General features: G+C 30.9%; 5 protein-coding genes, 2 long non-coding RNA genes and 2 other non-coding genes across 28 annotated transcripts; 6 read left to right on the plus strand and 3 right to left on the minus strand.

Moving 5' to 3' along the window:
• Nucleotides 1–10,762: 10,762 nt before the first annotated feature.
• On the plus strand, nt 10,763–37,275 carry LOC659046 (vesicular glutamate transporter 3). Of its 2 annotated transcripts, none has more exons than XM_015981878.2 (7): nt 10,763–10,863; nt 17,824–17,887; nt 17,943–18,123; nt 27,608–28,274; nt 36,247–36,523; nt 36,888–37,008; nt 37,056–37,275. In XM_015981878.2, the coding sequence occupies exons 2-7, from the start codon at nt 17,835–17,837 to the stop codon at nt 37,236–37,238; spliced, it is 1,482 nt and encodes a 493-aa protein (XP_015837364.1). In that variant the 5' UTR covers nt 10,763–10,863; nt 17,824–17,834; the 3' UTR covers nt 37,239–37,275. The 2 variants fall into 2 exon arrangements, with proteins under 2 accessions (XP_015837364.1, XP_970478.1); XM_965385.5 differs by lacking the exon at nt 10,763–10,863 and adding an exon at nt 12,250–12,430.
• An 850-nt stretch (nt 37,276–38,125) lies between these two features.
• LOC103314675 (uncharacterized) lies at nt 38,126–39,315 on the plus strand. The gene is made up of 2 exons (XR_010333792.1): nt 38,126–38,696; nt 38,752–39,315. It is a non-coding gene; the product is annotated as an uncharacterized LOC103314675 (transcript).
• Nucleotides 39,316–47,948: 8,633 nt separating this feature from the next.
• On the minus strand, nt 47,949–60,793 carry fsd (fates-shifted). Its single transcript, XM_965319.4, has 2 exons — nt 60,602–60,793; nt 47,949–49,113 (listed from the first exon to the last, which is right to left on the minus strand). The coding sequence occupies exons 1-2, from the start codon at nt 60,651–60,653 to the stop codon at nt 48,110–48,112; spliced, it is 1,056 nt and encodes a 351-aa protein (XP_970412.1). The 5' UTR covers nt 60,654–60,793; the 3' UTR covers nt 47,949–48,109.
• Nucleotides 50,546–52,775, plus strand: LOC103314937 (piggyBac transposable element-derived protein 4). 2 transcript variants are annotated; one of them, XM_008202265.3, is made up of 3 exons: nt 50,546–50,756; nt 50,909–51,113; nt 51,172–52,775. In XM_008202265.3, exons 2-3 carry the CDS (start codon nt 50,918–50,920, stop codon nt 52,758–52,760), a joined length of 1,785 nt encoding a protein of 594 aa, XP_008200487.1. In that variant the 5' UTR covers nt 50,546–50,756; nt 50,909–50,917; the 3' UTR covers nt 52,761–52,775. The 2 variants fall into 2 exon arrangements, with proteins under 2 accessions (XP_008200487.1, XP_008200478.1); XM_008202256.3 differs by having other exon boundaries at nt 50,546–51,113.
• Nucleotides 60,794–60,976: 183 nt separating the features above from the next.
• Nucleotides 60,977–235,000, plus strand: Liprin-alpha. 18 transcript variants are annotated; one of them, XM_015981804.2, is made up of 20 exons: nt 100,862–100,952; nt 101,388–101,576; nt 157,306–157,407; nt 175,957–176,121; nt 176,181–176,255; nt 176,316–176,429; nt 183,107–183,202; nt 183,289–183,576; nt 187,229–187,366; nt 192,076–192,678; nt 202,025–202,366; nt 206,149–206,238; nt 214,307–214,461; nt 214,537–214,578; nt 220,304–220,502; nt 220,559–220,710; nt 225,522–225,995; nt 226,054–226,210; nt 228,415–228,531; nt 234,027–235,000. In XM_015981804.2, the coding sequence occupies exons 2-20, from the start codon at nt 101,409–101,411 to the stop codon at nt 234,108–234,110; spliced, it is 3,561 nt and encodes a 1,186-aa protein (XP_015837290.1). In that variant the 5' UTR covers nt 100,862–100,952; nt 101,388–101,408; the 3' UTR covers nt 234,111–235,000. The 18 variants fall into 18 exon arrangements, with proteins under 18 accessions (XP_015837260.1, XP_015837268.1, XP_015837266.1 ...); XM_015981774.2 differs by lacking the exons at nt 100,862–100,952; nt 101,388–101,576 and adding an exon at nt 60,977–61,512; XM_015981782.2 differs by lacking the exons at nt 100,862–100,952; nt 101,388–101,576 and adding an exon at nt 60,977–61,512 and having other exon boundaries at nt 225,537–225,995.
• LOC135265977 (uncharacterized) lies at nt 119,624–119,992 on the minus strand. Its single transcript, XR_010333888.1, has 2 exons — nt 119,821–119,992; nt 119,624–119,766 (listed from the first exon to the last, which is right to left on the minus strand). It is a non-coding gene; the product is annotated as an uncharacterized LOC135265977 (long non-coding RNA).
• Mir3837 (microRNA mir-3837) lies at nt 164,544–164,652 on the plus strand. The gene has a single exon (NR_038661.1). It is a non-coding gene; the product is annotated as a microRNA mir-3837 (primary transcript).
• Nucleotides 235,001–237,414: 2,414 nt separating the features above from the next.
• Adi1 (Acireductone dioxygenase 1) lies at nt 237,415–238,257 on the minus strand. Its single transcript, XM_965184.5, has 3 exons — nt 238,029–238,257; nt 237,669–237,968; nt 237,415–237,619 (listed from the first exon to the last, which is right to left on the minus strand). Exons 1-3 carry the CDS (start codon nt 238,149–238,151, stop codon nt 237,488–237,490), a joined length of 555 nt encoding a protein of 184 aa, XP_970277.2. The 5' UTR covers nt 238,152–238,257; the 3' UTR covers nt 237,415–237,487.
• Nucleotides 238,258–242,150: 3,893 nt separating this feature from the next.
• Nucleotides 242,151–243,366, plus strand: LOC135265974 (uncharacterized). The gene is made up of 2 exons (XR_010333885.1): nt 242,151–243,066; nt 243,119–243,366. It is a non-coding gene; the product is annotated as an uncharacterized LOC135265974 (long non-coding RNA).
• The last annotated feature ends 427 nt before the right edge of the window (nt 243,367–243,793 follow it).

A 243,793-nucleotide genomic window follows, 5' to 3' on the forward strand; every position in this document is an offset into this window, starting at 1 on the left:
CTTTTAAAAACATCTTATTTTAAATTAGAAAGTTCAAACACAACTCTAAGATGTTTAAAACTCAATAAGGATACAATTCAAATTAGAAATTTAGGAAAAATAAAAAGGGTGCCAAATATGTATTTCCACTTTTAACAAAACAAATTTATACCAAGTTTTAACAAAAGTCCTTAAAAACTGCGAGTTAGGAAAGTTTCCTAAATCCGGTCTCTAATAATAAAGTAACATCTATCATTTACCAAATTTTTATTTTATTTAAGTCAAATACACAATTTATGTAATAGGCCAATATGAATTTGCGATTTATTACACAAATTAAAATCATGTGATATAAAATTATTTCTGCTAACACTTGTATGTATGCACGTAGATCGTTGTAATTTGCTAACTCGACACATTATTTATACAGTAAGGGATAATGTATACATTTGCTTATTCCCAGTTGTATTCTCTTTTCTGTATCAGCTTTAATAATAGCTTTAATTATTTTTTGCGAGAAAATACATGTACGTACTCGTATGTTTAAATGAGTAACATTTGGGTTGTGTGTTGGCAAATATATGACTATAAACTCATATTATTTCATTACCAGTTTCTATAACTGTTTATGACCCATTTTGCCGTTGATGTACGAGAAAAAACATCTACCTACATTGCACATGAAAGTAAGGTCACCTTTAGATTTTTTAAATCTATATACAGATTTCCTGTATATTTCCTTATATTTATCAGCGCACAGCCTAGACGGCTCAGGATAGAAACCTGAAATTTTCACAGTAGATAGCTATTGTAACGTAGGGGCGTACTAAGAAAAGATTTTTGGAAAATCACCCTCAAAGAGGGTTAAATAGGGTGTTAAAGTTTGAATAAAAATCCGTCATTTTTTAAGTTATATCTTTGAAAATTAGTATTTGGGCTTTGGGTTAAAAATAAAGAATGACGTGTTTTAGGATTTTTGGAAAATCAACCCCAAAAGGGGTTAAATGGGGAGTTGAATTTAGAATTAGAGATTAGAGAATCCGTCATTTTAAACGTCCATTGAACTTATGTCCTTGAAAATTAGTATTTGGGCTTTTTGTTAAAAATTAAAAAAAACGTGTGAGGATTTTCGAAAAATCAACCCTTAAGAGGGTTAAATAACGTATTAAAATTTGTATAAAAATTCGTAACATTTGAATTTACATTAATTAAAGTCGGCATTTGGGTTTTCAGTGAAAAGTGAAAAAACACGTGTTTTAGTTGAAAATACCGACCCTAAGAGGGTTGAGCAGGGGTTGGAATTTGTATAAAAATCCGTAAATTTTACTTTGTATCCATGAAGTTAATATTTGAGTTTCCAGTTAAAGATGAAAAACATTGTTTAAGAACATTTGGAATTTCCACCCCTAAGGGGGTTAAATCTAAAAATCCGTCATTTTTAAACTTATATTTATAAAAATTGGTATTTGGGCAATCAGTGAAAAATAAAAAACACTAGTTTTATGATTTTTAGAAATTCCACCCCCAAAGGGTTCAATATCAAAAATTCGTCATTTTTTGACCTGATATGAAAATTAGTATTTGGGCTTTCGGTTAATAATGAAGGAAGACACGTTTTAAAATTTTTGGAAAATTAACCCTTAAAGAGGGTAAACGAAGTGTTAAAATTTGAATAAAAATCCGTCATTTTTAAAGTTATATTAAAGTTTTATATTTGAAAATTATTATTTGGGCTTTTATTTAAATACAAGGTTTGTCTTATTAGCTTTTCGAAATAGTTGTGGACATGCGTGCGAAGCCGCGGGCAACTGCTAGTATGATATACACTTACTAGAGAATGTTTTTGGACTTTCTGAATCCTTATCAAACTCACCACAAAAGATCAAAAGATTTTTAAGAGTCTAGTCTACGAAGAACTATAACTTAGGAGACGAAACGAGATATAAAATCGCAGAATTTTCTGAACCCAAAAAAAATAGTACGGTAGAGTAAAATGAGAGCGCTTCGAGCGTTATACCGTCTCGGTGTCAAATCGTTTTAAATTAATTTAAATTCAACCAGTTCACTAATTACCTGGAAAAAAATACAGAAATGTTGAGGTTTACATTCTTAACAGACTGAGAAAAACTGGGGACTAAAATTTTCATGAGAAATATGAGAAAAAAATTATTAAAAGTTTGAAATTTGCACTCTCCCGTATTTTTTAATTAAAAACGCTGCAAATATGGTTAAAGATACAAGAAAACTCTTCGGAAGAAAGTTGTAGAGAATTAAATTTTATTTAAAAAAGTTCGTGAGACCATATCTTTATCTTCAACGGTTTAGACTTCGAAGACGTTCAAAGATGCTCAAGCGACGGATTTCCTTTATTTTGCTGGTGGTCAAGTATGGCAAAAAAATCGTTGAAGATAGAAATATGGTGTGGCGGACTTTTGTAGCAAATTTAATTTTCTACAACGTCGATCCATAATTTTTTTTGTATCTTCAACCGTATTTGTAGCGTTTTACTAAATAGGCGACTATGCCCAAAATTTATTGCTTAGAATTATTAATTTGCGTTCCACCTTATATTTTTTGCTAAAGCAGCGAATACGATTGAAGATAGAAAAATGTAAAAAAACGAGGTTGTAGAGAATTAAATTTTCTACAAAAAAGTCCGGTACACGATTATCTATCTTCAACGGTTTAGATATAAATTCATTTTCCAATATTTGACCACCGGCAAAATGAAGGAAACCCATCGCTTGAGCGTCTTTGAATGACTTTGTGGCCTAAATGGTTGAAGATAGGGATATGGTCTCGCGGACTTTTTTAAAGGAAATTTAATTCTCTACAACTTTTCTCTAAACATTTTTCTTGTATCTATAACTGCATTCGCAGCGTTTTGAAGAATATGGGACAGAGTCCAAATTGGTAAAAGTTTGATTTTTTTTTAAATTGTTTAAGATATAATGTTTGGACTATTTTTATCTCCTATTATTGAGAATTTCATGTTTTATGTGTCTGTATTTTTTTATTCGCCTTGTGCTAAGCCTTATTTAACTACAACAATTTTTATAAAAGTACTCTGAAAACTTAGACGGTAATGGAACAACTGCGCCTCTGGCGACATTAACGGAACTATATGTAGAGGACGGTGCCGTTTTATTTCTACGTCGTTTCGTATCTTTTGTTTTAGATATCCGTAGTCTAATCAAAATAATATTTCAATTCAAAATTTTGGGTTCAAATTTTGGACATTCTTCAATTTTTGATGTAAATGAAGTATATATTTAGAAACGTTGAATCAAAAAAGTGTTTTTTCGACCTCCGAGAAAGGGCTAAATAATAAAATAAATTGTTTCTTTAAGATAATTGACAATATGTAAGAGTAATATAAATACACAAAAGTGTAATTTTGACTTTTTTAAGTATCAAAATTAATACAAAATTTATAGTGAATTCAAATTAGATGGCCGTTTTTTGCCGTTTGTGTAAAAACTTAAAAAAAAAATAATTGAACAAATATGTGTTTACAACTTCACATCTTTCTTCTGGACAATTCCTCATCAACTATAGATTTTATCATACAGAGTGATTCAAAAGTGTTGGAACAATGTAGTGTTGCCTCCTATTTTGCTAACGAAATTTAAAAAAATGACCTGAAGAGCCCAAAACTTAATCTAAAAATTTAACCTTGACGTGAAAAACAGTTCAAATTGTTCCTAATAAGAACTTTTAACTCTGGATGTCTTTTATCACTACCCAGAAGATGGTTCGACACTTTTGAACCGTTCTGTATACTAGAGACAAGCTTTAGTTTTAACCAAAGAAAATTGACAACAATCTTCTTGTAACATGTCATGTTTGTGTGACATATTTTTAATTTTAAATCGTGGTTAAATGAATTACAAATTGGTTTTTGGTGCTAAAGCTAGTCAAAGGTGTTCTTATAACAAAAGCGCTCGTTTGGAACAGTAGTTTGCTCTGCAAAAAGATGCACTTTAAACTAAACTATTGGAGAATTTACAAAACTGCTAAAACATCCATTACAATACAAAGAAAAAAATTAACGAGCAGTGAAAGCAAATTGCTCATAATTTTTCCTAGGCCCCTACACAGTAATCTAGTCTGTTATCAGTCAACAGCGTCAAGTCGTTATTGATAAAGCCCGAATAATTAACAAAATTAAGAGGAAATAGTTTGAACAGATTTTGATAAATTCCTTGGGGAAGTTGAGGGAGTTGACCATCTCAAAGTTAGGTTAAATTTTTCAAATTGAATAAATGGATAACTTAAAGTCGAAGCCTAACCAAAACACTTTGGTTAGGCTTCGACTTTAAGTTATCCATTTATTCAATTTGAGATTTTGATAAGTTAAACTAAACAAATACAAACAACAAAAATAAAAAGTAAAGAAATAGTATATTACACTCGTATTGTAAGACTTAATTGTAACAGTCATTCTGCCATAACAGAGCGTCTTATAAATTTCGTATAATAATATACTATTACAGGGTGATTCTTAAATAGACCGACACAATTTTATCACAGCTTTTCAAAGAAAAATTGAGACAATCTGGAGCACATTTACCCTTTAATTTTAGTTGTATAAGAACAAAATGTGCTCATTTGCATCATGAATATCGTTAATACACAATGATCATTGTTGCATTGATCAAGTACATTGTCATCAAATGAATATCATGCTTTCTACTAATTGTGCTAATACTATTTAGCCTATCAGTGGCGTACGCATGATCTCCAACATAAATTTAAATATTTTTATTTCGAAAATGGTAATTCTAAGAATTTTTTTACAATTTTTTCCAGTATGTACTCATTTGATACTACCATGGGTAGAAGTTTGTCGGTCTAAATGCTGCTTCATAGAACAATAGGTAGACATTTAGACATCTAATATTACCATTCTCCATTTATTAAATCTTGAATTCGGAAATAAGCTTCGCTAATAAAAGTGTTTTCTTGCACATTGTAACAATTTAGTTGCATTCTAAAGAAATTAATTCAATCTTACAACTGACAGATTTCACATTTATTGACAGAGGATTCAATTGAGTTAACTAGATGAGAATCATTTAACAACACATTGTATTTTTGTATAAAAATGATGTTTAGTTTTTTAGTTTTTCAAAAATACTTTTACTAATTGTATGTCTTTGTAAATAGTGGAAAGGAATGATTTTTTGTAAAATGTAACAACATATAGTGTCTAGTATCTAGTACACAGACTTTGTTCAATGAACATCTTTCAAAATTTCGGTTATCCTGGAAGTCGGCATTAACTTTCTTATTTTAACTGTACAGTTATGTTTTTACTGTGTTTTCAATTAGTCGAGTTATTTTAAAAGTTTCTATCAGCTTTCTCTTTTAGAAATATTTAGGATTTTTTCTAAATTTTTGACTTTGCACCTTTCCTTTCAAAAAATCAATAACTCTGCTATTTGTTATTATGTTGAAATGGTATAAAGCTAACTAAAAAAGGAAGCCCGTAACAAAACTTTTCTCGATTTAAATTAAATTAAAGAATTAACTTCCATCTAACGAAATAAAAATTGAATTATGGAGACTATTTAGAGTTTTGTAATTGTAGCTTTAAAAGTTTGGGGTTTACTAACCTGTTTTAGATATTTGAAGACACCAAACCCAACATGTAAGCATTCTCTTACAAATTCCTTAAACCTTTAGAAATGAAAAAGTTACCAATGTTTTAATTGGAAGGTGTATATTTAAAAAAAAAGAAAAAAACACTTTTGCTATTTGTAAGCTAAGGAAGAAAAAGGACTTTTTTCCAGCGTTGCACAGATGATTCAATGAATTCAGTAAACAACATAGCTTTCCATTCAAGCTGAACTATACCTAGTGGAGACACTGAAATGATCGTTTGTAGGAAAAACTCTAAAATAATTTTATGTTGATATTAGCTGTTTCAAAACTACAAAATCACCAACGTCGCATTTTTTCTAAAAATTAGATGTTACAAATTATTCATTCACTTCAAAAAAATTATAACTAATGTAATTTAAATTTTCAATAAGAGATCATTAATAACTATTTTACAATTTTATCACTTTTATTATAAAAATGATGATTTGGTAAAATGCGACGTCGGCATTTTTATAATTTTGAGACAGCTAATACATTTTTCAGAGAGTTTTTTTAATATGTAAAATAACATTTTCTCTTTCAATTTATGTAAAAAACAATACTTGCTTGTAACTTAAGCCTGAAGATAGCATCTAATTTATAATTAGCCGAAACATGTAGCTTTTGAATAAAATTGGAGTGAAAAAGTCCTAGTTACTTTTTTCAATTACATAATTAAAAAACTGATTTTTTAAGAAAATTAATAATCAATTTTGTTCTTAAATTCAATCATTACCACACAGCTCAATATCGTATTGTAACATTTTCTAATATTTGTAATCGATTTTTAAAAAACTCGATTCGTTTAGCGAAAGTATGAATATGTATGTACAGGCTGCTCAAAAACCAGCGCACCAACTCAATGGTATGTCGAAGAGAAAGGCTTACATATAAAGGTAAAAATAGTAAAATAGTAGTTGGCACATCTATAAATTTAGATTTTTTGATTAATTTTAATTTTTTTTTATTTCAAAAAAATGGTAGGGACAAAAAATAAATTTAAAAATAATAATTTATCATTGTGTTAGGAAACGATTATTTAGTGTGAAACATAATAACAGTAAAAAATAACGAAAACTAGTGAAGTTAAGATAATAAGTTCGTTGCTCCAATTTTTTTAAAATATGGTTTTCGGAATTTTTTCCAAATTTTTCTGGTAATCTACACATGCTTCTCAACAACGTACTACTGAGTTGGTGCGCCAGTTTTTGAGCACTCTGTATAATAATGTAATGGAAAAATTGTGTGATGAAAATAAAATGAAAAAATCTTTTAGCATTTTATTTTTTGGGAAATATTGTAGGTATATGACCTACTTATCTTATGGTTATAAATAATTAAAATAAGATATGGACTGTACTACAAGATACTTATTTTATTTAGGAACAACACAATCGTAGAAAAGCATCTTGTATATTATTCCACATTATGACCGTACACAATTTTGAGATTATTATATAGACTGTTCCGTCTAAACCCCATATTAGTGTACAGGGAGTTCTAATAATTATAATCATCTGAAAATTTGAGTCCAACCATAATCTTTTAGGTTCTGCCCAATGAAAAGATTTTCAAGATGGCAGCACTTCCGGTTATACCGGAAGCAACTATCAACTTTGTTTTTTTTAATGAAAAGCTATATTTTTTAATGCGTGTTTGAATTACTAGAGGTATTTTTTAATTTTTTTTTTGGATTTGCACCTTCCAGTTCAAACATCAATTACTCTGCCATTTTTTAAAATTTGGAAATATTTTTCATCTCATTTGAAAGAGAAAGCCTAGATCTTTCCTTTGGCGTTTTCAAATTTTTAAAAAACAATGACTCCTAATTTTTAAAGTTAAGTTTGCAGAACTTTAAGCACTCATAACCAAAACTCTTTTTTTAAACGTAATGCCACACGTTTTACTTCATTAAATCGTAGAGAATTTAATTCTGCTTCGATCTGTATTAACATTCCCTATACTTATGTTTAATTTTCAAGTTACAATAACTTTTTGTTGGAATTGAGAAATTCATTAGCCATACTTTGCCATGGAAACGAATGAAAAAATGTAAAAAATTAAAGTTTCTTAAACCAACATTCAATGAATTTAATTTGTTTTCAGGTGATGGATAACACAATTTTGAACAATTTTGAATTTTGAGTTTATCGTTTAAGTTTAATCAAAAATGTGTTTGTAATAAACTATGCAAAAATAGCTGTGGTTAGTAAGAAATTTCCTACAATGACAAAAAAGTCAACATAACTTGAAAATTATCAAACATAGGTATGGGGAATACTAATATAGATTGATGCAGAAAAAAATTCTCCTCAATCCAGTAAAATAAAAATTGGGACATCCCATTTGAAAAAAATAAGTTATGGGTCGTTCCAACTTAACCTTAAAATTTTTGGGTTTATTAACTTGATTTTCAATTTTGAACACACTGATGAACAGATATAGGTCTTTTTTTAATTCTCCAAATCTAATTTCAAAATGTCTATAACTAAGCGAGTTACCGATTTTTTAAGTGACAGGTGCAAATCTAAAGATTTTCAGAAAATCGTATATATCTCAAAAACGGTTAAACTTAGGTATAGAAAAAGCTGATAAAAACTTCCTTAAAATAACACAACTAATCCAAAAACGCATTGAAAAACATAGCTTTCCATAATAAAATTAAAATTTCTTATTAAAATAAGAAAGCTTAAAGCGACTTCCGGTATAACCGTGAGTGCTGCCATCTTGAAAATATTTTCATTGAACAGAGCTCAACGAATTATGACTGAGTACCAACTTTCAGATAAATATCTTTATTAGAACTTTCATAACGCATAAATAAATATAACGCAGAAATCTCCTTCAATAAATCGACTGGAAAATTATTTGTGATTTTGTGTGTATCTACCTACGATATGTGAAAAAAGTCGGTCTCAGATCAGACCATTTGGTCTTTAATGTCCATGTATTAGCAAAAAACGCAAAGTTTTTTATAACTATATATGAACTTTAAAACCCAATACGCCTTATCAAATTATAGCTAGTTTCAATTTCTGTAAATCAGTTTATACAACACTCAATTGAAAACGGCTGAATTGTGCCTGACATAACGTTGTTACATTGCAGCAATAAATCTATAACTGATTACTCCCATTGGATCAATTTGTTAATAATAACACATCCCGAGGTAGCTATTTTAGTATATCATACGATTGCAAAGTTGCCAGTTCCTATTATTAAATATTTTTGCTAAAGGTTAAAGCAATTGAGGTCCTTATTATTTAAAAAGCGATACTACAAAAAATTACACCATAAAGCGTTCTGAACAAATAATTGGTGACATAAAAAATAAACATAAAGTTTTTATATCATCAAAAATTTATGCATCAACCTTATAATTGTATCGGCATCAAAGTCAACCTGACGCAAACCAGTTTATATGAAAAATATTTTTTTATAAAATAATCGTGTAGTTATTGGAAAAGTATGTCTGTAGTAAGTTTACCTTTGATCATTCATGTGAACCAAGTTCTATTCCTGGCTGTTCAAATATTTTATATATTCGATCTATGGACGAAAGAGGGTGCCACTAATCAGACACTCATTGATTTTGCCGTTGAAATTTGGATAAGAACCATATCTGTAAAAGTTTTCTACATTTCGTAGAGATTGTAACGATTTATTTTGCCAAGTCAGCTGTTAAAAATAAAAAAAACCACCAGCATTATTATTACAGTAGAATCTTGATAATCCGAACTATTATTATAATTATTATAGGTTGTAACATTTTTTTGAAGTAGGTATGTCATATTTTCAATTACTGAAATATATGTATAAAAAATATTCATAACAAAATAATATACGGAGTGAGTTAGTTAAAAGTATATTACATTTAGAGAAAATTAAGAGAATTTTTTTCTGATTAATTCTAATTTAAAAAAATCATTTAACAAAACCGAAAAAACTTTTACAACTAATTATCAATGTTTGTCTTATGAGACATAGAGTCATGTTTTGCATATTGATCGTATTAAAGAGGTTGTACTGTAATATAATTTAATTTTAGCTTGCTTGTTTATTTAGTTAGTTTTTGGGTCTAGTTGATTTTTATGAATTAAATATAAGAGAAAAAAAAATAGTTTTAATATACAGGGTGATCCAAAAGGGTCATACTAACTTTCAAATAGTGATAAAAGATGTTTACTTAAGCATAAAAATAATATCAGACTTTTTTCTAAGCAAATTAATTTTTATTTTTTAATATTTGTAATTTTTTCCTCTTGACCAAGGTCTTAACTTATTTTTGAATTCGCTAGTTTGTTTAGTGTTGTTTTTTTCCAACAGTGAAATATTACTAGATTCAAAAAAAAATCTAACCCATGAACATGAATTCTTGTGAAAAAAGGCTCAAATAATTTTTTGTCTTTTGAATAATTCTGTTCTGTATAACGAGACAATAAATAATGTACTGTCTGTGATTTATTGCAAATTGAAGACAAACATTGACAATAAAATTCGAAAATTGTACTGTATATGATTTTTTTATGTATTCGTAATTCTAAATTATTGAAAATTTAATTGGCCAATTTTGGTTTCAATTTTCTATTGCTTTGCTTACACTTATTACCAATTAAATATTTTTTTATGTAGAGATGTGAAACAATGTGGTTAAACAAAATATTCAAGCCTGTCTGTTTAGCTTATTGATAAAAATGTTATCTATGGATTTCTATATATAAAATAAAACGTAAATATTTTTATAATTTTCATAAACTAGAGCCATATGGTCTACATTGTGCGTCATATTTATCACCTTTGTTATAAAATTATCAAAAAAATGGAAAACCCTCTGAGGTAAGAAATAAAAAAAAATGAACGATAAAGATTGATAGAAGATTTAATGATTAATGTTTCATTTAATATAAGTGGAAAAATAAAAAATTCAAAGATCAAAAATAACAGAATGTAGAGGATTTTTTTCCTGAAAATATAGCCTGAAAAATAAATTTATCTCTACATGTTTCTTTTGTGCTTACATTACTTTGTATGTATGGTGATACTAATAATACGAACGTGACCTATTTGTATTAATCTATAGGATTATCCCTTCTTTTATCCTTCATATATTTTTTAAATATAGCATAAATAAAACTACAGCTGGAGTTAGTACATACCTAGCTACCAATCATAAATAATATTTGTTTCGTTACTGAATTTTACAAATAATGTGTGAATAATGTGATTTGTAAACCAAAGGTGAGTTTGTTGTTAAACGTTAGGTGTGGCAAGTCGTAATAAATTTAAAATTACGTCAATTTTGCTTTGCACAAAATTATAAAAAGATGAAAAACTGCACATACTAAATAACATAATAAATACAATGTGTTCAAAAATGGTTGTTAATCAAGTTGACTATGGAATTCAAAATCAGTGTGCCGCTTAGTCTAAATGACTAACGCAACTTTTTTGTCAAGTTTTTGAATAAGCTTTTTACTTACCTTTTTTTGGCAAAGTTGTTTCAATTGTAGGGTTTGTTTTGATTTGTGTTTTATATTTCTGTGATTTTTGTTGTTGTGTATTCTTTTGTTTTTGAATTCGAACCATTTTTGCATTATTTTGACAGATCTGTCACTTTGAAGGCATTCACAATTTAAATTAAGCGGCACATTACGTTCAAAATTCAAAGGTGACTTGATGAACAACCATTTTTGAACACATTGTACATTTCAAAAAAACAGATGGTCTCTTTTTCTTCAAACATTATAATATGAGATCGAAAATGAACTAAATTAGAGCAAGCCGTACCTGTAGAATTTTAGAATTAGGAATTGATTCCCTGCTTAATCTAAGTTATTTCGAAATGGTGTTTACCATCCAACAAAAAATCTACATTGTAGAATGCTATTTTAATAAGTGAAAAAGTGGTGAATGAATTCAATTGGTAAATGATGCACAATTGGGAGAAAAATATCTCTATGAATTTTTTAAACGATTATTTGCTAAGCATAGATACAAGGCATCTCCTTAGGGCATCTCCTTAATTTTGAAAAGAGATATGGCTAAAGTTACATTTCGCTTTCAAGGCTTGCTGTAACTGAGTACATTTTCGATCCCATGGTATTATTCTAAAACTGAGAAAAAACTTCTAGGACTAATTTCATAAATTTTTTAGTTCTCTGAAAATCTTTTGTTATTGGCTCTAATTTTCATGATTTTTGCTGAAAACAAAATTATCGCAGTTTCGAATGCAAAACAAATTGACCCTACGAATTATTTTTTGATAAATTATCCGTAGAAATTGTCTGATTTTTGTAAACAATCATTTTATAGGTATTAATAATTATATTAAAAGATTTTAAATATTAGGAAAAGAAAATTATAGTAATTGTAGTAAATTAAATAATAGTAAATCATCAAACAGGACTTGCAGCGTTGGCAACAATCAATTCAAATTTAGAAAGATTAGATATTTAATAAGATTAAACACAAATGTTTGACGTACAAACCCACACAATTTTTGAGTTGTTGTAAAGATGTGTAAAAAGTGGAAATGTACTGTCAATTTAAGAGGTAACTCTGTAATTGTCTTAAAGGAAATAACAAGATTAGATATGAAATCTTATCAGTAGGGCTAAGTAGTCTTTAGTAAAATCAAAGTATTCATTCATAAGTTCATAGCAAACGTAAAGACATTTCAAAATAATAACAAAAAATGGAGAGATGTCGGAAAAGTTGCAACATGATGTGAATACAAATGAAGATTTGTGTGAAGAAACCAGCCATTTATTTAACCCTGGATTTATTTTGAAAAGAATTTAATAAGGTAATTATTGCAGCTGATTATGAGCATGAGATGTTACAGATTTTATCTTGTGTATTGGTATCTTCAATATAAAATAATTTATTGAAATTGCTTATGCAAATATATTATGGTAGATATAAAATTCCATACTATTTATTTAGGCACAATTCTTTAGTTATTTACAAGTGGGGAGAGTAGAATTGGCAATTTAGCGATTTATGAAAGCGCAACCTTTGAGTCGCTTTCTTCGTTTTTTTAGCAGATCGCTACTAAAAAAAATTAATAATAAGTTTTGCAGAACTCAAAACAAAAGATAACTTTTTTATCTTGTCTTCTTGCCAATCAAAATTATCTTCAAATTTTTAAATTCAATAGAATACAAAAATACAAATACAACTAAATATATTTTCGACCTAGTTTAGAAGTTTCTTGAGTTTTATAACATGAGATCAAAAATATTCTCATTTAGAGCAAGTCTAGAAAACTTCGACCCTAGAAAATGAAGTGTAACTTTAGCCACATGTGTAAAACCAGCATATGACAACATAACCTCAAAAGTGCGGCCGTACCTTCGACCATATATCATATAGACTCGCCGTAAAGCGAGTTTGTAGGCAGGTTGTTTGAAGCCAACATGTATACTAGCGGCTAGCCCCTGCCGGTCTACAAATGTTCGCTCAGTCGAAATGTTGCGAGCGAGGTCGGAACAGTACGAACGGAGACCATAACGGACTTCTCATTTCAGCTGGGCATATTGGAATAGTGGTTTTTATGGAAATATGTTGCGCGTGGCTGGGGCTTCGCCCCAGTTAACTAAAAGGAAACAAACCCCACGACCAATTAAACTCGAAAATGTGGAACTCGAAACGTGGAATAGTTATGGAGCTAGGGTGGCGTACAGTTCATAAACATAAACACTATTCCACGTTTCGAGTTCCACGTTTTCGAGTTTAATTGGTCGTGGGGTTTGTTTCCTTTTAGTTAACTGGGGCGAAGCCCCAGCCACGCGCAACATATTTCCATAAAAACCACTATTCCAATATGCCCAGCTGAAATGAGAAGTCCGTTATGGTCTCCGTTCGTACTGTTCCGACCTCGCTCGCAACATTTCGACTGATCGAACATTTGTAGACCGGCACGGGCCAGACGCTAGTAACATGTATGGGTGCGAGGAGTGAGGGGCAAGAGGAAGCTCACTCCTTGTTCAATGGCAGCTCGTAGTCAAGGGGCAAACAATTGAAAAAACATTACAAGTTTCAGAAATAATTTAAGTTTTCGAGTTTCAAAAAAAATGCCTTAGTTAAAATACTTCTAATTCTATCTTATGACATGTCGTCAGAGTTGTAATATTCAAAAATATTCAGTATCAAAGCGGAAAATCAGAATACGTTACGACGCCACTGGTGTGTTTCCAGATTTAGGTTAACACCTGTATTTTCTTACCTACGGATGACATTACCGATGAATACCCCTTGTGAATACTTTCTCCTGTATATTTCGACGCAAGAACCAGATTTTACCCATTCACAAGTAAATTTAAGCCCAAAATTCACAATTTTTCCCTTTAATCACAATCGTGAAGCACGAAGTTTGACGAATATTAACGAAACACTTGGAAATATTTTGAATGGACCAATCAGAGAAGGGGTACCTAAGAGTCAAATTCGCGTACCAAGCCTTATTTCCCCTTGCCCCACCTGCACATGTTGGCTTCAAAACAAATCTCACCTTGCCCAGTCTATATGATATATGGTCGAAGGGCCGTACATAATCGGTCAAAATGTGGATAATGCTTGCTCTAATTCAGTATATTTTTGATCTCACGTTATCTTGCAATATAATAACTGCACATTTAGTGATCTATGAACCCGATTTTAAAAAATCTAAAAATTTGTATAACCAGTGGATATAAGAAATTTACCCACTGTGTATCAAATTTTAGAATTGTCATAAAAGGCAAAATTGACAATAATGTATTACATGTATTTATAAAAATTTTGTAGATGTAGAGGCCATTAAAAAAACTGAACTTTGACTACTTTAACTTATACAGGATGTAAGCAAAATGAGTACATTAATTATAACCAGTGGTAGAACTCATCAAAACAAACACTTTTACTATGTACCACTTTTTCAAAATCGCATTGTTTTTTAAACCATTTTCCCCCTACAAATTGACGAACCTTTTATGAAGTGCTCCAACAAAGAAAAGTCATAGTAAATACCTAATAGTCGCAACCAACGGTAACCGATTCATACGGTAATCTTGTCGACTAGGTAACGTTGTTTCCAGTGGCGTGTAAGAAAATTGTGTAAGATTTTAAAATAATTTTTACTCAAAAACTAAAACGTTTTGAAAAAAAAGTTGTTAGGAAAACTTGTTGGTCTTGACGAGTTCTACTAACAGTTGAAATTAATGTATTTATTTCATTTACAGCCTGTATATCCATACACCTATTTGTAAAAAGCCTAATTTACTTGAAGTATACAAGATGTTCCGTTTTTATTGTTACAAATTTAAACAGATGATAGAACATTCAATTTTAAGACAAAAGTGTTTTAAAAACATGTATCGAAAAATACTTCATAAGGGAGCTACACCCCCTGAAAGAAGTGCTTCTTTTATGATTTTATGATTTTTTGACTTATACAATTGTCAAGCCTAATTGTTTGAAAAATACACAAATATTTGTTTTGTTTTTAATTAATTGGTGACTTAAACGCAAAAAATTCTAAAACACTGAAAAAAGACAAAATCACCTTAGTTGAATCCTTATTTCAGTTATAGGCAAACCCTTAAAAAATAAATGGAACAGTAATTAGTTTGGCAACTACTGCCAATTAAATTAAAATTAAATATCTAACGAAGTATTTTCTATATCTAGTGTCTTGAGACATATATAAAGTATGGAGACAGTTAAATGTTATAAAAAATATTCATTAAAACTTATTGAAATTTGGTATATATGTTTAAGGGTATATAACTTCCATCGGTTTAGATATTTATCAAATTTATATCTCCATTTGTTCTGAGGATACAAGGCTAACTTAATTTTTTTAAATCACAAGTCGTGGCAAATTTATTATTTTTAAGATTTTTCTCCTAGTTCTATGGGTTCTATGGTGTAACACATGCAAATCTTGTTATGATCAAAACTTAAAAAAATTGTCGAACTAATAAAATCTTGTTAGCTTTGGAAATGTTGTCTTTATTATCGTTAGTTCTGTGTCGATTGAACATTGGCCACAAAATAAATAAAAGTTAACTGAAAATGTTAAAATAACACTTTTAACTGAAAAAGAATACATTTTAATAAAAAAACTCAAACACGAAGTACATGATTTTATTGCTTTTATGTTAGTTGGTCATGCAGTCGGCATGGGCAACCAACGTTGAGAATTTCTGCATTACCAGAATTACCAGTGTTAAACTAATTATTGCATCCAAGTTTAATTTTTGGCTAATATACCGGGTGCTCAAAAACCGGCGCACCAACTCATTGGAGTGTGCTAGAGAATTGCTTACATATAAAGGTAAAAATATTAAAAAAATTCTTTGCATTGAAGTTATTGATAAATAACCAATTTTAATTAAATGATATGTGGCAACGTTGTCTAACAGTCATGATCGCAATAGACTTGATCAACAATAAAAATAAATTATTTTTGAAACGGTTTCCTAGGAAATAATTCCCAGTGTTGACACATCTACAAATTGTAATTTTTTTGATGAATTTTATTTTTTTTAATTAAAAAATCTGCTAAAGTCTGATAGGAAATTTAAAAATAATTATTCATTGTTGTGTGAGGGAACGATTACTTAGTGTGAAACATAAAACCATTAAAAATTAATGAAAACTGAAGAAGTTTACAAAATAAGTTTGTAGCTCCATATTTTTTAAAATAAGACTTTAGGAATTTGTTCAAGATTTCTTCCGTGATCTACACGTGCTTCTTAACAGCGTACCACTGAGTTGGTGCGCCAGTTTTTGAGCACCCTGAACAAGTGACAGATTGCTAATAACAATATTTACAAAACTAACTTAGTTTTACTTTTCCAAAAATTTAGAACTATATTTTTGAATTTTTATAATTTTTTTAATAAAAATAAAGGTGGCTATGTCTTACATACTCAATTCAGAAGAAAGTACACTTTTAAAATCATTAAATATGACCCTTCGTGCCATTAAAAAAATCAAGTTAGCCTTGTATTTTTAAAATAGATGATGGAAAAAAATTGAAGATCTCAAATGATAGAATTTAAACACATTTAACTGTGACCCAAATTTCAAAGTGCTCTGCTAATCCGTTCTAAAAATATTTAGCTGTATCATACTTTTAGCGACCCTGTATAATTGAGTGTATGCTTGCAGGCTTTTTAAAGTTGTGTGAAGCATCCTGTGCATTTTTATTATTTTATTAAATTTGTTGTCACTGTACGTGAAAACGAAAATTTTATTATTCATTTTATCCTCTCATTTGACTTTTAGTTGTTTACTGTCAGAAAGTTTTAGTTTGTTTTGTTTTAGTTGGATTTACAACAGAATTTTTATAAAAAAAACACAATCGAGAAAATAATTCCACTTCTGTTTCCGAGAAACTAAAACTTGAAGTTTGACATATCTGTTATGAGAAATTATACAGACTGTACCAAAAGAAACGCATAAGTTTAATAAAAAACTGTTTTTTGTTCATTTTTTTTTCATTGAAGTTTTCCTGTTAATTATTTTAAAAAACGAATATAAGGCAAATAAAAAATAAGGCAAAAAACAGGTAAAGTGTTTTGTGTTTAATTGTCAATATTTATTTTCTTAAATTTCCTAAATATAAAGATATGTACTATAAAAAATAGTGAACAAAAATGTCGGTTGATTTAAAAAAAATAAAACTGACGCCACCACTCTCAAATGACAGTATAATGTAAGAATATAGCTTTAAAAAAATAATTGATCACTTGAAGAATTTTTTTTAAGAATTACCAATAACAAAAATATGAATTTTGTCCGTTACTTTTTATTTAGTCTGTAACTGTTTCAGTATAAAGAACTTATTGTCGTCTGTGCGTCTATAACTTTTTTTGACAATGTGATCATTTAAGCATTAATCTCTGCTTACACTTTGTCCTTTTCACGTTACATCTCTGATAAAACCACTCCACGATCGTAAATACGTAGAGCTGGCAATAAAAGGATATTTCACTTAACAATGAATAATTAAAAAGAAACACTAAATAGATTATGTTAAATAATAGCTTAGATTATGTAAATTTTCCTGCAAATAAGTTGCTACGTGTACTTTCATGATTAACACATGTCCACACCAAAAATTTTAAATTATTTGATTATCTTTGAACACTCAGTCATTCAGTGCTTATTAAAAAGCAATGTTTGATCATTGTTATTAACTATTTTTAGATCTGCCTAAAATGACATTTGAGAAGAAATCTCCAACGTGTATTACATCCTCGTACGAAGTAACGTAAGTTGTTTCCTTGAACGAAAAAAAAAACGGTTAAGTTTTAATTTTTTTTTAGATTAAGCACAACAACAAGTGATCCGAAATGGATGTTTTGGAAAAAACGAAGATATGTTGTAGCAGTACTTGCATTTTTCGGGTTCTTCAATGCTTATGCCTTAAGAGCAAACCTAAGCATTGCCATTGTGGCCATGACAGAAAACAAAACAACTGTTTTAGAGAATGGAACAACTATTCAGGTGAGTTTATTTGCCATTATTAGTTAGTTACGAGTTCAAACGAGTGTTTAATTGAAAAAAATCAATATTACAAAATTACGATATTTTTTTCATTTGATTCAAAAGTTAAGGGTTAAGTTTGCACTTTCAAGGTGTAAATATTAAATTTTTGTATATCTGTTACAGTTAGTGTGTAAACTTGGCTAGTTTATACTTTATAAACTATAGCTAGTTAGTTTGTAAACTGTCCCTTTTCTTATCAAACCAAAATCCTCACTTTTATCTTTCACAGCAATATTTAAAACATTAGTATCTTAATGAGACTGCTCATACTAGCCAGAAAACATGAATTGTCTACTTGTTCAAATATAACATCAGATTGAGAATTCACTGCGCTGTGCCCGCGAAACTTTGACCGTTTTATTTACGACCGTATGGTAGCGCTCAGCTCCATTTGCGTGTGCGTCATCTGACATTTCTGTCACTACGTTTACACAGTAGGGTCATAGCTTCGACCATGTATCATATAGACTGGGCAAGGTGAGATTTGTTTTGAAGCTAACATATGCAGGGGGTAAGGGGAAATGAGGCTTGGTACGCGAATTTGACCCTTAGGTACCCCTTCTCTGATTGGTTCATTCAAAATATTTCCAAGTGTTTCGTTAATATTCGTCTAACTTCGTGCTTCACGATTGTGATTAAAGGGGAAAATTGTGAATTTTAAGCTTAAATTTACTTCTGAATGGGTAAAATGTGGTTCTTGCGTCGAAATATACAGGGGAATATATCCACAAGAGCTTATTCATCGGTAATGTCATCCGTAAGAAAAAAACTACTCGTGTTAACCTAAATATGGAAACACACCAGTGGCGTCGTAACGTATTCTGATTTTCCGCTTTGATACTGAAAATTCTTGAATATTATATCTCTGACCGCATGTCATAAGGTAGAATTAGAAGTATTTTAACTCAGGCACTTTTTTTTAAAACTCGTATAGATAAATTATTTCTGAAACTTGTAATGTTTTTTCAATTGTTTGCCCCTTCATTACGAGCTACCATTGAACAAGGAGTAAACTTCCTCTTTCCCCTCACTCCTCTCGCCCTTAGATGTTGGCTTCAAACAACCTGCCTACAAACTCGCTTTACGGCGAGTCTATATGATGTATGGTCGAAGGGTCATAGCGGTGACAAACTATCAAATATTTTTTGAGGTTACGAAGTGTTTAAATTATGAGTTGTTACAAAAAATACAGATTCACAAAACAAGAACTAATAAACGCAGAATCAAAAACCTAACGAAACGCAAATCACAAAACACAATAAACGAACGGAAAATACTTGCGATTAACACCGATAACACTTTCAACAACCATGCGACAACGACTATAATTTACTGTCAATGTCAGGTTGACAAATCGTGACACTTGACGGTGTTGTCAAAGTGCACATGTAAATTAATGTTCAAGGATACCACCCTTAGGTACCCCTTAGTTGTTTAAATTTGCATTTCTTTTTGATAATTTTTTTACAGCTTTGTGTTGGTAATGAAAAATCGAAATTGATGACGCACTTTTATACTTGTACTTTTAAGGTTATGTTGTCTTATGGTGGGTTTATTACAAGCAGTTGCAAGTCTTGTGATGTTGCTAAACTTACACTTCACTTTCAAGGCTTGCTCTAATCCAGTACATTTTCGATTCCATGATACTATCAACCATGTCGCCTCTTTCTGTCGGTGTTTTAACACCAAAACATTATAAGTTTAGTAAATCTCATTGAACTTGATATTGTACTGTTTTATTATAAATTAACATTTTTTTTAATAGAGAAGAATACAAACAATAATTATAAAAATTTCTTCAGTAATACAGGGATAAGTTTCTTAACCTCTAAGAATTCAACAGTTTTGAAAGAATAGTATCAAAATAAAATTTGGTGAGGTTCTCTACCATCTTTACGAAAATTCTTAATTTGTTTCCATTCTTTTTCAATTTGTTTTTTCTTAGGTGTGTAGTTTATAAAATAATAATATCCTTTCTTTGTTACTGTTATTTGCCCATATATTATTTGTTACAGACTAAGTAAAAATTACTTAATGTCCTTTGTGTTATTGTAAATAATTGTTTCTGCGAAAGAAAAACTTTCAACAGAAAAAAAAGACATAAAATAAGTCGAATACAAAGTTTTCAATTTTTTTAAGTAGTAATACCTATTTCACACAACTCCAAATCGGCTATATTAGCACATGCAAAAATATAAATAAAATACCTTGTTTATAAAGGTTTGGTTTGGCGGGTTTTTAAACTTTGTTTTATTTAACCTTGTTATGTAAATCATTCATTTAATTAAGATCTTCTTCAATTTTAATTTTCGAGAAATTCACCATCATGGTTTCGTTATCAACATAAAAATCCCAACGCTTGCATTCACAACATATACTGTAAGTCGCAAGAAAATGATGCTCGTTTTGTGCTGATACTTTCACGAGTGTGTTCCTGGGTTTATTTTCATTTATACGTTGAAAAATCTTTCTATATAAGCCTCTCTCTAGAGAAAGAATGTGGCTATATTATTAATAAAATCACCCATCGACAGAATGGTTTTCTCTTGTTGTTCGATGGTTTTACATAGCTGATTATACGTATAAGGGGCAGGTATTTAGAAAAGTAGCGAGCATAATTTTGGGTAAGTGTATCGTTTTGAATTGGTTTAATAACTGTCATCCAGTGACGAGGGCAGGGTACTTTGTATTCATTTAATACTGGAAGGAGTTGTTGTTAATCCATTTTCTAAAATTTACACTTCAAAACCATACACTGAAAACAAGAACTGTTACTTTAGCTGGTTCAAAAATATGTTTATGGTCTATATTTTTTAATGCTGACAATAAATGACATAAACAATCTTGCGACCATTAGATACAAATTTTTCTTTTTTACTAAAATATAGTACATTATTATACGAGTTCATTCCAAAGGAACGACTTCGACAAGATGTCTTGTATAACGAGTCTAATATGCTTGTTTTTATTTTGCCTTTATTTATTTAATTTCTTTGTTTAAATCATTTGACCTGGTAACTTTTGAAATTTTTCTTTATAATAATTAATATAATATACAGGCTGTATCAAAAATACGTGTCTTAATTTTAACAGGTAACAGAGTTCAACAAATAAAACATCTATTCTACTTGTAATTTTTCAACACAACACAACCCTGAAACGTGTACCCGCCTAAGGGTACAAAAATAAGAGGGCCGAACTATGTGTTAGAAACGAACAATTTCAACAATTTAAAACAACAATAAAAATAGTTGCTATAAATACAAACTAGTTATTAAACACTGAGTGGCTGGTTTGCACAAAAGAAAGGAAGAAAACAGTGAAAATTATAAATAAGAATTTTGCAAAATTTTTATTTTTTTACATTTTATTAATGAAAGTAAAGGTGGGTATTATATTACATCACTGAATTCTTTTAAAAATGATTAAATTTGACCCTTGGTGCCATTTAAAAAAATCAAGTTATTTTCAAAATAAATGACTACAATTTTTTTTGTAGTTAAACACTTTTAACTGTTTCCCAAATTTTAAGGTTTTCTGTTAAACCGTTCTGAAATTATAGGTTAAAAAAGCAATTTTTATAGTCGAGCTAAATAATAAAGAAAGCTATAAAAATTGTTCTGTACCGTGGTTTATATATACTTTTTTTCAAAAGTAGCACATTTGAGTAAACTTTATTTAATTATAATATAAAAAAAAATAGACGGAAAGAATTTAGATATTAATGATAACTAAAGTAACCTATGAAAACAAATAATAAAAATTAAGTTGATCAAATACTTCCATTGACATTCTATTTTTTCGCCTGCGTTTCTTTGTGGTTTCTTTGTAAAAAATATCAAGTAACGAAGAAAATAGTGTATGCACGTAGGTATCAATAATAAAAGTGACCACTAAATGCAAACATATTTATTTATATTAATTACACATATGCATTAAAAATGCTAATGTCATTCGTCAAGATTGTCAATTGTTTTCATTATCTACTAGTAGGAGCAAAAAATCCATTATTAGGGACGCTGCTCAGAAAATGAATTTCAGAGATAATACGTTAAGATATTATACGAATTTTATAAGACGTTCTATTGTGGCATGAATGGTTTTGTTTGTTTGGTTTAACTTATTAAAATCTGTTACAACTATTTCCTCTTCATTTTGTTAATTATTCTGGGTTTATCAATAAACGACTTGACGGTGTTGACAGATCTCACAGTGATGAGTTGATGACGGATGACACCTAGCCCCGTACTGCCAATACAACATCTAAAAATTGATTAAAAGTAGTTGCACAAAAGTTCTCTTTGTGAAACTACTTTCGGTTTCACAACGAACAGTTTGTAAAACCATAACACTTAGAAAAAACTATTTAAGAGTTATATAAATAATAGTTAGATATAAATTAAATGATCCAATGTACAAAGCATAACAATTATTCTTAGACAAAAATCGTTAAATTAAGTAAACAATTAGTACAAAATGTTGAGCGACACGTAAAATTGTTGTTTTTTTAAAGCGTTTAAATTTGACGAACAACCGCATTTTCCCTATCATACGAGCCGTTCTTTCCGAGCTTTACTTATAACATTTAATAAATTTATATCAAAGAATTTTAGTTACCAAATGTTAGCCAAGCGACAGGTCAAAATCCAAGCTATAATATCGACTGAAACTGCGTCGTGTGCGAAATATGACAGATTTTTCTTGCTCTAGATGGCGCTAACCATATCGTTTTGTGTTCTATGTATATAAACTGGCCCAATTTAAAGTTTATTATTTACAAAATATAAAAATGTATAACAGTTTAATATCACAAAATAAAAAAACAATTTTGGTAAGTGGTTGTGTTACAAAAACAAATTATAAATAAAACTACTTACTTACTACTTAGGTGTAGTAATAATAATATTTTTTAAGACAATTTAAAATTCTTATAAGTAGGATGTGATTGAAGTTGTGATAATACAGGCTGGTCCATGAGTAATAATGAGCCTGAAAAACTGTTTGAACCAACATTACATTTCATAGATTACGTGGATAGTAAAATATTTGGTTTCAATTAATTAAACATAGTGATTGTATTTTTATTTTTGACAAATTTATATGTCATATTGACATTCCTCCAGTTTTAGAATTTTATTGCTTTAGTCAAACGTAAATAAATTGATTTATATTCAAAACTTAACTTAATTCAAACTTAATCTAAAAGGTATTTACAGATCTGACCACAATTTTCGTATCATCGCATCAGTTTTTCTTAAGAATGATCCTCTCGCACTAGCAAGTGTTCTAGGCGCAATATTCGCATACTCTTCAACAATTCGGTTTTCTAAATGTTTCCAATCGGGCGATTTCCTAGACGACAAGAACAATGTTAAAAAAATCTAAGTCTTTTATTGTTGAAGTAAAGATTAAAAAATTTTTGCCAAAAATTAAGGTGTTTGTACTACTATTTCGGATGGTATAAATGACATTGCCTAAAGGACTAAAGTAACATAAAATCTGAAGAAACCTATCCAAATTATTTTATAAACGTTAACAAAATTTTTAGTCAACAATGATCAAAAATCAGGCAAAACTTGGCACAAACCATTGTTGTTCAGATGAAACCATGGTTACGGTTATTGCTTATAATGTCAATAAAATTTTTGTTTCGTCTTTTTTTTTTCTTGTTTAGACTTTAATTAAAATTTTAAATTTCATTTTTTGCGTGTATCATTGGGCAGTATTGTCTTTTTTCATAATTTGTTTAAGCTCTGATATAAAAACAGAGCATGTTTTTTTTCCAAACATTTTTTCGGTACCCTGGGGGACTACCCAATTACCCCCCTTGAATGAGGTGCGCGACTTTTCGGACAAGCTGTACAAACCAAAAAAAAAACAGCTAAAAAATTAAAAAGTATTGATTGTTAATCAGAATAAGATCAATTTCTATTCGGAAATAAAAGTAACTAAACGCCCTCTAGTGATGACTTTTAAACTATGTCAAAAACAGTAACAAAATGTTCATGTAATTCCATGCTTAATTGACATTTAATGAATTGTTTAGCAATTTTGCGTGTCTAGCGTTAATTACTTATATTAGAGATAATTCACTTTAAAGGTATGTGGTGGTAAATACTAGCTTTGACTTTGGTTTTGCGGTTTTTCGTGGTACTATAAAGTATTTATTGTTGGAATTTGAAAGTGGACAAAAAGTGAAAAAGATTTAAATCTTGATAACAAAGTGATATTATACAGTTCGATAATTGGACCAGTGTCACTTTAGGAGTGGTAAAGGTAACCATCAGGATTCAAAATCTATCTACTGTCAATGTGAGAAGTTTGATTAACTAACTTCAGTGGTGTTCGTTTGTTGGGTTTATTTTAGACTTTAGAGTTTTGAAAATAGAAAGAATTTACATTTTCAACAAGCTAGAATTGCAGTTAGTTTGTACAAAGCAAGATTTCTAGATCGCCACATTCCTTGTCGTTGTGTATTCGCATCCAGGAATTTTAAAATTTTAGAATTTATACCAATGATTGTAGACAAGGTAGATTTGCAGCAGCACCAAATACTCATCTTTAAATAGAGTAGTCAAGAATAAGACACGGAAAAATGTTTAAAAAAATGCATCGAGCTCATTTCTTGTACTATGGGTCTTTGATTTGTGCCCAATTTGTGTTGAGTATTAAAGAAACTATCTCTATTTGAAATTTTGAAAATTATCTCTTAAAACTTGACGGCAACATTGCATTTTTTTAACTTAGTAACATTTATTTACAAAATAATATTCAAAACCTCAATATTTTATTTTATTATTTGAATCGTCAGTTCAGTGGTGACATTCAAAACATAAAAAATGTTTACTTGTGGAGAATACTACGAAAGTACTTGATTTTAGGACAATGTAGAGACATACCAAAAGAGGGGGCGACCAGGCAAAAATGTGTTTGATTGAATCAGTAAATTGTGGTTTTCTATACATCCAGAACACCAGAAAATGAAGAAGCTATTCTTGATTCGTCAATCCTGGCCGAAGTACTCGTGGTTGGCTAAAACTCTTATTACACTTTTCAAGAGTTTAGTATATCGGATTTTAAAAACCGAAAGATATCACACTTATCATTATACTAGAGTGCAGCTTCTACATGAAGGTGATTTGGTACGGAGGACACATTATTATAACAATTCTAATAATAATAATTTTATTGTCTAATGCTCTTACAATTTTATTACGTTGCCATGTTTTTGAGATTCAGGTAATAGTATATTATGATACGAGTTTTATAAGACGCATTTTGTCGCTCGCACAAATTTAGGGCACGACGAGCGCAGCGAGGAGTGCCATAATAGAGTAAGTGCCACAAAATGCCTTATAAACGAGGTGTTATACAGTATTTTTTCTACTTTGTACCTTTTGTGCCAAAAAAATTAATTTCGAAATTTAGGGAATTTTGTGGCAGTTGACAACATTTGCGCGCAGACAGTGAAATGAAATTAATAAATTGGACCGTCATTAGTTTATTCGTATAAATGTATTCTGAAAGTGTCTAAGACGTTTTGCAATGTATCCCTTAACAAATACGGGCTTTTGTGCCAAATACGTGGAATTTGAAAATTGGCCGAATGATAATGAGATCTCAGATTACTTTTTTGCACTGGCTTTTGAAGTTTGTTTGTACATTACTCGAAAAGTGTTCGAAAAAGCCACATATCAGGGCTGGTACAAAAGCCTTTGAAGGTTCTTATTTGATTAATTTGATTAAATTATGCATTTGAGTGCAGTGTGCCGAGTGACACTGACACTTCTCTCAGATAATTGTCAAAAAACTAGGTGGTCAACATTATCCAACCAAATTACTCTGGTTTTTAGTGTAATTATTATAGCAATCCGTTGGATATTACGATACGCAAATCGTAATGACCTCAATATGAAACCGAAGCAGAAAAAAAATTTTGCACCCTAAATTTTAACAGCGATACCAAATTACACTAATTTCGGACTTAAATAACTCACAACATAAAATGAAATAATTTTTTTCTTTATTTGTTATGGATTCTTTATGACCTTCCAAATTGCAAGGTTATTAGTTGGGACATCACTTTTGGGACACTCTGTATATAACATACTATTTCTTATTACTTAACTATTATTACTGATCTGATAAACTAGATTTTATAACTTTAGACTGCACTGCAAGTAATGCAAGCAATTAAAAAAGGCCGTGGTTAGCCGTTCGCACATTTGTGGACATTACATATTGTGGATAAACAACCAACAAAATATATGTCCTTTCGTAGAGTATATATCTACTTACTAATGAGATCAATATTATACTGGTAATTTTCTACTTAACATATACCAGTAATTTTTGCTGTAAGTATTTTGAGTGAAAGTTTTATTTTAATTTAATGTCTGTAAAACAAAACCAGCAAGGTCGAACAAAACGGACATTCTAAGTACGATAAATTTAACAGAAAATACGAACGAAACAACAAAAATTAGTTTTTCGAATACCACACAAGAGTGAGAATAAATTAGAAAAATATTTTCCAGAACTTTTTCAAACATGTTGACAATTTCCAATTTCCATTCAAGTTTTACGAATCTACTGAAAATTGCCTGACAAAATATGTTAAAAAAGTTTAGGTCAATTAATTTTCTACTTATTGTCACTCTCTTTTGGTATGGTAAAGTGTTTTGTTTTCACACTTTTCCGCAAATAAACCTTTTGTGATTGGCTACTTTTAAATGATAACTATCTCTCAAACGCAGAGTTAGAAATTTTTTGTAAAGGAATTTTAGCTTCAGAATTGTCTAAACTATATGTATTTTTCCGATGGGGCCCGAGATCTGGGAGACGCTGAATCCTAATTACCTATATCGGGTGCTCAAAAACCGGCGCACCAACTCATTGATTTGTAAGTAATGTAATGCTTACATATAAACGTAAAAATTGTAAAAAATAATTCTTTGTATTAAAGTTATTAATACGATTTGGTAGTACACCAATCTTGCTCTCTTCAATTTCTGAGGTAATCTCGTCTTCTGGGAGATTTTTACAGTGCCTTTATACAAATTGATTGTATTTTTTTGTTCAAAACTTTCAATACGTTTTGTGAGTTCGTTAATTAACAGAAACTCATCTACACTTTTAAAACTCATCTTAAAACAGTTAAACACTAGTCCACCACTAGTCGATGTACATTGCTTGATATAAATTTGTAGGCCTATGATATGGTAGACAATTTCTGGATTTACAGAGCTTGAGTGTTTGAACCGAACACCAACCGAATATACGACGAATAACCAGAATAATATAAGTTCACACAAATGTGCGGACGGCTATCACAAAGTTATAGCCATCCGCACAAACCACGGCCTTAAAAAATCCATTTAAACACTCGTAGCTTTTGAACCATTCCCAGTACAGTTCCAAACTTAACAGAATTCTTATCTAGGAACCACCGGAATTTGACTGGGACTCAAAAGTCCAAGGTTACGTGCTAAGTTCCTTCTTCTACGGTTACATAACGACCCAGTTACTTGGTGGCTGGCTCTCTGCAAAAATTGGAGGCAAGAGAGTCTTCGGAGGAGGAATTGCCGTCACAGCTTTTCTAACATTAATAACACCCATCTTGGCAAGAATAAACCTTTCATTGCTCCTAACTCTAAGAGTAATCGAAGGTATTTTCGAAGGGGTGACATACCCATGCATCCACGCTGTATGGTCCAGATGGGCGCCCCCTTTAGAAAGGACCAGACTGGCAACTTTGGCCTATGCAGGAAGTCATATAGGCACCGTCGTGTCAATGCCAGTTAGTGCCTATTTGGCGACAGCTTTAGGTTGGCCCAGCATTTTTTATTTTTTTGGTAGTCTTGGATTGATTTGGTTTGTGATTTGGTGGGTGGTTGTTGCCGAGTCACCAGCTGAAGATTCTCGAATTTCGAAAGAAGAACTCGAGTATATTGAACAGTCTTTGGGGAATGTTGATGCAAAACGAAACATTGTGTATCCCTGGAAGAGTATTTTTACGTCTGCGCCTGTGTGGGCGATTGTCGTTGCACATTTTACGGATAATTGGGGATTTTACACTTTGCTGACACAACTACCAAAGTTTATGAAAGGTTAGTACAGAAATCAGACTTAGTATTAATAGTTTTTTAGAGCGCCATTCAAAAAATTTCTACTTTGTGACGAAAAAGTGCTGAATGTAAATTTGGAATCGGTTTTCATTTTTATCGAAATAATTTTGAGAAAATGGCATTTGAAACACTAAAACTTTCATCGCTGTACTTCTAGAACTCATTGTTCAGGAAAAATAAGAAAATTCCCCATCCTGGTTTTTGTGGTTTCTATGGGTTTTGCATTTCAAGTCACTTGTAAAATTTTATCTGTTTGGAGATGTGCAGTGTTGCCAATTGTGCCACTTGCTAAAGTCTACTAAAAAATCCTTCAATGAAAACAAAATTTCAGTATCAGACAATCGTATAAAAACAATATGGTCTATCATCAAAAGTGAAACTAAAAGTGTTACCAGTCAATTAAAACTTCCCACAAATGTTAGTGCGGATAATTTTAATGATTTCTTTTTACATAATCCGGAATATATTATCAAAAATTTAACTAATGGACAGAATGATTCTCATACTTACTTAAATAAAAAATATATTAAAACCACCAACGCTTCAATGTTTTTTCCATCCGTCATTGAGAATAACATCCGTATAATAATAAATAAACTTAAAAACAAAACGGCGGAAGATATATATGGCATAAGCATTCATTTACTTAAAGTGAGTGCTACTCCTATTTTAAGTATTATTACAAGTATTATAAACTGTTGTCTGAGCGAAGGTGTATTTCCATCAAAACTTAAAATTAGTAGAGTCTTATCAATACAGGGTGTCCCAAAATTGGTGGAACAGATATGTGGTACACTAATAGGTACTGTTTAGAGATGATAGAAAGAATGTTGAAAAAATTCTATCTCTTTTATTTAAGCTGTAATGGAGGTTTTAAGTTGGAACATTTGACCTCACTTAGTTCAGTACCTACAAAAATTTCATGTATTTTTTAAATGCGGTTTGTTAGAGAAATAAATAAAAAAGTTATATTCCAAGTTACAGCTTTTTACGGTATTGTCTGTAGCTTTTACAGCTATTTATTTTTTGACCATTTTACCTGAAAAAATATGCGGCAACATTGCCACTAACAATGCTTATGACAATGAACTTATTCCCAATAACGCATGAAGATTGCTTTAAGTTGTACTGATAGTCAACTGTCTGATCAATCTGTCATCAGTCATTGATCAGAATTGTCTGGTAATTGTCACCGCCATAAAAATCTTTTGAGTCTTCCTTACTAGCATTGAATTTTCTCAAGTTTCCGTTTGAAAAAGTAAACCGTTGTTCTTTTCACTTGATTTTTTTAGTTTTCTTTGATTTTTATTCCACAAGTAATATTTTTGTTGAGTTCTTGTTAAGGTCGTTCCGTTCTGTCGTTTTTTGCTTTCAACATTGTGTATTGTGGTTTTTCTTTGTTTGAAATGTTTTCCAACAATGAATATGCTGATATGCATTTAATATTGGGTGAATTCAGAAACAATGCAAATGCTGCTGCTGTGCTTTATCGAGAGAGATACCCATTAAGAAGGCAAACTAGTAGCAACACTTTTAGAAGGCTTGACCAACGAATTCGTAAAACAGGACGCGTAGATCCAGCTGGGCCATTTTACCGAGATCGAGGGCGACCAAGAACTTCAAGAACTCCTGAAGTGGACTTGGTAGACCAAAACCCTACAACATCCACCCGCATAATCTCCAATATGTTAGAGATTTCCCAAAGTTTAGTTGGAAGGATAATTAAAGATGAACGTTTGCATCCTTTTCACTATACCAAGGTTCAAGCTTTATTACCCACGGACCTGCTAAGACGAGAAAATTTTTGTAACTGATTGTTGGAGCAAATCCAGCAGCAACCAAAGTTCAGCCGAAAAAATTTATGGACTAATGAAGCAAATTTTTCTAGGGACGGATTTTTTAATACAAGAAATAGTCATTACTATGCTCTAGAGAACCCTCATGTAATTCGACCTAGTCAACACCAACATAGGTTTAGTGTGAACGTTTGGGCTGGCATTATTGGCAATCGTTTAATTGGACCAGTTATTTTACCATATCGTCTGGCAGGGCAACATTTTTTGGAATTTTTAAGAGATGATTTCGAAAATTTAGTCGAAGATCTTCCTCTAGCTTTAATGAATGACATGTGGCTTCAGTTGGATGGTGCTCCAGCTCATCATGCTTTGCCCGTGAGAAACTGGTTGGATGAAAATTTTCCAGAAAGATGGATAGGTAGAGGTGGGCCATTCCAGTGGCCACCTAGATCACCTGACTTGACTCCACTAGATTTTTTTTTTGTGGACTTATCAAATCTCAAGTTTACAAGACGCCAGTATTAAATGAAGATGATCTGAGACAACGAATTTTTGATGCAGCTCATTCTGTGACTGAAGATATGCTTGAAAGGGTTCAAAACAATCTTATTAGAAGATTAGAAACGTGCAGAGATCAACACGGAGAAAATTTTGAACAATTGTTATAACAATCTAATCTAATTTAAATAAACAAGTTATTGAACATAATGAACTTTTCCACAAAAAATTAAGTAATAAATTCCGAGTTTTGAGTTGTGCCTTACCTTTTTGTTTGTAGTCGGTTAATGCGTTGATGCCTGTAAACAAAAATGTTTGCTATTTTTTTTATTTTGTCAGCATAAATGCCCAAAGATTCAAACCGGATGTAGAAACCACTTTTTAAAACCGTCTGCTCTGGTCTTACCGTACCAGGCCAAAGTTGCATGATTTCGACCATTGTTACCACAAGAACAAAAAGCGTCGTAGGACTGTGGCAGAGCTGTATTAAGACGGATTTTCGTTTTACTATTAAACTGTCATATTTACATTGACGTTTTGAAACGATTTTGTGACTTGTGAAGTCTGGTTTTTATTGTCGCTATTATATGCTTTCCATAGTTTTTATTATTGCATTATTGTTGGGGCACGTGGATCTTGTTTCCATGAACTTAAGAGGTCACCTTTATGCCTATCGAGATCATCAAGGTAAAACTGCAATATTGCCAAATTTTCTATTAAAAATGAGCGAATATCTTAAAAACTAAGAAAGATGGATTTTTTTAAATATTTTTTTTGATGTTTCTGGACCATAGGCCACACCTCCCTGCTAATCTGTTCCGCCAATTTTGGGACACTCTGTATACAAGAAGGGAGACGAAAATGACCTAAAAAATTACCGCCAAATATCAATATTGCCAGCATTTTCCAAAATATTAGAATCAGTAATGTGCCAACAGCTCGTAAACTTCTTAGAGAAAAATAAATATCTAAGTCAGCAACAGTTTAAAGATATTCGACAAGCATTTGAAAATAAACAGACATATGTAGGTGTATTCACGGACCTTAGCTCTGCATTTGACTGCGTTAATCACGAAATTTTGCTAGATAAACTACGCTTCTATGGAGTAAGGGGAACATGTCTAAAACTGTTTAGATCCTATTTGGAAGATCGACAACAATACGTGACAATCAATGCATCACTAAGTAAAGCAGGACATATAAAATACGGGGTACCTCAAGGGTCCATACTGGGTCCTGTTCTCTTTCTAATTTATATAAATAACTTAGAAAATTCTATGGACAAGAACATCCTAACAATAATTTATGCTGATAATACGTCATTAGGTATTCCTATAAACAAGAAGGAGAACGTGGTACCGATTAAGGAAAGAATGATCAGAGATGCAGATGAGTGGTTTGCAGCCAATAAATTAGCCCCAAATAAAACAAAAACAGTTACAAAAGTATTTGAACTTCAATCGCAACTCAAACAAACTGAACACATAAAATTTCTTGGACTGCTTTTAGACAACAAACTATCGTGGGCACCCCATGTTTATGACGTTTGCAATAGGTTGTCCACAGCAGTATTTGCAATACGAAAAATTAGAGTAAGCGTTATATGCCGCTTTATCAACATATTATGCCTTGTTTCATTCCCAAATAAATTACGGTATTTTATTATGGGGAGACGCAGCCTACGTTCATCTTCATAAGATTCTTGTTCTACAGAAAGCTCCAGTCAGAGCAATAACCGAAATATGTAGTGATGTTAGTTGCAGAGCATATTTCAAAAAGTACAAAATTGTGACACTATTTTCTCTTATTATATATTATTATATATTGTATATTATATATATTATATTATTATTATATTATAAACCTGCACATGGAAAATACCCCCAAGAATATACAGGATGTAAGCGAAATAAGTACATTAATTTTAACCAGTGGTAAAACTCATCAAGACAAAGACAAAATCGTATATTTTAAATTATTTTCCCCCCCTACAAATTGGCGAGCCTTTTATGAAATGCTCGAACCAAGAAAAGTAATAATAAGTAATAGTCACAACCAACGGTAACCGATTAATACGGTAATCTTGTCGACTAGATTACTTTGCTTTCAGTGGCGTGTAAGAAAATTGTGTAAGATTTTAAAATAATTTTAACTCAAAAACTAAAACGTTTTAAAAAAAAGTTATTAGGAAAAATTGTTGGTGTGGACGTGTTCTGCACCAGTTAAAATTAATGTACTTATTTCATTTACAGCCTGTATATTCCAATACGAACTCGAAAACAAATTTTGAAAAAATTGGGTAGTCTTTTCTAATTTCTTTACCCCTTAAAAAAATTTCAACGTTTTTGGGTAGTTAGTTACTCAGATAGACAGTTTAGAATCATATTCATTTCGTATCTTAAACTGTTTTAAAAAATAACAATTCATGACTCTCAATGAAACGGTGATTAGTTTGACAACTACTGTCATGAGGTTCCAAAAATTAAAAAATGAATGGTTATATTTTTGTATCTATTGTTTTTTGACTTTTGTATGTTTGGGTGCGTACATTAGACACAGGCCTCGTAAATTTATGTGAAACACCCTGTATTAGCTGTTTTAAAACTATAAAAACGCCAACGTCGCATTTTATCTCCAAATTAGCTGTTATAAATTATTTATGTACTTCAAAAATATAATAACTAATGTAATTTATACTTTCAATAAGAGATCTAATCATTAATAACTATTTTACAATTTTATTAACGTTATTTAATATATAGGTTTTTTATAATACAGAGTGCTCAAAAACTGGCGCTTCAACTCAGTGGTACGTTGTGGAAAAGCATGTATAGATCACGGGAAAAATCTTGAAAAAATTTCTAATGTTACATTTTAAAAAATCTGGAACTACCAACTTATTTTGTTAACTTCCTCAATTTTTATTATTTTTTAATGTTTTTAAGTTTTGTACTAAGTAATCGTTCCCTAACAAAACGATGAATAATTATTTTTAAATTTACTATCAGATCTTAGCAGTTTTTTTAATTAAAAAAAATTAAATTCATCAAAAAAATCACAGTTTGTAGATGTGCCAACACTGGGAACTATTTCCTAGGAAACCGTTTCAAAAATAATTTATTTTTATTGTTGATCAAATTCAATTACGATCACGACTGTTAGGCAACGTTGCCACATATCATTTATTTAAAATCCGTTATTTATCAATAACTTTAATACAAAGAATTTTTTTACTATTTTTACCATTATGTGTAAGCAATTCTCTACCACACTCCATTGAGTTGGTGCGCCGATTTTTGAGCACCCGGTATAACATATATATATTAACATATATTTTCACATAGATAATAACCAGCTGTAGAGTTGTTAGGATGGTACGCCGTGCCTACAGCTTTCTGTAAAAAAGGTTCTCTCATAGTTAAATTTATGTGAACCTCTTCGACAGTTCCCTCTTCTAAGCTCCTTATAATTGTATCTCTAAGTTATTGTCAGAACTCGTGACGTTGTAAATTTATTTATAACGAAAAATGGAGTAAAATGAACAATAATTCTCACTAATGGCCAAATTTGTTCTTAACATATTGAAGGAATAAATGTAAACAGATACAAAAGTTTTAAATCGGAAAAAAATCAGAAAAACTAAAAAGGGCACAGAAAAAACTGTATTTACAAATTTGTATCTCTAACAGTTTTTTGGTATGCCAATCTATTTCTTTATTTTTCATTTTAAATTTTTTTCTTATTGGAAAGATAAAGATGTGTAGTATTTAAAAAATAAACAAAATTGTCATTATTATTTAAAAAATTTAAAATGACGTTTCAAGTTCCAACTCAAAAACGCATGACATTATAAATATCACTATGATGTCAAAATGTACCAGTTAAAAAAATAAAATCGACCTGTTTGGTAATTTTTTTGAAAAGCGACAAAGATATTAATTATTTGCGTTTCTTTTGGTTCAGTCTGTATTTATTGTTTACATTAAACACTAATAATAATTAAGACATCGTAAATTAAATAAGTAGATAAATATTCTCTAAATTCTCTCGTAGATTTTACTGTGCGTCTTTTCACAGTTCTTTTTTTATTATCTTTTAATATTGTTTGTGTACTCTTCTATAGATTTTCTTCTATGATTTTGTCCTAAAGCTATTTCTAGATCTGAAGTTTGAATTCTTCTTTGGGTTATTTTATAAACCTTTAGATTGTGACTAGTTTCCTAAAAAAATATTAACATATTTGGACTCTAAAGATTATTTTATAAATCCATCTTTATACTGAACTCTAAATTCTTTTCTAGATTTTCTTTACAATTATCTTTTTAACTCATTTAAAATTCTTTTAGTATACAAACAATCTGTATTCTTCAAATTTCTCTTTATTTTTCATTCTACGTCTTTTCAAAATTCTTCTCTAGTTTCGTTTAGAGTTTTATTAGATAATTTTTTAGTATAGTTTCTGTACTTTTCTCTTGGTGTTTTCTAAGATTCTTTTCTGACCTTTATATTTTCTTATTCTACGGTTTTTCTACTTTCTCCAAACTCTCTTTTAGCTTTTACTCTACGTCCATTCAAAATTCCTCGATAATTTCGTTTAGAATTTTTCTGTTTCTGTACTCTTCTACTAGATTATTCTCTAAAACCGTCTGTAGATCTAAAATCTAAACTCTCCTTTAGATTGTTTTATACATTCATCTCTAGATTCGTTGAATTTTACTTTAATAAAATGGTAAATTATTCTCCGACTTCGAAGGGTGGATTTTTTATTTTTTAATATACTGATATAAACATACAACATAAGATATTGACACATTGATGGTAAAGAGCAGAAAACACGATCAGAAAAAAAGTTTTATATTTGGCTACAAACCAATTGTTGACCTCAATTCATTCAGAATTCTGCACACTCTTGTGAAAAATAATTAAATCTTGATAAACGCCAACAAATTTTAGTAAAAATAATGTAAAGTATACAAAGTGAATTGGGTGTGGTGGTTAGCATTTTAGAATCCTTTTTGATAAAACTGTCAGTAAGTTGAAAAATTAAATAGGTTAGAAAAAATGTAAAACTTTGAAAGTTTCAAGTATACTGCGCCACAATTAGAGTAAACCACAAACATTTATTTTGAGAGCCTCACCAGAAAATACCGCTTTTTATTCCTCGGGAGGAAATAACGTACTTTCACGGGATATAGATAGAGAATGATAAATATTTTCTGATAAAGCCGTCAAAAATAATTATTTACAAACTAAGTGCGTTAAGAAAATTTTTTTTCACAATAGGCGCATTATTTGATAAATGAGCGAGGAACGAGTAAATGCTTCATTTGCGCAAATGTGCCGAACATGTCTTCGCTCACTGAAGTTTGTTCAATATTTTTTCTAACAAAAATTTTTCTTGGAAAAAAAACAAAAAAATATTTATTTGAACGTAGGAACCTCGGCTATTTTGCGAGGTCAGCCAATCTAGTTTTTTATAATTAATAATAGTTAATGGTTGCAACATAAATGAATGAATAAAATAAAAAATATAATTAGTAAATACAATTAAGATTGGGCTTTTCAGCCCACTACAAAAAAATTATAATGTCGGACGTTTTAAAACACCCTCTTTATTTGCATTACTAAAACTAATAAATTGCCTAATTTCTTGTTTACAGAAGTACTAAATTTCCCCCTAAATACAAGTGGCATCCTCTCTGCCATCCCTTATCTTGCAATGGCCATTACGATTCAACTCTCAGGACACTTGGCCGATCGCCTCCTTGAAAAAAAAATTTTTACTACGACACAAGTTCGAAAAATATTTAATTGTGGAGCTTTCATAATTCATGCTGGGTTTATGATTGGTGCAGCGTTTTGTGAAACTGCTGTATCGACAATCACCTGCTTGGTTCTAGCCGTGGGCTTGGGTGTGTTTTCTTGGTCAGGATTTGGGTGCGTATTGTACAGGGTGTGTTAAAATGATTTTCATCTAGTTAACTTTGAATTGGGTTTAAATGCGAAAAAATTTGTGCCGCTCAACTCAAATGAATCCGCTGTCAATTAACATCAAAACTGTCAGTTTTTAATTACATTTAAAAGATTCGTTAAAAAGCAACTAAATGTTACTCTGTGCAAGAAAACACTTTTATTATCCGAATGAATAACTTAATAAGTGGAAAATGGCATTATTCGATGTCTAAATGTTTGCCATTAACTCATTAGTTCTATACAGCGGTATTCAGGCGACAAGATGAAAATCATTTTAACACAGCTTGTATAATTTCGAGTAGGAAAAGCATTAGTCTTTAATTTTTAGTGTGAATTATTTGGACATTGCCCCTCAACATGCAAGTGTTATAATGGGTGTTAGTAACACATTTGGAACTTTGGCTGGAATTTTTAGCCCAATTGTTACGGGATATATAGTTACGACACCTGTAAGTTTTTACTAATTATCCTGAATAAAATGTAAAGTTATGTTTAGTCTGCAGATGAGTGGCAAATTGTGTTCTTCATAGCTAGTGGATTATTTGTGCTTGGAAGTATTGTGTATGGAATCTTTGCGTCAGGAGAGGTACAACCGTGGGCTTTCCAGTGTTGTGAGGATGACAGTACTGAAAAAAAGACTGCTGCATATGAAAACAACTATTGTGGAGTTGAAGATTAAATATCTATTAAAAAATAAAGAACTAGTGTTACATAAATATTTGTCTTTTTACATTAGTACATCACATAATTTAAAAAATAAAACTTCAATTTTTTGTTGGTGAAGTCTATGTTAATAGTACCATGCGATCATTTGGACTTATTATTAGAGTACCGAGGCTTTATTCGTTTTTTAACTTGGATGAAACCACCGATTGTGATAATTAATCAAGCTGAAGAGTGAAATAGTAATGTTTTGAACGCTAATATTCAATTAGAATACATTTTTTCCTGAGCTTGCATTTTTTGCACTAGTTTTTCAGTGACAATGACTCCAAACCGCCTACTCTAATTATAAATTCTAATGATCGCATAGTATATTATATTATTAGGAGTATAAGTAAAACTTTATGTGCTAAAGATGATAAGTTGACTGCCGAACATAAAGAATCATCCGAAGTATAGTCAGAGACAAAACCAATGGCACCCCAATCGTATCGACGGCTACCATAAATTTTTTGGTCATAAAAATACCATTTTTTAAAATCCAATGATCGAACGTTTTAAGATTTGTTAAAAATTATTAAATATTTTTTGTAACGTACGATTTTCATCTACACTTATACGGTCGGTTTACAGAAGGCGAAATTAAATTTAATTCAGAATTAAAATAATTCGAAAATTCCCATTTATTTTGCAGTGACCAACATTAAGTTAATCGAGAATTTTGAGAAAAAGTTCTGTCAACCGGCCCTTGAAGTTAAAGAGGAACATGTTTTCCCTTCATTAAATTTGGGGCAACGTAACACTTTTTTATTTTTTGAATTATTTTTGAAAAAAAGGTAAAATTTTCTATAATATTGTTTGAAAAAATATCTACTGGCTTTGGTATCTACAAGCTGTAATACAAGTTTTTAAAATTTTTGACAATTTTTTGCCTATTTGGTCTAGTCTGTCATGTAGCGAGTTTGAGTGACATTACTTTTACAGTATTTTTGTTGTAATTTTTTTTCATCAAAATGTTTAAAGTGGTTGTATTTATCACTGCGTGTTTAATTGGGGCCCATGGACAAGCAGAATTTGATCCTAAAAAGAAAGACTATTGCAAAATTACTTGCCAAAAAAATGTGCATCCTGGGTGCAATTGCACTCGAGTGGGAAATCGTCTTGAATTGGGTCTTAAACAACATGCTGAATTTCGCCAAATAATATTAGATCTCCACAACAGAGCAAGAAATCTTGTTGCTTCCGGAAATGAAACTAGAGGCGAATTGACATCGGCTTCCAACATGATGGCTCTGAGCTATAGTTTAGAACTGGAATACTTTGCTAGATGTTATATGAGGAATAGGTTTAATGGTGATCGCTATATGGGGAATTGTATTGTGATGGAAAATGGTTTAAAAGCTGGGCAAAATGTGATTGGAGCTAAGGGAAACCAGTCTACTATTAATTGGGTAACAAATATGTTCAAAGAGTGGTAAGTTTTGAAAAATTCAAAAATGGACGTGTTTTACTGTTGTGTTTTTCTGTAGGATGGCTGAAGTCACCTTGATAAATAAGACACATATCGATTCTTTCTTTGAACCGTCACCAAATGAGAAAGATTTTAGAGATTTCACGCAAATAATGTGGGCAACGGTTAATGAAATAGGATGTGCACGACTCTACACACCAGATACAAATAAACTGAAATATGTAAAACCTTACGTGTCAGCTCTTATCTGCAACTATGGAATAACAATCTTGAAAGACAAAAACTTGGCACCGAATACACCAGGCCAACCAGTTTTTAAAAGAGGACCACCTTGTTCAGATTGTCCTGAGAAATTGAAGTGTAACCAAAAATACCCTTCTTTATGTGGAGAAATTGCTGCCATTCCAACGAGTCCACCGTATGATCTAGATATTTCAGAAGGAGTGACAATCAAGAAATTTAAAAGTCTAACGCTTTTGGTTGTGACTATTTCGTTATCGTTTCTATTGTAATAGAAATCGCAGTGTTTTAAATTATTAAGCACGAAATTATCAAAAAAAAAATTTGCCCAATTGAACTTTAGTATTGTACCCCAATTTAATAAATACAAAATTGTACTATACTTGTTTGCTTACTACATCTGAAGTTTTCACTGGAAGAACAAGGCTATGTTTTTTTTGTTTTCGAAAGGGGGCATTTACTGGGTTCTTTTGCGTCGGTGTTTTGAAAATAGAAACTATTTATTTGTTGTTCGATTGTGACCAAAGACAAATTCAATGGTAAGTGTGTATTTAAGGGGGATATGACCAAAAAATAATTATATACATTCCAAAGCTGAGTATAAATCATGACCAATGACTTTATGACATAGTAAAGAGAAAAAACACAACATTTTTAATTAATTAAATTAATTTTCGTAAATAAAATAAGGTTATAATAAGGAACTTGTTAATTTGTTTGTTAAGATATGTTTTTCTCAGATTGATGAAAATGGTAGTCAAAATCTATATCTGTCAAAAAGTGTGTAAGTTATCTGTAGATGCTCCAACTTTCAAAGAGCAGTTGACAACACTTCAATCTTTTTCAATACACAAATTGATTAATTTTGTTGTTTTGAAGTATTTTATTGACACTAAAAAATTTATTAGCAATTTTTTAATAGGTTGCCATTAAAACGAGAGAAAAATATAAAAAAATTTGTTTGATATACCTAAATTCAATGAATTCATTTAATTTAACAAAACTGATTTTGATTATTACTTGTCCATTATTCAATGAAAAATATTTCTTTAAAGTAGCCTATTATAAAAAGAGCTGTAATCAGTAAGGAATCTTAAGTAATATCAAAAAACCTAAACAACTTGAAAATTATCACACATGGGTATAGGGAATTCTAAAATACAGGTCGATGCAAAACATTTTTTGTCATCTAGTGTAATATAATTAATTGAAACATTCCATTTACAAAATTGAGTTATGGGCATTTGAAGTATGAGAATATTTTTTCCAATTCAGAAGACACTAAAGAAAAGATAATATAAGTTTAATTTTTTGATTTTCCTAAATACGATTTTTAAATTTAGAAAAACAGTAGAGTTACCGATTTTTTAAGTAAAAGATGCAAATCCAAAATTAAAAAAAACTCTAAATATTAAAAAAATTTAAATTTGTGTATTGGAAAAGCTGATGAAAACTCGAGTAATCCAAAAACAGAGTTAAGTGGTTAAGTAGAGTTGATAAAACAAGTTCCAGTAACATGTTACTAGAAATACCTACCGATATTAATTTTATTAGGAGTTGTTAGTTACTAACTACAAATTATCATTGATAAAAAACTAAAAAACCATATATTTTGTAAATTTATCTTCTACAAAATTACCACAATAACATAAATAATTCTTTTGTAAAATTACATGCTTAATTTTAGGACAATTGTAAAAAATACTATTAAAATAGTAAAGTTGACGTTTCAAATGCAACGAATTTGGAATTTTTCGAGTAGTAAACATGTTTTCCTTTATTTTAAACACTTTTGCCGCATAATTGTATAAATTATTGACAAAAAATCATTTTTACGAATTTTTTGAGCTAATTTCTAAAATTTTTTCCTTTTCTAACTTATTTTCTACAAAAATAGTAGAACATTACAAAACTTTTTGTAAATTTGTTGTTGCAAGGCAGAAATGTAACTTTCATCCCAACCCCACTCTTCATTATCGCTGGGGGGTAACACAATATAAGCAGGCAATTTTGGCCTGAGGGCCATTATGCAAGAATTTTCTTTGCACGTTTGTGTCTTCTGTAAAAATTGATTTCAACATTTGTTAGCATTGACTGTTCTGTGTTATTTCGTGGTCACAGCGTGGTCAGTGTTCGCTAAACTTCCACAACTGAGGAGAATGAACCTAAGGATTTTTGTATTTTCTAAGTTTTGCAGAGTAACTTGAATGTTAGTTGTCAAAACCGGATAATGGTAGCAGTATGACCAAAATCTACATTAGTTGCCTTATTTTGGAATTTATCACAGGAAAAAATGTTTATATTATGCCAACATATGTATGATGTAAATTAATTACACCTGATTGGATATCCATAAAAATGAAGCTACATTTGAACTTAGATAATTTTTAAAATCATGATAATTTCAAAGGTATGAATGATTTTACATCCAATGGTAATTTAAAGGCAAAATTACAACATCACGAACACGTTTTTTTAAAGTAATGTTGATATCATCAGAAATATAAATATCTTCACAAAAGTTTGACTAATTGGTAAGAAACTAAAGTTATGGTTTGTCTTTTTAATGGTGGACAATTATTGTTATTATTCTTCGAACAATTTGGTTTACAAACAATTACTTCTGCTAGATTTACAAAATACTTACGTATTAAAAGTGTCAGGTGATATTGGGTGTGTCAAAAAGGTCGGATACACTTTTTAGCACATGTTAAGTACTGCCCATAGACCCCGAAAAAAATATTTAAAAATTTGGTATTATTTTTTTAATAGTATATGGCCTTTTTAACAGTTACAGAAAAACAACTTGAAACTAAAAATTTCTTTGTTAGATCACTTACTATGATATTAGTTATATGGTTTACATTGTCATAAAAGCATTTTATTGAAAATTTATGTTCTATCTAAAGGAATAGTTTGGTTTTAATCAAGTTAAAGCTAGTTAGTTTTGTAGCCATTAACTCAGTTACTCCGGACATGTTAGAACGTACCACAAATTCTGTTCAAAGACGTGCCGAAGTCTACTTCTTAGCAAATGGCAGAACAGTTCCACATTTATTATAAAATACATTGTTTGTTTTTAATTTTACTGTTTATTAAATTGCTTTGTTCCTAAATTAGTTTTCCCTAATTGTTGTAAAAATATGTATCTATTCCTCTCCAGCTGTGCTTAAAAGTTTATTCGACTTTTTTGTTTTTCTTTTTTTTTTCTTTTTGGTATTTTTACTTCCGTTTTTCATATGGTATGGCATCTCTGTAGAGCGGCTAACTATTTTAAGAAAATATTACTTGCAAACGAGTTTCTCTGAATGGTATTTTTCCGGCTGAACAAAACAGTGTTTCGTATTACTTGCTGAAAAGATCCACCTCGTTTACGACCTTATCTCTCAGACTCAAAAATTTAAAAAATATGTCTCTTTGTTTATGTTACAAGTGACTACATCCTAGTAAAATATAGTATTCCCTTTATATTATTAGAAATATAAACAGATGTTAGAATAGAAAATTCAATTTTAAGACAAAAGACAAAAATTCTTCGTAAGGGAGATACATCCCCTAAATGGGGTGCTTCTTTTAGTGGGTTTTCCTGAATATTTAAGATACCATTATAGATAAAATTACAAAATTTGATACAGTTGATAATCTTTATACGCCTAATCAAATCCAAAAATCAAATAAAAAAAAATAATCGGAGACGTCCCAAACTGGAGGGGGGGAGTAGGGTAAAAACTACCATAACTATCTTAACTTTAGATTTTTGACACTCTCAGCAACAAAATCTTAAATTTCATAGTTTTTTACACAAAAATAGTCTCTTGTATTGTTTCAATACAACTCACCGTTTTTGAGTAAAACTAATTTAAAATTTACGTAACAGACGCCCAAAAAGGTTCTTGGACATTGTTTTGGATCATGAATATTTGCTGCAAAAAGTGGTTCGAATTAATTAAGGTAATTGTTTTTATTTATTAAAGTTTTTTCAAATCAATAGTGAAATAATTTTTAAATCACTAGTGAATTAAAACATTTTAACTCACTAGTGATTAATAGATTGCGTATACGTGTTACTATGGAGTTAATATTGTGAAAATTGAATAAAAAATATAAGCAAAAAAAGGGAAAAGACAAACCCTGTAAAATTTTTATTTTGTTTTTTAATAATGTTATGTTGTTATAACTTTAATAATGTAGAGAGCACAATATAATAGTATATTATACGGACTGTTTATAAAAGAGTGTAGGATCTCAGGTGGCTCTGGAATTTGAATTTGCCGTATTTAATTATTTTATTTCTATGAAATTTCTGAAAAGTACCAATGTTTATCTACTCACGCAATCAGTAAAACCAGATTTTTCATATACTAACATTGTTCGTTTTTTCTTAAAGAAGCGGCAAATTTTTAATACCTACTACAATCTTACATTCATTTATAGACAGATTGTATTATAAGTGTTAGAGATGCAGCACTAAATGCAAGTGAGAATTTTGATTCTTCTCACGAGCTTTATAATGGCATTTCGAGACGTGTGATATACGACATTTTATCTTATCTTATTTTATCTTATACCTTTGTTCATTATACCATCGTTTTCGATAGAAAAAATCAAATTTCTCTCACAAGAGAGATAAAGCTATCAGATTTGCTGTCAGATTTAGCTTTAACTCTCTTGTGAGAGAAATTTGATTTCTCTCACCGAAAACAATGGTGTAATGTATCTAAAAAACTGCATCTGTAAGATAAAAGCACTTGTAAGAAGATTGAAGGAAGAAAGATAGCCAGAAAAGATAGAATTGAAGACAAGAAATGAATGTATTAAGAACGAGTAATAATAACAAAATTACAAACTAATACACATCTGGAGAGAAAAATTCGCGAAGAATGGAGAGCGCACGTCTCACCTTTAAGTCGTTTTTAACTAAAAAAAATCGGCGTTTTTGGCGTCAGAAATCGGAATCAATCGATTTCTGCTTTTCTACAGCAAGTTTTACTCGTGCGTGAAGACACAACAAAACAAAATAATGGAATATTAAATCACGTATCAAGAACATATTATGTTCCGTAGAGACATAAATGAAAGAAGCAAAACCATATACGAAGATGAAAAAAACAGAAAACGAGGGTGCACAGAATAGAATTTGCAGATGGGCGGAACTATAAGTCTACAAATCCATAAAAAAAATAATATAATAGATATGTGTGTTCAGTAATGTATTTAGGTCCATTGCTGTTCTGGATTACTAAATTTTGACCGTTCCTAGCTATGTCGACAACATTTCTTTAAAAAGAACATTTACTAGTTAATTCAGAAAATAAAGAAAAATTTAGGAACCTATTATTAAATAAATTCTATTAAATACATATGAATCTGATAAAAACAAATCATTAAATATGCAATATCTGATTTTAACTCAATCTTTTTAAGAGTTGACTTTCTCTAAAATTCAGTAATTTCCTTATTTTTTTTAATCAGTTTATTTGAATGAAATAGCAAATCTAGTTTTTGAATACTTTAAGAAATATACGTGTAAAAAAATACATGGTGCTCCATTAAAAAATGAGTTATTCAATTTTTGTGTTTTGGCAGACTCTGTACATAATTTCCGTGTTTCAACTAAAAGTCGACTATTTCCTAAAACTACAAGGTATTCTGAATTTTTCTGTTGCCGTAAAATATTCATAGGCGACTTCGGAGTGATTTTTCAAATGTTGGTCTTTTTTATAACAAAAAGTTGAATAATTCCAAAACGAAAAGGGATAGTCCCATACTAGTTTATATAAAGATACATTGTTTTTTTGTGTAGAATCTAATAATGCAAAAATATATAGGGTGTTCTATTTAAAAAATATAATTTTGGTTCACCACCCTGTATATAATAAAAATATTTGTGGTTTGTGGACTTTAAGTTGATCTATAGAATAATGAAAAACGACATGGTAATATTTCAAGTAACAAAAAAGTTATTGACCGATTATACATTCCTGGGTCAGCCAAGACCTGAATTGTTTAGCGAAAGGAATAAAATAATTAATTTTTTAGTTAGAAGCTCTTATAGAATATACTGTTAAAAACATTAAAAACAAAAGTTGGCTTGATTCTGGGTTTTTGTCCATAGTCAACAGTTTACAAAATACAACGTTTATTAATTTATTTATTAATAGATGTAGAAGTTAAGAGTTAATGAAATTTAAAAAAAAAATGAGTTCAGGCGTGTTCGCATGCCATCCGTATTTATGGTTATTCAGAATGAAATTAATCGTAAATTAAAAATTTATTGCTATTAAATCGGATTTTGTGAGTAAGTCATTGCTTTAATTTCGAATAAATAGTAAATATAAAATGGAAAGGCTCTTGCACATTACAAAGCAGGGTGTTTCGAGTAAAAAACTAACAAGTCGAGGGTGTATTTGATAAAAACATCGTTTATTATAAAAACAATGTTATAATAAATAATAAAATTAATTGTAAACGTTTAAATAATGAAATTATTATTTTTTTAATATTAACGGTCGGTTTACAGAAAGCGAAATTAAAGTTTAATTTAGAATTAAACTAATTCCACATTAAGTTGCCATTTAAAATGCATTGACAAATGTCAAGTTGATCTCGAAATTAGTCACGAAATGAATAAGAAATACCTCTGAAGTACTGGTTATTGTCGTTCCCAAAAGAGATGAATTTTCTTTGCAAATATAATCCAAATTAATAGTTTATGGCCACTTCGGGAGGTAGCAATCATTTGGGGAATCCACAAGGGACTTTCTATTTTACCTACCTTCTATTCTTCTCTTATTTGCTTCATATTAAAAACAATCAAATTCAAATATACACATAGTTGTTAATTGTTTAAAGTATGACAAACTACTGTATAATTTTTTAAACTATATAAAAATTATCATAAAAATTGAGGTAGTGTTGTCTTTACTGTTTACTTAATTTACTCCTGAAATACGTGTTTCATTTTCAAATTTCCTCAAAGGGATGAATTTTTATTGGAATTAAACAAACTAATGCAAAATCGGTAGGTAGACAAGTTTGGGATGAATCATGGGGTCCTAATATTACCAGTGTTAATTCTAAGCACCCTAAGGCGGTGCCATAATATTTGGGTATATTGTAAACAAATCTCTTTTTCATCACATTAAAACCAAGTTCAATTCCGATGAGGATTGTATAAACAATTTTAATCTAGGGTGGATTTTACAATTGTCAGATAAACTCCGGATAAGTTATTCCTTGTCTAATTACTATGGTTACAATTGTTACAACAATGTATTTTTCAAAATTTATCCCCAGAATAAAGTTATCCGACGATTGTAAAATCCACCCTTAATAGAAAATTCTATAAAAATTGCCACCATAGGGCGTAACTCTAACTTCATTACATTCGCTAACAAATTGTTTTCAATAGAATAAATTAATAACTATGATAACATAAATTTGACAAACACATGATGAATACGAAAGAATTTTTCCGTTTTATCTTATGTTTTTTCCATTTTACCAACTATTCTTCTCTCATTTGCTTTATATTAAAAACCATCAAATCCAAATATACAAATAGTTGTTAATTGTTTAAAATATTAGAAACTACTGTATGATTCTTTAAATTAAAGTTATCATAAAAATTGAGGTAGTATTGTCTTTACTATTTACTCATTATTCGAGAGTTTTATCTACTAGTGAACAGCCCTCACATAAGGATTTAATAAAATTTGGTAACATTTTCTCAGAAAACGTTGATAGGTTCAACCATGTCTCCTGGCCATTTGTTTCCATTCAGGAATAAAAGTTTCCATTCAATAGTCAGGAGTATGAATTGATCTTGCAATTAAATGGCAACTTATTGTGGAATTAGTTTAATTTTCAATTAAACTTTAATTTCACTTTCGGTAAAATATTAAATTAAAAAGAATAATAATTTCATTATTTTGTAAACTTCTACAATTGATTTTGTTATTTATTATTACATTTTTTTTGTAATAAACTATTCTTTTATATCAAATACACTCTTGACTTGTTAGTTTTTTACTCGAAACACCCAATGCGCAAAAGCCTTTCCATTTTATACTTGTCTTCTTTTATTTGCTTGAAATTAAAGCAATGACTCACATTCAAAATCGGGTTTAATTGCAATTAATTTAATTCTGAATTATCTTAAATACGAACGGCATGCGAACACGCCCGAACTCATTTTTTGAAAAAAAAATCAGCTCTTAACTTCTACATCAATTAATAAATAAATTAATAAACGTTGTATTTTGTAAACTGTTGACTTTGGACAAAAACTCAAAATCAAGCCAACTTCTATTTTTAACTGTGTATTCTGTGAGACTTTCCAACTCAAAAATTAATTATTTTATTCCTTTCGCTAATCAATTCAAGTTGTACGTAAGTATATCAGGTGTCAAAAGTCGCGGATAAGCTTTTGAGACTGAATACTAGCGGCTTTAGTGACCACTAAGAGATAGTAAGAAAAATAATTGCTCCTTATTTAACATGCAGCTGCTTGTGAAAGTTGCAAAAAATACTTACTTTAATGTGGAATTGTAGGAAAAGCAGACCTGCTGAGTTTGTTTTTAATGACTTATCTTACTTTGCTTACTTGATTTAATATCTAGTTTTTCAAAAAGAATTGTAGGAAAACATTTTGAAATGAGCTAAACAGTTTTCAACATTTAATAATGTTATCGTGGTAATACTTTTGTTTAACCTTTTTCTAAATATATAAAAATAGGTGTACTTATACGGCGTTGCCATCTATTGATTTTAATTTCATTCGTTGTTTACAAAACGAAAAATTCCGTGATTTTTTTTTATCGAAAATAGTGTTTTGTATAGCTCTATCTAGCTGTTCTTAAGGGCCTATCCGCGACTTTTGACACACCCGATATGCCACTGCGTGTGTAAGTAGTAATTGTGTTGTAAACCATTTTATTTTAACATTCTTGTTTGCAATTTCTTTACTTTTTCTTGGGAGAATATTATTGAGATTGGAAGTATGTAATATTGAAATTAGAAACGAAATAAAAAATTTATTCGTAAAAATAAATACATCGGAAATATTACAGTTGAGAAATTCAAACTGTTCACCATCTAAACACGTAGCTATTGAAACGGGGGTTTTGGTAGAGGGGTTTGTTTAGCTTTGATTATCCATGTAAACGAACGTGACCCTATTCCTGGTTGCACAAATACTCCAAATTATGGCTGTGTGGATAAAGAGGGTGCCACCAGTCCAGCACTCGAACATTGATCACAGGTTCCAGGATAATAAGTGTATTACCACCTGTTGACAGTGGTTTACAACTCTGTATCTCAGAACCGAACCACAACTGTAATTTATACGATCTTAGTTCAGAAGATAGATTTAACTGCGCTGAAGTTAGGGTTAAACCTAACACTGGAGCTATTGGAATAAGGTGTTTGCAAGTGACTTGTAAAATGCGGCAACTTTCGTCTTGATTTGCAAACACATCGTCCAACATCTCCAGAAGGTCTGGTCTATGACCAGGTTTCTGTGTCCTGTGGTGGTGGACGTTAACCTTCATTTTGAAAAAGTACAGGCACTGGTTTTCAGTTTTCTTATGCCACATTAAAACGCATTGACTTTTTTTCAAAGTGTCTGGATGTTGCTCTAGTCTTTCTAGAGACTTCAAGCGTGAGATAAATGGTTTGTACATGAAATTTAGGGCCCTTATTACAGACGTTCGTATGCCATACTTCCGGAACAAACATTCGGGGTGAAGTCGTTCCGGTAGATTTGGCACGTTTTTGTAGTACCGTTTATACATGGAGAACCAAAACTTTGCTGTGGAAACGACTTCGTACGATGCTTTGCAAATTCCAGCAAATCGTCCGACATCTTCAGGTCGAATGTATTCCGAAATTAGGAACCAAATGTCTATGGGATATTCGTTTCCAGTGTTTTCATATTTTCGGTCTTCGCTGCTTGAAACTGTTTTTTTTCTTCGTCGTGGTTCAGTTTTTTGGATAACGTATGAAATGGTCCCATCTTCGTTTTCTTGTTCGACGAAATTACCTTCGAAATCGTCGGTTTTTTCGTCCCAGTTTTTGTCGTCTTCTAGTTGTTTTTGTAGTACTTTATTTACGTTTGCGGTGGATTTTTTTATACGGTTTTTGCACACTGAAGAGTTGGCGAAGTCGTTGATTGTAACATCTGCAAGAATTATTAAAAATTGGAATTAAAGTTTTACAGGAAATATTTAAGTATTATTAAAACACCAAGTATCTATAACTGTTGTGTTCCAAACTGTGAATACGTTGGGAAGACAAAGTTACCTATTTTAAATCAATTTCCGAAAATTTAAAATTAGAAGAAAAAAATGACCTATTCAGGATGTACAATTTAAGAAAACATTTTAAAACATGTGTAAAAAATTGGTGGTAAATGCAGTTCCATTTTTGTTGCTGGAATTCTAAAACGATTACTGGTTTCAGATCATTTTTATCTCTTCGATTTATTCGGAAAGTAAGCCGTTATGAGTTCAAAATCATTTGATACAAACTACGCCCATTTTATTTAGAAATGCAGTTTCGTTTAGCCGCTTAATTCTTAAACAATTACTCGTTTTTTCTTTTTGGATTAATTCGGAAAGTAAACCGCTTGGAATGCTAAATCTTCAGAGTGATTTGTTAAAATCTATGTGATTCCAAGACTATTTCGTTTTGATTTTAGTATACAAATCGATTTAAAAGTAGGTGGTACTCAAAATTCTGACATAATAAAGTGTTTAGATGCAATTAATTGTGAATTGTGAATGAATGGTGAAGGACTAAGACCCAAGGACTCGAAATATTAAAGGAATAATAAACAGTTACTGTGATGTTTGATTATGCTCTTAGAAATTTGGAAATTTTAAGCATATCTAAACTCTGTGACCCAAAAAAAAGAACTAATTACTATATTTGCGTACAAAATATCATAACTTTTGATGTATTTGATTAATAAATTAAAAAAATTAACAACCCACAAAACACAAGCATTTTTCTTGCAAACGAAATTTAGCAAAGGTTCAAACCAAAATAAATAGATTACAGTGGAGCGCGAACACATAACTCTCCCAAGCGGTCATTTTTTGACAGTGGACAGATTTTATATACAGGGTGCTCAAAAACTGGCGCACCAACTCAGTGGTACGTTATTGAGAAGCAAGTGCAGATTACGGGAAAAATGTTGAAAAAATTCCTAAAGTCATATTTTAAAAAATATAGAGCTACAAACTTATTGTGTTAACTTTTTAATTTTCATTATTTTTTATTGTTTTTATGCTTCACACTAGGTAATCGTTTCCTAACAAAACGATGCATAATTATTTTTAAATTTTCTATCAGACTTTAGCAGTTTCTTTAATTCAAAAAATTAAAATTCATCAAAAAAATCACAATGTGTAGATGTGCCAACACTGGGAATTATTTCCTAGGAAACCGTTTCAAAAATAATTTATTTTTATTGTTGCTCAAATTCTATTGCGATCATGACTGTTAGACAACGTTGCCAAATATCATTTATCTAAAATCCGTTATTTATCAATAACTTTAACCCTTTGAAGCACAGTGGTTACTCAGTAAAACCACCTTTTTAAATTTATTTTACTCCTATTCAGCATTCTGGTATCTCGCTGAAACCACATAAGGCATGCGTACTAAGATGCCTGTTTTAGAAATTGCCTAACTTATACTTTTTTCAACCTCGAAATTAAAGTTGTGTCGATGTTTGTATTGGGACTTGCTCCTGCTGTATCAGTGTCGTGATAGTGACTCATTTTATTATTATTATCGTTTATTCACAGTTAAATAAGGGTAAGTAAATTCTGTAAATTGTTGCTATAAATATTTTACTTGTTGTAACGACAGGCGCATGTTCAATTTTTGTTTACATTTTGAGGTAAATAGTAATATGCAGGTGGTTGTACAGTGATACCACTATGCAGTAAATGTTTTATTTTTTACAGACATGAGTAATGCCTTTCTTTGAGGAAGAGCAAGCTCGTCTTCAAAGACTTGTTGACGTTCTAGATGAAATACCATCCGACCCAGAGTCTATTGATGAAGAAGAAGATGACGTGGATGAAGATATTGAAGGCACGTATGTAATTGGTACAGACAATGTATTACAGCGTGTAGATAACATTTTGCAACCAGAAGAACATGTTCCAGGTGAGTTTATATTGCTCTGATTTTTTGTATACTAAGCCAAATGATGATTACTGATTAGACATTAATGGCATTGAAGAAAATGATGACAACCAGTCTCAGAATGATGATCACGACGTTTCTGACGACGATACTCCCATTGCTGTTAGACTTTACAGGAAAGGAATTACTTGGTCTGATGATTATCCAAACATAGCAAGAAAAAATGAGTTTAGGGAACATACAGGTCCAAACATAGAAGCAGAAGAACCTATTGATGTATTTCTGTCACTATTTACTGAGGAACTTATAGATACACTGGTTTATGAAACTAATCTTTATAACACGCAGAATAATGGTGGCATAATTACTAATCCTACAAACAAGGAAGAAATAAAAAAGTTCTTAGGAGTTAATATCCTTATGGGAATAAAAAAATTACCCTCTTATCGGGATTACTGGTCGTCGTCATTGGAACTTAGAGATTCTTACATAGCATCTACTATGTCTGTGAACAGATTTGGTTGGCTTCTTTCAAACTTGCATATAAATGACAATTCTAAAATGCCAACCAGAGACTCTCCAAATTACGATAAATTATACAAAGTCAGACCCCTGTTAGAAAAGTTAACAGAGACGTACAAAACCTGCTACGCTCCAAGTGAATTTCAGGCAATAGATGAATCGATGATTCCGTTCAAGGGCAGAAGCTGTCTCAAACAATATATGCCCGATAAACCCACTAAGCGAGGTTATAAGGTGTGGGTACGTGCAGATAGTTATGGTTACGTTGTACAATTTCAAATTTACGAAGGAAAAAGAAAAGATATCGTAGAAAAAAATCTTGGACTTCGAGTAGTCAAAGAATTGACAATAGACTTAGTTGGCAAAAATTACTCAGTATATTTCGATAATTTTTTCAGTTCAGTAGAACTACTTATTTATCTCCAACAAAATAAAATCAATGCAGCTGCTACTACCAGACCAAATAGAAAGAATTTTCCAAAAGATTTTCCAACTGACAAAGAAATGATTCGTGGCAATTTTGCTTGGAGATCAACACGTACTGGTATAACGGCTACAAAATGGAAAGACAGAAAAGGAATACATTTTCTTTCAAACATGCACAGTCCATTGACAGAAACTTCAGTGAGGAGAAAAGAACACGACGGTTCAACGAAACAAATCGCTTGTCCAGCAGTTGTTCAGGACTACAACAAACACATGGGTTGTGTGGACAAAGCAGACATGTTAAAAACAATATATTGTATTGATAGAAAGTCGCGCAAATGGTGGCACCGTATATTTTTCCACATGTTGGACACGACGGTGGTAAATACATTTATCATCTACTCACAACTTACGGAAGGAAAAAAGCTTACACTCAAGCAATTGCGCCTTGCTATTGCAATATCTCTTATCGGCATTCCACAGAGAGAAAAAGTTGGACGTAAATCATCAACCCCTGTTCACCATTTTAAAACTTACGTCTCACAAGAAGTAAGATACAACAAGTCGGAACATTTGCCTGTCAGAACAACATCTCGAAGATGTGGACATTGTTCCACAGTAGCAGAAGTTCATAGGACAAAATGGGCTTGCTCCGTATGCAAAGTTGCCCTATGCCTCTCTGATAACAGGAACTGTTTTCTTGGATTTCATACAAAATAAATAATATTTAGATTTTTTGCTAATTAATTAATTTCCTTTTCGTTGCATAGTGGTTTTTACGGTAAACCACCCCTCAAAAAAATTCAAAATTTTGAAAAAAAAATTTTTTTTGGCAAGCACTGTTTTTTGCTATCTAACAACTAAAGAAAAATGCTATTAAAAATGTTCATACCTCACTTTCTGGAAATGTGTGCTTTAAAGGGTTAATACAAAAAATTTTTTTATTATTTTTACCTGTATATGTAAACTGTTCTCTACCACACACCATTGAGTTGGTGCGTCAGTTTTTGAGCACGCTGTATATTACTGTCAATCAACGTAGACGACGATACAGTGTATAGTATCTACAGTAACCCAAACAAAAAATTTTTGCTGTGAATGTACTACCCAGGCATCCCGAACTGATATAGCCAAATCGAACTCTCATTAAAAAAAGGTTTTACTGATGATGCGGATAGATGGCCTTAGTGTTTTACGGGAAAAAGAAGTCCTATTCAGAAATAAAATTAACTAGACGCCCTCTGGTGATGACTTTTGAACTATGTCGAAAACAGTAAAGAAATTTTCGTAATGCCACATTTAACTGACATTTAATGAATTGTTCAACAATTTTGCGTGTATAGTGTTAATTACTTACAATAGAAAGAATTACTTTAAAAGTACGTGGTGGTAAATACTAGCGTTGACTTTGGTTCTGTAGTTTTTCGTGGTATAAAGTGTTTATTGTTGGAACTTGAAAGTGGATAAAAAGTGAAAAATATTTAAATTTTGATTACAAAGTATTATCAAACAGTTGTCTAATTAAAGATTATAAGTAATGGATCACAGCGAACACAAAGTTTGGCTCAAGAAACCAATAAATTAGTGAAGTGTTATGAATTTTAGGTTAGAATTTTCCACTGAAAAAATCATGAAATGCTGCGGTAAATCTACAAAACTACAATAAAGATTAACAACTGCTGATACATTTAAACGTAAATTATGGCAAAAGGTAGGCATTTCAATGTCTTTGTAATAATTTTCCAATAAAGAAAGTGAACCAAACAGTCATTCGTTATTCGTGTTTTCCTCGTCATCTCTTATTTGTCAACATAAGTTTCTTGCATCAAAGATGCAATAATCATTCCGCATAGGCAATGTAATAATTGTGAAGCCCCAAAATTCGTACAACGCTCAAAATATCCGAATAAACATTTTCCCGCCATTTATGGTTACTGTTTTCGACCTAGCTCAGTGGCGCCCCCAACGGTAATTTTACTTCCGAATTGGCGGATTTAAAATTTCAGATTATTAAAGAAAAACGTGGTACCGATGCGCGGCTGACAAGTAAAAATTTCACAAACGTCAGCAAAATTTGAGTTTATTTTTTATAATATCACATTAATTTTTCAAAGTTTTATTAAGATAGTGGTTCAAGGTGTCGTGTTTGGGTTAGACTATTGCCTACTATCGGTTAGGAACAACATGATCTCCAAAAATATAACGTAGTAATGAGCTCCAGAAGGTTTTCGTAGATAGGTGCGTTTTTCCTAAAAGTGAGTTTTTTGAGACCGAACCGCAAGTGAGTCACACTGCGAGGAGACTCCCATAGACAGAAGTTGCAAACATAAGGTGCCAGACCGGTGCCAGTTTGGCTGATTGCAAGTATATCTTTATCATCGATTCGGTGACGACTATTAGTTTTGTAAACTTAATGGATTTAATAAATATCTTTAATATTAAATGTGATCGTGTCATGTTGGGTAAAATTCTTCCATCTGTGCTGTCTGTGCATCCACCTTTTCAAATACAATTAGGAAATTTTCATAATAATTGTATTTGATAAGGTTTTGACGATGTTTTGACATCATTTAAACGTGAGCAAAAATTAAAAAAATACAAAGTAATCGGGATTATTTTAAATTCGCGCCATTTTTAGTACGTGATGATGCGGCTAGATGGCTCCAGCTAGGAATTCATTGCCAACCATAATGTTCCGCTTCTATAAAAGTGTTATTCTAGGGTACTACCCTATGCCCTAGCCAATCACGGACAGGGTGCGAATCATTTGTAAAAAGCGACAACACTGTCGCATGATTGAAAATATCAAATGTGTCAAATAATTATATTATAGAGAAAGAATTTTAAAGATAAAATCTTTGACAAAACGATCAAAAGCTGCAACGGTTTCACAGTAAACAGGTCCTATTTTCAAACTTTAAACCAAAAAAACATGTAATGACATCTTCTTGATGGCCCCTGGGGCTCGCTCACCTTGTAGGAACAGCGATTTTTAATATGTTGACCTTCTAACTAGCTCGAACACAGCCCCAAAGTCAAAAATTTTGTGTCGGGACCTGCATTTTTGTTTGTCGCAATGTAAAAGAGAGTCAAAAATCCAATTTTTAAAATTGAATATCTCCGAAACTGAATATTGAATATCTGTTTTGTTGGTAAATGTATGTTGTTTAGTTGTATAACACAATAAATCTGAGAATTACTCAACAGAAAATAAAAAGGTAAAATTTGTTCATTCTTCTTCCCCAAATGGGTTCAAGTAGTTAAATTTTGGGGAAAAGGTCAAAAATCCGTGGATGGACTTAGAACTTTCCCCCAAAAAAGCGTACCTAAACTTTGAAACATTTCATTGTCAGATTGGCAGTTAAGGGAGAGAATACCCACGCTAAAAAGCGTCGCATGAAAGCCATTTTCTTTTGTGTTTTACAGCCGTTGTAAGGTTTTGATAGTAGATTTGACAACGAGTGTCGAAAGTGCCTAGTTAAGGAATTCTCACCTGATCACCATCACAAAGCCTGCCATAAAATATTCGAGCTTTCAGATCTCCAATATTAAAATTGTAATTACTCAAAAGCTATCAATTATCCCACAATTTTATTTTAGCAGTTACGGTTCTAAAAATTAAACTTAAAAAACATTTCAAAAAATACCTCAAAAATTTTAAACAATATTAAATTATCAAATTTAATAGTAGCGTAATTGCTTCCCTATCGTTTAGACTATTTAATTAATTTTTTACTCGACTAGAAATAGTTATTTTTGCCTCGGCCATAAAATTTGGAGCAACCTGTAATACTATTCCAGTTTCTCAGTTTTTCTGTTGCTGCAGAATCTCAATCCTAATACTTTTTAGTTTTCTTATGTTTCAGTTTTCAGTTTCTTATCAGTTACTTATTAGTCATTTCAAAATTATAAAACAACGTCTTTTGGTTTCAACATTAGCTGTTATAAATTTTTTCACTCACTTCAAGGAAATAATAGCTAATGTAATTTATAGTTTAAATGCGAGATCCAATCATTAATAACTATTATACAATTTTATCAATCTTATTTAAGAAAATAATTTGCTAAAAAGCGACGTTGTCGTTTTTATTGTTGTGAAATAGTTAATACTTAAAAAGTCAATTGTTGAATTTTTAATTTTTCTACTTTTCAGGTGGAAATACTAATTGTATATTAAATTACTTGTTTATTGATTCTGAAGATTCACTGAAGAACAGCATTATTTTAGTCAAACCACAAAGTGAATTACTATCGCACTTAATTAGAAACAGTACGTTTGTCAGTTGTTGAAAGTACTGAGCCTGTGAATAATAAAGTGTAAATTAGTACTCCACAAGTTGAGGAAAAATTAGGTAGTGACAAATTAAGACAAACTGAATAAAAAAAAATTGTAAACAAACTGGTCCCGATACTGTGAAAAGAACTCATACGCATTTTTTTCTAATAAGTCTTTTCGTATCCCAAATAATAGTATATTAAACTATACTTTACGTTATTGTTTTTTTTTATTGGTACACTTTGAAATCATAAATACTAATATTAATATTACAAAAATTGGAAATAATGTAATATGAGATCAGTATACCTTTCGTTGTCATGGAATTGACTGTCATTATAATAAAAAAAACATTGAAAGTTAGTACATTTGGTTCACTTTCATAAAAACCATTGTGGTGGAAATTGGGTACTCTTAGCATTAACTTTAGATGGGTTGTCATGGTAACAGGTTAGTCAATTCCACCACAATGGTTTTTATGAAAGTGAACCGTTTCTTAGGCTATTGTTGCCATGGACACTTTAAAAAACCCACGTTTTTGAAAGATTTATACACGCTGTTGGTGCTTTAAATAAGCAAACTAGATAAAACCAATAAAAAAAATATAAAAAATTATATTAAATTTTGCTGTGCGCTATGACTGTGATCAGTAGCGCCGAATGTGTGTGGATAGAGGTTAATTTATCTCTATTATTTTTGACCTAACAAAAAACGTTTTCCGGACTTATCGGATCATTTGAAAGACACAGATTTCTTTGGTAGGTTAGATCTGGACTACGCTGTATAAAAATCTATTAAAAATAAAAATGTTAATTAAAAGAGAAAATGAGGAAGTTTCCAAATTTTCAAAATGTTATTATTTACTTTCAACATAATAGAGTTGAATGCAAAAAAATTAATTCGATAGCTTTAAAAATAACAAAAATATAAGCTTTTCGTCTGCCTGTTTGACAGCGGTCCCGCTTTGAGCCTGATGACGTCACGCAGCATAAACTGTTCACAAGATAGCGGCGATTTACACACTACTCTTCCTTTCGGCATTATATTGAGATCTCTGGATAATTTTTTTGACTTAAAAGAAATAAATATTGAAAGAAAGTGTTATTTGTGATGATTGAAGTAATTTGTTTAAGTAGATACCGTAATAAATCACTAATAACTAATAATAATTCATTTTAATAATCACACAAAAATCAGCGTTTGCGATTTTTTTCTTTATTTCTTTCTGTATACCTCTGAATTTTTTCAGATTTTTTCTACAATTTCTTATAAATACTAAATATTAATTAATGAGAAATATTTACATTAATGAAATATTATTTTATTAAAAAAAAATAAAAATAATAACTAATGGAAATTTTTATGATTTCTAGAACAAGCGATGCTTGTAAAATGTTTTGCACAAAAAATATGTACAAAAATAAGTGTTCTACAAACGACTTCTTATTAAAAATATCGACTCTTGCATAAAAAGAAAAACAATTTCTTTATTTGTCAATGCTTTTAAAGATACGTTTGATGAATAAGTAGATGTGGTTTATAAACCTAGAGTTTTCAAAGATATGAAATTACGATTTTCTTGTTTTTTAAAGTTGTAATGTTCTCATTTTTTGATATTTAACGGTTTTATAACGTGAGATTTTTAAATTTTATTTATTTTATTTAGGGCTAATAGTTCAATAAATGTCATAAAAGATATAGGAAATGGAAAAAATTGAGGAACAGCAAAGTAATTTTGGAAACATGATAATTTTAACCAGATACAGCCCCTCAAAGAATCGAAGAATAGCGAGACCGAGACCAGTAAAGCACGCGATCTGTCAAATTTTGAACTTTGAGGTCTCATAACTTTTTTATTTTTGTGAATATAAAAAAATTAAAAGTACCATTAGTTTTACAATCACGAAGACTATTAATGATATTAATTAAAAAAAAAATGGAAACTTCCTCATTCATGAAGTGAGTTCATTTTCTAGGTTGAGATGAATTCTTACAGAAAAATAAACTAACTTTTTTGTGCCATTTTGATGGTTTAGTAGGCACATTCTATATATACCTATTAAGTAATTGACACACATTAATAGGCAACTTCATCAAGTGCGATGTCATAATACTCATTATTTGACGGAACATTTTATGAAAATTTTTAGGTTGCCAAGAAGCAAATTTCTGCAAATATCACAAATTACAAGGGGTTTTCATACACGATTACCATAATTATCATCAATACTCTTGTATTTTGACAAAATCTAGGTAAAACAAAAATTTTAAATCAATTTTTCACTTTAAAAATTGAGATAATACCAACCGCCACATCATAAGACCAAGCACTCATTCTTTCAAAAAACTCCGGATAACGCCACTCGCTTTTGATACTGAATTCGTGCTTCATTATTGCTCTTATAAAATTTGATTTTTAATGTACTAGTACAACAGCCAATTTAGAACAATATTTATGTTCAACAATTAATTTATTGCTTTATGGCTTTTTTGTAAATTTTTTCACTAAAAACGTATTTCGTTGCGTTTGTTCTTGTAAAGCAATTTATTGCGTTAAAAATTGTTTTCGTTCTGTAGAAATTCAATAAAAATGAATCTTAAATAAGCAGATTATTTTAATACCTCCTTTCTGTTTTTTACACTCATAACTACACTACACTCACCTAAATAAAATTTTAAGCTGCCAAAAATCTGGTCCCTACTAACAAGTAATAATAGCTGAACACTTCTTTCGTTGTGTAAATTTATTTAAAAATACAGGGTGCTCAAAAACTGGCGCACCAACTCAGTGGTACGTTATTAAGAAGCAAGTGCAAATTAGGGGAAAAATGTTGAAAACATTCCTAAAGTCATATTTTAAAAAATCTGGAGCTACAAACGTATTGTGTCAACTTAATTTTTAAATTTACTATCAGATTATCAGTTTTTTTAATTAAAAAAAATTAAAATTCATCAAAAAAATCACAGTGTGTAGATGTGCCAACACTGGGAATTATTTCCTAGGAAACCGTTTCAAAAATAATTCATTTTTATTGTTGCTCAAATTCAATTGCGATCATGACTGTTAGACAACGTTGCCACATATCATTTATCTAAAATCCGTTATTTATCAATAACTTTAATACAAAGATTTTTTTTACTATTTTTACCTTTATATGTAACCATTTCTCTACTTCACACCATTGAGTTGGTGCGCCAGTTTTTGAGCACGCTGTATAAAATAATTAAAAATTCAGTAACAATTTGGTACTATTTGTTTGTCAAAATTCAATCTTTGTCATATCTACTCGTAATATTAATTAATTAATTCATTAATTATTAGGGCTCTGTTGACATATTCTTGACCGAAAAATAGTTAACTTTGGTAGTAAGCTTTCAATTGTTTTTTTTCAATCAACAAATTAAGTATACCTTCACACAGTACGTTGAGTGTGCCTAAAATATAATGTTACTACAGATGTTACTAAAATTCATTTTTAACAATAATTTAAGGCAAAACAAGTGTTGAACAAATACAGAACGGGAAATGTCATAGCATGAAAATGGTTTTTATATTTCTTCATAGTTTGAACATAGTTAAGTTAGAACTGACAATTAATCAAACCTTGACAAATTTAACGTAGTTATAAAATTATCTGGACTGGTAGTTTTCATCAGTGTCCTAAGATAACATTAATAAACCCTACCAGCCTAATTCAGTGCATTTCACTGTGCCATTAAAGCAAAAATTGTTTGAATGTGGCAGCTGCCAAATTGACAAACAAAATCTGTTCCAATCTAATGAAAATTAAATTTTCCGGTCTTAATGCATCCAACTGACACTATACACTACACGAGATACCTAATGTCATTAATTTTCAGAGGATTCTTGACCTGACTTATTTAGTCACGACACTAACCTGGGCAGTTTTAGCTGAGACACCCTGTATACTATTGTATTATCATTACAGTATTATTTACTGTTATCTAATCTGGTATTTTGTCTTTTGCGGATTTACCACAAAGACGTCATAGCATTCATGGCATTTTACTCAACACCTGCATTAGATTATTAATGACGGTATTTTTCTGTTGTCAAATCACTTAACAATGAGGTATGCGACCTTGTCTGTTGGATTTTCTAAAATTGCAAGGAAACAGTAAATTTCACCGACTCATGGAAATTCCTACTCAACAATAAATTACAGAGATTAAACAACACACAACAGTTGTAAATGAGTGTAAATGTTGTGTAATTTGAAGAAACATGAAAAATGCAGCAGTAACTGTAAACAAAAGGAATTACCTGCTAAATTGCTGGAAGTATGCTTTTTTCCGGATTTTTTATGCTTGGACATGGTGCAGTTTTGGATGTAATTGTTGTCAAATCGTGAATAAAGTACATGTTAAAACGGGAATTGAAAATATACTCAAATAATGACCAACGAGACCATCGCTATCACCAGCCATGATGGACTGAACGGAGTTGTCAAAAAACTGTCACTGTCAGGTGCCCCAACAATCAAATTATGATTTAATACTTTTGCAATAACACTATTGCTCTCAATTGTATTTTTGTGATTTGTATTTAATTCTAGTTTTTTTTTCGAAATAGTTTTTTAGTAAATTGTGCGTGGCGCCATCTGACGGTAGCGTTACAGTGTCCTGTTGTATCGACTCGAATGGGCTTATTTGACATTGGTTTTAAAATGGCTGTCAGATCCGAAGTTTGTGTATGTAGTTAGGACGTAAGGGATGGAATTTGTAGGTGTGTCATAGTGAAAACGTTCCGATAATGTTAACACATGTAGTAATAACCAATATGACAATGTGCACGTGTTCGGTTTGCGTCGGTTTGCGCGTTCCGTTTAGTTAATGTGGACGTTTGGTGAGGGGTTAGAACCGATCCATGTAATTGGGTATTTAGTAAAATAATCGGCGGGCAGTGCGTTAAAGTAAACAGCCAGCATGTGGAACATGATGTGTGATGTAATGCCGACCATCTCGGAGGACAGCATCAGCCAGAGGAGCTCCCAGTTCTCTGGCGAGGATGCGAACTTCGAGCAACTGATGGTCTCGATGCTGGACGAAAGGGACAAGCTGATGGACAGTCTGAGGGAGACTCAGGAGCGTCTCGGCGAAACGGAAATGAAGCTGGCGGACGTGGAGAAGGAACGCGACTCGCTCCATAGGCAGATCGCCGCCAATCTCCCACAGGTAAGAGCACCCACCACCGATTTGGAGCTTTATCGATTCCTCCCGGCAAAGCGCCTTCCTCAAACGCCATTTTCATAAAGAAATGAGACGGTTCCTTGCCGGTTTTTATTCATATCGTAGGGCGATTGTGGAAACTGGACCACCCTACCATGCATCTATGAATTAACGATTGCGATGGGATCTATAACTCCGCCCTTAATGGTCTTTTCGACGGCCACGCTTAACGCAGTCGTAGAGTCGCAGTAACCTTGGTTACCATCACATTGCCCTTTAAGTGCACTTGGTCAGATTAGAAATTATTATTATTTTTGATGATTAAACACCAATCAGTGAATGGTTGTGCTTGCCGGAAGAGGAAGTTGGCAAATGGACAAATCTACATATGTGTGCATACCTTTTAACATCACATGAAAGTCATTCGGTACAACACGTTGGCCAATACTAACTTAAACTCGATTCATTTCATCTTACATGTTAAAAAACGACTTAATTTTATTATTTCTGAATGAAAGAAGTTACTGTGACTTGTTGTTCGATGGATGGTAAATTGATTTTTTTCACAGTGAAGTGATAATCAGCTTTAGAAGCGCCTGTTGAGTCATTTTTCGATTGATTTGTATTAATTAACATGAAATTAAAAGACAACTGCTAAAATAAAACAAAAATGGGATTGTTAAAATTGTTAAATGCTCATTTGTTTTTTTTTTGTTAAATTTTTATTGACATTTTAAAATTTGTGAAAAAGGACAATTTTTCTTTGAATCTACAGCCTGTTCCGTCCACTTTATAAGTACCCGTAGTTTTGATGATGAAAATTTGTTTTTGTTGAGTTTTATTCCAAGCGAGTTTTTATTAACTTTTTCTATGCCTAAATTTAGCCGTTTTTGGGTTACGAATATACAGGGTGAGTTATTGATATGGGCAATCTCGATTACACTTACATCTACACTTACACCTAAACCATTAATGATCTCGAAATAAATTAAAGGGCACTGCAAATGTGAGGCCAAAGTGCAGTTTCTAAAATTATTTTGTCCTATACAGAGTTAAACAAAGCGTGCGACAAAGACAAGTATTATGAAAATTATTTTTCTATTTTTAGATATACAGGGTGAGTCATTGATGCGGGCGTGCTCGATTGTACCTACACTGTCAAAGATATGGGAAGTCAAAGTGCACGTTCTAAAATTGTTTTGCTCTATACAGGGTGTTTTATTTTTACAGTGCAACCTTTAACATAGTTTTTTAAATGGCATTCCCTGTACAGGGTTATTCATATTTATGAGACAATAAATGAAACTCAAAAAGGATCTTCTAAATGATGCCAATTGAGATTATAACTCGTGTCCTATCGAAACTGATAAGAATTTTACAGCCCTGGGAAGTAGGGGTATGGAAAGACGTTTTTGTACCATAACTTTAGAACCATTTGACCAAATATTACGAAACTTGGTAGACTTACTAAAGACAAAATGCCTTTTAATCTGGTAGTTACGAAAAACGGATACATCCACCCAGTTTCCGGTTGCAGCATTTCCACATTTTTTGTGTTTTTTATGTTTTTGCCCTCTTAACACTACTTTTTTATTGCTTAAATCGATAGAGTAATCAATTTCGAATAAAAAAGTTATAACCTTCTACACCGTTAAAATGGACCGTTTAATAGTTATTTTAATTTCAATAGAGGCTTGCACCTGACTAAAATCAAAAAAGTATGAATTTTGAGCTGATAATATCTGTAGCAACGAAAGTGCATCTGCACTCAAAGCGTTGTCAAGTACTGTCACACACTTGTCAACTTTAACTTTGGATAATTTGGGGCTCTAAATTAAAAATATTTAATAAAAGGAGTTTATTTCAGTCTCTTAACATAACCTACATTAAATTTGAACTAATTTGGTAGCATTTTTGATTGATTAATTCATCGAAAATTCACAAAAAAGTCATTAGTCGTTACCTAATTATTTGTTCTATTCGGTACGTTTATTACACCAAATTCCGAATAAAGACATTAAAACTCTTAAAAGCGTACCCCTACTAAGTGGGTGCAACTACTCGCTTGTCTTCCAGACACTAAATGAACAACACTCAGTTCACTACTAATTTGCATTATTTTGTAATAAAAGCAGCGGTATTTTTGACTGAATGCTTTGCGTTTTGTATTGTTAAGTAGTGTTAAGAGGGCAAAAACATAAAAAAATACAAAAAATGTGATCCGGAATTGGTGCAACCGGAAACTGGGTGGATGTATCCGGTTTTCATAATTACTAGAATAAAAGGCATGTTCTCTTTAGTAAGTCTACCAAGTTTTGTAATATTTGGTCAAATGATTCCAAAGTTATGGTGCAAAAACGTCTTTCCATACCCTTACTTCCCAGGGCTGTAAAATTCTTATCAGCTTCGATAGGACACGACTTATAATTTCAATTAGCATCATTTTATAGGTCCTTTTTGAGGTTCATTTTTTGTCTCACAAATATGAATAACCCTGTATTTAAAAAAAACGTGCAGGGGAAAGACATCAGTTTGTGAAACCAGACCTAACTGCAATAAATGAGGAATACAGGGGAAAAACGATCTCAGTCAATCTCAGCTAAAATAAAGTCGTATTTGCTATTTTCTGCTTCAGTTATGTGATAGTACTTTTAAAAAACTTTAACCTGTACCTGTACGTTTAAACCTTACAGGTTTTATTTATTAAAGATTTTTTGAGATCTTTAAAAAATCGGCGCACCAACTCAGTGGTTGTTGAGAAGCATGTGTCGATTACGGGAAAAATCTTGAAAAAGTCATGTTTTAAAAAGCCTGGAAATTGTCTTGTACCAATTTCAATTTTTTTAAGGAGCGACTCGAAGGTGTTAGAGGGATGCACAAATAACTTTAAAAGTAAGATAAAACTTGGTTTGACTTTAATCTAAAATTGACCAGTTTCATCAGTTTTATCAAACTTGGACGATATTGAAGATCTTAGGGGGTGCTAATTTTAGTTGGAACTGTATTTATTTTGTAGTGTCAGGAATGTCTTTGAATTGAAATGTGAAAATTTTGAAAACCTATAAAAATTTGTAATTTTATTTATGTGGTTTATATTTAAGCCATCAAATCAAAGTAATTATATTAGCGGGAATGTTCTATTAAAATACAATACAATAATACAAAATACCAATATTTCTAAAAGCCGTGCAGTTTCTTAGCGTCCATTGTGGTGCAAATAGCGTGCTCTGAGCATTAACTTTATGAGTTGTCATGGTAACAGGCTTGTCATTTGCACCACATTGGATGTTATGAAAATACCCCGATTTTCGAAGTTATAATTATTTTCGAAAATATTTTGCAAAATTTGGTGTAAATAAAAAATATAAAAAAATAACACTTTTTTTTTAGCAAAAATGGGCAACTGGTATGCGTTGACAGTGTTAATGAAATTGCAAAAATATCTATTTTGAAATAAAATAGTTGAATAATTCTGATTAGTTTTTAAATTTTTTTGTCAGCTTGAGTACTAAGTAGGCAAGTTGTTTTTAAAACTTTTTTGACACTTGTCAAAGATTTTTTGAGATTTCTTTTATAATTATATAATTATATTGTGTACTGGAAAAGTACTCGTAGATCATTCTGTTTTGATAAAAAATATAGAAAATGGGCTGATTTAGTAAGAATTTTGGGATAGTTTAAAGAATTTTGACATGTACGATTAAATGAAGTTAGTAATTACTAATTAGAGAGATGACATGCTTAAACCAAAGTGAAACTGACTTTAATTTATTATTACTGTGGGGGCAAAGTATTATTTGATCACTTTAAATTGGTTAAAACAACTAAAATTGGTGTTTTAACGATTTAAATGTTGGGTTGTTATCGTTATAAATAGAAAATTGCTGGCAATTAAGTGAAATTAGCTTTACGTCTGTTGCTTATTTGGAAAAAAGTTTATTATTTCGTCTTACGATCTGTCTAGATACTTTTTATGTTAATTATTAAATGATGCCATTCTAAAATTGTGAAAATTTCTAAAATCTGTTTTTTATGTATGTTTTTTATATCTTTCACGTTTTCGTACAAGTATGTATGATGACTTGTATGTTCATCCTAATGAAACAGATTTGTTCAAATAAATAAAATCTCTAATTAAGTAATTAACCAACTTTCGAACCATAATCATAAACAGCTAAGCATAAAAATTAATAAATTTTTTTTTCAAGTAACTTTTTTTAAAATATTTTTTGTAGGTACAGTTGGATGTAATAAAAACTGATTGAAACAGATTTTGCTTGTCGGTTTGACATCTGCACACTCTAAACAATTTTTGCTTTAGTGGCACAGTGAAATGCTGGAATGGTTAAGTAATGTTACCTTAGGACACCACCGGCTCAGATAATTTAAATATTACTTTAAATTTGTCGAGTTTTAATTAATTGTTATTCTAACATAACATTTTAGAAAAAAGCCATGTTTAAACTATGAAAAGTATTAAAAATCTGACATTTTCCGTTTTTATTGCATCCAACTGTATTTTATTTTTCGTTAATAATTGTTACTGTTTTGTTTTCACTGTCGGATTTAATTTATTATCGAATTTGCTAGTTTGCTAAATATTTTATTGATCAAAATACACAAATTGATGTTTTTTTTAAACAGGTATCTGTTTAATGTTGCAAGGTTCTGCTAACTGAATTTAAGACAAAATCATCAAAAGTGTCAAAAATTTAACTGAATGATCTAACTTTTGAAGATCTGTATTTCGTGCAAAAACGCTCAAAAAATTGTCTTTTATCACTATTCGAGAGTTGGTCTCAGACTTTATGTACATTTATTGGAAAAATTAATTTTCTTCAAAAAAATAACCTAGCACACATTGAGGTAAACATCTAATTTAAGTTACTTTTTCCTGTACCATTTGTTTCTGGTGATAAAGTATGGAATTACTTGTTGTTTACTTAAACTAAATATTTGCTGTTGATAAAATTATATTATGATGATGTATTACAAAAGTGTAAATACCTTTCAAGAAGAAAGTATTTGATTTTTTGTATTGTTATACACTTTTCTTAATTAAAAAAAAATGACCCACCATAATTTTTTTGTAAACACTAAGATCCAAGAATTAGAACTACCTAAATTAAATTCAGTTTTTGTGGAAAAATTGAAAGAGAATCTATTGCACACTAATTGAATACGACGGTATTATTTAATTAGTTGTACTGTTTTATTATTATTTAAATAAAAAGTCAGATAACTCAAAAAGTACAAAATTTTATTCTTGAGATCATATTTATCACATTTTTTTAAAAGTACGTTAACTTTCACTAATTATGTATTATTTTGTGAAAGCAATTATTTTAAACACAATTTGTCATCGCCGGATTTTCGCATGAATAATGAGTTAATTGAAAATACTGTTTTCGAGAATTTTTCTATTTACAAAACATTCAATTGAAATTAAATGTTAATTCACGAATTAAACTTACTTTTTTTCTTTTGTGTTTTTTATTGATTTTTGCTTTGAACGAATTCTTACCAATCTGTATTGTGATCTTAGAACCTTATTCCTAGTAAAATATGACATCAGCTGGCAAGGAAACTATTCTAATAGGGTCACGCACAATGCTTGGTTAATATTTACTCGCATATGCTAACCCAAAAGAAAAAGCACATTTTATTCCAATGAATGGATTATGATTTCAGATAATAATATCTCAAGTTTGCTTAAATAGGAAATGATTTTATATTAATATGTAAACTTGTTCGCTTTATTATAAAAGGGAGAGAAAATTTGTTATCAGCACCTTCCGAAGGTGGTGAGAGTCAATTCCAAAAAAAACTTTTTCGTTTACTGTTTTATCGATTTGGGGGTGAATAAGAAAACAAGCAATAAAAATTCAAATTCACTCGTATTTTGGATTTGCTTGTTATTTGTGTTAATAACAGGTTGATTTGGAGACTTGTAATTATTGTGTCGTTTTAGAAATTTCCAGTCATGACTTTAAACTGTAAATAATTGACAATTTCAAGGACTTGTTTTCCTGGTAGCTATTGTTGTGATGATCACTACCAGTGTACCAGTACATTTATTACAACAAAAATGAATTCAAATGCATTATTATAAATGTGTTAGAATGTATTAAACTTGGCAGCAAACATCTTCCTTCGTAAGATTATATAAGAGGAAATTAGGTTAGAATGCGATACATATTTAACGATGAATAACTGGTAAACTGCACACAGAACATACAACAGCAATCTGGACACCCACCGATAAGCCGTATAAATTGTGATACACGATGAGTTTAACTTCTGCATAGTAATGAGGAGCGCTTGGTGTGCTGAATGCTGTAAAACATAGATGCGTTCTACATCGAATGAATTTTAATTTTGGATAGTTTAATAACTACCAGGAACTTAAGTTATTGAGAAAATTGATTGATCTAATATGATACGTGTGATTTATATTGAATTAGTGCCACAGACTGGAAACCTATGGAACAGTCGATATCACGTTTATTTTTATTGTAGATAGTGGAATCTTAAATCACCGTTTTTTCCACCAAGTTCAGTCAGGATAAGCTTCAAAATGCTCGAATCGATTGTAGTCAACTGGTGGCGGGTTCTAAATCTTACCTCTTGCGAAAGTGATAAGCTCAGCTAATTGTGTGTGGGTAAACATTTGATTTACACGTTCTGGATACCTGATGATCGGTTTACCTTTAATATGCATATGAAAGGTTGAGTGCGTAAGCTGTAGTTGATATTTTGTACACGTTTCATAAATTTTGATTAATTGGAAATTCTTAGGTATATACATTTTTGTTATTGAAACACGATATTGAAAATAGTACAGTCTACAGTGTTTATACGAGTAAATATTTTCTTATTTTGTGTGACATTGTTTTATCAAAAACTTGTTTTTCGTAACTTTTTATATAATAAAGGAGGACCTTTAGAACTAATCTTGGCAAAGTCCTAGTTCCATTAAAGCAGCGGAAGAAATTATTTCAAAGTTTGATATTTTTCTGTAAAAGACAATTTATTGATTAGCAGCGGTGACTAAAATACAATTTTTATTCTCTCAAACATAGGTACAGTCACCCAAAATGAAATTGACGCGTCCATAACAGATGAATTAGTCTTGACATTTGGTTTGACATTTGGTTTATTGTTCTTGGAGGTTGTTTTATTGGAAATGTTTAGGACAAATGACAAAACAATTTTCGAGTTTTTTGTCACGTTTCGGTTCTTTGAGAAAAGATTAAAAATTAATTTGTTTGCAAAATTTAATTCACTAAATTAGATTGAAGTTGATGTTAAGTATTTTAGCCTGTTCCATTTGGTTGAAAATGTATTTTTGAATTAGATACTTATTTAATTTAGAGGATTTGTTCAAAAAACGTCTAGAATTTATTAAAAATGTCAAATTTGGCGGTATTTTACTCACTTTAATTCATTTCTGTGCAAAATAAAAAAAAATTGTTACTGTTAAAAGTGGTGTTTCATACTTTTTTCAGCTCGAAAATTTACTAGATTTTTCTAGAAAAGATCGAAAAAACTCAGTTACGTCTAGCGGTAAAAAAAACAAGAATTATGATGAATTCTTGTTTTTTTTTTTCTCGACTGTTTTTGCGTAATTTGTAGTATGAAGCATAATTTTAATTACTTCACAATTATTTGGTGTGCGTAACGCGAAAAATGTGTTATTTTTATATTTTCCAAGCTAGAAAACATTTGTTTGAAGTCATATTTTTAAATTCTTGTGAGAAACACAGCAAAAAATTACTAAATTTAGTCGAATAAAACCATTATTTCTTTCCTCGAATGTTTTGATATGGTTTACAGTAAAAATTTTGTAAAGAAAACAAAACTAAATTCATAAAGTTAGACCGACAGTTGTGACAATTTTGCTTTTTATGAATTATTATTTATTTAACACCCAATAACACGTTTTTGGGATAAAAACGTAAGATTTTTTTTTGAAAAATTTCTCTAAAAGTTGGGGAAAATTATATTATTTGAACCAGTTTTTAACCAGAGAAAGATTAATTTATTGTACAAGAACTTTGTACAATATAATTTGCTTAAATAAAGTTACTTTTGTTTTTCTTTAGCATTTAAGCACGTTAAATTTAAATCTAATTAAAATCTAATTATCTACCTAAAATCTTATTTTAGCTTTCTTTGAGTACATTTTTCAGACAGAAAAGCAATTATTTCGCAAAATTTCGTTAAAAACAGACCGAAAATTTACCCAATTATCTTAAAATAAGTGTTATTTTAGCTTTCACCGAGTCTAGTTGACATAGAACCTAAGCCTTTTTCGAAAAATTTACTTAAATTCAGATGAAAAATTACCGAGTTTGATCAAAATAGATTTTAAGTATTAAGGTTGAGAGTGAAATATTTTGCAAGAACTTGTTAAAACACACTTAAATATCATCAAATAAATGGAAATGGTGTTAGTTTCATTCGATTTGGTTTGTTTTTGTGGGACATTTTGTCAGAATAAGTCAAAAAAACATAAGATTTGGTCCAAAGTCATGTTTTGTTTTTGGGTTAAAATTTTAAGTCTAGAACTGTTGCTGAAACAAACCGAAAAATCATCAAATTAAGTAGAGAATGATTTTAGTCGTTTTTGAGTATTGAGCACGGTTTTTTGGCAGAAGCGGAAATATTCGCAAAATTTTATTTAAACCAATCAACAAAATTAGGCCGAAAGAGATAGAAAATTATGATTTTTTCGTGCGGTTAACGCAATTTTTTTTATCTCAAAAAATTTCGTTAAATCTGAGGGTAAATTTCACCAAATTTGAGCGAAATTGGTATTAATTTTATCTTATTTCAGTCATTTTAGTTCGTTTTTGAACTCTGAAACATATTTTATTAATATATAAATTCTCGTGAAAACGTCTCAAAATTACAAAAAAGTTCTGTAAAAACTTAAAATAACATTTGTTATTTTTGTATTTTGTTAGTACGTTTTTAATGTATCTAATTATTTTGCATAAACTGTTAAAAATAGCCAAAAAATGTTTTTTGTGTGGAGTAATTTTGTGGTTGTCTTGGGACATTTAATAGGTCGAGTTGTATAAAAGATTAACAATTTTTAATATTGTTAAATATACAGAGTGTAACAAAACAGTGAACCTTAGATTTTCCAGCTCAAAGTAGAGCCCAACTTATTTTCTACAGGGTTATTCTCTGTATAACTCTGTATACCAGGTTGCACCGTTTAAAAGTCAGAGGGCAAAAATTAGTTTTAATTTTTTTTTAATAACTTTTTAATTGAGTAATCGATTTCGATGGAATTTGGGACACGTAATTTGCTGTCAAAACCATATGCTGTTGCTTTTGATTTGTCTTGTTTGTAAAGTATTCATCAATCATTTTTACACATTTTAAAATATATTTTTGTTATGCACGTGGTGTAATTCTTTTTTTATTGGTAACTTATAAAATATTTGTATCGGCCTCGATTTTAGAGTAAAATAATAATTTATGTCGACGTTTAAAATTCAGAGGTTCATCCATTTATTATTATTAGTTTTTAAATTATAATTTTTTATTTTGGCTTTAGTTTTGTTATGTACGTATACAGAGTGTATCAGAAATACGTGTCTTAATTTTAACAGGTACCCGAACTCAACAAATAAAACATATTTTCTGTTTGTATTTTTTCAATAAAAAAATCGCAAATTTACTTAACACTTTACGACTCGTTTGCACAAAAGAAAGGAGGAAAACAGTGAAAATTGTAAAGAAGAATTTTGCAAAATGTTATATAGAAAAGTTGTTGTGTTTGATGAGTTTTATTACGTATTAAAATAAACACACGTATTTCTGCTACACCCTGTATGTTAGACAACAATAATGTAATTGGTTTTTAATTTGAACAAACAAAACGCTGAATTTATAGAAATTCGTGTATTTATACCCAATACAATTAACTAAGTTCTATATGTACTGTCATTATGAAAAAATTAATAATTACAGTTATAAGTAAAGTAATAATTAAATAATTGCGGTATATAATTAAATGCATTTTTTAAACCAAAAATAATAATTGACGAACGTTCTAAATGGTTGACACTTCTATATAAATTATTTTTTATTCCAAAACCAAGGCCGATTCGAAAATTTTATAAGATACAAACATTGTTTAGAAACAATGGGTCTTTCGAATAAAAAAAGAACTAAGAATAACAAAAATATGACCCAAAATGTGTTCAATTATTGATAGGTAAGTACTTTACAGTAACAAAAAGACAAAAGAAATAGCACCAAAACATGTGGTGTCGATGACAAATTACGTGTACCAAATTTCATCAAAATCGATTATTTTATTTAGAAGTTGCTAATAAAAACGAAAATATTTTTTTAACTTTGGCGCCCTCTAACTTTTAAATAGTGCAACTTGGTATAGAGGTAAGTTGTCCTAAATTGTTCTATTTTCAGCTAGGAAATCTATGGTTCACTGTTGTCTTCATCTTTTTATTACACCCTTTATATCTACAGCAATTCTTGTAACAATCGTCTCTTTGCGTTTAACCCAGGACTAAGGAGGATTAATGTTTTGTACAACTCAACTTTTTTACTTATCGTGTTATGTCAAATTTTATTTTGTTTAAAATAAATGATGTCTACTGAGCTATAAAGTGATGAATAAAAGCTATAAATTGATGTACAAAATTTGTAAGAATAAGATGTTTTTATTTATTATTTACGCCCAATTCAATTGCTATAAAATTAGGAAAAATTGGGGTATCTTTCTATTATTTAGAACAGTGTTTGGATAATAGACTTGGTAAAAAGTGGTAAGTGTTACACTTAATTATATTTATTCAGTGATAAGACATTGAAGGTGCTTTTTTGCAAGATAATTAACGTGAACCTATTACGTCAACAAAATGGTGAAAAATACAAGTACATATGTTTTTCTGGTTTTTGCATTAATTTAATACCATGTGTTCAAAAATAGTTGTTCATCAAGTCACTTATGAAATTTGAACGTAATGTGCCGCTTAATTTAAATTGTGAATGCTGTCAAAGTGAGAGATCTGTCAACATGATGCAAAAGACTTTGAATCCAAAAACGAAAGATTACACAACAAAAATTACGAAAATATAAAACACAAATCAAGACAAACCTTACCCTTGAAAGAACTTTTTTGAAAAATGGAAAAAGTCAAAAGCTAATTCAAAGATTTGACAGTGAAACTACAATAATTGTCTGGAAGAAGGCACATCGAATTTGAATTCCATAGTCAACTTGATAAACAACCATTTTTGAACACATTGTACTTTTGCACTATCTTTTTCATAATTTGATTCGTTGAAATATATAAAAAAAAAGTAATTCACAAAATTCCTTGTATAAATTGTCTGTTACGAATAGTTTTCTAGTTGATTACGCGCAAAGATATTGAAAGAAATGATTAAGCAATTATTATTAGCTACTTGTTCATCAACAGGTGTGCATGTTTCGTATCGTCACGTCAAATAATAATAATCATTCTGAAATTCTTTGAATGTTGTAAAAGTTTATCATTGTATGAAATTTTGCACATAACGTACTAGAGGTGTTTCGGTGGAACGATTGAAAACACCGTATTTGGCGCGGTCACTGACGCAGCCGCTATGTCCTTGCAAGGTCGCCTGCGCATTTCCTCTTACCTTCTTTAATTTCACACATCAATGTTTACTACGGCACGGATTCCCACTACCAAACAACTGGTATTTCTGATTCATGTTTTTTTTTGGTCACGGAAATGCAAATTTTTATTTTTAAATTTACTCAAAGAACACACAGTAATTGCATTGTCAATGTAGCTAACTGATTTTGTTTGTTTGAATGAAATATTTCAAATTAGGCAAAAATAGTGTAATTCATTTCAGTTGAAATCCAAATACAAGACATTAATATTGGTTTTAGTCAGCAAATAATTTTGTCTTCCACAAACAGGAGTGGATCAAGTCTCGAGATCGCAAGGATGATAATATTAATTGGAGTCATTATTTGCATTCAAGAACACTTCTGCCGCTATTGCTTCGCCGGGTAAACAATTTCGGTGAACCACTGCCACTTTACTACTCAAGTCTTTTACAAAGGACGTCTATTAAATGTTCAAAAACATTTTATTCTCTACTGCTTCAAATATTTGAATTATTTTTTTGCTTCGACAATTGTTATTGTAACTGTAAATAACACTAAAATTTTAGACATTCAGATAAATTTAAAAATACTATTTTCAATCACAGGAGTAATTCTGTAATGCCGTAGTGTTTTTAATAAAAATAATCTGACGTTTCGTGTTTAGAAATGCCAAACAGTTTTTAAAAAACATTTCACAATTTTTTGTGAATTTTTTCGTGTGGGTCTTATTTCATGGATTTGTAAATAACTACAGTGGAACCTCTATAAGTCAAAGTACTTGTTCCAAACTTCTGCGAACTCTAATTGTTTTAATTGTTCTAAAACGCAAATGGTTTGTACAAATCAGTTCAAAAGTCGGCAAATTAGGTGGGAAATAAAAATTTTCTTGCACTTTTTTCAATTTGTTAACTATAATTTTATTTAAAAAATATCATACGGGGTGACCCAGGGGTGTGTAATAGGTCTACAACTTTTTTGGTAAATGAAATATTGCTTTGCTGTTTTTAATGCATGATAGATCGACTTAAAGTCCACAAAATAAAAATATTCGTATTATGCACATGTTGTGCATAATACAAGGTGGTGAACCAAAGTTATAATTTTTTAAATGGAACATCCTAAATATTTTTGCATAATTGGGATCTATGCAAAAAATAATGTAATTTTATAAATTACATTATTAATTTTATAAACTATTATGGGTCTATTTTTTTCGTTTTCAAATTATGTTTGTTATAAAAAACATCAATTTTTGAAAAGTCACTGCAAAGTCGTCTATGAATATTTGTCGGCAAATTTGCAACAGAAAAATTCAGAATACTTTGTAGTTTTAGCAAATAGACGACTTTTAGGTAAAGCACGCAGATTATATACAGAGTGTACTAAAACGCAAAAAGTTTAATAACTATTTTTTTAATGGAACACTATCCTAGAATCTGATAAGTCAAATGGTAATTTATTTTTTGATATGTACTAATGTGACTAATTACATTAATAATTTAATTATTAATTATTACTTGAAATATACATGAAATTTGCTTATTAAGATTTAATAATAAAATAAATAAAAAAAAAATTTGAACACTTATGAACAATGCTATCGATACGTGTAAAGAAATACATGGTGTTTCATTTGAAAATGATGAGTTATTCAACTTTTTGCGTTTTGACCCACTCTGTACATTATCTGCATGCTTCAAGTAAAAGTCGACTATTGAAAAAATTACAGGATATTCTGAGTTTTTTTGATGCAAATTTATAGGAAATTATTCATAGGCGAGAACGCAGTGATTTTTCAAAAATTGGTCTTTTTTATAACGAAAAGTTGAATAATTAGTGAAAACGGCATGGTAATATTTCAAATAATAAAAAAGTTATAGTCTGATGATACATCCCTGGGTCACCCTGTATTTTGCGAAATTCTAAATCAAGAACCCTCAGTTTTAAAATGACATTGTTTTAATTGTTTTTTTGATTTTCATAAAAACTATTACAATACCGGGTGCTCAAAAATCGGCGCACCAACTCAATGGTGTGTAGTAGAGAATTGCTTACACATAATGGTAAAAATAATAAAAAAAAATCTTTGTATTGAAGTTATTGATAAATAACGAATTTTAAATAAATGATATGTGGCAACGTTGCCTAACAGTCGTGATCGCAATAGAATTTGATCAACAATAAAAATAAATTATTTTTGAAACAGTTTCCTAGGAAATAGTTCTCAGTGTTGGCACATCTACAAATTGTGATTTTTTTGATGATTTTATTTTTTTTAATTAAAAAAACTGCTAAGATCTGATAGTAATTATTCATCGTTTTGTTTGGGAACGATTACTTAGGACAAAACATAAAAACATTAAAAAACAATAAAAATTGAGGAAATTAACAAAATAAGTTGGTAGTTCCAGATTTTTTAAAATATAACATTAGGAATTTTTTCAAGATTTTTCCCGTGATCTACATATGCTTCTCAATAACGTACCACTGAGTTGGTGCGCCAGTTTTTGAGCACCCTGTATATTTGAGCTTTGAGGTTTCAGCGCATTTTTTGCTTATTTCGCGATATTTGAAATAAAAAAATACTAATTTTAGTCAAAATTTGTTTATTTTTCAAAGCGTTTTAGCACTTTTTTAACCTGAAACAGAAAAGGTTTGCGTTAACTAGAAATATATTTATTTCGCTAAATTTTGTCAAAAAACGTATAAAAACCCCAAACTTAAAGTAAACCTTACAGTTCTAAAGCAACTAACTTTTGATTGATTAAATGTTGTCAAAATAAATTCTGCTCAATTTTATATGTACAGACTGATCCAAAAGTAACGCACAAAATTCATTTTTATATTTTGTTTTGAATTTTTTTGTTTGTTTTTTTTTGAATTTTTTATACTTACCAAAATCATAAAAATGTATAAACAGTACGTTATTACTTAAAAACGAATGACGTCAGCGATGTCATTATGGTGTGAAAATGTAGCATTTATAAAAATAATATCGACCTGTTTGAGGATTTTTTTGAAAAATGACCAATAACAACAAAGATATTCATTATGTGCGTTACTTTTGGTTCGGTTTGTTAACACTCGTACAATACAATAAAAATTGTTGACACTGATTGAAGAACTTAATTCAATGCTCATGCGCAATGTAAAAAAATTCGCATTTCTGAGGTTGTACTGTAATTGTATTACAGTAACTTTTGATGATACGATTCAATTTCTTGGTTTATTTTTATTTAATTTATTGTACAAATTAAATTTGGGGTGCTTTTCGATGATGAGTGTCGTTTAGTACGAAACGGTTTCAACTCTGAAACGGCAAATCGAGGTCAGCGCTCCGCCGCCAGCTATCGACCCCAAGTTAACTACTGTTCCTCATGTCTTCGCCCTATATTTCAAGGCTGAATTATGGATTCCGCGGTCTGTAATTGGAAATCGGCGTTCATGTATGCCTGAGGATGGGCCTTTGATGTGCTTTGCTCCTCAACTATTATATATGCGAATCTTCTGAAGATATATTAACGAGCTTTCGGTTCTAACCAAACCACTGAACGGAACCACTATGCTTCATCGATTTGTGGTTAGACGAGTTCACTTTTCGAACTGATTTTTTTACAAATTTATTCAACTACTTGTTCTAACTTTTGATTATTGGCCAATGAAGGTTGTTGGAGAAATACGGCGAGATTGACAGGGTGAATATTGCATATTTTACAACTTCTATAAATAGGTCTTTCGACCTGTTTCAATTTTATATTACTTTTGTGAGAAGCTAGATGATTTTATTGGAGTTGTACTAATTAGTCGGCGTAAGCATTTTTGTAAAGATAAGGAGGAAAAATGAGTGGAGATTTTTGATTATTTATTTATTTATTACTCGGGTTTACAAAATGTGGCCAAGTGGAAGAAACTGTTCAACATCTTGTTGAAGAATGCCAAATTACAAGTTTTCAAGGAGGCTTCAATGAACCCCACCAACAGTCGTCAGAACCTAAAACTTGGTTACCTACCATAAAAGTCTTGTGATTTCTTCTACAGGGTGTTTCAGCTAAGACTTTTGAGCTTAATATCTCAGTTATTTGTCAACGGATTGTTATGAAATTTAGAATGCAGATATTTTAGGAGGTGGTCTTTTAATTAGGGGCAAAAAAATGACCTCAAGTTAAAAAATGAAATTGTAAAACACATTTCTTTTATTTAAAATTAAGCCAAATTACCGTTGGATCATTAAACTCCGAAAAATAAATGGCCACACAAACAATTAACCAAATCGCTTGGCTGATCCAAGAAAAAAATTAAATTTTGTTGTTAAAAACTTAATCTAAATTTTGATAGTAATTTCGGCAGTCACCTTTTTAAACAATCCATAAAGCATTTCTATGCGGCATTTTTTGTACCACTGAAAAAAACTGTCAAGTGTACGCGCTGCCAGAATAGTAAAATTGTTTTAATTTGGTAAAATTACTTTAAAAACTTTAATTTAAAGACACAGGAAGCCTACCTGAACTAAATCGAGTGAGGACAAGACACGTCACTGGAAACGAAGCAATAGTTGGGGCTGTAATTCAAGCTTTTGAAGAGAATCCAGTCAGCAGTGTACGAAACATTTCCAAAGTCCTGAATGTTCAAGTGTCTAGAATTTTTCAGTTGTTGTTCAGTCTTTTAGTCTTTTTTGAAAGAATTATAGCATCCAGTACCAAAAGTAAGTCAAAAATATTGTTTTTTAACTTTGTATGGTTGAGAGATAATTGTGAAATGTCCCTTGCGTGACAGTTACGTTTCTGCGAGTAGGATTGACCAAAATTCAATGGTAGTGCTCATTTGTCTCATAGAGATCTACGATTTTGCATCTGTACCCACGTTTAATAGTTTGTTTCTCATTTTTTTCGCGAAACAGACGTCTTTCACGAACGAGTTTTTTCTGACACCATTTTTCACTGACGATAAATTTTTTAATATAAGTCTTAAAAGGCTTAATATTTTAAAAAGGCATGTAGAAATTACGTTTTTAAGACTTGAGTTGTTGCATTAATTGAATTTTAATCTTTATCTTTTAAAATACCTGCATTTTAAATTTCATAAAAATCCATTGACAAATACCTGAGATATCAGGCTCGAAAGTCTTGCTGAGACACCCTGTATATAGAAGGTATTATTGTCTTTTTTTTTTCTGTCATACGAATATATATACAAAATTTAACTTTTTGTTTGTTGTAAGTTTAACCGTTGGAGTGTAAATTTAAAGATTTTAAATCTGACGTTCAAAATTAGTCATCAGCTGTGTGCATTTTTCTAAATAAATTGTAATATGAGTTACCTATTATATCGAAAACTAGACCTGACTGAGAAATAATCAGTCAGATATACTGAAGTTGAAGTCTGAAACTAACACTTAAACATTTGGGTAATACATATTATCTAAATGAGATTTAAATTAAACTGTTGCTTCTGGAATTACTTTTCTGAAAAAAATTTGGAATAACTACTTGTAATCATATGATAGACCTCGATAAAAGAATCTCCACTCTTTTAAACAACATCAAAGGATTTTGATGCACTCTTTCAGGACGAGTCAAGAGTCAAGTCGACATGACGTCAGATCAAGTGTGCATATAGTGGGGTATCTTATTATATCGTAGGTCCACCTACATTTGATTGGTTTACTTTTAGGGTTTTCTAATTAAATGTAATATTAATAATAATTTATAATAATATTTGTATTATTATAAAATAGTTTGTATTATTTTAATAAATTATTATTAAAACACAAATTACCTATCTCATTTTGCTGTTTGTAAGACACTCTAGGCATTTTTATTTCAAATAAATATTTTAATCAAGATTTAAGATTTTATCGTATGCGATATTTCAGTGCAGATTTGAATGCTTTTGTTCTTTAGGCCCGGTTGCTCATTTCGAGCTTAAGCTTTTGCTTACGTAAACTCAGTTTAAATTTAAACTAAGTTTAAACCGTAGTTGTGTTGTTCAGTGGAAAGTTTAGCTAAGCCGCGCTGAACTTGTCACTTATGCGGTTGGTAGTACTGTACGCTTGCGCACTTTAAGTATGAGATTGCTTGGCGAGATTTTGTTTTGACACTTCTGATTTTGAAATGTTTGGTTAAGATGAAATAATATCATCATTTATAAATATTTTAGTACATTGTAGGAATAATATCGTTATAGTAAGAATCTTAAACTTAAAAATGTATCTCAATATAATTGTTAATTACTAAAATGGATTTTCAAATTATGCTTTCTTCTGACAAAAGTGCAGTTTATCGTTTTCTGGCTTTTTTTTTTCAAAACGCAGCAATAAACTGATTTGCATAGTTTATTTGTTGCTGTTCTGAATTTGAAGACTTGGGCGTCCTTACTTTTGAAGCATAAGAGTTTAATATAAATAATTTAACTGCTATAATTAAAATCGCACAATATTTACATAGTATCAATAATTCTAACATCACTTTCCCTGTCTGTCGGATTTTGCTGTAGCAATAAAAAAAATAATATTTATTAGGTATATTGAAATAAGAAGTAAATTATTATCATATTTTTTTTTTAGTTTTTTTCTAATATACTAACTATATGTTTTGCCATGCCCCTCTACTCATTTCTGTTATTGCTCAAGTTTATTTATCACAAGTTTAACTCAAACTGAACTGAAATTTATTTAGAAAGCTGTTTCTGTGCATCATCAGCAAATTCACTATTGAATTCGGTAATTTATTAGTTTTTTATCACTAATTATCATTAAATGCATTTTTTTTCACATTTGTTAAAGTAAGTAGTATATGGGCCAGATGGTCCTCCAGCAATCTGCTTTTTTGAACATTGTTGGTCTTCATATTTTACGATTTTTTTAATTGTCGCATATTTTTCGTAAATGTAGCAGCCTCTCTACAGGTGTCTGCTGTTGCATTAAATTTTAGTGCAATTTGGGCTCATGCTTCATTTTTTTCATCGAAAGTAATCAAGTATCTTTTTTACAATTCAGTGTTAGTTAATAATTTTGAACAATATTAACGAATTTTTTTTCTTTGTGGTTAAAATTGCTACTTCGGTTTTTTTATTCATCTGTTAACGCCTTCAGTGAAATTATAAAGTTATGTGTATTAATAATGTTAATATTAAAAATGTTTAGCGATAAGCCAGTACTTAATCGGCCAAGATCGCCCGTTTACTTAAACCAATTTTAAGCATTGGCTTTGTCGATATTTTGTAACTGAGCAACATTCGGTACCGGCTTAAACTTAGTTTAAAGTTAAACTCGGTTTAAGCTCGAACTGAGCAACCGGGTCTTAACCAACATGTTATTGGTTTAACAGACATTAGAGCACCGAGCTCTAGCATTTTAATTCGCTTGGGTCAGTTAAGAAAACTATGATTTTTTTAATAGCTTTTTTATGTTTTTTTTTATTGTTTACAATAACGAAATAGACGTCCGCAATTGGTGTATTGTAGCTATTATTGTCGTAGAGGTAGGTCATCGACAACTAGCTGGCATTTGTTTCGCTTCAATGCTTTTATTATGATTCTTTAATAATCTTTCTTATTTTTTAAATGCTTATTTTGACTTTATTTCGTTCAATATCTCCAAAACTATGAATCGTAGATCAAAACTGAAGACAGAAAATTTTACTTTAGATTTCCTTCAAATACACTTTTGGTTATTGTCATCTTGTTTTTTTTTATTGGTAGGTTAGACTACCTGAAGTAAATAAAATTTTGAATAAGTTGTTTTATTCGGATTATATGAACAATTGTGAGTTCATTGTATTACGACATTTTACTGAAATAATTAACTATTGAAAAGGGTTATAGACGTTTTATTAAATCAATTTGTATTTTTGTAAAATTTTTTTCTTTGGTGGATTGGAATGTCGACTGTCTTTTATGTAATATTTCACAAATTTTTACTTGTAGAACATAAGTGAAGACAGCTTTGGAATTGTCAGATAATTTTACGTCAAACGAGGTTACCTTTAATCGTTTTAATTTTTCTTTAAAAAGGCGAATGGTTTTCATGGTTTTCTTTTCAAATTTTTCCGAAGATTTGAAAGTTGACAATTTTATATATTTGTCAAAAAACTGTGCATTATTATATTGGACAGTTCTAACGTAATTGTTTGCTTTTATCAAGTATGTTGCTATTCTGTTTATCTTCAGAAGCAAGAAAGACAACTGGTAGGTGTGAACAAACGTAACAGACTTTGCAGCAGCTTCCTTAATCAAATAGCCATTTATTTAAACCTTTTACCAATATAATGCTAATTACAGATAAAATTTTAAATGCGGGTCATCGTAATTTTTTTATAATAAATGGCTTTTCTTAAGTGTCGTAGGAAAAGTAGTGTACAAAACTCGAGGAAAGTGTCAATCGTTACTCGTGAGCTTTTCGCACTCGGCTGGCGCCTCGTTCCTCATTTTCTCACTCGCACGATATTACTCACTTTTTACACTCGTTATGTAATATTCTATTAAATCCAAACAATATTTAATTATATTTAATATTTAATACTGTCTAATACATACAGGGTGCTCAAAAACTGGCGCACCAACTCAGTAGTACGTTATTGAGAAGCAAGTGCAGATTACGGGAAAAATGTTGACAAAATTCCTAAAGTCAAACTTTAAAAAATTTGGAGCTACAAACTTATTGCGTTAACTTCTTTAGTTTTCGTTATTTTTTTACATTTCTATGTTTCATACCAGGTAATCGTTCCATAACAAAACGATGAATAATTACTTTAAAATTTACTATCAGATTTTAGCAGTTTTTTTAATTTAAAAAAAGTATAATTCATCAAAAAAATCACAATGTGTAGATGTGCTAACACTGGGAATTATTTCCTAGGAAACCGTTTCAAAAATAATTTATTTTTATTGTTGATCAAATTCTATTGCGATCATGACTGTTAGACAACGTTGCCACATATCATTTACCTAAAATTAGTTATCTATCAATAACTTTAATACAAAGAATTTTTTTACTATTTTTACCATTATATGTAACCACTTCTCTACCACACACCATTGAGTTGGTGCTCCAGTTTTTGAGCACGCTGTATATAGCACGTATACTCATGTTTCATATAATTTTTTTTGAATTCATAACAACACCGGTAAAAGAAATTGCAGAGAATGTAAAGTTTTATACAATCAGGAAAAAAGTAAGGTTTGCATGAGTTAACTTAGAAAAAAGTTTAATTTTAACCAGTGTTTAAGCCAGGTTTGTTGATTACGCCTAAAAACGCAGAATTAAAATGGTATTGGTTAATTCTTACGGCGATCAACTGAGTGACAAATGATGCTTTCTCGTACCATTAATTAAATTAATTTCTAACAATATTTAACAATTTAGTCACTTTAAAAAGTGTATGTTTAAAAAAATTGTTACATAGTTTAATTTTTTGTATACAGGCTGTCCCAACGAGTTGGTAAAGTCCAATATTCACTTCTAAATATTAGAAACGTATTAACTTTTTCTTCCTAAGCCATTATTAGTTTTAAAAGCTACATCAAAGAATGCAAAAAACTATAGGCTGTTCCATTAAAAAAAACATAACTTTGTATTATAGTTCATTTCAGAAACACTCTGTATTAAAAATTTATTTTATGTGAGGCAGACGGCTTAAGAAAATAAAATTATTACTTTTCCAATATTTAGAAGTGAATAATGGACTTTTCCTACTCGCTGGGACACCCCCGGTATGTAGTAGGTACGATGATATTTGTAAATACATATTGTAAGTATTGCATCTATTTTTTAAAACTTCTACATTGATTCAAAGCGCCCTCTTCTGGATGGTAGTTTTATCGATCCAAGTTATAAAGAGGATATTCCACGCGGAGCAATTTAGTTTTTATTGATGTGTTAGATGGCGTTGTAGGACAGACTCTACGAATTACGTGAAGCTAATACTAGTTCTTGCTAAATTCCTGTGTTTTTTAATGTGTCTGTAATATTAATAGAATCTCTAATTCTTACATGCTTCCACAGAAGCAATTGTAATCGAACACCTACACATATTTTGTTTCATAAACATAATTTTTTTGGACAAGTTAAGGATATCATATACCACATGATCGAGGAAATTTATTCTCAAGAGGGCTATGGCTTTGGTTTCTTTCAATCAATTTATGTTGGTCTTCTAGAGGATACATCTTCTTGACATATGGTACAATAAATGTTTCAACTTAAAATTTTTACTTCGGACTTTTCGTCTTAACATTAGAAAAATTGTTATCGCAATGGAATTTGTTTTTACTTCCGTGTTTTTGGTGACGTTTTAAGAATCTTTTCCAACATGATCTAATAAAAAAATAATAATTGTAAGTCAATCTGATTCCTTATTGACCATTCGTTTCTTTTTGTTTCAGGTAAAGGAAGAATGATTTATGTGTCCTATAAATAATTGCGTCGTCAATTTAAAGAAGCCCTAAGGTCAGTGTGAGAAGCAATCAAAAGTTTTGTACAAGCTTGAGTGTGGTCGTTATTGTTCCAACTCCCTGAGATGGGACCTTGTTGAAGGGGCATTCTCATTTGTTTTCTCCTTCAAGGCGAAAATGTTTAAAGTTTTCTTCTTGTGTCTCATCTAAATGTAAAATAGATCTTTTTTATTGCTGATATCACGTCGCTCCCATCTATGGTCTTGTATATGATAAAAATTTAAGCTGTGATAAATTGCGTGGTTGCAAGCTAACATCATACAAGAAAAGTTAAAATTTTCAAATGCATCGCGAAAATGTCAATGCCCTCTTTCACACGTGCTTGCGTTATGAGAAAATAAGTTTGTGCCTTGACGAAATTGAGACCTTTACTTTTAAGGGATGATTAAGCTTTATGAGAAATCTATTTCGTCGCGGTCGAAAGGCTACATTGCACATTTATTCTACTCAGTCAGTTCAACGAGGCGCAAGAAATAAATAAAAGGAAAACGCCACCATCTGGCTGCAAAAGCGTAGACAATATAACAGGGAAATCGTCTCAGGGAGGTTCAATCTACGTTTAAGAACGTGTCGAATAATACGCTCCGTTGATTGCTATTTTAATTTATGACTGGGCTGCTTAATTATTTTTCAAACAATTAAAAAAGGCACGCCCAAGAAAATTTTATCAGAGAAAATAATCCCACTGTGATTATTTTATTATCTTTTCTAAGGGGTAATAAAGGCCGAGTCGTGAGTAGAAATTGGTTTCGTAGGGTGATTAAAGCTAGGGCCATTTTACCCTTGAAAACACTCTGAATTGCAAGTTTAAAATTACCCCTCAGAGAGTTATCTGGCTTTTTAATGGTCATATTTATCGCTGATTTGTTGCATATGTAAATGAAAGAGTGCGTTATCTGAAAACTGTGAAGAAATAACAAGGGTGTGGCATTCTTCTGGCCGACGTCAATCTGAAATGATTGAGGGTGATGTATTTTGACGGGGCGGTTTTCAGATGCGGACAATGTAAAACTAAAGCTTCTACTTGTGGTAGAAAGCTCGTCATCAGAAGATAATGGAGCGTTTTCAGGCGTTAATGACATCAGACGCACCCTAAACGGGGCTTGAGAGTTTTGTCAAGAAGATGTATGGTAATTGAGGATGATTTTAACAAAAATAAACAAATTGAGAGGAAAGTGGCTACATAGCTTAACTACGTTTTTTTTACTTTTTGAGATACTGATTGAGGAAAGTGAACTAATTTTTGTGTTAAAGATTAATTTCGACAGAGGTAACCTATTGTTACTACTCACTTTAAGTTTTCTTTATTCCGAGTGAATATTGAATTTTTTTATATTTTAAAATAATAGAATAAGCTGTAATGATTTTCAAAAGTAATAACAACTCTAGTTTAAAATGCACTTGTGTCTGTTTTATTACAGAGGTTCGTTTTTAATTATGTAAACCTAAAATGGTCTTCCGTGTTTGCGTTTGGCAGTTTCCGGCTTTTATAGATTGCATTACAGTAAAATTGGTTTGAAGCTATTTGAGACTTTAAAACATTCCGCGATTAACCAGTTTCTGTTTTTTTTAGAGCGGTTTGTCTGTATTTATAAATTACAAGTCTTTGAAAACGTAAGTTAATATAACATATGTCGTGAAGTGTTAGTTTACAATAACTGTACTAGGGTTATTTATTTTTTTTTTGATGCACTATCATCGAATGAGTTTGAAAATAATATTAGTTTTGTCTTTGTCGAGAGTTTACGTTTTGGCTAATTTTTATCAGAAGGAATGGAGATATTACGAAAAAAAGTTTTTTCAAGCGTTTTAACACATTGTTCAACCATAAAACAGATGCATACAATATTATCAAAAAATGTTCAATGTTATCAAAATGGGGTAGGTCAAAAATTAAGTTGGTTTAATTTTCAAATGAGCCGAAAAATAAAAATAACTTTTCTATGCATTTTGTCTCATTTTTTAGAAATGCAATCTTGCAAAATTAAAAAAAAATATTCACTAAACACTAAACTAACACTAGACTGGATAAAAAAAATATATTTCGTCTTTTCGGTTGTTTGAGCTCATTTTCAGTGAGGAATGAATTTCTTTAGTGAAATTTCGCCAAAAATGAAACGAGCAATTTCAAAATTAGTTAAAAATGAAGCATTTTTGCATTTTGCTAACAGTTAAAAAACGGATGAAAAATCAGTTTTTGCGAAATTGCCCTAAAAAGTCAATAAATAGATCAAAAAATAATATGATTATCTATGTCTTTTTTTGTTATGTATTAGCACTTTTTTTAAATCAAAAAATTCAATTATTTCAATTCAATTAATAAACTCTCGAATTGTGTTAGATATGGTGTTATTTTTGCTGTTTTTGGGCGTTTAAATCATATCTTGTTAAAATGGACTGGAAAGTTACTAAACGAAATCAAAAAAATTTTTTTTCGAAGATTTTTTTTTGGTTTTTTGGAATCTCCATTATTTAGCAAGATGCTTTAAAAATCAGTCGAAATTTTACTGAATTCAAGAGAATTCGGGTGTTTTAAAAAAATTTCAGTCAATTACTTTGTGAGATTTCGCCAAAAATTAGTTAGTCGAAAAATCACAAAAGTCGAGCGTTAGCATTTTTATTTAGAAAACAAGATTCAGTATTTGCGCAATCTATGATATGATTTTACTATTGTTGAGATACATTAGCGGTTTTTTTTGTCGAAAATAAAATTTTCTAAAGGAAGTCACCGAATTGAAAATGGCATTATTTTTGCAAATTTCGGACACTTGGTCCATTTTTTAGCTAAAAACTGACATACTGCAAAATTTCGAAAAATACAAGACTGAATTGAACAAAACCTTATTTCAGCGTTATTACTTGCATAGTTTTTTCGTTTAAAAATTCAAATATTTTGTGAAACTTATAACCCGAGAAATTGTCGAATTGGGTCGAGAATTGTTAGTTTTATTTTTTTATGAGTGATTATGAACTTTTTGTTAGACAACTAAACATTTTGTATAAAAAATTAATTAATTTCAATTCTGATTTAAACCCCTAACCACTATTCTTGTAACAATGGTCGCTATAAAAATGTGTAATACAAATCGACTTAATAATAATAAAAAATCGCAAAATGTTTTTGAAAATGGTGTAATTTTTGCATTTCTTAATCTCCTAATTCCACTTTTGAAAGTGTATTTATAATAGAAACTTTATTCGCTCGTCTAGTAAATAACTAAAATTAGATCAAAAGTGCATTTTTTTAATCTTAATTTTTAATCGTAGAGTTAGAAATGTAATTATTTTCAGACTGTTAGTTTGAAAAAAAATATTTTTTCAATGAAAGTAAAATGAAAATGCGGTTTTTTACGATAAAATCAATCAAAATCAAAATTTTTACGATCAAAATTAAAACAGGTTTTTAAAGTTGCATTAAATTTTATAAAAACATTAAATACGTCTTTTGGTTCCCAATTTATTTTATGGTTTACGATTTAACCACCGTTAAAAAAACTTGACTCAAGAGGACTTTTTCAGGGTTACTTACTTACTTATAGTGATTTGAAGTGTCCTTATATTTCTAACCTATTTTATTTTTTCTAGATTGGACCAATTTTGCCATTTTATGTGACTTTTTTACCCTTATTGTGGTGGCCGTGTTTTTTTATACGGAACATGAGTGCTGTGTATGTTTATTGTGTTATGCACAATTAAGAAACTGAAAAAGATTCCTACTTTTCAACTTTGGACAATTTAAGTCAAATTTTTATAAAGCTATTTCTAGCACCAAAACACGTATTCATAGTTAAAAAATCTTGTGTGAGATTTCATCGAAATACCAAGCGTGACGGAGAAAAAAGCGTGAATGTGAATGTATTTTTATGTGTTAACCCGGCGCCTCCACCAATTTTGCATCCAACTTGCTTGGGTATCAAGCAAGGAGCAAAAAGGGGAAACAGTCGATGCCGCCTACCGGAATGAAATATACGCAATTATATTGTATTTTGATTAAGCGAAGGCGACGACCCTCCAGCACTACAGTGGCGGGGTATAGCCTCGTGAACTATGACCCGTGAATTCCCCATACCAATCGGGCTGACCGACTACTCGCTTCGAACACGACACTCTGGGGCTTTGCGGTATACTACTCGGCATCGGTCTCCTCTACTCCCCTTGGCTTGTTATAAACCAAAGAGCGACATTCTATTCTCTTGGAATATTCAATTAGGAATTTCAAAAATTTCACAGATTTATTATAATTTATAAGCAACAAATGGGAATAAATTTTTTACACATTTTACGCTTGCATTTTTTATATTTAAAACGTGTCTAATAATAATAATTAATACAAAAAATAACTACAAAGTCATGTCACAGATTACGCTCAGATGACCGACTCAGTGTAAAATATTTATAGCCAAATTTCGGAACTATTCGGGTTTTTCGTTGGAAGTAAAACTGTATTCAGATGGCGCTGTGGATAGAGGTGGCAAATTTGAATTAGTTTTTTGACTTTATTTTTTTTTGTTCAAAAATAAAATAATGCATCTGAGCAATTTTATAAATAAAAAAAAATAAAAAACATAAAAATTAGATTACCTACAGATCATTGACAAGAAAAATATAGTATTTTTAGTCACATTAAAGTGTCTTGTTAGATGTTTCTGCGTGATAAGGGAAAATATTATACTTAAAATACTGAAAATTTTTATTTGTGTGACTTTACTAATTTTCTTTATTTCCGCTTCTGCTTAAAATTGATTTGCTCTTTGATTTTTCATTTCAGGTCTTGTTTAGTGGTGCTGTCACTAAAGAATTATCGAAAATTAAGTGAGTGTTTTTTAACTGTACCCGATCTTTACCTCTGCCGGGACGAATTTTAACAAATCTTTAACTTTTACGATGTTTACTCACAATTGTGAGGCGTAAGAAGAGTTATAGTGAATCAATTTTTTGCAATTAGTGAAACACTAATTAGTCCGATTACTAGCATGTGTTGAAAAACCGTAGAGGGGTAATTTTTGTAATAATATCGTGAGATTTCGTATCAAAGGACGACATTATTTATTAACTCAAGAATAGCTGTAGTTGTGGAATAAGCTTTTTCAATTACATATTGGTTTACTGATAACTGATAAGAGATGATACTTTTCTAAATGCTAATCATTTGATGAAGTAAAATTTTTTCAAATATTTTTTAAGTTATTGGCAACAGAGTTATAGGTCTAAAATTGTTATTACCATTAGTATCTTCTTTTCTATACAGGGTGTCTGTTTTTCGAGTTTCACCAAGGAGATCTCAGTTATTATAAGAGATACGAGGTTGGCTAAGTTAGGGCAAAGTTGCGTATTTTTATGCTAAACCATTATCTGAAAGATAATTTGATGTGTCATTTTGAATTTTTAAATTGTTGAGGAAAGTTAAAAATTTGTAAATTTCGTTTTTATTTTTTTAAGCGAAAACCAAAAAAACTAGTCGTTTTTAAGTTGGACATTCTTCAGGCACTTTTTTTTACAAAATATCTAAATCTGTCATCGCCTTTTCCAAGGCTTGCTTGATGTCATTGTTACAGCACTCAACTTTGGTTTTTCTTATGGACCTCACATTTAATACTTGTATTTTTTAAAAGTCTTTTTGTTTCAGATTACAACGATGTATCACATGCTGTGATCGAATCTTAAATGTGTATTAAAATTAAGAAAAAATGATTTGAAAAAAGTGCTTCGGAAAAAAAAACGCCAAAAATTTTGGTTAACGAACAAACAGTTGTCAGTTCTATTAAATATACGAGCAGAATTTTTATATCTTTTTGACTTTTTTCTTTTGCGAAGAATAATTTTCTAGCTTATTTTGTCGATTGGTTTTTAAATAAGTAAGCTTGGCGGAGATGTGAACCTTCCGAATCCAAGTTCAATGAAACTTCTAAAATCTATAACTTTTTTGATATTTAAAATATTGCCATGCTGTTTTCATTATACGGTAGATCGACTTAAAGTCACACGAACTAAAAATATTTCTATTATACACAGGGTGTTGTATACCGGGTGGTGAACTAAAGTTATATTTTTTCAAATGGAACAGCCTATATATTTTTGCATAATTTGATTCTATGCAAAAAAAATATTGTAATTTTTTATAAATTATTATAGGTCTATCTGTTTTCGTTTTGAAATTATTCAACTTTTCGTTATAAAAAAACTAATTTTTGAAAAATTATAAAAACGGCTTGGCAATATTTTAAGTAACAAAAAAGTTATAGACCGATTACGCATTTCTGGGTCACCCTGTATATGCTGGTATAAGTATGAAGGAATGCACTTTTGTTTTTTCCTGGGGACTGTAGAGTGAAGAAATTCTAGAAAAACTAGACAATTGGGTGGTATTTAATTGCTATGAGACAACATAGTCTGTTTTCCTTTTGCTTTTGCTTTCTTGCTGCTTGTAGATTGTACAGCTTTAACCAAAACAAGAATGATTTGTGATCAGATCCAGGTTATGTAGTTCTTTCGCTTTCATGCAGTTTGCATACTGAGGAGCATTAGTGCAGTTCTTTTAAAGATGGCTTTCTTCAGCAAAGTTTAGACATATTTCAGTGTTTTTACAGTTTTTGGCAAAAGCTTAAAACCTTCACATCCGTAACACCTCGGAATGTTGAAGTGTTCGTAGACGTTGCAACTAATCGGTCTTGCGATGATTTTCTTTATTTTCATAAGCTCCTTAAAAAATGCGGGATTTGTTTCAATGATTGCTATGTATTTCTTTACATTTTTTTGCTTAGTTTAAACACTTTGTTTTCACATTGCAAATGAGAATTTTGATTAAGATTAGATAGTCTTGCTTAGTTGATTCTCATTTAAATCTTCACTCAGCTCTACTATTTTGATTCTTGGATTACTGACATTTTTTTTAACATTATAATTTTTCCCAAGCACCTATTGGATTTTTTCTCGCATATTTGCAGTTTCTTTATGTTTCCACATTCAACCAAGATTCCACCTTTGTTTAGTAACTTCATCTTGTTTATTGTGATATTCGCTTTGTTTAATTTTATATTCTTGTGTAGATGATCAAGAGTAACTCTATTTTTGGATACATAATAGGCATAAAAATTGTTTTGCCTTAAATGTTTCTCTTTTTATCTTGTCTTGTCATCAACTTATTATTAAATTTTTTTTTGCTTGTTTTCAAGATGTTTGCTAATATCTTCTTCTTTTATTATGTTCGGGTGTTGGTGAGTTCTCTTTTTATAATGCCTGTAGTACTCACGTTTGGTAATATTTTTTCTGAATCATTTTTTCGCGGGTTATTTTTGATTGACGTCAATTTGAGTTTCAAGTTATCATTTTCTTTTCACATGAAGTTCTTTTTTCAGTTCATTTCATTTCGCAGTCGCATTTCATTGGCGTACCTTTTAAAGTTAACTGTATTTCTGAAATAAATTGCACCTATACAGTGTGTATACAAAATTTACTATGTTTGGGCAATTTAGGGTTTTGGATTGAAACAATTAGTTTAAAATAATTTGGTAGCATTTACGATTGCTTGATTCATTGAAAATTTCTAAAAATATAATAAAAAAAAAATAATGTCGTTGACCTGACCTGACCTGACCTTTTTTTTTTTTAAGAGGTTCAGGAGAAGCTTCACAGCCAACCCCTGGGTCTTTGGTGTTCTAAGCGACCCGAGGAGTGTGGGCCTCTAACCCACTAAACTCCCTTTCCTCTGCCGTGATTCCAAAGCGGTGATCACCCGATGGATATTAATCCGCTATGGCGGCTGACTTTTCCTTTATTTCACTCCTCCGGTCTCTAACTCTCTTTCCTTTTTTTCATTTTGCGTCATGATTTTCTTCACAAAAGTGTGTAAAACATCCCATTTCTCTGGAGACTCTAACATCTCCTCAATAAGATTACTTTCTTCTGGCCACACTAGAATTTTCTTCATCACGTCCATTCTCAGTGGATCGAAGTACGAGCACGAAAATAATGTATGTGACGGAGTGTGCTCCTCGCCACAATACCAGCAACTTGCATTTAGTATTTTGCCAATGCGGCACAGGTAGGTACCGAAGCACCCATGCCCCGTTAGCGCCTGCGTCAGATAATAGTCAGTTTCCCCATGTTTTCTCTTTACCCATTTCTCGATGTCAGGGATTAATCTTCTGGTCCACCTAGCTTTGGTGGTCTGCTGCCAGTTTTTCTGCCATAGATTTAGCGTGTGTGAGCGGACCATTGATTTTGGCATGCCTGTACATCTTTGTTTAACCCTTTCTTCGACCAGCAGCCGGGCTGGCGGCACTCCAGTAATGACTTGTGCCGCTTCTGCCGAAACCGTGCGGTAAGCGCAGGCGACGCGTGCCAGGATCCTCCTGTGAGTGCTTTCTAGTACGACTACATTCTTTTTCGTTGCTAGCGCCGTGTGCCATACCTCGCAGCCATAAAGGAGCATTGAAGTTGCCACCCCTGCGAGAAGTTTTCGCCTGTTACTCCCAGGTCCTCCAATGTTTGGCATAATGCGACTCAATGCCGATATTGTCCCCTCTGCTTTTGCTGCGGTCTTGGCGAGATGGTCAGAAAAAGTACACGCTTGGTCTATATAAATACCGAGGTATTTTATCACTTTCTTTGGCTCGATCTTGGCACCTATTATTTGGAACTGAACCGCCCTGGGTCGTCGTCTTCCAACGAGCAGCACAGCCTCCGTTTTTTCCGCGGCCAGCTTCAGTTCGTTTTCTTCCAACCAGCTTGCTACCCGTGCGAGGGCCTGATTTGTGTTCCTCATAAGATCTTCCTCGTTGCGTCCTATAGCAGCCACCGCCAGGTCATCTGCGAAGGCTACTAGTTTAACTCCCAGGGGCATATCCTGCTTTAATACCCCATCATATAATATATTCCATAGGGACGGCCCAAGAACTGAGCCTTGGGGGACTCCGCAGGTAATGTCCACAATGTGGTTTGGAGTTACTTCGATCCTCCTAACCTCCAGATAACTCATAATGAGTCTGAGAAGCTCCTTTTTTATCCCTCGTCTTCTAAGTTGTTCTATTATGTGCAGCCACGATGCCGAGTTAAAAGCATTTTCAATATCCAGGGTCACCAGTGCGCAATAATCTTTGCGTCCCCACGTTCCGTTATTTGCAAACTTGGCCAACTTCATCACTTCCGTAACCGCGTCTAGGGTGCATCGTCCCTCCCTGAAGCCAAACTGTTGGTCGGAGAGGCCCCCATTGTCGTCAATGACCTCGTTCAGTCTCGCTCTTATTAGGTGTTCTAACAACTTGCCGAATACATCCAACAAGCAGATTGGCCTCATTTTCCTGTTCCCCTCTTCGTCCATACCTTTCTTAGGGATCAACACTAGCCTTGCCGTTTTCCAATTCGGAGGGAAAACTCCCGATTTCAGGATCCGATTCATTGTCCCGAGGACCACCTCAGGTACTGCCTTGCAGGCACGGCGCACGACCTCTGGGGGCATCCCATCCGGGCCGGAGGCTTTTTTAACCCTAATTTTAGCCGCCGCTGTTGCCAACTCTTCCCTAGTAAACGGATCCCATGTCTGAACCATCGGTGGCTCCCATAAGATTGGAGTTTTTTGGGGGAATAGTGTCTTAACGTTTCGCAACTTTTCGTTCAGGGTTGGGGGCGTTTCTTTTTTTAGCTTTTTCATCACAACTTGGTATGCTTTTCCCCATGGATCCTCTTCCAACTCGTCTATAAGCTTTTTCCAGGCATTGTCCTTGGCAATTTTAATTTGCTTCCGAAGCTCTTTTTTAGCGATAGCGTATTCGGCTTCTAGAGTCATCAACTCTATTGCTTCTTTCCGTGTCCTTCTGTTAGCGCGCATAAGAGTTCTTCTGGCCTTCACGCATTTTGTCCTACTGCTTCTTATTTGGTCGTTCCACCAGTAAACCTTGCGTCTGCTACCTCCCCCGCTTTCGTATCTCGTGAGACTCTCCTTGCAGGCTTCTATCACCAAAGAGGTTAATTTCTCTGGGGATATCGCCATATGTGATTTTAATTTGTTTCTTAGGGAGGCAAATAATCTCTCCCGGCATGTTTCGGACCATCGCCATCTGCTTGGAGGTTCTCCTTCGTTTGCGCGGTTTCTCTGGGGCTGTAGAGCGAAAACAATCGGCAGGTGATCACCTAGGGGGGCATCCTCGTGGACATGCCAACCCTTCACACATTGAGCTACCTTTGGGGAAGCAAAAGTTATATCAATTATTGATGAGCTTTGTCCTCTGACGAAGGTCGGCTGATTGCCCTGATTTAGCACACACATCTCTAGTTCACCGATTAGATCCGCTAACTCTTTGCCTCTTTTATCTTCGCTCACGTTTCCCCATAAATACGATTTGGCATTGAAGTCACCGGTTACAAGAGAGCGGTTACGGTTGACTATTAAGTGATCCCGTAGTCTTTCGAGAGTCTCATGATATTCCTCGTAAGCACAATTGGGGGATATGTAACAACTGTAGATCTTATACTTATCCGTTTCGGTCCAAACAAAGCCGTTTCCTGACCGGCAGTCGATTACGCTGACCGCCCTCGATAAAACTTTGACAGCAGCGTCGATTCGGAGATCACAATACCATCCACCCGATTGCACTACCTTTTTGTTAGGTTCCGTGACCAGTAATATGTCGCAGTTTTGCTCCTCGGCCATTTTTAAGTCGTGACAACCCCTACTCCTATTTACATTCATATATATTATACGGCACATTTTGTAGTTATATGTTGGTAAGCACTCTAACATTCGTTCCCTAATGTTGCTACAATGGAGGCCATATCGTGTGCCTTGTCACTCCTGTTGGCGTTTAGTTGTAGGAGGTTGAATTTCGTTTTTTTAACGACTTTCGCTCCTCCTTTATAGCCTTCCTGAAGCTCTTGCATTGACCGCTGCCAGGCGTGTGCCCTTTTTCGTTGCATAAAGGACAGTATGCTTCATTCTCACATTTTTCCATTTTATGGCCTTTGCCAGAGCATCTGCGACAATGGTCAGTTCTATCTTCGCCGCTGCAGTTGTTTGCCTTATGGCCATATCCCCAACATTTAAAACATCTCTCCACTTCTACTCTTTCTTCAATTTTACACTGGGTAAGTCCAATTCTTATCTTCCCTAATGCTAGTAATTTTTCTGCGTCTTCTTCTTGGGCGGTGATGGTTAACATCTGCGTACCCCTCTAGGTTGGTCTTAAGGATCTGATTTTAAAGTTGTTTGGCGCTTGAATTTGACATCTGGCGTTCAAAATCTTTCTAATTTCCTCTTCTTTGCAAGTCTCGTCAATGTCTCTGATATGTAGCGTTTTCTGTTTTGCTTCTCCTACCGTTCTTATTTTTTGGCCTTGTAGGACTTCCTCAATTTGGTCTTTTATCGGCTTTGCTTCTCCTGCTATTTTAATCATTAAATCTCCCTTGGCCGTCCTCTGCACCTTTTGGATTCTCTCTAGTTGGTCTTCATCTTTTACTACCTCTTTTATTTTTTTGAGTGTATCTGCGAAAGTGTCACTGGAGCCATCAATTATGATTGCTTGCCCAGATTTCCGGTTTCTATCCTTCGTATTTTTCTTATCAGAGTCTTTTACTATTATTCTGCAATTGGTGTTGTAGAAAATACACTCCAGTATTTTTCTCGTTTGTTCCGTTTCTATACCTTGTGGTAGTGCCATCGCTACCACGGTCTCTTGTACGTCGTCGTTTTTAATGCAGTCTTTTAGCTCCTTCAAGATATTAAATATATCTTCTTTATTTCTTCTGTCCTGCCGGGTGGGATCAAAGTATGCCACCGTTATGGTCTTCCTTTTTTTGTTATTAGTGCCGTCTTTAGATTTATATATTGTCTCTTGCTCTATTTGGGCATATTTTCCCCCCTCGCGAGCATATTCCTCTCCTTCTAAGATTTCGGGAAATCTATTAATCACTCTTCGTGACAATTTAGTGCGCCTTTTGGCGTCTAAATCACAAAAAATGACTAGGTGCTCTGCATCTCCTTTTAGTGGGTCTGACGCGTCTATAGTCGTCTTTTTAAAACTGTTGGGTGTCCATTTCTTTTCTGCGAATGATTGGAAGTCTTTATACGTTTGAATGTTTAACCGTTTGAAATCTACTTCTATTGCAGCTTTTGTTTCGGCGGAGCGGCACTTAGGACAAGTACCCGCTCCGCCCTGTGTATCTCTCAATTTTTTAATCTCTGCTTTCATTTTCTCTTCCCTATGGATAAGAATCTGTTCTTTTTTTTCGTAAGTTTTTTTCGTTTCTTGTAAAATTGTCCTCATATTGCTATCTTCAGTGGCGACTACTTTGCCACCATATTTTAGTTCAACCACAATTTTTTTAATTTCTCTGTGTACATTCTGATTTGTCTTACAGAATGTCTCCAGTTCTCCAATTGTCCGTAGCAATTTGCTTAGGGATACGTTAACCTCGCTTATAGGTTCCTCTTTACCGTCGGCTCCTCTCCGTCTTTTACTGCCAGGCATGTCGTCTTCACGTGCCATCATCTTCTCCAAATACCCAGGGATTTCCCCCACCGAACAGGCTCTCGGTCTTGGTGGTGTCCTGAGTATCTTGTCTTTTCTCTGGATAGGCTCAGTATCCAGAGATGTCATTCCAGTAACTTGAGATAGTCCGGCCTGGTCTCCCACCGGAGGTATCTGAACGGTACTGGAGGGTCCGCCTCCTGCACCGTAAACTTCTTTCTTCCTTTTTCGTCCATCATGTTTTGTCATCTTTTTGAGTAGAGGGAAGTTTTTATAGAGGCCCTCTAGTCCTCGCAGCCCCGAAACCGCGCGGCCCCCGCTTCCAGGCCACGTCTGGAGTTACGGTGTGATCTTGATTGGTTTTGGTCCGCCCCGGGTATTTGATTTCCCCGGTACCACCCATATCTAGGAGGCTTTCCCCTATCCGCCACCTGGGGAGGCGCCCAATGGAAGACCAGCCAAAAACTTCACACGGGACCTGACCTGACCTGACCTGACCTGACCTGACCTGACCTGACCTGATTTGACCTGACCTGGTGTGACTGTTTGTTTTATTCGATAGGTTTATTCTATTAAATTTCGAATATAGACATCTAAGTTTCTTAAAAGTACACAACTATTACGTGGGAGCTTCTAAACTTGTCTTTCAGATACTAAAATGTTCTCTGAATGAACGACAGTCAGTTCACTGGTAACTTGCATTATTTTGTAATTTGTTGCGTTATTTTTGACTGTGTTGATTGCATTTTGTGTTATTTTCTTCTTAAAATATCGGCAAGCGATGTGTTAAATCAATGTCAATACACAAATCAATTGAAATACCAGTAAAATGCGAAGTTACATCAAATGGCACTAAAGTAAAAATTATGTGTTTAAATTTTTACGTTCAACAGCTTTAATTTTCGTTATATCTTTTTATGAATAGGAATAAGTTTATAGCTTGCAAGTCGGATTTAAGCAATTAAATCTTAAGGATTTAATTAAGGATTTAATTGCTAGGTCGCAGCACTTAATTGCGAGGTGTAGTACGACACAACTATTTGTGAGATTTGTGTTTATTGTATTCTTTTAACAAGCTTTCTGAGTAGAAACTGAAATGAAATTTGCGCCAAGTTTCACACCCTTGCCATTGAATTGAGATAAAGGAGAAACGCGATTTTGTTATACCATAATTTATTACCGTGGAAGATTGATTGAGGGATTACGCGTCAATAAGCCGTCGACTAAAGAAAACAGGTGGTGGGTATTTAAGAAGATACATTAGAACCAATGAATAGTTTTTACCATTAAAGAAAATTAAGCACAGAATGAGTTTCATTTTGAACTTAAAAAAAAAGATTCGAAAATGAAAAGTTTTATTAATGAAGAACACATCACAATATTGGTGTTTGGTGGTTGCATGGGCGATTTTCGGTGACAGTTTGTGCAAGTGGAAGCCGGTAGTTTATTAGGATTGAAAGTTTAGTCTCTTCACATCTAGCATTTTGATGTGAATTGATGATAAGGAAGGAACAGTAACATGACACGTCCAGTAATGAGCTTAGGTATGATCGGACGTGGTTTCAATATGAATGATGTACCGTACGTTCAGAGTGATTAATCAGTTGGAACATGGTATGTATTTGCATTACGTATGAAGCTAAATTGGAGTAGATTCCTAAAATAAATCGTCGAGCACTCAAGAGACCACAATCTGGGGGCTAATGCATATGCATAAGTTCTTTTGTTAATTTTACGACGTTTTAGAATCTAATTGAAGTTTAGCACGAGTCTTATTATTCTAAAGAAGGCTATATTACGTGTCAGATTTTGCGACGCTAAACACTCATTTACTGTCGTATAAATTCCACCCCTTTTACTTCTTTTTAAACGGACGAGTAATCGAAATAAAAGGGACGTTTGCATGACTGGAAGAAGTGAGCGCTCTAAATTTATTTTATTTTGCATCCATTTCTTTCAGAGGAAATTAATAAGCAAATGTATGTGAAAATTTGTTGTTTGAATTTTTTTCAAATAAAAACAGTGCAGCAAGAAAGTGGGAAAACTAAATAACAATTTTCATCTTACAAAAGTTTAATTCTATTTTTGTCGTACGTTATCTGTCTGTTTTTGGTATTTTTACTCTTAATTAAATTTAATTCTTTAGTAAGCTGAAGTTTTTATGATAAACTTTTGCCAGTGTTTTTAAATGTTCTGCTGTGCTGATGAAGAATTAATGATGCTTATTTTTTGTAATACATCTTGTAATTGTAGTTGTGGCTGCAGTTTACATTTTCCTATTTATTAATTTATTCTTTTAACTAGGTCGGAGTCGTTAGCATTGGGAATGAAGATCTTTAGAAGTATTTACTGAGACTGAATGGTTTTACGTGAAATATATTTGTTTCAACAGACGAGATATTAGTCTGAGTCATTGATGTATTTGCAATCTTTAAAAATTTAGTTTTACCACCAAACCTTCTCTTTAAGTAAAGTGGGATCTCTACTTTTTAGTGGTAAATGCAATTGATTTATTAGTTTTGAATGCGAGTTATTTTATTTAAACAAGTTAACGACCAGACCTGATTTGTGCATCTTTTTTTCCGGACCAGGCAAGTGTTTTGTTAAAATTGGCTGAAACAATGTTTTTATAACAAATTTTCTTTAGAAGATATGATGTTAGACCAAAAATTTCTAATAAAACACATAGAACCGGTTTACAGAATGCGAAATTAAAATTTAATTTAAGATTAAACTAATTCGAATTAAGTTGCCATTTAAAATGTATTGGCAAACGTCAAGTTAATCTTGAATTAAATTTTAATTGCGATTAAAATGTGCTGTAAACCGACTGTAAGATCAGGTTTATAGAAGCGTTATTAATTTAAATCGCAATTAAATGCACGATTAACTGATCACGTGGCCTAATTGAAGCAATAACACTTATTAACAACGTAAATGGTATAAAAATATAAAAAGAATAGCGTTATTTAGACTCTTCATCAGCTTTAAAAATGGGATCAGCATCTGAATAATCAAATGGGCTGTGTCAGATTCAGGTATCAAGTACAGTCACGATCATAAAGAATAACACTTCAAACAACTGGGCCTGACAGCAAGAGCTTGACTCAAATCTTTAAGGTCATAAGTTTCAATTAACAGGTTAGTTTATTGTTGTAGTAGTTTATTTTTTGTTTTTAATAATTTATTGGTAGTGGGATATTGGAAAAAAATTATAAACAGTCAGTTCTCTGTACTGAGAATATGTCAAAGTGTCGTATTGATATTAATTTGAATTTAGATATTTTTTCATAGGTGTTTTTTTTACTTAAATTGTTTCTATCAGTGTTGAAATTAACACCGTTTGGACATTTTTTTTTATAAAAGTTATCTGACTTATTCTATGTTTAATACATACATTGTCTAGAATAACTGTCTTTAAATTTTAAATGGTGATTAAAAATAGCCCTTTTTTAAAATGTATATTAATGACTTTTCAATGACATTTACGACACGGTATTGAATATACTATATTACTCAATTCGTATATTACTCAATTCGTATTCCGTCTTGTCTTATAATTTATAGACATTATTGTTATAATAAGCTAAATTTATATTATATGGTTTTACTATTCTACTTGATTATTACTTAACTGTAATAATATCGTGGTTGGTTTTTGCGTGTTTTTTTTGTTTGTTAAAATATTTTTGGAAGACTCAGGAATTGAAGTTTTCATGGTAGTCATTGTTGAAATTTTTATTTGTGCAATGTTTATGGCTGATCTTATACCATCCTGGTGTAGTAGATCAGTAATTGGGACTTTTTTTCTGACTTAATGGAGATGCTATTTTATAATTCAAAATTTTTCTACCAGCTATTTTATAATCTAGACATCGTTACACATTATGCGTTACTTATCGTAAAGATTATGGCTACGGTTTTAGAAGTACCATTCTTTTTTATCGTGACTGTACACCAATCATGAAAATGAAAATTTACTTAAAACCGTTTAAGACTGAAATGTAATCGTTTTTTTGAGTAAAATATTTAGTAGTTTTATTTTTGTGTAATCAAATAGTACCTATATAACTAGAAAATGGTTGGTTCACTCTGTAGACCTAGTAAAAATCTCTTCATTTTACATCGTGGTTACCTCTCAACAACGTATTATATTTTTAACCACAGATGTTTTTAAGTTAAAATTTTTTGATGTTTTCAAATTGTGTCTAATAGTCGCACATTTTTTTGCATTTAAACAGTGAAAGAAGTTCTTGTAAAGTGTATTGGTCAAACAATAGACGAATTTGAAGGTTTAGGAAAACGGTCAGTTTTTACGACGAAATTTAATAATTCAGTGCACTTTGTTGTAATACACCACGGTCCTAAATAATATAATCACTACTTAAATTTACAAAATGTGAGCTTGGGAATGAAGCTGTCGCATGGGGTGCCATTACTAGTCATTTATAATATGGAATAATTATGTAGTTTGCATTAGCCTTTTTATTATTGAGTAAGGTTTATTTGCACAGCGGGTGGTTATCATTAATAAATTTTACGAGGAATAAAATAAAATTGTAGATATAATTTTGACTTAATTTCTAACAACATTTCGTCGTTTTTCTTCGTTATGGAAGCAGTAACTCCAATTATTTTTAGACTTTTGTGTGTATGTGCAGCAGTGGAATGAATATTTGTTTCGTCTGGAAGCGTGTAGCGTCGGTTGCAGCCGTGTCATGATTGGAGCTGTTGCCGGCGTGTTTGAGGATAGCGTCTCGACGCTCTTCAGTAAGCCGACGCTCACACAACGTAACGGTTCTATACGATATTGCCGTTAACTAATTTGTTTCGATAGCCATGATTGTGGTTTGATTTGGTGGTTTATTGTGTATAATGTTAGCAGTTTGGTAATTTAATTAAAGTTGTATCGTAAATCTAATTAATTCCACAACAACCGACAAGAACAAGTCTGAGTTAAAAGGAGATATATTTATTAGGTGTTGCGGTTTTCTCTGTGGCTTGCTAATAATTCGTTGCAAAAGTTGGTTGGATTTTTGAATTTGAAAAATCAGAGAGACTGTTGAATTTTTGGTTGTTTAATTTATATGTTAATTTTTACACTACGATTGGTTTTTTAAGAATGTACTTGGGATGATTTTTCAACTGTACCTTAGTACAGCTGTAAATATTTCACAATTAAATAATGTATTAGCTCAATGTTAATTACGATTGTTTATTTCTTGTAAATCGATTTTTATTTCCGTCTTTACGTTTGAAGTAATCATCCAACAACTTAAATTGCAACGGAATATTTGCTTCGGATCGTAATGTGTGTTTCCTAGTGTGAACAGAATCGTGTAAACATGTTCTTTTCGTTGAGCAACATTAATAACAACAATCACGCCAATAACAATAATAACAACAACAACAATGGTCGAAATGGATATAGATTATTGTCTGCACAAGGAATGGAAACTCTTCAAACGTTTCTTCGGGAGCATGGAAATGAATGTATAAAACAATTTGTGAAGGTATTTATTTTTAGTCTTTTATGTTGTAATCGCAGAAGAGTATAACTGTCAATAACCGCAAAGTTTCCAAATTAATTTTTATCGTGGAGAAAATAACCAATTTTAGGGGTGTCTGTCTTTATTGAAGTTTTCTTCTTGACTGGTTTCAATTATATTATGATGATAGCTGGAAATAATATTTTTTTGTAAAAGTGTGTATGAAGGTAGTTTATGTGAATATTTTATTAAAAAAAAATCAGATTTGGGCTCCAAGTTCACTACAGAATTTTATTATGAAGACATCTGGATAAACCAATAAAAAGTTCTTGGTTTAGAGATAATAATTGTACGATACGAGAAGGGAGGGTTGTTTAAGAGTGTTGCCCGAGGCGAAATCAAGTTTTAATGTCGTTTTATGGTCGTTAATAAGGTAAATTATTTCCAGAATCTACAAAAGTACCGAATACTTTTTTATGTTATAAAAATAATCTGGTTTGCTGTGTTTTAGGAGGAATCAAAGTTTTGGTTTCATCACATTATATGCATGAAACAAATGTTGTTATAATCCTTAATTTGAATAAATTTACCTCTTAGTAAATATTTGCACAAGTTTGAACATAATACGTAGATATTAACATTGTTGTCACTTGGTGGAGGTTCTAGAACCATTCTTAAAACATACAAGGTGTGTCAGCGTAGTAGGGGTGCTCTTTTAAGAATCTTAATGTCTTTATTCGGAATTTGGTGTAATAAACGTACCGAATAGAACAAATAATCAGGTACCGACTAAGACTTTTTTTGTGAATTTTCGGTGAATTAATCAATGAAAAATGCTACCAGATTGGTTTAAATTTTTTGTAGGTTAGATTAAGAGACTGAACTAAACCCTTTTATTAAATATTTTCAATTTAGAGCCCCAAATTGTCCAAAGTTAAAGTTGACAAGTGTCTGACAGGACTTGACAGCGCTTTGAGTGCAGATGCACTTTCGTTGCTACGGATATCGTCTGCTCAAAATTTATACTTTTTTGATTTTGGTCAAGTGCATGCCTCTGTTTAAATTAAAATAACTATTAAATGGTGCATTTTTGCGGTGTAAAAGGTTATACCTTTTTTATTCGCAATTGATTACTCTATTGATTTAGGCAATAAAAAAAGTAGTGTTAAGAGGGCAAAAAATTAGAAAAACACAAAAAATGTGACCCGGAAATGCTGCAACCGGAAACTGGGTGGATGTATCCGGTTTTCATAATTACCAGATAAAAGGCATGTTCTCTTTAGTAAGTCTACCAAGTTTTGTAATATTTGGTCAAATGATTCCAAAGTTATGGTGCAAAAACGTCTTTCCATACCCCTACTTCCCAGGGCTGTAAAATTCTTATCAGTTTCGATAGGACACGACTTATAATCTCAATTAGCATCATTTTATAGGTCCTTTTTGAGGTTCATTTTTTGTCTCACAAATATGAGTAACCCTGTATAAAGGTCACCAATGGATTTTTTCACTTCGCTGGAACATTTTGTATTCGTGTTAATTAAAGAAAAGATATATTATTATTTTGTTCTTAATGATGATAAAGTGCTAATTGATTATTCTGAGCTTAATTTCTACTCAGTCCATTCGAGATTGTTTTTTTAAAAGTGATTATAAATTTAATTGAAAGGCTTTGTGTAAGAACTTGCCACAAAAACTATTATTAAAATAGCGGTTTAAATTGAACGTAAATATGTAAAATATTAGAAAATTCTGTATGGAATTGTGAGAGTATAGTTGGTTTGAGTAAGAAGATTATCTCCTATATAAAATTAACATACAGTAAGCATACTCATAACGTCATAACATAATATAAAAAAATTAGTACTGAATTTGAAAACAAAGTGGCATGTAACGTTATTGCATTAAATAAAAATTTTAACTTCTCAAAAATTAACAACCGTTTTTATGACATGAGAAATGCATTATTAAGAAATTTTCTTTCTCTTTGTTTTCTGTTTCTTCGTCTGGACTTTTGGTTTGTTGTAGAAAGTGTGATGAATGGCAGGAATTTTGAGTGGCTTTTGGCATTTATTTTAGACTCGATAGTAAATGAGTACTAACAGAACGACTTCTTCTTGTAACATTAACCTCTTTATATTAGCCCTGCACAGTATGTTTTATATAAATCGATTTATAATTTTCAGAAGTAAAGTGAAATGTAAATATTTCTGAAAAATCCACATTTTCACCAGCGATTTTCTAATATTGGCTAAAATCGGATCAAAAATTAAAGAAAATCCGATTTTTTTGTAAACTTTTTTACAATGTTCGTCAGGGGAATAAATTATGGGCGCATTTTATTAACTGTAACTAAAGCGACATCAACAACCATTTTTTTAAAGCTTTTATTTAATCATAGAATATAAGAGTTACCGAAAATCAAGTTACATGTGATTCACTGGTCGTCAGAATTTCTCTAGTGGCGCCGTATCTTGGTAGTATGTTGAAGTAAAATTTGCGTCAAATTTAATTTTTTTATTAAAACATTTTTTTTATTCTTCGACACTGTCAAAATTTTCGGTTTTTCTTCTGTGTAAGACAGTTTTGACAACTGTTTGGCATTTCTCAATATGAAACGTTAGGTTATTTTTAACAAATTTAAAGAATTCTTGTTGAGTCTAATTCGATGAATAAAATGTTGTATTTACCTCATCGGTTCATTTATTTTACCTCGTTATCATTCGTGGTTTCATAATCCACTCGTGAAATAAAACGTTTGATATACACTCGAACCCGTCAAATAAATAACTATTATTTATTTTTATTTGTTCTGCCCTTGACAATTATCAGTGAAGATGAATAGTTTTTTTTACATCTTCTTTTGTGGCCAAAGATTTCATAAGTACTGTAGTGAGACTGTGATTGATGATGGTTGATCGATGTTTAAATGATTTACAACTTATTTTAATTGATTTATTTAATTAATCTTGAATTTTACTTTTGTTTTCTTTTTTCGAAATGGTTTGGCTCGTCTAGTTAATTGATACGCTACATGATCATTTCACTTACCTACGTTGTGTTGTTTTGATGTACGAAGTCACTCTTATAATGATATCGTAATTTGATCTTAATTCTTATCAGAAAGGGTTCCGGATTTATCCGTAACGCAAGTCCGGATTCAAAGTAGTGTCAAAACGCATGGGAGAAGAAATTTAAACCACAAGTTTCCTCCAAAGTTATTTATTACAAGAATAATGAATATTCCGTTGGATGGATTACAATAATCAATGGTTATGAAAGTTTGATCAAATTTGGCCAATTGTTATTTGTTTTTGTATAGTAATGTCGTCAAAACATTATCTCAGAGTCGTAACCACAATTCGTTTGAAATTCCAAGTAAATAGTTTCGAAGTTGCTGAGTGATACGAAAAAGTTTTATTGATATGATATGACGTTAATATTTAACATGAATTAATTTAATTCGATAATGTCCAAATAAATTAACCTACGTTTCAGATGATATTGTTCGAACTCATAGGATCTAGGCAATTGACAACGCGTTTCTAAATTACTTGTACCAAAGGCGGATTATAACATGCTCGCGGAATCTTTGATACGTGCATCGCATTGAATTTTGCGCCCTAGTGCCGAAATTCCGTCTCCGGTAAAAGTCAGGTGATCAACACCTAGAATGAATTTCGAATAAAACCCGGACATACAAGCTTTTACAAATCAATCTGAATAAATGTAGAAGTAATTTCTCTCTAAAGTTTTCCGTCCACGAGCTTTGACAAAGACTTGTGCAGAACTTTGCCATGTCGCGATATCAGTTTATTACAGATAATCACGGATGATTATGTCTGCTCGATCGTCCGTAGTAGCCTGCAAGTACGTGGAAGTACTTGCCGTTGGGACGGGAATTACAACGTCCATTCTAAGTACAACGGGCGGAAACTACGACCTGCCACCGCGTCTTAGACCTTGTTAAAGTTGGGGAAGAGCGTCCCCGGGGACTACGACTCTTCCCATGAAGATGGCCAACTCACGAGCCTGTAATTTCTGATCTGGACGCAAAAGAGAAACACTCTTTTGCTTTATCGCCTAACGCGTTGCGGAAGAGAAATCGTTCTACTCTAAACCTATCCTTAACTAGCAACAAATCCTTCTATTTCGTAATATTTTGGTGTATGCAACCTTAAATTATCTGTGTACAACAGTTTGAATAGCACCGTGGGTTTTGGATTTAGACTTTTGTTGTAGTTGAATATTTGTTTGATGCCGTTTCACTCAAATTTGTCGTAACAGATTTAGAAGTTAGAAGCAAAGAATATAAAGAACTTTTAATATTGTAATTTAAAGGTGGGATGGTTGAATTGAAAAATATGAAATTGTTTGTTGCGAGTTATTTTAAGTTGAAAATGATTTATTTAAAATTTATATAGCTGACGTAAGACGAAGCACAAGAATTTAAATAATTACTGGTCTTTTCGGCATTTCCGATGCTTAATAACTTGGTGGTTACGAGAGAATTTATGAAATGAATGATAATGATCACTATTTCGAAATGACTTAAATGATTTAATATTATAATATTAAATGAATAAAAAATTAATTAATCCTTTTGAGGGCCTACCTAGAAATTTTAATCCTCCTAACGCAGGGGGTTAGCTGCTTCCCAGGTGTTGTAGTTCGCAGCACTACCTAATCGAACGAACACTAAACTTGTCTCGTTTTTAACTTACTCACTAATCACTAACGCTATCACTTAATTCAAGAATTTAAATTAATTTAATTTAAAATTACGCTTAAATGCACTTAGTACAATTTAGACGCACTAAAAGGTAAACGAAGATGTTTTTTAAATTTATAAAAATTTAAAAGGGCAACACGACAATCGACTACCTCGAAAGACCGTCAAAAATCGAATCCCTCCTAAAGTCAAGGGCTCATCTTGCGTAAGCTACACTAACTCGCTTACCCCACTACCCTTGTTAAGTAGTTTCCACATATGCGAAATTTTGCAAATTTGACTCTTATGATGTCTTGGCATTTGATCAAACCTTGTTTAACTTTCTAAATATTATTATTAATTAACAGCTGGGGTGTTTTCCGATTAACAATTTCATTATAATTAAACATTAAATTTGGTAATCGTCGATCTGAACTGAATACAATACAAGAACGCTATGGAATTTCCCCAAATATCCTGAAAGAGAAATTAAACTCCAAAATTGGTTGTTGTCAGGTCTGAAGTTGTTTTTGGGAACACAATGAAATGAATTTTGTGTAACAACAAATTTTGTTTGTTTAAATAACACAGAAAATATAAGGAAGAACCCCGTGAGGAAACTGTAATTTTGGTCGTACTACCCCTTGTTAGATGTCGCCCCCAGTACTACACCGGTACTATTTTAACATTTCCGCGTTTTTCTCCAATTTCCTTAGGGATTTTCCTGTCTACTTTCCTCTTAGGATTATGTTAGTAACGGGCAGCAATCGTGTCATGCAATTTTTTTGCTTACAATAATTTAATTAAATAGAATGATTTATACATCCGAATTTCGACGGCTGCGCCTTAAATATTAGGGTTAAATTTTACATCAAAATGTTCAGAAAAATTTCGCGTGTTTTTCTAAACTACTGGTTTCGTGATCTGATGTTGATTTAACAAAGAAAACGTTAATTTCGCTGCAATTTCTTATAAGGAATGCACATGTGTGCTTGTAATTTGATATTCTTTTAAAAAGCTCTGTTCTGTAACGAATTTGTCAACACCCCCTATTCAAGCGGCACTTGACCAACGTCGTTTTGGCTATACTAATCTAGTTAACAGACATGAATTTCAATCGACCAATTCGTTCTTGAAGTTTTGCAACAATTTGTTAACAATTACGCCGAATAAAATAAATTATTCAATTTTATTTGATGACTGGAGTACACTGCATAAAGACTCAACTTTTTGGTACGAAACGTTACGGGAATTTTTGAATAAGATGAAATTTTGATTCTTTCTCGAGTTGTTTACTGATCATCAACGTGCCTTAAATTGGCTCATAAATTCCTTTCTTTTTGAAACGTGACTAGTTAATTTCTAAACAAAATTTTGGATTTAATTTTAGGTTTATCAATAAATTTTGGCTATTTTAAACGAAAGTAAATTAATTATGCTTTTGTGAGAAAATCATTGGATTAGCTGGGCGACTGTGGTGCAGAGCCAGGCCGTCGCCAACCCCCATATCTTTGCATATCCACTTGTTAAAACACATGGCCTTTCGACCACCCAATTTGGCGATTTATAACGTTTTTAACAGTTCTTGGAAAGTTTCGTGGGAACGATAATTTTCTAAACATTTTAATGCTAACAAAGGAATAAATAAGTTAAATTAAAATTTGTTGCAACTTTTGAATTGAAGTTGAATTAATATTGTCAAAGAACTAAACGTTTAAACTGACTCCGAATATTTTGCGCTGGTTAATAAAAAAAATTTTAAATACCGCGATCATCACATTCGCCCCCTGTCTTGCGTTGCTTCGTAGATGCAGCGTAAGACACCGCGTGTAGGTTTGCTGTCCTCTGGTTGGTGGTCGGAATGGTGGAATCACCAGATGGTGGATGCGCCCATAATGTCAGAAACGCTCGAATTGGTAGATACGCCTCGAGATTGGCCCTCATGAACTTCTTGCGGTTTTATTTTAGTCGTCTCGTCGGTGGTAGAATTTCAAATTTGTCATGTTGTATACACCTTTAATTTCGTTCGTCACTGGGTCGGCGATTTGGTATGTGTTTGGATGAGGCTTGGCGATTATTTTGTACGGACCACTGTACAAAGGCATGAACTTGGCGAATTGGTGGGTTCTGGTATCGGAAGTCACTTTGTTCTTCAGTAGGACCCAATCTTCAATTTCCAGTACGGTAACTTCACCCTTTTGGTTTTTCTGCCGTAAGTTCGCATGATGTCTCAAGTATTCGCGAGCCTTTTCATGAATTTCTTCTCTCGTGAGTGGCGGACGTACAGGCAGTAAACCCGATGTGACTGCATCTAGTGGGTTTGGTGGTGTTCTGCCGTACAGGATTTCATATGGAGAAAATCCGGTACTGATGTGTGGCACGTAGTTCAAACAATCTTCGATGTTGCTCAAATGGTTGACCCAACTGGTGTGGTTTTCTTTACAATACGCTCGGAAAATTCTCCCCAGCTCCCGCATTACGCGCTCGCTAGGGTTCGATTCTGGGTGACGAATCGACGAGAGCGTTGGTTGAATGTCGGCAGCTCTCAAACTATTCTGCCAAGTGTTCGAAATAAATTGTGTCCCGTGGTCGCTTAACACACATTTGGGTTTGATGTACCCAGAGAAATCCTCTATGAGACGTTTGGCAGCGATTTTGGCGGTGGCTTTTCTCAGTGGGTAAAGTTTGAGAAACTTGCTGAAGACGTCAATGACCACAAATACATAGGACGCCCCCAATCGTCCTGTTGGTAAAGGCCCATAGAAATCGACGCAAACTAGGTCTCCAATGTGGTCGTAAAGGATTGGCGTTAATGGACCCTGATGTGGACGGTTGGAACTTTTTGTCTTCTGACAAAGGTCACAACTTCGTAGACGTTTCTTAATTGTACGATACATGTTCGGCCAGTAGTACTCGCGCTTCATGGAATTGTACACTTTGGTTGCCCCGAAATGGCCCAGGAGTTGGTGATGGTAATCCACGAGCTTAATTACCAAACTCTCAGGTATGGCCAGGCAAACGTCGTTTGAATTTTGAGATCTGTGAACTAACACATTATTTGTGAAATTATATTGGGACCAAACCCGTTGAGTTCTCGCATCTGGAGCAGCTGCACCGGATTGTTTGTTGGCAATTATTTGACTCAAAACAGGATCATCTGATTGGTGTTGTTTGAGATCGGACATCAGTTGGAGAATTTCAGGTGTGTTGTTGACTTCAAACATTGCAACTATTGGTTGTTCACGTGGATATTCATAACTGGCTTCACCGTCGGACGGGTATCGTGACAGGATGTCGGCAATTACATTATCCTTTCCTTTTACCAACTCGATTTCGTAGTCGTACTGTCCTAGTATCAAAGTCCATCGAGTTAGGCGTTCACTGAGCAAACGACAACGGCTCAGAAATTTCAAAGCTTGGTGGTCGGTTCGGATGATGATTTTTGTGACTTGGATGTAGATTCGAAATTTGTGTAAGGCAAAAATGACGCCGAGTAATTCCTTTTCTGTAGTCGTGTAGTTGAGTTCGGGTCCTTTCAAAGAGCGACTTGCAAAAGCGATCACACCTCGCGAACCGTCTTCCTGAATTTGATACAATTCCGCCCCCAATCCGTAACCAGAACTGTCAGTTTGGACGTAGAATATTTTATTCAGGTCGGGGTAACGTAACAACACAGCTTCGAGGAACAGATCTTTCACACGATCGAAAGCTTCTTGTTCATTTCGTCCCCATCTCCATTTTTCACCCTTTCGAAGTAGTTTGTTTAAGTCTTGTGTGGCTGCACTGTATCGAGCACAAAATTTTCGATAAAAATTACAAAGTCCCAGGAAGGCTCGAACGTGTTTAGTTTTCTGGGGAACCGGAAAATTTCGGATGGCGCTGATTTTTTCCGGGTCGGCTTTGATACCGTTGATTGTGAGAATGTGCCCCAGAAATTTCACTTCCTTTTGTATGAAATTGGATTTTTCGAGATTTATCGTCATTCTAGCTTGCTTCAATTTTTCGAAAACTTGTCGGAGATGTTCCAAATGTTCGTTTAGCGTTTCGGAAGCCACTAACAAATCGTCGATATAATTCACGACGAATTCGCGAACTTCTGTTCCTAACACTACGTCCATTGCACGACTGAATGAACCCACAGCAGTTTTTAACCCGAAAGGTAGGACTTGGTATGTGTAACTGCGACCGTTGTACAGAAAGGCGGTGTACTGTCTGCTTTCTGGCGAAAGTGGGATTTGCCAGTACGACGATCTCAAATCAATGGTGGACATGTAGCGAATTTCGTGAAATCGACGTAATAATTCGTCAGCAGCGGGTGGTGACTCACAATCGGCGATCATTTTGGAATTGATCATTCGGGCGTCGAGGCAAATTCTCACCGTTCCATCTTTCTTTTTCACTACCGTCATGGGACTTGCGTAAGGTGACGCCTCACGTTTTATCACCCCCAAGTCTAACATTTCCTGAATTGTGGCGTCGACGGCAGGACGTAGAGCAAAAGGTACTGGGTACGGTCGTTTCAAGAAGGGAGTCTTGTCGTGTAGTTTTATTTCGTGAGTGTATTTGTGTGTTAGCCCTGGACGCAAACTAAAGATACATCTGTACTCTTGCAGCAGGTGTATTAATTTCCGTTTCTCGGCCTCAGGAATTTTTAATGGGTCCACCTTGGCTTGTAGGGCACTGGGTGACTCTAAGTGTTGCTTTTTGTTACAAGTCGTGATCGGCGCCGAATGATTGACTTCGATGTGACCAACAAGATCTTCCACATAATCCTCCGGTTCCGGTGGTATCTCCGTGGTTTTTCTAAACGGAAAACTGTGGTGCTTCTCCCCGTTTCTCAAAAGGATTTCGTTGTTATCGAAATCGATGACCGCGCGTTGTTCATTTAGCCAGTCTGCTCCCAAAATGGTTGGCTTGATTAAATTTTTAACGACAAGCGCCACGACGGGGTAGAGATGTTCGTCGATTTTGATTTCCAGGTAACACTGAATAACAACCTGGCAACTTCGCTGGCCGATGGCTCCACGAAGATGGATTGAGGTAACCGGTAATGTGGGCGGTTTGTTTCCGGTCTCGATCAACTTGGACCAAACTTCTTCGGAAATACAGCTGACTTCACTTCCGGTGTCCAAAAGCGCGGTGACTGATTGTTGTTGAGAGATTTGGATCTTAATCTCCGGCACGACCCTTTGTATGTTGTTGTTACCTGCGGCAGCGGATTTAATTATAGAAAAAACATTTAACTTAACCTGGGATGCTCGCGGTCGAGCATCGTTTTCCCCTTCTGTTGACTGTGACGAAGTTGAACGTTTACGTTTCTCTCCCGTCCTCAATTGTTGGTTCCTGCTGTCGCTTTGTGGGCCGTGCTGCTGGCCGGAGTACTTTAGGCCCCGTCCTGTACTCCGCCCCCGTTTCCCGAATTCTTGGAGTTTCGTGATGTTTCACCCTGCGCTCTCGAACTTGTGTTGTTGCGGTTGTCGTTGGGGTTGTTTTTGCGCCAGTGATTGTTGCTGTTGTTTCCGTTGTTATTGTGCCAACGGTTGTTGCTGGTGCTGGGTTGGTTGTTGCGCCATTGTTGTTCGTCACTTGAGCGTTTTGGGAAACCATTTCCACGATTTGCAGGAGCCGCAGGACGAGTTACTTCGTGGCGGTCAATGTTTGGCCGCGGGCGCTTTGGCTCGTTACGCCGCTGGTGGTCTGTTGCGCGGGGTCGTTCCCTGGGAGCGATGTTGGTTTTCTCTCCCGGATTTTGTCCCGGAATTTCTTGAGCTGCCAGGAATTCGGCGGCATCCGTGGTGGTACAGATTTTCTCTAATACCCACAACGACTGTATTCTTTCGGGGAAGTGACGCAGTAATTCATCCAGCAACACTTCCTCCGATAAAGGTGTTGTTAACATGTTCGCCATGTCGACGTAATAAGCAAAATGCGACAGCATCGTGCCCCTGGTTTCGTCATAGCGGCCTGTAGCGATTTGAAATCTGATGTCCCGTTGACGCTTGGCCGACCAGTAGGTCCGGAGAAAGTCCCGTCGAAAGTCCTCGTAACCACGCCACTTCTTCTGGAATATTCCCGTCCAATGTTTGGCATTGCCTTTCAAGCAATCCATGGCGACTCCCAAAAGACGCTGCGAGTCGAGCCCGAAAAAACGTCCATATTCTTCAATGGCTCGTAAGAATTTCACCGGATTTTGCCTTTTCAGGCCTTCGAAAGATGGTCGTTCAGGAGCTGGGAGTGGGCGATCCAGCAAGCTCCGGAGTACTCCGGAAATTGCGGCCACATTGTCTGTTGTGATTGGCATAGGTGGTGAGGCCATCACTGCTCCCGAAGTCGCTGATGTGGTCGAACTTCCCGGCTCTTGCACAAGAGGGCTCGCAAGAGGGGCTGGTTCCGGAGCTACCGGAATTTCCGGGTCGGGTTCTGGCGAAGTCGTCCCGTCGCTAGGTAGTGGAGTGACTTGCCAACCATCGACATCAGCGGCGGCGCTGGTACTTGGACGTACCTGAAGGATGGCTTGCGGTCTTTGAACCGCTGTCGACGTCGATGGCGCCGCGAAGTTTGGCACATTCCTTGGTTGTTGGGAGTTTAACCAACGAACGAACCACGTCGGCATTTCTTGCGGTGGGGCTCCGGCGTTTCCGGTGTTCCTGTTGTTTTCCATGTCGACAACCTTCAATCTCGGGTATCGAACGATCAAATAAATTGGAGTCCTAGAAATTTTAATAACACAGCAGTATCTTATTTACGGCAATTTTCCCCTCGGAAATGACACTTTATGACTTTGAATCCTGGTCACGGCACCAATAAAAATGTAGTGAGACTGTGATTGATGATGGTTGATCGATGTTTAAATGATTTACAACTTATTTTAATTGATTTATTTAATTAATCTTGAATTTTACTTTTGTTTTCTTTTTTCGAAATGGTTTGGCTCGTCTAGTTAATTGATACGCTACATGATCATTTCACTTACCTACGTTGTGTTGTTTTGATGTACGAAGTCACTCTTATAATGATATCGTAATTTGATCTTAATTCTTATCAGAAAGGGTTCCGGATTTATCCGTAACGCAAGTCCGGATTCAAAGTAGTGTCAAAACGCATGGGAGAAGAAATTTAAACCACAAGTTTCCTCCAAAGTTATTTATTACAAGAATAATGAATATTCCGTTGGATGGATTACAATAATCAATGGTTATGAAAGTTTGATCAAATTTGGCCAATTGTTATTTGTTTTTGTATAGTAATGTCGTCAAAACATTATCTCAGAGTCGTAACCACAATTCGTTTGAAATTCCAAGTAAATAGTTTCGAAGTTGCTGAGTGATACGAAAAAGTTTTATTGATATGATATGACGTTAATATTTAACATGAATTAATTTAATTCGATAATGTCCAAATAAATTAACCTACGTTTCAGATGATATTGTTCGAACTCATAGGATCTAGGCAATTGACAACGCGTTTCTAAATTACTTGTACCAAAGGCGGATTATAACATGCTCGCGGAATCTTTGATACGTGCATCGCATTGAATTTTGCGCCCTAGTGCCGAAATTCCGTCTCCGGTAAAAGTCAGGTGATCAACACCTAGAATGAATTTCGAATAAAACCCGGACATACAAGCTTTTACAAATCAATCTGAATAAATGTAGAAGTAATTTCTCTCTAAAGTTTTCCGTCCACGAGCTTTGACAAAGACTTGTGCAGAACTTTGCCATGTCGCGATATCAGTTTATTACAGATAATCACGGATGATTATGTCTGCTCGATCGTCCGTAGTAGCCTGCAAGTACGTGGAAGTACTTGCCGTTGGGACGGGAATTACAACGTCCATTCTAAGTACAACGGGCGGAAACTACGACCTGCCACCGCGTCTTAGACCTTGTTAAAGTTGGGGAAGAGCGTCCCCGGGGACTACGACTCTTCCCATGAAGATGGCCAACTCACGAGCCTGTAATTTCTGATCTGGACGCAAAAGAGAAACACTCTTTTGCTTTATCGCCTAACGCGTTGCGGAAGAGAAATCGTTCTACTCTAAACCTATCCTTAACTAGCAACAAATCCTTCTATTTCGTAATATTTTGGTGTATGCAACCTTAAATTATCTGTGTACAACAGTTTGAATAGCACCGTGGGTTTTGGATTTAGACTTTTGTTGTAGTTGAATATTTGTTTGATGCCGTTTCACTCAAATTTGTCGTAACAGATTTAGAAGTTAGAAGCAAAGAATATAAAGAACTTTTAATATTGTAATTTAAAGGTGGGATGGTTGAATTGAAAAATATGAAATTGTTTGTTGCGAGTTATTTTAAGTTGAAAATGATTTATTTAAAATTTATATAGCTGACGTAAGACGAAGCACAAGAATTTAAATAATTACTGGTCTTTTCGGCATTTCCGATGCTTAATAACTTGGTGGTTACGAGAGAATTTATGAAATGAATGATAATGATCACTATTTCGAAATGACTTAAATGATTTAATATTATAATATTAAATGAATAAAAAATTAATTAATCCTTTTGAGGGCCTACCTAGAAATTTTAATCCTCCTAACGCAGGGGGTTAGCTGCTTCCCAGGTGTTGTAGTTCGCAGCACTACCTAATCGAACGAACACTAAACTTGTCTCGTTTTTAACTTACTCACTAATCACTAACGCTATCACTTAATTCAAGAATTTAAATTAATTTAATTTAAAATTACGCTTAAATGCACTTAGTACAATTTAGACGCACTAAAAGGTAAACGAAGATGTTTTTTAAATTTATAAAAATTTAAAAGGGCAACACGACAATCGACTACCTCGAAAGACCGTCAAAAATCGAATCCCTCCTAAAGTCAAGGGCTCATCTTGCGTAAGCTACACTAACTCGCTTACCCCACTACCCTTGTTAAGTAGTTTCCACATATGCGAAATTTTGCAAATTTGACTCTTATGATGTCTTGGCATTTGATCAAACCTTGTTTAACTTTCTAAATATTATTATTAATTAACAGCTGGGGTGTTTTCCGATTAACAATTTCATTATAATTAAACATTAAATTTGGTAATCGTCGATCTGAACTGAATACAATACAAGAACGCTATGGAATTTCCCCAAATATCCTGAAAGAGAAATTAAACTCCAAAATTGGTTGTTGTCAGGTCTGAAGTTGTTTTTGGGAACACAATGAAATGAATTTTGTGTAACAACAAATTTTGTTTGTTTAAATAACACAGAAAATATAAGGAAGAACCCCGTGAGGAAACTGTAATTTTGGTCGTACTACCCCTTGTTAGATGTCGCCCCCAGTACTACACCGGTACTATTTTAACATTTCCGCGTTTTTCTCCAATTTCCTTAGGGATTTTCCTGTCTACTTTCCTCTTAGGATTATGTTAGTAACGGGCAGCAATCGTGTCATGCAATTTTTTTGCTTACAATAATTTAATTAAATAGAATGATTTATACATCCGAATTTCGACGGCTGCGCCTTAAATATTAGGGTTAAATTTTACATCAAAATGTTCAGAAAAATTTCGCGTGTTTTTCTAAACTACTGGTTTCGTGATCTGATGTTGATTTAACAAAGAAAACGTTAATTTCGCTGCAATTTCTTATAAGGAATGCACATGTGTGCTTGTAATTTGATATTCTTTTAAAAAGCTCTGTTCTGTAACGAATTTGTCAACACCCCCTATTCAAGCGGCACTTGACCAACGTCGTTTTGGCTATACTAATCTAGTTAACAGACATGAATTTCAATCGACCAATTCGTTCTTGAAGTTTTGCAACAATTTGTTAACAATTACGCCGAATAAAATAAATTATTCAATTTTATTTGATGACTGGAGTACACTGCATAAAGACTCAACTTTTTGGTACGAAACGTTACGGGAATTTTTGAATAAGATGAAATTTTGATTCTTTCTCGAGTTGTTTACTGATCATCAACGTGCCTTAAATTGGCTCATAAATTCCTTTCTTTTTGAAACGTGACTAGTTAATTTCTAAACAAAATTTTGGATTTAATTTTAGGTTTATCAATAAATTTTGGCTATTTTAAACGAAAGTAAATTAATTATGCTTTTGTGAGAAAATCATTGGATTAGCTGGGCGACTGTGGTGCAGAGCCAGGCCGTCGCCAACCCCCATATCTTTGCATATCCACTTGTTAAAACACATGGCCTTTCGACCACCCAATTTGGCGATTTATAACGTTTTTAACAGTTCTTGGAAAGTTTCGTGGGAACGATAATTTTCTAAACATTTTAATGCTAACAAAGGAATAAATAAGTTAAATTAAAATTTGTTGCAACTTTTGAATTGAAGTTGAATTAATATTGTCAAAGAACTAAACGTTTAAACTGACTCCGAATATTTTGCGCTGGTTAATAAAAAAAATTTTAAATACCGCGATCATCACAGTACTGAAGCAATTTTTTTTCTTAATCGATCTTCTACATCTTCCGTCTACGAAAACATACGAAGGATAATGAATAATGATTTAGATTACACGAGTTTCTTTATTTTTTTCCTAAAATTGTTTAATTTTGTTTAATTGTAATGCCATCTTAGGATCGATTTTTTTTTTAAACAGTTTTTGATAAACTTACTTTCTGTCTCGATGAAACCACTTGTCTGGTTATTAGCATCTCTGAATAATTGTGTCTGGTGGTCGACTTTTCTGCAAAATCTATCTTGTTATTTTACGACGATATCACTTTTACACTAGGAGGTGAACAGCCGGTAGATTTTCCACTTGGTTTATAACGTAAATATGAAAGTTTTCCACTTTTCTTGATTGTACCTATTGTTGGAAGCACGCTTGGAAGTCGTTTGTTTGCAATACAAATTGAAAAAAAGGTCGCAATGATATATGAATGTTTTTCGTGTGCACATAATTTGGTTTGTTGTGAATAATGAATGATTGGAGCAGAAAAATTGTTGCGTTTGTAATTTGTATTTTTTGTTTGTTAAGGGCGTAAACAATTTCATCGCTGCGTTAACAATTCCATTACTGTCTCTGGCTTTTCAATTATGCATAATTACATCTTGAGTAAAGCTGTTTTGCTTGTCATTTACAGACTTTATATGCGCAGGAAGCTTCTTGAAACCAAATTTCGTTATGTTTTGGTAACATTTACAAATCTCGGCTTGCTTTTGCAATTCAAATATTTTCCTCTCAAATTTTCATGATCCGTGAGATAAATCAAAATGATTGACGTTATTACTTAAATGTATTTATTTTTAAAAGAATTGTATCGTTTGAACGGATGGAAAAGACGGATTGTAAATGATAAACTCCTGGAGCTACAAGTGAGTTTCTTTTATTGCCTTTAATACGTGTTCAAATATTTGGATTTTTTACTCAATCTTGTCGGGTAGTAGCTCGGTTGGTTTATCCGTGGATGAAATAGGATCAACGATTTAAATGTGACCGGGTGGTTACAGGCCAATTTCACAAAGTCTAATCCAACTTCATTACAGCAAGACGGCACTGTGTAATCTTCTTGAAAAGTTATTTTATATTTAAAGTTCATCTTTCAGAAGAACGATTATTTCTGGGTTAGTTTATAGTTATTTATTATACAAGACGATGAAGAGATTGTTTATCCACGTGTGGACTTACTTCAGGAGTACTTTAGCGTCGTGTATAACACAACTTTTTTTTCTATAGTATGACTTGAACTTTATGAAGAAAAAAGTTATTGTTATTAACCCTTCAAATAAATATGTTGGAATTTGTAAACGTAATTGAGCAAAGCTAACCTAAAACATTTTATTTCTCGACACTATCAAAATTTCCGGTTTTTCTTCTGTGTAAGGCAATTTGGCAATTCAAAGTTGTATTTATGTAAGATAACTTTAACGTTAATAATAATCTTATTTACTAACGTTTGTTTTAAACGTATAATTAACGTTTAAAAAAACTGAATATCATTTTAATGCAACAATTTAATGTATCCTGTTAATTCAACGTTACATTAATGGCGTAAATTGTAATATAAATAGTCGCAACTAATTAATTCTATCGAAATCGCAGAATATAATAGTAATTAACTACTATGGTAATATCTATTCTTGCATTTATTTTTGACAATCATTATAAACTATAAAAGCTATTATTATATAAAAAAAAAATCACTAGTGAAGGCTATAAAAATAGAAGAAATAAGTAGAATATAAAGGAAACACACTCGTAAATAAGAGATTGTGAAACATAGACAGACGTAAACAGGGAGACACTTGAAACCGCCAGAAATAACAAGAAAATAATGCTGCAAATGGTAGCACTTAAAGGCACTAAATTATTAATTGTGAATTTAATCGATTTTCTTTGGTTTATTAATTTTAGGACCGATTTATAGAAGTATCATTAATTTATTCCACAATTACATGCGTGATTAACTGATCACATGACCAAACTGAACCAATTTAATTGTTTTATTCGCGTTCTTAAATTTTAACAACGAATTAAAATTGAAAATTAAATTTTTTTATAAACCGGCTTTTATAGTCGTCAAATAAAACAATATAGTATAAAAATAGTATAAAGTATAAAAATGATGGGGAAACTTTGATATCTTGAAATTGGTTTGTAGTAACAGATATTCGACTTATAGAGGTTTCACTGTATTTATTTAGTACACAAATCGGCTGATTTTTGTGTATTAAAGGTATTGGCAACTTATTACAATAGTGAAAACCTTTGTATCTGCTCTCTAACTCAAGTTATTTAGATATAAATTTGAAATTATGACGTCATAACCGCCTATCGTGCATTTGGTCTAATATTAAGATCCGTCGTTTGCGTTGATTGACAGTAATATAAAGTCTGTCCACTGTCAAAAAGTGGCCGTTTGAGGGAGCCACAAGTTTACTTTTCAGTGGAATTTATTTATCTAGTTTGAATCTTTGCTAAATTTTGTTTGCAAAAACAATGGTTTGGTGTTTTTGGGGTTGTCTACTTTTTGTTGTATTTTTTTTAATAAACGGAGTACAAAAAAATTATAATATTATATACTCATATATGGTAGTTACTTATTTTTTAAATATTAAAAATATTACATTTGGAGTTAAGGTATGACCAAAATTTCCAAATTTTTTGAAGCACAATCAAACATCACATTAACTGTTTATTATTCTTTAATATTTCGAATTCTTGAGTCTAAATTCTTCACAATTCATTTACAGTTCACAATTTATTGTATCTAAACAGCTTATATATCAGAGTTATTGAGTAGCCCTACTTTTAAATCGATTTGTATACAAAAATCAAAACGGAATGGTCTTGGAATACGTAGATTTTAACAAATCACTCTGAAGATGTTAAGTTTTCCTAACGCTTTACTTTCCGAACTAATTAATCGAAAAAAACGAGTAATGTTTTATAATTCAGCAGCAAAGACAAAACTAAATTTTTGCGTAGTTCGTATCAAATGATTTTGAAGACATGGAACTTGGTGCAGGCGGTTCTAACGCTTTACTTTCCGAATTAATTGAAGTGACAAAAATGATCTGAAACGAGTTTTTTCAAATTACAGAGTATATCCTGAGTTGGTACTTATGTACATTCCTTCTTCTGCTTTTGAATTTTCGGAAATTGATTTAAAGTAGGTAATTTCATCGTTCGCGACTTACAATTTCGAAAACTTGGCATTTTAATAATTTAATATAAAGTCTGAAACAATGATTATTAAGCTGAAAAAATAGATTATTTGTGCGTTAGATCAACATTTTGTCAATTATGTCAACAACTGTGACATTAATTGTGAAGAGAACTTAATGGTATAGAACGAACGATATTTTTAATTTCCGGTTAAACATAAAATACGTAAAATAAGTTGCCAATGCCTTTAACATTATTGATATATTTTTGCTTCGTTCAACAACTGTTCCATAAACTCGTTTGTAAATTGTTCACAAAATTGGCTTAAATATTGTCGTTTGAGGAAGTCCAAGGGGAAATTGTAATCGGGCACGTTTCAGGATTAGTCGCAAAACATTGCACTTTACTGAGCTAATTAACCAACTCGAGTCCATTAGGAAGTATATCCTGTTTCAGGAATAAAAAATACACCGTCGTCCGAGTTTTAATCAGGAAAAGCTAACAGTTCATTAAGGTGATTTTTTAGCAAACTTTTTCTTTTGGATAAAATCGAATTGCAAGTTGTAGTTATTTTAGAAACATCTGGCAAGTTTCTTATTCGTGGTTTAAATTGACAATTCGATGATACAGTAGATGTTTTAACATCGTGTTACTCGTAAATATTGAAACGGTGGCGGGCTAGTTTTACTGGAGTGTCGTAGATTTTATAGTTTCCGTAATAAAGACGAATCAGACGAGTCGAAGATCGGTAATTTCATTTCCAATTTCCTAGAAAACATGATCCACAAATTCGATTTTTCAAGATTTTTTTTCTTCGTTAAAACAATCATAATAAGGTTCGTGAACTTCCTATTGGTATAATATTAAGAAAAATTGTGTGGGAAAACAAAGAATTATGGTTTTCTGAAGAAGTTGGAACGTTGGTACATTTCCGTTCTAATCAATCGTGTTTTTACTCATCATTATGAAAGTTTCCACCGAGGCGTTCGACCGTTTACAACCACTGGACTATAAGAAGTTACGACAGAAATGGCGAACACAATAAGACGACGGTCATTTAATCTGGAGAAGGAATTAAAGGGAATAAGGGTTGGAGATTTTAAGGATACTATCATGTTTATCCGTTCGTATAATTTAACTACATTTAACTTTCATTATATCTGAGGTGGTAAAGACCTGGAAAAATTTAGTAGTAGGTACAACGCAAACATTTTTATGAAAATTAAATTTTGTGCAATTGCATCTGAAAAGCTGATAAAAATCTTGTTTTCAGAATTTAATTTCGGCAAACGTGCTTAGATAGATACGGAGATACTGTTTTTTTTGTATTTTTTATTAAATATGTTTGTAGAAAAGAAGTTTTTCATATTTAAATTTTGATGAGTCATTTTCCGGTTGGGAATATTCTCTATTTAATCAAGTTGACTTGGTGGGTTTTCTATTTAGTTTTGCATGTGAAAAGCAACTCCCACAGTAAACTGGAAGAGATGAAAATTGAAAATTTTAAATTGTATTTGTTTAAGCCATTGTTAGTGAAAGGAAGTCACACCCAATAAGCACACTAACGTAAAAATAACGTAAAGAAAGAGACGTTAATTAAGTTGTAAAAACGTTTATGTTGTCGTTGGATCAATGCAAAAATGTTTACGGAAATAATGTTATTTGTAACATAAAACTCTAACGTTTTTTTTAGTAAGTATTTAAACAATTTTGTAACGCACGAATATAACGTAAAGTTACAGTAAATTTAAAACCAGTAACCAACGTCAACAAGCAATGTTTTAAAAAGGCTGTTTTTATTTAAATAATTTTATTCTATTACAAATAATATTATTTTTTTTTATTTTTGTTTTACGACATTAATATAACGTTCTATTAGAATGTTTTTTAACGTTAGACGCTAAACACCTAATTTAGTTTTTTTTAAACGTTAATTATACGTTTAAAACAAACCTCAGTAACTTAAAACTTTTTTTACGTTTTTTACATTAACACAACGTTAAGTTAAGACGTGCTTCAAAACTTAATAATTGGTACCTAAGATGAATAAAGTTGGTTTTTAGACTACGTAATATGAACGTTAAAAGAAAACGTAATCATACAACCAAATAACAACGTTGTAACTTTCAGCGTAAACGTTAAATCAACCGATGTAACGTTAAAAAAACGTTGTTATTTGTGTGGATCTAACAAAAAGTTGGGGACGAAAGGAAACCTGAGATTCTCCAGATCAAAATAAAGCAACTTAACCCAAATTATATCGTTTAAGATAATAAAACTTAATTATTTTGAAAAAAGGGTCAAAAATAGACTTTAACTAAATGTCGAACTTTTATCAAAACTAGTTTATGTTTTCTGATGATTTATGACAGAGGCTAGTCAAAAGATTGTGACTGTACGCTTGATGTTTGTTTATGGATGTGTAATTTTTATTTTAGGTGACTGTATATACATTTCAACTTTTTTTATTATTGTTTTTTTGTCGATTATTTGTCAATGTCATTTTTACACTGTCAGGTTTCTATGCTCAAACAATATTTTGGTAATATCAATTAGTAGAATTTAAAATTCTGTAAACTGGTTCTTTCTTTTACTTCAATGAACAACGTCTGGACTTACTTCAGACATCCATAATGCAGATTATTTTTAGCTACATAGTGTGTTGCACACATTCTCACACTCGAAACGTCTACAAACGCGGTAATAATATTGTGAACACGATCTGATCTATTTTACTCCAACGATCGACGAAGCTATTAGAGGTTATACGATCTGACCAATCGACGTTTGCGACGTATTGTTGTCAGAGTTCACACGATGTCAAATTTCATTTTTCCGAGTCGATACCGAAAAAATAAAACAAAATAAATGTACAAGTATAATATTGTAAATTCATAAATCACAACTTTCTGAGAATGTTTATCGCATTCCCCAGTTATGTACTAAAAACTTGTCTAACAAATACTGTACTGAAGCTATAAATCTCAAAACCTAAAAGCAACCCTCATAACAAAAAGCCTTGTGTTTCAACAATTGGCCACAGCTATTCATTATCTCGCATTTTATATACGGATCTGGAAGCTCGAATTGATTAGTGGTCCTTTGCCAGTGTGGACCGACTATGTTCCACAAAGCAACCGGAAGAGTTAAATCTCCGAAGCACTTTCAGAGTGCCTGGAAAGGACTCCCACGTACATAGTGACAGACACGTTTCACCGGATAACTAACTCTATTTACAACTGGTGGAACTGTTTTTCTAAAGTCACAGTTTTAACAACAAGAAACTTTGCTACCGTGAAAGAAGATAAAATCACGTTATTGGTACTTGGTTTTTAACAACATTAAGTAATGTCATATAAAGAACAATTCTACAGAAACCAATTTATTTAAGTGTTTTCTTTCATATTAGTAGCGTAGTAAACATAAAATGAGCTAAAAGAAAGTATTAATAATTACCAAAAGTTTTATTAAAAAAAATGCAAGGTACACGGCGTCGTGCAACATAAAAATTGAATGCTTCTTTAAGAAGTCTAAACAGAGTATCTAGTGTAATAGAGGTTAAAACTATCGAAGAGAAAATTAATTTAGCATTTTTTTAAATTATTTCAAATATTATTATTAGGACTATGCATTCCACTGAAAAAGTCAAAAAATATAATGTCACCAAAATTCTTCGATAACAACTGAAGATATAAAATCAAAATAGTGTTACTATTTTTTTATGAATGGTTAACCGGGCGTTAGTCCAATGAAGCATTTATAATAAATGTATTTATTTACAATACAGGGTGATTCAAAAGTGACGGACAAACTCTCGTATGGTGTTAAAAAACGTTCTGTTAAGCACAAAAATGAAGTAAGATTTTTTTTCAAACAACTTAATTTTGATATATTTTTTAATTTGTTTTCTTTAGCAACGGTGTCGATTTTTGCTATTTTGTTTTTTCTTTTTTTTTGTATATAATAATAATAAATAGTTTTTATTATGGGCAAAGTTTAGCCGAAGCTACTCCAACTTAACCCAAACATAAAATACAGGAAAATAAAATAATTATAATCGTGCTTAAATAATAAAAAATAAATGTGATAAACAAAATCAAAATAAGAAAAGAAATAAAAATAAAAGAGGAAAGTAAATATTATTAGCAAACGAAAAGTAATTGATTTTTATTAATATTTTAATGCTATTTGTCTGGTTACTTAAAAAGAAAAAGTTTTTAACTTTATTGCGAAATCTGTTTATAGGAAGTGATTTCAAATGAGTATTTAATTTATTGTATACAGAAACATCGTTATAAGTAAACATAAGTTAAAACATGGCTAGTCATTATCATAAGACATCAATTGTTGATTTTTTTCAACAGGTCGTATTTGTTTAATGTCTCAAAAGCTGTCATTTTGCACAAAAACTTAACTTAAAAATTTAACTTTAAGGAGCTATATCTCGTAAAAAATGGTTTAAACAAATTTTTGCCCTAGGAAATTTTAATTCAATTTGATGTTTTTTTTCAGCATACGAGAGATTGTCCGGTGTTTTTGAATCACCATGTATACTAAAGATTGTATTTAGTAACTATTAGAAACTATAAAATAACAAAATAGACAACTTTTAAGAAATTCTGATTAGCTTGGAAATTAAAATCTTAACTTGCCGTAAACCTAAATTAAATTATGTCCAGAAAATTTAACTGCAGATGAGATTAATGATTATAATAAATTTTAACAATTAAAGATCTTAATAATACAAATAACAAATCTTGAAAAACCTACACTCAACAATTTCTTTTCTTTAGAGCAGTTGATTTTTATGAAATCTTAATAATAAGTGTTTTTTATCAAAAAAGAATTACACAATTTTAGGTCTAAGACTTAGAGCCGGTTTACAGAAAATTTTAATTGCAATTAAATTTTAATCGCGATTAACTTGACATTTGTCAATGCATTTTAAATGGCAACTTAATTCGAATTAGTTTAATTTCGAATTAAATCTTAATTTCGCTTTCTGTAAACCGACCCTTAGACTCTCTAATTTGTTACCATGGTTCTCAAACTTTAATTCCGTGTCTATTTGCTTGAAAAATATTAATGTAACTTATTTTTTGAATAAACGTTTATGGGTTTTCGGCTTATTTTTGAAGAAATTTTGCTTAAAATACTAATTTCGGTCTATTTTGGTGATTTTTTGGTGAACTAACAAGAGCTCTGACTTTGGAAAGGTCATAAAACCTTCGAAAAAATAATAGCTATGTAGTGCTAGATTTAACTTTTTTAGCAAAATATCTCAAAAAAAACCTGAGTTGACTGAGTTGACTATTGACCAAAATTTCTTTATCAATTTTAATCTAATTCGTTATTTTTCAGCTAGGAGCCTTGAAAAGATGAGGTTTTAACAATATCAAAATTTTATGTGTTTTGCACAAGAAGCGATTATTATACCATCAGTTTTGACTTACGAGTGTTTTTGTGAGTTTTGGACATTTTTTGCCCAAATCTTGTGGAGTAAATGAATGTTTTATTCTAAGTGAAATATACCTAATTGAATAGGCAAAAATAACATTAGCTTTAATATATATTATTTAATTACCTAAATAATAATAATTCAATTTGCAAACATATTATTAGTTTTTCGACTTTTGGAAAAATGACAAAATTTGGTCTAAAATCTAGTTATTTCTGTTTTTATCAATTCGTTTTAGCACGTTTTTAATGCAGAAAGGCAGTTATTGCTCAAAACTTGTCATGAATTAGCTAAGAAGTCGTCAAAGATTTTAATTAATCTTTAATTTTGTTTATCAGTTAGTTCTAAATCGTAATCAAACCAGTTTACGACGATTTATGACAGGAACTACATTGTAGGCGTTTATGGATGCGTCATTTTTATTTTATGTGACTGTACATCTTCATTTGTGTTTTTATTACGTAGAATGCAAGGTTAGGTAATGTTTTTTCTTTTTCATGGTTATTTTTTGGTGATTATCTCTTAACATAATTTTCTGTTTGTTTTTTTTTCGGTTAAATATTATTTTGATAATACCTTGCTATTAGATTTTGGATGGAAACTTTGTTTATTAGTTGTCAGTAATAGACAAGCCATTCTGCCTTTTTGCACTTGTAAATTACGCTGAAACTTTTTGAGAGTACTTTTCGCTTTTTTAGGTAATTGCGATCGAACGCGTAAATTCCTCCGATGAAACTTTTTAGTGATTTTACTTTTCAATATAGACATAGTGATTTAGAGCCAAATAAGCCGGAGGGGTCTGAAATGGCGCTCAAGGGAATTGGGCTTTTTGGACACGCTTCCTAAAAGCAAACGTGGGACTGACTACCTGAGAGTGTTTTACATTCGTGGCAAGTTTGCAGAATGCAATCGGGGAGCAATACAAAACCGTGCATTCTGGGTTTTATGCGGCTTTGGACAACATGAATGAATAAGAAAGAAGTTTTTTGCGGCATTCAATATTACGTGCGAAATATGATATGAGGTGTCTTCCATCAATATAGGGAGACACGAAGAGAAAATTTTATATTTTTTGAATGAGGTAAGGTTTTGACTACATATAAAAATTTATGAGAAAGTATGTGTTTCTGGTGTTGTTGGAAACGTATTTGAAACTTGGAAGTTGCTATTGAAACAATTCTTCAAAAAGGTTTGACATACTGAACGTCTATAAAAATAAATTGATTCTGCGTTTTTAGTAGCACTTGTATCATTTTGGAAACCGAAATCGATACTCTGTGAAAGTAGGAGATATATGTTACCGCATCATGAATTACAACTGCAGTATAGATAGATACCTACATCTAGTCGATACTGAATACATGATGCTGTTTTATCCAATCAACAAAAATTGTTCTCTCACTTGGAAAAAATTGAAATTTTCTTAGTGTAAAATTAATCAATCATGGAATCAGTTGCTTCATGATTATTTTTTGTTGAGCTTAAAGGGTTGTAGATTGGGATATAATGGCTGTTGTTTACCTAAGGCCATAATAATGCGCTTGTCTTAGGTCGATGATTTATAACATTTTACCCTATTATTCGCTACGTCTCTTTAATTTTAGAAGCTTATTTTTCACAAACGTTTTATTGCCTGATGGGTTTCTTTGGTTCTATCAAATTAAATGAAGTTTTTTTTGTGCTAATTAACAAGCGAACAAGAGAATTGTAAAGAATTTAATTTTTAATGTGGGATTAAATAAACAAGCTTTTGTACTGTCGTGTGTTCTTTTCGTTTTCGTCTCGAGAATTGCCAGTTTTTAATAAAAGCGTTCGCTTCGTGTTCTCTAATTGAAAAATAAAATTGTTGAACGTGCTGAACAACAGCTGATGTGTTTATTTGGAAATCTTTACTTTAGGAAACAAAAAGACGACTTGATGTTATTGGAAGACGCGTTTACACGATCATAAACGAATGCATTGCTGTTATCGTCGGATACATATTGCATTCGACTTCCAATTTCCTCTCGATACATAAATTCGAGCTTGAGTACACACAAGGGATCGTCAAACTAATTGGTGTAGATTTTTGTGGATAATGAAATTTGAAATTATTTTAATAATCTTTACCATCACATTTTTAATTAAGTTTGTAATATTGAGTAGACGATGTTTTTTTATCGATTGATACATGAAATTCAACAGAATTATGTAGTCATGATATGACCATGCTTACTGCGAAGAATGTAATTTGCTTGTTAATGGACGTTTAAATAATGAATGTGTAGGGCTAGAGTTTGTTAGAGTATGTTACATTGTTTTCATAATTTTGATATACGATACTGATATAGTCAAACCAGAATGGAATTAGCTGTACACATCAATTCTAAATTACGTGATACGACAAACACGTTATTACCTTAATTGGTATAAAACTTCTGTAAAAATGATTGTTCAATATAAGAATGTTTCTATGAAAGAAAATTCAATAGTAGTTTAAGAGTATTGAATAATGATTTATTCAAGGAATTATTCTGTTGATATTAAGAAATGATAAACCTTAAGTATTACAATGTAATCAAATGAATTTTGTAAACTATTTTAAATATCAATTTGAAAAACATCAATTTTAAGGTGGTTCTAACCCGGCGCATCCACCATTTTTGACTTTATTACAATTTAATTTTATTGCATGTTTTCATATGTTTATTATTTTAAACGTTTAATACACTGATCTTAATATTGAATATTGAATTTATTGTTAAATTATTGTGATATTAAAAAAATTGTTTATTTTTTATTAAATCAACTTGCTTATTGATAAGCAATTAATAGTGTAAAGCTTTAAGCTTAACTAACAAGTGTTCATTAAAAAAAAACTTTAGAGGGCTTTGAAATTAAAAAAACAATTGTTTTGTATGTCTGTGATTAATTTGTTCTCTCATAACCTTACTTTTTGACAATTCAAAAGGTAACAGATTATTTATAAAAACTGTTGAAAATGTCTTCCTTGTTGTTCCACAAACATAACACATCGCTTTTGAACACTATTTAGCAATCTTTGGCTATGAATTCTTATAATCTGGTTTAGTAGGCAACCAACAATACAATGGTCTACGAAATCCGTAAAAATGTCAGAGCCTGCTGCGAGTTTTTTTAATAATGAACACCTGATATTAAGTCTTCATATTATACGTAATAGGCGCTTTGTTAGCTTTAGGTCCAGTTTCTGGAATCATTTTTAACGGAGAGATAAAATTTAACTTAAGTTTAATGGTACCAGAAATCGGGCCTTAATGTTTTAATTTGTGTTTAATTTTTTCTTTGTAAATTATGCACAGGCATTATTTTCTTTTGCTTCATCCAAGTCTAGTTATTTTTAATTTTTTAAACTTTTTATTACATACTGTTACTTAGTAGGTAATGAAACGTTATCCACTAATTGCACTAAATAGAGGTTATGTGCTATTACTATAATTTTTCATATTGCTGGAGATAAGAGAACTGAAATAGAATAACAACGAAAGATCTTTTATTTTAGAAAACGATAAAATCTGATATCATGGCAAAGTCTAATTAAACTAATTGGAATATGTAACAAAAGAAGAACAGTCTGTTGGAACAATCTTTTGTTTTCAATTCATTAGTTAACGGTTTATAGCAGCATCAGGCAATAGCATTGCATTTACATGATGAATGGCTAGAAGCAATTACATTTTCTCGTGTAGATTATATTGACTGAAGCCATATTAATAACACAAAATTATAACTAGTTTGGTACGGATATGTTACGCCTAGTTTTAAATGGTTGATTTTTTGTCTTCAAGTCGTGAAAATTTTCTCTAAATTCTTGTGTGAGAAATAAACTCTGAAATTTTGTTATAGTTTGACTTTGTGTAGTTTGTATATTTTAGCGTGATGTTTAATAAGCGGCACTACTTTTTTACTTTGATCTTTCATGCAGAATACTTTAGTTTTAGAAGGGTATTGATTTTTGTTGCTTTTATAAATCTTCTTCTCTTTGCAACCCGATGTCTTATTTTAATTAATGCCTTAAGAACGCGCTGAAATTTAATTAATGAGTGTGATTATAACAGTTTTTTTGACAATTTTCCTATTAGTATGTGCATTAATTACTGTATTTTTATGGGTTCTAGTAGGTTAAAAGTTTTGTCATCTGAACTTTGCGGTATAAAATACCTAAGGACTAATAAAAAATGTATTATCTCGTTTTCCAAAGTGAAGGTTTGATTGGAATGGAATTTTGTTTTGTTGTGCATACATAAAGCGGGTGGATTGTCAAGTAAAGAAAGGATCAAATTGTATGCTGAATGAATTGCTGAAGTTTTTTCTCATTTTTTCCATTACGTAAATTACATGTTGTACTTGATACCCTCGTGTTGTCATCTCGACATCGTCGTCTTGTTGTCACTAACATGAATAAATCTTGTTGGGGATATACAGGCTATTCCAACGCACCAGTAAACCTATTATTAACTTTCAGATGTTTAAATTTTAAAAAATACACTAAATACCTAGTAATACAAACTAATCTGATACATCACCTTTGAGAAATCATGCAGTGGATTTTGTACAGGGTAAGAAACTAAAAGCTCAAACGCGGAAACACTAAAAAATAGTAAGATTGAAATTCTGTGCTACCAATTGATACTTTAATATTGTTGAAAATTTTTAAGGGATTGCTGTGAGATATTAAAAACCAATTTTTGGGTTAAATGTTTGATCTATTTTTTTTAATTTTCTGAGCTGTAATTGCTAAGTTAGAATTATGCGAAAGTTTTTGAGTAATTAACGTTTTAATATCTCCAATTTTATAATAAAAGCGATCAATTATCTCATAATTAAAGATATTTTACCATTATTGAAAATACTCTAATAACTTTAAAAAAAATGTTTACCAAAATTGGTTTTTAATGTCCCACAGCAATACTTTAAGAAATTTGAACATTATCAAAGTATCAAATGGTAACTTAGTAAATTAATTATCGTTTAAAATTTTAACTTATTTTTTTATTCGACTAGACACATTTATTGTTGTCTTGGCTATAAAACTTGGAACATTTTTATTTTGATGGTGATTTTTTTAAATTGAATTTTTATTTATTTATTGTTTTTAATGACAGTTCTAGTTAGTGATTACGTATAAGATTACGTTTAAGAGAGGATGTATGTACATTTTGAATGTCCGAATAGGGGATCTCCGAAACTAGGAGGTTTAGAGAAAAACGTGTGACATATTCTCGGGTCGGTTTTTTTGAGAAAATAATTTTGGTTAAAACCGCATCTTGCTGTTGTTTTTTGTTTTCGACTTATAAACAAAAGTTGACATTTTAGCGAAATTAAAAAAAAACATCTTTTCTATTATATAAGAAACACATTTGAAACAAAGACATTATTCAGGCACTGTTTTACAGACAATTTAATAATGTTATTAAAGATTTTTTTAACCATTCGTTTAGTTGTAATAACTTAAAGTATTATTTTTTAAATGGGTATCACAGTCGGTTGTGATATTTGTAAAAAGCTTTTATTTTTTGATGATTTAATATGTCTATTTATGTAATACATTATTTTCAAATACTAAAAAAACATAATATTTTGCTTTTTCTTAATGGTAGGCCATGAAAAAATTTTGGATTTTTAATTAAAACTATGAAAAATGTATTACCTAGTAAGTAATTATAATTAAATATTTTTTTGAATACTAATTACTTCAAAAACAGCATAATAAATTATTATTAGATCAACTTTTTGCAATTAATAAAAATTATTTGTTTTTAGATTTATACTATCAAGCTTATATTGTCATTCTGTTTTCTAATATTAACATGAAATGTCGGAAAAAGAAAAGTCTAATTAATTGTATGATTGCCTGTTAATAAAATTTTATTTTCAAAAAAAATTAAATTCAAACACCAAAATCAATTCCCATCTACGGTAAAAGAATACATAACATTATCAACGTCACCGTATGTACATACACTGTGGTTTTTATTTTACTGTACATCGCATAAAAGTTTATACTAACGTTTTACTAGTGTTCTTAGATCTTCTCAGCATAACCTACTAACAAAAATTTTATTTATTATGTTAAAAATAATGACGATAAATTAACCCCTTTCCACACACATTCGACGCTACTATTCACACTCATAGTCAGAAATAAGGTACTGGATGGCTGTCATGGACAGAGGTACTGCCATCATATGAGTTTAACAATGGCAGCGGTTTTTTGACCTTGAAAAAGTGCCAAAAAAAGTCAAGATTTGAAAGATTTAGTGTCAGTGTCACAATTAATTGATACAAAAATTAATCTAAAATATCCGTTTTTGACAGTATTTTCGATTTGACAAGAAAAATTGTCAAGGTCAAAAAGCCGCTGTCATTGTCTAAATCATGATGGTAGTACCTCTGTCCAAGACAGCATCCAGTACCTTAGTCAGAAATTAATTGTTAGTGCTTCTAAGAGTGACGGTATCTAAGCAATCATACTCACTTTTTTAAATCATTAGCGCACAGCAAAATTTTATCTAATTTTCAATGATTTTTATTTTGAAAACGAAAAGACTTTGTATGTATAAACGTCATTAATGCACTCTTTTTTCTCTTTTTGTAATTCGGGCGTTAAAATATCAAAACTTGCTTTATATGGGGCTTTTTAATCTTAACAAACGCTTTACGATTTATTATCTACCTCTGTTACATAAATTGTACCCAAAACGGTTGTTAAGATATAATTTTTGTGGCTCCTGGCGGTCTGTTTTCGGATGCATTTTTCATAGACAAACTTACTTGGAAAAATTACTTTTCTCACCTTACATCTTATTCTTTTTGAATTACTGACAACTGATTTTTACTGAAGTTTCATCGTTTTTCTTGCATTGAATTTACGGTTAATTTTAATGAAAAGATGAAGTTTAGTTTGATTTGGTAATAATTTAAAAAAAGGGTGGTTATCAACCTGATCACAACCAAATATTAATGGCACTCATTTGCTATCCCTTGTTCGTGTTGTAAACAGTATAAATTATTAATCACTTTTGTTAACAAACTACACTCAACAGCGAAATTATCGCATCACATGAAAAAATTATTTTTTTATTACTTAAATTTAAAAAATTAACTGGACGTTAAATTAAACTAAACTTCCAACTGTAACGGTAACAATTAAACTACAACTTATTGATTATCAAAAAAAGCCAAAAAATGAATTTTTCTCAATACATTTTTTTTTGGCTTGGATAAGGTTTACTGGAGGCAACTTTGGCATTCGGAGGCAATTATTCATTATTACCTGATATTACCTTTTCGGGCTTGGATAACTGCCTTCTTTCTATGTGCCCTGCTGTGATTTTGGTAACTTTACATGTAATTAGCTAGCCATGAATCTACACCTATTGTTTTAAAAACTGTTAGTCGTCGAAGTTACGTGAGAATGCAGCTACCTTAAATCATCGATGTCAGTACTATTTCAGAACTTTAAGCCTCAAAATCTAGCAATTTAAGTGATGCGATAATTTTGCCGGTGAGTGTAGTTTGTATCACATAAAGATAAATAGTTAAAACAAGAAGCGTCTTGGTTCTGATCTTTTTGTGTAATTGTTTAGATGTTTTAACATTTAAAGATTAATGGTACGCTTCAGGGAGTTACAAAGACATTTTGCATCTACCTAGACAAACCCTTTACACCGTAGTATATCACGGAGGCAGTGGAGGGTGTAGAACGGACCTTTTGAAGTAATAAGATTGTCCTTCGGTGTAGTAGCATTTGTAATTATTACCCGTGTTAAGGGTGCGCCTCCAATTCTGCAATGCAGACGAGATTTTGTTCTCGAAACAATAATGTATGCAAATTGGTTAACTCTGTAACTATAATAGTCACTTGCTGTTCTTGACAAGGTGTACACTTACATCGACGTTCCAATTTTCTGGCGAACACGTGACATGGCATCCTACGACTCAAGTAATGTTAAATATTCAGAGGAATAACTCAGTTAATTGGGTCGAGTCCTTTATTCATGTCAGACGGTGAAGCTTTCCGAGGCGGCAATAATGTTGCGTTTTCTTGGATTCATTCCAAATGACACGATGCGATCTTTTTTTAATTGTTGTTCAGTTATTATGTACTTTTATTCGTTTTTTATTGATTCTTAATAACAACACACATTTTCGAGATGAAATTTAATATGCCCGCTATCCATTGCATTATAGTCACATGCCAGGATTTTGCTTTTGATTACGCCATTGTTCGAAGCATTTTGATAAATTATCGGACTGTAAATATCGACAAAATTGATGGATGCGTGTTTGATTTTGGAGCACTTAATTTCGCGTTTTTCGCCATATGGATTTTTTTTGTGGTGGTTGCAAATCCGAACGCTCGAATAATTAATCTCGATGTGTGTATGTTAATTTTGTTCTTGACTATTTACACCACATGACCGCTTTAACTGAATTTAAATTAAATTCATGTTTGATCAAGAGAAGCAAAACCGCCGAACTCTCTGTTTTAGGATGTGGGAATCTAATTATAACCGCGACTAGTTGTTTGAAAAGTGAAATCGAAGCAACAAAGCCATTTCGTTTTGTGCTAACTTAGTTGGATAAAAATGTAGTGCATGATTGAAATTTTAAAAGGATTTTCACACTTGAGTTGATTTAAAAATTGTTTATCTTTATAGTCTTCCGTCTGGCTATCTTGTATCATGCTTGAAAGATTATTTACATGAATAACAAATTCCTTATATTTTTATATCATTGTGCAATTATCTAACTCACTAAGCTGTTAACTTTTTCTTCCCTTTTCTTATCACATCGTCTCCGTTTTAACCTACTTTAAAATATAAGCATGTAAGTTGTTTCTAAAATATGGGAAGCTTATTCAAAGTTTTTACTTCAGAGAAGAGTTTCTAAGGTGCACACAAATTAAGGTATTTTACGATTATCTTAAGGACACTTTTTTACCTTACAAAAGTTTGGAAAGCACAATAACGATCAAAAGGTACTGTTGTACTTGGTAATTGAAAATTCGAGTTTGATTATTATTGACACTTTTTGTTTATTTTATTTTTGTTGGTATATCTACTTTTATATGTCCGATTCGATTATGATAACTTTTATTGAGGAAAAATGATAATGAAAAAATACTTCAAAATATGGTTTTCTGATTGGATGAACACAATGAATTGTACAAAATGTTTATGGCTGCTCTAAAACAAATTTAATGCTTTATTTAATTTGATTTCACTAATCATATTCAACGTTTGGTTATTTATTTTAACTTTAATTGGTTTCTTAACTAGTTGTAACTTTTTTTTGGGGGCAAAACATATAACTTTGCATTTGCTTGGATTTAGTTTAAGGATATGTCCTTCGCTAAATCTGAAAATTAAGTTTAAATCGGAATTTAAGTTATTGCAGGCATTGTTTATGTTTGATAATTTAAAAGATATAGAAACTTGGGTATCATCTGCAAAACCAGTTACTCTTGAATATTTTGCAACCGTAAAAATATCAAAGGTATAAAGTAAAAATAATAAAGGCCCTAGCACAGAGCCTTGTGGCACTCCACTTGATACCGCTTTACTGTTAGACAAAATATTGTTTAATTGTGTAACATCATCGAACCCACAAAAAGACAATTTAGCACAAAACAGACGAGCACATGATCTATAGTGTCGAATGCCTTGGAAAAACCTAATAAAACAAGTGCATCTTCCTACATCTTTTTCCCTTATGATATTGTCTACAAGGTTTAACAATCTCTCATTGAAACTATAAATTACATTAACTATTTATTTTTTGAAGTGCATAAATAATCTATAACAACTAATTTTGAAAGCAAATGCGATGTTTACTTAGTTTTGAAACAGCTAATAACAAGTTTTGACGGGTTAAACATTTAAATGTTTTTATAGAAAAAACAATCTTTTAAATGCCATGAAAAAAATACAGTATCATAAGCAAGTCATGTACAAGACCAAAAAATGTATCTAAACATTACATATTATGCAGCATTTTTTATTAATATTAGTTGTGTAGTGTATTTGAAAAACTACCTGCTCTGTTTGAGTCCTTGACAGACCAGACCTTTCCCTCAGGTTCTCCAACCCTCGAGAGAAATGGTACGAACGTCGTCGCATATAGTACGTACTCCGGGCAGTGCGATAAGTTTCTCCTCAAATTGTTCACTTTTTTATTTATTCATTAAACTATTAAAAGTACCTATGTGTCTTATTGGATAAGCACCCGCCACCACAGTTGACTTCGAACAGCAACATTTTGCATTTTGTTCATTATAATTTATAATTATTTGAACAGATGAGGCCTCATCATCGATGAGAAATTTGAAAATATTTAAATGTTTAAAAATCTAACTAAAAGATTTGCCGCATCGAACAAACTTTTATTAATTCAACGACTAATTAAATAAACAACATTGCATTGTTCTTACAAATTTAATTATTTTGGACAATATACTTTTAACACGTGATAGTTCAAATTTAACATACCAAATACCATTTTACGATTGAACATAGTGTGATAATATGAGATTGAAAATGTACTCAATTAGAGCAAGTCTTGAAAGTGAAATGTTACTTTTGCCACATCTTAGCTGTATAAGACAACATAACCTTAAAAGTGCGGCCGTGACTAAACGGCTAAATTGTGGCTTAAGTTCCGCAGACACAGCTTATTGCTTTAATTCAGAACAATTTTAATCTCATGGTACATTAACACATGTTTACATTTTCGGTTATCTTTAAAACAATTTATACGATGATTTTTCGGACGATTTTGGGTTTAAGTAAAGTAACACTTTAGTCCATATGATTTCAGAATCCTGCGTTAAGTTTCTAATAATTCTTTTTCTGTGATAGATGTAAGTATATTTGGATTTACTCAGGTAGCTATTACTAATTGAGCTTTGTATCATTAATAAGAGTAGATCAGACATAAAAAAAATAATAATATAGTCTCTTGTTAATAAAAATGAACGACCACCTTTTTCCGAGTTGTGAATTTTCATTTACGTACCTACAGCAAACCATTTATGATCACCTGTACGTGCTGTGGTTTTTTATTTAAAAGGAAATTTGCGGTTTTCTTTTACGAGAGTGTATTTTATATAAATCGTATTACAGCCACTGTTTCGTATTGTGTCGGTGACCAACTTAAGGCTCGTATTTCGTTATGTTTATCGATATCAGAGGAATCTGAAAACGATCTGTATTCAGGACATGTGCCGGATATTGGTAAGGGGATCATAATTTTCCACATTTACCGTGCACTCAGAGGGCATGCACTTGGAAATATGTTTCCTTCGAATTATCAGCAGGGAACTCACATGTGCACTAGGATATGTTGTTAAGGGGATGCTCTCACTGGAGTCGGATGCATAAATCTACATATAAATTCAGAGCAAATCGAAAGTTTACGATAATTTATGTTCTGCTAACATTAAAAGTTTATGTGAGGTTGGTTCGTAGAATTTATTGATTTTAGCATTTTTTTTCCAACATTACGTTTTTTCGTATCGCAGTGTCGCACAACTGAACTTGTCTCCTATTATTCATAATTATGTGATACCTGCTGTAATATATTATACGAGCGTAGGTGTAACGCAAAATTTTAATTGTACGGACATCTGGAAAAGGGCTTTTCTCTTCTATTTTCGAGCGTCAGAAAAGGGATTACACATTTCCGTTGTTGTGCACTTTTGTTTTATTCTGTTGTCGGAGAAAAGCAGCACGAAACGAGGCGAAGCTTTTTAACTAACGAAAACGCAACAAGGGAGAGGAAATAAAAAAGAGTCGGTCGCTAAGAGATCGCCAAGGGGTTGTAAACTGCCCTCCACGATACATTCTCGAGTGTTGAGGGTCGATCTTTTTACGATTCTGCAAAATTACCTGATCAAAAGGGGGTTGGCGTTGATCCAGAGCTTTTTCACAGACTGATCGAGAGATTGTAGGCAAGGAAACCACAGTGAAGGTAGTGTTCTAGATAAGAGTTAGTTCTGTGAATTCAGCTACAGGTTCCTTATGTAGAAGAAATTTTTGATGATGAAAATAATGATTTGGTAGTTAGATTATGATATTATAAAGAAGAGACCATGGAAACACAAGGGTTTTAATACTTTTTTACTTTTTTTAATTTGATTTATATTGTGATAGTTTTATGATCAGATTTAGTTTTTGTTTATACAGGGTAATTCACATAACTTTGCGACCCTGACGATCTTTAAATGCAACCCATTATACATTATTGGACATTATACAACTCATTATACATTATATTTATAACTTGATATATTTAGTTATGTTTAATTGGCATGAAATCCGGACACTATCTTGACTTCAGTGGCAATGATACTTGACAATTCTTTTTCAAACATTTTTTTGATCAAAATTTCGACATAATATTGATTTTTGAGTGTCAAAAGAATGTATTAAGTAACAGCCGAAAATTTGGACTCTAGCATTCGACAGACAAAAGTTTTTAGACAATTGGAAGTTGTATTCTTCTAAATTGACCAAAATAAAAACGCCAGAGAATGCAATAAATCCTGATAATGAAATAAGAGTCATCAGCTCACATATCAAGTAGAGGCAAATTTGTAAAAAACTGGAATTAGCCAGTCGCCGGTTAATCGGATTCTAAAATTACCATGTCACATTGGTCCATGCGTTAAAGAAAACTGATTATGAAAGCGAAATTTCTGTTGTTACTTTATGGAGGATAAAACGGACCAGGAACCTGATTTTTGATGGTTTGCCAGGGATGTCCAAATTTCAAACAATTTTATAATTATTTGTATTTTGGCTTTTAAAATTTTTCTAAGTGGTATAGCATATTTTGGGCTATAATTATCATTTTTATTTCAGAATGGGACCTACATTTTTTTCATAATTTAAAAAATACTAATATATGAAAAAGGTTATAAATAAAAAGAGCGTCTACATTGAGATATCCATTTAATGACATTTCAAGGGTATAATTTCGCTTTTCTTTAGATTGAAAAAGAGATTGACCCTTTTTTTATTTATAACTTTTTTCATGTATCAATACTGAGTCTGAGAAACCAACAAGTTCTTGAAAAATATTAATATATTGTCTATATTCAGATACCTTGTAATAACGTTTCAAGGGTATAATTTCCCTTTTCTTCAGATTAACACTTGAGTGGTGGAAGGATTATTTTTTATATATCAATGAATCATCTTAGTTTTTTTGGTACAAACATGTGTAATAATTTCTACTTTTACTAAAAAGTATTGTTTAAAATATAAAATAAATGTATAAAATCTAGTTGCGTGGTGTCAATAAAAAATATTAACGTTACAAGTAAACTTTTTCTTTAAATGGAATGATTCTAATCATTTAGCAGCTATGGTGCAAGTATATTTGTAAAGATATTGACAATTTTTTTTACTACTTTTCGACATAACAAAAATGGTAGTGTTTTATTTCTTACCAATCAATTAAATTTTGTTAACTTGTTTAATATAAGAAAGTTGAGTAAGCTCAAATTATACTCTTATTTACAAAAATAGTAAACGCATCAGCTTATAGTACATTAAAAGTGATTAATTTGCTTTTTTTATAATTTCTTAAAGTGGGATTATAAATAAAACCTTTTTTTTGTTTGTTGCATTTTAAGATTTTTTTTTAATATCTGAATCTTAGATTATAAACACTATTATAAAACACGCTTCTTATAGCAACGTGTTTTAAATTAAAATTTTTCTACAAAAAAATTTTTGAATAACATTTTTGCGAAAACGCTTAAAGTTTTCGGGTGTTTAGGTATGCAACTGCAACGACAGCCTTCGAACTTTAGGCTTGTGTTTTCGCTCGCGTATTATTAATAACTAAACAGGGTCTGCCTATTTTTTTAAATTACTTTGCATTATGCTTTGTCAGTTCGGAATTTTAAAAAAATTAATAATTTCTACGATCTTTGAAAGGGTTATTGCTATGAAGGAATGAGTTTACAAATGAAACTGTTGTGTTTAGAAGTTTTTTTCTTTTTAAAATTATGGACTAATTAAGTCATCAGTCGTAATTTACTTCACTTATTCACTTATGGTGGAGGCGCCGGGATTCTCTTTGTTTTTAATTACAAAAAATTATATCCGTTTTTTACAGTGTTTTAGTAGCTTTTGTAATCTTCTAATCTTTTTTAAGTTTTTAAGTTTTTTTTAATTTTCATTATTTTTATTTTTTAAAATTTTAATATTTTTTACTCTTTCTTTATTGTTTGTCAAAATTGCACTCGTTGTGTTGAATTCAATAAACTTTTGATTTAGGAGGATTTTATACTAGGATTTTTGCGCTTTTCAAGATACATTTTTACTGCTTTATAATCATACATATATGGTGGAGGCGCCGAGATATTTTGTTATTTTTCAAACATATGTCCAAAAAAGAATTTTAATAAATAATTCCGAAGGTTAATTTTACTGACCGAAGTAAACTACTTTTCAAGCAGTTACAGATTATACATTTACCATCTTTGCTTGTTTGTTCTCAAAAATTGTAGCTTTTTGAAAGATAGCTACAATAACAACTACGATGTTATGGGCAGGTAGGTTTTAAAAAAGTTGGTAGGTTATAAGTTTTAACAAACAAGTTAGTGTGCATATTGACCAGTTTATTTACACAATATCCAGCTATCCTACACATTAAGTGTAGTACTTCGAAAATATTTCTGGGTGCGGTTTTAGGGGTGTAATTTTTTTGATGCTGACTGTACATTTGTTTAATATGTAAGTAGTTTTTTTGGTAATTTGGCAAAATTATTATAAATGTAACCTCTACTTTGAATCTATCTGTTTTTTTATATTTGTGCAAATGTTGATTTTTCGAAAAGTTTGAATTTATAAATACGATAAGTATTTTACTGCGTTTTTTTAAGATAAAATTTTCTACTTATGACGCGTGCGCCAAGTTACTGTTATTTTTTACAAATAATTAACTTTTCTTGTTTTTGTGCAAAATCTTAGTAGCGGTAAACCTCGTAAGTTTAGAATTCATTAAAAATAAATAGTTTCTAAGAATGTGTTTTTAGTTTTTGGTGGCAAATCGAAATGAAATCTTCCTTTATTTAAATAGAATGGTCGGTGGCAATATTCATTAGACACGTCTTAGAGTAGGAGCACATTGGTAGAATTCATTGTGAAAACTCCCACTTTTATTGTTCTTGGTTTTTAACTTGTTAAATTGCTTGTCACGTTGCCAACATCGATGGAACATTAAAGTTGAAATCTCACACAATGCAATTTCAACAGATCTCAAATCATTATTTGTCTAAGTATAACTAGGTTTTGGAAGTAATTAAAAATTCAGTACTTTAGAAAGCAACAACGTCGTTAACGATTGCCGCATTTATTACAATGCAGCAGTAATGAGACCACGTTGGAATTTTAATTAGTTTAGTTGTGGTTAGCACAAGTTTAGGAATTCGGATTTATAGCGCATTTATTTGACAGACACATGCTTTATATAAACAAATGCAAATGTTTTCCTGAGTTAATTCTCGTTATCAGGGGTAAGGGTAAACGTTCATTTGCATGATGTTATTAGCTGTAGCTTTAGGCTTTCGAATTACTTTCCCCCACGGTCATTTTATTTATTTTGCGTCATTTCTCATTTCACTCCCTTATCGCGTTTATATGTCGATTCAACGTTTTTTATTTTAATTGTTTTTACGAAGCGATTTTTGTTTGAATTTCTTTTGTGTGAAAAAATGTAATAAAGTCAGTCTTGTTTGCTTTGTACAGAGTTATCTGCAAGCAAGACCTTACAGAATCAGATTACTTTGACTATCCTTGTTTAAAATTTAGCGCAGTAATCAAATTTTGCGATGAATTGAGCAGGAGGTACCTGCATCAAATCAGTTTAATTTGTTGTATCTAATTTGTTGGACTTGAATTTCGATAGGGGACAATTATTAAGTTAATTTGTTTTAAGCCAGTTACGCTTAGGCGTTATTGGCACGAAATTACTTTGTGCAGTTGTCGTTTTTTAAGAGAATGCAAGTTTTATTATACAACTTCGTCTGATGAAGATTACTGCTCTAATTAGCAATAAAAAACCACTCGAATTGGCAAGTTACCAGTTACTAATTATTCTGCTTTTCTCCGCAATAAAATGGCAGATATTTAAATTCGGTAGCAGGTTTTTATTATTTCTGCAGAAGATACAATGTAATTATTCTGTTTTATCATCACTAATGGCAATAATTGTTTTTGGTACAGTCATCTTTATTCTAGAGATAAGTTTTTTACTACTTTTTATGTTTTCAAAAAGATTGATCTGTACATTTTATATTACAATTTTGTGAATTTCAAAATAGTCAATCAGGAAACCAAAACGAATGAATCTGATTCTATATAATGTAATGTTGCTTAATACTTAGTTTATCGTAGGTAAGTAAGATTTTATAAATTATAAAAACATTAAATCATGAGACGCTGTTTGAATTTGTGTTCATAATTATGGTGGATGCGCCGGGCTATTTCTTGTTTTTAATTTATAATAACTATGTTCTGTTATGGATTTTGTTATCTGTTTGTATTTGTCGTAACACCTAAGTTATTTCTTTTTAGTTAGAAAAACTAGAATTGTTTTACTGTAAGCTGATAATACTAACTGGACTTCCGTTTAGAATTTTAATTTTAGTAACTATATTCTGCAAATTTTTTCTATTTCTGTATTTTTATTAAACGTGCATTAGGTTGGTAGTCAGATTTTATAATCTAGAAGGAATTTTCAAAAGGAATTTACTGGGTAAGCAAGGACTTTTGTCACATTTTGGGAAATTTTTTGTTTTATTTCGCAAAATTTTATGAAGACTAGAATTTTTGGCGCTTTCTTGGATAAAATTTGAATTATATGAATTATTTTACTTATGGTGGAGACGCCGGGCTTTCGTTTGTGTAGGTTTTAATTACAAATTATTTTTCTTATTTATTTTCCGAAATTTCACTTTAATGTGTCTATCTTTTTTTTTGCTAAAGTTGCGTTACTTAAAGTTTAAATATTATAAATAAGCAGTAATATTATAAAAAAAATTCTCAGGAAGACACTTTCCACTTTCTTGTATAATTCTTTTTTTTTGCTTATTTTGCAGAATTTTAATAATTGCAATCTGACATGGATCTGTTCTGATGTTTTTGTTTTATTTTGTATTACTTAATAAAGTTTTTACACTAAGTTAATCCCTACCTGTTAGGCTATCAGAATTATAAATTTTACTTGGTTAAATAATAATCGGTGTTTTTTATTTAAATGTAAAAGTAAATGTGTGATTTATTAGACGATGGCATAATTTGCCAACAAAGGGATCACTTACCAGAAGCCCACCTTTGGGAAGCCTTTTGTTTACACTTCGCAAAAGAAATGTCAAAAACTTATGACTGCATTCAAATATCCCAACTCATATGTGTAAAATGTAATGAATTTAGTGTTTTGTTTATGGTGGATGCACTTGGCTTCTGTTTTTTAATAAAAATAATTTTCTTGGTTTATTATCTGCTATTTTTTCTGTTTTATTACTTTAGTTAAAATTGTGTTACGTTACAAGTTTATAAACTAGAAGGAGCTTTTTAAAGGATATTTTTCAGCAAGAGACACTGGGATTTATACCGCCTTTCAAAATTATTTTTTTATTTATTTAAAAAAATTACATAACTGCAATTTGCTGTGGATCTATGATCCTCTTTCTGTTTTATTTAAGGGATATTTATACACAGTGATTTTTAGAATAACGCACAGAATTTATATTTCTGTTTTAAATAATTTTTCAAAAGTAAACTCTGAAGAGGTTATTATTACATTATTGTTTTAGAGTTATGACGTCATTTTAAATGACAACGGACATTTTTGTTTACTGTTTTTTATAGTACCCTTCTTGATCTTTCTAGTAATAATAAAAAATATGTAAGATATTTTTGATAACTAAGAAAATTAAATAGAATAGTATAATATCCTTTTGCTATTGCCATAATTTAAAGATTTAATTTGTTATTTTTTTTAATAATTTGCAATTAAATACTTACGATACGTAAACACAAAAAATGAATAAATCAATCATTTCTTATAAAACAAAATAAAGAAAGTTAAAGCACCTTATTGTGTAAATTTCTTCATAACTTTTTTTTATTTTTGAAATTTATTTTATTTTGATTGTAGTATTTATACTTATAAGGAAGATAGAAGAGTGTGCTATCACTAGTAAAGAAATGTTGTAAGGAATTTGCAAAAATAGAAAATCACTTTGTTTTTTAAAAACTAGTCACATGATTTATATTTTGAAATAATGTCAAAGTGTAGTATTTACAAAAACTAACTTTATTCGTGGAGTTTTGTGAATTGTAGCAAAATTGTAATATATTTTTTATTATCTTTTGTCTTTTGTGAAAATTCGTCATGTTAAATTTAATAACGGATATTAATATATATTACTTTACATAATTATGGTGGAGGCGCCGGGCTATCGTATGTAATTTTAAATTGTAAGTATTTTGCAGAATTATAATAACAGTCTGTAACCTGACAAGGATTTATCTGTTGTTTTTTTTTGTTTGAAATTGTTGGTTTCTTCAGAAACATTTTATTTTGTATTTTAGGCTTATTTGGGAAACGTCATTAAATTAATTGTACTGACTACAGCGAATTTATTTTTAATTCGGCTTTTAATTTTGTCTATTTTTGTTGCATTTAGAAATTGTTGCATTGCTTTTTTAGTTACATTATTGTAGTTACACTGGCTTCCAAGTTTTAAAGCTTCTTGTAACTGAGTTAGTTCTAGGTTTTCCTATTTCCTAACAATAAAATTTAGAAGTTGGTGTCACGTGTCATTATTTTGTGTTACTTTAACTTTGGTTAAGTCTATTGCATTTGACAAAAATATTTATTGGCTTCAAAAGAATTCATTGCAACCAGAAAGTTTGAGTGTGCGACAGTAAAGCACGCAACGTATTTTTGGAGGCGTATTCATTGGCATTCAAAATGCTGAAAGTTTACCATTTATCATCTCGAGTTAATCCCAAAACCTGTCAGAAAATCGAGTGTTTTTCACCTTCAGGCGCAGATATTGCAATATGCGGACCTCTAAATGAGTGAACGTCTGTTTTCTTTGTGCTTTGCATCCATATTTATAGATGACCTAACCTAGCCAGGGCTTTGAAGTGCCTCTCTCTGCCGACGTGTACGTGCAATAGGCGGTGCTGTCTCGCAGACCATTTGATACTAAGCTGTTAGCGCGCTCTTCTTGTTTGAAAAAAATCTCATGTGGTTTGGATTCGTGCAGAAACGAAAACACAATCCATATAAAAATCACGATAAAAGGAGAAACGCGTCTTTTTGTATTTCTGTGGTAAGTGGAGATTTTAGTAATGTCATTTCCATCACTCATATGTAGCCTTGTGCGGTTTCGCATTTTCTCGGAAAAAGCGCCGATGTGGAAATTGGCTTTAACGCCCCATCAAAGTTCACCGTCCAATAATAAAAGGAGAAGAATCGAATATTTCACTGTAATAAAAAATCCTAACGAAGTTGGGTCGCATCGGCACTTTTCGATAACTGATATTGACTTCGTAACATGTGGCGGAAATGTGTATATTGTTTTAAAGAGAGAAAGTGATGTGCTACCAAGTTTCTGCATTTGAACGGTGTGTCATATTTCCGGAGGGAGAATTACATTGTGAGGAACATTACCGAAGGAAACTACCTATTTGTGATGTTATTTAAGAATGTTTGTGTTCCAGGCCGGCAGTTTAAATCAAATTCAGTTTGAAATTACTTAACGAAACTAACACTACTGCATGTAGTGCACTACCTGTGTATGAATTTAACTCTTCGTTAAATATGTTTTTCGATGCCCGTGTTTTTTTAGCTAGACTGCATTTAATTTTTTTATATCTAATGCTAAACTATTTCTTTATCAATTTTTTGAGTAGATAAAAAACTATTTTAACCGCAAGAGTAGGTACAATGTTTTACCTAGGCTATTAAAAAATACTATTGGTCATAATGTTTATTACAAGTTAAACTTATAAATATTTTGAATAAACAAAGTTGGTGATTTTATTGTTGTTGCTAAGCTTCTAACCTAGTCAACCGCTACAGTTTAAATAGCTATTTACGAGTCGGCAAAAGTACTGACCAATTATAATTAAAATAGTATTAAAAAAAAAATTAAGAATTTTTACTGTTTTATTTTTAAAATGTAATACTTAATACTCAGAGTGTTCAAAAGTCGTCTATAATGTTGAATTAGCCCCTATTCCGGCGATAATTTTTAATGTAATTGTAGAATATACAGTGTGCTCAAAAACTGGCGCACCAACTCAGTGGTTCGTTGTTGAGAAGCATGTGTAGATCACAGGAAAATTCTTGAAAAAATTCCTAAAGTCATATTTTAAAAAATCTGGAGCTACAAACTTATTTTGTTAACTTTTTCAGTTTTTATTGTTTTTTAATGTTTTTATGTTTTATACTAAGTAATCGTTTCCTAACACAACGATGAATAACTATTTTTAAATTTTTCATCAGACTTTAGCAGTTTTTTTAATTTAAAAAAATTATAATTCACAGTTTGTAGATGTGCCAACGCTGGAAATTATTTCCTAGGAAACCGTTTCAAAAATAATTTATTTTTATTGTTTCTCAAATTCTTTTGCGATCACGACTGTTAGACAACGTTGCCACATATCATTTATTTAAAATTCGTTATTTATCAATAACTTTAATGCAAAAATTTTTTTTACTATTTTTACCTTTTTATGTGAGCAACTCTTTACCACACTCCATTGAGTTGGTGCGCCAGTTTTTGAGCACCCGGTAGAAAATTGAATTTCGTTTATACTGGTTTGTACCAACTGTACAAACTTAATTTTTTCCTTCACAGATGATTCAAGTTTCTAAAATAGTAACCACTTTTCTCAGTTTTGGACAAATTCTCAGAACATTGTAGGATTAAAAGAGTGATAGTGGGGAAAAATTTGTTCTTAAAATAATTTGCTTTAGTTTTGATGAATTATTCGTTATCTTTATGGTCAACAGTTTTATGCATATAGGTAAGCTTTTCTAGACAAGTATATTAGTTGTTTCAAAACTATAAAAACGCCAACGTCGCATTTTCTTTCAAAATTAGCTGATACAATATTTATTCATTCATTTCAAAAAAATAAAAACTAATGTAATTTATACTTTCAATGAGAGATCTACTCATTAATAACTTAATACAATTTTGTCAATCTTATTTGAAAAAAGAATTCGGTGAAATGCGACGTTGGCATTTTTAGAGTTTTGAAACAGCTAATACATTATTTTCAAGATTATTGAAGATAAACAATAAAATATGGCTAGCACTATGGACGTGGTTGTACCAGGTAGAACTAACGAGTAAAGAAAATGTAAAAATCACTGTTGAATGCTTTTATTATCAACAACCAGAATTTTTGTAACCATATCACTTAAAACTTTTTTGATCTAAAAGTACTCATTTTAACATATAATTTTGTGTTATGGAATGTTGTATCTTTAGTTCTAATTTGAGTAAATTAACATGGAACTAGGAAACTATTTTTTTAAGTATTAAAACTAATTGAATTGTTTTATTAGGTGATCAGACAAGTTAGACTACTGTAAACGATTGGAATATTTACTTACTCTCTGGATTTTGAAGTTTGCTCTAATTAAAGTTTTGTTAAAATTAAATTTTATTTTATACTTCTAAGGACACTAACAAAATAACAACAAAATACATAAAACTCTTTAAAAAAAACGCATATTTTGGTAACACAAATAAATATAACCGTAATATTGAAAAACCATGATATATAAAGTGAATTTAGCAAACGCTGCATCGCATTACATAGTAGTTACTAACCGTCATATAACCCGTCCTGTATTCGCTAGGTGTATTCATAGGTAGATAACCAATATACAGGTTGTTCTGTCTTAACTCTACATTAGAAGTATTGAAGGTTCTAATGAAGATAATCATCTGAATGTTAGTACTTAGCCATAATTCGTTAAGTTCTGCCCAATGAAAATATTTAACATGATGACACTTCCGGTTATACCGGAAGTCGCAATCAATTTTCTTAACTTAAATGGTAAGCTGTATTTTTCATTGCGTTTTTGGATTAAATGAGTTAGTTTAAGGGAGTTTTTATTTGTTGGCTTTTTACCCAAATTTAACCGTTTTCGAGATATTTAAGATTATTTGAAAATTTTTGGATTTGCACTTAAAAAATCGGTAACTCTTTTAGGTTTAGTGATTTTGAAATAATATTTGGAAAATTAAAAAAGAAAGCCTATAACTGTTCTCCGGTGTATTCAAAGCTGGAAAAAAAGTTAATAAATCCAAAAATTTTACCATTAAGTTTGGACAACTTCAAATGGGATGTCCTAATTTTTATTTTACTAGATGGAGGAGAATTTTTTTCAGCATCGATCTGTATTGGCATTTCCTATACCTATCTCTGATAACTTTCAAGTTACGTTATTTTTTTGACATTGGAGAAAATTTCTCCAAAGCTATTTTTGCATGCTATAAAAACGTTTCTGGTTAAACAAACGACAAACTCTGTTCAAAATTATATTATTCGTCCTGTATAAATTAACGTAATTATTGGGAATGTTAATACAGATGCAAAATGAAATTTTCTACGAGTTAATGAAATAAAACTTGTGGCATTTCATTAAAAAAAATGAATTATGGGTGCTTAAAGTTCTACAAACTTAACTTAAAAAAAATAGGGTTTGTTATTTTTTTTAGAAATTTGATAGCACCAAGAGAAAGATCTAGGCCTCCTTTTTTTAGATAAACTAAAAAATATTTTTAATTTTAAAAAAATAGCAGGGTTAGTGATTTTTAACTGATCGGTGCAAATCCTAAAAAAATTGGAAAAACCCTAAATATTTCGTAAACAGCTAAATTTAGGTATTGGAAAATTTTATGAAAATACCTTAAATTAATTAGTAATCCAAAAACGCATTAAAAAATATAGCTTTCGATTTAAAATAAGTAAGTTGATAGCGACTTTTGGTATAACCAGAAGTGTCACCATTTTAAAAATATTTTCATTAAGCAGGACCTACGAGATTATGATTATATAAAAATTTTCAGGTGACTATCGTCACTAGAACTACGAATACTTCTAATATAGGATTTACAAGGAACACTCTGTATAAACATAGTATAAACATTGACATATTAATTTGAGGGATAAACGGATTAACAATTTTTTTTTCTTAAACGTGATATTCTGCTATAAAAGATGTGAAATAATTGCACATGTGACTTCGTCACTTTTGTACTTAATTTTTTCATTAGTTGATAAACAATCTCTGTATCGTCTTGTATAATAAATAATTACGAGTTTTGGCACACGTTTTTGAGGAATTTTTTTCTTTACGTCTGGCATAATTTAGTGTTTAAAAGTCGACTTAAGAGTTATTCGTTTTGTAAACTTTAAAGTATGTTTAGAAATGGCTGTTATAATAAACAGTAATTTGATGTCAGGACTAACGGCTGCTGTTTTCAACTATGTTAGCCAAAGTTTGGTGTACATACACCACTTTAGCATAATTACGCAAATTCATTCGAACTATCCTCAATTCACGCCGGAAGCGGTTAACAAAGTTAGATTATTACCCAGTTATTGTGTGGTCCTCCTCTTATCAATTACTATATTTTGGTTCGTAAATATTTATTAGACCTGTTGTCAAGTTTTGCTCGAAGTTTTGCATTTTCGTCATATTCACACATATGCGAATTTACCAACTTTTGCCTCATAATTTACATAACAATTTCGGCGCAAGTTTTTTTCGTGGTTTTGCTTTTTTAATTTATTTCTTCGCCGGTAGATTTTTATTCTATCTTGTCGAGTAAAAAGACGGGGGATCCTAATGCAAACCACATTACTTTGTCGCGTCTGTAACTGAATTACACGAAACCACCTTCAGAGATAAAATTAAATTGCACAGTGTTACAAATACTATCCTGCTGTTGCAGCTTTCTTGCGCAAAATATGAAAATTAGCCAATATAAATTCTGGAGGGTTCGAGTCTCACCGGTATATAATCTTTTCGCCACCTGAAATTTCTTGAAAATTTAATAAACATTGTTACATTTCGAAGAAAATTTGCTGAGCTACTTACACATACGAGTATACTGTTATATTTAGTATTCTTACAAAAGGGACAATTTAGGTCCTAAGAGATACATCTATGTTTAGATAATTATCTATCGGCTGTTGCAGTTGACGGAGCAACAGTTACCAAGGGTTCTATGAATGGACGGGAAACCTCTCAGCCGCTCGTTCTAATTAATGACGATTCCATTTTGCCAATTAGCTTTGGCTTTTCTCATGAGCATTGAATTTAGCCGCTTTGGCATGATCCTGTTGCGGAAATCTAATATTATTTGTTGAATGGTCTAATTCCTAATTTTTCATCATACAGGGTGAGTCAATAGTGGGTTATTTCTGAATTTTTGTAAATATTCAGACAGTAACACTCATTTCAACTGACCAGATTGGTAAGCGTTAAAAAAAATAAATTTAATCCACAATTACATTGTTGTGGGTAGTGGCAATTTTGTTTTGACAGATTAGCTTAAAGTTTGTTATGGTTTATTATTATTTAAAAAATAAAAAACAAGTGTTGATTCAAGTAATGTTTTTAAAAATTAAATAAAGTATTCAAGTCGTAAGTGCAATTAATATTTTTAGTTGCATCTTAGGACATTGTCAGAAGTAACCTACTATTGATTCACCCTGTACTTACTAAATAACATGTGTGAAATGTCTGTTGAAATTAAGTACTTTTTTGTAAGAATGTTCAGTTTGGAACAAGCTTAATAAAGCCAGTATTAATTTTTTCCTAATCTTCTATAATTATTCTTTACCTTGCATCTTCCACAAATCTACAGCGTTTGAGATAGATAGTATAGTGCAGTCAAATAAGTTTTTTTAAATTAACATAAAGTATTATAAACGACATTAAGGACCGGTTTATAGAAATTTAATCCACAATTAAATACGTGATTAGCTACTGATCACATGAGCAAATTGAAGCAATTTAGTTGGTCTATTTGCGTTGTATTTTTAACAACGACTTAAAATTTAACAGTGCTTTCTATAAGCCGGCCTTAAATCAAAGAAATTGGTGTTTCAGCATTCAAAGTAAAGTGTTTTTTAAGATTATTTAAAATAGGTGAGAGCTACGAACAATAATTTTAAATACAAATTGTAAAGCTTAAGATTTTAAATATATATTTTTTTCCTTTTTTGATTTTAGAAATAAAGGCGCCTAGGAAACAACTTAAAAAGAATAACATTGAAAAAATTTTATTTTGGATTTAACTAGAAACTTTTTTTTGAAAGGATTTTTCAATAAATGTAGATCTAACAAATATACATAAGCTTCAGTCTTGATGAATTGAAAATGAGAAAATGCGATATTTTTTTATATTAAAATATAGCTCCTACATAACTGAGAAGAAATGAAGTTACCGGATCGTGTAAGTTTTTTGTGTGCAAGAATTATTTCGATATTTGTAACACACACCAAGTTATTGCAATTTAAAGTAGTGGGAAAATGAGCATAGTTGAGTTGAAGTTAAAGTGAAAACGCATATAATAGTTAAACAGAATGTGTGCTATATAGAAACAAAATTTTATTTAATTTCGTAATGCTGGAAAGTCTGTTTGGATATTATTTGTCTTTGAAAATATATTTGTTTGATTTCGTCGCGACGTTTTGATACCTTTATTCTATCTTCATCAGGCGAAGAATTTTCTTAACATGGACGTAAGAGGCATGGCACAGTGAAGGAGAAACTCCCACGTTCATGCAAAGAAAATTTTTCGTCTGATGAAGATACAATAAAGGTATCGAAACGTCGCCACGAAATTAATGTTTTTATTTTTCTTGTCCTATACAGTGTGAAATTTCCAGAAACAGGTCGCTTTTTGTTTTATCTTGCCCATCATTAGGTGGATATGTTTTTTTATCTGCTGTCAAAACTACACAGCCACCTCCAATTTTTTTTTCAAATGTAACGGTATGTCAAGTGTTACCTTATGTGGAAGAGCACTTTGCAGGAATACAGTGCACTCTTTGTTTTCTGAATATTTTCAAAGCCTACACGATAAAAAAATGAAAACCAATTTTTATAAGTTAAAATTACGCAAATTACACTAGAAATGTGGCAAAATGTTAGAAATTCATGCTATTATCGTTATGTTATTTCCCAGGAGAGGAACGGTGCCTATTTTGAACAATTGTTGTATTAAATAATGTTCAATTTATAAAATTGATTTTTATTTTTTTATCACCTAGGCTTTAAAAAAATGCAAAAAACAAAGAGTGCGTTGTAATGCTTGCGAAAAGGGCATCCATACGAGGTGTCACTTGACATACCATTACATTTGAAAAAAAAAGTTAGAGGTGACTGTGCATTTCTGACAACAGATAAACAAAAACCATCTGCAACGAATAAAAATTGACCTGCTTCAGAAATTTTCACCAAAATTGCCTAAATTAAAGTTATGAATTTTACTCCAGTTAAAAATTCTTCGCTGTATACCATTTTCAACGAAATCATACAAATTGTTATTAGTATTTATAAATTTTTGATTTTAATACGTTTATCTACGTCAACAGTTAGTAGTAATGTTGTTTTTTCTCTAATTAAAGATTAAATTTTTCTGTCATAAATAACTGACTTTCCTCCAATGGTTACACAAATACTAAACAAAAAATTAAACTTGTAGCTCTCCAATCAATTACGTAAATCCAGAAGTATTCAGAATATTTTTTATGTGTATTTACTGTGTCATGTGGTAAAATTGCAGACCAATACCCCTAAGAAATTGCTATGTTACGATGTTTAATATTTAGAAATTGGGAATTTTATGACAAAAATTTAGATTCTCTGTAGTCGGCAACGTGTATTTTCGGCTCAAAGGAAATTTAATACCGATGGAATATTCTCCTTGTGAAAGTTCAGAAATGGACAGTTTGCTTTTGGAAACTTATCTTTTATTGAGAAGATGACCGGTTTTCCCAAAGGAGTTATAGAGAGTTTCTTTGAAAGGTTGGCCGATTACTTCCACGCAGCTTTGAGATAATCTTGTCTTGCTTCAATATTCATGTTTCAATGATGTTCTTAATTAGTGACTTTTATTTTCTCCAAGTGAAATAAATTGAAGTTGGTTGGTAAGTTAGTATTCTGGACATTTCTCAATACTGTGGCATCGATTTATTGATTGCAATCGTAAATTCAATTAACTGAACACTAAATGTTTCCCAAATCGCAGTCGTTTGCCGAGGGGCCTGACTTTGATTTAATGCGGTCTGGACCTTGAACCGCGCTCAATAAATCTAACACTCATTATTACCTTCCGAGATTAACAAACATAGTTACTTACGTAAGAGCGATTTTGTTTAACGAGCATAATGTTTGCCAAAACGAGTGAGCGCCGTAATGTATTACGTACAAAATTTTTCTTGATTTTTTCGTAAATTAAAAGTTTGTTCCTGTAATTTTATTAAAATAAAAGAATAACAAATAACCTTGGGTCTATATTTTTGGCTATATTTCAGAAAAAATAGTTTTACCATTTGCAGTGCGTTGTATTCAATTATAAATTATTGTCGTTCAAGTTGATTTACGATTATATTGTCGCTGCATTACCGTTATCTCAGTAAATCAACACGGTATTGACTCGTATTGGACATCCAAAATCTGCATGTAAACCCATTTCAGCACACCATTTTATGAAGTTAAAACCTGTGGCGATTTATTGTGAGTTATTTTTTTTATTTTGTTCTTGTCGAATCCAAGTTTCGCAGAGGACACTTTTTTTATAAATTAATTAGGAGACTCCCTTAATGATCTTTTCTACTTTACGTTTTCACTCACGGCATTACCTTTTCCATTTTCTCCCGTCCTGGTTAACTTTTCTGCGTGATTGATGATAATTGAAATGGAGTCTTGGACGTGGAGGCATATTCAGAAAAATGCTTTCAAATGTGGTCAGGACTTTTATCATTCACTTGATCGATTATCAACTCACTGAATAAAATGCTTGTCAACAGAATGGTGAGTAATTATTAAGATCGCATTTCCTGCAGATATTTTACGTACGATAAACCATATTGACTGAAAATTATTCAACTTATTTTACTAAACAAGAGTTTATTTATTTTTTGAACCGTATAACTGAAGTCGTTTTGGAGTTGCATCTGGTTGTTGCCAACTTGACATTGAAAGTACTAATCTACACCAGTTTGAAATTTTTATCCAGGTTACTGTGATAACTGTCAATAAAAGGATCTTTTTTGTTTTGTAATTATAAAAAGCTACTGAAAATTGTACGTGTAAAACGTGTACTAGAATAAGGCTTTTTCTGCTTGTTCTACGACAGTTTTCCTGTTTCTAAGCAACGAACTGTCTGTAAATTGATGTTTCCGGCTGAAATACCGTTCACTACACAAAAGTTATAATCCGTTTTTCACTCCCTAAAATAAAAGTAATAATTATAATAAAACCTTAACAACTTTTCGACTTATAGTAAAATGGTTTTGAATGCTCGATTTTGGAAATGGTTGGTTACATTCATGCGTTTGTAAGACTAAAAAATATTGTTTGGTATTCTAGTTGATTTTTGTTAAAGATTTTTAAGCAATCAAAAAATATGGTATTTTAAAAAATGTTTTTCAATGAATTTTATCGTTTATCCTCTACTTATTATTTGAACATGGTCTGCTTGAAACATTTACTGCTAGATTTCATGTGAGCTTTTAAACAAAAACATTTTTTTGTGTTGCATTGCAATTTGTTTGCTTTGCAAGAGCATTTTGCATATCTTTGCTTCTCAAATTCAGAAATCTTGAATAAAGCTTTCTTCAGTTAACTTTTGTTTTATTTCTACGTTTGGAATTTTTGATGGCTATTATTTCGTTTCTTGAAAACTAGATTAAATACGAGTACTCTGTGTGTAGTACCAATTTGGTGCACTCCATATTCTTTGAATGCAGGATAGGTTCTAAGATATTTTTAGGATCCAGTGGTCAAATTTTGGAACTTCAATCGCAACGTTTTTTCTCTATGTTTTTCTCCTAAAGATAAAAATTTAAGCTTTTGTTTAGTTGTTTCAAGAATTTTGTTTGCATGATATTTTTGTTTGTTTAGTTATACACGCTTTACATTTTATTAGTTATCTCTAGTAACGTTAAGTCATGTAAAATTGGTTTGGTACGTTCGACGCAAGAAATTGTGCAACAGTTGGGATATAATCCATGTATCCATGCCATATTCTTCGGTATTAGTTACATTTTCCACATTTGTCTTACTTGTGCTTCTTCAGTTTTTTCTTCTAAAATTGTTTCTCCTAACACAATTTTTTTTCTGTTGTCATTTGTTGACATCAAACATTCTTTTGTAAGGCGTACGTTTTATAAATTTATGAAATTAAGATTTTTTTAAAAATTGCTGCACAATGTTGCAAGAAGGAAATTGTTTAATATTATAGTAGATATTGACAAAATTTTTCTCGTTATCGGTTTGTAGAAATATTGGAACACCAAATTCCAAAAATATTTTTAAAATTTCTGACGCAACTGCTTTTACTCGTTTGGATTTTAATGTGATCTTGGTAGTTTAACAACCATTTCTAATCTCCGTCTGAAGTTGACTGTATATTTAATAATAATATTAATAATAATAACCTTTATTAACGGTACTAAATCTTTACAATTACATTTACAACAAGACTTAACAATTTAGCACATTTTTTAAAGAACACTTAAATAAAACACAAGTGCAATTTGTAAAAAAATCTATGCTATTACAATAAAGATAAAGGGAGAACGCAAGGAAAAAATCAGATGTAGAAGTATCATTATAAAAGGATATTTCACGTATAGAATAATGAGGCACAAAATTTTAATAAATTTCAGAAATATCATTGAAATTGTTGAAACATTAAAAATAAAACAAATCGACCGGTAGATCTATAAAATCTATCTGTTCTCGGTGATTCTATCGTTTAAAAAGGATGGGTTCGACTACTAGTTTATAAGCTGCTCATTGGTTCTTTTATTTCTTTTTTCTTTTATTATTGTTATTTATTTCTTCTATTTTGGCATCGCTCATGGTTTTTTGTGAGCTTGGACAAAAATAATGAATTATTGTGTTGAAAATTGTTTAATATTTCGTGAGATAAATCACAGAGATAATCAGTATACATTAAAAAAAATTAAGTCTTGAGAAAATCATGGGGATTTGAGGATATCGGAGGAAATGAGGAAAAAATCATGAAGAAATCACAAAACATCTTGAAAAAACCTACCAATTTAACACCTTTTTGAAATTTTACATTCATACGAGGTGTTTTTTTTTAGATGTTTTTGCTATTTTTTTTTCAATTTCTTAAAAGCATAGTAGTTTTTGATAAATGAATCTCAGAGATTATGTTTTCTTACAGTTTTTGTTGATTTTAATGCTTTGCGCTATTTTAAAATGTATTCGTCGAACAAAACTCTCTACAGGGTGACTCTACTAAAAGTACTAAGTTTTGCTATACAGGGTGTCTCAGCTAAGACTTTCGAGCCTGATATCTCAGATATCTTCTGAGATATTAAGCTCGAAAGTCTTAGCTGAGACACATTGTATATGAATATGAAAATTTTTTCAGATTTTTTTTACAATATCTTACAATTAAAAATTAATCCAGAATTAAACTAATTCAAAATAAATTGCCGTTTACATGGCATTTCATCAAATTAATTGAGAATCAAAATTCAGCACTTTCATTGAGCACATGGTATTCAATACTTTGTATTTTTTTCTGTGCCTGTGAATTTTTGCAGATTTTTTTCAATTCATTACAATCAGAATTAATTAATTAGTTAATTACTATTAAGTAGGTGCAAAAAATTGTTGTTTCTGAAGTCATCTGAGAGAATGCGAGGCTTAAATGTTGTTTTTGAATACAAATTCCTAAATAAATGTCGCTAGTCTTAAAAAATAATTGAGTAAAATATAGATATAGTTTTTTATAAAATTTTTGCTCGAAAACATCATTAGTAGATCGTTGTTTTAAAATAACACCAGAAATCTAAAATTTCAATTGATATGTTTATATTTTTTATTTTATTGATGTTAAAATTCTTAATTAATTAATTTTAAGTACAAGGAAGGGTAGAAAAATTTTGATACAATTGAATTCTATGTGACTATTAGTTTTTGTCTGTGCTTTTTGGATTTTATTCAGGAGGCTAAGGTACAAATAAAAAAGTACTAAAAGTTCTAATTAAGTGATTTGCCATTCAGAAATTACGTGGGCAATATTAAGTAATGGAAAGGCAAAAAAATTGACAAATGTAGTTTTTTTATTATTTACTGCCTTTGATCAGTTGATCACGAATATTACTATACAGTTATCTGGGGCTGAACAATTAAGTAAAATATGTAGCTGTAAAATAGAATAAAAATTATTTGAAACTGGTGTGAGGTATCAAAGTTTAATTTGTGAATTTAATCGATACAAGTTTTAAGTTCTTTTTGAAAAAGCCAAATTTTTGTGGCAATTAATACAAAATTATGTGACATTTTTTAATGAGTAGCAAATTATACACTTCTTTCTTATCTCTGTGCCATTAATGTTGTATAGGAAGGACAATTTCTTAATCCCAAAGTCTGGATATGATTAGGTGCTTTCTGGTTTCAGCAAAATGAAATAGTGTCTGCAATTAATTTGAAATATGAGACTTGGTCGGCTGGTGTAATATTGGTCTCACTAACATTTTTAATTAACTTTTTCTGTGTGAAAAAGGACTACAGTTAATATCGCGACATTTTTAAAATAATATAGTATTCCAGTGTGCAAGTAATAAAGTAGCAGCGTTACATTTTCGTCTTTGATTAATCTTTGTTTTTAATACCTACTATTTTTCGTTACAGGAATTTGCAACGCTCACGAAGGAACTCAATGCAGCTCGCGAACAACTTCTGGAAAGAGAGGAAGAAATATCGGAACTTAAAGCGGAACGGAACAATACTAGGGTGAGTTTGCATCGTTTTCTTATCTAGAATAATATGTCAAATAAAAGCCATTTATTACGAATACATCAGGGAAGCAACACCACTTCCAGGCTCGACAACCGACAACAATTCCCTTTTTCCAATTCTGATTTCTAAAGTCAGGTGTAAAAAAAATCTTCATAAAATAAAATATGTGAACCTGACGCATGTTTAGAATGCGTAAACGCAGCGGAGTTTTATTATCTTTATGTCTGTGATTAAGGCTAGCACGCAATCGACTTTGTTATTAAATTAAAATGTCAACTGTTTCGATTGCGTTACTGATTTTTCGAAACGGGAAAAAATAAACGCAGTAAATAACAAGATAAATCGCTACTAGTAGGGGGAGGCGAGTATTGGCTTAATTTCACCAAGTTTTACTTCCGTGGTGGTGTATAGTTTCAGTTAATTTGAATATTCAGTAGAAGGGTGCCACTGACTCTTATCTCTTAGACTTTGTGGCAAAATAGATGCCATATTCAAATTGTGTTACAGTAGTGTTTCATTAAAAGTTTACATTCGAATTTGTTGCTTCGGTTATTTGATGGTGTCTGAATAAGGATTTTACTTTTAAATGTTGGGTACAAATTAAATGCACAATGTTTTATTTAAACGACAAGTATTTTTGTTCAGTAAAAATGATAAATGCACAATAAAAATAATAAATGCGTTAGAATTCCACATTCTGAGCGTTTGTTATTTAAACTGTGTAAACTGAAATTACAGTACGTCGTTTATTGTCGTTTAATTTTTAACTGTGCAAAATATTAAACGAATCACTTAATTAAATAACTGATCATTTATTATTTTATACTGATCAGAATTGAATTTATTACTGATCGCTTTATTGCTACCCTTAAATGTTGTACTCGCAATGTTTTGCATGTTGTAAAATAAATAGTGCTTTATTTTCTTTTGTGTTTTTTGCACATCTTGTAGTTAAAGAATCATCTTATGTTGCAATTGTGTTGAAACTTTGTAGTATTTTTTTCTTACACTACATCTTGTAGGTATTTTGTCGCTCTAAAGTGCATAGTATTCTTTTTAAAAGCTTTTATTTAACTTGCTTTATTGTCTGACTGTCTGTTTCATATTTTTGGAGCCAAATTTGAAAAGGTTCCCATTGATCCAATGAATTTAAATTTTACATACTTATTTAATCTGTATGACAATGCAATCCTATGTAGTTAAATACCTCCTAAAGGGGTAAAATGGGGTTTTGAAGTTTTAAGTTATGTTTACAAATGGGTTTTCTATGTGTACATACCGTAATTTATACCAACATTAACGGTATCTTGGCCATTGGAAAATACATTAATACCTAATCATTCCCATTACTGTTCGTTACAAACAAATGTCGCTTTTATTTTTAAATTCATTTATCTTGTACGATAGAGTATAGACACAGAACAGAGGTTAGGATGTGTTTTCAGTGCTAATACCTGTTTTCGATCACATACCACTAAACAAGTTTGCACAAATCAGCAAAATTAAGGGTGTTATTATAATAATACGTCGAAACTAAATCTCAGAGAATAGAATAAGTAAAGACTAAAAAGCAATAAAAAAAGGTTTTTTTTAGAAATAAGCTTATATTTAAAAGATGCACTAAGAAGTAGAAGATAATGTTTTTCTATCAAAGAATTATTTTGCTTACAAATTAGGATTTTAAAATTTACAAAAGCTTTGGAAACGGTCGTAAGTCATAACAATCCGTCATTACAGAATTACTTTCTTAAATTGAGCACTGTTCCCAAAGCTTTTATAAATTTTAATAATTGTAATATAATTATAATTTTAATATTATTTTATAAGTTTCTAGTGCATTTTTTAAATAAAAGCTTTTTTCTAAAAAAACTTTTTTTTATTTTTTTATTAATACATGTTATACGTACTTTGTAGTTTTGATTGTCAATGGCTTTTTTAAGCTTTCATTCTCATTGTTAACTTTACTAATTTTTAAGAAACAACCACGTTTCCAGTTAAATTTGATTTTTTTTTACTTTTTGATTTTTGAATAATTACTAACCTCATCCATATTCCTTTTTTTTAACAAAAACCTTTATTTTTTGGACATTTTAATAAATCCATAATTGTCTAAGGGCCGGTTTCTGGTGTGATTAAACTTAAGTTAAATTTTATTTCTTAGTTAGTTGGTAAGGTAGTGCGTACCTCATTGGCGTTGCTATGTTTAAATTGAGTTTTAACCAAGGTAAACTATGTTTTAACTATCTTTCCGTTAAATATGGTTGCAGGAACTGGGCCCAAATGGCAATAACAAAAAATAAGTGTTACATAACATTTTCCACTAAAAAAATAAAAATGGAATAACCTAAAATTTTAACATCAATAAGAGATAAAAAAATTCAAATATTTATCAAAACTAATTAATAATACTACTTGTGGACAAACTTTTTGTACACAATCTAGAAATTGTTTGTAATGTACAGTATACAGGATGTTTCTTACGAGCACATCAGTGGAGTACGCTTTGTCTCGAACATAACTGCTGAAACTGCTTTTGAAATGACATTTATGCTCTTGAAAATATAACTTAAACAGTTATACAGCGACTTTTTTGATTACCTATTTTTTATATTACCTTGGAGCAAATTTTGTCGGTGTATTTAAGAGTCATGCTATTATTTTTTATATCTTTTAAATTTAGTTGTCTATTTTGGAAAAAACCGAATATTGGTTTTGAAATTTTCAATAGTTTTGCAACAAAAAAATACTTTAGCAAAAAACGTTAAAGTTTGAAAGTTACTTCCATGATTTTTTAGCAAAATAACAATATTGTATTTTTGTTTTTAGTTAGTATTAAAATTTACGTTGTTACCTAACATTTAATATTTTACTTCTGTCACTAAATGCAGTGAATGGACTTTGTTTATGAATTGTTTGGAAAAGTTAGGGATCTTTCTAGACTAAATTCTAAACTGTTGCATTTTTGCAATAGTTATTATAAATTATAACTCAAAAGTCCTAAACTCATATCATCTTTGATCAAAAGTTTATTGATTTTTTTAGTCTGGTTTATCGAACTTATTTTCAAAAAGTGTTATTTTATCTCAATAAACGGTCGAAAAAGGCAAACATTGCTTCATTTTTAAATTACAGTTTTCAAAACTTTCGGTTAATTTTTTGTAAAAATATTACTGCGTTTCCGAAAAATCAAATTAGTTTACATTTTCTTTTCAATTTATTAAATTTTTGGCTGTTAGTTGAAAAAATTTGCTAAATTCTTATGTTTTTGAAAAACGGAGTTAAAATGTTTGAGATGGCAAACCGTTTTTAAAACTCGATGAATTGAGTGTGGAATCACTTAAACTGCACTTTTCCACTCTTAAATAAATATTGAAACCTTAAAATTTTTTCTTATTTTTGCAAGAAAAAAACCGGTTGAAAAAGGAAAAATTCAGGTGTTAAATTAAAAAAAAAAATAAAAACTTTTAAAAGAGCAACACCATTTTCGACTTAATTTAGCATTTTTTGGATTAAATTTAGCGAATTAACTGTGTTTATAATTTCTAGATGAATAGTACATGCTAAAATGCTTAAAAATAGAACGAAATAGAATATTTTGACCAAATTTAGTGCTTTTTCGTTTTGTTCTAATTTTTGAGCAAAACACCAATTTCGTTAAGTTTTTTTTTGTGCAGTGTATATTATTCTTTGTGATAACTATTCTATAAAAACAAACATACAATTTATTAAAAAGGTTTTATTTAACTTACTTTGTTTTCTGTCTGTCTGTTTCATATATATCGTGTGTAGGGTGCTTTTTTTTGTGAGTTTTTCTCAATATTTCAGAAACTATTCTAGATAAAATTACAAAATTTGGTGCAGACAATAATCTTTATACGCCTAATCGAATTTGAGGATCAAATGTAAAAATTTTTATTCAGAGGCATCCTAATCTGGGGGGGGCGTAGGGTAAAAACTACCCAAACTACTTTGGCTTTAGTTTTTTGACATTTTCAACAACAAAATCATAAATTCCATGTTGTTTAACACAAAAATAGTCTGTCTTTTGTACTGTTTCGATACAACTAATTGTTTTTGAGTAAAATTAATTAAAACGTTGTCTAACACATCAGAAACAGAGACTTTCGCGGTCAGAACCTTTCCTTACAAATTGATGCGGTCTAACCCCAAAAGACCCAAATTTTAATTTAGTTCTGGTCATCATTTTTGATTTTCATGCGGTTTATCGTCTGTAGCATAACTTTTAAATCGATTTTACTCAAAAACGGTGAGTTGTATTGAAACAACACAAGAGAGAAAAACTCTTTCAGGGGGTATAGCTCCCTTACCAAGTATTTTTCGATACATGTTTATAAGAAACTTTTGTCTTAAAATTGAACGTTCTATCACCTGTTTAAATTTGTAACATTAAAAACGGAACAGCCTGTATATTCGTGTGACAGAAAAAAAGTACAATAATACTTGTACATTGAAGAAATTACAAAACTTTTATGGTCGACAACCAAGTTTTAGCTTCTGGCGACAGCTCATGAATTTTATTGAAGTCTCTTTGAAAACTTGGGTGCTAAAGTTTTAGGTTAGATTAAAAAAGGATTTTCGATTTGTAGATATATTTTACAGTTAATTTCTCCAATGGTTGAGAAGTGGTAGCAGAGATGAAATAAGAAAGAACCAATAGATCTAACCCTTTTTTTAACATTGATTTTTCGTGTAGTTCTAACATACTTTATTTACACAGAAAATACGAAATTCTACTCTTATGTTCCTTGCATTATAGTAATTATAATTCTTAGTACGCAAACCTTATTTTGACGAGAATTGAGTTTATCCAGCAACACTAAGGTCAAATTTTCTGATGTTTTGCATAAAGGCTGTTTAATCTTGTGGTAATTTTAAAGAAATTTAAGTTTGTGTAAAAAAATGTAGATTAATTAAAAAATACCCCTAAATGTAGTCACAAATTGAATTCCGGCAATGAGTTGATTGATTTTGTTTGGATTGGTTTGTCACAATTTGTTCCGAAATTGTGTTAAAATTAACACAATTGCGTTTTACTAATTAAGTTGCTGCATCCAGTTTAGTAAAAAATGTTTGGAATCCCAATAGACTGAGCAAAACATCTATTTACATAAAATGGTCGATTGCATGCTGTTTCGCATGTTTAAATTTAATTTATAGCTTCATTTTTTCCGAAAGTGGTTTTTCGCACTGTGTTCATATTTTTCGCTTCCGAATTATTCCCTAATAGGATTCTTGATTGGACAATTTGTCTTTATTAAGGGTGCAAAATAACATATTCTGATAACCTCGCTTGCTTGCTTTCGCCATTTGAATTCCGCTTCGGAACTTTAAATCTTTCAGAAAAAAAAGAATCAATCTGATGAATGTCCAGTAATGTATCTTCCACGATTCGTATAACGTTCGGTTTCTACCAGATAACATCTATTCCTGTTTGTCAGCTTGGATCACAACGAAGCTTTTACAACTTTAATCCGTTTTAGTTTGGTGCTTATTTCGCCAGAATCTACCGTCAACTTTTAATTTGATTGCCTTCGATGTAGGATGTGCGTCGGGAACTTAATTTTGCTCGCGTTTTTACCTCATTGTTAATAATTTACCGCTTGATGTAACTTCTCACACATAATTTCACTAACCGGACTTTGTTCCTGATACTGGGTGTCCCAGCGATTTGAAAAACTTAAATATTGATCTTTGAATTTGAAAATTTATCTTATTTCATTTGCATTTTTGGATGTAGCTTAGTTGCTTAGTTTTTAAAGTAGTTTGATTTTTTTTAACGAAAACACGCTTTTTTTAAACTAAGAAAAGTAGGCCTTTCACCATTTTAAAGAAGAAAGTTGGTTCATACTTTCAGGATATATTTTTTAGCTCACTGTAATCATGAAGATGAAAAAACAATGAGTTTGTTGCAAATTGAATAATTTGAAATGGAACACCCTATTCTTTATTTTCACATCTAAAAGTCTTTTAAAATGTATTTCTAATAACATTAACAGTTAAGTGTGCAGGGAAGTGTCTAGAAGATTATTATAATCTGTCTAAAAACGCTAAAAACATAAAGTTCAAATGCCTAAAATTAATAACTTGATAGATATTTTACTTTAAATATTAAATTAATTAACTATTGTTTCAATGGTCAAGAAATGAAGTTTTGAGCTAATGATGTTTAACGTGTTGTTATCTTTGTGCAAAATGCACAAATGAAAAACTGAAACAACTGAAAAAACATTAAGTGAAATTTCTGAAACTATTATTTTAATTAATTTTTTAAGAAAATTTCAAGAATTTGAATAATTTTATTTTTAACAACAAATTTCAAAATAAGTGCTTACAATAATATAAATTAATACTTTACTTGCAGTTATTACTAAAAAACTCAAAAGACTGGCGTTATAGTTAGATATGATTAAAGTTAAAAAGGTTATAATTAATATCCTAGTCACAAAACTATTAAAAACTGAGGCAAAACAATAATGTTAAAAATATGATGACCATAATTATCTAATGTTATTACTTTTTTATAATAAGGAATTAGTAAATTTTACTAAGTTTATCAGTAGCTGATTTGGAATTAACAGCAATACGTCTTTTTTTGTTATGTGTTTCTTCATCAAGAATTAAATTAAAATTAAATTAAAAAAAACACCATTAAAGTCAAATTTGTGTTTTGTTTCTTTAACATGATCAGCTAAGGCTGTTTGATTAGTTTGACATTGTAAGTTATACATTCTGCAATCAAATTGGTGGTATTCTTTAATTTTTATTTAGTTTGTCTAATATAAATTTGAACACACGTTTTACTACTAATTCGATAAACTACGTTTTTTTCTAATTTAGAATAAAATAAAATGAAACTTTATTCAAAAAAATACTTCATAATGGCACAAAACAAGTCAAAAATATAAAATAATACTGGGAAATAAATAATTAAAGTAAATGAATACATTGAAAAAATTAAATCCTATATCTAAATTACAAAACTAAGGATATAAAACCTAACACTATATAAACTATTTAAAAAACACACTTAAAAAATATTTAAAATACATAGTACAGGTTGATTTATCACAGCATATCGATGGTTTCATTATAAAATTCAGTTAAAGAGTAAAAACATTTGTCTAATAAATAAATCTTGAGACGTTTTTTTAAACTTGTTAAGACATTATGAGCGAGAGTGAGATATTGTCGGAAGATTGTTTTTATGAAAGTGAACAGAATATACTATTTTTAATTTTGTTTGATTTTGAATTAGCAGATGTTTGTTGCGTGTTGTGTAATAGTGCAGGAATTACTGTTCTTCGAAAAAACTTGGATTTTTAAAAATAAATATAGCACATTCAAAAATATACAGGGTATTTTAAGTTTTAGTTTCAGTGAAAAATACATACTTCCAGTTGTCCAAAGGAAAAAATATATATTTCAAACGATTGAGTTTCTAACTCAAGGCGTTTTGCGCAAAGTTAAAATTCTTCAAAGGAGTATTGGAAGGGCATTTTGTAACTGACAAATCATTACTTTTAGTTTGACAAGTAATGACAGTACATATTTTTGTGAATCAAGCAGAGACACGAGCTCTGTTTTCTCAAAGGTGGCTAAGATAAAACATTTATTTAATCTAAATCAAATTAAAAATTCATTTGCTCAAAACGTCTTGGATTTTTTACTATTTCAAGTTCGGATTTCTTACTTAAAAAATAGGAAGAATTTTATTATAAAAAAAGATTGCAATAATTTGGAAAAAAAAATTTAATCTAGTTTTTTGCATTTCACGATCATACTATGAAAATCTGGTATAACGTTAAACCATCAACTTGAAGCGTGTTAAAAACTCTGCCATTTGCTATATAAGTTTTTTCTTTTGGACAACTAAAAGTATTTATTTTTTCACTGGCACTAAAACTTGAAACACCCTGTAGATAGATGTCACAGTCATAATGTTGTAGTTTTTAAAAAACGGTCTACAAGATGTTTGTGATGATAGTTCAAACATTGTTCTTAAACAAATCTTTTGCAATACTAGTTTAGAAGTTTTGACTAAAGTTTTTGACTTTAATTTGCTTAAGACTTGATTTAACATTTTTTGTTATAGATGACTAATTTTAGAGAATTATGAATGAAACAATGTTTCAATTTATTTCTGCTCAAAGGGGTATTCGTTAATTTACAATATTTAAAAGACAGTGAATTTGAATTAATTGAGTTGATTATTGTTATCATTATATAAAATTTTTAACTAAATTAAGTGGATAATTATTAATTTTTGCAATATATTTGATAATGTTGAAAATTAGCTTATTGAATTTTGAGATATTTTATTAGACTTATTTTTTGCTAAAGGGGGTTATTCGATTACAAATTTAAAATACATAAAGACGTGGTGTAATGTAATTAGTTTTAATATTATTTTTAGGAGTGCTAATAACTTTAGCTAATATTTTTTAAAATTTTTACATTTATGGTGAATCTTAAAGTCTCGTATAAATTACAAGTGGTTATAGTACGATTTACTTTGGTAACAACAATCCTTACGAATAATGTGCATTATTGATACTGAAATTGACTTTTTAAAGTCAAATATTTTTTTAGCTATTAACCTTAGGCATTTGAAACTTTGTTTTTTTAGAAACAAAATTAAAATAGGCTGTTCCATTTACTTTTTTCAAATTATTCAAAGTTATTTAAATTACTCAACTTGGTAAAGATTTAATCTTAAACTTTCTCTTTTATAATGGTGAACGTCTTACTTTTCTAAAATTTTGGGCTTTTGTGTTATGATTTTTAAAAAAATGTGTTTTTGTCAAAAAATAAATACTTTCAAAAACTCAGCAGAATTGATCTAATCATCTGTATTAGAAGTTACGTGCAAAAATCCAAAAAATTTAGGGTATTTTGGAAACATTCTATATTACCAACTGTCACAAAAATCTCTAAATCGGCTAAACTAACAATTTTTGTTTAAAAACGACAAAAGGAGCGCAAATTACAAAAAATAATATATAAAACTCGTTTTATAAGGGCCTTGAAGCACTCATTCTTTCAAAAAGCTTGTGGCAAACGTCACTCGTTTTTTAAACTAAATTTGTGCTTTAAGACAGATCTTATGAAACTTGGTTTTCTAATATGCTATTATTTAACGAATTTGAGTGTAAATCGGACGTTTTATTTCACGAGTGAAAACGAGTGATTTATCAATTATCATCCACGAGGTTGAAGTAAATGAACCGATTTACACGAAATTACAACAAGGTTTAAAATTGATTTAAAATAATCTGACGTTTCGTATTGAGAAATGCCAAACAGTTTTCAAAACTGTCTTACGCAGGAGAAAAACTGTAAATTTTGACAGTTTCGAAGAATAAAGGTTAATAATAGGTTTTTGTAAGTCGCTATGACACCCTGTATATAGTTAGCTACTTGATGACGTCTGGTTCATGCATCCGTGATTACCCTTTTAGAGAAGGGCGACTTTCATTAAATTAGGGCGGATGATATGAGCGATGCGTGTATTATATGTAGGTATACGGTTTAAGGGTTGATGAACTTTACCGAAACTTAGTTGCACACAATTTGCCTAAAAAGCTTATCCCCGATCAAAGTGAAGACGGTTTGAAGTCGGCAACGAAAATTCACTTTTATCGAGCTTGTTTCCGTCCAGTTTGACAGGTTACGCGCTTGTAAATCAATAAGATAAAGAGATTGCTTCTTGTCTGATTCTTTTACGAGATGCCCAAGCTTTGGAAAATTTGTGCATTTGGAATAAAATTGATAAAATTTGATTAAAGGTTATGACTTTGGCAACTAATGTTGCTTGTTTTGTAATTTAATTTTAAAGTTAATTTCGTAATTTTTATTATTCTGAAAATAAAGATCTATCAGATAAACTGAGGGCTTAAAATTTAAAAGTAGATTACATAATTCAAATTAAAAAAAAAATGTCAGTTTGTTTCGAAATCTTTATTATTTTCAAAATGTAATTCTTCTTTTTGAGAAATTGAAAATTTAGTAAAATTTGACGAATATACAGGATGTTCCGTTTTAACGCCACATTAGTAGTATTGGCAGTTCTAATAATGGTAGTCATCTGAAAATTTGTTTACAACCATAATCTCTACTGCTCAGTGAAAGTAAGTTCAAGATGGTGACACTTCCGGTTATACCGAAAGTCGCTATCAACTTCCTTATTTTAAATGGACAGCTATTATTTTTGGATTACTAAGTCTTCCCTACACCTAAATTTAGCCGTTTACGAAATATTTAGGGTTTTAATTTTTTTTTGAATCTGCACCTTCCCTTTCAAAAATCGATAATTCTGTCATTTTTAAAAATTTGGAAATATTTTTTAGCTCATTTGAAAGAGGAAGCAAATTTTTTTTGGTGTTTTCAAATTTCTAAAAAAGAATATTTTGGCACCTATTTCAGGTGCATAATTTTTGGAGTAAATAAGCTAATTTTTTGAAAATGTTTGTGACAAAAATTCTACAATCTTGTCATTTGTTATACATTTTGTTGGTTTTTTGTTTCGAATAAGGCTTTATCTTTAGAAATTGACAATTTTTGCGTAAGTTTTATGACATTTATTAAAATCTTATTTTTTTAATAAATTTGCTTTTTTATTTCATATTTTTTTATTGTTTCGAAATTTCAGTGTCTTTTTTAGTTGTTTTCAGAGTTTTGTATTAACTTTTTGTTACACTTTAAAAAAAGATCAAAATTGGCTGAAATATGTGGAATTATTTGTTTCGGAACTTTCGTTTAAATTTTTTTAATAGCACTTTCTTTCTTTTTTTTATAAATTTTGTTAAACTTATTTTATTGTCTTTGGCGTGAAACATTTTCTTATAAAACCTATTGATTCTTTATAGTTTTTGGTCTTACAAACACTATTTTCAATTTTGGTGACAAAAAAATTGTATAGTTTTTGATAAATTTCATCGGATTTTTTCGAAATACTCAGTTTTTTGTTATGAAACTTTATTAAATTATTAATTTTGGCCAGATTTGACGAATGTTATTCGAATTCTGGAATTGTCTGTTTTGGAATCATACTTGTCTGTAAATTTTGATGAGAAAAACGCCAATTTATTCATTTTGTCGGTTTTGTTTTTGCGAATTTTTAACAAAATTGATTAATGAAGTAAATTAACAAAATATTCAAATTTTCAAATTTCTTTAAGTTGATTTTGATTAATGTTTTTGTCTATGTTAGCTGGCGATGGCGATGGCGGTTTGTTTTGTTGGTAAAGGAATTTAAAAATTCCGTGTACGTGCTGAGAAAATGTTGTACACGATGAGTTAATGGACGATAAAGTTGCGAGGGCATTACCTTTCAGTAATCCCAGCAACATTGAAGGGTTTAAAGAGGCTTTTACTTCTTAACCTGTGCTTGAACTCCTCTCCTTTAAGTAACACCTCTTTGTGCTTTGATTTTTTTTACAATCGTTTATTGACTACGCGACGGGTGATGAAATCCGGTAAGCTTTCCTCGTATACATAGCCATTAATAATTAACGGAGATGTCTCCAATTTTCTTCACAGGCAGTCGGGTTTCTGGCGTAACGTTTTGAATATTTTATTACGCAACTGAGACGAAATGTATAGAGAATGAATATTCTTTCACAATTTGGTTGTGATGAGCGATTATTTAATATTCCTGGCAAGCCTCCAGGTAAAGGAGGAGACTTTCTTTATCCACGTACTCATAATGCCGTCCAAGATTCGCGATTTTCTCAACTTGATAATTTAATTGAATCGGCGATGGAAATCAGTGGCATCTCCGGCTGAGATGATTCGTTTAGCTTTAAACCAACACTAGGACTTTGGGCGTTACCGACATGAAAATGTATTTAAGATGTGAGGACGATACGGTGGTTGAATGTAGATTTGAGGGTTTGGTGGGTTTTTGTTAGCGATTTTTTTCATATTCTTAACTAGCCTTTTTTATTGTGTTGGCAACATGAGTAAAAAGATTTTGTTTTAAATAGTTACTATTTAACGTAGTGGTCTACAACTAAGGAAATTTCAGCATATTTTGCTCTATGTATGTTCAGTTAATTATCTCTTCTCATAGGAGATGTAATGAATTTTGACTACAGTTATAAATCTTTAACATTTAATCTCGTACTAAAGATAATTTTTATAGACAATGTTTTTATTGTCAGAGCTCAGATAGTAACTAATGTGGTCTTTTATGTTTAAAGTTTTCTAAAGTTAAGTACATAATTTCATAAATAAAATATAGTAATAAAAAGCAAAACATTTAGAGAACGGGATTCTCAAAGTAAAGTTTAGTTGTTTTGTTCTGCACTAGTGTAAGATGAATTCACTTATTCTAAATTGCTAGGAACTTGCAGATCAGTAGTATATGAAACACAATGCGTTAACTGAGTCTTGTAAGAGTTATTTAGATTATACTCGCGATAAGTATACAGTGCTTTTTTCAAAAGGAGTCAGTCTCAGTAACTTTTGACATTAAGCAAATCTATTTTCAAGCAAAAACAGCTCGATTATGATCGCGAGGGGGAAGTTCAGTACCAGCATTAGTTACATTTTAGGTTTCATCGCTAAGTACCTTTACTTTAAAATTTTAAATAGCACTTCCTACTTTTTCAAACAATTTCGGAAAGGGAAAAAAATTATAAAATTATAGGGTTATTCGTATTTATGAGACAATAAATGAACCTCAAAAAGGACCTATAAAATGATGAAAATTAAGATTATAACTCGTGTTCTATCGAAACTGATAAAAATTTTACAGCCTTGGGATGCAGGGGTATGGAAAAACGTTTTTGTACCATAACTTTGGAACCATTTTAACAAATATTACGAAACTTTGTAGACTTACTAAAGAGAATATACCTTTTAATCTGGTAGTTACGAAAAACGGTCACATTTCCGAGTTTCCGAGTCACATTTTTTGTTTTTTCTAATTTTTTGTCCTTTTTACACTACTTTTTTATTGCCTAAATCGATAGAGTTATCAATTGCTAATAAACAAGGTATAACCTTCTACACCGCTAAAATGCACCATTTAATAGTTATTTTAATTTAAGCTGAGTACTTTATAATAAAACTGAACACCGGTTATAAGACCAGTTTTGAAGCAAGAATTTATGGTAAAAAAGAAAGTTAAAGATTGTGTACTTTAAGGTACAAAAAGGTTATTTTATTTTCCACTTATTAAACACTGACTTTTTTTTACTATTTCTAAGTCGATTTGAAATTGTTCTATTTGCTATCAAACAGGCACATTTAGCATCAAAAAAACGAAAAATTCGATAAATCCTAATCGTAAAAATTATGTAAACGCAGTTGAAAAAATTAACATTTTCAAAATCAGCAAAATGAGTTCGAAAGTCCATACTAAGCATTAGATGATATTATGCAAAAATTTGGATCAAAGCGATTTTTATTTACACTGACAATAACCAGTTAGGTTATATTTTCTACATTTGGGTTTTAGCCTAGTTTTTGTTAAGATAATCTTGGCAAAGAACATGTTTAATATCGATACATTTACCCGGCGCATCCACCAATTTTACAAGTTTACAAAATTTTACACACATTCTCTACAGGGTGCTCAAAAACTGGCGCACCAACTCAGTATTACATTATTGAGAAGCAAGTGCAGATTACGGGAAAAATGTTGATATAATTCCTTAAGTCATATTTTAAAAAATCTAGAGCTACAAACTTATTGTGTTAACTTCTTTAGTTTTCATTATTTTTTTATGTTTCATATTCGGTAATGGTTCCGTAACAAAACGATGAATAATTATTTTTAAATTTAATATTAGATTTTAGCAGTTTTTTTAATTTAAAAAAAAATAAATTTATCTAAAAAATCAGAATGTGTAGATTTGCCAACACTGGGAATTATTTCCTAGGAAACCGTTTCAAAAATAATTTATTTTTATTGTTGCTCAAATTCTATTGCGATCATGACTGTTAGACAACGTTGCCACATATCATTTATCTAAAATCCGTTATTTATCAATAACTTTAATACAAAGAATTTTTTTACTATTTTTACCTTTATATGTAACCAGTTCTCTACCACACACCATTGAGTTGGTGCGCCAGTTTTTGAGCACGCTGTATTGTTATTATTTTATTATTTATTTATTTATTTTATGTTTTTTTTATTTCTTTCATTGCTATGTACTCTTGCGTGTTCACCGATCTATAAGTTTTTTCTGTGCTGCCTTTTCTATTCTTTTCTACATTGTTTCGTTTTTTTTTTGTTTATATCTTTATCGAACATAGTTTTTTTACAATTTTTATATTTGTCTTAATATTCCGTTTGCCTTTTTCACTTTTTCTTTTTTTTATCGTATATTCACGTATATGAGTTCCTTTACTGTCGTTGTTCTTCTTTATTTCAATGCTTTCCTCTTTTTTATTCTCCATTTGTGAGTGCTGTCTTGTTGACCTATTAGTCATTTCATGTATTTTTCCAGATATATTAGTGTATTAGAAAACAAGTTTCAATAACGTGTGACGTCTTTGACGAGTTATTTTAAAGTATGAGTGCTTTAAGGTTTTATGAAATGTGTTTTTTTATTATATTTTTGGTAATTTGTTCTTTGTTTGCTCTTTTTTGCCCTTTTTTGTTGTTTGAATTTGTTAGGGATTTTTGTGACGATAGTTATGTCTCAGTTTTGAAAGTGAAAAATTGATTTAGATTTTATCCTAATTTTGTCAGAAATCACGACTATGGATGATGACGAAGGTATTCTTCCATGAACGCTTTCTGAAATTTGTGAAATTACAAAAATACGGTCACCAATTTGCTTCCTGACAACCTAAAAGTTTTCGTAAAATGTTCTTTCAAATAAATAAAACAAAGTTTAAAAACCCGACATACCAAACCTTTATTTAAAACACAATAATAAGAGATTTTTCAAAAATGTAAAATGTTCGATTATAACAAATTACATTGGAATGACTGAAACAATATAAAAAAATAGTACACAGTAATTAATGATTAATGAAATTGCATATTGTTAAGTTTTTGATGTTTCTAAAAACCAGTTTTAAATTTCAATTTACTTAATTTATTCATGTCATCTTTGGTCACTCAAATAAAACTTTTTTTGGACGAATTGCCGGGAGTTTCTGCAGTAAGTTTTTTGTTACTAACCAAAAGAGATTTTTTCGGGGTCTCTTGAACAAAATCAAAATTATTGTATGATTGATACAGACGCGATCAAAATGAATGACACTATTTTCAACTAGGCCGGATGGCAAGCACCTGACTTAAATCTTTTTGGTCATAAATTAGTTTATACGAGTAAACTGTCCAAATTTACACATTATTAACTGTAACATATCAAAAATATTTTTGGCTCCGGTTTTAGGGGTCTCATTTTTTATCGCGACTGTACCTATCTACGACAGAAAATTTGAAAGAATAAACGTTTAAAATAATCTAATACTACTAACACTAGAGTGCGATAAATTTGGAAACAGTTTTTTGAAAAATTTTTCAAACGTGCGTTATCACTGGTATTTTTTATTACGAATTCTTTTTTATCAAAAATTGTAAATATTCGTTGTATACGTACACCAATTCGGTAAAGTTTCTTGTTTTTGGACTTGATAAGTTCGCTATAATCGACAAGTTTTGAAAAATTGTATACAAAATAAGATTCTTTTTATCGAAAAATTTGTTTTAAGCGAGTTCATCATCTATGGAATAAAAATACAGGGTGACCCAGGGGTGCGTAATCGGTCTATAACTTTTTTATTATTTAAAATATTCTCATTTCGTTTTCATTTTGCGATAGATCGACTTAAAGTCCATAAACTGAAAATGATTTTATTGTACACAGGGTGTTGTATACAGGGTGGTGAACCAAAGTTACATTTTTTTAAATGGAACAGCTTATATATTTTTGCATGATTAGATTCTACGCAAAAAAATAATGTAACTTTATATAAACTATTATTTGTCTATTTCTTTTCGTGTCGGAATTATTTAACTTTTCGTTATAAAAAGACCAATTTTTAAAAAATCGCTGTCAAAGTCGCCTATGAATATTTTTCGGCAAATTTGCAACATAAATAGACGACTTTTACTTGAAGCACGGAAATAATGTACAGGGTGTGCCAAAACGCAAAAAGTTGAATAACTCTTTTTTTTTAATGGAACACCATGTATTTCTTTATATGTGTCGATTGCATTTTTCATAAGCTTTCTATTGATATGCGGTTTTTATAGCAAATTTACAATATTTCTTAAAGTGTTCAAAAAAATAAAAAATATATTTTTTATTTATATTATTAATAATTCTTGATGAGTGAAATTCATTTATGTATCAGGTAATAATTACATTGCTTGTGTAATTAGTCACATTAGTACATGTCAAAAAATTAATTACTATTTGACTATCAGATTCTAGGCTAACAAATTTTCTTGTAATAAAATATATTTTTTTGAACATTTTCGAAAAATATTTTAAATTTGCTATGCAAACCCTATGCCGTTGGAAAGCTTTCCAAAAATGCTTTCTATACATTTAATAAAATACAGGTTGTTCCATTTGACAAAAATGAGTTATTTAACTTTTTGCGTTTTGGCACACTCTGTATATTATGTGCGAGCTTTAACTAAAAGTTATCGATTTACTAAAACTACAAGGTATTCTGAATTTTTCTGTTACAAATTTATCGGAAAATATTTATAAGCGACTTTGCAGTGATTTTTCAAAAATTGTTTTTTTATAACGAAAAGTTGAATAATTCTGAAACGAGAAGAGATAGACCCATAATAGTTTATATAAAGTTACATTATTTTTTTTCGTAGAATCTAACTATGCAAAAATATATAGGGTGTTCTATTTAAAAATATATAACTTTGGTTCACCACCCTGTATATAACACCCTGTGCATAGTAAAAATATTTTTAGTTTGTGGATTTTAAGTCGGTCTATCGGATGGATAATAAAAACGCCATGGCAATGTTTCAAATAGCAAAAAAGTTATAGACCGATTACACACCGCTGGGTTAACCTGTATTTACACTTCAGTCTGGTTAATTATAAAAGAGTTCGTTATAATTTTTTATTAAAACTTTTATTTTCAATTTTTTAAATTAGGTATATTTAATAATAATTATTATTGATGATTATAAATAGATTGCAATTTTAACGCATTTTACTGAACTTAATACAAATATTCCTTATTCATATTTTATATTTTTATTTTATTTCTTTCATCGCTGTGTAACCTCGCGTTTCTACTCATCTTTAAGTTTGATTCTGGGCTGCTTGTTTTTTTGTTTCTTTTCACTTTGTTTTATTTCATTTATTTATAACTTTACCCAACATATCCTCTCTCACAATCCTCATATTCCATTTGCCTTACTATTACTATCACTATATACTATTTTCTCTTGTTTTCTCACTGATTCACATTCTTTTTATTTCAACTTTTCGTGTGTATTTTTCCAAATATGAAATTCTTTTTTTTGTTTCGTTTTCTGTTTTAATCCATCAACATATTACCTAATCCAACCTGTTTGCTTGTAGACTGTTAGTTACTCCATTCGTTATTATTTTACATTTTAATCAATACAATTTTCTTTTTTCTGTTCATGGTTTTTTTTCTTGTTTTAAATCTCAATGGTCCGTTTGGTAACAAGCATAGCAAAAATGTAAGTCACTTTTTTAGTTATTTACTTTTTTTTCTTCTATTTCTTTAAGTGTAAGTCATCTACTCTCCATTCCTTATGAATTCTTTTCTCTATATGTTGTCTACTCTATTTTCTTTCTTTTTCGTATACTATTTAATTTTCTTCGCTAATTCCATCTTTTCCAGTTACCTTTCTTCCTTCAATCTTGAACCTTATTAGAACATGGTTCGTTGTTTTTCTCTTTTGGATAAATCTTCTGTTAACGGCATTTTTAAAAACTGTAAAAGAAAAAATTATCGTGCTTTTATATTTTATATTAAAATTACAGCGATTTTTCTTGTCTCTCGACAGTTCGGTTGTTTTTGTGTGCCTGCTAAATAAAAACTCACGAACGAAGCGTTTTATGATTAAAATGTGAGTAGTTGTATTTACTCTACGAAAAAAAATTAGTACATTTTCAAATACTTATTTTGTCTATCATGCTTTCATTCCGTTTAAATTTCCTCTATTTTTTTGTATTATTAAGGATTTATTTGTAATGTCCTAGACGTTGTGATAAGTTTCTCATCGGAAACGCATTAAGTGAAATAACAGGTGTGATTAAATGGCATTAAAAAGTTAAACACAGATGGTTAAACATTTCAATTAAACGCCACATCTGCCCATCACAGCGAACACGTAACTTCATCTATACCGTCGCTGTTTAACAGGTTATTTACCGGCATCCTGCGTCCGAAGTTTGAATGAGGATTGATGAACGCTCATCCAGAGTTTATTGGCTGCGATTTACGTGTCGCATTCTCTTACAACTCCACCAATTTCTATCAAATAAAACGAAACGAAAAGCACGATTCATCATTTCTAATGATTTGTTGTTTCAATTTCAGTTACTTTTGGAGCATCTGGAATGTCTTGTGTCAAGACACGAAAGGTCACTAAGAATGACAGTGGTGAAGAGACAAGCGGCCGCACAGTCGGGCGTATCAAGCGAAGTAGAAGTTTTAAAGGCACTTAAAAGTTTATTTGAGCATCACAAAGCTTTAGATGAGAAGGTGACAAACTTTACAGCTCAAAAAAACTATAGATTTACTTACACTTTGTGGTTTAACAGGTGCGAGAGAGACTGAGAGTAGCATTAGAGAGAAATTCAAGTTTAGAAGAAGAATTAGCTGCAACCAAAGAAGAGGTAAGTTGTGTGTTATTATTGTGTGCATTCTGAAATTTAATAATTTTTTTGTGACAACAGTTACAACAATATAAGCATGGAGTGATACCTTCTAATGTACCTGCCGTAGAAGATAAACCCAAAGAGAACGGACAAGTTGAATCAGGGGACCAAGTTTTAAATGTTAACAATAAGGTGAATATATTTTTCTTTTATGAAATTCAAAAGGCATGTCACGACTGCTTTAACATCGTTCATTTCTCTCAAGCGTTTCTTTCATTTCGTTGGCTTAATTAAAATCCTGTTTAAAACTAAAAACTCTCTTCGTGCTGTTTCTTTTTTATTCTAGAGCGGCTTCATAAATATGACAGTCCTTGGCGAGTTCACTTCTTTTTTTTTCGTTTCATAAATGTATAAATGTAGCTTATCACTATTTTAATGTACTTGTTGTTTTTCAATTTTATGAGAATTTACAGTCTTTTGGGAATAGCAGGAGAGGTAAGCCGAAGGGTAATTCACTCGAAAGGGAAATGCGCATTCACATTGTTGGCTATATTAAACGGATTTGATTTTTCATAAAAAGGTAGAATTGTTTTATTTAAAATTAAGATAAATTAAAAACGAGTGAATCTTAGCTAAGTCTTAGACAACTTACTCATGATAATATTGAAATCATTAATTGAAAATTCTAAATTGTTTCTTGGGTTTTACGATTAATTATCAAGTCATTTTTTTAAATGATAAACTCGAAATATCTTACTAATAAACGGTTTCGAGCTTACTTTATTCAATAAATTATTGTTAGAGTGTAAAAAAACATTGACGTGTTTTCGTATTTTTTTTGTTATTGGGAAACATACTTTTAAAGTATAGAGAAGTCATATTTATGATTTTTTTCTATTGGAGATCACTCTCAAACTAATATCAAGATTATAGATAATATGAAACGTCAAACACTCTTGTATTAGTCTGCATTAAAAAATTGTGAATGCAGTAGATTTTTAGGGATTTTTTTTAAATTTTACACTACAACTTTAGTTATTTATAAGTTCGTAAAATAGAGTTTTAGCCGACGAATTGCAAATAAAATTAACTAGACGCCCTCTGGTGATGACTTTTGAACTATGTCGAAAACAGTAATGAAATTTTCGTAATTCCACAATTAACTGATATTTAATGAATTGTTCAACAATTTTGCGTGTATAGTGTTAATTACTTACAATAGAAAGAATCACTTTAAAAGTACGTGGTGGTAAATACTAGCGTTGACTTTGGTTCTGTAGTTTTCCGTGGTATAAAGTGTTTATTGTTGGAACTTGAAAGTGGATAAAAAGTGAAAAATATTTAAATTTTGATTACAAAGTGTTATCAAACAGTTGTCTAATTAAAGATTATAAGTAATGGATCACAGCGAACACAAAGTTTGGCTCAAGAAACCAATAAATTAGTGAAGTGTGTGAATTTTAGGTTAGAATTTTCCACTGAAAAAATCATGAAATGCTGCGGTAAATCTACAAAACTACAATAATGATTAACAACTGCTGATACATTTAAACGTAAATTATGCCAAAAGGTAGGCTTTTCAATGTCTTTGTAATAATTTTCCAATAAAGAAAGTGAACCAAACAGTCATTCGTTATTCGTGTTTTTCTCGTCATCTCTCATTTGTTAACATAAGTTTATTGCATCAACGATACAGTAATCATTCCGCATAGGCAATGCAATAATTGTGAAGCCCCAAAATTCGTACAACGCTCAATATATCCAAATAAACATTTTCCCGCCATTTATGGTTACTGTTTTCGACCTACCTCAGTGGCGCCCCCAACGTTAATTTTACTTCCGAATTGAACTGCTTACAAAAAATTAAATTATCAAATTTTATTTCGCAAAACTATTCGAAAAATAAAGCTCTGGGATGAGTTGTTATCGGGATATGAAGCTCTAGTTTTTAAATTTTCGATTATTTTTTTGATTGGTCCGAAATTACCCGGAGTCTGTAATCAACGAAATCTTATTAGAAATTGTTTATTTATAATTTGACTGTAAAACTGTCGAAAAATTAAAAAAAAACTTGTTGTGAAATTACGGAGGAGTAAGTACTAAAAGACGAAACGCGACACAAAATAACTCTCTTTTATGTACCAAAACAGTTTGTGCGTTTGGTGGTTTTGATACCAAATTGTTATAAATTAATTTAAATTCGAATATAGTAAGTTTATTTCTTTGGAAAAAAGTAGAAACGTTAATCGCCAATTTAATAATTGTTCCATACCTAAATGAAACGGCGATCAAACGTTAACATTAAGGAATAAAGGAGTTAAGGCGCTGTAGGAAGAAATAGCGCTCACTTACAATTTGTTACTCTTCTTACAACACATTATTTTTTCAAAATTTTTGACATAATTTTCCTTTAGTCTGTGAAATTTTTTATTCTGCGTACAGTAACAATTAAAAAGAATAACACTTGTATTAAGGAGCCAGATAGCAAACTATTTACAACTATTCTACAAACTATCTATTTAGTTTAGAAAGTTTCTAGTTAGCTCAATTTAACATCAACCGTAACATATCAAAAGGATTTGTGTCTGCGGTTCTAAGGATGACATTCTTTTTGATCGTGACTGTACGTAAGACATTTCCCGAAATGGATTGGATCGAGAAATCCGTAATTTACAATGTAATCACAGGACAACAATTGTTTTAGTAAAATATAAATTTAAGCTTGCTTTTCAACGGTACTAAGCGATCGGTGATAAAATTTATTTTAGTGGAGTTATTACCTGTACCGGAAATATGCCAAGATGTTAAGAAATTGAAAAAAAAAATAACTTAGGACGAGTTAAATAGCGTTGTGCACTTTTAAGCATCTGTGAAACCCAAAGAAGAACATAAAATTTTCTTGGATGGAGTTTGAAAATAAATAAATAAATACATAAATTTTTAAAGCCTATGGTTTATTTTATGGATATCGTTGCCAGCAGTGGAGTCGTAGTGTTTTTTTAAGTACTTAACTTTTTTATGCATATGGGGCCACTTTTTTAAAACTTTTTTTTACTGTATTTCAAAAAGTAGTAATTATTTAATTATTTAAATTAAATATTTTTTTTCTCTATGCATATGATTTTTTAGATTATTCTACTCTTTTTTATAACTAAAATATATTTATTAAAAATACAATTTCAACAAAATTGAATATTTTAAATACAGGGTATCTCAAAAGTGGCGCACCAACGACATTAGGTAGAGTAGTCAAGCATAAGCCACAGAAAAATGCTTAGAAAAATGAATCGAGCTCATTTCATTTCTTGTACTATGGGTCTTTGAATGTGTTACTTTTAGAAGTAAAAATCATCAAATATAATTACATTTTATTGTAAAATCTATGTTAATCATTTAGTAATTAACAAGTTTACTTTTTGTACACAACAATAACAATTTGTATTGAGTAATAAATAAAGTATCTCTGTTGGAAATTTTGAAAATTATCTCTGAAAACCTGACGGCAACATTGTAGTGTAACAGTGCAACTTTTTTTGTAACTTAGTATTATCTATTCACAAAATAATGTTCAAAACTTCAATATTTTATTTTATTATTTGAACCGTCATTTACTGCTGACATTTAAAACATAAAATATGTTTACTTGCAAAGAATACTGCGAAAGTACTTGATTCTAGGACAATGTAGAGGTGATTTTAGAATGGCTTCAAAACTTTTTGCAGAGATATACCAACAGAGAAGGCAACTAGACAAAATATTTGTTTCTGGATATACATCCAGAACACCATAAAATGAAGAAGCGATTCTTGATTCTGTTGATCATAATCCTGGCCGAAGTACTCGTGATTGATTAGAACTCTTAGGACCGATTTACAGAATTAAGTACATGATTTACTGATCACGTGACTCAATTGAACAAATGTGATTGTTTTATTCGCGTTGTTAACGAATAAAATTTTAACAAAGCTTAAATTAATCTGCATTTAAATGCGTGATTAACTGATCACATGATCAAATTGAACAAATATGATTGGTCCATCCGCGTTGTTAACTTTTAACAACGAATTAAATTTTAACTAAGCTTTCTGTAAACCGACTCTAAGACTCTTCAAGAGTTTAGTTCATCGGATTTTAAAAACCGATAAATATCACACTTATCATTATACTAGGGTGCAGATTCTACAGGAACGTGATTTTGTACGGAGGACACATTGTTGTAATAATTTTATGGTCTAATGGCTCTTACAATTTTATTACGTTGCCATGTTTTTGAGATGCAGATAAAAATTATTTAGAACCCTAAATTTCAACAGTGATGCCAAATTACACCAACTTCGAACTTAAATAACTCACCACATAAAGCGAAATAATTTTCTTCTTTATTTTTTATGGATCCTCTATGACCTTCTAAATTGCAAGGTTATTAGTTGACGCGCCACTTTTGGGACATTCTGTATATTTATGAATCTAAATTTTTTGATTTCTAGTGTTTCTCTAAAACGATGCTTGTTTGATATTTTGAACAAAATTTTTTGGCTAGCATCAAAATTACGTTTACTTGATTTTTTTTATTTTTTTACTAAATTACTTTTTTTGAGCATAGTAAAATTTTTTACGTATTTGTTCACAAAACACCAATTGAGCATCGCTTATTTTAGACTAACATAAGAAATAATGAGTAATGTTGTGCATTAGTTTACTATAAAGAATCGTAGAAAAATAATAACGAATATTTCTGGTAAAAAATTTGAATTAAGGAGAAATTACGTCCTGAAAACACAATTAGGAAACTTTCAAATTTGAAGAGTAATTTCAATTACTTTACTAATTTAACATTCGATAGTGGCAATTAACTAAGATCATGTAGTTATGCTTAACAACAATGAGTAAAACGCAAAAAAAGTGAAAATGCATGTTTCTTTTCTTCACAGGGATGTCTAGAAACAGTATTTTTCACAACAAAATTGAAAAAAACACTTTTTTCGATTTTTTTTTTCGAAACTAATAGATTGTTTAACAAGTACAGAAAAGTGATGGTTTAGTAAGTGAATCAAGTTTTCACGAACTAGAAAACTCACGCACTTTTTTCGTATAAAACACTTCACGAAAATTATGATTTTAAATTTAACTTAAATTTTGATTAACATGAAATCATCAATTTATTTCGCAAAAATCTTACAAATTAGACTTCACAAACCTTATATCGACAAAAAGCTCATAAAAGTGCCATGTAATGATGCAATAAAATATAAGGTGTTGTATTAAAAAAAAACGAGTTTTGCCATTTGTAAGTTGTCATTTTTAGAAAATTATAATAATTTCAATTGCACACTTAACATTTATGTTAATAAATTAAGCGAATAAAACAAAGTGTTCCTAACAAGAAAATTGTTATTAACAAGAAAAGTTCCTCTTTTCTTAATCATTTTGGGTTGAACATTGATATCAATTTTTTTGTTAAGTACACGAAAAATACTACTTATTTTTTTATTTTGCAGTTAACTCATATTTAATATACCGGGTGTGTCAAAAGTCGCGGACAAACTCTTGAGAGTGGATACTAGTGGCTACTGACCAGTAAAAATAAAAAAATATTGCTTTTTATTTAAGATGCAGTCAGCTCGTGAAAGTTGAAAGAAATGCTTACTTTAATGTGGAGTTGTGGGAAAAGCAGACCTACTACCTTTGTTTTTAATGATTTATCTTCATGTTTACTTGATTTATTATATATATTTTTTAAAGAATTGTAGGAAATCATTTTCTTTGGTTTTATGAAATGTGTTAAATCCACCAGTTCAAGTGCAGCAACATTTAGTGATGTTATCATGGTAATATCTTTAGTTATATAGTGGCGGTCAGCTCGATTTGCGTGTGCGTCATCAATTTCATTTTTTCATTACCAACACAAAGCTATAAAAAAAATTATCAAAAACAATGCAAATTTAAACAGCTAAGGGCTATTTAAGGGTGGTATCCTTGAACATTAATTTACATGTGCACTTCGACAACACCGTCAAGTGTCACGAATTTGTCAAACTGACATTGACAGTAAATTATAGACGTCATCGCATGGTTGTCGAAAGTGTTATCGGTGTTAATCGCAAGTATTTTCTGTTCGTTTATTGTGTTTTGTGATTTGCGTTTCGTTAGGTTTTTGATTCTGCGTTTATTAGTTCTTGTTTTGTGAATCTGTATTTTTTGTAACAACTCATAATGTAAACACTTCGTAACCTCAAAAAATATTTGACAGTTTTTGACCGCTATGGCCCTGCTATGTAAACGTAGTGACAGAAATGTCAGATGACGCACACGCAAATGGAGCTGAGCGCTACCATAATATTTTTCTAAACGTAACTTTTACGGCGTTGCCATTTAACATTTTTGATTTCAGTCTTTGTTTACAAAATGAAAGATTCTGTGATTTTTTTTATCGAAAATAGTATTTTGTATACTTCTATCTAGCTGTTCTTAAGAGCTTATTCGCGACTTTTGGCAGCTTGGTCGAAATAATGATAATTTTGGTATTATTTTAAAGCCTACTGTTGTTTTTCTTACAAAATAACTTAAAAGTCTTACCTTGTAATAACCATAATTTTAAAGGTTGGGTGTTTTAGTTTTTATGCCAACAAACTTTTACTGTTTCGTGAAACTATTCGTATAAATTAACGCCTTTTTGATGGCTTACCCTTCTATGAAAGATCGTGTTTAAGACGTCTTGACATTGCTTTAAGTCTTATATACTATTTTAAAGCGTGATTAAATCATTGTCACGTTTTAATTAAGTTACTCTTTTAAAATGAAAACTCTTGAAATTAATTGCATGCTTAATAATAGATGTTGTGATGTGGCATGTTGTTGTGAAACTTTAGGCCGCATCGAAGCCGCGACTCGTAAACGGAGGGGTGGAACCTGAGACGGACAGCGCTGCAAGGATAGCCGACCTTCAACAAGCATTGGAACAGCAAGTGAGTCTAAAATATCTTAACAAAAAAAAACTCAACTTTTTACTTACAAAAAATCCAAAATTAAAATAACATTTCGTATCAAACAGACTGGAGAAATTAGTAACTGGCAGCGACGTGTGGCGGAGATGCAAAATCGTGTCGGAGAACTCGAAGAAAACTTGTCGAAAGCACAAAAAGAACTTTTGAAAGCACAAGATGCCAATGCGAAACTGCAAAGGGATTTGAGGGAAAACGTCGCGCAAAAAGAAGACCAAGAAGAACGCATTGCAACGTTGGAGAAACGTTATCTCAACGCTCAGAGGGAGTCAACATCGCTGCATGATTTGAACGAAAAGTTGGAACAGGAGCTGCAGCACAAAGAAGCGCAATTGAAGGTATTTATTGTGCATAATTCTTTCTGAACGCAAACATTGCCATCAGCGATAAATCGTTAGCAAGTTTTAAACTAAAATAGTTTTTTACGTAATGAAACGACTAATTTTGTTCAACAACCAGAATGTTTGTCAAAACGAGTGAGGCAATGGAAAATTCTTTAACACATTCTCGAGTTTTGTAATTATAATTTTATTGCAATTGTTATAATAATTATAATTTATGGTTAAAAAATAACAATTTATTAAATCGAACACTTGAGAAATATTACTGGTGTTAAAAAACAGTAAATTGCAATAAAATAAAAGGTAACATTTATCGCAGTAACTTTTAATTTCCACTTATTTTTCTCGCGAAATTATAGTAAAAATTAGTATGCAATCATTGTATAATTATTGTTTTTACAATTTTTTTGTTCCATTTGTCATTAGTAGACTGCTAAAAAACATAAAAACATTTTTCTCATTATTTAGATAGATAATACAATATTGTAGTGCTTAAATCTACAGGCGATTTTACTAAAAATATTTTTTAGTATTTCTCAAAAAGTAATATTAAATTTTTTTTAGTTTTTTCCATGTTAATGAAATTAAAAATGTAAAATGATAAAACTATAACTATAACTATAACTGTTAGCTACAAAAAAGTAGAAGTGATTGGCACATTAAAAAATTTAAATGATAAAGTAAACCGTTAAAATTTGTTCAGTATAAAGTACCGAGTAAAAAAATTGTATATTCATAGTTTTAATTTGCACAGTAAAAATAATAAACGTTCAGTATTATTTAAATTAATTAGGCTTTAAACCAAAGATTACAGAGATTTAAAATTTTATTTCTATTTTCTCCAACTTACTTTTTTTGAGTTAGAAAGAAGGATTTTCAACATATTTCCAAAAACATTACAAAAAATTTTAAATAAGGTTTGATAACAGCAAGCAGATGGAACCCAAAATATAACTAATATTAGTTTTGAACTTCTCCTCGTATTACTAATCGACCTGATACCTGAAAATACATTAATTTATTCAATCGTAAAGAATAAAGTCGTATTTTATCTACTGATTACTGCATGGTAAAATGAAATTTTATCGTCTTGAGAAATACGGTTTACATTCATTGTTGTTTCTGTTTTTCTTAACGTTTTTTTTTTCATTGTTGAATTTTTTGACGTTTATAATTGTAAAACAAAATAACTCAGTAATTTAATCGAAATAGTGGAGGATGGAATAAAATTTTGTATTGTACACGACGATAAAATTCAAATAACTATTAGCTGTCTCAAAACTATAAAAACGCCAACGTCACATTTTATCTAATTATTTTTTTAAATAAGGTTGATAAAATTATATGAGTAGATAAAATAGCAATACAGGTACAGGATGAGTCATTAGCGGGCTATTTCTGTTTTTAATACATATGCAACCAAGAATACTGATTCTGAAGTATCCAAGTGGTAAGTGCAATTAGTATTTTTGGTTGCATCTTAGATGTCAAAAATGGACTACTGTTGACTCACCCTGTATAACCGCAAATGTTTTACCTTTATTTTATTTAATTAATTTTACAAATCACAAAATGTTAATTTGAAGGTATAATAATAACTTTTTTGTCTTAAGTTTGTTGTTTATTATTTTTACTAAATATTGTGACGTTTAAATAAAATATCGTGCATTTCATTGATTTGTACCGATTTTTTTGAGTTGTGACATTTTTTACGTTTTTTTTTGCAAAAAGCTTATTGCTCCTAAATTATGTCACTACTAGTGATAATTAACTAGACGTAAAATACATGAAAAATACAGTAAAATAATATAAAGGATAATTCAAACTGAATTAAAAGTCTCTATGGCAAAAAAAATTTAGATTTTTTTACTATCTTCTAAGTTTAATTTTTAGTATTTTAGATCTAATTTTTTTGACTTTAGTTAGTTTAAAACTTGCAGATTCGACAATAATTTAAATTCGACATCATAGAAAACAAATAGCAACAATCGATAGCTTTGCTAAATGAAAGCAGGTTTAAAAATATTTATTAAAATTTAAAAATTACTTTGCTTGAAAAAATCTAACTTCATTTTTGTACTTAACTGAACGGTTAGAGGGTTTGTTCTACACTTTTGAGTCAGCCTGTAGATTGTAGATTCGTCTCTCTATTAATCGACTGTTTACTGTGCATATCATATAGGGTGAGTTTAAAATAACGCATTAAAAATTTGTGAATTATTTTTAAAAAAATCTTCGATAATGAATTTTGTAACGTCACTGGTTTCTGAATAATGGCAACTATATTTTTGTTTATGGTTTTTAATAGTATATTTTTTTATCTTTATGATAAGTATAAAAAAATTAAAAACAATCATAATAAGACGACAAAAATGTAAAAAGTGTAAAAACACATAAAAAACTTATTTTTTTCGAGCTTGTCTTATTTTATTAGGGGGGATTGTTTTGTGTTTATTTTGAAAAGTTATAATAACAAGAATATGAATTTTATGTTTCAGTTTAAATTCACTCTGTAAATCGAAAATGCCGAACACTATTTACCTCTTCTCAGATCAGAATCAAAAATATTTATTTTTTGGCAAATTCATAAATTTCTGCTTTATCTTTTTATGTAACTTTGTTGTCCTGTTAAGTTTTTAATTCGTTTTTACATTCAGATTTTTCATTATAACAATCTTTATTTTTAGTTTGTTTACATTTAAGAACAATGAACAGCAAACTGCTTTAAAAACACATCCGCAAAATTGGTAATTTTTTAAATCTTTAGTTTAATTATTAGCATTGCTTAAATTACCCACCAAATAATATAATACAATAAAATTGTGAACTTAGACACTTTTTCGAGCAGTTTATTAATATCTTTCATTTACATCAATAATATTTCTATCATGGATTATTTTTTCAGAATTGTTCTACAATTCTTTCTAAAATGAAGTCCTACTAATTAATTGAAAAACAATATTTATTAATAAAATCATAAATATTAATTAATTAGAATTTTATGATTTTAGTAGTGTCCTTCTGATATAACGTGGCTTAAATGCTTTTTAGGCAACAAATTCCTAATAAAATTTTTGCTAGCTTTAGAATTTGTATTTATTTGTTTTTTTAAGTCTAGTGATATTTTTTAGGGATATTTTGCACAAACAACATATAGACTTCGCTCACGGTTGATCGGAGGGTATCTTACGCTTGAGAGATGTTCAAGTCTAATCTCAGTTTTTAATTATACCTGATTGATACCTTCCTCTTTTCGATAAGATATAAAAGAAAATTTTTCATCTACGTTTTTCAAAAAAAAAATGTAAGACTTAGTTTGATTCCATTTGTAATCGACAAAATAGCGGTTTTAGTTTCGTTACATTTTACCAATTCGGTCTTTACCATATGGTTTTTTCCTTTTTAAAAATATTATGCGATAACCATTTATTACAATTTTATTATAACAATTATAATCAAAGTGTGACTATAAAACTCGCTAAATGTAACCGAGAATGTTCTTAAAGAATTTTCAAGTGTACGATGCAACAGTTGAGTGTACATAAACTTTCCATTTGATTAATTATTATCTGTCTGTAAACGAAGAATGTATAATTAGACATTGACCTTCCACAACAGATACAGTTTCTAATAATAATCTTATGTGCAGTTGCAAGAGGAGAAGATCGCAGCGATTCAAGAGAAGTTGGAATTGGCCGAACAAAAACTCGCTCAGTTTTCAAAGTTGCCTGAAATGGAGGAACAGCTGAAGCAGCGCATGGAAGCGCTGACTCAGGTGAGACCTCAGGTACGGAAGCTCTCAGCTCACTTCTATTGTTATTTATTGTTAATGTGTTTTAATATTATATAGCACCGTTTTTCGACTCTTTTTTTATTGTGCACTTACGAAATGAACGAATTGAAATCGCACAACAAAGAAAGTATGAGCAGTTTTATCAGTGTTACCAAAATAGTGCTTTCTATGTAATAGATGACAATTCTTCTAGAGAGTTGTAGCAAGTGAGCCTTGAGCCCTATTGGTCATTTACTTTTGAGCAATTTAAGCTGAATGCTCTCATTGCATGACTTTATACAAGAAACAATAAACTTGGTGTTTAACAACAATTTTTTAGATAAATGTTTTCGTAGAGCATGATTAACGTCAACTATGGTTGTTTCAGTGTGTTAGACGTGAATTCATTTTATTTTAGGTTTTAAGTATTATTTTATTACGATTTAGTAAAATTAAAGTCTATGAAAAAATAAAGGCAATATTTAATTTGTATAAAATAAATAAATGCTTAAAAGTATCATTCTTGAAGTAATGTATATTACAGTTTTGTCTCTTTACACCTTATTGAACTCTAATTCAGTTGATTTAAGAAAACATCAATTTTTCTACAGTAATATTAATTTTAAAAATTCAAAATTTAAAAATAATTAATATTTTTAGACATTTTTGGTGTAAAATAGTTTATAATTTGATAAATTATAAAAATAGAGTAAATGCTACAATAAATACACAAAAAAATTTAAAAAATATTTAATACTCGTTAATTAGCTGAATTAAAATTTAATGAGTTTAGGACCCGTTTACAGAAAGCGAAATTAAATTAAAATTAAACTAATTCGAATTAAGTTACCATTTAAAATGCATTGACAAATATCAAGTTAATCGCGATTAAAATTTAATTGAAATTAAAATGGTCTGTAAACCGGCTTTTAGGACCGGTTTATAGAAGCGTCATTAATGGTGCAATTAAATGTGTGATTAACGGATCACGTGACGAAATTGAGCCAATTTGATTGGTCTGTTCGCGTTGTTAACTTTAACAACGAATTAAAATTTGATGAAGCTTTCTATAATCCGGACCTAAGGGTCTCGTGATTAGTTAACCACGTATTTAATTGCGAATTAAATTAATGACGCTTCTATAAACCTGTTCTTAATTAAATTTAATTTAAAAATGATTTTTATTAACTGAATTAAAATTAAAATCATAGCGAAGCTTTTTATCCAATTTGTGGACCTTTATAAATAAACAATGCTTTGCAACATATTGATGTATTAGTAAGTGTAAAAAAGCTTGTTATTGGACGGAGGAAATTAAAGTAGGTGTTTTTAAAGTCAATAATATCTAAAGTAAAAATTTTATGTTATGATTATGAATGACTGATAGAAATAAGTTTGTTTTGTTAAGGGGTTGTTTTTCAGGTTAGAATAAAAGTGCTGTCTATGTTTTTGTTACTTTATGTTTTTTAAATATTTTACCTACATTTTTTGTATGACTATTCTGTTTGTGTTGAATAATAAATAATTGTAATAAAAATCACCAAACGACATTCAATTTAAATTTTATCAATGTTTGAAAGACACCATTACGTACTTGGTTCTAAATTTATCCAACAAAATCAATATTGACATCGCACTTGCTTAAAACATCTTCAAACTGCTTTTCCGTTTTAAAAATTCTTTTTTGATTGTTCATATCAAAATTTTTCTTTACTTTAGTACTTTTTTGTTATTCTTATATTAGAATAGTAAAGAATAGTAACTAGAATTAAGTTTGTCTTTTCCACTTTTACAGTTTATTTAGATTATAAATTTAATGAAAGGATAATAAAATTATAAGACATGAGTAAACACCAAATACAAATTTTATGTTTTATTTTTTGCACGCATAAGAGTCCTTTATTTTAAATTCTTTTTTTGTACTCATAACCTTTAGATAGCTATGGAGCTTCCCACACTGCGTTGTTTTTTACTTTGCAACAATAGCTAGGGAGATTTAATAGGTTGGTACCGCTACCGTTGAGATGGAAACGATAATAAAAAATATTATTTTTTTTAAAGATTCGTTACAAAAAATATTGTGCCTAACTTGTTTGGAAAGCAATTTCCAAACTCGTTAGGTAAATAACTATTTCATACCATCAATTAAATTCTGTGGGTTATTTTTTTAATCTTGATAAGACATTTGCGATGTTAGCATGGAAGGAAAAATGTGTAATTTCTCCCGATCATCAGGAGACTTTTTTTCCGTGTCATTCATATGATTTTTTCGGCGGCTTTATCTATTTTTTCTACCTTCCCAATATTAGATGAAAGTACATTATTTCCTCTCTCGGAAGAAATTAACTTACTTACATGGGATTTTTGGTGGGTGGAAAACAATATTAAAAAGGTAATTGTTTAGATGCACTTTGACAATATTATTGACTCAATCTGCAAGTCTTGCTTATTTTTGACGAAATTTGTCGAACTAGCTGGGTCTTAATTTGAAGATTGTGTTAAGACAAGAATTACATAATTTGTTGTTTTGTTTTTGAAAATGTTTGTGTTTCTAGCCGACAATTGTACAAAAACAACTCTTCAAAAGAGCAAATTTTATCGTTTTAGAGTTGACTTTTTTTAATTAATTTTATTAATAAATTTATCAATTTAATTAATTGACTCAATATTTTGGCACTTGTTTCGTTTAAATGAGTTGATTTTTATGAGACAAATCGTCTGAAAATAGTTTGATTTGCAAAAGTTTGCTTATTTTTGACGAAATTTTGGGTATGTGTTTAAGAAACGTGAGTTTTTAACTTAAGAGCTTGCTTTGACTTTCGAAAAAAATATCTTTTTACAGTATTTGGCGGTTTTTAGATTTATCACAAAGCTGCTTAAATGCACGTTGTTATTTTTAATTCAATTTTTTCGCATATTTTTTAATTTTTGTGTTACAAATGCGTTTCTGGTTAAAAAGAATTCAAGAAAATTTGCGACTTAAGGCCGATTTACAGAACATTTTAATTGCAATCAAATTTTAATCGCGATTAACTTGGAATTAGTTTAATGTTGAATTAAATCTTAATTTCGCTTTCTGTAAACCAACTCTTAATTTTATTGAAACCTTGCGGGAAATCTATATGCACTCAAAAATATTCACTCAAAAAATGCAAAAATAATACAGGCTGATTCGTTTGTTTCATCCATAGAAAAAGATAATAAGAAGGCAATTTTTTTGTTATTATTATTAAGAAATGAGGGCAGTCTGGAAAACAAGCTTAAACTGAAAAAACATAACATTTTTGTCACCAATTTTGCAAGTTTTTGATTATTTTTAACAAAAAATCGCCCGAATTTTGTAAATTCGCTCCTATTTAGCGATATGTTTCCGGAAATATAAGTTTTTAGTTCAAAACCGGGTTTTTGTACTCAATTTTTACAAAATGTTATATAAGAACTTTAGCGTAATAATGTTTACACATATTTTTTTCAAATTTTTGCTTAATATTTTTTGTGTTTTTGCTAAAGCGACCGAAAACAAAGTAAGCTAACATAATTTTCGAACTATTTGTTTTTAATTATTTCCTTTTTTATCAGCCACGTATAATGCAGTTGCACAATACTTAATAATAATAATAATAATAATAATAATAATAATAGCAATAATAATGTAAATAATATGTTCCAAAAACAACGTATTATTAATAGTAATAACTATTAATGCTACATTTTAACACCAGGACATTTCTGACGTCTTTTTAATTTTTTTAGAGAACATTTAATATTTTTTATTACAGTTTTAGTACAAATTTTTAACTCTTTAGTAAGTATAAAAAAATAAGAAAATAAAATAGAAAAGTTATAAAAGTTATTGAGTAGAAGCTTTATTTTCTTGTTCTTTTTCTTTATTTTATAAGGGGTGATTGTTTTTTGTGTTTAGCTAATTGTACAAAAACAATTTAAAAAATAATTGTAATAAATTTATTTTTTTTTCGTATTACGAAAATAATAATGTTGTGTACTACCTAAAATAATGAACAAAAAAGTCGGTTGTCTATTAAAAAAATTAAAAATGACGTCACAACTCACAAGTATCACTATGCTGTCAAAATGTAGGATTTAAAAAAATAAAATCTACACGTTTGAAGACTTTTTTGAAAAAAAAACTAACAAAGAGATTATTTTTGTGCGTTACTTTTGATCTTTTCTGTATAATGAAAAAGACAAACTAAAATTACATACAATAAATAAACAGTATTAAAATTAAAATTTAAAGACATCACACCCGTTTCAAAAACGTTAATTGTTAAAATAAAATGTTTTAATAAATGTAAGCATTGCACTCTCTTAAATTGTGATGGAGATTTGAGTTCATTAATGGCTGTAGGATGATTATTATAAATTGTTAAAGTTTTTGATGTCCTTGAATAATTGATTGGAGTAAAATTTAACGACGATATGACCAACTTCTTTTACAGGTTTTAAATAAAACGACAAGTTGCAACGTTTTGTTTATATGAAAAACATCATCAGGCTTGGAGGTAAACATTGAAAGATGGAATTGACAATGACTTATTTATCTGTAAATAAGCTAAATCTTGTTTATTTCTTTTAAGCTGTTAAAAAGATTAATTTACTTGTACCCTAACTTAAATTGTCTATTAAAAATTCACGTCGCACTCTGAAACATGCCATAATTCTTTTGTAAAGTGTTCCAAGAGTTATATTTATATAAATTATAGGCCCAAGAACGTCACGGTTCCGCCGAAGACCGTATCCAACGTTTAGAGGCAAGTTTAGAAGAGAAGAACGCTGAACTGATGCGCCTTAACCAAAGACTAAAAATGAACGAAGACCACAATTCCCGCCTTTCAGCGACAGTGGACAAACTCCTGTCGGAATCGAACGATCGCCTTCAAGACCACCTAAAAGAACGAATGCATGCACTTCAAGAAAAGAACAGTTTAACGCAAGAACTCGAAAAGACGCGCAAGATGATGGAAGAACTCGAAAACCAAAAATCCGATATTATGAAAGAACTTTCAAAGTCACGTCTCGAAATCGATAATGTTAAAAGACAAATGTTACAGCAAGAAATCGCGTACAACATTCAACAAACGGACGCTTTGACGCGATCTTTGTCGCCTAATGCCGTCGATCCGAATAGTTTTTCGCGTAGCGCTAGTCATTCCAGCTTCGATACGCATTCCTTGCCTCGTAGGCCGAACAAGAGTCGAACACCTATCGAAGAAGACCCCAACAAAATGCCTTTCGGTTCGCGGTCGATGGCCGAACACGAATGGGAGAAGTTGCAACAGGCGCACGTTCTTGCCAATGTTCAGCAGGTCAGTCTTTTTATTTTCTTATTATTATTATCAAGAGATAATGTGTCAAGTGTGGCTCTTTCTTGTTAAGGGAGTCGATTGGCGTTGAGAAAATCGCCAAATTCCTAATAGCTTTTAAGTTATACTCGTAACACTGTACGAATGCAAAAATTTTAAATTGATTTTTTTTTTCATTCAAGGATTGATAGTAAAGTAAATTAAGTAGTAAAGTTAAAAATAATAATTTATCGGTGTGTTAGGGAACCATTACTTAATGTGAAACATAAGAACTTAAAAAAATAATTAAAACTGAAATGTTTTCAAGATTGTGACACTTTCGGTTATTCTGGAAGTCGCTATCAACTTCCTTATTTTAAATTTAAAGCGTTTTTGGGTTATTAGAGTTATTTTAAAGTAGTTTTTATAAGCTTCCCTTCTATCTAAAGTTGGGACGGATAACACAATTTTGAACAGAATTTGTCGTTTGTTTAATCAGAAATGTTTTTATAACACACTATGCAAAATTACAGGCTGATCCAGAAATACTCTGTCTGTTGGCAATACTGAATTAAAATTTCAAAGGATACCAATGGAGCACTCCTCCAGCTATAATTGGGGACAGATCTATATGAGATACGTCATAGCGCATACCTTGACGCGAGACTATATAGAGCACAAAAACTAGATAAGAGCTCAAATTTAGGGAACTTGGTTGTTTGATGTGTTTGACAGATGACAAATGTAAACAATAATAAAAATTTAAATATTTCTTTATTGTAGTAAAGTACAGCAAAATGTACCAACTTGAACACTTAAAAACAAATGGAGAAACTTTCAAATTATTTGAAGTACCGTTGCTGGATTACTGTTGAGGTTATGTTTGACCTTGGTATGACTGGCAGGTTTAAAGTTGAAAATTGCATTAAAAAGGCCATAAAAGCCTCGAAGTGCCTTTTAGGGTAGTCATCGTCATGTTCCAATTGCATGCCCCCTCTCTGCCACATCAGAAAAATTTGCCACAAAAGTTTTAAAAAACGACTTTAAACAACAAAAAAGGCCCTATTTTCATTAACAATGAGACATATCTCGCTGCATGCGGCACGGCATAGGCCTCATAGACCAATCTCATTGTGAATGGTTTTCGCTGAGATCACTTTGAGAGGGTTTCACTGAGACTGACGTTGGCGGAAGGCTGAAACCTGCCTCGCGACAAGTCTTTGCACCAACATTCGAAAACGCTGTCAATGGCTTAAAATGATGAAACTGTGTCAGTTTTTTTGTGTCTTTTGGGATTAGTCTTTGAGTCCTGTCGCGCCGCATGTAGCGAAGCAGATCTCATGGTGAATGGGTTCTTTAAGAAACAGTTTCAATGTACACCACAAGACATACACTGAGACGGCCTCATGCCTCATATCATGGCTTGTAATTGACAGCATTTTATAAAATGATTTGGAATCATAATGCAGAGATTGTTGCGAGACAGGCAGGCAGGTCTCAAGCCTACTGCAGAAGTCGCTCTCAGTGAGTCCATGTCTTAGAGATGCAAGACCAATTTAGACCATTTACAGTGAGATTGGTGTCCGAGACCTATGTCATGCAGGAAGCCAAACTTCATCGTGAATGGACCCTTTTCAATGGGGGTGTGCTTTTTAAATAAATTTGAAATGGCCTTTTTGAAAAAAGCAGTTGTCTCTCTTTTATTCATCTATTCAACACGTTTGTATTCGATGCACTTACACCAATTTCATTATCAGTGTCTTGATTATCAGGCAATGGCGAAGTGGAATTGGGGGCAACCCAGAAATAAAAACACTTTAATTTCCTTTATTAGTAGGCTATATTTTTTATACAAGACGACTACTCTCAGATAGAGACGTACAAAAATGTAAACAAGAGTAAAAGTTGGTTTTTCGCAATATTTCACACTATTCTTCCACACGTCCACAGTAAAATCAGAAAGCGCTTCTTGTTATGAAGCCCTTATTATGTTTTTCGACGATGGCTGAGACTTTGTGACGTATTTGTTAAACGTAAGTTTTCAAATACCCCATGCCAGTGCAATGGAGTTATATTAACAATTTTATGGGATTATTTTTAACTTTACACCCATTCTGCTTGAAACAAGAGTGGCTACCAGGAAATAACAACGAAAAAAGTGGACCCAAAAGGCTTCAGCTGCAAATTATAAACAATATCTGTGATTTTTTAAATAAATTTTTTAATAATTAATAAAAAACATGACAATATTAAGCTTATCGATTTCGTTTGGTTTGAATTTTATATGAAAATAGAAAGGTTAACCCTCTACACCAGAAAAGACAAAAACATAAAGAAAGTATCTGTAAATGTCGTGAACTTACTTTGAAGTAAACAGTGAGCTCCATCTATAACTCATAATTACTTGAACCACAATTCCCATCATCAAAATGTGCAAAACTCCGATAAGTGAGGTTATGCAGTTATGCACTTTGTTTTATTTATAATATATTTAAATGACTTTTGTAATTATTTACTTCCTTTTAAAAGTGTTCTTCACGCTGATGACACAACCTTTATAGTATCAGGTAAAGATAAAATTCCCCTTCAACTAAGCAGGCAAACTTTGACAGACAAAGCAACGTTGTCGTTCGCATCAAACTTCTTGGTGGTAAATTCAGATAAGACACAGCATATTGACTTTTCTTTTAAAAAATAATAATATAACTGGCCACCATGTTAAACTTCTGGGTGTAGTTGTGGATGAAGCTCTAAAGTGGAGTTCTCACATTGAAAGCCTATGCCAAAAACTATCTGGTCAAGTGTATGTCATCAGACAATTAAAGAAAGTTTTGAGTTTAGAATGCTTATTAACTGCATACCATTCAATTTTTCACTCACATTTAACCTATGGAGTGACTTTTTGGGGTAATGCCTCTCACGGTAATAAAATCTTTAAAATTCAGAAAAGAGCTATTAGGGTCATAGCTAACATTAGCCGCTATGATTCTTGTACGTGGTTCATAAAATTTAACATAATGACACTTGCTTCAACATATTATTTCTCTTTGCTTGAAATCCACCAATCATCCCATAACTTCAATAAACATGCATACTTTCATAATCATTATACACGATCAGCACAACTACTTCTGCCACCCCGTTTCAAAAGTAGCACTGCTGTTAGAAATACATTAAACCTTAATCTTTATAATAAGCCGAGTCCAAACACAAAGTCTCTTAAATTAAATGCTTTTAAAACCGTTAAAAGGTACCTTATAAATGAATGTTATTATTGTATAAATGAATTTTTATCTAGTTTCCTCGCGATCTAGCTGTCTCTCTATTCGTAATTTATACCTTATTTATGTAATTTTTTTTCTTATCTGTTTAACTTGATATGTTGATATTTATATTTATTATTTTTAATTATATTATAATATCCTAATTAGTATCTATACTTGACGTGTTTAATTTCTGTGTATTCAGATAAGATGAACGAATAAATTATTATTATTATTATTATTATAAACAATCTTCATATTTTACAAAAGAAAAGAAAATTAAAATTTTCTTGTAACGTGTCATATTTGTGTAGTGGAATTTTTGAGATGCGAAGAATTTTTTTATTTTAAGATAGACTCTTACATAAGCGAGATAAAATGATGCCAATAGTTGAGATAAGTTTTTGGTGCAAGAATCATTTCGATATCTGTAATACTCACTAAGTTATTGCAATTCAAAGTTACTGCAATATGCGCGTGAGATGGAGATCCGCTTTGTAGTGACTACAGGACCACTGGACTAAGCTCGCTTGGTCAAATGTCACGCTGTGTCGTTAGACTTCTCTTAGTTTTTAGTCAATTTTTTTCACTTACTGACATTTCAAAGGTCAAAAAACGGTACATGTAAAATAATTAATAATTTTCACATCAAAGAAGAGTTTATTTATTAACTAAATTTCTAGAAATTAGTTAAAATTACACATTTTAGTCATTGCTTTTTTTTACCTTTTAAGACCAGCAGCTAACGAATTTAAAGATGTTGTGACTATTCAACGAAGCTCAGCAATTGCTTTCTTTTTCTAATTAATAAATCAAACATCGCATGATGGTCAATGGAAAATTATTTAATAATAAATCTTCGTATCGTAATTCACGTATTCACAAAGGTGATCGAACGAAGAATCACTTACGTGATTTCAGGCATTTTTGAGTAATTTAGTTCATTCTTGAAATATAGACACATATTTAAAAAATACGACGTAATTTTATCTCGCTTATGTAAGGGTCTATCTTTTAAAATAAAAAAATTCTCGCATCTCGAAAATTCCACTACACAAATATGCCACGTTACAAGAAAATTGTAATTTTCTTACTTTTCTTTCGTAAAATCTAAAGCTTGTTTAATACGTTAGAATCTACATATACTGGGGAATCTACTGCAAAAAAATAAATTTTCAAGCTTTATTCAGAAAGAAAATAAGACGATGTAATCACAAAATTTGCACAACTTTAGTTTTGGGAAAATTTTCAGAAAAACGTCTTTTTCATAATGAAGGCAATTCCAAATCAAAAAGCGACCTACAGATTCTAATTCAGCAGGAAATTCTACATAAGAATCAGTTTTCAGTAATCGTGTGCAGTCGAGTCCGGACGGCCATGTTGAATTTGGGTAGCTTGCCCCCGGACTATTTAATTTAAATCGATCTTTTTGAGTTAAACAAAATTATTTTCAAAATGGTTGAATGTCTGGAACTACGAGAAATTGACATTTAAACCACCTATTTTTATTGCACTTTTGACTTTGTGTCAAACTTAGTAAAATTTACTCTACACCTTTCCCAATTACTGTAGTTCAGAAAGTTACAAATGTATTTCAGAATAGTCAATTGTACTTCAGAAAGCTTCAAATGTATTTCAGAAGTAGGTATTATTTGTTCGGCAAATAGGGCAAGATTTCTCAGGTGCGTTATTTAAATAATCGACACATAAAGTAAATGTCTGCACGGTAATAATCGATAAAGGATGGTGATAAAATATATACGATTATTATTTTCTGAAATACATTTTATTCTTTCTGAACTACATTTGATGCTTTCTGAAATTAATCTGATATATTCTGAAATACAATTAGAAAAGCTGTAGTTGTTGGTATTTATCTGTCATAGTTTTAAACATTCAGGGATGCGTGCATGCTTCATAAGTTTTTTTTCAAATGGCAATAACTTGTTTTTTAACTACAACACTATATTTCATTGCATCATTTCCTGGCATTTTTATGAGCTTGTTGTCGATACAGGTTTGTAGAGTATATATTGTAAATTTTATGAGATTTTGCAAAATAAAAAATATTGATAGTTTAAAAAAAAATCCAGTAGATATAAGCAGTAGGTATAAGCAAAAGTCATATCGTGTTGTTGATTACCAGCACCAGAAGACAATAAATACAGCGTGTCTCAAAACTGGCGAATTCCTAGTTCAGAGGGTTGTAGACAATCACTTGACTAGTTCAAATGTTGAAACAAAATAAAGATTCGGGGCTTCCCCGCAGTTTGAAGCTGCACTTCAGGTGCACTTTGAATTGCGTTTTCTTTAAATGCAGGCAAAAAAATTCAGCGTTTATTGCTGTCTATGGTATAGATAATTGTGAAAGATAATGTAATGTATTTTTTTAACGAAAAATTACCAAAATATAAGATTTTTTTACTTCAAAATAAAGGTAATTAAAAAAAAGTTTTACATTATTGTTATCCACAATCATCTACACCATAAATCGCAATACACAATGAAATTTTTAGCTTGCATTTGAAGAAAACGCAATTCAAAGAATGATCTTGATCCCAGTGTATGTATCTTTGTGGGGAAGCCCCCATTCTTTTTTTTTTCTATATTTGGACTACTGAAATTATTTTCTACAATGCTCTGAACTCGGAATTCGCCAATTTTGAGACACTCTGTATTTTTCATCGTTTTATTTATCGATAATTTGAAATACAAAATGACTGTCCCGGCGCATCCACCAAATTCAGCAACTGTTTCAATTGATAATTTTCTTTTTCTTTTTCTTTTTTATTTTAATGTATAATTGGAACAACAAAAAATTCGTTTGTTCTTATCTCACAGAATAAGCAAGTAGCAAAAAAATTTAATTTCTGTACTTATTTTAAAAGAAAAACGGCTGCTTACATGTCCTGTCTCACCAAAAGACTATTTTTCATATTGGTCGAAGAGAGCTCGGTCAGATTTGGAGACATGAGCGCATTCAGCAATAATTTTTGCTAATTTTTATGTAAATACACAAGCAATTTATTATTTAAATTTATGCAGCAACATAAACGCGTGTCTAGTGTGGCTGTACTTTCGTAAAACTTCAGTTTCTCGTAAACCACAATAAATATTTTGTGTTTTTTATAAAATTGGCTGCTATAGAGTTAAATACAAGGTGTTGTGTGATAACAATTTTAAGGGCTTATTTCGTCCCTCAAATTCATTTCTCTCTGTTAAATCTGAGTTACTAGGCACGAATCTAAATATCTGTTTTATTTTTATAATTTAATTTGAAATGAAAGTATCGCCTACTTTAAAAATTTTTGTAATGTTCTCTCTCTTCCATCATCTATTTAATCCTACTTGTAAATCTTTTTATTATCTTCCAAATACAATTTTAAATAATTGCGTTTTGTTTTGTAAAGTGTTTAGATATATGCTCATTAGGCCTAGACGAAGTAAATTTTGTGGTGGCTTTAGTTAAATTTTAGGGTGATGTTAGGTACTTCTACAGAGTGGGTTTAATGTAAGGCACAAAATTAATTTCTTTGTAGTGGGTCGTTTTTCTAAAAAACTCGTACAGGTCTATTTTATTCTAATAAATAATAAATCCTACACCTTAGCATTTCAAAATTTATGACATCACAAGTTTTTGATAAATTCTTTAATTATTTTAATTTTTAGCTTGTTTTGTTTTCATAGTTTTTAGATAGCACCAACATTGTTCAGGAGCATTTATTAAGTTGGCATCGCTACCATTGAGATAAAAGATATATTTTTTCAAGATAAGTGACAGTACATGTCAATTTGATGATTGTTTGACCTGCTACCAACCCATCAGCAAACAAGAACTAAATTATAAAAAATATTTATTTCGACTTTTTTGAGCTATTCGGAACAATAATATTTTATTCTGTCATAGGCGATAGAATGCTATTTTATTCCCTGTTTACCTTATGGTAACATGAAATTTTCACAACCATTGTTATTTTTTTTTCGTTGTTGAATTTTTTGACGTTTATAATTCTCAATTAAATTAACTTACCTTCGTTTGAATACCTGCAAATAATATTTATATTCACATTTTTAAAACTTATCGATATTTATTTTCCAATGATAAATACATAAATTAAAACATACTTTTTCGCCAAAAGTGCCTTTCTTCCCGTCTCAATTCTTAGTTAAACATCTCGTTCCAATAATTGCCCATAAGGATCCTACAAATTTTCCGTTGTTTTGTTAAATTTCCCAGAAAATGATATTGAAGGTCTTCTTTTGTGAAAATAGTAACAAAATCGTGAATTTCAATAACTTTATGACTTGGAATAGAATAAAAACTTCATGAAGAGGTTAAAGGCGGCCAAGCAACGACAACTTGAACTTTTTCTAAAAATTTTGGATGTAATTAATTTCAATTTATGTTCAAGTATTTTCTAAAATCTCATTATTTTGTTATCAAGTATTTTTTTTATTTTTATTTTTAGAAAAATATTTTTAACTGTCTTTGCTAGATGTCGAGTATTTCACTTCAATGTTCCTTTTTATGCAATTTTTTAATTTATTAGTAACTGTTTTTTTTTCGAAATTTTTTCGGTCGTCTAGATCTTTAACATTTTTAGAGGATTTTATTAATTTTCTAATTTTCTTGCGGTTTTGTAATTTTTTCATTCATTGTATTTGAAAACATTCCGCCACTTTTATATGAAATTTTTCTCATTGTTTAAACTTGTGTGATTATGTTGTACGAGTATATAAATTATTGTAAGTTAAAAAATGAGTTTACATTAAAGATATCAATTTTTTTTAAGCAAAAGTTCCAAGAATTTTATTTTGAATTTTTTCCGAAGGATGATACTGTTAATTCAGAATATTATTTAGCTCTTATAAAACTTTAAGAACTTTTCGCGAATTTTTGGCTGAAAATTTAACCAATATAATCTTAATCGGTCAAGCTTTTTTTAGAAATGTGGAAACACTACAGAAAAGATACAGGCTGCTCAAAAACTGGCGTACCAACTCAGTGGTACGTTATTGAGAAGCAAGTGCAGATTACGGGAAAAATGTTGAAAAAATTCCTAAAGTCATATTTTAAAAAATCTGGAGCTAAAAACTTATTGTGTTAACTTCTTTGGTTTTCATTATTTTTTTATATTTCTATGTTTCATACCAGGTAATCGTTCCGTAACAAAACGATGAATACTTATTTTAAAATTTACTATCAGATTTTAGCAGTTTTTTTAATTTAAAAAAATTAAAATTCATCCAAAAAATCACAATCTGTAGATGTGCCCACACTGGAAATTATTTCCTAGGAAACTGTTTCAAAAATAATTTATTTTTATTGTTGCTCAAATTCTATTGCGATCATGACTGTTAGACAACGTTGCCACATATCATTTATCTAAAATCCGTTATTTATCAATAACTTTTATACAAAGAATTTTTTTACTATTTTTACCTTTATATGTAACCACTTCTCTACCACACACCATTGAGTTGGTGCGCCGGTTTTTGAGCACGCTGTATAGGCTTTCTCTTTAAAATGTGCTGATAAATATTTTCAAATTTTTAAAAATAGCACAGTTATCGATTTTTGAACTGGAAGGTGCAAATAAAAAAAAATAAAAACCATAAATATTTCGTAAACGGCTAAATTTAGGTATAGGGAAAGTTTATGAAAACTACTTTAAAATAACTCTAGTAATTTAAAAAAGCATTAAAAAATATAGCTTTGTATTTAAAATAAGGAAGTTGATTGCAACTTTCTGTATAACCGGAAGTGCTACCATCTTGAAAACATTTTTATTAAACAGGACCTAAATGATTATAGTTGGACTCAAATTTTCAGATGACTATCCTTATTAGACCTTATACTTCTAATGTGGGGTTTAGACAGAACATTCTGTAAATTTTTTTCTAATTTTAGTGCGATGTACCGTAATCACAAAATCCGAAAAATAAGTTGTTAGATATTTTTATTGGATAAAATCTAAACAATTTACTTACAAAAAGAAGATAATAGGGAGTTGCATTTACGTATAAAGTAATTCTACAAACGTAAAAATCTTTTCAAGTCTAAATGTGGAGCTAACAAAAGTAAAATAAAAATTTTCTTTCGACAGGCTTTCGACGTGTCTAGCGATGCGGAAGGTGACGACAACGACAGTTTATTCAGTACGGCCGATATGTTGTCGCCTTCAGGCCACACCGATGCTCAGACTTTAGCAATGATGCTTCAAGAACAACTCGATGCCATCAACAACGAAATTCGACTTATCCAAGAAGAGAAACAAAATACGGAAGCACGTGCAGAAGAATTAGAATCGAGAGTTGGTAGTATGGAGCATATGAATCTGTTAGCGAGAGGAAGAAGTTTAGAACGACAAAGTCCACCAGTAAGCGGTAGATCTACTCCGAAATCGCATCATTCACCTCAGAGGGATTATATGCATAAGTATCATACGGTGAGCTGGGTTTTCACTTTTCGTGCTTTGAGAAGGATTCACCGCACGCATTTATTAACACGAAAGCGGAAAATTTTGATAACTATTTTCCTGAATTATAATTACATGAGTACAAATAGTACTTTTTTACTACATTTAAGAGATTTCTTAATTAATGGAAGAAGTTCTCCTTCACCTGACGAGCTGCATTCATTAGTTCCGTGACAGTTCTCTCAGTTTAAAGAAATAAAATTTAAAACTTTAACACCATTATAAGTTGCGAGCGTTGAAAGATGGATGAACTAAACTGAGGCATAGAAATTTGAGTATTATGACGAATGTTGACATTATGAATGCTATTTCTAAATCTATTGTTTTTTCTAAGGTAGAATGGAGACGAAGTTGACATAAGTTTAAACATAAATGTACCCAAGTGGTGTCGATACATATTTTCAACTTTCAACCAACGTAGGTATAGTATTTTAAACGAAACATGATCGTATTTGTTTAAACCAAAAATGAACCTACAACAACTATTTTGAATTTTCTGTAATTTGTACTTTGAGATATTATCTAAGCAGGGATAGTTTAAGATTAAGCAATATTTCATAAATGACATAACTAAGCTTTCTGTTAATTTTTTACGTAATATGAAATTCATGTTCGCGTATAATAATTTAAGAGCAGAATATGATTTTTTAAGACCATATTAACATGAAATTTAAAACGAAAATCGTCATCTATTACGAATCCTAAGTGTTTAATTGAATTGGATATAGGAATTTTTTTATTATTAATTGCAATATTTAATTGGTTTTTAATTACCTCCCTAGTATTGTTGCTAGCAAAGCAGATAACTGAACATTTATCAGAATTAAGTTGTAAGTTCATTTGCATAGACAATTTCGAAATTAGTTCTAAATCAGCATTATTTCTAAGCACTTCTGAGGAAGTTGATGTTGGGATAAGTGTAGATAAAGGTTAAAGTCGTCGGCATAAGCATGTTTCATTGAGCTTGTCCTCGTTTCTAAGAAATTGGTCGTATATAAAGAAAAAAGGAGAGGACCAAGAATGGACCCTTGCGGAACGTCTGATGTAATTGTTCCAAGATTAGAGGAGGAACTACCTATCATAACTATCTGGGTCCGATTAACTAGGTAAGATCTGAAAAAATTCAGAAAAATTTTATCGAAGCCGTAAAATTCAAGTTTTGCACATAACAGAGAGTGGTCAAGAGTATCAAAAGCCTTGGAGTAGTCAAGTGAAACCAGTACAGTAGTAATAAAATAATGTAAAGTAGTGATAATAAAAGACATCAAACTGTATCAAGAATTCCTATACATGGTTTCTTAAAATTGGCGAATTCCGAGTTCGCAGCGTTGTAGAGAATCAATTCGCTGATTCAAATAAAAATACAAAATAAATTCCCCAAATAAATAAATAAATAAATAAAATCGTTTTCTTCAAATTTAGGCTAAAAATGTCAGTGTTTATTTTTATTTATGGTGTAGATTGTGGAAAATAACAATGTGAATCTATTTCTCGAAAAATTTGCTTTATTTAAGCTTTTAACTTGCATTTAAAAAAATTGCAGCTCAAAGTGTGATCTGCAAACCAGTGTTCATACATTTATGGGAAGCCGCCAATCTTTATTTTTTTCTGTATTTGGACTTCTGTAGTGATTCTTTATAACGCTCTGAACTCGAAATTTACCAACTTTGAGACATCCTGTATATTACAAAAAATTGTTTGAGCCTTCTTTTACAAGATATTAAGTCTTCAAAGTCAAGTTTTTAGAGCTTTAGATCCTATTTTTTTTACTTTAGCTACCGGAAACAACTGCTAAACAACGTTAAACAGATACTTAGTGAAAAAAATCACAATAAATGTCTTATGATGTACAAAACATTTAAAAAACATGCAAATTTAACAATACAGAAAATTCGAGACTAGAGGAAACAAAGGAGCAACAATAGGTACCGTTGCTAAGGAAATTAAGTTTAAAAATATCTACAAATTAAGTTGCTTGAAAAAAAATCTAACTTTATTTTTGTGCTGAACTGAACGTTTTTTATCACTATTTGAGAATTTGTCCGACACTTTTGTATCAGCCTGTATATGAGAAATGTTGAAAGAATTTTTTTGGCTTGTAATTTGAAAATTTTTTGATCTAACTAATTATTTTAATCTCAATAAAAAAGCAGGGAACAATTTAAAAACATGGTTAAAAGTCTAAGAAAATTACAACTGATTCGTTTTTGACACAATTTTTTGGTTTCTCGGCTTATTGTTGACGAAATTTTACTCAAAATGAGTTAAATCGTAAAACATCAGTTTTTATCCAATTTGTTGATTTTTCAGATTTAGCGAAATTTTTCAAAAAAAAGGAAACCTGCTCGAAAATGTAAAAAATAATACTATTTTAGATAAAATTTGGTAGATTTTCGTTTGTTTTAATGACATTTAATGCCCAAATGACTATCAAAATTTGGATTAAGTTTTTAACAACAAAATTTAATTTTTTTCTTGGATCAGCCAAGCGATTTGGTTAATTTTTTGTGTGGCCATTTATTTTTCGGGGTTTAATGATCCTACGGTAATTTGGCTTAATTTTAAATAAAAGAAACGTATTTTAAAATTTAATTTTTTAACTTGAGGTCATTTTTTGCTCCTGATTAAAAGACCACCTCCTAAAATATGTGCATTTTAAATTTCATAACAATCGGTTGACAAATAACTGGGATATTAAACCCGAAAGTCTTAGCTGAGACTGCCTGTATATATTTTTTGTCAGTAATTTTAAAAATTTACTTCAAAAATGTGATTAAAGGCTACACAATATCACTTTTGTGGGAATTTTGATGTTCTTGGATTATTTTTGATAAAATGCTGTTTGAAAACAAATTAGTTCGAGTAAAACAAGCAAAATAAGATGTTTTTTTAATATCTTTAGGTGTATGTATAATCAATAGTCTCTGGTTCGAAGACGAACAAGTTGAAAAAACGATTTAGCAAATTAAAAAAAACGTGGTTTAAGACATATTAAACATTTGAAAAAAAAATAACACAATTTTTAGATTAATTCTGTGATTTTTCGGCATATTTTTATGCACATTTTTAGCTATAATTACACTTCCAGAAAAATTCTCCGCATACTTGGGTTTTTGCCTGAAATAGTACATAAAAACAATATATTCATAAAAAATAATACATATAAAAGTTATTTGCACTTTGCACTAAACAACATAGATATTTTTATTAACCATTAATAAGCAATGATAATAAAAGTTAATTCTAGTAAATCTTCCAAAATTACTCGATTAAAAAAAAGTAACCTCAAAATGTTTTCATTTGTTTTTTTATTTCTAAGAAATCATTAGATATTAGAATTTCTGCAAAATGTTTATAGCTTAGAAATCGCCACATTTGGTAAAATTTTACCAGATTTGGATAACACTAACACGATTGGCATAAGCTTCTATAGGAACAGTTTTTTTTTATTGTAACCGGCTGAGTAAAGTGGAGGTTTTTCTTTTCATTGATTAAGGAAGCTTTGATCAAAATTTTCAAAGTTTTTTTTGCAGCAAATGCAGATGTAATGGTTTTATTGCTCAATTAAACACGCTGTTTTCTCAAAATTTTCTGCTGTTGCTCAAGGTGGTGTAGAGTGTGGTGGTGGTTTCTTCTCTTTTGATGCATGCCTTTTCCATCTTCATATCGCACTTTCACGTTCGTCATAAAGCCAACAACTCTCAAACGGATCCAAGAGTAAAATTAGCGTGTGTGAACATGTAATGTTGTAGGCACCTGCATCAATGTCACCGGCGCATTTGCAACAATATCATTCGACGTTGAGCCCTGGCGCCCTCTCTGAATCGTTGCCTTCCAGTCAGGTTTGTTATTTAATATCCGTCCGTCCGTCGGTACTCTATAATGGTAAACCTACAGGCTCTCTCTACGATTTGAAAATGACCATTATTGACTTTTGAATAATTGAAAAATAGATATTTTTTACAAAAGCGGTGGATGCTAACCTCCTGCTTCACCTAAAATAATTTTCAAATATGCTGGTGTTTCAGACATTAGCTTCAAAGTATTGGTTTTTGTATTTGACGATTCTGGTTATAAGAAACACGCTTTTAAAAACAAAATGTTACATAACAAATCAAGAATTCCAGAAATGTAGAACTTTCAGTGCTTGGAAGAAAAAAGATATAATATTTTTTTTAGCTCACTGCTAAAAAAGTGAAGAAGTTTATTGCATGCTTTGTTTCCTGTCTCTAACTTTAGTCTAGTTTTTACTTCAAATGAATGAGAAGATTAACAACTTAAAAAGTATCTCTTCTTCTGGCTTTGACAACATTTCTCCTTTAGTGTTAAAAATATGCTGTTCAAACATCTCTTATCCTTCCTCGTTACTTATGCAGAAATCATTTAAGGAAGCTCTTTTACTCTTTCACTGCCTTTGTTATACCAATATTTAAAAAAGACTTTATGTAAACATCTATCGCCCCATAATAAATCTGTCTTCCGTTGTGCTCAAAGTCATGGCATCTATTATCGTTATCCAGCTTGGATTTTATTTAATGTGTAACTCAATTTTTCCACCTGAGCAGCATAGCTTCGTTAAAGGTAGATCGATTGAATCAAGCCTTCTATCATGTTTAAATATATGGACCATGGCCTCCTTGATATATGGAGACAACTTCGTTGTTCAGGCCTGGCGCATCGTTAAGCTTCAGCGGTTTTTTCGAAACCGTAGATGGCGCCCTATTTAGCACACTGACGTTTATCTGACAAATAGCATTTGTGAGGTTAAATCCGAAAAAAATTGAATTTATCAAGTACAATCAGCAGAAGAGAAGGTGAAAAAGAGCCCACAATGTAATTGATAATTTCTAAATACAAAAACTCAAAAAAAATAATAAAGTAGTAGATTTTTTCGGGAGTTTGGTGCGTGAGAGCAGACAGGGACTTTGGAACGGACGGTCCAGAGACACTCCAGCAGAGAGGAACGCTGGATTGAGCTTTTTTAATCTATTTCATTTGAAAAAAAACGACTTTCTTTGTACATGTTACTAAAACTAAATTAACAACAGCAGGTTTTGAAAATACGTATGTGCAAAATAGTTTCATTTGTCTAAACAATGTATTGCAAATATCTGCTGGTTAAATGATTGCAAATACCTTTCAGAAAACTTAAACCATGTCTTAAAAATCACAGATTTGTAACGCATTCAACCTAAACCATTGGTAAAACCATAGAGTATGCAATGAAAGGTACTTTGAAACATCGTTTTCTCTGCCTCTGTGTCTGCGTACTAGTGGTTGTAGGTTATGCTTAAAATACTTATAAACGATGACGAACCACCAATTCACCCTGAAATAATTTATATATCTTCTGAATCTAAAAATAAAAAATCCTAATGATCGTAAAATGATTTCCTGCAAGAGTTACACTCTCCAAACGTTCATTCAGGGCATAACTTTAGAATTATCCTCACATTTCCAATGTATTTCACGAATGCACACTTACATCTTTCAAATTTATTAGTCTTTAACCTCAAAAATGGTATTTGTCATATAAACGTCAGTCCGCTAAATGCAGCGCCAGTGGGGAATCAGCCGAACTTAACGATGCGCAACGAAGTTGTCTCAATACATCAAGGAGGCCATGGTTATTACTATTATTAGAATTCTTAGATCTTCTGTCTCATATGGTGAAGAAATTATTTCGCTGATCATTAAGTGTATTATCCTCTGTTCAGTTTTAAAAAGTCCATATCAAATTGTCGATCCATTGCAAACAGTTCCACAGAAATGCGTATCTTCAGCAAAATAAAAACGTCAGTGTATATCAAAGAAACTATAAGACACTTAATGACCGTGCACAACGCATTTACTGGCCAGAGGGGCAGTACGTTGCCCAAGGTTAAAGGGGAACACGTTTTAGTGTAATTCTAAGCCGTCAGATGGCGCGGAGTTTATTTTTCTATTATCTTTTTATACAATCACTTTTTTCGGAAACGAAAAAAGTTTTGCTCATAGAATCGTATAGTCGATTTTTTTATAATCAACTGTCTAAAAGCCGTCAGGATGACATTTTCATAAATAGTAATTTTTTTGAATTAAGGTTGGTGTAATTTTTTACCCGGAAAATTCAATTTCCAAATTTTTCAAGTTGTCTTCAGTTTAAAACACGTACAACAACACATTTAGTTATTTTAGAACACCTTTAGACTAATGAATTAACGATTAAGACTGACATCCACTTATCAAAAATGTCAAATCTGGTGATTTAAATGTCAAATACAGAATACAGTCAGTTTCAAAAGTGGTTGGACATGAACTTTTAGGTTGATACAGTCTGGTTTTTATCAGAATTTTGACACTGACAGTTGATTATTTAAAAAAATGAACTATAGGTAAATTTGTGTCAACGTAACATTTTTAATTTTTTGACACATTTAAAAAAAAAAATTTAAACCAAGGTAGGGCAACAAATTTCTGTTTCTTGCTAGGAGTGTATTCTTCTATTTCGAGGGGTTCATTTTGAAGTGAGATATTCCAATTCTCGCACAAATAATAATTTTTGTATTCTTGAAATTCGTATGCGACAAATTTCTCTCAAAAATTATACGATTTAATGTGGGTTGCACAAATTGCAACCGAGTTTATAAGTCGCATGAGAATTAATAGATGGTGCTTTTAGATAATTATCATGTTAGACAATGAGTGGATTTAAATTAATAAAACTAAAATTTGAAAAATTGTAAATGGTAAAGAAATATTTGTTTCAACTTGAAGGAGCATCTAAAAAAACAGTTTTATTTGGAGCCAAATCCATTTACACCGATTTACACATTTAAGCGATGAAATTTCCAAAAAACATTTTCGTTTAGCGAAAGATTTAGCAGAATATGCAGTATATACAGCGTGTTATGGAATAGTTTAGCAAAATTTTAAAAGCAGATAGAGAATGGTTTTTCCAAAAAATCGTTCTAAAATTATTCAAAAAAAAAGTCCAAAATTTTGAGAACCGCTGAACTAGAATTATAAAAATTAGCGTAAATTTTAATATTATTACTAAAACAGCAGAGGTAAATTAACTTGTTGGTCCACTACATTATTCTTGATTCAATTTGTGTTTTGTTATTAAATTTTACAAAAAAACATTTTTTTACCAGGACCGGGATTCGAACCTCCCACACAAATAAACATGTTAGCCTGAATTTAAAAAAATTCTCAATACGCCCATGCGCCACCATCTCCATTTTGTTTAATAAAAAAATTAACTGCTAATAAACGGTAGTTTATTAGCAGTTAATTTAAGCCACACAGTGGCTCTCAACAGATGGATTAACAAAAATTTCTGAAGAAAGTACGCACTTTTTGGGAAAATGATATAAGGGTTTTTAATTCCTCTGATCATGACAAATTCACATACGAAATATTGCTAGGCCATTCCCTAACACCCTGTATAATAGAAAGTATTGGCAAACCTAGTTCGCTCTTCAGCAATGAACATACTCATTCTTTAGTGCGCATAAGTTGGTACTCATTAAAGTCAATATCCAACAAATTATATAGGTAGTTTTTAGGTTTTAATTGCATCCATTTTTTTCGTCCAGGTTTTTATTAACCTGTTGGTAATAATGTTTGTAACACAAATCACAATATCGAGAGCAATAGCCAAAATAACACTGGCTTTAAATCAACCCCAAACTTTTAACGAAGGGGTTAAGTTTTAATTTTAATAGCCTTAACTTAGGTGAAAATTTAATTTTCCTTTTTTATTTGGAATATTTGGATGTTTAGTCTTCTACATTGACTATGAACATGTTTTATAATTTTCGGACAAAGAAATGGACTTTTCTGTCTTTTCAATTTTTTTTAAATTTTTTATTTACTATTGTTTTACATGTTAACTTGATTTAGATTAAATTTTAATACAACATTTTATAAAGCGCGCCATAACACGAACTGTCATGTTGCCAAAAGAAAAACAAATGATGAACTCTGTTCAACTTTACGAGTTAAGTAAAAGAAAAAAGTGCTCTTTTAGTTCAGCTGTTGTTAAGCAAGATTCGAAAACAAAATTAGTTATTTAAATTAGTTAATCTTATACTACTGAAATATAAAAAAAACATTTCGCTCTTTGAGAATGTTTAATTTTTTCTTTATTACAATTTTCTTTGACGGAAAGTATTGTTTTTGAAGTTTCAGCTATTTTTGCCTTTTTTGGAGTGTTTTACGGGGAAAACTAGAATATTTTGGGTTTCAGTAAATTTATCACCAATTTCTTTCCCTTGTTCTTCAATTCTATCTTCATTTTCAAAATAAAACGTCGCTCCGGACTCATAAGACAAAATCATGTTGAAAATAAAAGCTGAAGTTGAAAATAAAAAATCCTAATGAACGTAAAATGATTTCCTGCAAGAGTTACACTCTCCAAACGTTCATTCAGGGCACAACTTTAGAATTATCCTTATTTTTATAAGGATCCTTATTATTTATAAGTATTTCACGAATGCACACTTACATCTTTCAAATTTATTAGTCTTTAACCTCAAAAATGGTATTTGTCAAATAAACGTCAGTCCGCTAAATGCAGCGCCAGTGAGGAATCAGCCGAACTTAACGATGCGCAACGAAGTTGTCTCAATACATCAAGGAGGCCATGATATGGACTAATAATTTAGATAATACAGTTTATGTAGAACTAGAAAGAAAAGTCAATGTAGGTTATGCTTAACAACAAAAGTTGTTCGTTCAAATCACAGTCTTCAGTTTTTTAAATGAACCTTAAGTTTTTTATCAGAGTTGGATCGTCTTTATTCTATTAAACCACTGCGATGATTTAAACACTGATGTTATTTATTGTGTCTTCAGTAAAACTTTCAACAAGGTTTCTATCGGTTTTCTTCTGATTTTTTACATAAATGGATCTCTGTTTTTTTGTCCGAACGTAAATTCATGATAAAAGTAGAAAATCACAAAGTGGTCTAGTAAAAGTTACCAGTAGTGTGGCTTTAGTAGTTGGATCTAAACTTTTTGTTATGCAGACTGATCCAGAAATACTGAGTCTGTTGGCAACACTGGATTTAAATTTTTAACGATTCCAATGGAGTACTCTTCCAGTTAACAACAATTTAACATTCTTGTGGGGTTGTACATCAAATAATTGTCAAGAAGAATCGAATTTGGTTGCAGTGTTGCAAATTACGAGCACAAATACTTTCAAATATGTTGCCAATAGACTCAGTATTTCTGGATCAGTCTGTATTTACACCAAAGAACCTCTGTCTTCTAAATTCTCCTAAAATTTTTCTCAAACAAAGACAATTTGTGATAATCTACAAACTGACTTTAATAAAATTTCAGAATGGAGTAATTTAAATGGGTTTATCTCTAAACATTAAGAAATGTGTAATTTTACACATTTACAGAAATAATTTTAAACTTACATGCAACATTAATAACAATGTAAACCTAACATCTGTTCAATGTCTTACTGATTTAGGAGATAAAGTAAATTTAACTCTGTTCTTGGGTGATTTATAAATTGTTCAGTTGGAAAAATAAATGAATTCTGACCAAAATATGTAAAACATACATCACACCAATCTTAGAATATGACAATGTAGTGTGGCATATCTAAAAATAAACTTTAACATTAATATAAATAATAATAATAATAATAATAATAATAATAATAATAATATAAATAGATACAGAAAGCAAAATTAAAATTTCATTCAGAATTAATGGCAACTTATTTTTGAATTTGTTTAATCGTGGATTAAATTTTAATTTGCCCTCTGTAAACCGACCATTAAAGTTAATTGGTTAATTTCAGTTGTACGATAATGTAGAAAAATTTTCATTTTTATACAGCGTGGAGTTTTTAACTGGAATAAAATTCATAACGTTAATTTAGGCGATTTTGGCGAAAATTCCCGAAATAAGTCAATTTTTATTTTTCCTTGCCTACTATTTGGTGCATGTGGGTTTTATTTACCTGTTGTCAGGAATGCAGTCACTTCTTTTTTTTAATGTAATGGTATGTGAAGTGACACCTCGTATGAAAACCCTTTTCGCAAGCAATACAACGCAGTATTTGTTTTTTGAATTTTTTCAAAGTCTACGTGATAAAAGAATAAGTTAAACATTATTTAATGCAACAATTGTTTAAAATGGGCACCGTTCCTTTCCTGTAAAATAATATAACGATAATAGCATAAATTTCTAACATTTTGCCAATTTTCTAGTGTGGTTTGTCTAATTTCATCTTATAATTCGCATGAAGTGACACTTGGCATACCGTTACATTTGAAAAAAAAGTTAGAGGTGGCTGGACATTTTTGAAAACATAAACAAAAACCGCATGCACCAAATGATGTACAAATAAAATACTGTTTAAATTTTTTTATCATTTGAACGTTGACAATATTTAGAAAACAAATAGTGCGTTGTACTGCTTTCGAAGTGCTCTTTCACATGATATCACACGACATGTCGTTACATTTGAAAAAAAGTTGGAGGTGGCTTGTAGTTTGACAGCAGATAAACAAAAACCATATCCACCACATGATGGGCAAGAAAAAACAAAAAGCGACCAGTTTATGGAATTTTTACAAAAATTGCTTATATCCAAGTTATGAATTTTATTGTAGTTAAAAATTCCACACTGTATAGAAAACTCTAATAACCAATGCTGATTATTGTATAATTATTAGTTTTTGAGATATAGTAAAAATATACTTTTGGCAGAATCACCCTGTATATTTTCAAACAAGAGCAGTTTGATTCGGATTGCGAGAGGAAAATTCAGAAGCAACCTTAGTTATATTTTAATTAATTTAAAATGTTAAATTGCACTCTATTTTTTGAAACATTTTTGTTTCTCACTGCTTTCGTATTCGTCGCAAAAGACGAAATGCTTTGAGTTAACGTTTCTCTTTCACTTCATTTTTAGTTGTTTTTTCATTATTTTTTTTTTTAGAAAATTTAGCTTTGATTTTATGTTTCTAAAAATCTCATATTTAAATGTTTCCTTTGACCTCTCTGTAGAGTGTAATGTTTCAAATTGAAAATGTAAAATTTTCAAAACGCTCCCGATCTCTCCTATATCGTCAACTATTCACACTCCGAGATCTTAGATGTATTTTTCTGTAAATGTTATCATCATTTTTGGTTTTATCAACAAGTATTACTTTTAGAGCGGAATAGCCATTTATTGTCAAGTATTTTCTCGTAATGTTAAGTAATTTTAAATAACTTTCAAAGTCAAATATCTTTTTAGTTATTAACATCCGGCATTTGAAACTTTATGTTTTTAGATAGACAATTTAATAGTTTTTGAGAAGCAAAAACAGAAAATTGGTTGTTCCATTTACCTTTTTCAAGTTACTCTATTTGCTACAAACTTCTTAATTCTTTTACGTTCCTCTAATTACAATGCGCTAAACAATTTATAGTGATTTAAATTTGAAATTTGTAATAGTGAAAGTCCTACCTCTCTAGAAGTCTTAGTTTCTGTGTAAGAAAGCGTATTTTCGTCAAAAAAATTAAAGCACAACCGACCAATACAAATTATTAAATGCTACGTCCAATAATACAAGTTTGTATTGTAGCTCATTTCTGAAACACTTTGTATATTTGAAAATTCTTTTAAGTGAGTAAGGGCTTAGTATCGACATCTTTTGTAAAGAAAAAGATAAATTTTCGAATATTTAAAGCTCAATAATAGACTTTTTCAAATTGCTAGGACAGCCTGTATGTACCTTCATCCAATTTGTCTCGATTTACCATTGTATGGAACTTGTTTCGTTGGCTTTAACAGACATCACACGCACATTAATCTCTACTCACTAGCTGCATGTGTATTATTATGTTCGAATTGACACCAACCTGAATTGAATACGTAGGTAATTGTCGTCTCGTTATTGTTTTGTGCAGCTCCAGTTGGCACCATTGTCTTCGGAAATGTCAAGGGAGGAGATGCATATGGGAGATAGCAGTAGTGGAGGAGGTGCTTCACCTTTAACTGCAAGATCACTTCGACTCGAAAGAGTTGCTCAAGCTCTCGCTCACAGTCAAGAAGAATTGAGAAGGTTTGTCTTTATTTCATTCCATTTTTTATTTGTTGAAGTGCAACACTAAAACTGGTTTGAATTTTTAACGTATAGACGGACTGGCGCTAGTGGTTTGCCTCCAGGAGTTACATACAGGTTATTAATGTTGGCTAGATCATAAAAGTTGTTTGCTTATTTTTTTATTTATTTGTATTAATGACAATTTTTGTGTAATAAGTGGATTTTTTGCGTATTTTTATTACTCCAGTGTTTAGAGATAATTGAAAATGCAATTTTCAGATTGTCTAAAACCTGTTTTAAACTTTTTTTAAAATTTGACGTTTTCAATAATTATTTTTATTTACATAATGCCGTAAGAATGATTTGAATTTTTTGTTTTCATTATGTGACAATATGTTTTTTTATTTAGTTTCTTTAATAACTATGTATTTTACAATTTTATCAATATCATTAAAAAAAAAATCGGTAAAATGCGACGTTGGTATTTTATAGTTTTGAAACAGCTACTACTACTAAACACTTAACCTGACCTGACCTGACACATTTCCTTCGGTAAAAATTTTAACCTTTGGTAAATCATAACCAAGCACCGAAATAAGCCAAGCCAAGAAATAAATTGGTAACCAGAATATTTTTAGTTTAACCATCAACTGAAATACCGGGCGTTAAAAAGGTAAAGATGTAACACACTTTTTGACATAATTTGTTCAATTTGCGGTTGGTTTAGTGATGTCTGATGTTTCACAAAAACCTGGGAGTTTTGTATTCGCTTAGATTGATTTTGGTTGATTTTTTTATTTGATTTGTGATATCTACGGATGTTTTTATAAAGCTTTGCAAAATAATTTGATTTGATAATTTGAAGCTGGTCCAAATCGAACTAAATCTAGTGGAATAACAACAATTTCGATTTAATTTTAACGAAATTATTATAACAATTGTTTTATAAATATGATGAATTTTGGGCTTGTTTTAAACATGACTTCATTGCTATAATTTTTTGACTTGTAATTTGATAAAATTTCGGGTCAGCTTATTTTCATCTCAATAAAATTAACTGGGAATAGTTTAAAAACATTGTTAAAGGTTATAACCAAAATCGCTTTTGACCAATTTTTTTGGTTTTTTGTCTTATTGTTGACTAAATTTTACTCAAAAACGAGTTAAATAGTGAAAAAGTAAACCTGTTTGAATAAGTAAAAAATAAGACCATTTTCGACATAATTTGCTAAATTTTGGTTTTGTTTTTAACAACATTTTTTGAAATAATTGCGTTTATTGATAACGTCAAAAATAGTGCTTTTTTGGGTTTACTTCGGTATTTGTTAGTTTATGTTTAAAATCAGATTTCTCACACAAACAAAACAAAGCTTTTGAAATGTTTGAGTAGATTTTATATTGTATTGTCTAAAAAATGGGTTAAATTTAAACTGAAATGAACAAATTACAATCAATTTCGATTTAATTTGTGATTTTTAGACGTCTTGCAGAATAACAATTGTAACTGAGAAAATTACAACAAAATAACTACAGTTCGCTTTCATTTAGTGTTTTTCAGCCGGTTGTAGTGAAATTTTTTTGGAAAGAATTTTTTTATTTCAAAAAAGACAAAGACCCAATTTGCAACTTTTGTTTTAAGAAAGAATATCATTTGTTAGAAAATCGTGCTTAAACTTTCAATAAAAATCTTCTTTATGTCAGTAATTTTGAAAATTTTGTTCAAAAATATGGTCAGGATGGTTCCGAAATTTGCTATATTACAAACATGTATTTTTTTCATAGAAAACTATATTTTTTTGAATTTCTGGACGTAACTTTTAATACTGATGTTTTCATGACGAAAACACGCATTTTTTAAAACATTATTAGATTATTACATACCAACTAAGACGCATTACAACTGGTAATGTAATAATTATTTACCTAACAAGTTTGGAAAGTGCAATTTTCCTCATGAGCTTTTTGTTTGCGGCACGAGCGCAGCGAGGGTCGTATGAAGTGCGAATGGGGGAAATTGTTTTCCAAACGAGTTAGGTACAAGATTTTTTGTTACGAAGCTCTCACAATAGCTATCTAAATGCTATGAGTACAATAAAAAATTTAAGTTTCAACTTTTCCCTTTAAAATGGCGAAAGCCCTCCTTTTGTAGGATTCTTAGTTTTTGTGTAATATTTTTTTGAAAAGCGTGTTTTTGTTATTTCAAAAACTAAGAAAAATCAACGAATAGTTTATATCAAAATTAATAGTATGTATTAATACGTCCAAAAATGCAATATTTAGTGACTTTTGAGAATGTATTTCTGGTTAATTTTATTAAAACTGAAAAAAAAAAATTCAACAAGAAATGTTGGGAGAGATCAAGATTATTTAATAATTTTCCTAGTCACTGATAATCTATCGACTACCACACGAGAGTTGAAAACGTGTTACGTTTTGGCAATAGCCTAGCAAGAGTTCTATCAAGTTATTTCTAATTTATTGTAATGTTCGTTTTTTATTTTATTTTACGAGTGCATTAATAAATTATTGGACCGTGTCGCTCGTTTAAGGAACGACTCCCACTGATCTATTATAATTATAGTTAAAGGGCGCTAAAGTTTAAACCTTAAAGGCAAGTTAATTTCTTTTTTATCCCATCTTCGTTACACTCTATGAAATAAGTCATATTGTTTTTGAAATTGATAAGCAGTTATTGAAACACACCCAAACAATCGGAGATTTTTTTTAATTTTCTTAAAATTGATCATTTCATAATTAGTTTAGTAGCTTATTACAAAAAAATGTCATTTGAAAATGTTAATTATTTTGCAAAATGTTATTTGGTGCATTTATATGCAAAAAATGTATTGTATAATTTTTTTCACACACTGGTTTTACACTGCTTTCATAAAACATAAATAAAAAATAAATTTTGAGTTTCAACAACTACTACAAAAATGTTTTTTTTCCAAAGACTGTAATGATCCTTAAAGAACTCATACAACTTTTATTATGGTTTGTTAACTGTCCCTAGACTGTTTCTATTTGATTATTTTATTTTTATTATTGTTTATCAAAAATATTAGAGTATGTATTTTTTTAAACTTTTTAAATTAACTAGGTAAATTATTTTATTATTTTATTTGCATTTATTTGATAACCGAAAATCTAAAGAATCTTCCAAGTTATTATGATTATTATGATAAATGATAAAGAAATGTCCATCAATCAATTTTTTCAAAGATAATCGAAAGAGCATCAATTTTTATGAAGACTTTTATCAAGATAGTCCATACCTATCTCTCGATAGTTCGATATAATCATGATAAAATAGAAACTACCTGAAGTTAAGTTCTGAAAATTATTTCCTAATTATTTTCAGACTTAAAGGACCTTGATCGTAACAAACATTCTGAAGAAATGAGACTAAAACAGTACAAAATTACTGGATATTATCTTTGATCAAGACTTACGTTTAAAAAAACATATCTTTCTTTTTGTAAATTAATTCTAGGATAATTTAACTTCTTTAAATTTGAATCTAATTACACAGAACCTACTGCACTATACACTGTACAAGAATTGGAATTTTAAACAGACGAAAGTTTTTAATTAAAAGACACAAAATGCATGATTTCCTAAATTATGTATAATCTTTTGTGAGACCTTAAGTTTTCCACTTGTTTTTTTTTACTGACAAACAATGAAATAATGGACCATGTAATGTAAAAATCGATGAAATGTAAAAAGAAACATCATTGCACAACAAAAAGTTTGGTACAGTTACAAATTTTTGTGTTATATACTTAAAAAAACGTAATTTATTTCAAAGAAAGCTTTTATTTAAAAGATGCACTAAAAATTAAACAGTGTTTTTCTATTTTAAGATTTGACAAATCAGGATTTTTAAATTAATAAAAACTTTATGAGTGGTCATACACTATACTTCTAGGGCTTTTATACAGGGATGTTCCGACTAAACCTTCTAATAATGATAGTCATCTGAATATTTGTAAACAATCATAATCTTTTAGGTCCTGCTCAATGAAAATATTTTCAAGATGGTGACACTTCCGGTTACACCGGAAGTCGCTAATAATTTTCTTATTTTAAATAGAAAGCTATATTTTTTAATGCGTTTTTGGATTAATAAAGCTATTTCAAGGTAGTTTTCAAAAGCTTTCTCTGTACTTAAATTTAGCCGTTTACTAAATTTTTAAGCTTTTAAAATTATTTTTTTAATTTGCTACTTCCACTTCAAAAATCGGTAACTCTGCCATTTTTAAAAATTTGGAAATATTTTTTAGCTCAGCTCATTTGAAAGAGGAATTGATTTTCTTTTTTGAATTTATTTTGTTTTTACAGATCGGATAACACAATTTGGTTTTTCGTTTGTGTAATCATAAAAGTTTTTATGGCAAACTATATAAAAATAGCTGTTGTTAGTAAGCAAATTTCTACCGTGTCAAAAAAACCAACATAACTTGAAAGTTATCACTGATAAGTATAGGGAATGTATTACAAATCGCTGCAGAAAAAAATTCTCTTGTATCTAGTAAAATAGAAGTTGGGACATCCCATTTAAAAAATAAGTTATGGGTACTTGAAGTTGTTCAAACTTAACCTTAAATTTTTTGGGTTTATTAACTACTTTTCCAATTTTAAACACACTGGAGAACAGATATAGGCTTCCTCTTTTAATTCTCCAAACATGATTTCGAAATATCTAAAACCAAGAGAGTTACTGATTTTTTTTAAGTGAAAGGTGCAAATTCAAAAATTTTCAAAAAAATTTAATTAACTCGAAAACAGTTAAACTTAGGTATAGGGAAAGCTAATAAAAATTCCCTCAGAAAAACTCAACTAATAATTTTTATTTTGTTTCGTACCTCTTTTAAATAAAAGCTTTTAATTAAAAATACCGGGTGCTCAAAAACCGTCGCACCAACTCAATTGTGTGTGGTAGAGCATTGCTTACATATAGAGGTAAAAATAACAAAAAAATTCTTTGTATTAAAATTATTGATAAATAACGAATTTTCAATAAATGAATTGTGGCAACGTTGTCTAACAGTCGTGATATGATCTCAATAGAATTTGATCAACAATAGAAATAAATTATTTTTGAAATGGTTTTCTAGGAAATCATTCCCAATGTTGGCACATCTACAAAATGTAATTTTTTTTATTTAAATTAAAAAAACTGCTAAAGTTTGATGGGAAATTTAAAAACAATTATTCGTGGTTTTGTTAGGAAACGATTACTTGGTGTGAAACATAAAAACATTAAAGAATAATAAAAACTGAAGAAGTTAACAAAATAAGTTTATAGCTACAGATTTTTTTAAATACGACTTTAGGAATTTTTTCAAGATTTTTCCCGTAATCTACACATACTTCTCAACAACGTATCACTGAGTTGGTGCACCAGTTTTGGAGCACCCTGTATATGTTTTATTTTTTGGTTTTTTGTCGTTACTTTGACCAACTCACACATTAACTAAATAGAATTGCATTATCACGGAGATTACGTTTACACGATTACACCAATCAGAAAATATGGAAAATATAAAAAATGGTAAACATTACATTCCTCAGATTTATTAGTAACTTTATTATTAAACAGTTTTTTGCTCTGATTTTGTAAATAATGACAATATAGTGTGAAATCTTTGTGATGTAAGAAAATTAAGACAAAACGCAACTTTTAAGTTTATTATTATTGCAATATAATTTTGCATGTCTTCGACTACAATTGATTTGATTTAGACGTTGTAACCCGTTGTCATCACAGCCATTTTCGCTTAAAATTGCCTACACATACAGCATGTCTGCTTGGATATGCATGAGAATTAGAGATAGTTTAGACAGTAGAATGCAGTGTGTTTAGGCAAGGCCAGACGCACACACCTCCATCACCTCTGTCCTCTCGTCACAGCAGTCAGGAGAGTCTGCACAAGAACACAATCACTGGCGTTCCGAGAGACGTTTCGGCAGCCGCAGTGGCAGCAGCAGCAGCCGCTCAAAAGAAAAAAGGCATCAAGTCGTCGTTAGGTCGCTTTTTCAGCAAAAAAGAAAAGGTGAACGAATTTATAAAATCGCACAGAAACGTATTTTTAATTTGATTTTGCAATAGGTGAAAGGAAAAGAAGTTGGAAGCGAGAGTTCGTTAAATCTTAGTCAAAGCAGCATCGGAATGCCCGATGGTGATTTAAGTGATTCGATGAGTGTGTCAGGGAAGCTGGGACAGAAGGGAGACTTCGATCGGAGACAGAAGAAGAAGTGGGTGTATGATCTTTTACTAGATATTAATGCGCATTTCACTTGGCTTAATAACCTTTTTTCCAAACTAAACAAAAATAGCTTTAATAGCCAATTGCATTGCTTTATTTATCGATTATTTGTCATTGTTATTAACTTTAAAATGACCAACGAGTTTGAAATAAAGTTAGCAATAATTAGTAATAGACTGAAATGATTCACTCGATTTACAGACCGTTTTTCGACAGTTTTGACGTTTTCAGAATTTCTATGTGAGTCCTTGGCTAAAATATCTAGAATTTGTCGAGTTTAGTGTTTTTTGAGTATTTTTTACAGCCTAAAATATCTTAAATTGTATAAGAATTGAAAAATAATTGATAGAAATAATTGTAATTTGTAAATTTAATAATCGAGTAGAATAAATTTAATCTATCTGTCCTTGCGGTTAAAGTTGTATTTTATCTACTCAAAAGAGTTGATACAGAAATAGTTAACATCTGCTATTGAGACAAAGAATTTTACTCGTGTCTTAAAAACTAATAACTTTACAAAAATCAGCGTTTACTATTAAATACATATTTTTTTCTCTATACTGCATTCAATAATAATAAAATGCTTAATTAAGCAAAATTTTAGAATTTCTGGAATCATTGTAAAACAAACTATGCGTAAATGATGTTTTGTGCAAAAAGTATGTAAAAAAATCATTGCTAGTTTCAAAATTGTGTTTAAAAAAATTTTTAAATTAGATTTAATTAATAATTTTTAAGACTAGCGGCTTTTTATACAGAAAACAACATTTAAGGTTCGTTTGTTTTTGGAATGACATATATATTTTTATTTCGACTCAATAATATCTACTTAATTACTTAATCAAAAAATATAAGGAGTTGTAGAAAAAAAGTTGTAATGCATACAGAAAAAAAACTTTGATTTAAGTGCAATCATCATCAATTTTGAAATACAGGGTGTATCAGAAATACTATGTCTTAATTTTAACAGGTAACAGAGCTCAACAAATAAAATATCTTTTCTATTTGTAATTTTTTAATAAAAAAATTCGCAAATTTACTTAAAATTTGGAAAAAGATAACGTACTGAAACGTGTACCCGCCTATGGGTACAAAAATAATAATAAAAACGAACTATTTTCGTTGTGACAGAAAGGGACAATTTAAATTTGAAACAGCAATGAAAATTGTTGCTAAGAAAACAAACTCATTATTAAACACTGACCGGTTCGTTTGCACAAAAAAAAGGAAGAAAACAGTGAAAATTATAAATAAAAATTTTGCATTATATAGAAAAGTTGTATTTGATGAGTTTATTACGTGGAAAAATTAACACACGTATTTCTGATTCACCCTGTATACTATATAATATACTTTTCACCCTGTATCGCAATTTTTACAAAATTTGAATTTCTAGTTTTTTTTATCTTTATGCGCTTTGGCGTTTAAATAAACAGCTGATTTTCTTGTATCAAAAGAGCAAAATTTAAAGTCATCAAAATTTAAATAAAAATGCAGTAATAAATTGATTCGTGACCTTAAACCTTCTTTTGGCGTAAACGCCGTAAACCAATGCTTTCGTAGTCTTCGACCATTTCAAAGATCAAAAGTTCAACTAATGTCGTAATCTAAAAAAATTAGATTATTTCCAAGCTAAATCATTTTAAATTGATTGAAACAACATAACATCTTTTTTGGTATTTCTTGAAATAATTATACTAATGAGTTTCTGGCTCAGAAATGAGCTAAATCACTCAAAATTACATATATTTACGTAACTTGTTTTAACCGATTGGGTTTTTTGTTAGAAACTTTTGTAATATGTGAATTTGAGTCTTACAAAACAAACAAAAAACAAATTCATATTTTAAGAAATAATGTAATTTACTCATAGTGCGTTTTTTTTAATGCCAAGATAGTATATTAAAATAATAACAGATTTTTGGAAGCATAGACATTTACAAATTTGGTGTTTTATTTATTAATAAAATTGTTTTTAAGCATAACTTTTTTCATGACTCAATAATAAAAGTTGGGCTACATGTAATGTTCTGACATGAAAATTACTTCACTTGTGTTAAATACACTAAGGGCTGGTTTATAGACAGCTTTATTAAAATTTAATTCGTTGTTAAAAGTTAACAATGCGAGTATCCCAACCAAATTGTTTCATTTTGGTCCCGTGATTAGTTAATCACGCATTTAATTACGGATTAAATTAATGACGCTTCTATAAACCGGTTCTAAGGTTTGTATTTACTAAACATCACATAACACCATTAATCCTATATTCAATTTTAAAAAATTAATATCAATGCATTACTAAAATTTTTAGATTTTGTGTATTATAAGGTAAAGAGTTTATTTTGCTGAACATTACATAATACACAGAAGTATTGTTAAACGCCACATCTTCAGCAAAATAAAATCTTCACTGTATATTGAAAAAACTCACTATTTGATCTCAACTACGAAGGACTAAAATTTAGGAGGTGAAACGGCGTCAAATCAAACATTTTTACTAGTTACCATAACTATCAGCCGATTTTTTGAGCTCTTTTTAACAATAATCTATAACATATACAATTTGTACTGTTAAATAATTGTTAAAAAAAGACTGCACGCAAGGTTTTATAAAAATTGAATCAGTATTTTTAAAGATAACAAGTATAATCTGAATTTTTGTGGTAAATTTAGGAGGCTGTTCTCTTTCTGGTGAGTTTATTTAAATTGTCATGATTTTTGACACATGTTGTTTCACTGAGCCTGATATTTTGTGATCTTATCACAAAAAAAACAGAACAAGGATATTCTCTCCATTGTCTAACTATTACAAATTATAATATTGTAAAATAAATTACTTTTCGAAAGATCGTGAAATTGAACAATGAACACTTTTATGTAAAAATTTTTACCATTAATCTTATCTTCAGCTTGGAGTGAAAACCTGCTAAATCCATTTATTGTATTTTTTTATGAGATATTACCGGATGTTACAAAATTCTGTTTAACTTGAATCACCCTGTATTTTTACGTTAAAAACCGTTAACAAAAGATTAAAGATTTTTATATACTACAGGGTGACCCAAGGGTGTGTAGTAAAACTATAACTTTTTTGCTTTGACATTAAGCCCACAAACTAAACGTATTTTGATTATACACAGGATGTTTTATACAGGGTGATGAACCAAAGTTATATTCTTTTAAATGGAACATATATATATTTTTGCATATATATATTTTTGCATAATTGAAATCTACGCAAAAAAATTACGTAACTTCAGTATACCTTGTAGTTTGTTCGCATAGCAAATTTAAAATATTTTTCGAGATTTAAAAAAAAATTATTACAATAAAATTTGTTATCCTAGAATCTGATAAGTCAAATGGTAATTTATTTTTGATATGTACTAATGTGACTAATTACATTAGTATCTTAATTATTACTTGATACATAAATGAAGTTTTGCTCATCAAAAATTAATAATAAAAAAAATAAACAAAGAAAAGAAATTTTGAACATTTTAAGAAATATTTCAAATTTGCTGTACAAACTGCATATCATGGGGAAGCTTATAAAAAATGCTATCGATACGTATAAAGAAATGCATGGTGTCCCAATTGAGAAAAAATAGTTCAACTTTTTGCGCTTTGGCACACATCCTGAACTTTATCTGCGTGTTTCTAGTAAAAGTTGACTATTGCTAAAACTACTGGGTATTCTGAGGTTTTCTTTTGCAAAATTGGTCTTTTTATTACTAAAAGTTGAATAATCCCAAAGCGAAAAGAGATAAACAATTAATAGTTTATATAAATTCCAATTATGTAAAAATATATAGGGTGTTCCATTAAAAAAAATAACTTTGGTTCACCACCAAAATTCCAACACCTTGTGTACAATAAAAATATTATTAGTTTGTGGACTTCAAGTTGATCTATCGAATAGTGGTAATATTTCAAATGATAAAAAGTTATAGACCGATTACGCACTCCTGGGTCACCATGTATATTTAAATATTGTGTCTTAAAACTCTTGTAACTAAAGATTTCAAAAATAGAACAAAAATAAAGGAATCAGGCTGAATAATAATTTTCCTAAGAAAACCTGCTAAGTAACAAAAATGCTTATAAAAAATTAAATAAGGGTATCTGCTTCTTGTTGATACTTAATTATTTTAAATTTTTCTTTTTGTTCTTAAACAATGCAAATAAATTTTATGAAATTTTTGGATTGTCCTGAAAATTTTCTTAGTATGGAGTTGCAGGTTTACACTTTAACCCAACGTTACTCGTACTCGTATATCGTAAACTGAAATTTTTTTGAAAAAAATGTAATTCTCTACAAGTTATTCTTTAGAATTTTTTGTATGTTTGCCGATTTAAAAATTTAAAGAAATGGGGCAAAGAGCAAATCTTTTTAATATTTTAAGTTTCTAAGTCAAATTTGAGTCGTCAGATTTTTTTTAATTAATACTATGTATAAGAAAATTGATTCCTCTTCTAGTTTTAGTCCTCTGTAGTCTTTACTAATCATCCACGTGCCTAATATGCTATATTGCAGTATGAACTAGCACCTAATACCATTTAAATTAACTCACATTTTGCAAGCTTTCTGCTTTTTAACATTAATCAACAAGCATTAAATGTTTGGACGCTCAACAACTAATTTGCCAAATAAAACAATGAACACCACCTCCTGAAAAGTGAAAGTGAAAACTGCAATATAAAATATTTCGTATAATAATAATCGTAGTGCATGTGATTAGAGTTGTTTTGAGACAGATTTCGAGAGGTGCGTGTACTAATCGATTCCAAATCCTCTGTAAGGGAGCGTGATTACAGACACGAACTCCTTGCCGAAGCCATGAAAGCAGGAACGCCTTTTGCCTTATGGAACGGACCTACAATTGTCGCCTGGCTGGAGCTCTGGGTGGGCATGCCAGCATGGTACGTGGCAGCATGTCGAGCGAACGTGAAATCAGGCGCGATCATGAGCGCACTAAGCGACACCGAAATCCAGCGAGAAATAGGAATAAGTAATCCGTTGCATCGGCTCAAACTAAGGCTGGCCATCCAGGAGATGGTGTCGCTGACGTCGCCTTCGGCACCCAAAACGTCCAGGACAACGCTGGCCTTTGGCGACATGAATCACGAGTGGATTGGGAATTCGTGGCTGCCTGCGTTAGGGCTTCCGCAATATCGTACCACCTTCATGGAGTGTTTGGTTGATGCTCGAATGCTTGATCATCTCACGAAAAAGGATCTGAGAGGGCAACTCAAAATGGTGGATAGCTTTCACAGGTTGATTAATTGATTTGTTGGGTTCGAATTCTAATTTGAATGATTATATTATTTGCAGAACTAGTCTTCAGTATGGCATATCATGTTTAAAGAGATTAAATTATGATCGTAATTTATTAGAAGAAAGACGGAAAAATTCCGAAAATGCATTACAAGATGTTTTAGTTTGGAGCAATGAACGCATAATCAGATGGGTGTCGAATATTGGATTAAAGGTTAGAATTATTAAATACATTGTTTTTTGTTGGTAACATTTTAAGCCTTCTTTTTAATACCTTATAACCACTAGAGTTTCTTTATTGGGAGAGTTGGGATACTGAACGTCAAACCGAGCCTATTTTGTATTATGTGGATAAGGTATATATTTCTATCCTTTTTTATTAAAAATTTTTGTTTAGTAACTTATGTCAGAAGTTTATGTCAAAAATAATTTCAAGGTTATTCGGAAGTAAAATTACCGTTGGGGGCGCCACTGAGCTAGGTCGAAAACAGTAACCATAAATGGCGGGAAAATGTTTATTCGGATATTTTGAGCGTTGTACGAATTTTGGGACTTCACAATTATTGCATTGCCTATGCGGAATGATTATTGCATCTTTGATGGAAGAAACAAATGTTGATAAATTAGAGATGACGAGGAAAACACGAATAACGAATGACTGTTTGGTTCACTTTCTTTATTGGAAAATTATTACAAAGACATTGAAACGCCTACCTTTTGGCATAATTTACGTTTAAATGTATCAGCAGTTGTTAATCTTTATTGTAGTTTTGTAGATTTACCGCAGCATTTCATGATTTTTTTCAGTGGAAAATTCTAACCTAAAATTCATAACACTTCACTAATTTATTGGTTTCTTGAGCCAAACTTTGTGTTCGCTGTGATCCATTACTTATAATCTTTAATTAGACAACTGTTTGATAACACTTTGTAATCAAAATTTAAATATTTTTCACTTTTTATCCACTTTCAAGTTCCAACAATAAACACTTTATACCACGAAAAACCACAGAACCAAAGTGAACGCTAGTATTTACCACCACGTACTTTTAAAGTAATTCTTTGTATTGTAAGTAATTAACACTATACACGCAAAATTGTTGAACAATTCATTAAATGTCAGTCATATGTCAGTTAAATGTGGCATTACGAAAATTTCTTTACTGTTTTCGACATAGTTCAAAAGTCATCACCAGAGGGCGTCTAGTTAATTTTATTTCCGAATATCTACTGGCATTGTTCGACCTAGCTCAGTGGCGCCCCCAACGGTAACTTTACTTCCGAATTTTACGTCAAGTTTAACCAGGGACGTAGGAAACGTAGGGATTTTGGGATTACTATTTAAAAAAGAAAATAATTGAATACCTACTAATATTAATGTTCACATTCCTGAAATTTTTCAATATTTATTTTAATATTAAATACATAACTTAAAACATACTTTAATGCTAAAAATGCTTTTCTTTCAGTCACAATTTTTAGTTATACATCTCGTCCCAAAAATTGGTCATCATGAACCCTTCATATTTCCCGTCGTCTTTTTAGATTTTCTAAAAAATTATATTGAATGTCTTCTCGTGTGAAAAACGTAACAAAATCGTGAATTCCAATAACTTTATAATTTAAAACAGAATCTAAAATTCATGTAGATGTTAAAGGCGGCCAAACAGCGACAGGTTCAGCTTTCCTAAAAATTAGATCCAATTTTGGGTTCAAGTACCTACGTATTTTGTAAATGCATAGACAAATTCCCAAAACCTCATAGATTTTCTTCATAACATTATTTAGATAATCCACTTTTCCAAATGCTTGTAAATAATAAACGTAAAACTTGACAGGAAAGGTTCAGTTTCTCTCTCTTTCATCGCTGATTACCATTTCTTAAAGTTAAGGAAAAAATGTTTATGATGAAGAATTTAGACGTAAAATTTTTGTACTTACAAAGAAATCTCTTTTAAAATTTGGAGTTCATATAAAAAAACAGTGAATTGAGGACGACCATTTCTAAACGCAGTTAGTCGACGAAAAACGAAAACATTTTTTAACAAATTTATTTGACTTTTCGCCAAATTTGAAGTGTAACACCACTGATTTCTATCCCAATTTGTTTTTTTACACATTCCAGCGGACGTATTATAAAACAAAATTTCGAAAATTGACATTCAGTGTCCCAACTCTCCCAATATAGGAACTCTAATAACCACTGTTTTAAAACACTCTTCCCATAGTAACGAGTTTTACATTAAAATGTTCCAACAATTTTTTTAATAACATACGAAAACGCTTAAAGTTGTCGAGTGTCTAGGTATGCAACTCGCATACGCTCGTTGCATAAAGACAGCCCTCGAAGTTTAAACTTGTATTTTCGCACTCGTATTATTAATAACTAGTTTTTAATTATTTTTGTTTTTTTTTTAGGAATATGCAAATAATTTATTAGAATCAGGTGTCCATGGTGCTTTAATTGCATTGGATGAGAGTTTTGATGCGAACAGTATGGCTCTCACGTTGCAAATTCCAACTCAAAATACACAAGTAAGTTTTATCATTTTTATAATAATTCAGCAATTCCATTTTAACGGACGGGACACGGCACAAATTTTCAGATTTTATTTTCAGTTTTTACGAACAGTATCTTTATAGAAACTTTGTACCAGTCAAATTGTTTGCACGGTTTTTAAATCTGAAATTCGAACAGAAAAAAAAATGACGGACGGGATACAAAAAAGACTTCACATTTTTATCGTTGAACATTCATGTTAAAATTCTGTTAATTAAAAAGGCACTAATTCCAACAACTATTTTGAAAGTAAAAGGAGGAACCTGGTAAAACTTTTGAAACTAAAAGTTCATGCAATGCCCAACAGCTTCTGATTAATTTACTTTTTGTTTACACATGATGGACGGGACAAAAAAATCTTGAGTATGAAAAAAATTCAATTGAAAAATTAAAATACAGATTTTAATTATTAAAATAGACTTATAACAATATTAAAATTAGACAGTGGGAATTAAAAATTCTTGGTTTTGTTTACAAAAATAAGAAATAAGATCAACATTTTATGCTTGCGATAGCGGTCGGTACAGCAAAAGTGAAAAAGTAATATTATTAATATTACTTAATTAATACTATTACTAGTCAATTTACTTACCGATTTCTGAAAGTATTTTACCACATTATTTTGGTAAACATTTGGTAGCATTGATAAAAATGTAAAATAGTTGTTGATTATTAGATCTGTCGTTATTTATCTATTAATTTTAACTCAGTATTGCCAATATTTATTTTTGCCTCAATCAAGTCTCACGATTTTCTTATCAGGATCACATATTATGTTTTGAATTGAACTTGAACTTTTTCTAAATCAAAATCCAAATCCAAAAAGACCACAATTTTTTTGTTAATTACTTGATATTGTTTTTTTTCTATATCACTGAAAATATCTTGCTGGTGGCTAATATGCACACAGTTGCTTCCAAACAGTGCCTTCCTCACTGTCCATCCGTAAGATAATTAAGGCAGGACAAAAGATTTTACAAAATTCGCATTTTAATAAGTTTCCCATGGAATTTTTTAACTAATAAAATTAAAAATTTCATTTGGTAAAAAGTCCCGAAACAGGTTAATTTTTATTTTTTCTTGCCTACTATTTGGTTTTTGTTTATCTGTTGTCAGAAAAGCACAGCCACCTCTAACTATTTTTTCAAATGTGATGGTGTGTCAAATAACACCTTGTATGAGTTTTTTTCTCAAGCATTACAACGCCCATTTGTTTTTTGAATTTTTTCAAAGCCTACTTGATAAAAAATAAAAACCAATTTTATAACATTATTTAATGCAATATTTGTTCAAAATGGGCACTGTTCCTCTCCTGGGAAATAACATAACGAGAGTGGCATGAATTTCTAACATTTTGCAACATTTCTAGTATGATTTGCCTAATTTCAACTTATAAAAATTGGTTTTCATTTTTAATTTGGGTAGGCTTTGAAAATATTCAGAAAGCAAATAGTTGTATTTCTTGCAAAGTGCTCTTTCACATGAGGTGACATTAGACATCCCGTTACATTTGAAAACAAAAGTTTGAGGTGGCTGTGCATTTTTGAAAACAGATAAACAAAAACCGCGTGCACCAAATGATTTACAAAGAAAATAAACAATCGACCTATTTCAGAATTTTTTACGAAAGATGGCTATGTCCAAGTTATGAATTTTATTCCAGTTAAAAATTCCACGCTGTATGTGATCAGGGTGTGTATTCTTCAATTTCGATTAATTATATCGCATGCGTAATATTTTGAATGGGTATTGTCGCACACTTCAAATAATTTGCATTCCTGAATATTGTACTAAAAGCAATTTTCGTATACGAATTAAGTGATTTTCGCATAGTCTAAGTGGCAACATTGCAATTTTTGTATTAATGTTGCCGTGATTTTGTCTTATGAGTCCGGAACGACGTTTTATTTTGAAAATGAAGATAGAATTGAAGAACAAGGGAAAGAAATTGGTGATAAATTTATTGAAGCCCAAAATATACTAGTTTTCCCTGTGAAACACTCCAAAAAGGCAAAAAACTAGCAATAAAAAAAGTAAAGTGAAGTGATGGCTGAAGATCTTGCTTAACAACAGCTGAACTAAAAGAGCACTTTTGTCTTTTACTTAACTCGTAAAGTTCATCTTTTTTCTTTCTTTTGGCAACATGACAGTTCGTGTTATGGCGCGCTTTATAAAATGTTGTATTAAAATTTAATCTAAATCAAGTTAACATGTAAAACAATAGTAAATAAAAAATTTAAAAAAATTTGAAAAGACGGAAAAGTCCATTTCTTTGTCCGAAAATTATAAAACATGTTCATAGTCAATGAGAAGACTAAACATCCAAATATTCCAAATAAAAAAGGAAAATTAAATTTTCACCTATGTTAAGGCTATTAAAATTAAAACTTAGGAAACTTAACCCCTTCGTTAAAAGTTTGGGGTTGATTTAAAGCCAGTGTTACTTTGGCTATTGCTCTCGATATTGTGATTTGTGTTACAAACATTACTACCAACAGGTTAATAAAATCCTGGACGAAAAAAATGGATGCAATTAAAACCTAAAAATTACCTATATAGTTTGTTAGATATTGACTTTAATGAGTACCAATGAGCACTAAAGAATGAGTATGTTCATTGCTGAAGAGCGAACTAGGTTCGCCAATACCTACTATTATACAGGGTGTTAGGGAATGGCCTAGCAATATTTCGTATGTGAATTTGTCACGATCAGAGGAATTAAAAACCTTTATATCATATAGTGCGTACTTTCTTCAGAAATTTTTGTTAATCCATCTGTTGAGGGCCACTGTGTGGCTTATGGTAGTTTATTAGCAGTTAATTTTTTTATTAAACAAAATGGAGATGATGGGCGTTTTGAGAATTTTTCAAAATTCAAGCTAACCTGTTTATTTGTGTGGGAGGTTCGAATCCCGGTCCTGGTAAAAAAATGTTTTTTTGTAACATTTAATAACAAAACACAAATTGAATCAAGAATAATGTAGTGGACCAACAAGTTAATTTACCTCTGCTGTTTTGGCAATAATATTAAAATTTACGCTAATTTTTATAATTCTAGTTCAGCGGTTCTCAAAATTTTGGACTTTTTTTTGGACAATTTTAGAACGATTTTTTGGGAGAACTATATATGTTTGATTTAGATAAATTTTTCTTAATCGATTTGCTTTTGCCAATATCTGCTAAACCATTCCATAACACGCTGTATATACTACATATTCTGCTAAACGAAAATGTTTTTTGAAAATTTTATCGCTTATATGTGTAAATCGGTGTAAATGGATTTCGCCCCAAATGAAACTTAGATGCTCCTTCAAGTTGAATCAAATATTTCTTCACCATTTACAATTTTTCAAATTTTAGTTTTATTAATTTAAATCCACTCATTGTCTAACATGATAATTATCTAAAAGCACCATCTATTAATTCTCATGCGACTTATAAACTCGGTTACAACTTGTGCAACCCACATGAAGTCGTATAAATTTTGAAAGAAATTTGTCGCATACGAATTTCAAGAATACAAAAATTATTATTTGTGCGAGAATTGGAATATCTCACTTTAAAATGAACCCCTCGAAATAGAAGAATACACTCCCAGCAAGAAACAGAAATTTGTTGCCCTACCTTGGTTTTTTTTTTTTTAAATGTGTCAAAAAATTACCTATAGTTCATTTTTTTAAATAATCAACTGTCAGTGTCAAAATTGTGTTAAAGACCAGACTATATCACCCTAAAAGTTCATGTCCAACCACTTTTGAAACTGACTATTCTGTATTCATTAGTGTAATTAATTCATTAGTGTAAAGGTGTTCTAAAATAACTAGATGTGTTGTTGTACGTGTTTTAAACTGAAGACAACTTGAAAAATTTGGAAATTGAATTTTCCGGGTAAAAAATTACACCAACCTTAATTCAAAAAAATTACTATTTATGAAAATGTCATCCTGACGGCTTTTAGACAGTTGATTATAAAAACATCGACTATACGATTCTATGCTCAAAACTTTTTTCGTTTCCGAAAAAAGTGAATGGATAAAAAGATAATAGAAAAATAAATTCCGCGCCATCTGACGGCTTAGAAACACACTAAAACGTGTTCCCCTTTAACCTCGGGCAACGTACTGCCCCTCTGGCCAGTAAATGCGTTGTGCACGGTCATTAAGTGTCTTATAGTTTCTTTGATATACACTGACGTTTTTATTTTGCTGAAGATACGCATTTCTGTGGAACTGTTTGCAATGGATTGACAATTTGATATGGACTTTTTAAAACTGAACAGAGGATAATACACTTAATGATCAGCGAAATAATTTCTTCACCATATGATACAGAAGATCTAAGAATTCTAATAATAGTAATAACCATGGCCTCCTTGATGTATTGAGACAACTTCGTTGCGCATCGTTAAGTTCGGCTGATTCCCCACTGGCGCTGCATTTAGCGGACTGACGTTTATTTGACAAATACCATTTTTGAGGTTAAAGACTAATAAATTCGAAAGATGTAAGTGTGCATTCGTGAAATATGTGAGGATAATTCTAAAGTTATGCCCTGAATGAACGTTTGGAGAGTGTAGCTCTTGCAGGAAATCATTTTACGATCATTAGGATTTTTTATTTTTAGATTTCAGATTCATAAATTATTTCAGGGTGAATTGGTGGTTCGTCATCGTTTATAAGTATTTTAAGCATAACCTACGGCACTAGTACGTAGACACAGAGGCTGAGAAAACGATGTTTCAAAGTACCTTTCATTGCATACTCTATGGTTTTACCAGTGGTTTAGGTTGAATGCGTTACAAATCTGTGATTTTTAAGACATGTCTTAAGTTTTCTGAAAGGTGTTTGTAACCTTTTAACCAGCAGATATTTGTAATACATTGTTTACGCAAATGAAACTATTTTGCACACACGTATTTTCAAAACCTGCTGTTGTTAATTTGATTTTAGTAAAATGTACAAAGAAAGTCGTTTTTTCAAATGAAATATTTTAAAAAAGCTCGATTCAGCGTTCCTCTGCTGCGTTACTCTCTGCTGGAGTGTCTCTGGACCGTCCGTTCCAAAGTCCCTGTCTGCTCACTCTCACGCACCGCTCGTAGATCACCAAACTCCCGAAAAAAATCTACTACTTTTTTTTGAGTTTTTGTATTTAGAATTTATCAATTACATTGTGGGTTCTTTCTCACCTTCTCTTCTGCTGATTGTACTTGTTAAATTCATTTTTTTTTCGGTTTTAACCTCACAAATGCTATTTGTCAGATAAACATCAGTGCGCTAAATAGGGCGCCATCTATGGTTTCGAAAAAACCGCTGAAGCTTATCGATGCGCCAGGCCTGAACAACGAAGTTGTCTCAATACAGCAAGGAGGCCATGAATAAAAAAAAACATTGGCAATATGCAAATGTTTCTCAATAAATTGAATTGTTTTAGATGTTATTGTAAATGATTTAATTATTGTGTTATGTTTCAGGCAAGGCAAACGTTAGAAGTAGAATTCATAAATCTAATCCGCGTTGCGACAGAGCGACGAGTCGACGATCTAGTCCGGTCCTGATATGGCCCCCCTGAAGTAGTCCGTTAAACAACAGCAACAACAACAACAACAGAACAGACCATGTAGTGTTCCGCTGCTCGCAGTCATACGCAGCCCGTGCTACCTCCCTTCTCGTCGTCGATAATTAAATAAATTAATATTCGCTGCAAAGATCACATTTGTACAAAAAATGAAGAAAGAAAAGAAAGAATGACTTGTGTATGAAAATGACATAAGAGCTTTAATGAACTAATCTGTATCGTAAATAACTTATAGTATTATTAATTGTACATTGAAGTTGTTGTTTATCTGTTGGATTACTACCAGCGAGTATATTGTTGAATGTGGCAGCGACAGTCAGTATTATCCCATGCGTGCCTGCACTCGGTGCTGCCATCTGTTGAGCTTGTAGACACTGTTTGTTAATTTGCTGATTAGCTAGTACAAAAAAAACTACCGGTGTCCTCGTAAAGCTTCTGGATGTGGATGGTTTGTATCCGACTTGTACTCAGCTATTTCACATCTTGATTAGCGAATCCGATTAAATGAGTGACAGTTATTTCCGTTTTTCTAATAGGTATCCGTATATCCGTAAAAAATTACAAACTGCAGTCATTAGTTGTACCTACTTACTATTACTCTGTATATATTATACAGATGCGATATAAAGATATTTTTAAGTTTTTATTACTTTTACTATCTTTTATACAACATAAATTTGTAATATATTTTTACTTACTTGTTATTTATTTTAAATCTAAATATAACTACTGTGCTTATTATATTGTTATTAACTATACGGAGTTGTGCTTACGCTCCGGGAATGATTGTCATTATTCGTATTTGATCTAATAATAGTGTTAATTTATGTACATTGCATTATACATAAATATAACGAAAATCGAATCATTTACTAGAATTTTATTTCAGTTATTTTTAGACTACACTATTTTAACTACAGGTGGTCCAGCCCAGCTCCCGTCTTCAGTTACTAATAAAGTTAATACGTTATTAATTTGTAATCTACGATGCGTTTATTTATTGTTCTGATTCACCAATTTTTTAAACGTGAGATAATCGTGACATTTTTGACGTACGTTTTTAAATTTTGATGGTGGAGCCATCTCTAAAGTGTATATTCGTTATTGTTGCCCTGTCAAGGTCCTTGGTTAGTAGAGACATGGTTGCGCCGTAACTCTGGAGGAGTGGGAGAACCGCCACGTTGATACGTCACAAGATTACAAACGTGTTGTTTACATCGTGTTTTTTGGTTTTTAATAAAACATAAGGATTTTAACCCAGTGATGATGACTTTTTTAGTTAATAGTGTTGTTTAGCTTGATAACAGTGCAGTGAAAAAAAAACAGGAACACCACTAGGAGGGGAATTTCAATTTTGCAGAACCAATAATAATTTGCAGACCAGGGCTTTAAAGTAATCCGACAGACTTGAAATTCAACCCACATAAACAACTTAATAATGGCTATCATTTGATAGCCTTTTTGATTCAACCCTTAAAAACACCCCCCAATTCCCTAGACGCTAGTCACCCCTATTTTAAAATTTTAAATGACACTCAATTTGTGGAAAAGAAAGAAAAAAAGCTTGTCTAACCGTAAAAAATGTTGATTTGTTTTTGGGTTGGGGGTGGATTTTGAAATTTTTAGTCATTGGGAGCATTTAATTTTAAGCCCATTTGATTTTGAACAAACATTACTTCAATTCGACTTGCAAAGATATATGTCAAAACCAACATTACATATGTTTATGTTTAGGCTTCATCCCCTAGTCGCTAGCCACTCCTTTAACATTTTAAATAGCGCCTCCTACATTTTGAATCATTATTAGAAAGAAAAAAAATATTAGAAAGAGGTGAAAAACTAATCTAATTGTAGATAAAACACATAATTGTAGATTTGTTTTTGAGTTAGGGGTGGTTTTAAAACGTGAGGGGTACAATTTAAAGTTCTAATTAAGGGGATGATGTAACCTAAAACGAAGATTATGCTAGTTTTAGACTCTCGCCTTCCAAGACCAATCTTTATGTTCTTTATTTAAATTAAATTGGCTTAAAATCAAAGGCTACTAGGTACTAGGACCAAAAATAAAATTACCCCAAATTATAAAACTCTCCATAAGTTATATTTTAGCTAATAAATATCGAAGTCTTTTAATATGAACAAGGTAGCAATACGTATTTGGAGCAAACTCGCTTCAGGGGAGAAACGGCATATTTTCAACTAGAAGTTGATGTACAAACGTTTTCTCACTCAAGAACCTCCCTAAAGTGTGGCACAATATCTTTTGAATAGCCTTGTATATACAACGGCGTAATATTACAGTTTTCATTTTTTCACACAAACATTCATATAAATACATGTGAAATTCAAAAGTGTAATCTCGTGATGTATTCGCGCGCCGTCTGTTGGTTGGCTAAAAGTTACGGTGCAACCATGTCTCTATATATCTATACAGGGTGCTCAAAAACTGGCGCACCAACTCAGTGGTACGTTATTGAGAAGCAAGTGCAGATTAAGGGAAAAATGTTGAAAAAATTCCTAAAGTTATATTTTAAAAAAACTGAAGCTACAAATTTATTGTGTCAACTTCTTTAGTTTTCATTATTTTTTTATATTTTCATGTTTCATACCAGGTATTCGTTCCGTAACAAAACGATGAATGATTATTTTAAAATTTACTATCAGATTTTAGCAGTTTTTTTAATTTAAAAAAATTAAAATTCATCCAAAAACTCGCAATGTGCAGATGTGGCAACACTGGGAATTATTTCCTAGGAAACCGATTCAAAAATTATTTATTTTTATTGTTGCTCAAATTTTATTGCCATCATGACTGTTAGACAACGTTGCCACATATCGTTTATTTAAAATTCGTTATTTATCAATAAATTTAATACAAAGAATTTTTTTACTATTTTTACCTTTGTATGTAACCAGTTCTCTATCACACACCATTGAGTTGGTGCGCCAGTTTTTGAGCACGCTGTATATCTATCTCTATGGTATATCTACTGGCTTTGGTGGTAATAGAACAACTGCGCCTCTGGCGACGCCTCTGGCGACATTAACGGAACTATCGAAAGCGGGGAGGTTTTATTTGTACGTAGTTTCATATCCTGGGTATCCGTAGTCTTGAATAAGGACTAACAGACTTATTAAATTGATTTGAATTTCTACAGGCGGTCACAATTTAGTTCCAAACTTTTTAAATCTTTGAAACTTTTTATTAGGGTTATTTTAAACTGGAACCCCTATTTGTATCTATAATTTTATGTTGGTCTTGCTAGTAGTAGTAATTAGTTGAGTTAAAGTTTAGAAATATTTATTGAACTGATTTATAATCGCAGCTTTCCTTAATTATAGAAAAAAATTGTAAATTTAACCAGACTTGAATTCACCACTTTGTAATCTCTTTAAATATTCCTTCCTGCATTCCATATCATCTGCAGGTCGATTATGTGGCAGCCAAACTGGCTCTCCAACAAAAAACCTCTTAGCTTTGATATAATCCTACAAATGAAATAATTAGAGATCCATTTGTTCTGTCCTGTTCCCTCACTTTTGTATCCAAAGTGAAACGATGGTAAATACCACTAGGAATAATAATCATATCGCCTGCAACCACCTCAATCCTAATCCACTCATCATTCTTATCCCTAACATCAAAATATCCAGACCCATCCAAAACAAATCGAATTTCTTCATCTGTGTGCAAGTGTTCTTGAAAGAATTTTTTCAGCATTTGGTCGTAATTAGCTAAACATTCTTTAGAACATGTCATTTCATCCTCGTACGTATAACCTCGTTCTTTTTTGATTTTGTCCAAAACGCCATCAGTCGCATATGAATTAATATTTAGCTGCAATTATTTAATTTTGGTGATGATTATTAAAAATAATACACACACATACTTACTAACCTTGAAATATTCCACTCCTGAAACTTTGTACAATTCGTCTAGGGTTAAAAATTTTGGAGGATTTCTCTGGTGTTCTGTTCTTTGGTCCGAAGGATCCGTATCCATGTACCAAGCACGAACCATTTTCTTTCTTTGTATAATTGAGACGCGTTTTTGATAGTTAAAGCACACTTAAGGTTATCAAGAAGTTTGTTTACAATCGTTTCAACTCAGAAAGGTCATTCCAATCATCTGTTTAACTCATATTTTTGGTTGCATATCTTGAAGAACTAATTTCAAAAGTACTGTATTTAAGCACATAAATAATGAGTTAATGACTGAGCATTTAATTTTCTAGCAGAGAAACAAACAGCTGACAAGTTTTTGAGTATATTTATCATATTGAACAATTTTTTGTAGTGATTAACTGCACAACATACAACAGGCTAATACAGTAGAATTTGCTCATAACGATGTTGGATATTGATATTTCAAATTTTTTTATCAAAAATTTGTCTGAAAACATGATATTTTTTGTACGCCTAAATTGATGCGTCATAAGAGACCACATTGGGCTCTTCTATTTTTTTGTTGTTGTTAACACTATTTTAAAACAGGTTTCCGGGAGCAACGTGTTTTAAATGCTCCAACAATAAAAATGAATAACACTGATGCGAAAACGCTTAAAGTTCTCGGGTGTTCGACAGCCAAGGTGCCAGGGGTGTCCCGCACCCAGGCGGCAAGCCAGGGGGAGGCGACATAGATATTTTCTCAAAAATTCGTTTTGACTTTTTTGATTCGAAGACGGGCTAAAAAGTTGAGAAAAAATATATTTTGACCTACTTTACTGATTTCTCTTTATCAAAAGAACAGTTTTTATTCTAAATTCTAAAACTTCAAAATAAAAAATTAAACAAAAACGTTTTTTTTAGAAAAAAGCTTTTATTTAAAAGATGTACTAAAAATAAAAAAATTAGGTTTTTATATCAGAAGAGAATATTTTTGCTTACAAACTACAATTTTAAAATTTATAAAAGCTTTGGGAACATTGCTCAATTTAAGGAAGCAATTTTGTAATGCCGTATTGTTATGATTTATGACCGTTCCCAAAGCTTTTATAAATTTTTTAATCCCAATTTGTAAGCAAATAAAAAAATACTATTTTTTACTATTTACTGCATCTTTTAAATAAAAGTTTTTTTCTAAAAAACATTTTTTTTATTGTTTTTTAGTCGTTACTTATTCTAATGGTCTTTTTCTCTGAGATTTAGTTTCGCCGAATTATTTTGCTGATTTGTGCAAACTTGTTTAGTGGTATGTGATAGAATACAGCTGTTAGCATTAAAAGAAGCTCTGATCTGTGTCTATACTCACTCTATCATCCAAGATAAATGAATTTAAAAAAAATACCGACATTTGTTTATAACAAAACGTAATGAAAATGACGTAATGATACCGTTAATGTTGGTATAAATTACATCAAAAACCCATTTGTGAACATAACCTAAAACTTCAAAACCCCATTTAACTCCTTTAGGGGGTAATTAACCACATATATGATTGCATTGTCACGCAGATTAAGTAAGTATGCAAAATTTCAATTTATTGGGACAACGGAAACCCTTTCAAATTTTGCTTTAAAGATATGAAACAGACAGACAGACAACAAAGCAAGTTAAATAAAAGCTTTTAAATACATAAATTTTCGTTCTATATTAATGACATTTTTGAGGAAATTTTGTACAATAATCTGAACCTTGAATATCGCTTTTATAATCATAAAACTAACAATACTTTGGACCTAATTAGGCAATTTTTTGGTCTAATTTTTATGGCAATTTTGCAAAAATAAAATTTTTACATAAAAAAAAACTTACAAAATACATATAAATCGGCGCGAAGTAATGTCATTTTTGATTCAGTTCTGCGAATTTTCAAACTTTTGCGAAAACTTAAGCTTCAAGCTTGAAAACATTTTCAAGCACGCGAAAATGGCAAAAATAACATAATTTTCTATCCAAACTTAATTTTAAATCATTATATTTTGAATAAAAAACGTGCTAATACATATAACGCAAAAATGCTAAACTCATATCATTTTCGATTCAATAATTTACTGAAATTTTGCGTTTTTATCTTGATAAACGGTCGAAATAATTGCTTAACTTTTAAATAATTTTAACAATTTTCTGATAGTTTTTTTGTAAAATCCTAAACAACTGCATTCTCGAATGAAAATAGGTTAAAGGCCAAAAATGTAAATAGTTTACTTTTCGATCCGATTTAGTAATTTTTTTGGCTGATTTTTAAGAAATTTTGGGAAATAACTGCCTTTCTGTAAATCGACATAAGACGCTTGAGATAGCAAAACATTTTGTAAAATTCGGTGAGGAATTCTGTAACTTCCCAACATTTATTTTTCAATTAATTTAGGAAAAGTTGCACTTGTCCACACTACAACATTGAAAATTTGAAATTTCTTACCGAAGTTAAGTGCAAAATCTAGTGTTCAATTAGTCAGAAAAACTGATTACTAAATTCATGACGTGTTTTTATCTTGGTTTTGCTTTACCTCTAAAGTGAAAAAAAAACACTATTCCTATTGCGTTGCTTAGTTCGAACAATATTCCTCAAAAACAGTCACGTTCTTATTTAAACAAATTTTTAACTCATTTAACTTTTCGTTCTGTTTTAACAAAATCTTGCTTAAGCGGTCCAAGAAAGCAAAAATAACATCATTTTCGACATCATTTTTGATTAAATTTAGCAAAATAATTGCATTTTTGATTATTTCTGGCTGAACAATACATACTAAAACGCTTAAAAATAAAGTGAAATAAATAATTGTTTGTTAATTTAGTACCGTTCTATTCTAACAAAATTTTGTAAAAAAAGGGTTTTGAAGGCCAAACCCAACAATTTTTAAGCAATTTTGACTCAAACTGCAAAAAATAGATCTAGTACAATTACAATTATAAATTAGTACATTGATTTTCAAACGGGGCCGGCAAAATGTAAAATGCACACTTTTGTTTATAAGTCCTAAACAAAAGACGATAGCGGGATGTGGTTTTGACCAAAATTATTTTCTCAAAAAACAGACCCGAGAATGTTTTTCACTAAACTTTTTAGTTTCGCAGATCCCCTATTCAGACATCCATAATTCCGCACCCTGTACATTTTCACCAAGCATGTTAAAGACCCACCGTTTTGTGTAATTTTTTTATTTATTAGCTTTGACTAGAATTAACAATTCTCAGTGGTTCAAGTACAACAAAAACGAAGAACAAATAGTCACAAATATAAGTATCTTCATTTGAAAAGTCTTCTTTGCCATACTGCTTTTTTTTGGTTTTGGATATTTGTTATCAATATCATACGGTAGATCAGTTGGAACAGGAGGGATTTCTCCACACAACGAAGTGTACTTTTCGTTGCACTTGAAATTCTCGGGACATTCTGAGCAAGGTGTTCCTTTCTTATAAACCTGGCAATGTCTACATTTAACCTCCTTTACCATATCTTGAGGAAGTGTACTTGCATAAGTACAGATAAAACCATAGTAAAACTCCCTTAAATATTTAATTTTCTTCGGATCTGGTGTGTAGACGCGTGCACATCCCACTTGTGTAAAAGTCGACCAAATCACTTCTACATAGCTACTAACCTGTTTTCCTACTGGTGGCAAAGTGTAACTATCGACGAGCTTCTCAGTCATATGTATACCTTCATGAAGCCTGCAGAGAAAAAACACACAACTAAGTCATTGTCATAGCGTGTTAGGGAATAGTTTAGCAAGTTAGAAAATGACAAAACGAATCGATTAAGTAAAATATACTCAGTGTCATAACAATTGCAACACCAAGAAGGAATTTGAATTTTTTGGCGAAACTTGGCACAAATGGTCGACTAGTAGCGAGTAATAAATGATTAAAGTTTGAACGATTTTAATCAAGTGGTAAGGGAGTTTTTAACATTTAAGTTCTTTTGCCAGCAAGTGCTGTCCTTCCAATTCGTTTACGACAAAACCAAAATTATTCACAATTTAAGCAGTTTTGAAAGAGGCTTTTCAGTTAGAGAAATTGCTAGCCGTTTGGATAGAAATAGAAGTATCATTAAGCGATGTTATAATAATAATAATAATAATAATAATAATAATAATTCGTACAGCCATTGATCTCTTCCGAGATATCGGCACCGTCATATCGAGCATGTTAACTTTGTTAGTTAACAAAATCATCAAGTTTATAATAACAATGCTCTAATAAATATGATTTTAACTTAGATTTAAATTGTGTCATCGAATTTAGCAAACGAATGTCCTGCGGCAAATTTCTGAAAATCTGAACAGACTTATAATAAACACCATTTTTAAAAAAAGAGGAGTTATGTTCTGGAATTCGGATGTCTTTACAGAACCTTGTAACTTTATTGAAACTTACATCATATTTGTCTTTATTTTTTTCAAAGAGATGCTCATTCTCTTTCACAAATACTGCGAGACTGTAGATATACATTGATGTTAGAGGTAGAATTCCAAGTGATTTAAAAAAGGGCTTACAACTCTCATGTGGTTTTTTGAAAAGCATGCATCGTATGATTCTTTTTTGCAACACAAAGGCTTCTTTTGAACTGGTAGAAGAGCCTCAAAATATTAATCCATACGAGAGAGTAGAGTGTACATACGCAAAATAAAACATTTTTAAAGTATCTATACTTACACTAGTGCGCAAGTTACGAATAATTTATGAATATTTGGCTAGTTTGCGACATACATAATTACTATGTGCGTTAAATTTTAAAGCTTTATCGATGTATAAGCCTAAAAACTTTACTTCATCGGCCAACGGAACAGATTTTGTACCAAGCTTAATATAGATACTGGATGACATTGGGCCATTTCTATATTGTACCACAACAGTTTTGTTCATATTTAATTCTAAAAACTGAGCCTCACAGTATTTATACATTTTCGAAATTGCGTCCGAAGCTTCCGCAGAAGTAGTGTGTAGGTCTTTACCTATTGCTATACAAGATGTATCATCAGCAAATTGACAGGGTGAGTATTTATTTAAAGATTCTTTAAGATTGTTTACATAAAGAATGAATAGCAGCGGCCCCAATATGGATCCTTGAGGAACACCTTTTGAGATGGTTATTGGCTCGGACAACACATTCAAGATAGCGCCATTACTGTTATAAGTGAAACGAACTCTTTGAGACCTGTCGGATAAATAAGATCGGAAAAGTTCTAATGCAATGCCTCTGACACCAATATTGAACAACTTGGTTAATAATATTTCATGATCAAGTGTGTCAAATGCTTTAGTAAGGTCAAAATAAATACCGATGACTGATTCCCCACGATCTAAACAGTTTACAATATAATTTAATGTTTCAAAAATTGCAGAATTTGTAGAACGATCTTTAAGAAACCCATGATGACAATTGGAGAGAAAGTTGTTGGATACGAGATAGTTGTAAAGACGATTGTACAATAACCTTTCAAACACCTTAGAAAACGCTGGTAAAAGAGATATAGGACGGTAGTTGTTGATATCTGCTCTGGATCCTTTACCTTTATAAACAGGAACCACAATAGCTTCCTTTAAAGATTGCGAAAATACGCCTGAACTAAAAGAGTTATTAAAAGAATTTGCCAAAATCTCAGAAATGTTTTGATTAACATCTGCCAAAATATTACAGGGAACATTATCAGATCCAGAAGCTTTCTTTTTTGATACACTTTTTATAATGGCTTCAACCTCTAGTTTATTAGTTGGAAG

The sequence above is a fragment of the Tribolium castaneum genome, chromosome 4 (genome assembly GCF_031307605.1).
Source record: "Tribolium castaneum strain GA2 chromosome 4, icTriCast1.1, whole genome shotgun sequence".
In the NCBI taxonomy this organism is placed as follows: Eukaryota; Metazoa; Arthropoda; class Insecta; order Coleoptera; family Tenebrionidae; genus Tribolium; species Tribolium castaneum.

What these genes read in the sequence shown, in the direction of transcription:
- LOC659046 (XM_015981878.2), top strand. Translation starts at nt 17,835, where the DNA reads ATGACATTTGAGAAGAAATCTCCAACGTGTATTACATCCTCGTACGAA. An exon ending in ACATCCTCGTACGAAGTAAC is followed by an intron (nt 17,888 to 17,942) that starts GTAAGTTGTTTC and finishes ATTTTTTTTTAG; the next exon opens with ATTAAGCACAACAACAAGTG. An exon ending in TTTTCTTGGTCAGGATTTGG is followed by an intron (nt 36,524 to 36,887) that starts GTGCGTATTGTA and finishes TTTAATTTTTAG; the next exon opens with TGTGAATTATTTGGACATTG.
- LOC103314937 (XM_008202256.3), top strand. Translation starts at nt 50,918, where the DNA reads ATGCCTTTCTTTGAGGAAGAGCAAGCTCGTCTTCAAAGACTTGTTGAC. An exon ending in ACCAGAAGAACATGTTCCAG is followed by an intron (nt 51,114 to 51,171) that starts GTGAGTTTATAT and finishes ATTACTGATTAG; the next exon opens with ACATTAATGGCATTGAAGAA.
- fsd (XM_965319.4), bottom strand. Translation starts at nt 60,653, where the DNA reads ATGTCCAAGCATAAAAAATCCGGAAAAAAGCATACTTCCAGCAATTTA. An exon ending in TACTTCCAGCAATTTAGCAG is followed by an intron (nt 49,114 to 60,601) that starts GTAATTCCTTTT and finishes TAATTCTTGCAG; the next exon opens with ATGTTACAATCAACGACTTC.
- Liprin-alpha (XM_015981774.2), top strand. Translation starts at nt 61,264, where the DNA reads ATGTGGAACATGATGTGTGATGTAATGCCGACCATCTCGGAGGACAGC. An exon ending in AATCGTTGCCTTCCAGTCAG is followed by an intron (nt 206,239 to 214,306) that starts GTTTGTTATTTA and finishes TGTTTTGTGCAG; the next exon opens with CTCCAGTTGGCACCATTGTC. An exon ending in ATGGTGGATAGCTTTCACAG is followed by an intron (nt 225,996 to 226,053) that starts GTTGATTAATTG and finishes TATTATTTGCAG; the next exon opens with AACTAGTCTTCAGTATGGCA.
- Adi1 (XM_965184.5), bottom strand. Translation starts at nt 238,151, where the DNA reads ATGGTTCGTGCTTGGTACATGGATACGGATCCTTCGGACCAAAGAACA. An exon ending in CAGGAGTGGAATATTTCAAG is followed by an intron (nt 237,969 to 238,028) that starts GTTAGTAAGTAT and finishes AAATAATTGCAG; the next exon opens with CTAAATATTAATTCATATGC. An exon ending in GTTTCACTTTGGATACAAAA is followed by an intron (nt 237,620 to 237,668) that starts GTGAGGGAACAG and finishes TTTCATTTGTAG; the next exon opens with GATTATATCAAAGCTAAGAG.